The following is a 288,358-nucleotide window of genomic DNA, read 5'->3' as shown; positions in this document are numbered from 1 at the left end:
AACGGTACCATCGCTATGGAAACAAACTGGCATGATCTTATAAAATTGAACATTCTCATACTCTATGACCTGGCAATTCTACTCCTACGAACCTCTTGCACATATATGCCAGGAGGTATGTTCAAGAATTTTCACAGCAGCACTGATTGTGATGGCATAAACCTGGAAACAACCAAGAAGTTATAAGAAAAAAGAATAAATTAATAATCACACAAAGAAATATTATACATCAATCTCTTTTGTATCTAACTACAGCTAGGTACAAAACTGTGAATGGACCAGGTGCAGTGGCATTTTCGGAGGCCAAAGTGGGAGGATCACTTGAGCCCAGGAGTTCGAGACCAGCCTGACCAACATAGTGAGACCCAGTCTCTATAAGAAATTTTAAAAATTGCCCGGATAGGGTAGAAAAAGATTCTTGAAAGGCTGAGATGGGAGAAGTACTTGTGCCCGGGAGGTCATGGCTGCAATGAACTATGATCATGCCACTGTACTCTAGTCTGGATGATAGAGTGAGACCCTGTCTCAAAAAACAAAAAACAAAAAACAAAAATACCAATGAATCTTAGCAATATGAAGAGTGAAAACACGAATCTCAGGAAACTACATAGAGCATAATATACTTTTTTATAGCATTAGAAACAACTAAAAATAGTTTTAAAGGAGTATAAATGCAATAAAACTATACTTTAAAAATTAAAGGGATGATTTCTAGGCTAGCAACTATCAAAGGTATAATATGTGCATAATGGGAATACTAGGGAAAGACAGATAAAAAGAAACAGAAGTAATATTAGAAAAAATGGCAGAGAATTTCCCCAAATTAAGGTCACACACCAAATCGCAGATATGGGAAGCTTAGACAGCACCAAGCAGGATAAAGCCAAAAATGTACATCTATGCATAATGTTTTCAAACCATAGAAAATCAAAGATAAAGAAAAAAGCCTGAAAGAAGCCAGGAGGTGGAAAACCCTCACTTGGAGCAATGATGAGAATTACGTCCAACTTCTCAGAAATCATGAAAGTTGGAGTGAAATATTTAAGGTTTTGAGATAATTTTGGGAAATTACCCTTCAAAAGTTAAAGAGACAGAACCACGACCCAATAGAGAAAGGACAGTCTCTTTAACAAACAGTGCTATTGAAATGGGACATCCACAAGCAAAAGAAAGAAACTGGACATGTCTCTTACACCATACACAAAAATCAACTCAAAATGTGCAATGGACCTAAATATAAGACCTGATATGATAAAACTCCTAGAATAAAATATAGGAGAAAAGGCCCCTGACATTGGCCTTAATGATTTTGGTTATCGCACCAAAAGTTCAGGCTGCAAAGGCAAAAATCAATAAAAAATCGACGGGCATACATCAGACAGAAATGCTTCAGCACAGCAAAGGAAATAATCAACAAAATGAAAAGGCAGCTTACAGACTGGTAGCAACTGTTTGAAAACCACGTATCTAATAAGGAGTTAATATAAAAAAACACTCATACAACTCAATAGCAGAAAAAAAGAAACCTGATTAAAAAATGGGTAAAAGACTTGAATAGAACTTTTTCCAAAGAAGACATATAAATGGCCAACGGAGATATGAAAACGTGCTCGACATCACTAATCAGGGAAATGCAAATCAAAACCACAATAAGGTATCACCTCACTCCTGATAGGATAGCTATTATTAAAAAGACGAGGGATAGTAAATGTTGAAGGTGTGGAGAAAGGGGAACCCTTATACGCTGTTGGTGGGAATGAAGATTGGTGCAGCCACTGTGGAAAACAGCATGGAGACGTCTAAAGAAATTAGAAATACAACTACATATGACTCTGCAATTCCTGCATCCCTCTTCTGGGTATATACCCAAAGGAAATGAAATTACCACCTTGTGAAGGTATCTGCACTCCCTGGTTCACCGCAACATTGTTCACAATAGCAAACATATGAAAATGACTGATGTGTTGTTCATCATGGATGAATGGGTAAAGAAATTGATGTTCGCGTGTGCGTGCGTGCACACACACACACACACACACACACACACACACAGAGGGAGGGAGAAAGAGAAAGAGAGGAATCGTTACTCGGCCTTAAAAAAGGATATCGTCCCATTTGTCACAACATGGATGAGCCTGGAGGGCATTATGCTAAACAAAGCAAGCAAGAAACAAAGAAAAAAACTGCACGATCTTATGATCTTACTTATGTGTGGAATCTATTCTTAAAAAAGTTGAATACATAGAAATAGAGAATGACATGGTGATTACCAGGGGGAAGAGGATATAAGGAGATGGACGTGAAAAGATATAAAGTTGCCGATACATAGGATGAATAAATCTGGAGATTTAATGTTCATGAGAATTACAGTTAATAATATACTACTGTAGTCACAACTTTTACTAAGATTTTATGCACTCCTGCCACTGTGTTAGATGAAGGAAATATTAATTTATTTGACTGATCATTTTCCAATATATGTCACTTTACTATATATATTTCAAAGTATCATGTTGCATACCTAAAAATATACAAAAACATGAAGAAATACTTTCTTGAACAAAAATTGAGGGAACTTGTAGTAGACCTGCTTTGCAAGAAATATTAAAAGAAACTTTTTAGAGAGAAGGAATATTATGTCAGAAACTCAAATATAAAGTATCAGAAAACAAAGTAAAATATAACCTTTTACTTTTCTTATTCTTAATTCATCTAACAGATAACAGATAAAAATAATAGCAACAATGTATTTGATTATGTATGTATGTGTGTGTGTGTATGTATATGTGAAATTAATGACAGCAATGTTAAAACACATGGAAGGGAGAAATTAAAATTATTATATCTTACTTGCAGTACTCACGAAGCAGTATAGTGTTATTTGAAAGTAGACTTGGATTAGTTGCAAATGTATATTGTGTACTCTAGGCAACCACTAAATAAAAACAAAATGTAACTGTTATGCTAAGAAGAGAGGGAAAATGTAATCATAAAATGCTCAGTAAAAACCACAAAAGACAGACAAAGAGTGGAAGATAAAAACAGGAACAAAGAACAAGGGCATCGAATAGAAACAATAAATACGGTAGCTATTGATGCAACTATATTAATAATCATTTGAATGTCAATGGCCTAAATGCCCCAATTAAAAGACAGATTGTCAGAGTGGATCAAAAAACAAGATCTCACTATATGTTCTGTACAAAAACCCACTAAAAATAAGACATCAGATATAGATTGAGAGTGAATGAACGGAAAAACATGTACTATGTTAACACTAAGCAAAATAAAGCTGGAGTGGCTATATTAATTTCAGACAGATCAAACTTCAGAGCAAGAAAAGTTATCAGGGATAAGGAATAGCATTACATAATGACTAAGGAGTCAATTCTCCAAGAAGACATAGTAATTTTTAACAGGTACGTCCCTAAAATCAGAGTGTCAAAATACGTAAGGCAAGAGAAATAGATGAATCCACTTTTACAGTTAAAGACTTCAATACCCCTTTATCAGAAATAAACAGATCCAGCAGGCAGAAAATCAGTAAGGACATAACTGAACTCAACAATGCCATCAATCAACTGTATTAATGGATACCTACAGACTACTTCATCCAACAACAGCAGAATATACATTCTTCTCAAGCTCGTATGGAACATTCGCCAAGATAGACCACATTCTGAGCCATACAATACATTAACAAAGTTTAAAAAAACAGAGATCATACAATGTCTGCTCTCATATGACAATGGAATTAAACCAGAAATAACAAAAAGATAGTTGGAAAAATACGAAAACACATGGCGATTAAGCAACATACTTCCAAATAACATGAGTCAAAGAAAAAAAAAAAACAAGAGAAATTAAAAGATGAACAAAATGAAAATAAATGCAGCTTATCAAAATTTGCACAATGCAGTGAATTAAATCCAAAGAAAATACAAATTTTAAAAAGAAATAGAAAAAATCAACAAAACCAAAAGATTGTTCTCTAAACACACACACACACACACACACACACACACACACACACAATTGACAAACCTTTTGCCAGGCAAACTAAGAAAAAAGAGGACACAAATTACTAATGTCAGAAAAGAAAGACAGGACATCTCTGCAGATCCTATGGACATTAAAAGGCTAATCAAGGAATATTATGAAAAACTCTATGCCCACAGATTTGATAATTCAGACGAAATGGACCAATTCCTTAAAAGATACAAAAGCTGCCAACACTCACACAAGAATATACAACCTGAACAGGTTTATCTCTATTAAATAAATAATAATCTTCCCAAACAGAAAATATCCAACCCAGGTATGTTCACTGGTGGGTTTTACCAGACATTAAGAAATTATACCAATTTTATACAATGTCTTTCACAAGATAGAAACACGGGGAATATATCATATGTCATCAGCAAAATGCAAATTAAAACAGGGTACCACTACACACCTCTTAGAGTGGCCAAGGCCCAAACACTGACAACATCTAATACTGGCAAGAAGGTTGGAATATATGAACTCTGATTCATTCTTCACGGGAATGCAAAATGACACAGTCACTACAGAAAATGCATTGGCAGTTTCTTGCAAAACTAAACCATAAGATCCAAATGAGTTGAAAAATTATGGCCACGCAAAAACCTGCACATGGATGTTTCTAACAGCTTTATCAATAATTGCCAAAACTTGGAGGCAACCAAGATGTCCAGCAGGTAAGTGGATAAAGCAGCACTGGTCCATCCAGACACTTGAATATTATTCAGCACTAAAAAATGAACTATCAAGCCATGAAAAGACATGGAGGAAACGCAAGTGTTTATTGCTAAGTGAAAAAAGCTAATCTGAAAAGGTTATACACACTATATGATTCCAACTATATGACATTCTGGAGAAGACAAAAGTATGGAGACAGTGAAAAGATCAGTGGTTGGTTGGGGTTAGAGAAAGGGAGACAGAAAAGGCATTTGAAGAATTGCCACGCTGCCTTCCACAATAGTTGAATTAATTTACATTCCCACCAACAGTGTAAAAGCCTTCCTATTTCTCCACTGGTGTGAGATGGTATCTCATTGTGGTTCCAATTTTCATTTCTCTAATGATCAGTGATGTTGAGCTCTTAATGTTTGCTGGCTACATAAATATCTTTAGAGAAGTGTCTGTTTATATTCTTTTTTTTTTTTTTTTGAGACGGAGTTTCGCTCTTGTTACCCAGGCTGGAGTGCAATGGCGTGATCTTGGCTCACCGCAACCTCCGCCTCCTGGGTTCAGGCAATTCTCCTGCCTCAGCTGGGATCTCCTGCCTCTCCTGAGTAGCTGGGATTACAGGCACGTGCCACCATGCCCAGCTAATTTTTTGTATTTTTAGTAGAGACGGGGTTTCACCATGTTGACCAGGATGGCCTCGATCTCTTGACCTCGTGATCCACCTGCCTCGGCCTCCCAAAGTGCTGGGATTAAAGGCTTGAGCCAGTCTGTTTATATTCTTGGCTCACTTTTTAATGTTTTTTTTTTTCCTTGTAAATTTGTTTAAGTTATTTGTAGGTTCTGGATATCGGATTCCTCAACAACCTACAACCAGAAATACCATTTGACCCAACAATTTTATTACTGGGCATATACCTAAAGGAATGTAAAAAATTGTCTTATAAAGATACATGCACATATATAGTCGCTGCAGCACTTTTCACAATAGCAAAGACATGGAACCAACCCAAATGCCCATCAATGATACACTGGATAAAGAGAATGTGTACATATACACCATGGAATACTATGCAGCCATAAAAAATGCAATCGGATTATGTCCTTTGCAGGGAAGTGGATGAAGCTGGAAGTCATTATCCTCAACATACTAATGTAGGAACAGGTAACCAAACATCTCATGTTCTTACTTATAGGTAGGAGGTGAAAAATAAGAACACATGGACACAGGGAAGGAAATGGCACCCACTGGGGCCTGCTGAGGAAGATGGAGTTGGGCAGGAGAAGGTTAGGGAAAACAGATGATGCACGTTAGGCTTAATACCTAGGAGATGGGTCGACAGATGCAGCAAACCACCATGGCACACGTTTACCTATGTAACAAACCTGCACATTCTTCCATGTGTCCTGGAATTTAAATTTTTTAAAAAAGGAAACAAGGGCCCAGCACAAAGGAACTTTAGGTTGGTAAAAATCACTCTGACCCTATGATGGTGGACACGTGTCATTATAAATTGTCTAAACCCATAGAATGGACAAGATGAAGTGTAAACTCTAATGTAAATTATGGACTTTGGGTGATGATGATGGGCCAGCATAGGAAGATTCATCAATTGTAACAAATATCCCATGCCGATAGAGGACATTGATAATCAGGGAGTCTGTGTGATAGAGGTTATATGGGAAATCTGTCCTTCAGTTCAATTTTGCTGTGATACTTAAACTGCTCTTAAAAAATCGTTTTTTTTTTAAAAAAAAGGATATAATAATAAACGTAAGAACCAGGATAGTAGTTACATAGGATGTGGAAAGCAGAGGGAAAGCACTGATTAATAAACTCATCGTATATATCAACATTCCAGTTTTCATATGGTAGAGGTTTATAGTTTATTATTAACCAATAAGCAAATAAATAGAGCTTCTTGCAAGGACCCATAAGCGAGTATGTAATGAACTATGGGTTAGGATTAATCCAGTTCTATGTACCTGAGAGCCAATAATTATATTAATAACACCCAAAATCTTTAGAATTAAATACTGCTGAAGGAAAGAGAAAGATCACACAATTAAGCCTCCAGTCCACTTAAACGCCGAGAGCAGGTATGGAACAGTTGCAGGGAGAATTCGTCCCACAGACACAGTCATCTGTAATAAGTTTTGTACTAGTGCAGCAGGAAACAAGGAAGTAAGGAGCATATTTTGACAAAAAAAAAAAACAAAAACAAAAACCCACCAACTTTCCCTGAACCCATAATTCTTAATGGTGTCCTGCAGGACCCAATTAAAGGAACGCAAAGAAATAAAATTTCAACAGTGAAAACCACCTAGCAGTAACCATACTCTCTATGGCAGACACTTATAGCTGTTCACCGAAAATTAGTGCTGCCCATTCCATATTCAGAAGTTGTCACTGAACCATGGCGACCGGCAGGGGGCTATATTTTCTAGGTCCACTCGCAGTGGCTAAATGAATGCCAGCCAGTAGAACTTCAGCGCAAATTCCCACTGGGGGCACCTCAATCTCTCTTCCCCTTCCTATTGGTACCAAATGTTCAGGACGGCAAGGGTACTCTCAGCATGGGGACCTGACTGGCTGTGTGAACAGGGGCTATCCCATGAATGTGTTTACAGACCTACTTCTGTTAAATCAGTAACAATTTAACTTAATATTTGTGTGGATCAGTATACATTTTTAGGTTTATTAGCTACAGCAGCAAGCGTTACCCAAACCAATGTAGCCTCCCGCCATATGATTGTAGGATAGCATGAAGCAGTAGGGATGGGAGAGAAATTCTGAGCAGGGCACAGGAGGTGTGAGACAAATTCCTGAGGCATAGGCGGAATCACTGGCAATGACTCAGCAATACTGAAGTCACACTCCAAGTACACTAGGATCCACCTGGAAGGCTCATGGATTCTGGCCTCAAACTGCCTAATCGAAATCCCAGTTCTATAGCCCACAAGCTGCATGACTATGAGAGTAATTTAATCACTTTGAACCCATTTCTCATCTATAAAATGATGTTAGTAACCACATCCACTTCAAGGAATTGTTGTGGGGCTTAAATGAACTGATGTGTATAAACGAGTGGGGACAGTATCTTCTTTGCAGTAGACGCTAAGTAAATGTTAGCTGTTGTCCTTATTTTAATTTTTGTTGCCATTAATTTTTGTTGCCATTTTTTTTTAAAGCATCAAGTAATCCCTTTGTTGAGGGAATGGAAACCTTTTTGCCTTCTTTATATTCATTTTGCAGTTTAGATCTCTTTTATTGTGAATTCTACATTAAGGTTGGTGGGGGCGGGGTGTACCGACTGTTTTCAGTTCTTAGGTCTAAAGGTCTTAGCCTGGGTTCAGACCTGAGTTTTGCTTTTTATTGGCTATGTGACCTTAGACAAGCTACTCTATCCTTTTTTTGTTTTGTCAACTCTCAGACGGGGATAACAATACCTTTTTTTTTTTTTTTTTTTTTTTTTTGAGACGGAGTTTCGCTCTTGTTACCCAGGCTGGAGTGCAATGGCACACTCTCGGCTCACTGCAACCTCCGCCTCCTGGGTTCAAGCAATTCTCCTGCCTCAGCCTCTTGAGTAGCTGGGATTACAGGCACGCACCACCATGCCCAGCTAATGTTTTCTATTTTTAGTAGAGACGGGGTTTCACCGTGTTGACCAGGATGGTCTCGATCTCTCAACCTCGTGATCCGCCCGCCTCAGCCTCCCAAAGTGCTGGGATTACAGGCGTGAGCCACCGCGCCCGGCTTTGTTGCCATTTTTTTTTTTTTTTTGCAATGGGACAGCTTGTGAATAACCGAGAAAAGGCCAAAGAAGGCCCTGGCAAGGAACTTGATTTACTCTGTCTCCTGAGTCTTTTCTTAATCACGTTTTCAAACCTTAACATGTCTACAGGCTTGTGTAACATTTACTTAGGTATAATATTTTGCACATTTCCAAGTCTTTTTATAGCCATTATCTCCCTGAACCCTGAGAGTACCCCTGTAATTAGACATTTTTATTATTTATTTAAACAAAGGAAACATCTACGGCTTGGCAAAGTTGAGCCTTTCCTCAGGTCTCAGCCAGTCCTGCTGATCTGAGTCCAGTGCTTTTTCCATTATATCATATTACTTTCCTCGAGGCAAAGCTTTGCATGACATCCAGTTCTCTGCAGATGAAGGAATTTTATCTATTGTGTTAGAATGTACCAGATAATCTGTTTGTAATTGTATTTCACTAAAAATTTATAAAATTTCTTTAAGTTGTCTTCTTTCTCAATGAATGAGTATCAACTGCTGTGAATTTCTGCCATTGACAGCTAATTCCATTAAGTGTGAATAGAGACTCTGTATCTCCAAGTTGCTGTTTTTCTGTATTTAGCCAAGATACAAAAAGGCAGCCATACTGACCCAATTTACAATGGCCAATAACGACATCAGCTAGTCTGAAATATGTCCAGCAATACCCAGGAGGACTAGAGAGGTAATAAAATATTTGGTCACTGAAAAACTATTTATTACAGCTCAATCAAAAGTATGCATGGCAGGAAAAATTAGGTCTAACTGGTACTCTTGAATTCCCCAGCAGCTAAGCCCAAAGGAGACATTTGGCAAGTATCTGATCATTGTTCACCACCTAAGTTTTAGGCTTGGAAAAACAAAATGCAACTAAAGAGATTCACACATAGAGCAGCATTTGAAAGCTAGCATGGATTTTCTCTATTAGCTCAAGTATTAGGTACCTTTGAAAAATATTCTGACCGTGTGTTGAACAAACTAAGCAGAGATAAACTCATAAGATCCCTGGGCTGACTATCATGAGTGGGGTGTGGGGGTGTTCCCAGAATGAATAACAGCTAACACTGAGCACTACTAAAAGTCAGGCATTATTATAAGGGCCGCCCTTAATTGTCTCAACAACCTGATGAGTACCAGACCCATTTTCCAGATGAGATGGAGGGTTAAGTCACTCACTGAAAGTCACACAGCTATTAATTGATAGAGATGAAACAAACTAATCAATCAAATGTGAGTGTAGTGTCCCCAACTTTAAGGGAAATAGACAATCTAATTGCTGAGCTTTAACAAATATACTAAATAAAGAATTAACTGTTAAATCATGCACAGTTGAATCAAGCTATCTCAGTAAGTGGTACCACTGCTCACCAAGTTTCTTCAGCTAGAAACATAGGAATAATTGACTCATCTCCTTTCATATCCCTGAGCAGACACTGTTAGTTTTGCTTAAAAAAATTAGACCTCAGATCCAGCCATTTGTCAATCCCTTTTTTACTTCCACCTTAATCTAAGACACTATTATCTCACCTGAATTCTAGGAAAAGCTTTCTAATTGGACTCCTTGCTTCCACTCTTGCCAATTACATGTTATTCCAGTGTGCTTTATTTTAAACTAAAAACCGAGATAGTATCAGGTCTACTCAAAACCCCTTACCATGTTCATCAGGACCCTCCACCATCTAGGCCCTATTAATCCTCTGACTTCATCTCCTCCTCTCTCCCCCACCACTCTAGCTTCACTGAGTTTACTTTTCCATGAACAGGACATGCTTGTTCTACGTCAGGCCCTTTGCATTTTCTGCTTCCTCGCTTTCCTTAGATGTGTGTTTAAATATCATATCCTTCATAAAGGGACATTTGGTTAGCACCCTGTTGAAAATAATTTCCCCTTCTCTACCTGTCTACCCCCAATCATTCTTATTTCTCTTCAGAGAACTCATTTTCATCAGAGAATCTAGTGTGGTATTATTTGTTTCCTTGTTTATGGTCTTTCCTCATAAAAATTTAAGTACCATGAGGGCAGGTACTTGTGTTTTCACAGGCTGCACCCTGGCATCTGGAACAGTGCCTGACTCACTGTGGTACTTGAATAAACAAGAAAATGAATGGATGGATAGGGATGAATGAATAAAAAGAGACAGGAGCTGACTGTGGAATAGGGACAGAAGAACTTGGAGAAAGTGAGACTTGAGTTGGACTTTAAAGGATAAACAGAATTTGGTTATACGTAGAAGAAAGTGAAGAAGAATTTGTTTCATGAAGATGCATGAGCATAAATCACCATGTCAGACTCACTAGTGGAGAAGCTCTCTGTATAGCAGAGTTTACAAGAGCATCCCCATCTATAAAATAAAAAATAGGAAATTTGGCTCACTGGCCTAGACAGATGGCTAGAATAAGGATATCAAACTGTTTATGTGTCTACCATTCAGTATTCATAGCAATTCTGTGAAGTTCTATTATTTTCTCCATTTTACAGATGAGGAGTTCAGGCTCAGAAGCTGGATGACTCTTCTAAGGTCCAATAGTGAGAAAGTAGTACAAATGGGATTGGAAGCTAAGCAGTTTCAGTCACAAGGGGGATCAAAATGTTTTGCTGGAACCTTGTATTAAAAAAGGGTCATAGATAAGAAAACAAACTTAAGTCTGGTGAAAAGTAGATACAGGGCTTTACCCTACAAAATCCACATGGTACAGGATACCCAAAATGAGGAATTAATGCAAAAACTGGTTTCAACCATCAAACTCCTCTGCAGTTGCAGACGCAAAGGCAAAACTCTTGAGAGGCATTTTGACCACTTTAGGTAAGTAGAAATCTCTCACACACAGAAAAATAGCCTCTGCTGAAGTTGAGGGCAGAAAAAAAGACAACTATCAAAGAAAAATGAATCACTCAGAGGGAGGCAGAAAGTTTCACAAAGAGGAGATGTGGCATCCAAGACCATTAGCAAATAATTCAAAAGGCATGGCAAAACATATGTAAGAAGTGCTTAAAGAGATGATAGAAAGCCATAGTGAAATAAAGAAAGAGCATAAAATAGCTGGAGTACAAAAAGTATAAGACAAAATATGGATTTGAAAAACAAACATAAAAATATCTGTCCATAGAAAACGTGTTCACTGGAACTAAAATGGATTCATTTAACATTGTGTTTTATACAGAAAATTTAAAACGAGAATTAGGTACCCAGAGTAAAGCAAAGAAAAGTAAAGTTAGAGAAAATATAACAGGGAAGTTAAGAGCGTGGAGTGAGAACGACTGGCGTGGGTCTAATAGGAATTCTGAGGGAGAAAGAGAATGAGAGGCAATGTCTGAACAGGTCATGGGTGAGAATTTTCCAGAACTGAAGGAAAATATTGTGAGTTCTCTTTGGTGGAGCAAACTAAGACTTGACTTGAGGAGGTAAAATAAATCATGAAGTGAATGCGATTTGATGAACCAACTTCTCATTGATATCAATAGATGCCAGAGACATAAGTGCTGCTATAACATCGTAGGAAAAACCCACTACTCAGTATAATTCAAAAATGAGGGTGAAATGAAAACATTAACAGGGAAAAAAAAATCTACTTTTAGATTTTCACCTGAAACCCTACGATTAAACCCAGAAAAGCAAAAGAAAGAAGCAATGATAGTAATTTGAATGTAGGTAATTCTAAGTAAGTACTGACTATGGAAAAAACCCACAGTGTTTCAAAATAAAGTAGTTATTCAGCAATAAACGTGAACGATCAGAGGGAAATCCTCAAGGAAAACATATTCCTGAGTTCTTAATGTTATTCAAGAAAACTATAGATATTTACTAAGATTAAACTCTGATAAATCACACACAAGATTCCAAAGGCATTATGACAAAATGCAAACCCAAACCATTATGACTTTGGAATAAATTATTAAGGAAAATACAGTAAGTACAAACCATAAAGGAGAGGATTGGTGAACAGAAATACATTAAAATGTTAGTGCGACAAAAGATATCATAAATAAGAAACAAGCTACCAAAGGAGTAATATATTTAATCTACAAATCAATAAGAAATCACTGACCCCAGTGGAAAGACAGACAACGAACATGAAATTCACAGCAGAGGTAATCTGAAAGATCAATAGCTACATGAAAGGATCCTTAACCTTATCAGAAACAGGGAAATGCATATTAAAACAGTGAGATTCCATCCCTCCTATGAGACTGGCCAAAACGAGTTTGACAATTTGACAAAAGTTGACAAGGATGTAGGGAAATTAGAACTCACATACATGGTTGGTGGGAATATAATTTGATACATTCACTTTGGAGAGCAATTTGGCAATTTCTAGTAAAATTAAAGATAACCTAGCAATTTCGTTTAAAGCAGATACCCTAGAGAAACTGAAACATGTGTACAAGACAATATATGTTTGTAAAAATTGCAGACCAACTATTAATAAAGGTTCATGCAGAGGTTAAAAAAGAGTAAACTGGCATGCACACACCCATACGTGGGAATATTGCTGAAATACTAAATGAATAATTTAGCTCTTCCAGAGGAATACATCTCAAAACATAATGAGAAAACACGTTGCAGGTTGATGTGACCTACCCACAACAGGGCTCCCACCCTTGGATGAGAGGCTCAGGGAAGAAGTCTCAGAATCATGATACCATCTATGTAAAATTATTAAACACACCAAAATACCAGGTATTTAAGCAGAAGTACATTAAAGCAAAACTTGGAGCAATACAAATCAACTTCAGAACAGTGGAAAATGGGACCAAGAGGATTTCTAACTTGTCTGTAATTTTTTTTTTTAAGTCTGAACAAACATGGAAAGATTAAGTTATCGTTAATTCGGGGCCAGAAATAGCTATTATATTATTCACTACGCTTCTCCGTATATTTGAAAAAAAAAATAAGAAAAAAAGAAATGCTAAATAACGTAATACAAGAAGGAACCAACAAAGGTGTTTGATAAAAGGAGCGTTCCTATCTTACAAAAACCAATCTGGTGGAGGGCTGGAGGATAAAGGGGAAGCAGGTGATGAAGTGATGAAGTCCATCATCATTAAATTAAGGCGGGCACCTGTGCTTAACACGTTAAAAAAAAATTCCTGGGATGTAGGGCTATGTAGGAATTACAGGGAGAGGCAACTTATTAGAAAATGATAAATTAAATACGGCTGCTATTTCTTTGCCACTGCTCCCACTGAGAGAAAAAGTCTAATTTCCTTTCCCCTGAATCTGGGTTAGCTTTAGTGACTTACTTGGTCAGGAGAACGTGGCAGAAGCAATGTACTCAGACTTTCAATGCTAGGTCATAAGAAGCCTTGCAGCTGGTACATAGGCTCCCGAGGAGCTTGCTCTGGGACAAGTCAGCTACCAATAAGGAGTTCTGCTATTCTGAATCCATATTGCGAAGAAACCTAAGTTCCGTGGAGAGGCTTTGTGAAGAGGTCAGGAGAGATGCCTAACCAGCTCCCAAATGATCTGGCCATCTCAGCCCAGGTGCCAGATATGTGACTGAAAACATTGATGACTCCAGCTGCAGCCGCCATCTCGCTGAGACCCTAAGCAAGAATTACCCAGAAACCCAGTCCACCCACAGAACCATGAGAGATATTAAATTGTTTCTAGGCCACTACTTTTTGGAATAATTTACTTTGCAAACTTAGATAACTGGTACATAAAGTAAGATCTGGTTTTAGTTCCTTGAAACACAGAATTTGAGGTCTCCAAAATCATAGGAGTGGAGACATCCCACAGGCAGATGGACACGTACTGTTGGAACCTTAGTGAGTCATTTCATTGTCACATTTATGACTACAGTCATCTGCTTTGGTCAGTGTACCAGCCCCTGGGAACACAAAATCCAGCAAACACAGCCCTGGACATCATGAAATTACAGTCTGAGTGGGAAGGCGAGGGGCAGACCTGTATTCACATAGGTGGGCAAGCCCAAAGTACGAGTGCAGATGATCAGAAAAGAGACTCGTCAATGTCTTGGCAGGGTGGTATGGGAGGTTACAGAAATTATTTTTCTGTCAAGTGGCTGCTTTAATAACGTTCTGAAGGAAGAATATTCAGCGTCGTCCACAGGCGCTCCCTGAGTGAATAGACAACAGACAAATAGGGGTAGGGAGAAGTATGGAGAAGCGACATCATTTCCAGGAATATGAAGTCAAAAACTAGGGAAATTGCATTGCCTTGCGAAGTGCCCCATTAGATTATTTATATATTAATCTCAGAAAGACACAGAAAAGACCCAGCCTATCTTATTTCAAAAGCTATCAAAAGAAAATTAAAACATGATATGCAAATTCATGCATTTATACGTTCATCTGGCATTTTTCAAAAGTCTTATTTCATCCTAAGCACACCCCTCAAAAGCTCTTTCCCTGTACTACCTTTATACCAGAAAAAGGCATGCTCTTTCTTGGAGGAAAAGACTTATACAGTATTTTTATAGTTTATAAATTGCTTTTACATTATAACCACTCTGTGAGGTAGACTCTGCTCTTCTCATTTTACAGATATTAACACTGAACTCAGGAAGAATGGGTCTCTAAAAAGGCCACAAGCTAAACAGCAGGATTTTGACTCAAATTATCTGCTCCTCTTTCAGGGCTGCCTCTGCCTTCGAGGGGTTTCAATGGAGGACAAAGCACAGGCCTATGAGACTATAAGAAGCCCGTAAGAAAATTGTGTGAAAAGACAGACATGAGAGCAGGAGCTCAAAGCAGGGGGCAGGTTATGAGAGCCACCTTCGATGGTAGTGATTTTGAGCTAGACTTTGTGGGCAGTATTTTGATGGGGAAAGGTCAGAGAATGTAGGCTATGTGGGCAGCAGAGCAGCTCTGGTTCAATGGGAGTGAACAAGAAGGAAAAGCTCCTCCATTTTCTTTTTAATAGCAGTTGTTCTCAGTTGGAGATTTCCCATTCCCACTGGGCATTTGGCAATGTCTGGAGGTATTTTTTTATTCTACTGCTGGGGTGTGGGTGCCACTGACATCCAGTGGGTAGAGGTCAACCCACTACTGTCGTTAGTATGGTGCTAACAGGATGTTAGATGCTGCCAAACATCCTGCAATGCACAGGACAGTTTCCCAAAATAAAGAACTATGCAGCCCGAAGGTCAATAACTGAGAAACTGTATAGGCTGAAAAGCCTGGACCTACACATATTTAGCACATTGAATTAGGGTTCTGCGGCGAAACAAAATCAATAGGTACAGAAAGGTGATGTGTGAGTGTGTGTGTGTCTCTCTCTCTGTGTGTGTGTGTGTGTGTGTGTGTGTGTGTAGAGAAGGGAGTGGAGAGGAGAGAAAGAGAGAGTTCAAGAAATTGGCTCACATAATTATGAGGGTTGACAAGTCCCAAATTTGCAGGGAAGCCAGCAGGTTGGAAATTCCAGCGAGAGTTGATGTTGCAGTCTTCTGTCTGAAAGCAGAATTCCTTCTCCATCAGGGACTGCAGTCTTTAGGGGCCTTCAGCTGATTGAATGAGGCCCACGTACATTACAGATCAGAGAGTAATCTACTTTACTTGAAATACCCTGATTTAAATGTTAATCACAGCTAAAAAACACCTTCACAGCAACATCTAGACTGGTATTTGACTAAATAGCTGGGCCCCACAGCCTAGCCAAAAAGTTAAGCCCCCTAACATATTACAGGCATTTAACTTTCAAAACCCTGTGAGGCAAACTTAATCCTTGTTTGAAATACAAAGAAAATAAAACTCTGAGAAGTAATGAATTTTCCCATAGCTGCACAGTTGAGAATACCGACAGTGAGCGTATTTTCACCACTTACTTTGAGCAGTGCTGCGTTAACAGCTCCAACTGAGGTAGCTACTAGCATTTTTATCAGCTCCATTTTATAGATGAGAATGCTGAGGTACAGAAAGGTGATGTAAAATTTCCAGAGCCAAACATTTTTTAAGCGACAGAGCCAGAGGTTCGAGACCAGGCAGTCCTGGCTTCAGAGTCCATACCGAGTCCCTGGTCCTCACGCTGGAACGAGCTTCAGATGGCATTTCATCAGCTCCATTTTATAGATGGGAATGTGGAGGTACAGAATGGCCATGTAAATTTCCCAGAGCCAGTTTTTAAGCTACAGAGCCAGGATTGGAGGCCAGGCCGTCTGGCTTCAGAGTCCGTACCCTAGCCCGTGGTCCTCACGCTGGAACAGGCTTCAGAATCACCGGGAGGGCTAGCTGAAACACAGACAGCTGGGCCGCAGCCCCAGAGACTCTAAATCAGTAGGTCGTGGTGGGCCTAAGGATTTGCATATCAAACAATGTCCCGGGTGATGCTAGCCAGGCACAGCTGAGGCCTGCACTTTGCGGACCACCGCGCTGCCCTCTGCTGAGCAGGAGGACTGAACTAAAGTTCATGCAAGCCTCAAAAATTCACTGAGCCCCCCTGCTATGTACCAGGTGTTGGAGATAAAATGACAAGTCAGTCACGGTCCTTTCCCGCATGATCTTTTCCAGGGCCCGGAGGTTCCATTTGTGTCCACAGAAAGAGAGCTGGCTTTAATAGAGAACCTCACTAAGGGCTACAGATGCTCCCAGCAGGGGCTCCTTCCCTGGGCATGGGGCCAGGAAAGACGCCTCAGAAAAAGCAGGTGACTAAACTGAGACCTGAAGGGGAAGCAGAAATTAAACAGGTGATCGCGGTGAAGTGGGGAAGCACGGTCCAAGGCAGGGAGATCAGCAGGTACCTGGAGAGACCCAGAGGGGACAGAGAGCTTAAGCAGTTCAGCAAGCCAAGCCGCAATAGGCTGCCTGTGTCTCCTGTATCATCATACAGTCTGCACAGTATGTTTTTGGTGCTCCGTTTTCCTCAGCTGTATATTAGGGATGCAAAGACCATATTTCTTGAACATTTCTACTCCACCCCAATTTGAACATTCAGGAAATCAGAAGGGAGGTTGCTAGAAATTTGTACATTTCCTGCTGTGTTTTTTCCTCCCTTTATTGAAAGCTATTGGTCAACTGATGATTTCTCAGAATTAAGAAAAGATGGAGTCATTTTCGCCTTACCTATCTCCTAGGGCAAAGAGAATAAGGGGCTATCAAATGATACTGAGGTCCACAGTGGCTCTCAGCCCAGGCTATACCTTGGCATCACCTGGGGAGCTTTTTAAGTCTACCAATGCCTCAGTCCCATCCCTCGTGATCCTGATTTTATTGATCTGAAGTAGGAACTGGTGGGTAATTTTTCAAACTCAGGTGATTTTAATGTGCATCTGAACCTAAGAACCAATACCACCCGATCCTGCCCCAGGAATCAGAAAACCATGGTTTACAAGCCAAATCTGATGCTCTGCTTTGGTAAAGTTTTATTGAAAATCACCCACCCATACCCGTCCACTTATGCACTATCTATGACTGCTTTTACACTACAGTGACACAGCTGAGTAGTTGCAAGTGAGACACTATGACCCGCAAGGTCTAAAATGTTTATTATCTCACTGTTTACAGAAAAACTGTGCAACCCTTGCCCTATTCCATTGCTACTCAAAGAGTGGTCCTCAGATCACCATGATCAGCATCACTGGGAGCCAGAAATGCAGGATCACCAGTCCTATGGAATTAGAGTAACTTTTTTTTTTTTTTTTTTTTTTTTTTTTTTTTTTTTTTTTTTTTGAGACAGAGTTTCACTCCCGTTACCCAGGCTGGAGTGCAATGGCGCGATCTCGGCTCACTGCAACCTCCGCCTCCTGGGTGCAAGCAATTCTCCTGCCTCAGCCTCCCGAGTAGCTGGGACTACTGGCGTGCACCACCATGCCCAGCTAATTTTTGTATTTTAAGTAGAGACGGGGATTCACCATGTTGACCAGGATGGTCTCAATCTCTTGACCTCGTGATCCACCCGCCTCGGCCTTCCAAAGTGCTGGGATTATAGGTGTAAGCCACTGCGCCCGGCCTTGAATTAGAATAACAATTTAACAAGATCTCCAGGTGATTTGTATGCCTGTCAAAGTTTGAAAATCCCTGCCCTGTGCCCATCTGGCCACTGCCACCGTTTCCAGCAACTTGTTTGTTCTATCCTTGTTCCTGCTTAGTCCTTGTCGCCAAGTCTCCACTGCAATGCTGCTGCCTCAGGGAGGCCCTGTCTTTCTGTCCTCACTGACTTAGGTTTCCTCTGTGATTTTTCTCTCATAGCATCTTATTATTTTTCAAAGCACATCTCAAATCTATGATTAAGCTTTCATTTGAGTGTTTATCTCTTCAACGTCTGTGTCCTGGGAACCTCTTAGGAGTTTGGGTCTCAGAGCATCAGAAACAGCTTTGAAAAATGTAAAAGCACACCAAGTGTTGCTTCCAAGAGGAGGGCAACAAGAAAAGAAAAGTGACATTAGAAGTAGTTGACGGGAAACAACAGATAAAATTACTATGCTGACCATGGAGGATGCAGTCTGGAAGGTCCCAGATGATGAGCAGCTAGGTTAGGTTTAATTTCCTCTTTTTGTATTCTGGGATAAATTATTAGTATTCAATCACACCAAAACTGTGAAGTGCTTTGGTAAACCTCTGCAGAGCAAGATTCAATTTTACCAGCTGTTCATTAAATGAAATATCCATATATATGTATCAGCGATTTAATTAGAAAGGCAGAGTGCCAAGGATGTGATCATTGCTTGGGAAAGTTACATTTCAGGCAGCTTTAGTCTTCCAAGAGAACAGAGGAGACTCTTAATTGCATTCTATTCTCCTTTCCCTCTTAATCACAGCTTGCCTCCACTGATTTTCTTCAAAATGCCCTTGGTGGTGGGGGAAGGCCTGCACATTTTTGAATGGCTACCTTCTTATATAAAGATTACACCAGCTGCTCTTGCCTAAAGACCTTAGTGTCTTTCAAAACAGGACACAAATCGGATGCCTTAGGCTGACCTCTTTTGGGTCCTAGGCATAATACTCACAAATAGTGAGTTAAGATTAGTTATATTTACTGGAGAAGAAAACAAGGTCAAAGGAGAGAAAAAATGTCATAAACTCAAGGTACCTCAACAGAGCCTCAAAGGTGGTTAGAATAACCTTTGACTGCCATTGGTGAGTGCCGGGCTAAACAGACCAGTTATCCATTCGGAGTTTTTAAAACGCATTTTGGCAACTCTCTCCTCCTTCCAATAAAACAGTATGAGGTTCATAGTGGCTCTACTTCAAGAGGAAAAGTAGCCTGAAAGAGGAATGTGGAGACATGAGTTCTAATCTGAGCTAAGAGGCCTGAGGCCATTTCCTTAACTTAAACTCTCAGAGATGCATTTTCCTTATCTATAGAATAAGATAGTTTTCATTTATGTATTTATCCATTTGCTTATTCATGACTTCATTCAAGGAATATTTATTAAGCATCTATCACCTGGTAGGCACTGATAGGCAGCAGCTATACAATGAAAACAAAAAACAGATGGTTTTTTTTTTTTTATCTCCTGAAGCTTATAGTCCTTTGAAACTATAGGATATTGACTAGAGAATTACATCAATAAGAGGAAAGTTACAACTGTGATACATGTAAAGAAGAAGTTTCTCCGAAACCCCAGAGCTAATCCATCAGCAAGTCTGGTCAACAGGACTTCAAAACATGTTTCAAATCTAACCACTTTGCACCAGCTGCAAACCACATCCTTGCCACCATCAGTTCTTGGCTGAACTACTGCACTAACAGACAGTGCCTGACCCTTGTCCTTCTTCGTAGATCTTTCACATAGCAATCAGAGGGATCTCTGAAGACCATGAAGTAGGTTGGTGCCCCTATGTTCATAATTTCTAGTGACTTTTCATCACACTTAGGCTAAATTCCAATTCCTTACACCTGGTCCATGAGGCTCGTAATGATGTGAGTCATGCCCATGTGATCTTTGATCTTACCTTGACTCTTCCTCTCATTCTCTCCACTCCAGCCACTACGGCCTCCTTGCTATTCCACGAACAGGCCAAAGTTGTTCCCACCTGGAAGTGTCCCCTATCCAACTTCACAAAGAGGGACTCATTTTGCTTCCATATTTACTCAGATCTCTGCTGAAATGTCACCTCCCCAGAGAAGCCTCCCTGACCACTCCATCCACCTTTATTATATCCAGTCATTAGCTCCACAATTAACTTTTTAATTAAGGTAGCATGTAACACTACCTATAAGTCATTTATTGACTTCTCTATTGTTTATATCCTCCTTGGGGCAGTGCCTTTGCCCTGTTTTCCAGCACTTAGAATAGGGTTTGTACCTTAAAAAATGCTTAATAACTATTTGTTGAATTATACACTGTCATGACATATGTACTACATAATGAGGAGAATTGATTAACTTGGAAAGTTCAGGGAAGGCTTCTTTGAGGGAATGCTGTTTGAGCTAACGATGAAGGAATGGTGAGAGTTAACTAACCCAAGAGGAATGTGTTGTTCCAGGAAGGGAGATAGCTCATGCAAAGATCTCGTGGCAAGAAGGAGAATGGTGTGGTCAAGGAAGCAAAGGAAGTCTAGTGTAAACAGAACACAGGGAGAGAAGGGAGCATGGAACTGAATGAGATTGGAAGAGAGGAAGTATTCAGGCCATTCATGGCTTTGCAGGACCTACTCATGATTTCTGTATTTTCCCCGAGATCAACAAGAATTCATGAAAAGATTTTAATTGTAGGAGAGGGTAGAGGAAGAACCAATCACTTTTGCTTCAAAAATACTTGAAACAATTGGTAGGATCCATTTCCGCTCTGAAATTCTAGGATTCTCTAAAAAGTCAAACAGCAAACGAATGAGAATGGACTCTTGAAAATATTTACAATAGTCAATTTCAGTGACAGAGATCCAAGCCACTGAGCGACTTCTCAAACATCACCACGTTGGGACTTCATGTTCACTATGTTAGCAGAGTCCCTTTTTTCCCTCTTCTAAAAAATACGGGGTCAAAATTTCCTCTTACCATGAAAAATATGACTTTTGAACTACGATTCTGAGCCTCCAGGGATCTAAATTGTATCCATATTAGAAGTTTCTAGGCTTTTGAAGCACACATTTTCCAGATTACCCAGCAGAATATACAAGTAGCTGTGTCAAGGCCTGAGTTTTTACCACATCCAGAATTCAAATCTCTTTCATTGGCCAGCTGTGATCTTGAGCAACTGATGAACCTTGAAATCTTGGACTCTCATTTGAAGCAGGATAATAGGTTGTATGGATTAAATGTGATAATGTATATAATATGTTATAAGTGCTGAGTTCATTGATCTTGAAAACTCTGGATTGGAGTATTCGAAGACCCACCTTGTGAAGAGCTGAAGTCATCTCTTTTTCCCTAGGGTGGCTCTATCCCAGCCCAAAATTGCTTAGTGACTGCAGCTAGTGGCGTGGCTTCAGCTCTGCATTCATAGCATATAGCTCTTTTCTCAAGGTGGAGTTTAGCAGGGCTGGAAGGCATGGAATCATGCAATCAGTGCCCACACACTGCCCTACTTAGTAACTTTCGCTGCTGCTGATTGAGATGACACAGGAACATCCATTGCCTAACTGCCACTTTCTCCATGAAGACATTTAAAGACCTGATAGAGCACTGAGAAAGAAAATAAACAGATCAATGAAGACCCTCAGGCTTTTGGAAGTAAAAAGGCATCGACTTAAAGAATTTTGCAGCTAAGAATACATATTTATATATTTATCTATTCAAGCCTATCCAAGAAAATGAGGTGGGACCCCCAACATAGACAACACCATCAACCATCATTTTGCCTCTCTTTCTGAGTTACACTGACTGTTAATTGCAAGTGACTATGTAGTCCCAAATTATTAGGATATGTAGAAACAAAAGCAATTTACACACTTTGTATGTTTAGGGTGGGGCAGGGCACCTCTGGACCAGTGAGCTTGAAAACTGTTTTGCTATGGACTATTAGCTAGGTGTGCCAAGGCAGTAACTTACTAAATAATACCTAAAAGCCCTTAAAATATGCAGACAGCTCCCTGAGGTGCTATTATCCCAATTTCCAACCCAATTATGTACTTAATTCACTCCCCGTGCTAAAATCTAAGAAACCGTTTGCCTGAACCATTCAGCAGTGCAAGCCCAGGAACTTGTTTAGTGCCTGCCTTCAGCCGGTTACCTTGCCTATAAATGTGCATCCGGTTCCCAGAGCATTTGGATGATGGTTCCCTGGAGGCTCAACGATTAGGTGCTTAATGGTGCTGTTTCAGGTTGATGACAGTAATCGTGGTGAAGAGGGAAAAAACCAAGGAAGAGTGAGGAATAACTTAAGGCCAAACTCCTGGAAAAACTCAGTTTAGAAACTGGCTTCATGGCATTAATCCAGGGAATGCAGATATTGAAACTCAAGGAGAGGGACTGGAAGAAACCGTGAGGGAATTAGATGCCACTGTACGTTGTTGTATCGCTTGCATTTCCAAAAACACGCCTCTTGAAAGGTTTAAAGGGGCCTTTTAGTTTTAACTAAAGGATTCTTTTCTCCCTCTGGATTCCTTCCAGAACTGCTACATCAAAGTGCTCCCTAACTTACACCTTCTGGGATGTAGCCTTTCCTGTCTCAAAACAACGTGAGGCAAGGCAAGCCTAGTCCTACCTTGCTGAATCCAAAATAACTACTATCTATTGAGCACCAATGTATGCGTCAAGAACCCCAGATCCGTAATTTCATCAACTCCTCTCAATCACCCTGTGCTTGAATATTATTTCCACTTTGATGAGAAAACTGAAGTTCCGATAAGTTAGGTGACCTTCCCATGATCATCAGCTAGTAAGGAACCTGATTTCAGCGCATTATTCATACAACAGATACTTCAGTAGCTGGCACTGAAGACAGCCTGGTGAACATGGAAGGCTAAGAAATACAGCTCTTACTGGGAGAGCAGCATGGCTAAGGAAGCCCAGGCTATTGTGGGGATCTGGGGAAGGGCACCTTTCCTAGTAAGGGGGTCCAGTAATGCTTTTTCAGAAGGAATGAACACAGTAGCTAAGTTTTAAAGGGAGAGAAGCAGTTAGCCATGTTTAGAGTCTGGATAGCATAGTTCTAGGTAGAAAAAAATTCCAAAATGCAAGTGGCAGGAGGTGGGAGAGAGCAAATTCTCCTTAAATAACTAGAGGGCTGGGTGTAGTGGCAACAAAATAAGAAGGCGTGATGCAGGAGAAGTAGTTAAGGTGGAATAACGGGAGGATTTTCAACCAGGATAAGGATTTGGGATTTTATCTAAAGCCACTGGAGCACGTTAACCAGAGAATAGTGTGAGCAGATGTTTTTAGGACGCTCACTCAGGCTGAACTGTGGAGAATGCTGGAAGGGGAGCAAGACTAGAAGCAGGGAAGGGGACTGGGAGGCAGGTGTTGAGTGAAATAGATGATGATTTGGAAATACAGTGATGACAAGGAGAATGGAGAGAAGTTTGCAGAGGTTGTTAGGAGATTAAATTTGTAGGACTTGGAGACTGATTAGATGGGATTGCTGATGAAGAGAAGACAGATCCTCAAGGCTAAAGTTTTCTGACGGGGCCACTGGGTTGTGCCATTCACAGGAAGAGGGCAGAGTCTGGGGGAAGATAATGCAGACCACTTGGGACTTGTTGGATTCGTGGTGCAAACAAATCGTCAAGTCCCTGTGGGCAGTTAGATATCTGGGGCTGGAGTTCTCAGGAGAGGTCTGGCCTGGGGGTATGGATTAAAAAACCATTAATAAATAAACAGTGACCCCACCTGTGGAGGTGCTAGGAACACCTAGCAGGAAAACAAAGGGCCCAGACTTATCTTCACCGAGCAGGTGTTTGAACCACTTTCCAGAACCACTTTCTGTAACATAAGCAGGACGTGTTCTTCGTGCTATTTCTCTATTTATGGGATCACACCAAGCCCTCATGGTTCTGGAGTCACACCAAATCCTCACTGATATCTCCCTCCATGTCCCATGACGGTTTCCAAAATGGTGACGATAATTTAGGATCCAGTTATGACCCATAAGACACAAGTGAAACAAGACACCAGACACCAATGAAACAGTTTAGCTCCAGACACAATTCTGTTCTCCACTGTGGAAAGCAAGAATTCCATTCTTGATTTACTTTTTGGCTAGAATGACATTTATAGTCTACTTGGCAAAGTGTAAGCTATACTTAGTTTACTACAGTATAAACTATACTACATTTATTGAAATAGCTAAAAAGATTACGGAAGACTGGGTTCCCGAACAGTCCCTGAACAAAAATTCATACAGTTTATTTGGGAGGTGACTCCTGGTAAAGGAGCAGAGAAGGGTGACAGAGAAGGGAAAACGTCAATGGTAATGAGCAGGTAGGTTACTACTATGGGAAGTTGGAGCTCAGTCCCATTGGGCAGGTAGCTCTGGAGGAATGTATGGATCATACCTCAAAAGTTGCCTCACCTAAGATGTGAGAAAGTGGGGTATTTACTCACCAACTTTTATATGTTATTGGGTAAGGCATTGTTCCAGGGGTGTTAGCTCCCAGGCCCTTGTGGCCTCCCCTACATGGGTCAGGCAGGCTCCCAAGGCTCGATAAAGCCTTCAGACAGAGTCACAGTGCTTGAAGGAAGAAGCCTCCAGCATGCACTGAAAGAATGGGTGTAGTGGGAGAATACGGGCAGGGCCCTCACATCATCCGTAGCCAACAGAGAATAGACAAGCCTAGAATTGAGGGAATCTGCTTCAGTGTATAACGGCATCTTCTTCACATTGAAGTTTCTAGCTGTCCCGGAGAAAATGTGGAAGTAAATGAGATTATAAAGTTAACCACGCATGCTGGCTTAGGATGAGGTAGGGGTACCAAAATATGGAACACGGACCATTTGACATACTGTGGGACTTTTTTCCTAACAAACAGCAATAGCCAAATATGACCATGACTTGCTTCATGATCTTCAAAGTTCTATTGTATTTGGACGCATATAGTGGAGAATTTCGGTCAGAATTTCTTACCAAACATTAATCAAGTTGTTTTTAACGGACTAAATAAGTGATTAGCTTATGGCTTTTCAAGCCAACACAAATGCCTTTGCCAACTAACTCTGGCAAAATCTTTCCCCTCTAAAGTGTAGGATACGGTACTTAAAGCAATAGAAAAATATTTTAGAGTCAAATAAATGTTCACATCCTTAACTGTAGATGGTTTTTAAAATGCTTAAATGTGTATTTATTTGTGCCTTTGTGACTTAAGGAGGATACTGAGGTTTACGTTTGCAAGACTAACTTGGTTTGTATGTTCTATGCTTCTTCCTTCTGCTCCACCAGCTCAGCATTTGGGGAAACATTTTCTCATCATGCCGAAATTAAATGAGTAAGTTTTCTTAAAGTTGTTATTTGAGACTGTTAAATGTATTAGTTTTTAGGGTTATGTCAGTCCGTCAAAATAACTCATAAAGATAAGATTTAGAGTCAGTAATGATAGATCAGGTGTTTTTTGTTTTAGTGAGACTGAACTTCAGAAGCAGAGACACAAAGATGTACTGCCTCCTTTAGCTTGCCCTGAGATCTCGCATGTTGTGGATTTTCCCCGAGATTTTGCAAGTTATTGGATTTTGTAAGTGCAACTGCTCCAGTTTTATATGAGAAGCATAATTTAGCCAGAATTTTGAAATTTTAAGTCCGTCAGTTACAAAATATTTGCTGAATACCTACTAAGTGCCAGGAATTGTGGGAAGCGCTAGGAATATGGGAGACACAAAAGACCTTTTCTTCTGCACATGACTTATGTTAGCTAATGGTATCTGTTTTTATCCATGGTAATCTCTTCCAAATTTCCATGCCAAGGCCTTGGGGGTCGCCTCAAGAAAAGACCAGTTTTGGAAGGAGAGCAAGGAAACAGAAGAGGAAGTGAGACTAAGACGCAATTATTTTTTCATGTAGAAAGTTTGGCCTTTAGTCACCATTTTGTAAAAGATCCTTTATTCCTTTTAAATCCCTTTGAAAAACTTAGCGTTGCTTTCGCTAACTCTGCTTTAAAATTTAGAAAATGTAAATATAATACTCATCTGCTAAAAGCACAAAGACATTTTTATTATCGCAAAAGCATTCTCTAAAGAAACTAAAACATTAAGTGCACTTTTAAAAGCCTCATACCCGCAGGCATAATTTGACTCCCACGGAAAGGTTTCCTCAAACTCTAAAGCCTAAGATATGAAGAAATTCGTAGTAAAAGCAGAACAGCCCCAAACCCCAAACATCTCTTCCAGGATGGCAGCATGCCTAAGTGACAGGCACTAAATGATCTTCATGATCTCTACAAACTGGAACACTTCCAGGGAGATTACAATGTTTGGTGTATCATTCATTTCTGTTAATCATGTATTACACTCCATGGAAACAAAAGTATTTGAGTGAGATCAGAACGCTGGATAAAACTGGGCTCGATATTAACTAAATTATTGAAAACAATTCTATTGGCCTGATCGTCATTGCCATTGTCCTCATTTATTGAGCACTTGTGCTTGGCATACTACAAAGATCTTGCTTTTTCCCATACACCCCCGTGATGTAGGTAGATATCACCCGCCCATGTGACAGGTGACAGGTAATAAGAGTCGGAGAGGTAACTGCATTGTTTGCATTCATCTGTAACTTGAATCTAAGCCTGTTGGAGAGCAAAGAGAATCCCATCCCTACTTTAAATAACAACAGTAAGGTCAGATAAGAAAAAAACCAATTTTGGCTAATAATCACCCTGGAAAAGTCATATTCATGATTCTTACAAAAGCATAAGAAGAAGCATAGAAAATCTAACCTTCCTACTAATTTCTTAGGACTGTAGGAATGAGCATTCTTAGATTAAAATGCATAATCATTAGTCTGGATCACTTTTACTTATTTGCAGGGGGCCTAGCTCACAAACTTATATTTTTGAGAAATTCCAGGGTTAGGGGATATTTACTGACAGAGAAGTTCTTTTTAGTCTTTTTTTTTTTTTTTTTTTGAGACAGACTCTTGCTCTGTCACCCAGATTGGAATGCAGTAGTGCAATCTCTGCTCACTGCAACCTCCACCTCCCGGGTTCAAGGGATTCTTCTGCCTCAGCCTCCAGAGTAGCTGGGACTACAGGCATGTGCCATCATGTAGACTAATTTTTTGTTTTTTTTAGTTGAGTTGGGGTTTCACCGTGTTAGCCAGGATGGTCTTGATCTCCTGACCTCAAGTGATCCGCCCACCTCGGCCTCCCAAAGTGCTGGGATTACAGGCGTGAACCACCATGCCCGGCCTCTTTTTTAGTCATTTTCAAGAACATTATATTAGTGGGAATTTATAGTGTACTAAGGATAGAGATTAATAAGTAATGCACCAATTTTTATTCACAATTTTGATAACCTGACTTCATTTGGTAACCTAATTAGATGCTATTGGTACTATCTATACATTAAATAAATATTTGCTGCAAAATATTCAAAATATTGAAACTTTCTAAAATTCAGACTATCTGAAGGGAATGGAAAAACTTAAAATTGCAAGTATTTTATATTTAACAATAGTACTTCTGGAGAATTGGTTCACAAAAAAATTCAGCAAAATTAAATTTTTTCAATTACTAAAATGTAAAAGCTAAAGATGATTCTCCAATGAGTGCTTAACCTAACCTCTTAATGAACATTATACAATCTGATATCACATGGCACAACATCCAAAACACACCTTTTGAGGTGTGGCTGTTTTGTTTCTGCCCCCCCCCCCACTTCCTTTTTTCTTTCTCCTCCACACTTCTAATATTTTGGAATAAAATGAGGGGAAATTGACAACTTCTTTCTTAAAGATAAGAACTATTAAGGCTGTGTATTTTAAAGAATTTAGAAATTTCAGGATTTTTATGGAAGTGACTTCACCCATGAAGACACTGAGCAATAAATTTAACATTGTATGGCATACTTGAACATTTTATATTAAAATACTACTCATGAAACAGATTAGTTTAGAAAAAGTAACATGACTGCTGAATTCTATAACTTCAGAATTCTTAACAGAAGACTTCTGATATCCTTCCTGTCACAAATGTTATGATTTGTACTGTCTCCGATGTTCCTAATCACCACCAACACCCCTCTCTCCTATCACCCCCACACTCATCCACTGGCAAAAGTCCTCTTTAAATATATCCATAGAGTAGACTTTTAACAGGAGGAATGAGAAATCCTCGTCACAAAAGGTCACAGAAGAAAAGAAAATCACGTCCTAGTTTCAACATTTTATCTTTCTCTTCCAGCCTGCCTCCTCTCCTCACCAAAATTATTTGCTTGATTGCTACTGTGCCAGGTAGTTGGGGGTCCCACTCACAGCAGAATGTTTCTGGGAATTGATGAAAGAGTGCATTTTCTCTGCTTTCCTTCCTCGCCTGAGACAGCAATAAAAATCCAACCTTCTTTAATAAGTTTGTCTGAAGTGCAAGAACAAAAGAACAGACTGGGAATGTACAGGCTTGGGACTGACTCTTCCTGACTCACTCTGGGTAACTTCATTCATTTATTTCCCAGAGTGGTCTTCCGTGCATACCACTCGCCGGGCCCTGCTCTGTGAGGACACCGTGTTGTGTGAGGCACCTCTCGGCCTTGGAGGCGCCCTGGTGTGCGATAGGAGACGCAGGGACTGAGCAGAGAATGACAAGAGTGTGCTGTAGGTTCTTCAACAGTCGGATGCGGAAAAACTAAAAGAAAGAAGAAGTGAGGGCTGCTACTCTTGTCTGGAGGAGGAGAAAAGCCAAAGGAGATTTTGAGCTTCTGAAATTCACTTATTTCCTTCCACCGCAGTCTTTCTCACGCAGCCTCCTCTGTTCTGGCCGGTCCCTCCCATCCAACTACTGATCACTTGTAAACCTAGTTCTGGCTCTTGCTGTCCCAGCGTCGGATCCTGGACTTACCTTGGGGAAACTTGCACGCAGCCCCCAGGCCTGCACTTCCCAAGCCCTGGGCGGATTTCCTCTGGGCGCGCACTGCCAGGGCAGAGCGCACCGCCAGGAGCGCAGCGTTTGGTGCCGCCTGCCGCGCGCGGGGAGACCGTGGAGACCTCGGCACCGTGGAAGGGACGGGCGGCGGCGTGGGCAGCCTCTTGACTCCGGTGTCCGGCAGGCGAACGGTGGCAGCTCCCACGCCCCTCGCCGACATATAAACGCTTCTCCCCGCCCCGTGCCCGACCCTTCCCCGCCCCGGCGGCCCCGGGCCCAGCGCACATCCCCCGGGAGGGGGACGCAGCCTTAGGGAGGTGGCGGAAGGGGGATTGGAGAGATTTTGAGAGCTGTTACTGCCCCACCAGCTTCTCCCCTCTTGAAAATCCTACCCTTAGCTCCCGACCGTGGGAGAAAAGTAAGAGAGGGGAAATTGGGGTGTTCCTGGTACGCGCCTTCTCTGCGCCCCGAAGATCCGAGGCGCAGGGAAGGTGGTAGCTATGATCCCACTGTCGGAACTGTTTTCTTTGGCGGCTTTGCCTGTATTCTGGGGTCTTCTGGCAGAAGGCAGGCTCCAGCAAGGAAGCCAGGGAGAGTCTCTGCGTGGTAGGAGCTCCTCCCTTTTACCTGGAAACAGAGATCGTGAGATTCAGGTCCGGAGCCACCACCTCATCCCATCCTTCACACCCCCTGCCTCTCCAGTTTCCCTGCTTTCTGGTTTGAATTCAGGAGTCCTGAGGAGAATATCCTTGACTCTATCCACTGACTTTTTTCTCTTCTTGCTATCTATCCATTCATTCATCTATCCATTTTTTTTTTCTCTTCGTCCCACAAATATTTGAGCACCTACTGTGCACTCTCAGATGCTTGGGGTAAAAAAATAAAAATAAAAATAAAAATAAAAATAAAAATAAAAATAAAAATAAAAATAAAAAAAAACAGATAAGTCGGCAGGGCGTGGTGGCTCACGCCTGTAATTCCAGCACTTTGGGAAGCGGAGGCGGGTGGATCACGAGTTCGAGACCAGTCTGGCCAAGATGCTGAAACCCCGTCCCTACTAAAAATGCAAAAATTAGCCAGGCACATTGGTGGGTGCCTGTAATCCCAGCTACTTGGGAGGCTGAGGTAGGAGAATTGCTTGAATCCGGGAGGCAGAGGTTGCAGTGAGCCGAGATCATGCCATTGCACTCTAGCCTGGGCAACAGAGCAAGACCCCATCTCAAACAAACAAACAAACAAACAAACAAACAAACAAACAAAAAAACAGCTAAGTCGGTCACAGTTTGGTGGGGGAGACAGACACGGAAACAAAAAGCAGTGTGGCACTTGCTGAATGGAGAAATGATGCCACAGGAACACAGAAGAGGGGATCCCAACTCAACCTTAGAAGGCCAAAAGAAGCTTCTCTGAGGTAATCAAGTCCGAACTGAAATCCAAGGATGGAGCTAGACAGAAAAGCATGGAAAAGAGGGTCTTAGGCAAATGGAAGAGAAGCAGGGAAGACGGAGCGCTGCCTTCTCCAGAGTAGCCAAGTTTGTGTGATTTTAAAAATTGTCAAATTTGTCGTCATCCTAAGGTAAGAAAATTTTAAAGCGAGGTAAACTTGTAAGTCGTAGAACTAGGATCTGAATGCAAGTAGTTTAATCACAGAGTGTGCATTTACAAGCTGTTCTGCATATAGCATGATGTGTCACTTGGCAAATGGCAAGTTAAAAAAAAAAACAGATTATTCACCAAGGAGTGGGGATTGCACTGGAGTCTGGGGCATGACCTCAAGTCTCAGCTGGACCACTCATCAGTTGCACCTTTGGCCAGGTCCTTAACCACAGTTTCTTTGTCAATGGAGTGTAAATAGTAAAGGTGCTTTCCAATGTCCCTCACTGAGTGTCCTGGATCGCGAGCCTTCATGTTCTGGTTCAGAGAGCTGCTGGAGCAGCACCAGGTCAGGTGTCTCCAATACGGTGATTCCTCCGTGGTCTCCTTGGCTTTGCACAAGGAAAGCTGGGAGAACACTGGAGCAACAACAACGAAAGAGTGAACGTCTCGAATTATTACTGCTTTGATCTAAAACTATTAAAATTAAGTAATTCAAATTTTCACATTCTTTTTAAATGCACATAATGTAAGTATCCTTTTCTCATTCCAGGGTCACTATTGAAGAGGCAGATGTGAATTCTGGGTGGCAGGGTTCCTAGCGCTCCAACCAAAACTGTTTTTGAAAATGTATATTTTAAAATAGTCAGAAGAGAAGATTTGAAAGTCCTAAAGAAATGATAAACACTGGAGCTGATAGTTATTGTAAATACCCTGACTTGATCATTATACATTCTATGCATGCATTAAAATACCACAAGTGCCCCATAAATATATACAAATATTATCTAGCAACTAAAAACATTTTAAGTATACCCTACACACAAACAAAGCTTGTTCTTTGATAGCCCCATAGGAGATCTGGTCTGACAGAAAGACTTCTGGAAGTCATGAGCTTGTGACCCATGGCCCAGCCAGGACAAATAATCTTGTCAGTCCAATGGGAAGGTTTGGCAGCACTGCCTTGACAACAAGCTGAATCCCTTTGACACACTGTTCTGAGACATCTAAAAACACTCTATCTGATGCCCTGGACCTTCTGAGGTCCAAACCAGTTTTCACAACTGGATCATACTTGGATAAGCACCCAAAGAATTAGGCTTCCTTTTACCCAGCCTAAAGCAAAAAGACACAGAAAGAAGAGGGATCCTTGGGTTTTATAAATGCAGGTGGTTGCCTGAAGTGACCCGTTTTTCTCATTGTGCAACCCCTGATCTGGGCCAGAGAAATAATGGGCAAGTAGCCAGTGCTCTTTGCTGTGTTTCTGGAGCTTTTTCAGGAACATCTGTAACTTAAGAAAAAGTATGGTGCCATATGTGTTTGAATGGGTTTTTGAAGCCCATGAAACCTGAAAAACTGGCCATTCATTATATTAGAAGATAAGGGCAACCCAAAAGCGAAGCCATCCAGTGTCTACAATGACAGTGTTGGTTCCCTGGGAGCCTTGTCTATTTATAGTTCAAGGCATTGGGAGAAAGTCAGCTACCATTAACCAGGGAAGATTCATGTTGACTTATATAATGTCTCCAATTTTAACCCAGCTAGACCTTCATATTTCAGAGCCTCAGGCTACTAAAGTTGCCTTTTATTTGGTATTCCAAAGTCCATTCTTCTTCTTCATTCATCTCAACCCATGCCAACTCCTGCCAATTCATTCTTCATTCTTCTGACAGAGGGATCCATCAAAACCACGTATCTGATTAATCACCCTGCTGACCTCGTGCTATATTGAGGTACCCACTACCTGGAGAGCAGAGCCTTCACTCAAGACCCCTTATCTCTCTCCTCATCATTCCTTTTGCCTCATTTCCTGCCATCCTGCCACACCCCCACCACTAAGCGTGAATTCCTGTGCCTTCATAATGCCCCATGTTGCTTGATTTCATGCTGCTTTAATATATCCTTACTATTGATAAGGTTGTTTCCTCACCATTTATTTACTTACTCATTCAGCAAACCATATAGGAGAGGACTTCCAAAAGGTTCATGGAAAAATGGAACTAAGAGATACAAATAAAAATGCCAACTCTACTTTTTAACATAAGCTCCAACACATTTAAGACACTGGGATGATACCAGCCATTTAGTTCACCCTTAAAGAACTGAGAGTCCTGGAAATTCAACCATGTCAACACGGTCTTTTTTACACTATTAACTGAAGAAAAGTTGGTGCCTTTTAAAGTCAAATAAGATTAGGAAACACAAAAAAGTCAGAAGGAGCCACATCAGAACTGTAAGTTGGGTGCCTAGTGATTTTCCATCAAAACTCATAAAACTGCCCCGTTTGCTGAGAGGAATGAGCAGGGGCATTGTTGGAGAGCAGTGCTTTCTGGTGAGGCTTTCTCAGCACTTTTCTGCTGCAGCCTTGGCCAACTTTCTCAAACACTCTCATAATAAGCAGATGTTATCATGCTTTGGTCCTCCAGAAATCAACAAGTAAAATGCCTTGAGCATTACAGACAACTGTTGCCATGACCTTTCCTCTTGACCAGTCTGCTTTTGCTTTGACTAGACCACTTACACCTCTCAATTGCCATTGTCTTGATTTGTGTTTTGTCTTCAGGATTGTGTTTGTAAAGCCATGTTTCATCTCTCATTACAACTCTTTGAAGAAATCCTTCAGGCTCTTGATCCCACTTGTTTAAAATTTCTATTGAAGGCTTTGCCTTGTTTGCAGCTGATCTGGGCACAACGGTTTTGGCACCCATTGAGAGGAAATTTTACTCAACTTTAATTTTTCAGACAGAATTGTATAAGCTGAACCGATTAAGACGTCTGTGGTTAGCCATTGTTTGGGCTGTTAATCAGTGGTCCTCTTCAATTAGGGCAAAACGAGATGAAATTTTTCCTCACCAATTGATGTGGATGGTTGCTGCTGTGAACTTCATTGTCAATGTCATCTCGTCCTTTCTTAAAATGAGTCATCCATTTGTAAACTGCTTATTTCTTAGGGCATTGTCCCCATAAACTTTCTGTAAAGCATTAGCAATGCCGCCATTCTTCCACTGAAGCTTCACCGTAAATTTGATGTTTGCTTTTGCTTCCATTTTAGCAGAAGTTGTGTTACTCCGTAGGACTTCTTTCTAAACTGATGTCTTATCCTTTTTATTGCCTCAAACTAGATATTGTCCAGATATATTCTAACAAGTTAGTACAGTTTTATTTTAATGCTCCAAAATTCAGAAATCCATGCTGATTTTTTTCATGACATATTTTCCATATTTTTGAAAACTCCTCATATATTGATTACTTATCATAGGCCAGCCACTTTGAACCTCTTTATTTTTATAGTAATAATCTGTATTTTTTTCCTAATAAATTAAAATAATATACTTAAGACTGACAAATTGAGTAATTAAAATCACTTTGTTCATCAAACATGTATTAAACACCTATTACAGAGAGCCAGCTCGGCCACAGAGACCCCCACCCAGGTGGCACTGAAGGAACTGAGAGGCAGACACTCAGATAGAACAACACAGTGGGACTATCCGAGGGGCCAGCAGCCTTCCAAACTGAGAGCCTCAAGGGGCTGACAGCATTCCAGGCTGAAGGCCTCGAGCAGATTCTGACCCATACATTTATTCTCTCTGAACAGGTGATTATTATTGGCAAACAGATGTTTGGCATTTTCTCATAACACAAAATATGCCAAGTAGGCAGCTGGTGCCCACTTATCACTGATCACAGACAAACTAAAAAGTATTCTCCATGCAGGAGCCACGGGGGCAGGGTCAGACATCTTAAAGAATTGTTTTAACCAGTGCATGATATTTATACATTGTCCTGCCACTTTGGAATGCCCCAAGTAGTTTTCTCCTTGGGGTGGGGGTGGCTAGGTTTTCATCGCCATCATTCTTCCTAGCAAACAATATGTTTTATCATACACTCAGCATTTCTCAATATTCATAAACTTAATATTTCTCAACAACTACTACATGGTAGGTACTGCATTAGACACGAGGATGGCATTCAGCCATTGTCTCTGCCCTTACAACCTCAGAGCCTAGTGTTGGAGATGGATAAGTAAGCTAATTATTAATGTGATGAAGGTCTGTATGCACTGGGGACCATGTGAGGAACCCTGAAAAGACGATGTTGGGATAAACATTGGGCCTGAAGTTGAGTGAGGAAGGTTGGGAGAGGTGAGGCATAATAAGAGAAGGAGAAACATACATGAAAGTATGGAAGTCAGTGGTGACCAGAGCGCAGGGCAGTGGAGGGGCATGGTAAGACACGAGGTCAGAGAAGTAGGCAGAGGCAGGTACTGGATTGGATGTGAATGAAAGAGAGGAGTCTAGGATAACTCTAAGGCTTCTGGCTCACAACTGCATGTGGGCAACACCGTTTACTGAGATAGTGAATATAGAAGGAGGAGGAGGTTTGAAAGAAAGGCAGAAGAAAATAATTCTGTTTTTAATATTTTGAGCTTCAAAGGCCTGGGAACTGTTCAAGGAATGACTCTCAGTGGCCAGACAGATTTGTATAGGTCTGAGGTTCGGGTGTGAGTCCTGAATCCATGGATTTGGGATCATAACAAAATGGGTAGTTGAATCTACAGAAGTATATGAGGTGAAACAGGGAGAGATTATTCAGTCATCACTAATTGAACAGATATTCATTGAGCATCTACCATGTGAGAGGCACTGTTCTAGACCTTAAGGATATATCAGGGAACAAACCAAACAAGATTCTTGCTCTTGTGGTGCTTGGGGGAAAAGGGTTGGGATGACCTTATTAAATGGGAGGGCAAGGTTACAATTTTTATGCGGTGTGAAGGTGATGTTGTGCAAATTGTTGAATGGAGATGAGAAGGAAGTCCTGAGAGATATGTGAAGAAAGAGTGCTCCAGGCAGTAGGAACAGTCAATGTAAAGGCCCTGAGGCAGGAGCATAGCTGTGCATTTGAACAAAGAAAAGAACAGTGTGACTGAAACAGAGTGAGTAAAGGGGGAGGCATAGGAAGGGAACATGAACTCAGAGACGTAACAGAAAAGGCACAGGTTGTAGGGAGAAGTGCAGTGTTTGGAGCAGAGACTGACGTGTTACAACTTCTGTTGGTAAAGGATTCCTGTTTATAAAAGATGATAGACTTACGAGGTCAAGAAATCGAGACCATCCTGGTCAATATGGTGAAACCCCGTCTCTACTAAAAATAAAAAAAGTAGCTGGGCATGGTGGCACATGCCTGTAGTCCCAGCTATTCAGGAGGCTGAGGCAGGAGAATTGCCTGAACCCAGGAGGCGCAGGTTGCGGTGAGCCGAGATCGCGCCATTGCACTCCAGCCTGGGTAACAAGAGCAAAACTCCATCTCAAAAAAAAAAAAAGATGATAGACTTAGTAGGACAGGATTTGACCCCAGAGTCCTGGGACGTAGTTGCCATTTAAGGGATGGGAAGAACCAAAGGGTGTTTAGGGAAGTGGGTAGGTAGGCAGAGAGTCAAATCCAGGTGATTTAAAGAATGTTAGGATCTTAAAATTCTCCAGGATATGGTGACTAGTTAGACATGGTGACTAGTTATGTCAGAAAGGCCAGCAAGGCAGGAGAAGACCAGGGAAAAGACCTATCTAGAAGTCTAGGGAGGATAGCTTTGTAGGAAGAGACTCATGGAAGGTGCCAAAGGACATAGAAGGTCAAAGAGGATAAAACTTAGGAAACATCTTTTGGACTTGGCCATGCAGGGAGCCCTGTGACTGCTGCTAGAGTGACAGGTGGAAGTGGAAGTCAGAGTCACAGAGGGAAAGGTAGATAAAGATAGTGAACTCTTTGAAGACATATAGCCAAGAACGGAAGACGATTCCGGTCTGTGACTTCACAAAGGCATGGATTTGAGGGAATGCTCATCTTACTGATGATAGTACAGTGTTTCTCTCAAGTGTAAGACAAATGCAAGAGGACTTTTGTGTTCATAAAGAAAACCAAAGACAGAGAAAGGAGCAGGTAGAAGATGTCTGCATTACAGGTATTCTGAGTCTGCACTTTCCAAGCTTTGCCATCTTTTTTTTTTTTTTTTCATCCTTCAAAAGAGATTCTAGGAATAAGGATACATGAAACTGTCTTATTGCAAATAGGAAATGGGAAGAATTCTAGGACAATCTCATTGTGCCTTAGGGATTCTAAGTAGCGCAGTAAAGCCCCAAGTAGGTGAATTTGGACCTATTGCCACTGATTGATTCACTTCTTTCTACTCACACTCATTTTTCAGATGGGCTGGGCTCAAGTTCTTATCACGGATGGGAAGGATGGAGAGGTCAGTTAGGAAATAATCACCAAGGACTCGCCCAGCTACGTGATCAGTTGAGAACAGTATAAATTTCACTCCCTTTACTTTTGCACCCTCTGAGATCATATAGACTCTCAAAAATATTTATTTTCGTTAACCTCATGATAATATAACTGTGAAATTTTGCAAATGGTTTTCAGACTACACTTGCCATATTGAGTCATGTATACTGGTGTAATTACTTACTTAAGGCATATATTGAATCATAAATATCCTTTTTAAAGCCCTAAGATTTTTGAATCAGCTATGAAGTCAGAGTAGATGAAGAGTTTTTTCCCCTATTTGGTCAAATTAATGCTAAGAAGCTAGAGACATCAAGCCAAATTCTCTCACTGTGTGATTTTTATACAATTCTTACAGAATTATATGAGAGGCCAATTTACTTTTATAGGCCATTAGGGTAAAATTAGGATTCAGCAGAAATTTTCTAAGTTCGCTTCCCAGCATCAAATAGTAAGTACTTTATATTTAAAGGAACAGAAAACAAAACCCAAGATGGAGTAGCATTTCTCTTACATTCTGTAAGAAAACCGACTAGTTTCTATAGTGAAGCTGAACAATAATCCTCCAATAATGGCAAGTGAAGGGCAGCTGGACCTTGTGATCTGACCACTGCCCCTAAGTTTGTTCATGGGAGCTTTTCCTCATAGATGCTGCTGTCACTCCCAAGTACCTCATCTTAATCCTTTCTTCCAAGAGGAGGTTCTTAAGCCTTTCCTTAATTTCTGGATCACAACCGAAAAAAAAAGGCAAAACCAGCCATACAGGACAGAGAAAGAATAATAACAATAACAATTAGTTAACCCCATTCATTATGTAGCTTTTACAGATGAGGAAACAGGCATAAAATGTCAAGGAGGCTGCCCAAGCATAATTGTTGAACAACTACGAATTGCTGAAGCCAAGATCGAAGAACCAGGAACTGAATACAGGGATAATGTAAAAACAGTGAAGCAATCTGCCATACAAGGTATGGGTGGTAGATTGTATTTCCAAAATGGTTGCAGCAGTATCTCCCCTATCTTTGTCTCTGCAATTCAATTAAACATTATTTTACCGTCCACTCTGCGCTAGTCATGGAGATTGTCCTAGTTTGTCCCCCAGCAGTCCCACCCAAAATCCCCGAGACGAAGGCTCACGCGCAAGTAGTTTATGTGGGAGACTATCCTAGAAAATGCTTCTAGAGGAGTGGGGAAACGAGGCAGGAAAGCGAAGGCGGCCAGTGAAGAGTGTGTCATCGAACAAGTTGCCTCTGTGGACAACTAGACCTTGGTCCCCCTGGGGACTGCTGGGAAGCAACGTGGGACACGCTCAGTTATCTGTTAACAAAATTCCTGTTTGTTATTGGCTGAGAGATGCTTTCAGAAGGGTCAACTCTCTGGCAATCTGCCTTGCCCTGGGATCCGGCAGAGCAGCCTTTAGTATGTGGAATCCAGGGTGAGGAGGGGAGGAGCGTGGAGGGGGACTGAAAACATCTGCTGGAGAGACCTTTTGAGTCTGCAAGGCTGCCTGCCTGGGTCACTGTGGGAGCTCCCAGGAGTGTAGAAGAGCAATAAGAAAGAATATTTTTTTTTTTTTTTTGAGACGGAGTTTCGCTCTTGTTACCCAGGCTGGAGTGCAATGGCGCGATCTCGGCTCACCGCAACCTCCGCCTCCTGGGTTCAGGCAATTCTCCTGCCTCAGCCTCCTGAGTAGCTGGGATTACAGGCACGCGCCACCATGCCCAGCTAATTTTTTTGTATTTTTAGTAGAGACGGGGTTTCACCATGTTGACCAGGATGGTCTCGATCTCTCGACCTCGTGATCCACCCGCCTCGGCCTCCCAAAGTGCTGGGATTACAGGCTTGAGCCACCGCGCCCGGCCAAGAAAGAATATTAAGACCCGATTGAGGCTCACATGACCTGAATCAAATGGAATAGCCTCCTGAGGCTGTGTGTAGCCAAGCTTCCACAGTGGCTCCTGTCACTTTTCTCTCCGAGTCTCGGCCTACCTGAATTGTTATTCCTCTCGATTTCCCTTCTTCCTGCGAGTCCTCTAGTGCTCGTGGTGGAAGTGGGGCAATATCTGTCTGCCTGCACGAATGTCATTCAAAGAGGCTGTGTCGTGTGCTTTGTGCAGCACAGGGCTCATCGGGGGTCCTTAACACCAGCTGCTGATGAGTTTAGTTGAGAGTTACTGAAAAAACACTGTATTAAAACCTGGCTTACAATGTGATTTTCCTTTATCTGACAAGAATTATTTATCTTGGATACATCTACAGTAATTCAATTATGTTGACTGGGTGCCCAACCCAGATGACCAAATCTCTCCAAATTGGAAACTAGAGAAAAGCTATGAGAAAGGCTTAAGTTCCTAATCTGAGTGCCTTAATTGTACGCATTTTCCTTTTGCAAAGATGTGGGTTGATCTATCATATTGCATTTTCCAAAGGTTTGTTCTCGGGGCTGGAAGTAGTCTAAACAGCAGAAATTTATCTTAAGGAATTGACTCCTCTGCTTGTGAGGGTTGGCGATGTAAAATTTAGGTGTCTGCCGGGTTAGTTTATTCTGAGACCTGTCCCTTTGGCTTGTAGATGGTGGCCTTCTCTCTGTGTATTCACATGGTCTTCCCTCTATCCTATCTGTGTCTTAATTTTCTCTTCTACAGGGCACCAGTCATATTGGATTAGGGTTCACCCTGATGACCTCATTTTCTTTTATTTCCCTCCGTTAAAATTTTGCCTTTTAAATGCATTTGTGTTTCTTCCCAGCTCTATTGAGGTATATTGACAAATAAAATTATATGTATTTGAAGTAAAAAACGTGGCGATTTGATGTACATATATGTTGTGAAATGATTGCCATAATCAAGTTTATTAACACATCTATCACCACATACAGTTAGCTTTTTTGTGTTTGTGAGAGAATACTTAAAGTCTACTCTCAGCAATTTCAAGTATGCAATATTAGTATTACTAACTGTAGTCACCATGCTGTTCACGAGATACTCAGAACTTACTGATCTTACAACTGAAAGTTTGTACTCCTTGACCAATATTTCTTAACTCTTCCACTCCTCTCAATCCCTGGCAATCACCATTCTACTCTGTTTCTATGAGTCTTTTTATTTGATTCCACACATAAATTATACTGTACAGCATTTGTCTGTGTCTGTTTTGCTTATTTCACTTACCATAATGCAAAGCATCAATAATTTTATTATGTTTCAATTTTATGACATGATTCTGAGGTTCTCAAGAGTTGTGAGAAAATTCCTTGGTAAAATACATGATACTCCTTGGAGGCAAACTTCATTTGACATTCCTTATCACTTTCCAATTATTTATGAGTTTAAGCTAAGGCAGATTGCATTTCCATAAAGTGACCACAAATATTAAATTTTACAAGGCTGTAGTTTCACATTAATAATAATGAAGTTTCAGAATTCAAAATTAGGGGTTAAATAACTGGGAAGTGTAATCTCTCAATCTGCAAGCATATTATTTGCCTTTTAAGCATCATTTAAGGAAACATAGGTCAGTGGCTGTAGTATGTGTTTTAGGAAACACAGCAGATTGTGTTGGAGAGCTGGATGCTTCACTCCCTGTTCACACTAACTTTGCAGTTTTTTAAAAAGCATGGAAAGAAGAATGTTAAATTTGGAGAGAAACTTATGGTAGGCACATAGTTTAAAAAAAAAAAAGAAAGAAAAGTGGGTACAGTGGCTCACACCTGTAATCCCAGCACTTTGGGAGGACAGGGTGGGTGTATCACCTGAGGTCAGGGGTTCAAGACCAGCCTGGGCAACATGGCAAAAACCCATCTCTACTAAAAATGCAAAAATTAGCTGGGCCTGGTGGTGCATGCCTGTAATCCCAGCTACTCTGGAGGCTGAGGTGGGAGAATTACTTGAACCCAGGAGGTGGAGGCTGCAGTGAGCTGAGATCCTGCCACTGTACTCCAGTCTGGGCAACAGAGTGAGGAAAAGAAAAATCAGACAAATTATGTTAAAATTTTATCTTAGATTTTCATGAAAGACGTGGAAGTTCTACTCTGAAGAAGCCCTACTCTGAATTTTTGATTGGCCAGGAGAGATTGTGATATTTGACCTGTCTGAATGAAAGCTCCATTTTAGGTATCTGGAGAAGCAGCAAATCTCTACTGTTAAAAAAGAAACAATAAGCCCAGCTTTGCAGGAGGGTATGACTCATCCGCTTGAGAATAATTAATTAGTCCTTTGGCATAAATTCTGAGTCTTTTGATATAAAATATTAATGGCAATTACATGTTTCTAGAAGCTTTTAATACTCTAATAGTAGACTAGAATAAGACTAAGAGGGCAATTAATAAATTTAAAACCTCAATGAACTTTATTACAGGAGCAATAGAAATTGACATTGCTCCAATTCGTTATTTTACTGTAAGAAAGATTATTGAATATATATGTGCAAACACTTCAGTTTTTATTTCAGGAAAGCCCATTTAAGGAATAATTTGCATTTCCCCTCCCATCCCTGATCTCATGAAACTCACCCCTCCTTATATGTCATTTCCATTCCAAGGTTTCTTGTGCTGGACTGTTGTTATTAAACATTAGATATGGTATTTTCTCCCCACTCTTACCCCCAAAAACTCTGAAGAAGTTCAGACTTACTGTGATTAGTCATCCATCCTCTGGGATCCCTGGCGCAGAATTAAACATACACAGGCATGTGTGCATGTACACATATTCTCCATGCAGAGATTTATATATGCATTCTTCCAATTTGCTGAGACTGTGGTTTCTGGGGACAAAGAAAAACCAGAATTCCCCTACACAGTAGTTCCAGGGGTGATGGCGGAAAAAATAGTTACGGTCATGTATAAAATCAAAATTTTCCTCAAGAAATGAAATACTTAGTAAATGCATCCAGACACAAAGCTTTATTTCCTATGACATATGCTTGGGGTTTAACTGGTCAGCACTTGGCTGAGAGCCAAGCCTCAGAGCACCGTCTCCTCTTAATTACAATTTTTAGAACAGATGCAGAATGTGTTTGTTTAACTTCCCTCCTGCACACACACTATACCCTACTCACCGTCTCAGCTGATCCCACAAGTTAAACTCAGGAGGTAGGGAAGGAAAAGATACAGCTTCATTTTTCCCTGCTGAAATTGGGAGCTCACCAAAGTTGTAAGCTGAGGATAATAATCCATTCCTGGAAAGAATTCTAAGACATATCTGTTTATTATTGCTCAGGCTCAGGGCAGTTTCCATTGCTGCTGTGGCTAAGAGAACACTATGCAAAGGTGGAAAGTCCACAGTGCCCCACCCTAACTGCTTTGAGGAGAGGATTATTTCATAGGAGAGAATATTAATTATCAATCACAAGTATATATCATGATATCATTTCCATTTTTCCAGGACTGAAGCTTTTTCTATAGTATTTATGCTCAGAGCCATAAATTAACTTAAAGGCTTCAAGACTATCTAGTCCAATTCCTTCCTTTTCTCTGTGAAGTAATGGAGGCACAGGAGGGCAACCAGCCAACGGAGGCAGGACCAAGGCCAAACAACTCTTCCCAGATCACTCCTTGAGGCCTCTTACTTTGTATTCTGCCATGCAGGGAGATACACAACCCAAACCAGTTTTTCCTTCCTGGGAAATCTTCCTCTAAGTTACCATGATTGATTTCTCTTTGGGAAACTACTTAATTTCCCGTAAGCAAATTCTTATCCCAGAAAGATACAGATATTACTATGTATTTTAAAAACAATGAGTCACAACTGGACTTCAATTTCCCTTCCCGTCTTCTCCCCTCCCCTCCCCTCCCCTCCCCTTCCCCTTCCCTTCAATCTTCAATTCCCTCTCTTCTCTCTCTCTCTCTCTCTCTCTCTCTCGACGGAGTCTCACACTGTCATCCGGGCTGTAGTGCAATGGCTCAGTCTTGGCTCACTGCAACCTCTACCTCGCCTCCCAGGTTCAAGCAATTCTCCTGCCTCAGCCTCCAGCGTACCTGGGATTACAGGTGTCCGCCACCATGCCTGGCTATTTTTTTGCATTTTTAGTACAGACGGGGTTTCACTATGTTGGCCAGACTTGTCTCCAACTCCTAACCTTGTGATTTGCCCACCTCAGCCTCCCAAAGTGCTGGGATTACAGGCATGAGCCACCACGCCCAGCCTGGGCTTCTGTGTTTTCACATATCTTTTTTGAGAAATAAGCTACTGGAGGAAACTAATACACAAATGAACAATGAGATTTTTTTTCTAACAGAAACAACTGGTTCTCTTATATTTTTGCTGTCCAAAGAAGAATAACATTAAATTTTTTTGCTAAGTGTGTCCAACAGCTGACCCCTGGACCAAAGATTTGTGCACTACCTCCCATAGTGTGAAGTGTTTACCGGGCAGCTAGGAGCCACGGTTTCCAGATTCCTTTCTGTCTGAATGTGGGCATATGGCTAGTTTTGGCTGATAGGAATGCAAGAGAAGCCAAGGCACCATTTCCAGACCAAAGAGCTTAAAAAGCAAATTTTACTGCTCCACCTACCTTTCCACTTGCTCTTCTTCAGAGACTAGCTACATCCACAAGGGAAGCACAGCATCAGAAAACGGAAGCAGCATGCCTCCTGAGAGCCTCTAAGTTACCATGTAAAAACTCACTTGCTCACCAAAATGTCAGCACTGGACTATGAATGAGAAATCAACTTCATTTTTTTTTTTTAACTCTGTACCTGTCATCTATTGCTATGCAACAAACCACCCCAAAAGTTAGAGGCTTAAAGTAACAACAATTATTTACCTTACTCACAGAACTTTAATTTGGACAAGGCTCTGTAGGGACAGTTGCCCTCTGCTCCACGTAGCATCCTCTAGAGTAGATCTGCCGGGGGCTGGAGGGCTGACTTTCAAGGTGGTCTCTCAGACGGTGGGCAAGTAAGTGCTAGGAATCGGCTGGGCGCTGGCCTGAGGGCTGGAGGTCCACAGATCTGCTCCATTCTGGCCTCTTCATAGGCTGCTTGACTTTCTCATGGCACAGAGACTGAGCTCCAAGAGCAAATGTCCCAAGAGACAGAAAGTAGAAGCTGACACTTTTTCGAAGTTTGGGCCCAGAAACTGACACAAATTCACCACTGCTATAACTTATTTATCAAGCAGAGTGCCCAGATTCAAGGTATTAAGATGTAGATGCCAGTTTTCAATAGGAAGAATGTTAAAGAATTTGGGGAGCATGTTTTAAAATCATCACTTAAACCACTATGATTCTGAGATTTATATGTTACAGCAACTAGTATCACAGTTACAACTACTACATTGAAAGAAAAGAAAACGCACCAGCTCTATAACGGTCACAGGTTCTTTTAATTATAGGTCACAAACCAGCCAACCAACGAACAACCAACAACAACAGCGCAGGGGTGGGAGGGCTTTAACTTTCACCAGTAAACAAAATGACGACACCTTTAGGGGACCACTGCAAAGCCTTTGATCTCAGCTTCAAAACATACTTGCAGATCTCTTATAAGTCAGCGTAATAACGGTGAATAGTGCAGGATAAAAATGTGCAAAGAACACAAATAGATGATTTACAGAAGAAAGGAATAGTCAATACAGAAAAAAACCAAAAAAACAAAAAACAACCTGTCACGGTCATTTGCTGGGTTGGCGGCTCAAGATCCATTTCCCTTTCCTGACAAGACTCTGATGTTCCTAGAGGAATTATCGCTATCTCTCTGGCTATATGGTTCAGTGGGATTTTAATCAGGGCACTGCCCATTCTTAGCCTCAGAGCAGGCAGGTGGCCCAAGCTAAGTCAACTGGAACTTGAATCTTGAGAATGAAATAAAGGGACCAAAACTGTTGGGTTCCATTTAATTCTTGTGACTACGTCCTGAGCAGACCCAGCCCAAGGATGCTCTTCTATATTGAGTCCAATGCTGAAGTGCCTGCTTCCTCACCTTCGGAAATGCCTGTCCTGTCTATCCCTAAGCCTGGAGGATCTCCAGCCTCTCTTTGATTTTGTGGGCCTCTGATGTCCTTTCCCTGCATTCCCTTTGATTTAACGCACCCAGAATTGTTTTCTGCTGCTTACAAGGAAAGAACATTGATCTGTACAAATGTTCATTTAAAACAATAATGAACTAAATACATATTAAGGCAGTAAGACACAATTTTACTTATAAAACTAGAAGAGATTCTTAAAAATGAATGGTACTATCCAGTTTTTTCAGGTTTTAGAAAAATGACTCTCTGCATAATTACTGGAGGCAGTGTAAATAATTTTGCTGGAAGGCAAGGTAATATATATTAAAAAATTTAAATGTATACACATGTTGATCCAGTCATATAAAAATTCTATGTAAAGACTTAGCTGCCAAGTATATTTATTGCTATACTGTTTATATTAAGGAAAAATGAAAATAATTACATAAATTGGATGACCATATAATGTATCATTCAAAACGGAATACTTTTGAGAGTACGAGGAGGCTCTATTAATAATTATGCCTGTAATTCCAGCAATTTGGGAGGTCAAAACGGGAGGATCACAAGGTCAGGAGTTCGAGACCAGCCTGGCCAACATGGTGAAACCCCATCTCTACTAAAAATGCAAAAATCAGCTGGGTGTGGTGGCAGGTGCCTGTAATCTTCAGCTACTCAGAGGCTGAGGCAGGAGAATCATTTGAACATGGGAGACGGAGGTTGTAGCGAGCCAAGATCGTGCCATTGCATTCCAGCCGGGGTGACAGGATGAGACTCCGACTCAAAAAAAAAACAGTAATAATAATTATGCCAAGACAAGAATCATAAACCAAGTCTGTTTCAAGCAAACCAGGATAACAGTGTTCACCTTGTATATAACCATGATCAGGAGTTACTACTATAATGGTACCATACATCCAAACAACAGAATCAATCAAGGTATTAAAATGAGTATAATAAAATTACTTATTTATTTGGGTATGTTTCTGGAACTTTGTACCATTTAAATGATTTGCTTATCTATTTTTGTACCCATTTAAAAAGATTATGGTTTCATGGTATGTTTTACTGTATGATAAAGCAAATCACCCAATATTAGTTTTTTACAATTCTTTCAGATAAAATGTATAATAGTTTGCCCACTTCTCCAACATGTTAAATTATATAATACTTTGGGAAGAAAATCAGGTTTAAATATTCTGCTTTCTAAGAATATGGAATTTATCTACCTTTGGTTTCTTTCATATTGCTCAGTGGAATTTTATAGTTTCTCTGCATTTCTTGTTATGTTTGTGCCTGGGCATTTTACATTGTTGTTATTATAAATACTGTTTCTTCATCATTTCTATATAAAATGTTACAGATTTTTGTACATCTATATAACCAATCCTTCTACTGATTAGCCTTTTCAATTCTAATTAGAATTTCATTACATTTTCCTCACTTTTCCAAGTTGATGATCACATTATCTAAAAATAACACTTTTGCCTCTTTTTCCCATTTTGTTTTATTGTCTCTTACACTTGTTGGTATTTCCTGAATGAAGTTTGACAACAGCAGTGTTAACCAGCATCAGATCTATTTCTGATAGTGTGCTGTATTCTTTGGCTTCTCACATACTTCTCTCTCTCCTCAATTCAACTCCTTAACTTCCCCTGCTAACTGTTACTTATTCTTCAGATCTCAGTTCACCTCTTCTAGGATGACCAACTCTGACAGCCGGGACCAGTCCAGGTCTCCCTACTACATTCTCTTAGTGTATCATGTACCCTTACTTCATTGTACCCATTACAGTTGTAATTTCAGGCTTATTTGCATAGTGATATGACTAATGGCTGTCTCCTCCATTCATCTACCAACTTTGTGAAATCTAAAAACTCATCAGATTTTGCTCACATTGGTATATCTAGTACTTAGTAAAGGGCTGACACAGTCAATACGTAATGAGTACTTATTGAATTCATTCTAGCATTTTATCATTAAGCATGACACTGCTCATTTTTTGTTACATTTTGTCTATCTATAGTACTTTATTATTGAATTTTAGAAACTTTTTATGAGTTTAATTTGTTAATTGTCCAGAATTGGACAAGTACCAATTATTCATTAATTAATGATTTTAATTTATTCATTGTCCAGAATTTGAAATGATTCCCTGAAATGCTCACATCATAAGAAGTCAAAGCAGCCATTTAAAAGTTGAACTGAAGGCTTGGAAGTTTTTTTTTTTTTTTGAGAGCTTTCATCTGTGACAACTTGGTATACACTGGCCATAGAGTGGAAGGTTATCGCATGCAGGGGCTTCCACTCTCCCTCACCATCAATCTTTGTCCCTCTGAGATTGTTTTTGCCAGACATTCCTCTTCTTGCTTCTGCATAATTTTCTTGAGAAAGGGAATTCAGTGTTGGTCCTTCTTGGAAGCTGGTCCAAATTCAACTGTATATTGAAAAAAAAAATCCTTGAGGTTTGGGGTATGCAAAATCATGTTAAGTAAATAACTACAGCTATCCACATGGATCTTTCCATACGAAGAAGTGCTGGAAGAAGGGGCATTATAAGAGTAGCTCCACATTTTACTGTATTTTAGATCATTCTTAATTTAGAAATCTATTTGAAGAGTCCCTGACATTAGTCACCCAGTCTTGGCTTGAATATCTTTTCTGCAAGAAAACTTATTACCTCTCAAAATTTTATCGAACAGTAGAGAATCTGACATATTTTAATATATCAACACAAAATCTACTATCTTTGCTCAGACAGTCTCTGTAGTCTATAATCTTCTTAATCTCTATATAAATTTTCTTAAATTTTGTGGAATTGAATACGGTAAACATTTTTCTTTGTGATTTACTTCATAGCTTTCGTGTATAAATGACAGACAAAAATAATGAATAAACAACTAACAGAATAGAAAGTAACAAATACTCAATAAATACATGAGGATTCAACCTCATACTAATCAAAAGTATGTACATTAAAATTATGAAATCTATTTGCTTGTAAAGTTGACAAAGATAGAAAAAATATAATATTGATTAACTTGCTAGGGTATAATATAATGAGTTTGCTCATACACTACAGATGAGAATTAAACAATCACAATGATATGACAGTGATCAGAACAAAACTTAGTGTGACTGCTCATTTTATGTGTTCACTTTGTAACCCATGACAACCACATATTTGGTCAAACATTCTAGAGTTTTTGCAAAGATTTTTTTTAGATGCAATTGACATTTAAATCAATAGACTTTGAGAAAAGCAGATTATTCTTCATGAAGTGACAAAGAAAGAAAGAAAGAAAAAGAAAAAAGGAAAGAAAGGAAGAGAATGAAAGAAAGAAAAGAAAGAAAGAGAAAAAAAGAAGAGAAAGAAAGAAGAGAAGGAAGAGAAAATGGTCTTCCCCGAAGAAGAGGGAATTCTGCCAACAGACTCCCTCTGGGCTTGAGCTACAGCATGCACTCTTCCCCTGGTCTCCAGCTTGCTGGCCTACCCTGCAGAGTTTAGATTTCCAGCCTCTACAATAACATGAGCCAATTATGGATATTCCTTAAAATACATGTGCATACACATACATATACCCATCAAGACACAGAGAAATAAATATATATATATTTATATATATATATAAATATATATATATATATATATAAATATATATATATATGTCATCCTAGTGGTTCTGTTTCTCTAGAAAACCCTGTCTAATATACTTAATTATACTTAAACTTAGTAATACCATTTCTAGGTATCTATTCCAAGAAAATAATTATAAATATAGTATAAGTTTGTGTAACAAAATGGAAAAAACAGTAATATTCAAAATCATTGAGAATAGATAAATTATGCCAATATATACCCATAAAAGGAATGAAGAGATGATATAGTCCACAATCACTAAAAATCCTGTGTTAGAATAATAGTTATTGATACGGGGATATGCTTATATGTGACATACCCATAGCCACATCCCTAGCCCCGTGTCTATTTTTCTATATAGCTGTCTATCTATATCTGTGCCGTCTAATGCAGTAGCGACTAACCACATGTGGCTCTTGAGCACTTAAAATGTGGCCAGTCAGAAAGTGGAACTGGAGTTTTAATTTAACTTAACTTTAATTAATTTGTAATTTAAAAACCTTATAGACCATTTAGATATTAGAAAACCTTTAAGTGGGCTGGCACGGTGACTCTTGCCTGTAATCTCAGCAGTTTGGGAGGCCGAGGCAGATGGATCATCTGAGGTTGGGAATTTGAGACCAGCCTGACCAACATGGAGAAACCCCGTCTCTAGTAAAAAATACAAAAAATTAGCCAGGCATGGTGGCACATGTTTATATCCCAGCTACTCAGGAGGCTGAGGCAGGAGAATTGCTTGAACCTGGGAGGCAGAGGTTGCTGTGAGCCGAAATTGTGCCACTGCACTCCAGCCTGAGCAACAAGAACAAAACTCCATCTTAAAAACAAACAAAAAAAAAAAAACAACAAAAAACAGAAAGAAAGAAAACCTTCAGGTGTATTTGAAACAACTTGAGTATTTCAATCTGCTTTTTTAACTTTAAATTTTATGAAATTGAAATATAGATAAGTATTTTTGATGAAAATTGAGTGCCAAGATTAGAAAATTTGTAACTGTAAAATACATGCTATATTTTAATGTGGATTGTATTTTTTTTAAGTTTTCTATAATGGATACACATTACGTTTATAAAGAAAAGTATTATTTCAAAAAGAAAATATAAGTTCACCTTTAGCAGCAAGAAATAATAAAAATATTTCCAAACGTGCCTTCACAAATATTCTACTTTTCAGGAATATGAGTCTCTAGACTATCGGGAAAATGACATTTCATTGAGCTGTACCTAAAATTAGAGTAAATCAGTTTGGATACACATGTGGGAACTTGAGAACATTTGTTAATATTTCAAATCCAATTATTCAACACATTTTGTGAGAACTCTTTTCTTGAGCCATGAATAATTTGTTACTATCATTCTGAATTCTGGCTGTGAGTTAATGTTCTCCTATTCCTGGGGGAATCTTACAGTTAAATTTCAAAAAGATAAACTGTCTTTGGAAACTATGTGAAAGACTCATTCCCAATCAGCCCTGGTCTTGTGGAAAAGTCACACTTTGCTTAACGAAAGAGAAAGCCTGCAGTTTTTATTGACTTTTTCCCCTTTCATTGGCAATATAGCAATTTGTAAGTTATCTTTGAGGAAGATTCCTTATCAGAAAGTTTCTGAAACAGAAAGTTTCTGAAACTGTTGAGTTAGTCGAATGATCACTCCTTATCATCTATCTTTCATTCCATACTGTGGGGCAAAACACTGAGGTTCTACAGGGATTGCAGGGATTAAGCCTATGCTATTTGTGATTTTCTTCCTATCTGTGGTCCAGTTAACTGTTAAGTAACCCTCAAAATGGAAAACATGAACTACTAAGTACTAGCATTGACTATGCATGGGTGAACACTTCTGTCTCTTTTAAAGACAAAGGTACAGCTATTATAGAAATAGTATGAAAGTTCTTCAAAAAATTAAAACCCCAGCAATCCTACTTCTGGGTATTTATCCAAAGGATATGAAACTGGTATGTTGAAGAGTTGTCTGCACTCCCATGTTCACTGCAGTATTATTCACAATAACCAATCATGAAATGCCCGTCAATGGATGAACAGATAAAGAAAATGTGGTATATATACACAATGGAATACTATTCAGCTTTAAAAAAGAAATGAATCTTGTCATGTGTGACAACATCGATGGACCTGGAGGACATGCAAGCAAAATAAGCCAGGAACAGAAAGACAAATACCACATTATTTCTCTTATATGTGGAATCTAAAAAGGTTGAACTTACAGAAACAGACTAAAATAATGGCCACCAGAAGCTAGGCCGTAGAGGGAATGGGGAGATGTTAGTATAAGTATTCAAAATTTTAGATAGGGAAATAAGATCAAGAGATCTGCTGCACGTTATGATGACCATGGTTAATAACAATATATTATATACATGAAAACTGTCGAAAGTAGATTTTTAAGCATTATTACCATTAAAAAACAGCAAGTATTTGAGGAATGTATCTGTTAATTAGTTTGATTAGCCATTCTATAATGTGTACGTATTTCAAAAAATTATGTTGCACACCATTAATGTACAAAATTTTGTTTGTTAATTTAAAAAAAGAGAATATATTTAAAATATAAAGACAAGGAAGCTGAGTTTCACATATATTAAGTGTGTAGTAAGTGACACAAATGACATCTATCCACGTCTCCCAACGGCAGTGTTTTTTGCTTTACTTCAAGTACTTCATTAAACAACATGTTATAACAGAAATATTTCCTGTGTATTGTACATCGGGAAATAAAGGAAAGATTTTCCTCAACAAGGTGGATAACCACGCACATCTATCTCTCCTTGGAATCCTTTTAAAGATCAAAAGAAAAAAGAATTTTAATGCACAAGGACTGCTAAGGTTTGGGTATTTGCCTCCTCCAAAGCTCATGTTGAAATTTAATCCCCAATGGTGGAGATGGGACCTAGTGAGAGGTGTTTGGGTCATAAGGGTGAATCCCTTATGAATAGATTAATGCCTTACCTGAAGCAGGCCATGGGGGAGAGTTCTTACTCTATTACTTCCTGTGAGAGCTGGTTGTTCAGAAAGTCTGGCACCTTTCCCTTTCCTTCTTCTTCTTTTTTTTTTTTGAGATGAAGTCTGTGTTGCCCGGGCTGGAACGCAGTGGCATGATCTCAGCTCACTGCAACCTCTGCCTCCAGGATTCAAGTGATTCTCCTGCCTCAGCCTCCCGAGTAGCTGGGATTACAGGCATCCACCACCACGCCCGGCTAATTTTTGTGTTCTTTGTAGAGACAGGGTTTCACCATGTTGGCCAGGCTGGTCTTGAACTCCTGACCTCAAGTGATCCTCCCACCTCAGCCTCCCAAAGTGCAAAATGGTTGGGTTGTTAGGTTCTCTCCTTCTCTCCAGAGTTGGATGACAAGCTCCTCCTCCTCACAGAGTGTCTAATCAGTTATTTGCTGTCACGCTGTTAAACAAAAACAGAGAGCCTGGGTTCATGGACATTTGAGGCAAGTTTTCTATATGAGAAAGATACAAACCAACAGAATAAGCAAACTGGATTCACAGAAAACACAGAGAGAGCCAAGGAAATCACTAAGAAGGTGGGGAAAAAAGAGAGAATTAGAGAATAGGAAATAAAGGATAAGAAATTTGGAGAGGTCAGTTTGGGACACTGAACTTGCAACCAATAGAGAAGAGGAAATTGTCAAAGAAATAATATTTTCAAAAATTTTCAGGACCAAAGGACTTATCAGATTAAAAAAGCTCTTCATGTGCCCATGTCCATTCATGAAAAAAAAAAAAAAGAAACACACTAAGATAGATCTTCATGAATTTTAGTTCACTAAGTGAACTAAATTTGGTGAATAAATTTTAGGACACCAGCGATAAATACATGATACTAAAAGTTTGTGGTGGGGAAGACTTCATATACAAATAAATGAAATTAAAGTGGCATTAGACTTCTTAAACCAACATCAGAAACTACGATGACATAGAGCAATGCTGTCATAATTTGGAGGTCGCCGATGCTCAACATACCATTTTTCATTCGTTTGTTGTGAGACAGTCTCACTCTGTCGCCCAGGCTAGAGTGCAGTGGTCCAATCTCAGCTTACCACAACCTCCACCTCTCCATTTCAAGTGATTCTCGTGCCTCAGCCTCCTGAGCAGCTGCGATTATAGATGTGCACCCCCACACCCAGCTAACTTTTATATTTTTATAGAGACAGGTTTTGCCATGTTGGGCAGTTGTTCTCAAACTCCTGGCCTCCAGTGATCTGCCTGCCTTAACCTCCCAAAGTGCTGGGATTATAGGCATGAGCCACTATGAACCTCAACACAGAATTTTATCCCAGATAAATCATGTATTAGTTTCCTGGGGCTGCTATAACAAAGCACCATCAACTGGGTAGCTTAAAACAACAGAATTTATTCTCTCACGGTTATGGAGGCCAGAAGTCCAAAATCAAGATGTCAGCAGAGTTGATTTTTTTAGAGTCTGTGAGAGAGAATCTGTTCCATGTTTATCTCCAGGCTTCTGGTAGTTGTCCGAAATCCTAAGTGTTGTTCTCTGCCTGTAGATGTGTCATTCCAATCTCTGCCTTTGTCTTCACATGGCTCTCTTTCCTCTGTCTGTGTCTTGGTGTCTTTATAAGCCTTCTTATGAGAACACCAGTCATAGGATTTAGGATCCACTCTAATTCAGTATGACCTCATCTTACCTTAACTAATCACATCTGTGAAGATCTTATTTCCAAATAAGGTGACATTCTGAGGTTCTTGGTGGACGTAAATTTTGGAGGAACACTTGTCAATCTTGTATAAACTGTTAATCAAGTGTGAGGGCAGAATAAAGATATTGTGGGGCAGGTAAGTACTGAAAAGTTATCCCTGCAATGCACCATTTTTAAAGGAAGTTTTTGAGGAGTGTACTTAAAGTAAGTAAACAAACTAAGAAAGAAGAAAACATGAGGCCAGGCAATAGTGAAGTAATGAGGAAACCGGAATTAAGAGTTTATGCAGTGCAGTAGAATGGAGCACTCTGGGATGAAGTCTCCAAGGGCAAGGGAAAGAAAATGCTCAGTATTTGATATCTTAAAGTATTTAGAAATTAAAATTTAAGGTCGTTTGATAGAGCTGAAACTCTAAAACAAAATAGAAGTTCAATCAGAAAGTGAACATACAGTCTGTTCTTGGATCAATATTAAACAATATTTACTTAGTTGTAAAATAGCAACGCTACCTCTTGACGTAACAGAAATGTAAGTGACTATATCGAGGAGGTGAGAATGGATAATTATGCTGGGTAAATTGCTAAATATTAATCATAATAGAAAGTCAGCAGATAATGTCTAAAATACGACATGAAATTGCAGTATTAGCATGTTATTTAGAAATAGGGAGTTACGAATTGAAGAAACTTGTCCAAGTATCATGTGTTGTTTCCATCCATTTGAGCTGCTATAACAAAATACCATATACTGGGCAGCATACGAACAATGGAAATTTATTTCTTGCAATTGTAGAGGTTGGAAAGTCCAAGATCAACATGTCAACAGTGTGGATATCTGGTGGGAGCCTGCTTTCTCACAGATGGTGCCTTCCGTCTATGTCCTTGTATGGTGGAAGAGACAAACTCCCTCAGGTCTCTTTTACAAGGGCACTCGTCTCATTCATAAAGACAGATCTAATCACCACTCCCCCACAAGGTCTCACTTTCTAATACCTTTATGTTGGGGGTTACGAATTCAAGGTATGCATTTTGGGGGACACGAATATTCAGAACTAACGTGGTAACTTCTGGAAAGTAGAGGTGGGCAGGAGAAGGAAGGTAGTGGCTATCTTTTACTATGAAATTTCTAGTATTCTATCTTAAAAAAACGTTTGAGCAAGTAATATTTTTATAGCAATGTAGATTAAAGAAATATAGTAAAATACACATGAGAATTATCTAAAGATCACACCTTGTAATTCCAGCACTTTGGGAGGCTGAGGCAGGCAGATCATGAGGTCAGGAGATCAAGACCATCCTGGCTAACATGGTAAAACACCATCTCTAATAAAAATATAAAAATTAGCCAGGTGTGGTGGCACACACCTGTAGTCCCAGCTACTAGGGAGGCTGAGGCAGGAGAATTACCTGAATCCAGGAGGCTGAGGTTGCAGTGAGCCAAGATCACGCCACTGCACTCCAGCCTAGGTGACGTAGCGAGACTCTGTCTCAAAAAAAAAAAAAAAACTAGAATTGTCTAAAGAGTGTGTTAAAATGCAGCTTCTGTGTTTGTATCTAGAGATTTTAATTTAGTCAGTCTGGAGGCAAATGAGATCATGGATTTTTAATTGTTTTGAATTGAGTCTCATAGAAGTGTCTCTGTGACTGCAAATCTACTGTAAAAAGTTTAAAACGCCATGATCAGCCCTCTCCAAAGTTCTACACAACCCTGTTCCTTGGCCTATCCTGAAGGTTACTGCCAGCTTCCCAAATAGAGTCATTAGGGATGGTTCCCAACCTCTGCTGAGGGGCTGCTCTGAGCCAGACACCATATAAAGCACTTTACACATGCCAAATCTCACAAAACCAATTTCACAGATGAGAAAAATGGAGGTTCCAAAAAGTTAATCCACAAGTCCAGCATCACATAACCTGCAGGTGGTACAACAAGTCTTACTCTTTCCATAATTCCAAATTGCATCTTGGACACATCTTTAAGCCTACGGGGCATCAGATAACAGCTAAGATCATTAGCCTCAGAGCTGCAGAGTGTGGTTCATTTATCACTGCAAATGTGTTCACGGAACGGAATTCCTGCTGACCTGGCAGAAGGACTCTCACGCAGGCGCTGCAGAGATTGCTGAATACAGCAACACTGCACAAGAGACATGATGGAGCTCCTGTGAGAGTCACCGAAACACTGACATAGCTTTGTTGCAGCAATGGGTGGCCAGGAAACAGCCACACAACACAGGGAGGAGATGAAGTGGTAAGATGGCGAGTTACAGGAAGAGGGGCTGATTTGCAACAAAGACTAGTTCTTAAGATGAAGTCACTAGTTAAAGAGAATCAGAAAGTAGCTGTAGACACCAAAGAAAGGAGTAAATTCTTAATCACAGCATTTATAATTTGAAGGAATTTTAGGGAAGATTCACCTAGTTCCCTCATTTTACTGATAATGATAATGAAGAGTAAGTAGATAATAAGAGTCAACGTTATTTGAATATCTTCCGTATGTCAGGTATTGTGCTAGGTAATTTCTCATTTAATCCGATGAGGTTGGTAAAAATTGTATCCCCATTTTGATGATGAGGAAATCAAGGCCCAGAAAAATGGAGATTCATCCAAGGTGACACAACTAGTTAGGGGTAGAGCTAGGGTTAGGATTCAAGCACCTGATGGCTAATTCTGGCTATTTTCTTCTGTATCATATAGCCAGTGTCTCTTCTAATGAGAATGTATGCAAACAGTCCTTGTAAGAACCAGGCAAATCCAGATCGAAATCCCTCTTTACCTTGAATTGTGTGACTGTCTCTCTGAGTTCAGGATCCCTCATGAAAGGAATGAAGATAAGGATATCTTACTCTCGCTTTGTCAGCATTAAATGAGATGATGTATATAAAGTACTTATTGTAATATCTGGCACATAGGAGGAACTCTACAAATGTGGTCTTTTTTCTTTTCCCCAGTCCTCTTGCCTCAGGTGTGGAAGTAGTATCTGTTTTATCTTTTTAGTATATGTCCTTTTAGATAGTAGTTATCATATGCTATATTCATCTTCCAGAGAGATTGACTATGTATTTACACACATATCAGGACACACATAATGAGGTATTTGTAGGAATATGTAAAAATAATTTTAACAAATTTATAGCCAAAATGACTCCTCTGCCTGTATTCCAAATATAATGAAGTTGTGTTTAACACCGGAGTCACTGGGAGCTTTAAAAATGCTGTGTCCAGGCTGCATTTCACACCAATTCAGTCAGGATCCCGGGGCCAGGTGCAGGCATTAGCAGTTTAAAAATCTCAAGTGATTTTAGCAAATTACTAACTCAGAAACTCGGGGGTGAGGCCTAGTAATGTGTATTTTAACAAGCCCTCCAGGGGATTCTGATACACACTCGAGTTTGAGAACCACTGGTCTAGACACCCAGTCTTCTCCTCTCCCTTATCTTCTGTCCAAACCAATCGACGATCATATCCTACTAATTTTATCTTTTAAGTGTGTCCCTCATATGTCAACCAATTTCCATCCTCAGCACTATTATCTATTCTTGCCCAGACAACTGATTATCCTGTGACCAGTTTTTCTTCCCTCCAATTCCTTTTTCTTTCAGCAGCCAGCGCAAGCCACAATAACTGTCTAACCACGTCTCTTCCCTGTTCTGAGGGGCGGCCCAGTGCCTGTAAAATAGAATCTGAACTCTTCAGCATGGTGCACAAGGCCCTCTGTAGCTGGCTTGGGCTAAGCTCTTTATCCTCCTCTTCCATCATTCCCTGACTCCATTCAGCCATACAGAATCTCCACAGTCACCCCCTCTTCTCCATGAACACGACAGGGATCATGGTTTTAAAAAAAAATCTACTTAGGGATCAAGAGCCAGGAGGCCAGGAGAGACTCATCCTTCATTCTGGATTGTCTATCTTATTTTTTTCTTGATAAATTTTATCCGGTAATTTTCACTGAATCAAAGGAAGTCCCTTGATAAAAACCTTTCTGGGTGCCCAGTCTGGGCTAAAGAGTCCTTTTCCATATCCCTACAGGACTAAGTGTATATCTTCACCTCAGCACCACTACATTAAATTAAATGATCTCTTTCTGGTTCAGTCACCCCAGCTAGACCATGATTTCAAGGCACATGCCACCTTTTATTGATCTTTATATCCCCTGCCTCTGGCACAATAAATGTTACATGGTAGATACCCAATATACTATGCCGTTCAGAACTAAAAATCTACAAAATAATCTACTCATCCACAGAGTTTCAAGCAAGTGAATTCTAGGCTAGCACTCTGCAAACTTAGATGTGCACACGAATCACCTGGAGATCTTGTTGGAATGCAGATTCTGATCCAGTAGACTTGGAACGGAGCCCAGAGACTCTGCATTTCTGACAAGCTCTCAGGTCATGCTGATGTTCCCGGCTCACAGACCACTAGCCATCCTTTGATTAGCACTGCGGCCATCCAAAGGCATGAAACCCAGGGTGCTTGTAGATCAACTTACGTCACACTAGAAAGACGTTTCATATTGCAGAAATGCCAGCACCTGAGAGGACAAAAGATAATTCGTGTTGTTTGCTAGTCTATTCTTATGATAGCCATCATCCTGGACTCTTCCCTGTTCTTCGAAAGAGATGGCAAATAGTCCTCTTGTGAGCGAGTCCTCTGTTCCCATCACAGGAGGTGAGAACTTCCTTATCAGCAGCCTTCGTGTGGAGGACAACTGCTGGTTATTATAGGATTTGCAATCTAAATTCATTCTGAGGAGTAGAAACTGTGGGGATGAAGAGAGGGAGGACAACAGGATTTTACCCAGAATCAGCGAGGGCTTATTCATTCATTCCTTTCTCCATGAATAAAAATAGGTATTGAACCTCTTCTAAGTTCCTAGCATTCTACAAGGCGAGAGAGTCTAGGGTTGTCAAGGTGGATAACGCAGGTCTAGAGAAGAAATCTGGCCAAAAGAAAACCCTAGGGTTCTGGGGCTGGCCTCTGGTAATCCTGCCGTAGGAGACGTGTTCTGGAAGTAGAGACAGGTTACTCTAGAAACATGGAAAAGCGTTCCAGTTTCGGGAGCCTGACAGGGCTGCATAGACTTCCCACTTTGCCTATTCAAATTTTCACTCCCACTGCCCACACTCAGATAAAAGATGTAGAAATCAGGTTTTAAATGTCAACTGCCGTTTTCCAGAGATAGCACAGGATTCTTAGTCATCTGTAATCCTGACCAGCTGTTCTACAGCACATTTTCTCATGTCATGTAAGGCTGCAGCGGGTTGGCCATGGGTCATTTCTGCACAGAACCTCTGAAAAATGGGTGCTTAATGCATACACCATGGCTCCTTTTTGAGGGCATGCAGTTTTGCTTCTAGACCACCCCATATTCAAATAGATTGGATGTTACGGAATGGTTCAAGATTTATTTGCTATTTTTAAAGGCTTTTTTAAAAAGGCTCTTCAGCCACTCACCACACTTGCTGTGGTCTCAAATTTCTAATCACACTGGTCTCCATACAAGCCAATTTCCCCACTTGCCTCAGCGCACAGACACACAGCTCTTTCTAGCTTTTGTTTTCTCATCATTGCTCATGCCAGTTCCCCTCATTGCCGTCAAACCAAACCATATTTATCCTTCAAGGTGAGTTTGTTCACTCATTCATCAAATTTGTATTGCGTGCCTTTTAGGTGCCAGGCACCATCCTGGGTATTGGGAGCATGGTGATAAACAAGATGGAGAAGCTCACTTCAGTGCCGCTTGGGGATACTGACAAGTGAATGGGCCATTATAACTCTCCCTAATGAGGGTCCAGAGGGAGAGATCCAGGTACTAAGAGAATATACAGTGGGGTTAGGATTCCAGTTTTAAGAATGGGTAGAAGATATTCCTAGGAAATTCCAATTCTAAATGCTTTTAGAAGAGTCCAATCTGAGATATAGATGTGATGAAAATAATTACCAACCCCACTGTATGGAAGGTGTTCCTAAGCAGGTGAGAGCCAGCCTGGAAGAATAAATAGGAGAGTGGAAGAGGTTCCTTGCAGTGAGAAATGACTGAGCTGGAAAGGTAAGCAAAGGTCACATTAGAAACTGACCTATAGAAACTCGTTCTAAGGCGTGAAAGAATTTTGTATCATGAAGAAACTGGAAGGAAACCACTGTGAGCCTTTAAGTAAGCACCTGATGTGAATCCCATTTATTCTTTGAAGTCTTCTTCAATTATTTAAATTCCAAGTGATTTTTCCTTCTTTGATTTCCAAAGCAATGACTGGCTGTACTTAGTAGTCTGACGCTGAATTCATGCGCTGTATTTTTATTAACCCATGGTCATTCTCTGATATTGGTTGCTGACATTTTGTGCCCATAGCACGATTCAGGTATTAGTTTTTGCTTGAATGCCCAACATTTATTTAAAATCTCCCTGTATTTACAGTGTGATTGCTTCTCCAATGAAACAATGCCACTTAATATCACCCCTCTTAGCTCTTACAGGCATCAAATTGTGCTGTGCTCTATACAACCGCAAATGACCAGACAGAAAACTAATTTCATACATTGATCAACATTATGTGGCATATCAGCGAAGGGGACAAGTTTCCCAGGTGCTCAATGTTCAGGAAGAACTATTATCTCAGAAGGTTACCTAACTCTAACGACCTTGACTTAGTGCAAACTCCTCAAGGTCAAGCAGAGTTATCTAATTAAAAAAAAAAAAAATCCCTCTCAATTCTTCACATAGTCCTGGATGTAGCACAAGGATTTATTTGAATTTGCATTTTTATTACTTAATTTACTCTTTTAAATTATGAAATGTCAGGCATTCAAATATGTATAAAGAATAATGTAAGGAATGTACATCTTTTCCATTTCCCAGCTTAAGAAGTAAAGCATTATAATGATAATTGGACTCCCACCTTACCTCTTCCCACTGAAAGATAACCATGCTCTTGAATTTGGTGTCTGTCATCCCATATATGCCTTTGTATTTTCACTCCAGTTCTCAGTAGCCATAAACATTCTGTGGTATTGCTTTTCAGGTTTAAAAATGTTGTACAAATGATGTCTTAATATATCCTTCTGCAACTCCTTCTGGTTCAGTATTATCTTTGAGATTTGTCTGTGTTTGCAGATGTAGCTCCAGTTTATCAATTTAGTTGCGGTATCACATGTTATTGTATGAGTAGACCACATTAGAACTTTCATGTTGGTTTCAGTTCCTCTCTAAAACACAGTGTTGCAGTGAACATGTTTGCATTTGGTTCCTGGTGTATATATGTGAGAGCTTCTCACACATACCTGTAGAGATCTAGTAGTGGGATTGCTGGGTTTTAGGATATTCGGGTCATCAATCTAACTAGATATTGCTATAGTGCTGTTTAAAGAATTCACACTCTCATCAGCAGAGGGTGAGTTCCTGGGGCTTCATATTTTTGATAACCATGTCATTTTCAGATTTAGGTATCTGATGTATCTTTATGCATATGTCTACACACACACACACACACACACACACACACACACACACCCCTACACATATCAGGGTTCTAAGGGGAAGACAAAACTTTACTAAATGAATAGAGTTGAATTTGGAACTTCCCAGATAGCAATCTCAGCAACTTGGAATTAATTGGATTCTTTTTAAATTATACAAACAACAACAGTATGGTAAAATAATATTAATAAAAAAAAGTTACATGATTAAAGTACAAAATAGCCTATAGTATTATCCCATTAACATAGTCATTTCATTTTTTAACATAATAGATGCTCATTGACTTGGTAATTTTACTCGTTGCCTTAACCAAACTGAATGATTTTTAAAACGAATTCACTGTTGGCTGATTTTACATTTTATGTATATGTTCCAAATATGTTTAGTCCTCCTACTGGTGTCCCATCAGGGCTGAGTTAGAGTGTAGTTAAATAACAACGAATAAAACAAACTTCCAAGTCAGACTTGTTTTTATTTTAGAAATTATCTCTTGCTACACTGTAATTCCCAAGAATGTCTCTGGTCACATAGAGCAGGTACTTTTCTGTATTTATTTTGCTGCAAAAATTCAGTATACACAAAGCAAAGCATGCCAAAATGTAAACAAAAGATTACAGCACAAAATAGAAGTTCATAAAATTACCCTCTTCTCATCTTTTTTTTCTTCACCAATTCCATTCTTTTGTCAATGTCCTGGTGAAGAGAAAGCATTAACTGTTGGTAATAGCAGCCTGACAGGTGGGTTTTAGAAGGCAATCAGTGCTAGATGAAATGTTAGCATCATCCTAGTGAAGACATGGGCATGGCTTTCCAGTTTTAAGCATGGGTAGAAGATATTCATAGGAAATTCCAATTCTAAATGCTTTTAGAAGAGTCCAATCTGAGATATAGATGTGATGAAAATAATGACAATCTTTTTCAGGCAGATACATCATCAAAATTGATGCCTGAACTGTGCAGAGCTTTCAAAGAAAAGTTAACTCTTACAGGTCGGTTTCCCCACTTCTCAGGAGAAACGAAATCATTCCTGGTTTCTCAGTTCTTCTTACTGATGTCTTCACTCAGAAAATTCTTCTCCTCAGATTTGAGATTGAGAACAAATGTAGCATGCTATTAGCCAACTGTTTTTGTGAAAAGTCCCTCTCATTTACCACTCTACTTCTAATAGATGATTATACATTCTGGTTAGAACCACATGGGATTATATATGTCAGTGGAGATATCTTCTTTCTCCTATGATGACCTCGTATCTTCACCATCTGCAAAATATATAAATATTCACTGCTTTTAATGTTACTGTATTTGTTCAAAATGTTCCTCCAGAGCCTACTCCTTTATACGCCGCATATAAAACAAATACAAGATTTTTGTCATTTTCAATGGTCAAAATAGAAGTCCAACTCAGGGTAATGTGATAATAGATATAAAGGAGCAATATATAAGGAGAATCCTAGACATCATTCTTTCTGGAAAAAACATTGGTACATTAATGATTTGACATTCCATGCTTAGCAAATTTAGTGGCTGCTATTATTAAATAGGTGCTTGAAGGGGTGTGCAATAGACAATGTCAGGGTTCTTCCCAGAATCCCTCTAATCTTTCTTTTCTCCACATTAATTTCTAGGACAATACTCCTTCCTTTTCTGTCTTCCCCTTCTTGGCCTCCCTCTCCAGCCATTGCCATGTGAGCTTTTGCTTCCAACATCACCACCTACTATTCTTTGAAGACTGCTTTAGCTACTGGATCTGCTCTAATCATATGCGCCATGAGCACCTGGAGTTTACATTCCTCCTGAGAGCAACTCTTGACCAATCAATGACCTAGGAGGAGGTAAGAGAGCCCCACTTTCTCTTTATCCAATTTGCCAGTCTGTGTCTTTTAACTGGGGCTTTAGCCCATTTACATTTAAGGTTAATATTGCCATGTGTGTGAATTTGATCCTGTCTTTATGATACTAGCTGGTTATTTTGCCCATTAGTTGATGCAGTTTCTTCATAGTGTTGATGGTCTTTACAGTTTGGTAGGTTTTTGCAGTGGCTGGTACTGGTTTTTTCTTCCCATTTAGTGCTTCTTTCAGAAGCTCTTGTAAGGCAGGCCTGGTGGTGACAAAATCTCTTAGCATTTGCTTGTCTGTAAAGAATTTTATTTCTCCTTTGCTTATAAAGCTTAGTTTGGTTGGATATTAAATTCTGGGTTAAAATTCTTTTCTTTAAGAAGGTTGAATATTGGCCCCCATTATCTTCTGGCTTCTAAGGTTTCTTGAGAGAGATTTGCTGTTAAGTCTGATGGGCTCCCCTTTGTGGCAACCCAACCTTTCTTCTCTCTGGCTGCCTTTAACGTTTTTTCTTTCATTTCAACCTTGGTGAACTAATAAGCAACTTGAGCCAAGTATCAGGATACAAAATCAATGTGCAAAAATCACAAGCATTCCTTTACACTAACAATAGGCAAGCATTCCTTTACACCTACAAGACAGCCCAATCATGAGTGAACTCCCATTCACAATTGCTACAAAGAGAATAAAATATCTAGGAATACAACTCACAAGGGCTGTGAAGGACCACTTTGGGAGAACTACAAACCACTGCTCAAGGAAATAAAAGGACACAAACAAGTAGTAAAACATTCCATGCTTATGGATAGGAAGAATCAGTATCATGAAAGAAATTTATTGCCCAAAGAAATTTATAGATTCAATGCTATCCCCATCAAGATACCATTGACTTTCTTCACAGAATTAGAAAAAACTATTTTAAATTTCATATAGAACCATAAAAGACCCTGTATAGCCAAGACGATCCTAAGCAAAAGCAAGGCTGGAGGCATCACATTACCTGATTTCAAACTATACTAAATTTATACAAAACAGCATGGTACTGGTACCAAAACAGATATAGAGACCAATGTAACAGAACAGAGGCCTCAGAAATAATGCTACACATCTACAACCACCTGATCTTTGACAAATCTGACAAAAACAAATAATGGGAAAAGGATTCACTACTTAATAAATGGTTTTGGGAAAACTGGCTAGCCATATGGAGAAAACTGAAACTGAACCCCTTCCCTACACCTTATACAAGAATTAAGATGGATTAAAGACTCGAACATAAGACCTAAAACTATAAAATTCCTAGACAAAAACCTTAGGCATATCATTCAGAACATAGGTATGGGCAAAGACTTCATGACTAAAACACCAAAAGCAATGGCAATGAAGCCAAAATTGACAAATGAGATCTAGTTAAACCAAAGAGCTTCTGCACAGCCAAAGAAACTATCATCAGAGTGAACAGACAACCTACAGAATGGGAGAAAAATTTTGCATCTGATAAAGGGCTAGTATCCAGAATCTACAAGGAACTTAAACAAATTTACAGGAAAAAAAAAAACAACCCCATCAAAAAGCGGGCAAAGGATGTGAATAGACACTTCTCAAAAGACGACATTTATGCAGCCAACAAACATGAAAAGAGCTTATCATCACTGGTCATTAGAGAAATACAAATCAAAACCACAATGAGATACCATCTCACACCAGTCAGAATGGAGATCATTAAAAGGTCAGGAAACAACAGATGCTGGAAAGGATGTGGAGAAATAGGAATGCTTTTACACTATTGGTGGGACTGTAAATTAGTTCAACCATTCTGGAAGACAGTGTGGTGACTCCTCAAGGATATAGAACCAGAAATACCATTTGACCCAGCAATCTCATTACTGGGCATATACCCAAAGGATTATAAATCATTATACTGTAAAGACACATGTTTATTGTGACACTGTTCATAATAGCAAAGACTTGGAACCAACCCAAATGCCCACCAATGATACACTGGATAAAGAAAATGTGGCACATATACACCATTGAATACTATGCAGCCATAATAAAGGATGAGTTCATGTCCTTTGCAGGGTCAAAGATAAAGCTAGAAACCATAATTCCCAGCAAACTAACACAGGAACAAAAAACCAAACACTGCATGCTCCCATTCATAAGTCGGAGAGCTAACAATGGGAACACATGGACACAGGGAGAGGAACATCACATACCAGGGCCTACTGAGGTGTGGGCGGTGGGGCTATGGGAGGGATAGCTTTAGAAGAAATACCTAACGTAGATGACGGGTTGATGGGTGCAGGAAACCACCATGGCACTTGTACACCTATGTAACAAACCTGCACATTCTGCACATGTACCCTAGAACTTAGACAGATAGGTAGATAGATAACAGACATTAAAAAAAAAAAAAAAAAGAAAGAAAGAAAAGAAAAAGCCCAACTTTCTTGACTCAGCTCAGGAAATCTCTGCAGCCTCTTAGATGCCTGAGTTCTCTTGAAGGAACAGGCTTAAGCTGCCCTCTATGGGACTTCGCCTGAGATGACATCCTTGTTTGCCTTCCACTCCTCTGTCTTGCTCTCTGTTTTAGTCCATTTAGGCTGCTATCACAAACTACTATAAACTGGGTGTCTTATAAACAAAGAAATCTATTTCTTTCAGTCCTGGAGGCTGGGAAGTTTATGATCAATGCACTGGCTCATTCAGCATCTAGTGAGGGACCTGCTTTCTGGTTCAAACGTGGTGCCTTCTCACTAAATTCTCACATGGTGGAAGGGTAGAGGAGTCCCCTTGTGTCCTTTATTCTAAGGACACTGATTCCATTCATAAAAGATCCACCCCCATGACTTAATCACAAACGACCTGCCTCCTAATACCATGATCTTGGGGGTTAGGACATCCACATACTAACTTTGGGGGAACATAAACATTCAGGCCATGGCATTCTTCATTAGTGTATCTCCAATACACTCTCTGTCTGTTCTCATGGAAATCCCAGTCAGGAGAGACACATCCTTTGACAGCAGTTGGGAAATGGGAGGGGCCAAATTGCAAAGTGAAATTTATCATCATTGCTACCGTCCTCATTCCATGATACACCTGAATTCAGAACATTGTAACACGAGTTTAAATACCTCATTTCTAGCAATACGCTTCTTCCTTAACAGAAATATGCACAGAATGGAAAAGATTTGAAGCCTTACCTGGGTTTATGATGTTTTGATCAAAGAAGGACTACAGGACTACAGACAGAATATTTTTTAAATGACTCCTGGTTTGACAATCCCCACTCCACCCCACCCCAAATACCTCCGCAGAGGGGTTTTCCATCTGGGGCAAAGCACCACAGTGAGATTCAGAATGGCTGAGAGATGTGCTGTATTTTGTGTGTGAAGTGGGGGTTGTTTTTAAAAGCAGACGCCGAAAAGGATGCCCTTCTGTGATTCCTCAGACACAAATACATTCTCAGGTAGATGGAGCCCTTTAAGACTAGCTTTTAGAAATCCATGCATTGGAAACTCTTTGTGTGTCACCCAGTATGTGTACCTCGGTATAAAAAACACTGGCCTCATCCAAGCTTTTCATTACACCGAGAAGAAGGTTTAGGACCAGAGCAATCAGGTGACTTCTCGAGATCATAAAGCTAGTTAGCAACAGAACTAAAACTAGCACTGGGGTCTCCTCATTCCCAATCTGGGGTACTTTTCACCAAAACCACCAGCTCTGTTATTATTTGTTACCATCACTATCATCATCAACATGATCACAATTTTAAATAACAGCTAATATTTATTAAGATTTTACTCTATGCTAGGAGCTGTTTGAAGCACTTCATATTCATTTACTGCTCACATTAGCCAATGACATAGGTTATATTATTACCTCCATTTTGCAGATAAGGAAATGGAAGCTCAGAGAGGCAATATGACATGCCCAAGATCACATGATGATTGCAGAAATAGGATTCAAATTTACAGCTGGCTCCAGGGTTCATTCTTTCAACTCCTGTTTCCTCAAGTGTTTTCTACAAAATACTAGCCTTATAAAATGTAACATCCACAGGATGTTACAAGATCCTGTGACCAAATTGATTTGATTACAGTTGCTCTCTCAGAATATTAATGGAATTTGTTATTTCATCAAAGACAATAAAAAGTCCTGCAGAAAAACCCGTATCTACTTAGCAGTGATTTCTAGAGAAATGATTTTCCCCAAATACTTATTAATATCCAACGAAAGGACCCCTATTAAAGAAATCTAATTTAGACTTGATATTGATAATACTAGTTGAGTGGTTCTCAACCTCTGGAGGCTCCACCTTCAGAGTTTCTGATTCTGCAGGCCTGGGGTGCAATCCAAGAATCAGCATTTCTAATGGGTTCCCAGATGATGCTGATGTGGCTGGTCCAGGGACCATACTTGTAGAAACACTACAGTTGATATTGGAAAAATAAAGACTAAGAAACAAGCCTTGGGTTTGGCATAAACAAGAAAAAAAAAAAAGATACAGTTCCATTTAAAAATATCTACATTAAAATCTTGAAAATGTACTTTACAATGAGCAAATAGAAAATCTGTCCTTTAAGTAGAAATATGTAATGAAAATATCAAACAAATGGACAGGTGAAAAGAAACGTTCAATCCCTTTAGGTAAACAAAAGATGAACAAAACAACATAGAGTGATAATTCTACACAATGGATTTATATTTTTAATTGTCAAATAGATGATCAGACTTAAATAATTCAAATAGGGATAATACTAGTTGATTATATTCTAGGCATAGTGTGTACTTTGGGCTTTATATGTATCACCTTCAACTTTTCAACAACTCAGAGACAGATTTTATTATTTCTGTTTCATGGCCTAACTTTAAGATAAACTTGTGTTCTATAAACACAGAGTATGAATCACTATGACAAAAAGTATGATTCATTACTGTGAATTCTTAGGTAAGATGATTCAGATATCTGTAGCTTCCATTTCCTTATCTGCAAAAAGATAAGGTACAACTCAGTAATTTCCAGTCACTAAGCTTTCTTGATTCCAAGAAAAAGTCAAGCTAATTTTCTGAAGAGACTCAGTTTGGCTTCAGGGAGCAGGGCTGGCCGAATACAACTAACCCAAGCTGTTGGCTAGAGATCTGTGAGAAAAAGTATTAAAGACATCATCTATTTCTGGATGTATAACATAGGATTACAACAGAAAAGTGCAGAAAACATTCGGAGAAATAATGAGTAATAATAACTAACAACAAAGAGGCGTACTTGATGATAATCATTTTGATTCTAGCAATGTTACCTGTTTTCAGCAGCAAGCAAACCACCTTGAGATATCTAAAGCTACCTAACAGCAATGATTCAACCAGGATTTACAGCAGTGTTTTGCAAACTTGAATGTACATTGAAATCATCTGAGAGCTTAAAAAGAAAGAACTGATGCCTCTGTCTTATTTCTAAAGAATGTGACTTAATTATATGATATGGGGTATAGGCTAGACTTTGTACTTTTCAAAAAAAAAATACCTGGGTGATTCTAATGTATAGACAAATTTGGGAACCATCAATGTATTGGGTTCTCTCTTGAGAGCATTTTTTTTTTTTTTTTTGAGACAGAGTCTTGCTCTGTCGCCAGGTACCAGGCTGGAGTACAGTGGTGCGATCTCGGCTCGCCGCAACCTCTGCTTCCCTGGTTCAAGCAATTCTCCTGCCTCAGCCTCCAAAGTAGCTGAGACTACAGGCATACACCACGACAGCCAGCTAATTTTTGTATTTTTAGTAGAGATGGGGTTTCACCATGTTGGCCAGGATGGTCTCGATCTCTTGACCTCGAGATTCACCCACCTCGGCCTCCCAAAGTTCTGGGATTACAGGCGGGAGCAATTTTTAATTATATTCCCTGCTATAAACTGAAATGTGTCTCTTGCCCACAATTTTATATAGTGAAGCCCTAACCCCATGTGACTGTATTGGAGAAAGGGCCTTTAAGGAGGCAATTAAGGTTAAAAGAGGTCATAAGGGTCAAGCCCTGATTTGACAGAATTGTTAACCTTATAAAAAGAGAACGCGACACAGGGATTCTCTTTCTATCCTGTGAGGACAAGGAGAGCAAGCAGCTATCTGCAAGCCAGGGAGACAGCCCTCATCAGGAACCTCACAGGCTGGCACCTGGATCTTGGTCTTCCAGCCTCCACAACTATATGAGAAAATAAATCGGTGTTATTTAAGCCACCCAGTCTTTGTCATGGCAGTCCAAGCAAAGCAATACATCTCCTCTTCAACCAACCCTTTCTGTTTCTGATCCACCCCTTATTCCTTCCTCCAGATGTTGGTAAAGCATATGATCATGCTGGTGCACCCTAGTCTGGGCAACAGAGCAAGACGGAATCTCAAAAAGAAAAGAAAAGAAAAGAAAAAGAGTCAATGAACTTGAAAGATGAATTATACAAACTGAAGAGAAAAAAGTTTGAGAAGAGAGCGGACAGAACGTTGGAGACTAGTTGAGTATCAAAGGGTCTAACACTCGTTTCACTAGAATTCTGTAAGTGAAGCAGAAAGACACTCGCAGGTATTTGAGGAAATAAGGACCAGACATTCCCCCAAACTGGTGAAAGATACAAATTTACAGATTTTAGAATCTAAAAAAACACCCTATTCAAAAGAAAAGAGAAAAGAAAAGGAGAAACTCATGCCCCTTCACAATATATGGGCTTTTGCTTACATTTCGGAGCCTTCAGGTAGTTGCTTTTTGTGTTTCGTCCAGAATTTTCAGTCGTAATCAGCGAAAAAGATAAGTTATATGGGCTTATTCCATTTTGAAACAAAAACGAACTTACTCCATTTTAATGAGAACTAGATATTTCATTATACTTATATTTAATTTTTATTTTATATATCTTCTGTCTATATTTTTCCCATTTTCCCTATATTAATTTCTCTTATTTTCCATCATTTTGCTGATTTTGTTCTCTCTACATATAGGTATATCTACAATTATACCCATATCTAAAACTATATATATATATATATGTTTATGCACGTGTATATATAGCTTTAACTATATCTATATTTATAAACGTCTGTGTATACATGTATATGCATGTATATACACACACACACGCACACACACACTTTTTTGAAGTATACATACATGCCCCTATATGGGATTTTTTAAATATAAATGTCCCAAAATTTATTTTTCAATTCAGCTGTTGGGCATTTTGTTCCCACTTTGGGGCCACTACAAATAGTGCCTTTATAAGCATTTTAGCACATGATTTTTAGTCAGTATGTATATTTCTATTGGGTATACACAGTGACATAAAATTGCTGGTTCATTGGATATACATATTTTCAGCTTTGGTAGATATCCAGAAATATTTACTTTAAATTCATTTCCCACGAGTCTGGGACACAGCAAGGACTGTAAATCGCTGCCCTAGAGTTGATAACTTCCTACTCTCCGTCTCTTGTTTTGCTTCTAGCTGTAGGCCCATAACCATTTCCCCATCCAGCCTACGAAGCTGCCCACCATCTCCACACAGATCTCAGAACCACAGTGGCCTTATCTTCTCCGGGTCCCACTGAGGCTGGGGCTCAGCTAGGGAACTTCATCTCAAACCAGGAACACCCTAGTTGCTAAAAAAAGAGAGCAGATCTTGAGTACTAAAACTCTAGAGGCTTCTTGCACAGTTCCCCCTCATCCCCATTTAGCACAAGGATAGGGGCTGCTCCTGCTCACTTGGGACCCGCTGTCCTTGTTCTTATCCCTCTCACTTCCCCATTCTCTGACTCCACACCAAGGATTTATACCTGCTTATAATTCTGAATATGTCAACAGACTATTTTTTGCCTTTCTGAAGTTTCATCTCTCTTGCCTCTTCATTTTGGGGGGCCCCCTTGGATCCTTAGATGATAAGCCCCTCTTCTATCCACATCCTGTCATCTCTACCTGACCTACTGAATTCTAACTGCTCGTCTTCCACCAGGGGAAAATCCAAACAAACAAAATTACTTGAGGGTCTTCGACTCTATGGTACTCAAGATTACCTTCTTTTTCTTGTTGTTTATCAACCACTTGAGCTGTAGTTTCTTCTAAATGTGCTTCTTCCTTGTCCTTCACTGCCAATTTCTGAGTTGAAAAGAGCAGGTATAACTTCTGCATCAAATCCGTAGCTGTCCCAGAACCATTACTATGACTGTTTTCTAATACAAGGAAATGTTGCTCCTTGGAATCAACGTCATCAAACAGCTCACCATTTTCTGTCTTTATTTCATATATCTCAGGAATAAGTCTGAGATAATAGAGAAGAGAGATGAAAAATTAGTTAGCCAAGTCCCCTGCAAGATTAACAGCAAATACCACCAGATAATATAAGAGGAATCCATTTGATGCATGTGATTGGAAAGTCCAAGTGCAGTTCATGAATAAAACTTGACTTGTGTGATTTTCTGGTGTTCTGAAGGGAAATTAGACATTTGTCTCAGCAGTTTAGAATTCAAAACCAATATAATTTCCATCATTAAATTTTTATTGAATACTTAGGGTTGTACTTTGTAAGATCAAACTTGAAAGAATCCTTCCTGCCAATCATCATATGTGTTTTGTCTTCTAAAGGGCCAAATGTTTTGGTTTTTTATGTTTTTATTCTGCTCTAAAATTATTACATCTAATATTTGATTTAAGTTTTCTGTTTTCACAGTATTCAATATTACAGTTATGTTATCTAGTTAATGAGAAGGTAATAATAGGAGGCTTTTTGGTAAAAGAAACATAAATGGAAACATAGTTCTTTCAAATATGAGTCCTGTTTTATTTGCGATTAATTTCAGACCTGTGCTATCATCACAAATGAGTGGCATTTAAAACATACACACACACACACACACACTTCCATCTTGAAAATTAAAATGCTATTCATTTCACAGTTTTTTTTGAAGACTATTTCCAGTCGTAGTATTACCCAAACTTAGAATTTCTAAACTCACAATATGGTGTTTTCTCTGCCAACGTTCTCTGGGTTGGGAGAGGTCATGTTAACACACGTGGCTTTCATATCTTTGGTGGGATATTTGTTGATGGCACCTGGAGAGAGAGTGGGGCTGGTTAGTCTAAATTTTACCCATCAACATTATTATATCACCCAAAGTCAATTTGTCTTTTCATGTGGTTGGCAGTGTTTTCAAGAGCAACTTTTACGACTGACTTAGAAAAACACTCACACTCTGACATTGAAATTCTTTGTTCTTGGCAAAGTCAAGAAGATACAGCTGTAATTGAATAAATAATTCCAATGCTTGTCACAAATTTTTGATATACTTTAAGGACATCTCTAAATTCTTCCTATTATTTCTCTCCCTATAAAAGAAGGATCTTTCTAGAAAACTATTAGCTATTGAAATGGTCTGCCCTATTTATCTTGGGGTTGGAAGAAGGCACATTTACAGGCTAGTAAATATAGATCCTAAATTCCAAGATTCCTGAGACCTATGTAAGCCCTGGGGCTTTATGCACGCCAGAAAACCTGGATCCTTTCTCTAGCAAACTTGCAGGAGCTGCAGAGAACCATTCAATGTAGCCTCTGCCACATTCCTAATTTGCAGCACAGGCCAGGATTTGTTTGATGTTACAAGGTTTTGGATCTGCTACTATATGCATGTCTGAAGTCACAACACATGGGCGGAGGCTGGGCAGCCACCCTCAAAGCCCCACTGTGTACAGATACCCTTAAAAATCCCTGCGCAGCTGTGCCTAAGCCAGCTGTCTGGCATAGGGGCTCTAGAAGGGATTTGTGCCCATGGCTCTTAAGAATTCAAGTCAGAACTCAGGTTAATTTATAATGATAAGACAAAATAGAAGTCCTTGGATCAGGTGGAGGGCAGTGTCAGATATTACTTATTACAGCAGTATACCTTTCTAAGGGTTTAGTAATTAAAGTATGATTTACTAGACAAGAACGTAGCCCTGGGGTCAGAATGTGAGGGACTGAGTCTAGAATTTACCAATTATTGCTTGAGATTTTAAGCAGTTTATTTAACATTTCTGAATCTCAGTCTTTTCACTTGTAAAATGGGGATATGAATATTTTCCTCTGAGTACTACACTGAAGGTTAAATGAAACAGTCCATTTAAAGAACCTGGCACATAGTAAATAGTCACAGATTAGGGCTAAAGGGCACTTTTCATCCATTTGAAGATTTCTTGGCTGAAACTGGCAGCGCAGGAGCAAGGCTCATGGTAATGGGATTTTCCTCTGAAAATTTTCACTGCTTCCTATTACTTATACTCTACTACTCTTAACTAAAGTGAGGATCATTTTGCTAAGTCTGCTAATGGATCGTACACAGAAACATTAAATCTGTTGCAAAAGCAATCGAAGAGAATTAATGACTTACGTCTGATTAAATGGACAAATGGCTTGACAAAGTTGACGATATAGTCCCAATCTGGTTTGTGGGTTCGGCCAAGCTGAACCAAGTGATGATCCAGGGGGTGGCTGGCTAATTCTTCTAATTCTTTGTCATTGTGTTTAGGGCCAAAGGAAAACACAAATATGGAGTAGCCTTGACACTTGGCTCTCAGAGACACATTCCTTAAGACTTCTTTGTCTGAAGGGTTGGTTTCACCAGCAGATATTACAAAGATAACTTTGTTTTTCCTCGGATTGGGGGTTCCTACAAAGACATTGTCAATTGTCCATTGCAAGGCACGACCAATAAAAACATCTCCATTGAGCTGCTGAGAGTCTTGGAGGTGATGTTTCATTTGGTGTATGCTGTTGTAAGTAACCAAATCAAATTCTAGGTAGACAGGGCATTCTTCAGTGTTAGGCATATAGCCTCGGGGAGAGTAGCTCAGGACAGCAACCCTGTCTCCTAAGGTGGAGGTTAGTGGATCTGGGGCAATGTGAAAGTAATCAAGCACTTTGGTTATAAATGCTTTCACTTCCTTAAACTCATCACTTCCTACTCTTTGGGAAGCATCTATGAGGAAAGCCACATCCATGTAATATTCTTGAAGTGAGGCATCTCCAGGTTCATAAGTATGATCTGGTTCTTCTTCTCTGCCATGAACGTCATGTCCTGCAACAGAAAAACTCAAGTCATTCTTTTTAATAGAAAGATAATCTTGAAACTCCTAGTCATAGGTGGCAAATACACAGTATGAGGGTATTACCACGCTTCATTTCCCTACTCATGGAATCAATCAATAATCCATACTCATGGAATCATCAGTAATCAATCACAGTTCTTGTTCCCGAATGCACTCTCCAAATATGTACCTATATAGTGCATGCAGAACCATTACCATACGACATGTATTGTCACATATGAAGAAACCCATTTGCCATCCTATCTCAGATCTTTGCGAAAGGATTGATTTATCTTCCAGCTATTTTAATATGCAAGATGAGAAACGATCATTTTCAATGTACTCTACATGGCTAAAAGTTTGGAGTACATATTTGCATGAAATTTATACATAATGACCTCATGAGAAAGTATAGATGTTGAAGTTACATTTATTGGTGGCACAAACACAAAAACATTTATATACATGTGCAAAGTATGTACCATACAGAAATGTCATGAGAGCAAGTATAAACAAGTGCTGACTTTGGAATCTAAATGCTGTGTGAGATATGATATATTCGTAAAAACCTGGCACTCAAAGTGCCTGCAAACAGTTCATCAGCCCATTTTAAGGTAAGGAGTTTGCACCATGATGTAAGTCAACTATATTACTAAGCACACTGATTAGGTCAGCTGACATTTATTTATTTAGTTTCATAGCAAGACTTTCTCAAAGAAGAAAAAACATTGCCTTGATTTACATTCTGAGGCACACTTCTTATCTTGCTGCAGACCAGCACTTCAAGTAGCTCTGCTCTAAGCCTAAGGGATCATGAAGAAGCCTGTCTACAATCATATGAATGATGGCTGATTGGTAAGGCTGCAACAGGAAATGCCAGCTCAGAAAGACAGAAAGTAGATGGCCAATGCTCTTTGTTTCTCTGAAAGAAGTGAATTTGTGAACCTAATCAAGCAAAAAAGGAGATTTTTAACTAGCAGAAATTTATTGATCTCCATTTCTACTCAACCCCTTATTAGATACTTCTACATTTATTATTTTAATTCTCACAAAAACAAGTGAGTCAACCTGTATTAATGCTATAAGCCTAATATAGAAATAAAATTCAAAAAAGAATACCCCACCACCATGCATGAAGTTATTAACAGTGTAAATGCTCTATTAGGTCATTTTTGATCATTAAATGAGCCCTGCCTTCCAGTATAAATTCCATATTATCTTTTTAAAAATCTGTTGTTGGATTTAACTTGCTAAACTTTTTTTAGAATTTTGCATCTATGTTCACATCCTTGTGAATGATGGTCTGTAGTTGGTCGGTAGTTTCCCTTTCACATAACATCTTCATCTGGTTTTGGTATCAAGGTAATCTGGCCTCAAAAAATGAGTTGAGAACATTCCAAATCTACTCTTCTAGCTATTTTGAAATATGCAATAAATTATTGTTAACTGGTGTTAACTTTAAAGTATACAATAAATTATTTTTAACCATGAGAACACTAAATCCTATTTCTTCTAATAAGTATTTTGTGCCCATTAACCAGCTCCTCTTTATTCCCCCGCCCCCAGCCTTCCCAGCCTGTTAACCACTATTTTATTGGCAGATACCCCAGTTATCCAGCTTTGATCATTACACACTGCATGCTTATATCAAAATATCACATGTATTCCAAAAATATGTATTATACAACTATTATGTATTCATAAAAAATTAAAAATACTGAAATAAGTGAGTTGTAAAATAGGCCCTTTTCTTTAACGTTCTAAAAGAGTTTTCATAGAATTGGTATTTCTTTCTTAAACTTTTAGTTGATTTCACTAGTGAAATCATGCATACCTGGAGTTTTCCTTATGGGAAGATTTGAACTACAAATTCAATCTCATTAATACAGGTATAAGGCTACTTAGGTTATTTCTTCTTTAGTAAGCTTTGGTTGGGCATTGCAAGAAATTTGTGTATTTCACCTAAGCTGATTTATATGCAAAAGATTATTTATTTATAATATTCCCTGGTTATCCTTTTAATATATTTGGAATACATCTCTTCTCTTATTTGTGATATTAAAAAGTTGTGTCTTCTCTTTCTTCCTGGTGAGTTTGATTATAGTTTTATCAATTTCATTGATTTCATAGAAATAACTTTTAGATTTATTGACTTTATTGTTTTTCTTTTTTAAATTTCACTGAATTCCACTTTATTTTTATTATTTTATTTCTTCTGCTTACCTTAGGTTTATCTGGTTCTTTTTTCTCTGATTTCTTAAGGTAGAAGTTGTGATCATTGATTTGCAACATTTCTTCCTTGTCAATATAGGCATTTAATTCCATTTATTTCCTCCTAAGTACTGCTTAACTGGAACCTCAAATTCTGACACACCGATTTTATTTTATTTCAAAATATTACACTTTCTAATTTCCCCTTCTATTGATTCTTTGACTCTAGACTATTTAAAAGTGCTTTATTTGGTTTCCAAATACTTGGGGAATTTTCAAAGATCTTTCTGCTATTGATTCCTAATTTAATTCTGCTTTGGTCAGAGAACATATTTGCTATCACCTGAATCCTTTAAAATGTTGAGCATTATTTTATGGTCCACAATATGGTCTATCTTGGTAAATGTTTCATGTGTACTTGAAAAGATTATATATTCAACTATTAGTAGACTGTTATACAAATGTCAATTAAGTCAAATTAGTTGATACTGTTGTTCAAACCTATTATATTCCTGCTGATTTTTAATTAATTATTGGGAGAAGATCCTGAAATACTCACTAATACTCACTAATACTCTTCATTTTTTAAATTGTTTTTTCCTCTGCGTTTTATTTTGGAGAATTTCTCTTGCTCTGTTTTCAAGTTTGCCAATCGTTATTTTTTTTAGCCACATCTAATCTGCCATTATACCATTCCATGTATTGTTCATCTTAGACACTATGGTTTCAACTCTATAAATTTTATTAGGATCTTCTTTATATCTTTCGTGTCTCCACTTAACTTTTTAATATATTGACTAAGTTATGACAACTGTTTTGATATCTTTGCTAACCACCTATGTCTGTTGTGGTTCGGTTTTGAGTAATTATACTCTTTATTAGGTGTTGTACCCTTCTGCTTCTTATTATGCCAGACATTACAAAATTTTTCTTGTTGAGCATGAAATACTTTAGTATTCTTGTAAATATCCATGTGCTTTGCTCTGGGAGGCAATTAAGTTACATGGAAAGAGTCTCATCCTTTTGGATCTTGCTGTTATGATTTGCTGGTGAGCCTAATAATTCGGGGCTAATTATTTCCTATTACTGAGCCAAGACCTTCTTAAGTTTTCTACCCATTACTATGTGAATTATAGTAATTTCCAGTCTTGCTGGTGAAAAAAGCACAATCTCTAGCCCTGTTGAGCAAATAGCACTATTTTAAGAGGATTCTTTCCCTGGTCTCAGGTAATTCCTTCACCTGCATGTGCTATCAACACCCTCCTGAATAATCCAGAGAGACTCTCTGCAGACCTCTGGGGTTTACTCTCTGTGCAGTTATCCCTCTCTGGTATTCCACCCTGTCCGCTCTCACTGCCTTGGTCTCCCTGTTCTCTCAGCTCTGACTCCTCAATGCCCTCTTCTTGTATCATGGCCTGAAAACACTCAAGGCTATAAGTCAGAGCACTTGTAGTATTCATCTCATTTGATTCCCTTCTCTAAAGATTCCTGTGTTTCATTTCGTAATGCCCAGTGTCTTAAAAGTTGTTATTTCAGGAGGATCCAAGATGGCTGAATAGGAACAGCTCCAGAGCACAGTTTCCGGCAAGAACAATGCAGAGGGTGAGTGCCCACCACATTTCCAAACAAATTTTCACTGCCCACAGACCAGGAGATTCCCAGACCAAAAAGCGCCACGAGTTTTCTGCATGGTGGTTTCAGCCAGTGCCAGGTTGGCACACGGAAACTCACACAAATCTGGGTGGCCATTTCAACTGGTGCCTGAAATGTCTGGGAGACAGAGCCTCCCATTCAACTGAAATGGAGGGAGCAGAGACAGGGAGCCCGGTGACCTGGTTCGGCGGGTACCACCCTCACAAAACAAGCAATCTGAAATTATCTGGATTGAGAGTTTCGCAGCAAGCACAGCTGGACCCAGGACGGTCCAGCTCAGTGGGGGGAAGGGCAACCACCACTACTGAGGCAGTCCACAACTACTGAGGCTACAGTAACCAAACAGCATGGTACTGGTACCAAAACAGAGATGCAGACCAATGGAACAGAACAGAGGCCCTGGAGGCAATGCCACACAGCTATAACCATCTGATCTTTGGCAAACCTGACAAAAACAAGCAATGGGGAAAGGATTCCCCGTTTAATAAATGGTGCTGGGAAAACTGACTAGCAGTGTGCAGAAAGCAGAATCTGGATCCCTTCCTGACATCTTACACTAAAATTAACTCCAGATGGATTAAAGACTTAAACATAAGACCTAACACCATAAAAACCCTAGAAGAAAACCTAGGCAAAACTATTCAGGACATAGGCATATGCAAGGACTTCATGACTAAAACACCAAAAGCTTTGGCAACAAAAGCCAAATAGACAAATAGGACCTAATTAAACTCCAGAGCTTCTGTACAGCAAAAGAAACAATCATTAGAGTGAATTGGCAACCAACAGAACAGGAAAAAATGTTTGCAACTACCCATCTGACAAAGGGCTAATATCCAGAATCTACAAAGAACAAAAACAGATTTACAAGAAACAAACAAACAAACCTATCCAAAAGTGGGTGAAGGATATGAACAGACACTTTTCAAAAGAAGACATATATGATGCCAACAAACATATGAGAAAATGCTCATCATCACTGGTCATTAGAGAAATGCAAATCAAAACCACATTGAGATACCATTTCACGCCACTTAGAATGGTGATCATTAAAAAATCTGGAGACAACAGATGCTGGAGAGGATGTGGAGAAATAGGAACACTTTTACACTGATGGTGGGAGTGTAAACTAGTTCAACTGTTGTGGAAGACAGTGTGGCGATTCCTCAAGGACCAGAAACAGAAATTCCATTTGACCCAGCAATCCCATTACTGGGTATATACCCAAAGGATTATAAATCATTCTATTATAAAGACACATGCACACATATGTTCATAGCAGCACCATTTACAGTAGCAAAAACCTGGAACCAACCCAAATGCCCATCGATGATAGACTGGACAAGGAAAATGTGGCACATATACACCATGGAATACTATGCAGCCATAAAAAATGACCAGTTTGTGTCCTTTGTAGGGACATGGATGAACCTGGAAACCATTCTCAGCAAACTGACACAAGAACAGAAAATCAAACACCACATGTTCTCACTCATAGGCAGTTGTTGAACAATGAGAACACATGGACACAGGGAGGGGAGCATCACACACTGGGGTCTGTTGGGGGGGCAAGGGAGGGACATTGACAGGGGGTGGGGAGGTCGGGGAGGAATAACATGGGGAGAAATGCCAGATGTAGGTGATGGGGGGATGGAGGCAGCACACCAAATTGCCACGTGTATACCTATGAAATAATCCTGCATGATCTGCACATGTACCCCAGAACCAAAAGTACAATTTAAAAAAGTTATTTCATATATTTTGTTTGCTTTTTTTTCTTTTGTTTATTACAGTTGTGAGGTAAATCCAGTTTCTTTACTCCATCATGGGCAGTTCTAAAAGATAAGAACTGACCATCTTGTTTGAGATGCTTCTCTTCCTTCTTAGAGAGGACTAAGAACTGGTCATATATATACCACATTCTTCCTTTATCAATATGTTTATAGTAATTTAACAGGATTTTGCATTGCATAAGCATGTTTGAAATTTAGGGGCATTCTATTCTCCACCAGGAACCCAGTGCCAAACTCTTCTTAGAATTTCTGATCAAGATTGAGTTCCCTGATTAAACAACCAAACATGAAACTAAAAGTGCAGACAACAGCATATATTTTGTATTCTTTGCCTGTCACCACCAAAAATACTTCTAGAGTTCTCAGTCATAGTGTATTAGGAATTGTGAAGATTAATTAGATGAACATTTCCAACGTTTTGGAGTTTGTGATCCTTTTCGGAGTTTGGAGTTGACTAACCATTACCTGCTATGTTACCATGATCTCTGTTTTCCAACTACAGCATTTCAGTTTCTTTAAAAAGACCAACCAACATTCTTTGTTAAACATAAAGAAAAGCATTGCTGGGTGTGATGGCTCATGTCATCTTAACACTTTAGGAGGCTGAGGTGGGAGGATCACTTGAGACCAGGGGTTCAAAATCAGCCTGGGCAACATAGTAGACCCATCTCTACAGAAAATGTAGAAAGTTAGCCATGTGTGCCTGTAGTCCCAGCTACTTGAGAGGCTGAGGCAGGGGGATCACTTGAGCTCAGGAGTTTGAGCCTCCACTGAGCTGTGATCACACCACTGTATTCCAGCCTGAACAACAGAGCAAGATCCTATCTCTAAAAATAAAGAAAAAGAAAAAGAATTTCATAAATGTTCTAGTAGAAGCAAAAGGGTTAACTTACCATGTTAGTGAAATATTTTTACTGCAAACCATACATTACTGTTTTTCCAGTTTTCTCTTTATAAACAAGCAACATCTGAATCCTTTTCTAAAATATCCCTTAGAACTCTTTTCTAAAGGAGTATATTTCATCTACAAAATTTCTAAAAATAGGGCCTCTCCCAACTTTCAGGACTAGCATGAGAATCACAGAAGCTAAATGTGGATGATGTGCCTTGAAAACTCTAAAATTTAGTCAAATCCAAGGTGTGATTATTTTACTTGGAGTCTAAATTCATCTTACTTAGGGAGACAGGGCCTTCAAAAAAATTTTCTTGCAAGACAATGTGGCAGGAGCGTGGATAAAACATACCCATAGCTCACAAAAGATGCGGTGTATCTTCTGGAAATGTCAACACAGCTAAACTCTCATCTTCAAGTCTGTGAAATAATTTCCTTAGAATGGCAGAGGAGGGGAAGCTGGCTCACTTTCTTATGGACAATATATGGAAGGAATTAAGGATCCAGCCAAATTTCCAAGGAAGCATCCCCAGAGAATAGCCTGACTTTGGCCAGGGACTTAAGCCACAACACCAAATGTGCTCCAGTAACGTTAGGGAGAAGCGGGGGTGGAAAGGAATCTTAGAAAAGGGAGATTCTGAAGGACTCGGGCCATCTGGACTGGGAGTAGATATGCTGTGAGGCTGCTATGCTGCCTTTCATGGCATTTGTGAGAAATCTCCAGATATGCATGAGTTATCCAGTGGCCTGCCTTGAAATTTGTCCAGGGGCCAAAATTAATCACGGGTTCTCCATAGGCAAACCACATGTACAATTGAGGCTACTTTATGTGTGAGGTTTTGTCCAGCTGAACTGTAGCTAATATTTTTCAAGTTGACATTTTTTATAATGACTTCCCATGAGATTGGCAGTGCTTTCTTTTGGCTTTTCCACTTTCTGAGTATTTAATCAAGCACTCGGTTTGCTTTGGGTCTTGTGCTCAGCTCTACGCTTGTCTTCTTTCATTTATTCTTCCTTGAAGGACTATGAGGGTGGAATTGTCATAATTTCCATTTTATAAATGAGCAAACCAGGGCTTGGAGAGGGTCAATGAGTTGGCTAAGAAAGGACGGTCAATAAGTGGTAGAGGAGAGTCGAACCCAGCTTTGTCTAGCACCTTCAGAAGAACTGGTCATTAGAGATGAGGGTCTAGCAGAAACATGAAGGCATCTGTCAACCAGCTCACTAAAGGCTCTGGGACCTGGTATGAATAATGAGCTTCTCAGCCAATGGCTATTCCTCTGACTGAAGCCACCAGAGAATGTTTTCTTCCAAAAGTAAGCAACTATACTAGAATTTATAATTTTTTTTCATCTTAGGCATTGTAGAAGAGTGATTATCAGAGAATATTCAGAGTTTGAGTCCTGCCTTCTGTCATTTGTTAACTCTGTGACCCTGGGTCTTCTCCATGTCAGTTTCATTATCTTAAAAACATGTAATAATATACTACAATCTTACAAGGTTTTTGAGAAAATTAAAATTTGTACTATGCTTTGCATATCCTAATTACTCCACAAATATAATTTTTAGAAAGAAATAAAGAAAAGTCTCAGGCATCTGAAAATCCCTCCCACGACAGTATATTGTGCAAACCAGGACTTCCACTAAAAAAAAGCAAAGTCAGCTGGTCTAGCTTACACACACATGCACAAGTGTACAGATGCTCTCAGAAACGAGAACTTTCATTCTGTTGTGTTGACGCATGATTAACTTCAGAGGAGCGGGCAATCATTCATACAACTCTCCACTTATCACTGCCAGCCCAGGCCCATCACTCTTCCCATTTGGAAAAGTCACTGGTCAAGTTCTAAAGGCACAAGTTGGGGCAACAAAGGAGGCGGGCACAAGTACGTATGTATCTGACAGGTGTCACTGATTTTATGCCTAAGGGAAATGTAGACACATTTGAAATTCTCATGTTGCTGTTTGAAGTCCTGTTCCCTCATTTACCTGAATAATTAGAACTGACTGTCTTAAAATAGATTTCATCCTTTTCCCCAAAGACTTAGAATTCATATATTTTTGGCCTAGACTTTTCTAGGCAGTGTTTAGATGATAAGAGTGAGTCTTGGGGTCATTTTACACTCTGAAACTGTAGTCTGCAGAAACGGACCAGCACACTGAGAAAAGGCGATGTATGGCTTAGGAGTCATTTATTCCCAGATGACCTGGGATATGGCATGCTGGTTTTAATGGTGTTATTCTGTGCTCCTTGAGTCTGGATGAGTTTATAAGTTTTTTTTTTTTTTTTTTTTTTAAATTTAAAAATATAAATGTGCCACCAAAAGTATTTAAAAATAATTCTCCCAAATGATTACATGATTTAGTTTATGTTCAGATTTGGCCATTGGCTATATCTCCTCATTTGTAAATGCAGAAATGGCCATCACCAGGCAACATGGCATACATTGTTAAAAGTTCATGTTTTTGTGTGGGTTGTCACGTTTTTGAATCTTGGCTCTGCCAACTACAAGCTACATGACTTTGTGTGAGGTTTTTAACCTTTATATTAGTGTATTCATTTGTAAAAGAAAACAATGATAGATTTAATTTAATAAAGGTTAAATAAAATCGTGTCTATAAAGTGCTTACATGATGCCTGGCCCATGGTTGCCCTCAATAAGCAGTAGCTTCTGTGATTACTAATATTCCTCATTCGTTGTTCATCAGTCAAGTGATACAGTGTATGCAATTCTTTGAAAGGTGTCCTGCATGGAATAAATATGGATTCCCCCCAAAGCATTCCACTTTTTAATGGTACTCAATCCTTCCTGATTTGTAGTCGTCATTTATTGTACACACAGAATATACCTGACAGACTGCAAGTTTCTTGAAAACAGGACCTATGTCTGAGTCTTTTTCTTCAAACTCCCTAATTTCCCCAAAAAGTCCACTTCAGGGCTTAATTCAGAACAGGAACCAAAGAATATTTGTTATATGAAAGAATGTCTGAATAGTTAAAGAAAAATCTATGCAACTATTTAAGAGTCATTTCTTATTGTAAGCCCTCTGAGGGCTGCCATCATCCAACCAACTCACCATCACCACCAGCCCACCGTCGTATCTTACTTCCATCATCAGTACTACCACCACCACCGCCTTCATTACTGTCACCTCCTCACTAGCACCATCATCACTATCGCCATCACACCACCTTCACACTTTTATCTCCATCACCACCATCTCCACCTCCACCAATATTACTACCACCATCATCCCTACCACCCACCTCAACCACAATCATCAGCAACAGCAAACACCTTCACTACCATTACCTTCACTGCTACCATGACCAGCACCAACACTATCATCACCACTGACTCTATCACCATCACATTATTATCACCCAATTACTACTTCAGATATCCACATTTTATCTCATTAGAAAGGATCACATAAAATAAAATGCCACCAACACTCGAGAACATTCGTTAGTTGCAACAGATGATTGCATAAAACATACAGAAGCAATGTCAGTGTACATCTGAATTCAGGTAGTCCACTTACTCCGAACCCTCAGTTTACATTAGTCTTGTTCAAATGTGAAACCTTCACGGAAGACAACCAAAATTATAATGACAATATTTATAACAAATCGCCAAGCTAAAGCAAATGTAACCATCTCAGTCTACAGCTTAAAATGAAGTAATGGGAGACTCAGTTTATTCCACCAAGAGCAACATGATGGTTGAGATTTTTTTTTTTTTTTTTTTTTTTGAGGTGGAGTCTCACTCTGTCACCAAGCTGGAGTGCAGTGGCACAATCTCGGCTCACTGCAATCTCTACCTCCTGGGTTCAAGCAGTTCCCCTGCCTCACCCTCCCGAGTAGCTACCATGCCCAGCTAATTTTTGTATTTTTAGTAGAGATAGGGTTTCACCATGTTGGCCAGGATGATCTCGATCTCTTGACCTTGTAATCTGCCCGCCTCAGCCTCCCAAAGTGCTGGGATTACAGGTGTGAACCACTGCGCCTGGCCAAGATTTCTTAATGATTTCATAAAACATGTTAGTAAAATCCAGTCATGACTGCAATTCTGCTGCCGATTTCATTTTTGAAAAGTGTACTGACAGGATTGCAAAACATTCAGCTGATATTCCCTGGATGACTCAGAAGCCAATACGGCTGCATTTTATTCCAGTGCAGATTTAAATTTAGCCCAAGTAAAAATACACATTCAAGTTTGATACATGACTGCAAAAATTAGAAGCAAGCTAAGTGTTAAAAAAAAAAAAAGTAAATGGTCAAATACATGCATTCATTCATTACAACGAATATTATGAAAACACTTATAAAATCAGTATGAAGCTTACAGCAATATAGAAAATGTTGTGACATAATATCATGTGAAAAGCAGGACATGCAATTAAAAAAAACTGTCAACTTACATGCCCACGGAAAAACAAAAGAACATATTCTGCATTAAATATAACTTGATTTGCTAGATTGTTTGATGTGAAACTTGGTATTTGAATTTTATATGGTATAATAGTACCTTTATCATTTGTAAAAAATATATATATATAGTAGAATCTTGGATGTGTAATGAGGAAAGAGTGGACAGGTGTAGAGGTAGAGAGCCTGTCCAGTGAGTCTGAAAATTCTGTAAACTTCGGGACATGAGGTTTCTTCTAAAACAACATTTCCTTTAAGAGTGACTTGATAATTCATTGTTGTGAGGGGTTGTCCAGCGCGTTGGAGAATATTTAGCAACAACCTCTATTCACTAGATGCCAGTAGTGTCCTCCAGTTTTGACAATAAAAAATGTCTCCAGTCATTGCAATATGTCCCTGGGGGTGGGGTAGGGTAGAACTGCTCCCACGTGAGTTTTTACCAGGTCATCACTAATACCCTTCCAGTTCTATTATCCTATGATTAATTCAAAGCCAAAATAAATTGGCTTTAAAAACAAAACAATCTATAAGTCAGAATAAGATTAAAGTTAGAAAAATGAAAAAGAAAAACAAAGCCTGTGCAAACTCCCTTAAGCATAACTCCAGTCTGAAGGTGCACATTTCATTGAAAAGAGTATCAGCTGAAGTTATCCTAAGGTCTGGGGCTGCTTAAAGCTGGGAGCAAGCCCTAGGCTGAGTTAGGGTTGGTATTTAAAATGCATTACAAATTATCCTGTTTTTTTAATTCTGAAAGTGGGTTAGCTGTATCTTAAGTACTGGTTAATACAGCATTCAAAAAAAATTCACAAGAAAACATCTGCAAGGATAATACAGCATATTTGATGAAAGTGCAAGGCTCGCCAGTGGGCCAATAGTTGCAATTTAATTAGAATTAAACTACCCATTTTAAAATTACATACTTTCAAAGAACAAAGTGTATTTTGTTGGTACATAATTAGAAGGGACTGCATGTTGCAAGGGATTTTTAGATTGCAGATGTTATGTTCAAAAAGCCTGTATCTCTAGATAATCCCTACATATTTAGATTTTAAACAGGTTTTGCCAGATAGATGTTGGATCAATAGATGGATGCTCTTGAATAAGATAAAATTATAACCTAGTTTACCTGGAACTCTTTAGAAACCTAAATTCTCATTTCTATTCTCTGATTCTAGATAGCCAATTATTTTCAGCTCCATTGAGAGCACAGATGAAATTTGGCACACCAAAATGGACAAATGTGCAGTGGCTCTTAAACTTCAGCCTACAACAGAATCACGGCTACTTGTTAAAACCCAGATTGCTGAGCCCTGCTCCCAGAATTTCTCATTCAGTAGTCTGGGACAATTGCTGAGAATCTGCAAGTCTAATGAGTTCCCAGGTGATGCTGATGCTGTTTGTGTAGGAACCACGCCTTGAGAACCACGGACAGAGATGATCTCAAGCCTGAGGGCATACAAAAATTACCTACAGTTTTTACAAAGTTTGTAGCTTTCTCCTCCTCATGCATACTCCTAAATATGAAACAGTAGTTATCAAGAGGGCTTAGGAATCTGTGCTTACAATGAGCTTCTAGATCATTTTAATATAGGTTGTCCTTAGGCTGCTCTAAGTAATAGAAGGGCCAGGAAAGGTGACAGAATTGAAGATGAGTTAAATTCAAATCAGAGCAGATGGGGAGAAGCAGAGAAAGAGCCATAGGAAGGAAGATAGTAATTGCACTTCTTTCGAAAGAGGGTGTTACACAACTCATTGCCAGCCCACAGGACTCCAGGAACTATAAATTTCTTAAACGGTTAAGATTCCTGACTTTTCCCAGCCTCTCAGTTCAAGGGCAGAAAGATCAGCCATCAGCCATAAGAACGACATTATAAATGGGTAACAAACACAGCATATGGAGGTGCTTATGAATGTTACCAACCTTTTATTTGTGCCATACATCTAACTTATCAAAGCTCGTTTGAGTCACTGAATAAAATATCTGAACTACAACTGGCGAAAAATGATTGCAAGAAAGAAAAGAATAGCACGAAGATCCTAGAAAACACTGAGGATCTGAGACTCAGATTTATTTTAAAGGATAAAAAAGACACATGATCCTTCCATCTGAAATGTTCAGTGTTTCCAGGCTATCCCAACCTGACATAATCATCTCCAGAACTCTCAGCATACTTCAATTCACTGCAAGAGAAATTGGGTGGGGTAGGATTTACATTTTTTTCCCTGCTAGAGCTATGAACAATGATTTCTTCAGCCAAATGGGACCTTACACTAACTATACGTATCTTGATTCTCAGAGAGCTAAAAAAAAATAAAAATAAAAAGTAATGAAAAGTCTTTCTTTTATACTGAACACCTGTCCTTAGCAATGGCTGCAGAGATGCTCTTCCTTCCTTCCTTTCTTTCATATCCAGTCATATTTGTCTTTCCTGGAAGGCTCATGCTTCTAAATTACCAGACTTGGAATGCTTAACTAGCTATCACAAATGACAATTTGATACTCTAACACTCTGCCAAAACACCTCTTCTCTTTCCCTTTTTAAACTAAACCATAAGAAATTCTTGTGCCTTGAAGGCTGCTGTAATTCACATATTATTAAAATGAACATGCACAATTAACATCCACTAAAAAGAAAAAATACCCATTTGAATGTCTTAATGCCATGGTACCACATATATCCAGTTTTACTGCACCATTTCTTTTTTTAAGCTAAAATGCTTATTTTTCAACTAATAATTGATTTTTTTTATCCTTAATTGTAGCTTCTACAAAGGTAAGTTTAGCTGTTTTAAAGATAAGGTTCAAATATTTATATTTTAGAAATAGTTGTGGAGATGTGTTAAACCGAAGAAAAAAAAATACATCCAGGGAAGCTACTAAGAATGGATATTATAGTACAAAGTTGGCCCCCTTTTCTTTTATACGTACGTATTCTAACTACCATATTACGCTTTTGGAACAATGCTTAAAATGCTGGCATTCTGCCAAACAAGCATTTTGGAAGATTCCAGATGCATAGGTGGAATGGCTGAATAGTCTCTTTGGAATTAAAAATAAATTTATATGTGGGTTCAGAGTCGGTGGGTATATTTAGTACATGATATGTTTTGATATGGGCATGCAGTGTATAATACTCACAGCATGGACAAAGGGGTACCTCATTCTCATCATGGAATGCTGAGAATCATCACTCATCCTTTGTATTACAACACAACTGAATTACACCTTTCGGTTATTTTTAAGTGTTTTTAATTAACTGTAGTCACCCTGTTGTGCTATCAAATAGTAGTTCTTTCCTGTTCTTTATTTTTTCCATACTCACTAACCATTCCCACCTCCCCTCACATTTTTTTAATGAAAATACAGACTTAATCCTTTGTATGTGATTTGTTTGAAATTATTACATTTTTACAAAAGTTGTTGCTTTGCCATTAAAATGTATAGAGTACGCATCAGGGGAGTTTCTATTCTATCATTTCTGGGTAGCACAAAAGTAAAACACACTTTCTCATATTATCACAAATTCTGGGACAGGGACACTGGTCAGGCCAACATTTAAAAGTCATTTTGATACCTCCTTTGCTCTGATGTTCTCTGTATGGTTTCCTTCTACGTCATGCTAACCTTCTAAACGGTGGATTCTAGAGAAATCTTAAGTTTGGTAAAAATATCAGGGACATTTCTGAGAGCTTCTATCAGTGATCTCCCTAGCAGTGCCTGTCACCATTCACTTCTTCAATGTCAATAGAAAGTTGTATCTACCATAATGAACTTAAAAAAATAAGTTGCTTTAGAAACGAGCCTTAACTTTTTAATTTTCTACTAGTGTTAAAAGATGAAGATCAAGGCTATTTAAACATTTCCATTATGACTTTTCTTGAGCTCCTGACCTCAGGTGATCCACCCACCTCGGCCACCCAAAGTGCTAGGATTACAGGTGTGAGCTGCCACGCCCGGCCCTTTATGACTTTTCATTTTCTTACCAGAAGTGAGACTTGCAATTTCTGGTGATTTTTGATTCTTTTCATAATTGAACATTAATTTTTGTGGCTCAAACATTTGGCTCGGAAGGTAAACCAAATATTCACTTCCATTGTCCTCTAACTTTACAAAAGATGATTCTCTCCCAGAATTTAATTCTTGGCCAGTGAAGCCATTCTCTTCTGAGAAAACCTCCTGTAGCTCAGTAACAAATCTAGAGGGAAAACAAGAAAATACTTCAGGCGAGGCTGGATAACTTCAGAGAAGGAGGCAAATAAAACATCCTCAACATTTAACATACTTATTTAATTATCTCCTTAAAAAACAAATTGGGTGGTGAAAATATAAATCCATTTCAATCCAATAATTCATTGAGATTCATTATACATATTATTTTTTAAAACTCTGATGAAAAATGTCTACTTATTCTATCTTTTCTCACATCTGCTTAGAGCCTATGACGTACTACTTTGGAAACCAACCTTGATTTGTGCAGAGTTTTATTGTTTGTTTGTTTGTTGTTTCTTTTGAGACAGGGTCGTGCTCTTTTGAGACAGTCACCCAGGCTGGAGTACAGTGGTGCAATTACAGTTCACTGCAGCCTCGACCTCCTGGGCTCTAGCGATCTTCCCAGCTCAGCCTCCTGAGTAGCTGGGACCATAGACGCATGCCACCATGCCAGGCTAATTTTTAATTTTTGGTAGAGATTGGGTCTTGCTATGTTGCCCAGGCTGGTCTTGAACTCCTGGGCTCAAGCAAACCTCCCACCTCAGCCTCCCAAACTACTGAGACTACAGGTGTGAGCCACCATGTTCAGCATGTACAGAGTTTTAGATAAGTGAAAAGAAACTCACAGGCTATTTGAAACAATCATATTATATCTCAGATTGATACCATCACCATGGAAAAGGCAGAAAATAATCACTTAATCTACCAAGCACTGCTGTGAGAAAATATTGTATAAAACATAACCCATATCAGTGCCTTTTAAAACAGTGTCTGCCTTTATAATCATCTCAGTTTAAGAGTTCTCTGTGATCATTTGAGAATTTTGTGTTTTTGTTTGGATGGTGATAGAAAGCATATTCAAGAGAAGTTTATTCTTGATTATGCAATTTGATGCAATTTCAGTGTCCATGTCTGCATTTGCACTTGATACTGCTGTTTGGTATCTAGTGATATTACTTTAACCGTTGAGAGTTAATGAGCAGAGGAAGAAAAGCCAGATATAATACATGAATAATATGTTCGCACCAAAAGAAAATCAAATGATATCCGGTGTGATGGCACACTGCGTGAACGATAATTTTGCACTAGTACAGATGAAGATATGTGGTGGGGAATCATGTCATCATGTAACGGAGTAGGCAAGCTGTATGTATTCTTCTGCAGCATGTACCAGATTTTATATATTTTACCAACATGTGCCATTTTTTTGGTTTTTAAAAATTCCATTTTGAAAAAGAAGAATTATCCATTGCATTAAGTTAGTGCTGAAAATTTTTCGCTTACTGAGTTTGTCTGGATTTGACGTATTAACTTCTTTTGGTTTAATAGCTGCATAAGAACTGTAAGTATATGATATTTACAGCTGGATTTATGTTTACAAATGTTTAAATAATGTTATAATATTTTGCCTGCTGTCCTATAGGAATTGATTTTCCTTGTAAATGATTTTATGATTTATTCAAGGTTGGGAAACACTGCTTCACATAAGATCAGCACCACAATGTCCTTCAGAAGGTGCTGGCTGCTAGACACTTCTCTGTAAAAATTACCAAGTAAATGAAATCTGACATGAGAGGAGTACGTGCTTGCATGAATTCCAGAGAACTCACTTTTCCATTTTGCTCTCGGATATAGCAAAGAGACTTTATATGCTCTGAGAAGCTCTTTTGTTTAATTGCAGGTTGAGAAGATGGAGTGATTATGGGCCCAAATCTGGGCTTTCACAGGCTTTTAGTCAGGGATCTAAGCTCGATGAAACACACAGAAAAGCAGAAACCAACCAAGATGGGCCATTTTCACTCAGTTTGAGGGCAAAGATTCATTCAGATTAATTAGTTATATTTTTATTTAGAATACAATATCAAGGAAAATTATATGTGCAATTATATTGTGGAGTCTTTTATGCTAACTTTTGGGGATGAAACATGAATTATATGTGGCCTCAGACTTCAGCAAGATAAGACCTTGGGTAGACTGTAGTAAGTGCCTCAGCGGTGCTATAAACAATTACTATGGGTTTTGATGGGGAGCAAACATCGGCTTCCAGTAGGAGACAGCTTCAATGTGGGTCATGAAAGATGGCTAGGGTTTCACCACGGGAGCAAGGGGCACAGGTAGTGTGAAACGGAACAATTCACACAAGGCAGACAAGAGTTCAGCGTGGCCAGAACGCATGGTGAGGAGAAATGAGAACAGAGATTGAGGTGGACTGAGGATAAATTGTGGGTTTTATTGTGGGGTAAATTTCAGCACAGGAATTTCTGAAGAAACCATAAATTTAAAGGCAAAATTGTAACAAAGCTTACAATGTTATAAAAAAAAAACATCAAACTGGAAATCCTACTTGAATGTAATTTCTGCTATGGGAAATGGATACATAAAAAGCCTTTACTTCAGAGACCTTGCTGGCATCCTCAACCTAATAACGTGTTATCGACCAGTTATATGCCCATCAGCCAATTAACAGTGACTTGTAAATATAAGAGCTTTCCAACTCACTGGAAACCATCACTTTGATTATACTCTCCTTCTAAACGGATGAGTCTACAGGCATCCTCAAGCATTGATGGTGGGTACTGATTGAATCCGCCTATTGAGAGAACAAAGTTATAGTTAGACTTTAAAACTGGAAATGATGTTTGCCAGGCAAAGAGAATCCCAACAGGAATCCTCTTGAAGCAATTAATGTCACGAGCATATTTCAGCAACATTTGGCTGGGGTGAAAACAGAAAATAGCAGTTAGAAATAGTACTCAAAATTTGATCTCAGAGTGTTTTAGTAGCCAAAGGATTACCAGGGTCATGGAAACAGACCTCCTCAAATTGTTCATCTAAGGCAGGCGTCCCCAAACTTTTTACACAGGGGCCAGTTCACTTGTCCCTCAGTCCATTGGAGGGCCACCACATACTGTGCTCCTCTCACTGACCACCAATGAAAGAGGTGCCCCTTCCTGAAGTGCGGCGGGGGGCCGGATAAATGGCCTCAGGGGGCCGCATGCGTGCTGTGGGCCCGTAGTTTGGGAACGCCTGGTCTAAGGGCTAATTGTGATGCAGGGACACATGATTTCCACATGCTCAGGCTAACAGAATCTAAGAAATACTCTAATCTGATTCATCAAGGTTTTTCACCCAGACTTATGCTAACAGATCAAACAAAGACATGGTAATATTTCATTACATGATATAATTTCTGTGCTTCTGCACCCATTAACACTGATTTCTATGAGGAAAAGAATCACAGACAAGATTTTACCTTACTGGTCTAAATAATATGCCTATTTATCCCCTTCCTATGTTGTTCTGTAAATTTTAAAATATTCGGAAGTATGTTATCCCTATCCCATTCAGGAAAATAAGAGATTTTAGTTAAAGAAGGCCTTCAGTTATTGAATGATCAAAGGATCTATGAAAATATCCCAGATAATGTCTGTAGTTTTAGAGTAATCACATTTTCTAATTCTAAGATGAGCATATTTTCCCTTTTTTCTATTTCTCTAAAATGAAAATGTATCTTCTGATTAATTTCATCTGCCACTTACTGTTGGGCGGACAGGAATTGTGATGCAGTGGTCACTGCGCCCGTGGGAACAGCAAACATGCCAGCACCAAAACTTGTAGAACTGGGGACAGCAGTTTGAAACATTCCCATAAATATCAGCAGAGGAGTCTTTCTACTCCTGCAAACCAAGTGGTTGTGGGAAGGCAGTGAATTGGGTATGTTTAACACTTCTCAGGTGCTACGTAATTGCAAAGCCACTTAACAGCCCAGCATGACTAGCTTTGAGTTGTTTTATAGTCTCTTTAAAATGCTGCATTATCATCAGTCTTAATGGCACAAAGAACAATACTGCATAGAAAAAAATGGATACCAATGACTGCCAAGAAGTAGCTCGCAAGAGTCAAATTTTGAATGAGAAGTTGTTTTAGAAATGCCTTAACCTGTCTATTTCACATTGATTTTTCTTTTTATGCCTGCAAGGGAGTGATATATGTTCTATACATCCAAAAGAACTCTTTCAATTGCTATAAAATAAAATGCTCTAATAGGAAAGTTGGTATCAACATGTAATTGAAAACATTTTTTTCCTTTACACTATACAATTGAGGGCATCTTAGATGTAAAGAAATAACACAGTATTTCCAAGAGGGCAATTGGATTCTTTAATGGAACATGACTCACAGGAGAAAGGTGGAGCTCTCCCTGCAATGAAGAGTGAATGCTCAAGACGTTATCACTGGTAGTGTTGGGAGATCCCTTGAATAGCAAGGAAACTGGGATTGTAGGGTGGTGGAACTGATTCCAGCCGAGTCTACTTCTAAACCTGTCAGATTTCCAGAAAGAAAAGGTTTAGCTCTGATTCTGTGGGATCTTTTGGAGAAGGGTTTCTCAACCTCAGTGCTATTTACATTTGGGGATGTATTATTCTTTGTTGAGGTGGCGGGGGTTGGGGATGGGGAGTCTGTCCTGTGAAGTAGGATGTTTAGCAATATCCCTTACCTCTGTTGACTTGATACTAGTAGCATTCCCAAGTTGTGACTGCCAAACAATGCCTCCAGACATTTCCAAATGTCCTCTGGGGCAAACTGTGCCCTATTGAGAACAATTGCTCTAGAGGAGTGTTTTCCCAAACCATCTGTGGTAGAGTATTCTTATTTCTAGTTCTTTGCAGACTGACACTTTTGGTCTGCCTGCTGTTTAATGAGACAAAGTTCCCTGATCATGCATTTGTACGCTGCAGCAATCAATGTCAAATTGCCTTAAAAGTTTCTAGATGCTTACTCTCAATTTGTGTATTTATTTCTTCACACATTAATTTGTGGCCTGGCCCTCATCCAGTAGGCAAACCTTTGTAGTGCACTGGCTTAGAGCCACGCTAATCAAAGTATGATCCATGAACCAGTAGCATTGACATTACTGCACCATCTGTTAGAACTGTAGAATCTCAGGCTTCACCCTAGACTCCTTAGTAAGAACATTCTGTATTTTAACAAGATTCCTAGGTGATATGTTTGCCCAGGATTCTGCTATCTTTACATCCTCACACAGGTCTCCAGGGTATGTCAAAGATGAAAATAAAACAGGTATAGCAAGTAAAACTTTTACCTTAATGTTCATCTAGAAATCACCTAACTGCTGCTAGAACATCTTGAGCAAGTATGACTCAGAAGACCTCCGGCCACTCGGTGCTTTCTAGTGCTGAGAGTTTGGCTACAAGACACACTACCACGAAAAAAGGCCTCAGGCCTTGCCATTTTGTGACCTGGATATAAACAGGGTATAACCAGCATATGATCCATTCCTGTCCCCATCTCACCATCTAATTCATATATTATGTTTAGATTAGCTATGGACACAAAAATAGGTTATCAATAATATTAACAAGCACTAGCTTATTAAAACAAAGAAAAACAAAGAAATAATAACTTACGCCTTACTGAGTATACAAATGGCTTTAAGAACTTCACAATGTAATTCAGATCTGGTTTATGTATTCTCCCAAGCTGTATCCGGTGTTGATCAAGCGGGTAGCTGGCCAGCTCCTCCATGTCACCCTTACGTGTAGGGCCCAGAGAAACCACAAATATGATGTAGCCTTGACACTTGGCCCTCAAAGCCATCATTTTGACAAATTCTTCTCTCTCGTAATTTTCTCCAGCTGAGATCACAAAGATGACCTTATGTTTTCTTAGATTAGGTGTTTCTGGAAAGAGATTTTCAGTGGTCCGGAGAAGGGCTCGACCAATTGTGGCTTCTCCATTTAGCTGTTGGAAGGAAGTCTGTATGTGATTCTTCATTAGGAGCTGGTTGTTATAAGTGGTAAAATCAAACTCTGTCTTTACTGTACCCATATTTCTCCTGGAACTGTCCCAGTAGCTCAACAAGGCAATCCTGTCACCAATGGTTGAGATTGAAGGGTCTGAAGCAATGTTGAAGTTGTCAATTACTGAGCTCACCAAGGTTTTCACAGCCTTAAACTCATCATTTGCTATATTCCGAGAATTGTCTAAGAGAAAGGCTACATCCATGTATGAATCTTCAGGTAAGAATGTCTCTTGAATGCAAGCGTTTGGAAGACATTTATCTGAAAACGCACAGAGAGACACATCATTGGTTCAACATTGACACACCAAGATACTTGTTTGAGATCTTCAAGTGATTCAGTGACGAATTAACAAGAATTATAATTCCATCAGTACCTCCTTGATTTCACAAATTTTAAATTAATGAGAAATTTTCAATGTCCAAATATTTCTCTGGGCACTAGCAGACAATATGGGAAGGGCTTTATTAAAAGCAGATGTAGGTAGTACCTATATCTGCAGTGTACAAGTCATATCCAAACTCCTTTAGAAAATATTTTCAATATTTTAGAGACTTCTGGTACAAACTACCCAATTGTCCCCAAGAAATGCAACATCAGTTGGGATAATTTTCTAAACCAATTTTCACATTCTATGAAAACTCCAAACATTTCAGACATTGAAACCATGACATACGGTATTGAAAAACCAGAAAACTGAAAATAGAACCTATGATTAAAAATAGAAATCTTTGGACAAAGCCACATTCAATAATTCATTTAGAAGGCATTTAGGCTCATCAGCATGGTCAATTATTCTCATTAGTCTTACCATAGCAAAGTGTACAGTACCGAAGTCTTTCTAATGCTTGATTTTCCCCATTTGAAGGAACTGGAATCACCTGAAATGCTCCAGTGTTGTCAAACTGCATTGGAAAAGAAGTGAATGCATGTTTGCTCATTTTTTAAGTCACTATTAGGAAACCACTGTGCAGCCACTTTGAGGATTCGTTTTAAAAACACCCAACTAATCACTATTACCTTGCATTACAGCTCTTTGCTCCATTCAGTGCATGTTCACATACACATGCACACGATCCCCTGCTTATCCTAAACATTACCCAAAAACATATGTATAGAACAAGTATCATCATCCCTAGATGATGATGAGAAAACTGCCATGAGATAACCTGACCAGGTTCACTCACTGGGGCAAGTATTAAAATCTCTTATTTTTACGCCTGCAAGTCTGGACTAAAATGATTATGCACCACCTGATTATACACCACATACCAGCTTTTGGAGTTGGGCCCTGCAGAAATTGTATATTCCCAAGTTTTCTTTCACCTCTGTGGGTAATGATCCCAACTATTTCCAGTCCACCCTATCAGGAAGACGGCACATCTTTCAGTTGTCAAGGGGACTTTCTCAATCACAAATTCCACTTAAAAGTCTACTTCAGAAAGCAGTGGACAGAATTTCATTCAAAATTCCTGGTGGTACACTGCCTGATATAACATCATCTCCTGGTTACTTTTTAAAATACTTTAATACTCACTGCAATGGGTAATATATAGTATTCATTCATTCATTCATTCAGTGAGTCAATAACTCTTTATTGGGCATTTACTCTATGTGAGTAAAACAGATACTTTTATTATGAAAGAAATCATCATTCCCAGGTGGTGAGGAGGCTATCTCTCCATCAACAAAGATGTTCATGCTTCTTCTCTTTATCCCTCAACAAATTAAAGGGCTAGAAAAGCCAAACCCTCTGTTTTTCTGTAAAATGCTGAATCAACATTTGAACATATTTATAATCATTCCAGCCATATGTTTAGAAACTATTTACTACATTCCTACTTTCTATTTTTATGCAATTTGATGCTTTGGTATTATTTTGTATTTGACCTTGTCGGTCCCCCATGTAAAAACTAGATGTTGAGATGGTAAACCAAGGAAGTTTATTCGTAGGAGAAAACCCCATGCTCTTCCTTCCTTCCTTCCTTCCATCCTTCCTTCCTTCCTTCATTCATTCACTCACTCATTCATTCAACAAATATTTATTGAATGCCTACAATGTTACAGGTGTAGTTCTAGATTTGGGGGATATGGAAATGAATGAAACAGATAAAACCTCTATCCTGGCTGGTCACTTGGCTCACGCCTGTAATCCCAGCACTTGGAGAGGCCAAGGTTGGAGGATCACGAGGAGTTCAAGACCAGCCTGGTCAACATGGTGAAACCCCATCTCTACTAAATATGCAAAAATTAGCCAGGTGTTGTGGCGTGTGCCTGTAATCCCAGCTAGTCAGTAGGCTGAGGCAGGAGAATCACTTGAACCTGGGAGGGGGAGGTTGCAGTGAGCCGAGACTGTGCCAGAGCAAGACTTTGTCTAATAATAATAATAGTGATAAACCTCTATCTTACATTCTAGTGGGGAGAGCTATATCATAAACATGATAAAAAAGTAAATTATTCAGAATGTTGGAAAGTGATACTTTTATAGAAAAAAAAAACAACAAAGCAGGATAATAGGGATGGGAAAATCTGCGATAACATTTAAGTAGAGCCCACTGATAACATAACATTTTAGCAAAAATTCAGAGGGGGAGGGGGAAGGTGTTATATCTGGGAAAAAAAAATTCTGGCATAGGAAATAGCCAGGGCAAAGCTCTGGGGAAGCAGGGGGTGTGCCTAGCTTGTGTGCACATCAGTAGGGAAGACAGCATGCCTGGGATGGAGTGAGAGAGAACAAGGAGAAGATGAGATCAGAGAGTTTCTAAGAGAGTTTGGTGGTAGATCATTTAGAGCCTTGCAAACCATGGTAAAGACCTTAGTTTTAACTCAGAGAAATGAGAAATTGGAGTTTCAGGCAGAAGAATAACCTGATGGCTTAGAGTTTAATTAAAGATTACTCTGGCTGCTGTGTTCAGATAGACTGTAGCAGGGCAAGAATGAATGCAAGGTCACTAAGGAAAAAATTATTGCCCAGTGTAGGCAGAAGATAATGGTGGTTTGGATCAGGTGTCAAAGGCAGAGATACTACAAAGTGGTCAAATTCTGGATATATATTTTTTACGAATAATAACAAGATTAGTACTTATATCAATACTTAATACTAGTACTTAAATGAATGCTATATTTACTAAGTACTAATATACTTTATTGCACATATGTACATGTCAGTGTATATATGTACATATATGCACTTATGTATACATGCATGCACACAAACTGTATATACATATGTACAAATGCATATACACACACATTAAAGTTAAGAATTCTGGATCTAAGAAGAGGTGAGGAATCATAGATAACTTCAAGTAGAAGAACGGGATTTTTATTAGCTGTGATGGAGAGGGCTGTATGTTGTGCAAATTTTGGAAATAAATTAGAAGCTTCATTTTCGATGTGGTTAAGTTTGAAATATCCATTAGATATGCAAGTGGAAGTGTTGAGTAGGCTGCTGTGTGTATGAATCTGGAGTTCAAAGATGCAGTCCAGATGGGAGATAGACATATCATGGAGGATATTTAAAACCCTGAGTCTGGATGACAGTGTCAAGAGATTGCATAAAGATAGAGAAGAGGGCTAAGGAATGGGCTTTGGGCAATGCCAACATTCTGAGGCCAAGTTGATGATGCAAAATTGGAAAACTAGTCTGAGAAGGGACAATTAATGAGGTAGGAGAAAAACCGGGAAGATCGGATATGCTGAAAGTCAGCCAAAAGAAAAAAAAAAAAAGAAAAAGAAAAAAAAGAAAAGAAAAGAAAAGAAAAGAAAATGTTTCCCAGAGAAGGGCAGGATCAACAATGTTGTATACTGCAAATACGTCTGGTGAGCTGCAGACAGAATCAACCACTGGATGCAGAAACATGAAGATCACAGGGGACCTTGATATGAGCAGTACCAGGAGAATAGTAGGAATCAAAATGTGACTAGGATTATCTCAAGAAAGAATGCTAGGAGAGTCACTGGACACAGAAAATATAGACAATTTTTTCTTCCCTAGGAGATTGCTACATGGGAGCCAAGAAATGAAGCAGTAACTGAAAAGCTAGGTCAGAAAGTTGTTTTATTTCTCTCTCCTGTTTGGAATAAAGTGGTAAAGGGGGGTAGGGGGAATCAATCTATAGTAGACAGAGGGTCTCTTCCAGCAACAAAACTAATAAATAATACTAATACTAAATAATAATACAAAAACTAATAAAAAAATAAAATACGTTAGGAGAATGTGAGTACCTAACAACTCTGTCCATTTCATCCAATTTCACAAAAGGAAGTATCATGGGTAATTTTTAAAAAGATATATGCTATAGAGAAAAATCAGACATAGAATTTTTAAAAAATACTTTAAGTTCTGGGATACATGTACAGAACGTGCAGGTTACATAGGTATACACATGCCATGGTGGTTTGCTGCACCTATCAAACTGTCATCTATATTAGGTATTTCTCCTAATCCTATCCTTCCACTAGCTCCCCACACCCCACAGCAGGCACTGGTATGTGATATTCCCCTCCCTGTGTTCATGTGTTCTCACTGTTCAACACTCACTTATGAGTAAGAACATATGGTGTTTGGTTTTCTGTTCTTGGGTCAGTTTGCTGAGAATGATGGTTTCCAGCTTCATCTATGTTCCTGCAAAGGACATGAACTCATGCTTTTTTATGACTGCATAGCATTCCATAGTGTATATGTACCACATTTTCTTTATCCAGTCTATCACTGATGGGCATTTGGGTTGGTTCCAAGTCTTTGCTATTCTGAATAGTGCCTCAATAAACATATGTGTGCATGTATCTTTCTTTATAGTAGAAAGATTTATAATTCTTTGGATATACATCCAGTAATGGGATTGCTGGGTCAAATGGTATTTCTATTTCTAGATTCTTGAGGAATCGCCACACTGTCTTCCATAATGGTTGCACAAATTTACACTCCCACCAACAGTGTAAAAGCATTTCTATTTCTCCACATCCTCTCCAGTATCTGTTGTCTCCTGACTTTTTAATGATTGCCATTCTAATTGGGGTGACATGGTATCTCATTGTGGTTTTGATTTGCGTTTCTCTAACGATCAGTAGTAATGAGCTTTTTTTCCCCCATAAATTTGTTGACCATATAAATGTTCTTGAGAAGTATCTGTTCATATCCTTCCCACTTTTGATGAAGTTCCTTATGTTTTTTCTTGTAAATTTAAGCTCTTTGCAGCTTCTGGATATTATCCCTTTGTCAGATGCATAGATTGCAAAAATTTTCTCCCATTCTGTAGATTGCCTGTTCACTCTGATGATAGTTTCTTTTGCTGTGCAGAAGCTCTTTAGTTTAATTAGATTCCATTTGTCAATTTTGGCTTTTTTGCCATTGCTTTTGGTATTTTAGTCATGAAATCTTTTCCCATGCCTATGTCCTGAATGGTATTACCTAGAGTTTCTCCTAGGGTTTTTATGATTTTAGGTCTTATGTTTAAGTCTTTAATCTATTTTGAGTTAATTTTGGTATAAGGTGTAAGGAAGGGGTCCAGTTCTAGTTTTCTGCAGTCAGCTTTCCCAACACCATTTATGAAATAGGGAATCCTTTCCCCATTGCTTGTTTTTATCAGGTTTGTCAAAGATCAGATGGTTGTAGATATGTGGTATTATTTCTGAGGCCTCTGTTCTGTTCCATTGGTCTATATATCTGTTTTGGTAGCAGTACCATGCTGTTTTGCTTACTGTAGCCTTGTAGCATAGTTTGAGGTCAGTTATCATGATGCCTCCAGCTTTCTTCTTTTTGCTTAGGCTTGTCTTGGCTGTATGGGCTCTTTTTGGTTCCATATGAAATTTAAAATAGCTTTTTCTAATTCTGTGAAGGAAGTCAACAGTAGCTTGATGGAAATAGCATTGAATCTATATATTACTTTGGGCAGTATGGCCATTTTTACAATATTGATTCTTCCCATCCATGAGCATGAAATGTTTTTCCATTTGTTTGTATTCTCTCTTATGCCCATGAGCAGTGCTTTGTAGTTATCCTACATTGAATAGGAGTGGTGAGAGAGTTTGCCTTACCTTTTTATCCTGAATCCAGTCTCAAGAGGAGTTTAAACTTGCAAAGCTCTACTGATATTCTAGACGTTTCTAAATTTTTTAAAAAGGTTTTGGCAGGTTAAATCTCTGTAAGTCTGAGTTATGTTTATTGCAGCACTATTTACAATAGCAAAAACATGGGACCAACCCAAATGCCCATCAATGATAGACTGGATAAAGAAAATGTGGTACATACACACATGGAATACTATGCAGCCATAAAAAGGAATGAGATCATCTCCTTAGCAGGGACATGGATGAAGCTAGAAGCCATCATCCCCAGCAAACTAACACAGAAAACCAAACACTGCATGGTCTCACTCATAATTGGGAGTTGAACCTTGAGAACACATGGACATTGAGAGAGGAACACCACACACTAGGGCCTGTTGGGAGTTCAGGGGTTTAGAGAAGGGAACTTAGAGGATGGTTCAATCAATAGGTGCAGCAAACCACCATGGCACACGTACACCTATGTAACAAACCTGCACGTTTTACACATGTATTCTGTTTTTTTTTTAGAAGAAATAAAAAAAGGTACTCTTATGACCTACCCAACTGGCAAACATTTAAAAAGCTCAATAGGTAAAATCCAGTGTTGTTAAGTATGTGGGGAAACAGACACTCTCAGACACCAAGAGTAGCAGCTCTGTGCTTTCAGAGTTGAAGCAATGAGGACGTAAGAGGATGGGAAGGAGGGAGGAGAGAGAAGGGGACAGAGAGGAGGATGTCCTGAGCAGAGAAGAGCGCGAAGGCAGAGAAGGATGAAGAATGACTGAAGGGAGCACTGCTCAAGGCATGACATGTGGTCAGGAAGACTATGCGGGCTTATACTCTGGTAAGAACAGAGTGGTGACAACTAGAGCGCTTCCTGGGTCACTTTCTCTATAGACATGATGCAAATTTAAAATGATTTGTTAACAAGAGCAACTGAAGGCCCTTCTTCACTGGGGATTCCGAGGCTTTGGCACAGTCCTATCAAAGGTAAGGATTGAACGTGATGTCCTACTCAGATTTCTCATATTCCGGAATTTGATACCTCCCTCAAAGCTGAAATATCACTTATTTTCCCCAGAGAGAAAAATTAAGGGGGCAGAAAAATTTTGAAAAGAAAAACGGAAAACTACAGGACTTTGCCTTCTTGCAATCCTTTTTGTCAGGGTCTGTTGTGACTCTCTGTGGCTCCTATTTCCAAAAACTGCTTGGCTGTGTTAGAACAGATTGATTCTCTCCATGTCACAGAGAGGTTCTTTCTCTTTATATGGCAGAAATCATCACTGAATTCCATCACTGAGTAAGGTCAGCTGTTCCATGAGCTACAGCAAGCAGATGACAAATCTGGGAAACACCAGAGCAGTAGAAGGCTAGTAGAGCACCAGGTTCATGGTCCTTTATGTCATACAGACCTGAGTTCGAATCTCAATTTAGCCACCTAGTAGTAGTACATAGTTAAGTCACTAGTAATCTCTTGCTTCAGTTTCCTCATTTTTAACACGGAGATGACAACTGCATTGACCTCAGAGGGCTGTGAGAATGTATGAATATGTACGAAAAGCTAGTGACCATGCCTGGTATGCGGCAGGGGCTAAGCAAATGTGGTCGCTGTTATCGTTGACTGTTATTATTCAGGATTGGATTTCACAGACACTAACAACAATATAGCTGTGAAAACTGTAAAGGAGTTTTCAAGAGGCCACATACATTCCCTGACTACCACCACTCCTATCCTACCCTATCACAATAGCACTATCTTAAAAATAAAGAAGTTGCTAAGAGAAATTCTTACCCCAAAAGCTTCAAGGAAAACACTCTCATCAAAAGCAAAGACTGTTGGACTGATATCCAGGGCGCTAAACTCCATGGTGGCTGTGATGATGGACGACCTACTGGCTGTTTGACCATTGCTAAAAAACACAGCAACTCTCCTCACATTGTCTCCTGCATAGGTTCGCTTGAACGCGTTGCGGGCCACAAACCTCATTGCATTACCAACATCTCTGGGCTCTGTGGTGTCTTCATATTTCATTTGGGAAAGCTGCTGGAGGAGCTGCTTCTTCCTATTGTAGTCAGACCACCGGATGAGATAGCTGGTGCCTGAGTGGTAGGAAACCACTGCAACTCTTGCTCCCACGGGACAGTTATTTTCCCTGATGTTAAGGTCACTGACAATGGAAATGATGATGTCCCGTGTTTTATTAAAGCTCTCTTCTGTGATATCATAGGAATTGTCCAGAGCGAATACTAGCTCTGTTGGATATGCTGGACATTTTTCTACAAAAAAGAAAAGGAGAAGTATTATTTCACTGGATAAAAATCCTTTCCCCAACGCTTTACTCCAATGAAGTGGGTTCATACAGAGGCAAAGCAAGTACTTCATCCGGCTTTAGAACTAGAAGTACTCGCATGCAAAGAAAGGAAAGAAATCTGCTCTGCAAACTTGAAACTATTACATAAACGCAGAGCATGAATATTTGGCGATACCATGATCAGACGTCACAGCCCACTATCAGTCAGCTGTGTAAAATGAAAATGGTGAGAGTCCTTAAGCTGATGGAACTGTTCTGTGTCCTGACAGGGATAGTGGTTACATGAAACTATGCATGTGGTAAAACTGAACATACATACAGATAAATTAATTTTACTGTATGTAAAATTTAACAAGGAAATGATGGTTTATTGGGGATCTTGAAAATCTGTTCTCCCCCAAAATCTTCCGAAATAATCTATCAATTATAAAATTAGTTGTAAGATTTCCATCTACTTATGCAACAAATATTTGAGTACCTACCACATGAAATACAGTATAAAATTCACTGTGAAATACATGCAAAGATGAACCAAATGCACCACTGCCCTCGAGAAACTTGTATCGACAAGGAACATTATGCTATAAGGTATAGATAGAGTAATAATTATTCTTGATGCAGATTCAGAGGATAAAGAGGCTGTTTTCAAAAAGGGGGTATCTCAAGGGCTTCAGGAAAGCTGCCTTTTCAATGAAGGCCAGGGTGGTGAGAGGAAAGAAGCAACATGAACCAAGGAAGGTTTCCAATAAGCTCTTAGAAAAATGGGACTACCTGCTATTCCCAGCTTAATACTAATGTCTTATAATGACCGAAGTTTAGAATTTCATAGAAAATCTATTCTGTGTATCAAACCTCACTTTTCAATGTCCTTGTTAAAATCTGAACGCAGGAAGAGAAAAATGATTTTTTTTAAAAAATAAGCACTTCATCTGCTCAGGCTGTTCTACTATCCCCAATTTGGCTAACTCCCAAAGCATATCATACTCAAAATATCCCATATCCCAACCACTGTTCTTAGTAATAAAAATCGGGAAGTATTGATTTAGAGAAGTATTTTGAATCAAAGAATTTTACAGTGAAGAAATTCCAGTAATTTTCAAATACAAAAGCCGATCATGAACAATACAATAAGAAAACTGAAGTGTTCTTTAGTTCTTAGCCCTATACTAAACTTTCTTGGCAGATGGTTGAAAAGCCTCTTTAAGATTGACCTAACATTGCAGGTTCTCCTGGAGGGTGGATGCCAATGCCTATGGTTTCCTCTCCCTTCCCCAGTGGCCAGGATACATTTAATCCAAATCCGTGAAGTTGTATTGAGCATTTATCATGTGCAAGGTATTTTTTTATTTTTATTTTTTAGAATTAAGGTGAATGGCTTCAAACTTGGGATAAGCTTAAAGACCCTGAGGGTCCACATCAGCAGGCCTCTAGGAGACAAGGGAGTTTTGAAACTGACATAGCCACTGGCTCCAGTGGTCTTGTCATCCAAGGGCTCTAAGGCACCATGCAGCCACGACTACAAATTAGGCCCCAGGAAGACCCTCCATAGCCATGGGCAGGAAAGGTTTACAAGTGGCGGGCACTGAGTGAGATGACAGGTATGAGTGTGGGCCAGGAGGAGGAAAGGACACATCTCACACCCGAGAAGCCAGTGTCAAGGGTGTCAGTGGCAGACAGAGCAAAAGAACGTGGGTTAGTCAGAGAGCACGTTTACCAAATCCCCCAGCAACACAGGGCCTGCACTGGGGAGAAACTGAGTTGTAAACTGTGATGGATTCCAGGCTAGGGGCTGGGATTCAGTCACCATTTCATAATCAGGTCAATCCTGACACTGACAATTATAGTCATAATCAAAAGACAGAACTGACTGCATAGAAAGAAGTCCTGTTTCCCACAGGGATGAGGGCTCCTTTCCGATTGGTCTTGTCAGGATGCAGTGATGACCTCAGTAGGGAAGATCATGGTAAGAATACTCACCTGTCCAGCAAGCTGTGAGAAGGAGAGAGGGAAAAGATTGTTATGTTCTTGGAACAAGACTAAAAATAATCCAAAAAGCAACATTTTAACAAAGCTGAAAATGTTATTTGAGTCTAACTGCAAATGAGGCTAATTCTTAAATTATAGGAAGCCTAGGTTAAAGTATTGAGGAAGGTGTCAACAAAATTTTATTAATTTGTGAGCCTTCCTAAACTTTTCCATTCGTGAGCCACAGCCAGCAGACTTTAGCAGAATTTTGGTTGAAACCAAAACACTGATCACTCGTCTTAGAAGCAAAAATAGATGAGCCTCTGATCAAATGGCAAGATAGCTGAAATTCAATTTGTTTTGTCTCTCATCTCATAGCCTTCTGAGAGTCATTTGGCAACGAAAGGCTAAAATATGTGGTCTTATTTTCTTCCCTGACGACTACCTTGGGAGCCTTTATTTTCCCATAGAACCATGGGGGGATTTCCAAGCGAATTTTGTCTTTGATAAAAAATACAGCTCCTCTGTTTGAGTGATCTCAACCACCAGAGGGAGGAAGAAAAAAACCTCAAGGGTTTCTCCTGAGCAAAACAGCATCTGGTTTCTCTAACTGATTTACTCTGTAAAACTGAGAGGAATCAGGGCAAGTATTGGTACATCTTTAAGAGATCACAGGCCTGACAATTTCCATGTTCATTTCACTCGATTCCTAGGAAGCAAATGAGTCACTCAAATATAATAAAAAATATTGTGAACACTGGCAACACACCAGCCTTCTGTCTTGCTGTCACGCAGCACTGGTCTGCCATCCACCCTGTGAACACCTCTTGTCTGTCTTAACCCCATGGCCACTGAGGCGCTAACTGCCCTCAGACAGCACACATAACCACAGCCTCCTTTGCATCTGGAGGGTCAAAACAGACCCCTCTTTCCTGGCTGAGTACTACCATGTGTTAACTTCAAACCCCGCTGCAAGGCTTCAAGCACAGGCTCTAGAAGCAGACACACCTGCTGGGTTTGAGTCCAGCAAAGCTGGGTGACTTAGGAGGAGATTACTTAAACTCTTTTGAGCAATTTCTTTCTTTTAAAGTTGGTTTTCCCTAAAAACCTTTACTCATGTATCTCCCTCCAAAATGCTAATCACTTGGACCCTTCTGTTTTATTCTAAACCACCCCCTTTCTCTCTTAATTTCCCCCAGCCTTCTAGACACCTTCTTTCATTTTCCAAAGAGGGTCTCAGCCTGGCCCTCATCCCTGTGTGTCCCAGAGCTGCTACTGGACTGAGAAGCAAATCATGTTAGATGAGAAGCCTTGGAAACGTCCCCTATAAAGTGAGGCCATTTAGATCACCTCTAAGGGCTTGTCACCTGCATCTTCATCTCTGGTCTGTATCCTGGAGTTCTGTGTTATCCAGTCAGTGCCCTGTATGGTTACAGAACTTGCCTACTCTTCCCTGACCTGCTGATTTATGCACTAACTCCTTTTATGCCATAAGGTGGTTGAGAGTAAAACAGGGAAGAGTAGTTAGAATGTTGGCAAACTTCTCCCTTCAAATCCCAAACCCTCCAAGGCTGGTCCTCACCTCCCCACCTACCTCTGGTCTTTGGGAAGATATTATTTGATCTGAGAACACTGGCAACACCTTGAGGAAGGTTGATCCCACCCTCATTTCTCCTACAATGGTTCTTCCCTTTTTCTCTCCCTATGGTTCCAGCCCCTAGTTCTCCCCTCCTCCTGCATGCTGAAGGGCCTTTCCCGCTATCCCCTCCCTTTGAATCGTCTCCATCGCCTCCTCCCTCTTGCGTCCCTTCAAGCTGCCCACATTTGGCAGGAGCTCCCATCTCGGGAATGTCACTTTGCCATACCTTGGCCCCACTCCTTGAGTTTCTGTTTCTGACTCTCTAGCTTTACATTTTTAGAAACCTCATCCATCCATGTATCTTTTTTTTTTTGAGACGGAGTTTTCGCTCTTGTTACCCAGGCTGGAGTGCAATGGCGCGATCTCGGCTCACCGCAACCTCCGCCTCCTGGGTTCAGGCAATTCTCCTGCCTCAGCCTCCTGAGTAGCTGGGATTATAGGCACGCGCCACCATGTCCAGCTAATTTTTTGCACCTTTAGTAGAGACGGGGTTTCACCATGTTGACCAGGATGGTCTCGATCTCTTGACCTCGTGATCCACCCGCCTCGGCCTCCCAAAGTGCTGGGATTACAGGCTTGAGCCACCGCGCCCGGCTCATCCATGTATTTTTAAGGACCACCAGTACTAACTGACTTCAACATCTGAGTCTCCTTCCCTCACCTTTATGAAAGCCCCATTTCATCGGGGTCAATAATTTCATGTAGGGTCTACACAACATTACTCCACCTCCAAAATACGTAAACGCATCATCTTCTCCAACCAGTTGATTTCCCTTCGCAATTCCTCTTGGGCTTATTCCTCCTCGGTGACACTCAGCCCCTCCCTCGCTAGCCTGACAGTCATTCTAAATCTGCTTTGTATTGTTCTTCCCTTCTCACATACTTGCAGTGACAACATTTTTATCTAGTCTCCTTCAGTAAAGTCTCTGATTTTCCCCTTTTACATTCTTCTGATTGTGATTATTTTAAAACCACAGTGGAAGCATAATGAAAAAAGACAGATCTCCTAAAATTCCACCCACTAGAACAGAGTAAATGATTGTTTTCTACTTTTGCTTCTAGTGCTTGTTTCCATGTATATATTAAACTACATGCAAAAATAATGAGGATTCAATTTCATTGTAAAATATTTAATGCCTGTTTTTTTCAAATTTTGATTGTCTTTATAGAAACTATATTTGGTTAATATTTTCTCAGAATATAATGTATTGTAACCTAATTTTTCTATAAGTGTAAACAGTCTAATGTATAATCATTTTGCTCTAGTAAATAATGTTTCAACAATCATATTTACCTATGTTTTTTTCATTTTGCTGTATTTCCTTGGGACAGACTTTCAGAAATGAGATCATTGGACTTTTCTACTTTATTTTTCCTTCTTTATCACCAAAGACAACCTCTTTATGTTCACTCCTGCTTTATGCCTTTGATGATACTATCTTTCGCCATGCCCATCACTTTCCCAGGGCTGGATTCAATTACCTCCATACAAACATCCTTTATTAAATGAGTAACTAACCAACGAGTCCAAAACCACCGTGATCACCCCTTTAACACCATGTCCTCCCAGTCCTTTTACTCTTAACTGTTACACGAATGTGAGTTAATTCATATACCTTTTGAGTTTTTCTCTGACTTTCCCATATGCATGTTTTCTCTTGATGTCTGCATCGCCCCTCATGAGCGAAGGCACTTTTACTTATACCCTCTTTCCTCTCTCCTTTAATGTGAGATGTTCTACAGCAGGCACTCTAGGCAGGCTTGTTACAGAGGCTTCTCACCAGTGAACTCAGCCTACTGATCTCACGTACCCACAATGCATACAATCCTAAGTGCTTTACCAACTACTGATGGATGTTCTTGTTCCATAACAGATACTTACGACTATGTTCCCGCAAAAACCGGACCAGATCACATTGCTGTAAATGTTGAAAAAGGAGAGAGAAAAGAAACATGAATACAGTTGACCCAATAAAGATATCTGAGATATCTTTCATAAATAAGGAGATACATACAGAATATACAGGCTGCCCTGCCATGCCTTTAATGCCCTAGGAAAAACAAAAGCAGAGCAAGTTAGCAATAAACTGACGTCTTTAGTAATAAAACAAGATAAAACCAAAAAAACCTTTCTTTCTTAAAAGTACAGCTGGTAGAGAATAGTTAAAATATTCCTTAATATATTGCCATACGTTTTCCCTACTGACATCAAGGGTGTAAATTTTTTGTTTCAATGTTAGATCCGGTAAGCTAATGTCTACCCAAAGTTAATGAAATTATTTTTCTTCAGTGATAAGAAGAAACAAAGGTCCTTCAAGATATTTGTACTAAAGATGTCATACTTAGAAGAAGGCATTTCTCATAAGAATGCTTAAAATGATAAACAGCAGACTTTCCAAAGGGCAGTGCCAAGGAGAGGGATTTATTGAGAATTCAGAGGAACAGTTCTATTACCCATCGAGAGTATAAAACAGAGGAAGTGAGAGCCTCTACATGTGAGAAAGACCCAAAGACAATTACACAGCAAAATAAATAAACATTACACAAAAGAGGAGTTACAAACATGGAACTAAATCATTACAACAAGATCATAAATGCCAAGTGGTTATGAAGCAAAGCAATATAAATAATTGAGTGAGATGAATCAGGGAACACTTCCTGAAAGAAGTCAGTCCTTCTTTCTCAGCAGCTTGAGCTTTTCTCTTTTCTCCTTATTCCCATTCATTAGGATCAAGCTTCTCCTTAGCTATGATTCTTAATATATTTGCGTATATAGGACTATACTATTCATGCATTCCTTAATGCTGAAGAAAGTAAATATTGTATCAGAGTATCGTTACAGTTAGCTGATTTTCATTCTAATACGGATTCGGTTGTCCACAAAACCATTCATGTTTTTTGTTTCCTTAATAAAGTCCCAAGTTCAAGAACCTCTTCAAGAAATCAGAAAACACAATGCACAAAACAAGATAAGCAGCTTATCTACTCCTTACACAACATTGCCTGGGGCCACCACTAAACACAGGTGCTCGGAATATTGAATTCTCACCTGACTGTGCTTGTTAGGGGAGACAGATATGTAAATAAATCATTACAACAACCGGAGAGGCACTAAAATAGAGAGATGGCTATTTTGTCAGTGGAAGGTATACCTGACTCTACCTGGGAATGCTTCCAGAGTTGCCATTTTTCTTGTAATAGAATCATAGAGGGATGTTGCACCTATATTTCCAAATACCTCCGAAGTCTAAATTTTGAGGATAGGAAGGCAACAACAGCGGTTTTGGTAAACTCCATTAACCTGTCTTCCATGACATAACTTTGCCGGGACACCACTGTGTAGCTTATGCAATCCTATTCCTATTTTAAAAGCTTCAGTAACAAATCACTTTGTAAACTAGAAAGTGCAATGCAAATATTAACAATTAATGCCCTAGGAAAAACAACTACCATTACTTACTATTAATTATTTTGCAACACAACATTACTATTTGTAAACCTTATAGTTTACAAAGAGTGTTCACATTTGATCATCTGATCCTCATGGCTACCTTCTGAGGTAGTCAGGATAGAATACGTCATCCCCTCATTTTAGAAATGCACTGAAAGACCCAGTGACTGGGTCATACAGCTGGTAAAAAGCAGAATCTGGACTTGAACTGAGAGCATTTGACTTTAAATTCTATGCCCTTTCCATGGAACATACTGGAAACAACTATATCCTACTCAGTTCTTACGGGTATACTTACTCTCGCTCCAGGAGGGCCTGGGAGTCCTCGAGATCCCTTTTCACCTTTCAAGCCTACAGAGAGCTGCAGATAGGAATATGTTAATATATTAGTTTCAACATCGTCTATCCATGGGGACTACTTCAGCTTTAATAAGACTTCCTAATTTAAAAAAAAATTATTTTAAAAAGACAGCAGCTATTAACTGAAGTCAGGTAAATAGCTTACTTGTGATATAAACAATATATTCTTAATGACTGGTAAGCATCCATTTCCCTCCGAGCCTCTTTAATAGTGACATACTTTGTTCTGGCACTGGCTGTGCATTTCCATCTTAATTAGCCATAAATTGGGATTGGTGCTAATAGGAAATGCAAATATACGAGGGTACACCGAGATCTAATAAGAAACCTCCCATCTGTAAAAGTTCAAATAAGAAAAATGATTCCCCACACATGTAAGAAGACATGAGTGGACTACGTCATTCCCATACCTCCATGTGATGCATATGGATACTAACAAAATTTATCCAGCCAGATGGAAAGTATCCAGGGAATTGCATCTTTTTTCACACCGATGGTGACCTCTGATATGGCACTCAAACTTTAAAATGAAAGGATGCTTGTCTCAGCATTTGGCTTCTAAGTAAGCACAATATTCTACTCTGTACTTTGCTAATTAGAAGATCTCAATAGCCTTCTTCAAAATAGCGCATATGACCTTGTGATGGATAGTGGAATCATCAGAAACCCACAGGGACACAGTGGGAAGGACACCTTCCCACTGTCACCTTCATTTCCACTCAGAGGGTTAATATGCCAGGATTTAAGATGCGCCTTAGAAAAGACTGGAAGGCACTGAAATTTCTCGGAACAGCAAGTTATCAATTTGTAAATCTTTAAAATGGTTCTGATTCATTGAACCATAAACTTTTAGAGCTGGATGTGACCTTACATGTGACTAAGTGACAATTCTTAGGTTACAGAAATAGAGATCCTGAAAAGATGTGTTGAAGGTCACAGCCAGCAAGTGGCATTTCAGATGCCCTCGGGCTGAATCGATAATCCACGTTTAACATAACATGAAAGCCAAAGTCTGCCAAAGGAATATTCATCATTTCTGGAATTATAGGCCACTCACTGTTAGTCCTCTAAATCCTTTCGGTCCGGGTCCGCCAGGAATTCCGGGATCACCAATGTCACCCTGAAGATTCAGATATTAAAAAGTCAAGATGTTAAAATATTTGCCATGAAAGAATTTTAAAAACCTCTCTGAACTCAAAACTTCATTGATATTATGACAATTATGTTGTATATGAATGAAGGCCAATACAAATTAAATGTCATCTTTCATCTTTTCCTATCATTTGGAACTAAGTCATTGGTACACTCAATCTGCAAACTATTTTTAATTTTTCAAACAATATGAATATTTACATATACCTATGAATTCAGTGGTCATCCAGTTACTAAAAATATCCAAAGAAAATGCTTGAAAACACAGAAAAACATTTGGAGTATTGACTACGTGAAATAATAAAGAATGAATTACTTTCTAAATTCATAAAACACTTATGAAAAAGTTGAAGGTGAAATTAATTTATTCTGACTTTGATGGTAAACTAACTTTGACAGTTATTTATCAATGTGCTTATTTCACATTTATCAGTAAGTTGAAATATGCTAATTTTCTCCCTTTATCAGTAAATTTGAAAATTGATCCTCTACCATGATGACTTTCTTCCTAATGGTGATTTATATTGTTCCTTTTTCACCCTTTCCTATTTAAGCATCTCTTTTGGTAATTCATTCATTAAAAACAGTTTTTTTTTTTTTTTTTTTTTTTTTTTTTTTTTTTTTTGAGACAGAGTTTCGCTCTTGTTACCCAGGCTGGAGTGCAATGGTGCGATCTCGGCTCACCGCAACCTCCGCCTCCTGGGTTCAGGCAATTCTCCTGCCTCAGCCTCCTGAGTAGCTGGGATTACAGGCACGTGCCACCACGCCAAGCTAATTTTTTGTATTTTTTAGTAGAGACGGGGTTTCACCAGGTTGACCAGGATGGTCTCGATCTCTCGACCTCGTGATCCACCCGCCTCAGCCTCCCAAAGTGCTGGGATTACAGGCTTGAGCCACCGTGCCCGGCTGTAAAAACAGTTTTAAGAGGATTCAACATTTGACAGTTTTCTTATGCTTTATTTGATTAATTAGACATTCTAATTTTTAACCCATATTTTGTATTTTAATATAAACATCTTCCATTATATGGAAGACATTGTTCTGGGTATTTTTTTTTAAAGGAAGATCTTTTTACAGAATTCCAGTGTATAAAACAGATAAAACTTGACCTACTTGGTTAAAATGAAAGGTATGTATGTTTCTACAGCATGAAGATGGATTTCAATCTGGCAGGCAATGAGGAATTCTCGAAGATGTTTGACTAGGAAAGTGGTGTAATTTGGCTACACTTTGGAAAAAATCAAGTGACAGTCGTGTTTGGGATTAACTGAATCAGGGAGAAGATGGAAGTAGGAACCTGATTAGAAAGACATTGTAATCTTTCAGGTGAGAGGAAATAAAGTGCACAATAATGAAGAAGAAATAGCAAAAACAAAAGCCGAGAGAATTGAATGAAATCACCACGGCAGAAAATCCAAAGGAGAACAGAAGACTAAACTTTAGAGGATACCTGGAGGTAGGCTTTCAAGGCAGAGACATCAGGCAACGATGGACAGAACAATCTTTTCCAAGGTGAAGATTCATAGGGGTTAAATATGGTTCTTTCCTCATGAAGCCCAAGGAAAACACCTGCCCTGGGCTCCTCCTCATTGCCTCCATTTCATTCAGACCTACAGGTTTATCTTAGTTCTCAAGTAGAAGGTTAAGATCAAGGGAATTTCAAAAGGTCATGCACACAATACCTTCTGCCCCACATCTCCAGGGAATCCTCTTGGGCCCTATAATTTTCAGCACAGAACAGAAATACATCAACACATCACTTCTGCAGTATGATCATTTCTTCTTGTATTATTTAGTTTGATTCACCAATTTAAAAAATAATTGCTTTCCATATTTACCTTAACTCCTTTTTGTCCCGTCTGACCATAGCCTGGGATGCCAGAATCTCCCTGTAAACACACCACTTTATTTCAGTTTCTCAAAAGGAAATTAATTATAACCTATACTGGGGAGATTACAGCGTTGGAAGAGAAGCACTGGGGATGTCCACGCAGAAGGGGCCTAATTGACCTTGAACCCTGGGAACATGGTGTTGCTGCGTTTTCCTCACTGCCTGATATGTCCCCTGTACTTCTCTGACCAGCTCCATTCTGTAAACATTGCAGGAAGCAGAGAGGTGTTCATTCGGGACTTGTGGAGTCAGTGGCAATTTCTTGCCTCGAAAATTAGGAGCTGGTCCAAACAGTACAGGTGAGAAATTCCCTGAAGAAGGATTATAAATGGTCAATAGACAAACAGAAAAAATGGTCATCCTCACTGGTAACCAAAAAAATGCAACTTTGACCCTGCAATAAGATACTATTTTTGTCAATGGTAAAGATGGAAAAAAGTGACAATACGTGTTGCTGTGGATGCCCTAAAACAAATACTCTCCTGAGTAACACATGGATGCACATACTGTTTGAATGTTCCCAAGGGCGCTCCATAGTGGAGTTAAAAGCCTTTATGAAACATATACATATTCTTTGACCTACTTTAGAAACCTCTATGTAGAAATTCATTATGGTTTTGTCCAAAATTTTAGTTAGGTATCATTGCTGTGTTGATTATGGCAGTGAAAAACTGAAAGCAAGCTAAATAACCAACAACAAGAGACTGGTCAAATAAATGAAGGTCTACGCATTTAGTAGAGTATTTTGAAGCTACTAAAAAGCATGTTGAGGGAAAAAGGTAACGACAGGAAAATCTGCTCATGATACACTGTTTAGAGTGATTTTTAAAAATTTTCCATGATGTTAATGATAACTATCTCAACAATGGTGGATTACAAGTGATTTTTATTTTCTTCCCTCTTTCCCATCTTTTATTCTGGGTTTCTTTCCTTCTCTCTCTTCCCCGCCCTCCCTCCTCCCACCTCCCTTCCCTTCCCTTCCCTTCCTGCCTGCCTTCCTTCCCTTTTAGATTCATGTTGTCAAATTAGATCACATAAACAGATAGATACGTTTTAAGACTTGGTGAACCACTCTACAAGCATTTAATTTTATGGATAGAAATTGCAATAAAGGAAGATTGGAAGCCTTTATGGAGGCAACGGATTGTGGGGTATAGCCACAAGTCAGAGCCTTGCTATGCCCTCATCATCTGTTCTCCTGTAAGCTTCTGGTTCCTTATGTTTACTTCCCATTTTTTTCTTTTTTTTTCTTTTTTTTTTTTTTGCAATTTTCAAATATACAATATATTGTTATTAACTGTAGTCACCATGATATACAATAAATCTCTTGAACTTATTCCTTCTAATTGAAATTCTGTATACATTGGCCAACACTCCCCAGTTACCACCTCTGGTAACTACCATTTAATTGTCTGTTCTATGATCTTGACTTTTTTTTTTTTACATTTCACCTGTAAGTGAGATCTTGTTATATTTATCTTCCCATGCCTGGTTTATTTCGCTTCACAGAATTCCTCTGGATTCATTCTTGTTGTCACAAATGACCAGATTTTCTTCTTTTTAAAGGCTGAATAGTATTCCATTATGCATATACACCACATTTTCTTTATCCATTCATCCATTGATGGATACTTAGGTTGATTCTATATTTTCTTGGCTATTATGAATAATGTTTGTGCTTGGTAAATTTTCTATGATATCTATGTATAACATTTGTAATAAACATTAATTTTTAAAAAATAAAATAATTGTTCCTATACCGGCTGCTCCCTGAGCCGAGATCTTGGTACAGCCAAAACCATGAAGTCAGAATGCAGGCCTAATAATGCCCTATTCCTCTATCTCTCATTGTCACCCTAGACTTTTGCAAGAAGGGAAGAGAAACAGACAGTGTTGTTTTTCAATGGACATGCAACTATGTGGCCATACCTGTTGTTAAAGTATTGAAATGCCCTGTTCTAACTCATCCATTATCCTCTCTGCATACCCGTCTTCTCCTGCTTGCTGTTCCCCTTCACTTTGACAGACTATCTATGGAATGACAGCTCTAGGGGGTGGCAGAAATGTTCTCACATCTTCCTAGATGCTGAAATACCTTCCACCCCCCCCTACACTTGAGCTGATGGTGTCAACCCCTTCTCTTTACCTTGGAACCGAATACTTGGACCCGGGAAGGGTAGGGGCTTCGAAACTTCTTACCTGTCTTCCTCGCTGCCCATCTTGCCCCACTGGCCCTGGATCTCCAATAAGTCCAGGCTCTCCCTAGTAAATGGGACAAGAAGAGCTTCAGATCAGTAAAATCAAACCTGGTTCCTACCATGGAAAGTCCCGCCCACTCGATAGGGAGACTCAAGGTTCTCAGTGAGGGGTCAGTGCTCACTAAGGGGATGAGAGTAGGGTACAAATAATGTTTTTTTCAATAGCTAGCAGAAGGTGCCTAGCACAGCCCAGAGCTGGACTGGGGTGTGCTGGTTTTCCAGTGTTATGAAAGGACTGAAGGCGAAGGCAAAGAGTAGAAAATTAACTCCAGGGAAGGCTGGTCATTTGCTGATGCATTTGCCTATCCAACAGTTACTTATTGAACTGGAAAAGAAATGTATTAGGGGTAGGCCTGCCTTCACCTGGCTGGAAAGAGAAATAATTAGACAGGCAATCATAATATTGTGAGATAAAGTTCAGGGTACTACGGGACAAACAGAAGGGAACTCTAAGTCAGATGTGGCGGGCCGGAGGAGGCTGCCACAAGGAAAAGAGCAGAGAAGCCGAGGACTGAAGGATGAGTTGTCTGTCAAGGCACCCGGCAAGGAAGGGGTGACAGTGATCCAGGAAGAGGGAAGGCACTGGTGAGAGGCCTGAGGCAGGCTCGCAGGAGGGAGGTGAGGAGTGAAACCTTAGAATTAAATGAGGCCAATAGCAAATCGCCTTGTAAATGATTGCACACCTTATTAACACATAGTTGCATATGTTTAAGGTGTACAACATGATGATTTGATATACACATACATTGTAAATGATTGCCACAGTCAAATTAGGTACTGTGTCTATCACCTTACCTTGTTACCACTTTTTCTTTTTGCTTTATGTTGAGAGCAGTTAAGATTTCTCTTAGAAAAATATCGAGTATCCAATTTTCACCATAGTTATTGTTAACTACAGTCGCCATGTTATGCATTAGCTCCCCAGAATTTATTAATCTTATAACTACCTTAAAGTTTGAAGATTTTCATGGAGGCCATGGGAAAGGCAAGACCCACAACATAATTTGCTGGGCTCCGTGTACAAGAAACACTCAGGCCCCTTGCTTAAAAAATGAGATTCAAGCCCATGACAGCAGAGCATTAAACTCAGCAAGGGGTTCTTCTCAGCAAGGCCACCTGTGTAGCTGCACACGTCACAGCACCTGGAGACAGGGGCACTGAAAGATTTTAAACAGGGGAGTCAGATTCTGATGAGGTCAATAGTTTGCTCTCTGACGATTCCCAGCAGAACCACCTCAAAGATAGCAGTTCTGCTTCAAGAGCCGCATACACAAATAGATTTGAGTTCTGACGCCACCCATCCTCCACTCACACAGCCACCATGTGCATTCTTGGCTTCAGGAAATCAGGGAGTGATAGAGATCTTTTAAAGTTGTTTCTGATGGGTGAGATCACTCTCTCCCAGGGAAACAGAGCAGCTTCATGGAGAGGTCAGCAGTTAGAAACTCTTTGCGCAATGGAAGGAAGAGAGCACAGCAGAAGGCTGGTGACTTGCTGATGGTGCTTAGATTCAATCATGTGAGGAATTAACATGAAAATCCAGAAGAAAATGGAGATACTTTTGTACTTAAAATCCATAAGAAATAACATTTACTTTTTTCAAGAATGAGTTCATGCCCTTTGCAGGGACATGGATGAAGCCGGAAACCATCATTCTCAGCAAACTAACACAGGAACAGAAAACGAAACATTGCGTGTTCTCACTCATAAGTGGGAGTTGAACAATGAGAACCCATGGACACAGGGAGGGGAACATACACACCAGGGCTTGTCAGAGGATGGGGGGAAAGGGGAGGGATAACATTAGAACAAATACCTAAAGCATGTGGGGCTTAAAACCTAGATGATGGGTTGATGGGTGTAGCAAATCACCATGGCACATGCATATCTATGTAACGAACCTACACATCTCACATGTATCCCAGAACTATAGTTAAAAAAGAGAAAATATCACATCATAACTAATAAATATATGCAATTATTAATTATCCAATAAAAATGCAATGTTTTTTAAAATAATTTTTTAAAAAAGAAATAACATTTACTTTTTTCCCTGAAAGCCCAGGCCTTCCAATGCTGCCTTTAGCTCCCATTAGCCCAGGAGAACCCTGAAAAAAAAAATGAGAGACTAAAAAGTTGGCACCATAGTAATTCTTAGAAAGCCCACTAGAAACATTTCACTTTCCTTCAGGTTCTTCCCAGCAACCCCTTGATGCGGCCTTAACAACAGATCCAGCCACCCGGGACAGAGGCAGATGGCAGGGCTGAACCAGATGACTCAGGTTCCAGTCCGAGTTAGAGGACCACATGTTTTAATCTGCAGGGACATCACGAGTCCATATGGGGCTTAGTGAGAAAAGGAGAAGCACCCTTGACTCAACACATGCTATTATTTCCAAATGTGGGAGAACTGTCATCATGTACTGAGTTTTTTTTAGAACAAGACACTTTGCTGCCACCTTTGCGCGCCGTACCACATGCATGTACATAATGGCATGCGGGATATGTTGCAGCTTCCCCATAAAAGAATGGACAGCAGTGTCTTTCACACACATATTAGCAGAAAGATAGCTGACCACACATGCCAGGAATATAGGAATATGGGTATCCCTTGCCTTGTGAACGAACTCTTGCTGTCTGAGCAGAACTGAATAGATTTAGAACATTCTTCCTACAAATCCTTCACCATCCAAACCAGGCGTCCCCAAACTTTTTACACAGGGGGCCGGTTCACTGTCCCTCAGACCGTTGGAGGGCCGCCACATACTGTGCTCTTCTCACTGACCACCAATGAAAGAGGTGCCCCTTCCTGAAGTGCGGCGGGCGGCCGGATAAATGGCCTCAGAGGGTTGCATGCGGCCCGCGGGCCATAGTTTGGGGACGCCTGATCCAAACTACTATTTCTGAGGAAACAAACAGATTCAGAAGTGGATGTAGGAATCAAATAGGTTTGAGTAGACAGGGATCTTTGTACAGTCAATTTCAAATATCTACGGTCAACGGAGATATATAGGCATGGCACATATAAATTTTAAAAGTTAGAAAAATCAGAACAACGGATCAGTTTTTGGAGGAAATGTTATGATTGGACAATATTTGTTTTCTTCCAAATGCTTTCGTTAGCCTAATGAAATGGATCTGTGCTTTCAGAGCAAAACCTCAGTGAAGGAGAAAGAGGAGTGCTTTAGCTATGTATGACGAATCTGAGCTGTGTTAAAATCTTGCCCCAGACGATCCAAAAATAAAATGACGTATATGTAAATAATATAAAAGTCATATGTAAAGATGCTTCGCAGTTAAGAGAATAACGGTTGAGAGTCACTGAGCTTAATGTCTGTGAGTCACTCACCTGAGGTCCTTGGTGTCCCTGACTTCCGTTTTCTCCTTTCCTGCCAGGATTTCCCTGTGACCCCTTTGGTGGTAACAAAAGAAACACAATGCAAAGATTTCAGCGAAAGCTTACTTCCCAGTCAGTGCTTTTGAAACACCCTACAGAAAAGCAGTGATCCAACCCTTTCTGCAGCCTTTTTTTTCTTTTTTGAGACAGTCTCACTCTGTCACCCAGGCCGGATTGCACTGGCATGATCTTAGCTCACTGCAGCCTCTGCCTCCTGGGTTCAAGTGATTCTCCTGCCTCAGCCTCCTGAGTAGCTGGGACTACAGGTGCATGCCACCATGCCTGGCTAATTTTTGTATTTTTAGTAGAGACGGGATTTTCACCATGTTGGCCAGGATAGTCTCGATCTCCTGACCTCGTGATCCACCTGCCTCAGCCTCCCAAAGTGCTGAGATTACAGGCATGAGCAACCGGTGCCCAGCCTTCCCACAACCTTTTAACCCTGAGATTAAGCATGTATTAAGAGTGAATGAGGACAGGCCCAGTGGACTCAGTGGTCCAGATCTTTTAAAGGAATTCTCTGCCTGGGTAACAGACCTTCATCCCTGTCCTACAGGGGAAATAAAAATAGGCCAAAGCAGGAAATGAAACCTATAAGAAAAAGAAGTAAGACACAAACAACAGTTAGATGAATTCCTTTAAAGGGACAGGTTACCTGAGCCAAAGCACTTATTAATGTGTAAAATAGACAGTAAAGTGGTTTCAAGTTAGCACAAAAGGACATCTTAGCAGCAGATCCCTATCAGAGGAATCAAAGTCTATTTTTCTGCCATATTTGCCAACAAACATATGGTTCTCCTATGATTCTCTCACACAGAAGCCAAAACTAGAGGTGGCAGTAGCGTTTCTTCCCACCGAAGTACCAGCTGTGAAAGGGCCCTGGGCTGCCCGGAAGTCACCAAGTAAGGTTTGATTCACTATCTCAGTGTCAGTGGGACCCTTGGGTATCTGAGGTATCTGATGTAACTATCATCGCCACCTCCACGTCCACCCCAAAGCCTGGGAATGGATCTAGGCTGGTCCCATCCATACCTAATCTAGAGAAACTGCTAGCTCATGGTTTGGTTCAGCAACCCCAGAACCACTCAAGAGAATCCCAAATTCCAGTTTGGTCCTAATATCTGAACTTTCTGGGAAGACCTTAGAATAGGCACAGCCACATAAGGCCCTTCCAGACAAGTCCAGGCTTAAGTTGGGCTTCATGTAAAGTGGGCATCATAAGGCGACTAAACAACCATGTGTTATAAAGCCACTCTTCAGAATGACCACAGCTTCTTTCTGGCATGGAGGGAAGCAAGGCAACAATACCCTGACTTCCAATGCTCATATGACTAATGATATGACCACGAAAGATGTAAATGGCTCACAGAAAGCCCTGTCAGTCATATTCCAGAAGCACCGATACCCCTGTAGAGTTAGCTTTAGCCAAAATTGAGTAGTAGTTTCCAACTTGCAACTAATTTTCCTTTGTGGGAGCTTGGTGTATGTATGCAGGACCCCAGCTACGGAAAACCAATTTGCTGATCCTGGCGTTAATTACTAATGTAATACGAAGGTATTAATAATTCACTATTACTAATATGAAGACACAACACCAGGTGAGCACAAGAGCATATCTTTCCTCTACAAAGGTTTGTTAGTGACCTGCAAACAATGAAGCAGGTTTGACGAAACAAAATCAACCTCCATCCCGTAATGGGGAATGCTAAATAGGGCAGGGGGTAGATTCTCAGTTATTTATTTTTACACAGAAATACCTGCCTTCTTCCCATCAGAATAACCTCACAGAATTCATCAGTATTTACAAAACATTCCAACACACCTGTGGGCCTTGTAATCCTTCGGCTCCCAATGTGCCTTGAGGTCCAGGATTTCCTGGTTCTCCCTGACGAACAAGAGTTTCCAGCGTCAAGATTTTCTACACGTTGCTTCCATATAGATTTTCTCTTTATAGTCTTGACATAGGAAACAGGTACTATTTTGTCTGACTCGTGGCCCACCTTCTACTTGGCCTAGGATTTTACTCTTCCAGACTGTCTAAGGAATGAACAGAAACTTGTTTCTTATTCCAATAAGGAATTTCTCTCTCTTGCAGTTGATTCCCAAAGCACGTGAAAAGCAGGCAAATGCACAATATTTGGAATTGCACGGGTTCTGCTTGTCTACCAGGTGTCTATCAGGGAGGCTTTGCCTCAGGTCTGTTCTGTTCCTGGGAGTTGCAGTGATGGCTGGGTCGGTGAGAATCACATCCAGTACTGGGTGCTTCCTATACCCTTGTCCAGTGCTCATTGATTTGATTCCCAGCATCGCCTACTTGGGAGAAACCTCCTTGGTCCTATCAACCACAGAGGACCGGAAGTCAAGGTCACTTACCGAGGCACCTTGGAGTCCCCTGCGGCCTTCTCTTCCCTGGAACAGAAAAGGCAAAGCGTTAGTATGTGGATGTCTGAATAGAGGGGTTCCTTGAGGCAAAGCAGCCTCTTTCGTTCTCTGATAGACATAAGTAATGAGCAGCTCACAGAAGCAGTTTCCCTGAGGCACTTTCCAGAGACAAGCTTTCACACGGGGCACTTAATTACAGACTAACATTTGGGGGATTGATTGCAAACCAATCTAAAAGTCATTACAGACACAGCTCCAGTCTGACAGCCTCTAACAATTATCCAGGAGGCTGTTCAGAGAATCAAATCATCCTGAAGATCCTGTCTTCTGTATCTCCCTCTCTGGCAAATTCCAAAAACGCACTGTCTGCTAATCAGAGGCTTCCCATGCGAGAGGAGCTGTGGCACATCCATTTCTCGCTGTCCTGGGCCCCTGATTGCATCTTGGGTAAAGGTAAAAATTTCTAGATACAGTGTCTCGGAGGGGTCCACCGGGGCTAGTCTCCGTGGAATTTTACAAGAAATAAATGGCTGATGGGGTCTGCTCAACTATGGTGATCCAAATGTCCAAATGGCTACCACTAGGTTCAACAGAGCACAAAAAAGCCGGGCTGATGCCTGAAGCCCATCCAGAAGCGAGTTCACGTTGTCAGCTCAGGCTCTCTACCTAGGGGTTGTCACGCCCTCTCCTTTCCAGAGTGTAGCCAAGTGGGAAAAGAGATTCAGGCCCCAGATCCTAACTTCCTTATCTCTAAACAGCAAGGATAAGATCTACATCTTCATAACCACCCCACCCCCACCCCGCCCAAACCCCGTCCTTGCCTCTTTGAGAGAGCTGTGGGACATCTCGACCACCAATTCACTTAGTGTTGTGATAAGCAACTATGATTATTTTAGACACAAAGCAAGTATTTTTTTAAAAAATTCTATTTCTTCATTCATTTATTCAGAAAGGTAGCCATGGACATTATTTCAGAACTGCTGTTTTCTTTCAACTGCCGGCCTTCCAAAGTTCCTTAGAATAAACTACCGGACCACGTGTCAGGTCCACCGGGTTGGCTGTTGCTTAAAATGTTTCCGTTGAGGTTCCGCCCCTTGATGTAAGGTACTTTTTGCTTTTAAGATGCAAATACTCTTTGAAAGAAGTTACCCATTGAAACTTTGCAGCTGTTTGTACCCAAAATCAACTTCCAGAGCTCATGACACAAAAAAGCCAAGAAGAAACAGTAAACAAAGATTGAGGTTAAGGTTTCTATGACATCACAGTTCTGTCTTCATTAAAACAAGGATAAAACAATGTTTATTCTGTGTAACGAACTATACGCACAGTGGTGAGAGAGATGTCCTTAAAAGTTAGGCAGCCTTGAGCTCAGTTCTGTTCTTTAAAGCCTGTGTGGCACAGGGAAATTGCCCAGGAAGCCTCACCCAGCGTGGTTAGCAGCCCGGACTCTGGAGGGAGAAGACTGAGTTCAAATCCCACCTATGACACTCACAGCTCTTATGACCTTGGGCAAGCTGCCCAGGGTTTCTTGACTTTTCCATCTGTGAAAAATGGATATAATAATAGTATCTACCTCACAGGTATGTTATGAGGATTAAATGAATTAACATTTGAAAGTGATTTGAGTAGGACCTGGCATAAAGTAGATGCTATAAAAATATTCTCTGTGTATGGCAGGCGAAAAGCATAAGGCTGGAATAGGGATTCAAGTGTTGTTTTCAGTGTGTGGATCCATTCTTTTGGCAACAATGGGTACAACCATTAATTTACATAAGTTGCAATTCTGTCACGCAGAAGGTAATGTCTTCAATTAGCTTCTGTTGTTTAAAATTTATCGTCCACTTAAGATGTTCCCACCCTTGTAGAGAATTCTGTTCTGCATCGGAAAGTTGGAGGAGACGGGAGAAAACTTGATGTTGTTTTGCGTCAAGGTTACCTTGTTTAATTCAGGAAAAAAGAAATTACAAAGGAGGAGGTCGGCAGGGAAATGGGTCAAAAATGAGGAGGGGGCCGAGAGCCTCAGGTCCTTAGAATGACTTAAAAGTATTGACTGGTTTGTCCAGGATTTATCACCTACACCACCCCTAGCATCTCTTTTTTTAAAAGTCCATGATTGATGCATCCGTTATAAAGCTATTTCAAACTAAAAGTTTTTCCTCTTCAACCAACAAAACTACACACTTATCTTTAAAATTTATAGCATTTAGCTCATCTTGCCACTCTAGTGCTTCCTCTTATTACATTTTAATGCCCTTGTGTGAAGAAGAGGGCAAAGTCCCAAAGAATTTTACCAGAAGCACTGGGAAGCCTAACCCATTCCAACTCCAGCTCTTTTCCTTTAAGAACTGTGGTTCAAGATAAACAAAGGCAAGTGATATTAAAGCACATTTCTTCACCATCTATCCCAGAGAGAAGGGCAATCAGCCGCAGCCTTCAAAATAATGAGAAGATTCCAAATTTGTAATAGAAAAGAAATCCAAGCAATTTCAATTCCTTCTTGAACGAAACTCAGAGCCAAATCTAGGACTTTGTCCATTATTCTCTTTTAATGATGTCCATGCTGAGTGCATGAGAGAGGAGTTTTTAACACGTTATAAATATCACTTCTAGCTTCAGTAGTACACAGAAGGAAAGGCGACTTCCTGGTTGTTCCTCTTAAAGAGATAGAGAAGTCCGATGTCGCTGTTTTTTGCTGTGATAGGCTTGATATAATATGGGATGCTGTAAAGTTACACCAGCACCGCACGGTTGCCACTTGGCCCTAATTGCCAGTGCGTTGGTCCATTCAGGAAGAATTTATGCGTGAGTCCTTTTTCTCATTGGCGACATGTCAAGAGAAAGTATATTTACCCAGTTCATAATATTCTCATATAAGCTGTCACAGGAGAGCCTTCATGTTAAAATCATTGGCTCTCTTCAAAGACATCCCCAAAACATCTGGAAGGTGGAAAGGGAAAGGCAGACTATATCAAAGTAGTTCTCAATCGGGGTGACTTTGCCTCTCAAACCCACCCCTCCTGTATGCACCACAGACATCTGACAATATTTGGAGACATTTTTGAATGTCACAATTGGGCAGTGGGGAGGGGTGCTGCTGCTGCTACTAGTGGGTAGAGACCAGGGATGCTGCAAACAGCTGCCCGTGCATAGCGTAGCCACTCACAGGAAACCATTATCTGGCCCCACATTCCAGTAGTGTCAAGATTGAGAAACCCTGAAAAATGTATTAGCTCTGAATCAGCCAACTCTGTGCCACAAATATTCTGAATGCCTCTGTCATCTTCAAGTGATAAAGAGGGGAAATAAATGTCCATGGAAATACTTACCCTGCTTCCTCTGGAACTAGGACTGCCTTGAACCCCTTTCTGTCCACTTCTACCCTAAAAATGTAATAGTTCCCTCAAGATCAAAACGCAAAAATTCTGAATAAATCATAAAAGCCTCAGCATCAAAATCTCAAGCATTATTAAAGCAGCCGAAAAAAAGTCATGCTATGATCTATGATTCTGCATATTAACAGTCAGTTCTACACGTCCCTTAAAGAAGACAAAGGTATAGCAACACGCACTGCTACATTTTCCCAAAAAATATCACTTGCCAGAAACTTCTTAATTTTGCTCATAAAAGTATAACCTACCACAAATATGCATTATTTTAAAAAAGGTCTTTTAAATGTGGTCTTAAGAGCATTTGTTCAATTATGGAATAGTGACATATCTTACTAAATTTACTTGGCTCAATAACAGAATTAATCAACTCGTAGATAAAATAGATCAAAGTACTTGTCTTCCTTGTTCTCCTTTGGAGCCCTTTTGTCCTTTGACGTTATTGTTTTGTCCCGGGTTACCCTAGAGAAAGATTTTTAAAGTAGTTCAGAATCCGGAAACATCAGCTTTTCCCCCAAAGGGTATGATGTTCAAGTGCTAAGCTAATTTGGGTTATAGTAGAAGAAGCACGTGAAAATTTTTAATATTTGAAACTCATAGGATTTTAGAAAAAAATTAAAGCCATACTTCCTCAAGTTTGAAGAAGATTTGGCAATCAAGAATTTAAAAAGTGCTTGCTACATGGTGACTTCCCCTTTTCTATGATGGCAGCTTCACTGATGCACTGGTCCAAACACTCAGGCTCTTCTTCAAAGGTGTAAAAAGATTCCCCTGTAACTGAATCTGCACATAACGAATCTATAGGTCTGCAAGAGTAGAAGTCCAATAAGTAAAGCTATGGAAACGTTCTCCCAAAGGAACCAGAAAGTCTCAATATACCATAAGGAGTCAGAAGATGGGCCTAACCCAGGTAAGACAGAAACAGACTTCTCCCACATTTGGAGACATCAGCCAACACCTATCACCTCGACTCCTAAGACAAGCATTTGCCTACAGGGTAGCAGGAAACACAAAGGGGAAGGAGACGGGAACGGTGGAGCAATACTGGACCCTAGAAACCTACCGGATCCCCGGGGAAGCCCTTCTCTCCGCATCGCCCAGGAGCACCTCTGGAACCTGGGCTGCCCTGAAAAAAAAATAAAATAAATTTCTGAGTTATCTTGTAAGAGGCTTGTATAATGGCGTTAAATACCAACTTTTATAAATGCTCTATGTCCTTCTATTTCAGCCAGATTCCCTTAGACTTCTGAAGCAGTACTAAGTCCAGTTTTAAGCCTATGGTCAGGATTATTTGCAGTGAGGCACGGAAACTAAAAAACTTCTTATGGTCTAACATAACGCTATCCAGTAGGAGTTTCTGCAGTGGAGGAAATGTTCTATAGCTGCATTCATCAGTATGGTAGCCATTAGCCATATGTGGCTATTAAAGACTTGAAATGTAATTAATGCCACTAAATAACAGAATTTCTTAATTATTTACGATTTAACTTTAAATAATCACATGTGGTTAGTGGCTATTGTATTGGGCATCCTAGCCAGTCTAGCAACTTCTAACATCTAAAAATAAATTGCCCAATGGAAACTTTCACAGGAATATTCCATTATCACCGCAAACCCAATTATTTCCATTTCGACTTGCCCAAGCTAGGATCCTTGCAGGCATATTGACTGATTCTCTATTTCCTCTTCCTCTAGCCACCTGTATCTGGAGATTTCAGGTCCCAGAGCCACGCCTAGTGTGAGACGAGAGAGGCACCTAGGGTGTAGAACTGAGGTAGGTATTTACTTCACATAACTCAGTCCCTTTTGCACCTTAGGTGTCCTGCTAGCCTCGCTTCAATCCGAGCCCTGCGATCACCTTAGCATATTTTGTGTCAGTTCTGTCATTGCTTTACTTCAAGGCTTTATCACTTCCCCCTTGATTTCTACAGATCTGCCTCTCACCTTTGCCTTGCGTCTATGTCATCTGCAACACAGCAACCACATTACTGCAAGTAGTATTTCTAAAATGCAAATCTGATTGTGATTTTTCTTCTTAAAGTCTTTCAAAGGCCCCCACTGTCTTATGGTTAAAAAACCCAAAACCAAGCTCTTCGTGATGGCTCAGGCTCACTAGTGCCCTCCCAAACTCTTGATCTCTTCCCTCTACCTCTTGAACCTCATCTCCCAGTACCTGTATTCTAATGCTCCCTCCAGTAAGAAAAACTTGGCAGTGCCCCAAAGTCTCATGCTTTTGCTTATGCTTTACATCCCTCTGTCTGGAATGCCCTTCCTCCACATCTTTGCCTTGCTGAATTCCTGCTTCTCTTCAGCTCAGAGATCGTTTCCTCCAGGAAGACTTTCTAGACAATCCCTGTCCCAGGCTGAGTTACATGCCCTTTTCTGGACACCCATGTAGATATCTACAACATGGCCTCAATCACATTCTATATGATTCTATTGGTATGTCTGTCTCCCCAGTTACACTCTGGGATCTTTGACGACAAGGGCTGTGTGGTTCACCTCTGATTCTTATTATATAAGAATAATATGCCCAACCAATGACAGGTGCCTGGCACACGACAAGCCTAACATGTGACAGGTGCTCAAAAACACTTCATAAATAAATGGACCAGAACACAAAAGTAGAACTGCTTTAAGTCAAGTAGGGACACATGAATGGTGTTGAAATCAATGAAAAGTTAAAAAATGTTTCACAGTGATTCGCCACCAAAGCCACCAAAATAATTGTCTCTTCCTCTTGCTTTTTTTTTTTTTTCTGACATAATAAGGACAACACAGAAAGTCCTGACATTGATGGAAACACTTTTTATAAAAAAAAAATGAACAACAACAACAACAAAAAAAAAACACTGACAGGTAAAAGCATTCATTTTCAGACATGGGAAACACGCCCATAGAAGAAGCCCATGTGTGCTGAATTTTTCTAGGTGGAAATTCTTGAAAATTACATAATTACCCCCTTGCTCCAATCAGATACGCAGCATATATTCAGTGGTAATAGGCCTTTACTATGTGGTTAAGTCAGTTTTAAGTTTTATCCCCTATAACCACTGACATACAGTGGTTAAGACTATCTCTGTCATCAAATTCTCCTTCTTTAATGTATTGAAAAATGTTACCTGAGAACCTGGATCACCTTTCTCTCCTTTTATTCCAGGAAGTCCATGAGAGCCCTAAAAGAAGATAAGAAAAACAAAATTCGCGCTTAAAAAAATGTTAGCAGCCTCATGACAGTTTTATGACACTCGAAGAAATATGGCTTACCTCTTCCCCATCAAGTCCATCAATCCCATCTTCTCCGTGCCCTCCCTGAGAGACACAACAGCCGTCAGGTAAAAGCAGGTCTCTATCACATGCTTATTGGGAAACGAATCCCGTTTGGAAATCAAATTAGACTGAGAAAAAAACTCCAGTACCTTCAGTCCGGAAAATCCTTTGACTCCCTGCAAAAGATGAAATATTTCTCACTGACATATCCAAGACAGAGTGTACATTCAAAGACTGCCTCTCTAAAGTGAGTATTTACTTAGTGGCTACTGGCTAGACAGCTACAAAGAGGTTAGAGAAGGAATTTATTAATGTTAAAGACTCCTCGATATTACCTAAAAGCAGAATTCATCTGCAGACAGGGAAACTCATCAATATAACTGGAGAAAGGAAAAGAGAGAGGAGTGACAGAGAAAACAAGGGAGGAAAGGAATGGGGAAAGAGAGGGAGAAGGTGTTAGAGAGAATCGGAAATAACATTTGCAGAAGAGCCTTACCTTCTGACCCTGCTCCCCTGGACATCCTGCAATCCCTTTATCTCCTTGGGGTCCTATGTCTCCTCGTATTCCCTAAGAACGGAGCACAGACAGGTAATCAAAGCGATGTCTTTGCCAGTGGTTTATTTTCAGAGTGAAGCCGAAGCACGTGGGCACTATGAGGTTTAGAAAAAGTAAATCCTTTTGCAACCCCACTCATTTAAATCTGTTTTTTCCCTCTATATTCAAACATGTTTCCTGTCAATCTTCAGGGCTCTTTATGGATCCAAGATCACAAAAAGGTGCAAGAAGAGCTCAGCGACTTCACAACCTGGTCAAACAGCACTGTGGCCTCACTTTGCAGCCACATTCCAAGATCTCAGTAATCCATCTAGGGCTGTAATGCTGTCCTGGGAGGGTCAGCACTGCTGACAGCAGACCCACAGTCAGTGCTAGGGTACTGCTGCTGAGTAGAAACAGTTGCTGGGAAGTGACCCCACTAGGAGAATGAGAAAGCAAAGGCAAGAAAATAACCTGAATAATCACCAGATTAAAAACCCCCAGAGTCAGACCATCCAAGCAGCTGAAGGTCAATGATTTGTGTGTCTCCTACCAACTCTGTGTCTTTTACCATCACGTCCCTTGTGACTGGCTCACGTCTAGGTGCAAGACAGGTACTCACAGTTTGCTGCATGAATAACTAATTAGTAATGAGCTTAATTCTTACCTTGCCAGTAAAAGGGAGAAGGAATTGTCCTTTGTCCTGCTTTGTTTTATTCTGAGGATCATTCCCTACAAAAGGAGGAGGACTTGCCATGGCCACAGGTTACTGAGAGGTACCTTAGCTCTATGGCTTCCTATTGCCTGGACTTTCTGGCAGTGCTGGGGTCGGCTGCAGGTGGGTGACATTATCTCCCACACTCAAAGCACTCCCATACTAGTTTGGTGGTCTCCAAGAACCCTCAGAGTGTACAGAGTAGGTTCCTTAGAGCACACCCCTTAGCAGTCATTTTGCAAACTAGGTCAGCTGTTGGACGGTAGAGGGATTTATAATTGCTTACAGATGAGAAAACCGAGGGTCAAGAAGTTAAGTAACTTGTTCAAGGACCACACCTAGGCCAACTCTTGGCAGGCTGAATCTAGAGTCTTTGCTTTCAATCCTTATAACCTGCTGCCCCGATGAGGAACTGGCCTTGATCTAAGGGATAGGAATCCAGTCTGATACTTTTGAACTTTTCCCATCCCAAACAGACCTACCTAGGTGGCTTCAGTTTCTTCAAATTCTTTCTTATGATTTGACTGACAGAAAGTGAGCGTTCTGGTTTTCAACATGGAGATTCGCAAACCTCTGGGAAGCAACTGACTTTGAAGCCATGCCTTGAGGGATGCCTTGCCCACTTCCCTTTCCGTGGAAGGATGTAGACTCCAGCCTTGGCCCAAAGCCATGTACTAAGCACTGGGTTTTAGGTCTATAAACAGGTCCCTGGCAGATAACCTGTTGTGCCCTGCTTGGGGGTGGAGAGGAGGGTGCCCAGGTCTCTGCCACTGATAAACACATGCCAGGCCACATGTGTAAGCCTGCTTCCTCCTTACCCCAAACTTAGTAACTGCCTCATGATTCGGACAGGGAAAAATGAAAAGAAAGGCAACACTTCTTCCCACAAGAAAGCACAAAAAATAAACATATAAACAAAACCCCATCTGCCCCTTTTGTATGAAAACAAAGCTTTTTATGAAAAGGAAAATACATGTGTGTGGGAAGGAGGGGTCACAAAAACTTACAGGGTCTCCAACCTCTCCCCTGTGTCCTCTGCTGCCTTTCAGACCTTGAGAACCCTGGGAAGAGAGAGAGAAAGATAAATTCTAGTCATCCTCCGTCAAGGCAAACTTGGGAAATCATTAGGCATTCTAAGCAAGTCCCTTCCTCCAACTTGGGTGTGGTCTCTGCAGATGTGGCTGTGAGTTTGTGTAAACTCTGACAACATTTGGAGCTGGCTTTTGTCCTTGCACTCAGCTCTGAAGCCCTGCTGCAGAAGGGGACTCTTCTAACACTTGCAGGAGGCTGACCTCTGGATGAGGCCTGCAGAGCCACGCCTGTCTCTGAGCAATTTGCAGGAAGGACAGCCGTGCCAGCCACAACCCTTTTAGCAAACAAACCTGTAACATTTCCAAAGGGACTATTTTATTTTGTCCTGCTATTTTGAGAGCTCAAGAAAGACTAAGCACTTCCAACAACAAGGCTGCATATATATATATATATATATATATTTTTTTTTGAGACAGAGTTTCGCTCTCCTTACCCAGGCTGGAGTGCAATGGCGCGATCTCGGCTCACCGCAGCCTCCGCCTCCTGGGTTCAGGCAATTCTCCTGCCTCAGCCTCCTGAGTAGCTGGGATTACAGGCACACGCCACCATGCCCAGCTACTTTTTTGTATTTTTAGTAGAGACGGGGTTTCACCATGTTGACCAGGATGGTCTCGATCTCTTGACCTCGTGATCCACCCGCCTCGGCCTCCCAAAGTGCTAGGATTACAGGCTTGAGCCACCGCGCCCAGCCGGCTGCATATATTTTAATTGCAGTCATCTCTCCCTTAGCCACACGTGGCTTAACTGCGTCGTGGCTTACTTGTGGCAAACATTTCATTAGAATTTGCTTTCCCTACCCTCTAACACAGGCCCAGCTGGCTGTTCAGTATACCAGGGGGGTTGTGCTCCTGGAACATAATTCTAATATTGACCTGAGCAAAGTAACGAGAGAAAATTGTGCTAAACAAAACATCACAGTGCAGTAAAAAATTCAATATAAATTGTCCTTCCATAAGATTGGGCAGTGCAGAACTCATGAGCAAGTATTGTTGATCTCTTTTTTTAAAAGAAAAACTGCATTTTTATTATGATATCTAAAATCCATTTGAAAAGTCATAAAAGTATATAAAATATAAATGGATAGCTTAATTATTATATAGTAACTTTATAGAATATTATAATTGTTATATGTAAGTCCTGTGTAGCCCACCCAGGTCAAGAAACAGAACATTACTGGTCCCAGGCACAGTGCCTGCCCCACTCCACGAGGGCACTCCTGACTTCTGATAATATTTTCTGGCCTTTAAAAAATACTTAACCACTTAAGTATTCCTCCATAGATACTATAACTTTTTTTTTTTTTTTTTTTTGAGATGGAGTTTCGCTCTTGTTACCCAGGCTGGAGTGCGGTGGCGCGATCTCGGCTCACCGCAACCTCCGCCTTCTGGGTTCAGGCAAGTCTCCTGCCTCAGCCTCCTGAGTAGCTGGGATTACAGGCACGTGCCACCATGCCCAGCTAAGTTTTTGTATTTTTAGTAGAGACGGGGTTTCCCCATGTTGACCAGGATGGTCTCAATCTCTTGACCTTGTGATCCACCCGCCTCGGCCTCCCAAAGTGCTGGGATTACAGGCGTGAGCCACCGCCCCCAGCCATACTATAACTTTTAATAAATGGAATTTTACTATATGTATTCTTCTGTGTTTTGCTTTTTTTTTGGTCATTACCATGTTAGTATAATTTATTCATTTTGCATATAGCTGTAGTTCATTCATTTTCATTGGCATATTTTACTGAAAATATTATGACATATTTATTCATCCTATTGTTGCATAATTAATATTTTATAATTTATGTTTTAAAGGGCTATTAATCTGCAATGCTATGATCTTTTTGTAGTTCAGTCTCACTCCGTTGATGATGAAGCACAAGTCTCCAATATTATTTGTTAATTTATTTACTGTTAAGGAGATGAAGTCTCGCTATATTGCCCTGGCTGGTCTTGAACAATGAAATAATCTTCCCACCTCAGCCTCCCAAGTTGCTGGGATTATAGGTGCAAGCTACTACACCCAGCTTTATCTTCACTATTTTTCCTTTTTACCACTTTCCAACTGTCTAAAGCAGGTCCGAAAGTATAAATCACAAAACCAAGAAGCAACATTAACAAGGATATGCAAGAGAAAAGGGAGTTATTCTTGCTAGCAATACCAAAAGTGAGCTCTTCTGACCTGGATTTTATACCAAAAAAGTCACATGAGACGTCCAAAGCAATTACATTAGCATGGAGTGAATGTTTTAAATTAAACCACTCAGTCTCAGTCCCACCTGTACCAAATCAAGGCACATTAGATAAAATAGTATCGCGAGTGAGTAGCACCTTCTTGGCTTGCAGTCCTCGGACCCCAAGTAGTCCTGGAATTCCTGGACATTTGCAGAACGTACAGCAGCAAGTCCTCTCTGCAATGTTTCCCTGGGGCGGGGCGGGGGGTGGGATATAAAGCTCAGTGAATAAAAATTGTCACAAACTTTATTACATAAGAATTGTACTCACACAAATCCACCACCTACAAGCCCATCTTCTCCCTTTGGATGAGGGGCTGCTGAGGATACGAGGTGTTTTCTGAATTTAACACTGCAGAGAGGGTACCAGGCACTGCTCTGGCAACATCCCCTCTCCAAAGGAAACGACCTGTTTATAAACAAGGCATCCAGCATGTGGATAGGATTTGTTGTTTGCTAGTTGACAGTCTTGTTTCCTGAAATTTCTGCAGCATAAACAGTTGGGGACTTTTTAATTCAATTATGAGTTGGTTGGTTTTTTAGTTCCTTATGCATTCATTTAGTGAGATCACAAAGAATGAAAGAACATGCAAAAACAAAATACTATGCTATGCCACACTTTTAAAAAATATACTAAGGACCAAGCACTTACTTTATTGGGGGTAAACAAAGGCGGTCCTTGAAAGTTCTTATCAAGATTCCAATTTAGTTCCCATGGCATTTTGAACAACTGGGGGTTTTGTTCAATGACTCACCAGGTACTGTGATAATGTTTTGCCCAGCTCTCTCATTCCAATGGTCAGATGAGTTCTGTAATCAAATCCTTTTCCAAATTCAAAGCTGGAAAACTCATGATGAGCAGTTGTGTTAAGGGACACTACCAGCAGCGCATCAAGTCCTGTGTGATAAAAATAACAGAAAGTAAAGGACTTGTACATGAAAAAAAAAAAAAGGAAGCCATAGTAATTCTACTCAATGAACAGGATTTAACTAATTTAAAAAAGGAAGGAGTACTCCTGACATATGAAGAAACTAATGGCAGATTTGCCTGCATTTTCTGAATATGCACCAGCTCTGGTCCCTGACTTTTGCATGAAAGTCCGGGGATAACTGATAAAAAGTATTCAAGAGAAACAATTTACAAATCTATAGAGAAACACTAACAGAAAACTGTTTTCCACATCTTACCACCAATTTCGATGTAATTCTTGGACAATGGAAAGTGATTTTTAAGAAAAGACATTGTTATCTTCAGAGAGTTTTTCTGAATTTTCCTGAATGTAAATTAATGATAATTCTCAAGTTATTCCCAATTTCAAACACCCCTGGGAGACCAGGCCCTGAGAACATGAGGAAAGCCCAGGGCAATTCTAGTCTTAGTTGAACTCCTGACTGCATCCAGTCTATTCATTCATTAATTCATCTATTCACTCATGAATTCATGTATTAGTTTAGTTTATCTTTTGACTAAACAAATTTTTAAATTATAAACAGGAGCCTATTGTGTACTAATCATTGTATAATAGAGAGATACAAATGAGTAAGTCAGGCTTACTGCTTCCCTTCCCAGAGTTAATGGTCCAAGGGAACAGATGGTAAGAATCAGATAGTTGCTCTGAGAAACATCAGGGTTCCATAAAAGCCTAGAGGGAGAAGTTCTTAACCCATTCTTGGAGGGTCATGGAAGGTTTCTTGGAAAAATCAATGTTGAAGCTGATTCCAAAGGATAAATGTTAGTTGGCCACTGTACTGTACAAGGTAAGGTACATTGGAGGCTAGGCATGGTGGCTCCCACCTGTAATCCCAGAACTCTGGGAGGCCATAGGGGGTGGATCACCTGAGGTCAGGAGTTCAAGACCAGCCTGGCCAACATGGTGAAACCCCGTTTCTACTAAAAATACAAAAACGATTAGCCAGGCATGAGAGCAGGTGCCTGTAATTCTAGCCACTCTGGAGTCTGAGGCAGGAGAATCACTTGAACCCGGGAGGCAAAGTTTGCAACAAGCCAAGATCATGCCACTGCACTTTAGCCTGGACAACAAGAGTGAAAATCCACCTCAAAAAAATGTATATATATATGCATATATAGATATATCTATACACATATATGTGTATATAGATATATGCATATATAGATATATATACACACATATGTGTGTATATATATCTATATATGCATATATCTATATACACATATATGTACAGAGGCCAGGGAAGCAGAGGCCAGGTTCTGCAAAGTTCCCAGGCCATATTAAGGAATTTGATCTATATCCCAAGAACAATGAGAAGGTATTGAAGGGATCTGTGAAGAGAAAGAAACATAACTGAGCAATAAATCAGGACATATTGTGGCCTTTAGGGAGATTGCCTGTGGAAGCTGAATCCTAGAAGTCAGTCTGAGCTACACCAAGGGATGCTTAAATGATGCATCTCATTTGAGAATTAGAGGAGTCTTCCATCACTGCATCCTACTCTCAGCTTCTGCATTTAGCGTTTTGCTCAGTCCGAAGCTATGACATGGACAGAAGATACGTAGTAAAAAATGCTTTTCTGAATCCATGTTACTACCTCTCATATGGAAAATAAGAAACAAGAGGAACTGTCTTGGGTCAGGTTCCCTAGAACTGAAACCTGAGAGAGGATTTTGTATGTATGTGGTGTCTATATTGACAGAGAGAGCAGGAAAGGGAAAGAGGTGTTGTAAGCCGGGAAATATCTCAGTAAAATTAGCCTTTACCTGATTCATGAGGAACTCTGGGGTGCAAATTGTACCAGAGTTGACCCATTTAAGCAAGAGTGCCAGGCCTTTGTATTCCTATATCATAGACAGCCCTACCACCACCACCAAGGTGGACATGGTAACCCCACTCCCATTCCAAGTACGCTAAGGTACAAGGTACATGGTTCAGGTCAGTCAAGGGCTCATGTCTATAGAAGGTCGTAAGCAGAAGCACTTGGCCATAGAATCTGCAGCATTTTGGGGAGGACAGTGAGGGCTTGTCAAGGGGGACTAGACAAGGTACCAAAAACCTCTGCTACAAATAACCAGTCGGATCTCAAGATCCAGAGCATCTGAGTAAAGGTAGAGACTTGTTAAACATATTCCACGCTTCACTGTTTAAATTTTCCACTCAGTACCTGCTTCTCTGAGCCTGTCTGATTGATTTTCAAGCATTATGGTGCTTTCACTCTGGAGACCATCTGAAAAAATAAGCAGCACCTAGAGAAATAAGAAAACGGGATGGTGTAAAAGCTAATTATATGAGTGGGGAATGAAGAACAAATGGAAGAATGTGGACATGGGAAACAGAATATAATATGGATACCTGACTCCGGGATGTAGATTTATCCTTAAATGTGTCCCACAGAGACTGCAAGAACTGTGCGTTCAGATGAGTTGGCCCACTGACACTGACTTGCAGCAAGCTGTCAAACATTGCTTTATGATAGATTTGGAACTTGGCAGGGAATTCTTGGTCATTGTTCACCTTAAACGCCAGGCTCACCTGGGCCTCTGTACCAGCCCCGCAGCTTACCCCCCTGATCGAGGTGACGTCTTCTAAGATGCCTGGGAGGTAGGATTCCAGCTGGGGGTGGCCCTGGAACAAAGGCTGCCCCTGCACATGAGTGGAGATGTCGAACCCGATCACTATGTCCACAAAGCAATCTGGAAACCAAGGGAACAGAGTCAAGGTTAATGAGTAGACAGGGCAGAAAAAAGGAGCAGTGTCATGTCCTGGAGCTAGGGGGGTCTCCAGTCCCCAAAAACGGTTCAAGAAGGAAGACGCTGGCTGCTTTATCATATACATATATGTGTACATGTGTATCACATATATATGTGATACCAACATATATCACGGGGGTTCTGTCTGTCCCCTTTAAAATATTAAAAGTTCCAATTGCTATTTGAAGTTCAAATGATAGCTTGATTCTCAGAGGCTTTGTTGTATGTGTGAGCACGCACGTGGGCATGGATGCAGATCTTTTCTTTTAATGGTGACATATTTTAATTCATAGCATCAGAATACATTCAAGTTTTGAGCTGTCCTTACAGGTTATTTAAGTTTTAGAGATCACAAACACAGATGGCTGCAAAGGCGGGTAGATAAGACAGATGACTCAAGTGGGCAGGGTGTGAAGAAAATGAACTGGAGAACAATAACCCGCTTCTGGATCTGTTCACTGTTCAGCTCTGGCTGACAGTAGCTATGTGGGAAATGGGGCCCAATGTTGTCAGATCTCCTGGTTTTTCAAAGAGGAGGCTGATGTCTACATTTTTAATGTAGAACCTTCAGTGTGAATGCTGTTAACTAATTTAGCAACTCATCAACACTAGATGCAACGAACAAACTGCCACCGCCTGCTGCCGTTTGGTTACTCTGATCCTGCCCCGTTGCTCATTTTACAGATGAGGGAACAGCGGGGTGTGGAGGTTGTTGCTGCTGAACCAGAGTTAGCACTCTGGCTTTCTGATTCCAGGCCCAGGACTCTGTCCACCACTATAATCTGCCTCCACGTGAGTACTGCAAATGGGACACAAAAGATGTGGCGAGTTTGGAAAGAGTAACACATTTAGTGAAAGAAGTGGCTTCAATCCTAACAACTTTACAAACATAAGCACTCCGAGGAATTTCTGCATGTGTGCAAATTCCAAAACCATTATCATTTGCTGCTGCTTCCTTACATGCTATCCTCCCAACTCCCAGCCTCGAATTTACAGAAGCTGAGTCCCCTGTGGCCACTCTCAGCTGGAGCTGAATAGTGGCATTCCTGTGAAATGGATCACCGTCTTCCAGTTCACTGTCCTCATATTCTTCTCACTTGACTCATCTCCACTACTTACCTAGCCTTTGCAGCCATGTGCCTTTGTGACTTCTGGATTAAATAACCTCTAAGGACAATTCTGATCTTTACTAGGCTATGATTACATAAATGTAATCATTAAAAGAAGAAAAATACACCCCCCGCCACACACACACGAGTCCCTTACAAGATGGTTTAACAAATGTACAATAGTAAAACTTCTAATCAGCAAATGCTTATTTTACTTACTTTCTATTAGATGGAAGGCATTTACTAGGAATTCCAGAAGTGGAAAGGAGAGAAGTAGGAGACAGAGATCCAGGTGCTAAAAGGAGAATAAACACTGGACTGCCATCAGGGAACCGGGCTGACCAGAGGACATACCCCAGCAGTTCCCTCTAGCCTCTGCGCCCTCTCCTTGTCTTTGAGGGAGGCTGAGTTATCCAAACTTCCTGGAAGCAGAGAAGTCTCTTCTCACGGCACAATTAGTGAGATATTCTCACTAAATATATGTTCTAAATATATGCTCTGCTAGCACATAAGACACTCTTGGGAAATGGAGAAATGAGTTTTCATGGAAGAAAACCAAACAAGGAGCACTTACTGGTTTTCCCGCAGCTCTGGCAGATTTCACGGACAATTCTTTTTTTCACATCCACATTTTTTAATTTATCAAAGTCTTGAAAAGTGATTATTTTTTCAGAATTGCCTGTTATTGGCAGAAGCTGTTCCTTGTGAACATCTCCTATGCCCAAAACCAGGACACAAATTCCAAGGTCCTTCAGGGTTTTTACTGCACCCACCACATTATAGCGAGGATCTCCAGATGTGATAACAACCAAAGTCTGGGGGACACCAGCATTTCTTCTCCCACCAGCACGTAGACTAAACATATGGCTCACTTTTTTAAGGGCATAGTCAATTCTTGGAAACCCACTGCTCTTGGAGACAGTCTGAATTTGAGTCTTCCACTGGGTTTTATTCAGAGAGCTTTTCAACTCAATAATATTCTGGTAGTCACTTCCAAATTGAGCCATACCAATTTTCATTCTCTGAGACTGAATGTCAAAATTATCAATTAAGTCTGACAAGAAAGTTGTCATGGTAACAAAATCTGAATTAGATACTCTGTCAGAGCCATCGCAGAGGAAAATCACATCAGCTTCCTCAAGATTACAGACTGCAATAGAAAAAAGAATACATTATTTTCCTCATGAATCATTCTACATTTTTCCTTTACTCATATACTTAAATTGCTTTACTAAATACTTCAATTGCTTTACATTAGCAAATTGAGATAAGCTAACGAGAGAATCACTGATTGACCGTCAAAAAGAACAAACAGCAAAAGGAGGAAAGACAATAGAGTTTTTATCAAAATTTAATTATTTATACAATCCAGTTGAAAAGACACTGAAAGCTAATCAGAGAAAGAAAGTAAGAAGTTTGAATAAATTTCATGTACTCATTAAAAGGTGATTACAAAGGCTAGATGTCCCTTCAAAACACCAAGACTGGGACCTTTACCCTGTCAAGATGATAGTACTTACTATACTATTATTAGTCCTATTACTATTCATGTTATCACTTTACATTCATATTGAAGAGTGGCATTTTTAAAATGCTTCTGGCATACAATAACAACATTAATATTCACAACCACCCTATAAGCAATTATTCTAATTTTATAAATATAGAAACAGAATTCAGAGGTTAAGTGTCTTGCCTAGGAACACACAATTACTATGGATTGGAGCTGGTAATCTGGACCTCTAGATCTTTTTTACTCATACATTTAGCACTTCTTTCCTGCTGCAATGCTTTTTAAGAATATCATGACTCAAATGTTAGAAGTTCTCGGAACAAGTGTGAATGGCCAGTAAATAGAGCATATGGTTATCTCTCTGAAGTTCAATCTGAAATGTCCCAAAACCAAAGAGTAACTTTTTCTATAGTCATTTCAAGCCAAACTCGATGGCTATAGTAGGGGCAGCACGACGGTTGATTACTAAAGGTAATTTAGACAGTAGGTTACCCATGGTCACACGATTCCTTTTAAGAGTGGTGTGACAGACAGCGATGGGCTGCCTGGATAGCCTTGCAGGGAAGAACTTATTTCCCAGCTATGGGAGTATGGGCAGGCAGTAGACAGCTTCTAGCTGTCAGCACTTCCAGGGTCTGTCTCACCATAGAGAGATGCCTCGCCAAAGATCATGCCCTTCCTAAGGAAGCCACATTCAGGCACTCAGTGGGAAGGGAGTTCTCACAGTCCCAGCCACTTCAGGCTGATGCTGGACGACTCTAATGGGCAATATTTACTTCAGAGCTCCCTGCTAGGCTTGGAGCTTTGTTTCGCCCATGTCACTGTTTCAGTTATTTGGCCCATCTTGCTTTCCCCGTTGACTTTACAGATGCAGATCCCTACTTAGCATCTTCCATCCCAAACTCCATCTCAGCACTACCTCAGAAACGTAGGGCGTGGGAAATGAGAATAAAACAGCCTCCACATTCCTGGGAAAAGACTGTAATCTTAGTAATGTACTAGGTTTGGAGGGCGCCCCAAACAAATGAGATTAAGCCTGCCTGCAGAGATCGTAGTCTGTGACAGACACTCACAGGAAAATAGCGAATACGTGTCAAGTGCTACCGCTTGGAAAAATAGAAGGTGTGAGAGTTGGGGGACGTGGTGGGAGCATGGGGTCAAGTTTTGGGCCAGGAAACTAGCAAATAGACTGAAACTTGACAGAAAAGTGAGATGTAGGCAGGCACAGTGGTGGGCTGGGGTGTTCATGGTGGGCAGGATAGTGTGCACAAATATGTGGAGGAATTTCAGGACAGGGTAGGTTGTGAAGAGGGGAGAGGTGATCAATGAGGTTGGTGAAGTAGCCAGATAGAACTCAGGAATTTAGAAACTTCCCAGGGCACAGGGAGGCCTCCAAAAAAAAAAAAATGCTGTAAGCAGAAGAGTGACATATCCAGTGTGCAGGAGAAAGAACACTCAGTGTTAAGTGGACTGGCAGGTGTTGGGACTGAGGGAGGGGAGCCCAGGCTTCAGGGTGAGAGTCCAGGGAGAGGATAGAATAGGCAGAAGAACTAGGGTGGTCTTGCTGTCTTGAGAAAAACCATAATTTCCCTTGGATAAAGATGATACCATCATTCAATATCTGAAACCAAGAAGATGAATTAATTGCTTACTTAAGTCAGGTAAAACTATGGTGGTCAAGGGTAGTTTTATTTAGCCAAGCAAATGCCGATCTGACACAGGATTCGAGGGAAGGTTTTGTTTGGGGTTGGACAAGTTACAGATACGGACATGGGTTAACGTCAGTCTTAGAAATGTGATTTATTTATATTAGTTACAGAAGTGAGCTTCATATTGGTAGAGAAGGAATAAAGGAAGAAAGAAACAAGAGGAGGGAGGAAGAAAGGAAATTCAATAGTTGATTGATTCACTTGCCAGACTGGGAGGACTGGGCCAATACACAGACCACAGGACTTCGGATCTTCCAAGTAGGCACAGCAGCCCTTCCTAGGTGACTCATCAGTCTCTGCTGCTTTGGAGACCACAAGTGGCAAATCTCACCCTGTCCTCCCTCGAATGTGGTATCTCCAGCCTACCAACCCCAGGGGTAGCTGGTAATCATCTCAGTCCCCTTACCTTCCTGTTCTTCTCAGGCAGTTTCCATTGCTCCACGTTCAACTCTCATATCCTGCCCTCTGCACTGGTGGCTCTTACCCAGAAAAGCGTTATCAGGCCACTTGAATTTCGATGTCTCTCTAAAATGCCCATGATCGCATTTAGAAGGCCCTGGATCTTTGAAGACAAAAGCCTATCCATTTAAACCATGAGTTTGGCCTGAAACTGACGTCCAATGGCTCCACTGACACCATTAACCACATGGAGCACCATGAACAGCCATTAAATGGGGTAACCTGAATATGACCCTAAGGGGAATTCCTTTCTACCAGAAAAAGGCAACAGAGTAGCAAAACGCCAGGGACTGTACCTGAAACTTTCCTGTATAAGCTCTTTAGGGCATGCTGTGGTGGGAAGGAACCTTCGGGATCTTGTTCGATCAACCTAGTTCTTTTAGATATGAGAAAACGGATAGCCTGAGCAGAGAAATGTTTAGTCTGTAACATCCAGGTAATAGGAGACCCAAAAATCTCAAAAATTTTTTGTTTAAATTTTATTGCTACCCCGATAGAAACTTTAACAGTAACAACTTACCCTCTGGTGCTTCAGTACACAGACTTTCTTGTACAGGTGCGTAGATATCTTTCAGCTTGTCAAAATTATCTACATAGATAGTATTGTTTTTATTCCCTGCCATACCCTCAAGTTCCTTTTGGTCGGCCTTTCCTACACCCACGGCAAAGATGGTGATGCCTTTGTCTCTCAGTTTCGCTGCTGTGTCATTGAGCTCGGCGCGGTCATCGGATTCCCCATCGGTGATGACAATCAGCATCTGCTTCACATTTTGGTTGATGCGACTGCCGTGTTCCTCTGTGAACAGGGCATTTGCGTGCTTGAGAGCCTTGGCAGTGTAGGTGTTCCCTCCGGTGTCCCTGCGCATCCTCAGATTCTCAATGATTGCTGATCTGTTCGAGTACGTATTAAGGTAGAAAAGGATCTCAGGATCGTCAGAGTATTTGAGAGCTCCAAACTGAACTCGGTCCCTGCCAACGTCTGCCTTCTTCACCAAATGCATAGTTAGGTTAACCATGTGATCTTGAGATTGTTCTGCTATGCTACCTGAATGATCCAGCACAAACACAACATCTAGCAGTTTAATCCTTTTGCAGTCTGAAAGGAGAAGAAAGCAGGAGTCACCAACTTTCTGCAGTGCATTCTACGTAGGCTGCTGAGAAGGGAAGCGACCTAGCATTGGCCATGACCCTACTATCTATCAGACACTACATCTTACTTACTTCTTAGAGGTGGCTGCTGCCATTTTGTAGGAAAAAAAAAAAAAAAAGGTCAAGGCTCAGAGAAGTGCACCTTGCCTACATCATGACTTCAAGGACATTTTGACCCTATCTATATCACTCCTGGATCAGTGGTCCTTATGCCACACCAGTCTATCTTGCTGCATCTCATTAGGACATATAATGTCTTTTGCTAAGCAGGCTTTCAACTGAAAGGCAATGTTGAAAGCTAGTTCGATGCCAGTGTCATGGTGAGACATACTGATGTTTGCCAAACTGGCCTGCTATTTGAAAAAGCTCAGGAGCTCACTGTATAACTAGGGGTTTTTACCCTACTCCCTCTGGCTCCAGGTATCTTTTGATCCTCGGTATGCAAACCATCCCTTGTGCATCATGTCTCTCTGCAGTTACTTATGCTTTTCCCCCTTACCTTTTGAATTAGAACTCAGAAGGGAGTGGATCCAAGTAGGAGGAGAGCAAAGACTTCCATCACCTCTTCCCTGACCCCAAACCCTCCTCCACATTAGGAGCCAAGTTACTGCTTTGACTGGCTTTCCAAAGTGTGGACTCTTTCCCCACCTTTTTCCTTCCCTCAATAACTTATGAATGTGTCTTCCAAAGATTTGCTTTCTCCACTTTCCAACTGCCTAGCTAATCATCAACTCTTATTTCTTATATATAAATATATAAATATATATATATAAATATATATATATATATATATATATATATTTTGAGACAGAGTCTCTCTCTGTCACTCAGGCTGGAGTGCAGTGGCGCGATCTTGGCTCACTGCAACCTCCACCTCCTAGGTTCAAGTAATTCTCTGCCTCAGCCTCCCAAGTACCTGGGATTATAGGCATGGGCCACCACACCAGCTAATTTTTTGTATTTTTAGTAGAGACGGGGTTTCACCATCTTGGTCAGGCTGGTCTTGAACTCCTGACCTCGTGATCCACCCACCTCAACCTCCAAAAGTGCTGAATTACAGGTGTGAGCCACTGCACCCGGCCTCAACTTATTTCTAATAATAAAGTCTCAAATTTTTAAGTTTTTAACACTGTGAATGTGCCCAGGTTATATCTGTAAAAACCTTGGTCAATGACCCACTGAGAATTGGTGACTAGTCATGACCTGATACTTAGGAGACAATCTAGTGAGTCAGCTGAAATTTCATGTTATTCTATAGACAGGGCCTCCATATTTACATTTAATCAAAATAAAGAAATGCCAAGAAAAGCCATGCAGACTTCAAAGTTGAAGCTATAGGCTTTAGATACACCTGTCAACATTATCAAGAAGTTTGAAATCACTGCCACCTTTGTGGGAAGAAAAAATTAAGCCGTTACCAAGGAAACTTTAGAACTATCACCTAACACTTAAGTGTTTTTGAGACATTTTGTTAAGTTTCCAAAAATTCCATATGCATTATTTTGAAGAATAAAGTCCAGTGAAAATTGGACTCTATGTTGCCAGAGGAACAACACAAAACAAACTTACTTCGGTGTGTTTTCTTAGTTGTATCCAAAACACGGAAAATAGTACATGATAGATTTTAAAACACAGGTATTTTAGTCTATATGTGGATTGATAGCATGTTCTCATTTCAAAGACATTAAAATTGATAGGCTCAAACTGAAGGTTTGATTTTTAAAACACTATGATTTGTGAGAATAAAATGATGACCCCAAGTAATCAGAAAAGTCACAAATTAAAATTTTCCAAAGGTATGGATATATGAACAGGCAAATATAAAATATCCAGTTGATAGAGGTTAAGAATACTAATATGAAGTCATGAAAATAAACACTCTATCTTTAAAATACACAGGGGTTTTTTTTTTTGGTGGGTGGTGCTTAGGATACTGGACATAATTTAATGAAAAGAAAGATGAATTTATGTTTCTAGCTATTTTCTGCTTAACAATGGCTACAGATAGGCAAGAAACAATTCTAGAAAATCATTTGGGATTAAAAACTGGCTCTGGAAAATCCAGGTATGTGGGTATTAAAGAGTTGGAAGTTTAAAGTAAAATTCTGGGATCTTTTTGAAATATACTTAAGTCACCAATGCCATACTATGTTGTGCTAAACTAGATGCCAAAATTGTTAGTCTGAAACATCTCTGGAGGTCACAGGAATTTTAATATAACATAAAGAAGACCAAAATCTAACACTGAAGTCTAGGTGGAGGCCAGGGCCAGAGTACCATACAGTGTTTCTCATTATAAAGTCAACAGCTCACAACCTTGAGTCCTGGCAGGTAACAGGGGCACTTACCATGGAGAGCACACACACGAAAGACAAGTTTTCTTTCTAGTGCCTGTAGATGATCGAAGTTCTCAACGTAAAAAACAAGGCTGCCATCCCCACTGATCTCTTCTAGCTGAGATCTATCAGCACCATATACTCCCACAGAAAAGATGGTCACATCTTTGTCCCGAAGAATTCTAGCAGGATCTCTCACATCATCCTGCGCTACTCCATCTGTGATGAGGATAAGAAATTTTTTGGCCCCGAAACGGGCCCCCTTGGAGTTGGTGAAATATTGACCTACAAAATTTAGTGCCTTTCCCATTAAAGTGCCTTTATCGATGAGAGACATTCTATCTATTGCATCAGAAATTTCTTGCTGTGTAAAATATGTGTTAAGCTGGAACTCTTCCTCAGGTTCATCACTGAACTGAACAACGCCAATCTGGGTTTTGTCTGCACCAATTTGAATCTTAGTTAACAGGTTTTTCATGAAGATTTTCATTTTCCCAAAATTTTCATTTCCTATACTCCCAGAACTGTCCACCAGAAACATGATGTCAGCCTTCATGTCTTCACATCCTGCGTATTAGAACAACAACAACAAAAAGACCAGAAATAACCAGGTTGGAATGATTCTCATGAAGTAACATTAAGGTAAAAACAAATGCATTAATGAGAAAACATTGAAAATTAACTCTAGCAACTGTTGTTATGTTTGAAAATTCTATTTGCTTCTTTAGTAGAAGCTGGTTAACTAGAACCCTGAATCATAAATGCAACTTTCAAAATGTGCATTTATTCATTCATGTGTGCATACATAACTCTTTTTTCATATTTCATTCATTCATTTGTTCATTCCTAATTTTGAGGTGTATAAAATGCCAAGCATCAGGCCATGTGTTAAGGATGTAGTAGTGATACAAAAAAGGAACCAGAGCCAAAGTCATCAATGCCTTGCACTCATAGTACTATTATTCCAGGGCTTTATATATATTTTTGAGAAACACAATTTCAAATAATTCTTAAATAGCATTATTTTCTGGGATAATTCTAAGTGATTTCATAAACATTATGACTCAATATTAGAAATTGGAGAAAAAGTTTTAACTAGAGATCGGTGCTTTAGCAAGCACATATTCATTCAACATGGACTGTTTCTTCATACATAAAATTTGTAGACAGCCTCCTGATCGGAAATGAACAAACATATATGTGTGTGTGTATATATATACACACACGCATATATACACAACAAACATACATACCTCTGTGTGTACATATATACATGCACAAAGGTATGTATGTTCATTGTTCTACATATATCAACATGTGCATATATAAAACAAATTTCTATAATCTATTAAAACAGTATTATTAATTGATGGTACATACGTTTTATATATATATATATATGTATATATATGGCATACTGTCTTTAGTATGTATCTTTTTAGTGTTAATACCTTTTATCTATCTGTAATCTCTGCCATCCTCTTACAGTTTCTCCCTCAATACTCTGAAGTCTATCCCAGACTTTATGAAAATAAACAGAGCATCAGTCACATGTTTACAATATGAAAAGATATTAACTATTACTCAACAAATGTGTAAGGTCAGCCTTCTGATCCACCAGGAGGACTGACATCACAATTTTAAGACTCAAGCTGCCATGGAGCCATCTTGAAAGTCATGAGAGGAGAAATTGCTGAAGATGTTTGTGGCCTTGACAGAGTGGCCTTGACTACTGTGGTGAAGTCTGGAAGATTCTCTTCCATGTAACACACATTAAAGAAATAGGCTTTTACATACAGTTTATATTAACAGGATCTATCTCCTGGTCTCTATTGGTGACAGAAACTACTTATTGTCCCCAAATATCTATCTTTCTATTCTTCTATGTTAATAAAATTTTAGATAGGTAGATGATTCCCCAGCTAAAGATTGTATTTCCCAGCCTTCCTTTAAGCTAGCTGTGGCCTTGTGTCTAAGTTTTAACCAAAAGGTATGAGCAGAAGTGATCTGGCCACTTCTGGGTCTTACCATTTAAACAGTTGAGTGTGGTAAGCTCCCTTTCTGTGGATGGGAGGTGATAAGAATCTTCAGTTTTGACCTAAAGACGGAAGCTCTGTGTTGAGGATAGAATAGCTTCTCTACTAGACATAGACACCCTAAACTATTATGTGAGAGAAAATAATATTCTGTACTGTGTAGTCTGGGGTCTTCTCGCTATGGCAGCTTAACCTGCCCCCTACTAATACGCTGTGCCTCACTCCATCTGCATCTGCTCTTAAACTCGTTAGTGTTTTTCTAGCTCTGCAAGCTTTGTCTCCTTTGTTTTCCTGCTTCTCTGTTCATCATTTTATGACTCATTTTCTTATCTACAGTGTATCCCCGCCTCCAGGCATGCCAGTGCTCAGGCTGGCTACTTCAACTGCAACTACCTGAAGTGCAAGGGATGTACTGTACCTCCCTAGATTCGTCCAGGACCTTCTTCCTTGAAAGGATCTGAGATACAATCTACTTCATGCTTCCTGGAATCCTTTTACTTTTCTTGGCATCAACTCCAGGAAGCACCGGGGAATCTTTTATTCTAGTACTGTTTCTAAGACATAAAGACCCAACTCTGTTACTGTCCATAACAGGGAGAAAAATGAACAAAACTATTACTTAGGATTTTGTTGTTTATGCCAGTTATTTGCTTACATAGTTTTTTTAGTGGCTCAGAGAAAATTCAAACACATTTTCAGTTTAGTAAGTTCAAATAAGTGAGAATTCTCTTCCTTTCCTCGTCAGTGAGCACCTTAACCAACTTCTGCAACAGCGAACTTTTACGTAGCTGCTTACTGTGTTCCAGGCATACCTCTAACTGCTCCACATGGGTTATCACCATTAGGCTTCATAATAAGCCTACAAACAAGGAAGCCAAGGCAAATAGTAACTTATTCAAGGTCATGGCTAATCAGTGGTAAAGCTAGTGTGTGAACCTTGACTCTGACTCTAGCATCTTTCTTCTTTACCAGAGAACTAACGTGGTTCTCAGTGGGCAGTATTCCTGTGTTAATACTGGTGGTCAACGCATACCATCTTGAACTAGTAAGTGGTGTAAGTGGCCACTATCAATAAGAGAAATAACAAACAATCAGATATGGAAATTTGCAGATTGTTTCTCCTAACTTGTGGTACTTAATCTCTAATTAGAACAAAAATGCAAACATGCTTTTGTTATAAATAAAAATGAACAATTATTACATATATGCTTGATATGTATTTAATATAAAAATGATGGTTGGCATTTATGGTGCTCATCCTATAAGGATTCTCTGATGTAGGTATTATCCTTGTTTTATAAATGACAGTGCTCCAGGCTCAAGTGGAAGTATGTGAGTCAGACCCTAAGCCATCTGAAGCCAAAGCCCATTTTCCTACCACTGTGCCCACCTGTGCACACACAAACACTGTATTTCCCCTGTACTCATCTGCGTATACATGTGCACGCGTGTGCGCGTGCGCGCACACACACACACACACACACACACACACACACACTCACATGTAGAATAGAATCTTTTTCACTCCACAGCAGTGGGCTTTGTCAAGGCCTCAACATTCTTAGCAACCTTCCCACTTAAGACTTCCAAGACGGCTTTGGGGCAACTGTTTAGAGAGATTCTCCAGTCTTGGCATTTGGTTTAAAATTGAGGGGCTGAATCTCTCCATGGTGACAAAGGAAGTTAGCAAAATGTTATCCAGACAACTAGTCACATCAGGGCTTGTCTCAGCCTGGCCACGAATCTGCCTAAAGCAATTGATGAAATGTGGAGAATAAAGCCTTTTTTGTTTTGCTTACCTTTTTCAGTGCAGATTCCACGAATAACTTCATTTTTTATACTTTTCAAAGCATCGAAGTTCTGCCCAAAGCTAACCCTTTCTTCTTTCCCAGCAATTTCTTGCAGCTCTTTTTTATTAGCTTCCCCAATGCCAATTGCGTGAACGATGATTTGCTCAGCCCTTACTCTCTTAGCAGGTTCCACGACGCTGTACTGGGACTTCCCATCAGTCAACACAATGAGGTAACAGGGAACCTGGCTCATTCTATCCTTCATTCCATTTTTTATTCTTGGCAGTATGAAATCCAGAGCTTTTCCAGTATGAGTGTCACCTGTTAGTTGCTGAATGTTTAAAATAGCCTTTCTTAAGTCAATGTCATTAGAATAGTCAGTGATACTAAATTCCACTCGCATCTTGTCTGAAAACTGCACAACCGCAACTCGGACTTTGTCTGGGCCAATGCTAAACATTTCTGTCACTTCCAACATAAATTTCTTGATTTGCTCAAACTGTTCCTCCCGGATGCTGGTTGAGCCATCAATGAGGAAATGGATGTCAGCCTCTTTTGTATCCACACAGCCTGAAAAAAAAAAAAAGTACATTCTCTGTAAATTAAAGAGAACCTAGAGAGAACTTTGCCAGAGGGTTTGTGAAGGAACAGGAGGCTGAGGTGTTTCTAAAGAACAAATACTTGGTTTCTGCATAGAGCGTGCACGCTTTATTAAGCACATTCATGCCCATTTTCTCATTTGAAACTTACAACAACCTTGTGAGGAAATTGAAACATAGCAAGATGTAGTGGTTTGTGTGTAAGGTCACATAATCAGTAAATTAAAGAATAAAGACCAAATTCCCAAGACTCCAGCCTCTAAGTTAAATCGTTTTTCTAGCATTGACACCTGCCTTCTTAGACAGTTTATGTCCTATCATTTCTTGAGAAAAGGCAAGGGATTGATGACCTTATTTCCCCAATAATATCTTCTTCCCAAAGCAACTAGAACAAGATATTTAAAGCTAAACTTAGATCCCATTGTTCTTCCACTTAAATGATCTATCACTGCATTTGGAACTTAAAAACTAAAATTGGCCTTATCTTGTCTCCTGCTTTTCTCTCTGACCCTATTTCCAACAATTCTTCATCTCACTTACTGTACTCCAACCACACTGGGCTTCATTCTGTTCTTAGAATGTATCCCTGGGTCTTTGCACATGCCCTCTTCTCTTCTTGAAATATTCTTTCCCCCAAATATCCACATGGATGCTTCCTTCTCATCATGGATGTATCAAGTCATATCTTCTCTTCCCCCTATCTAAAGCACACCTGTCATTGCCTATTTTCTTACAATGTTTATTTTCTATATGTTACTTACTGAAGTTAGTTTATTCATTTGTTAATGAGCATGGCCTGTTTCTTACTACAGAGTGTAATCCATAATGACAAACACTTTGTTTACTTCTGTTGCTGCCCAGTAGGCCTGGCACATCATAGGAGTTCAAATTTTTTTTTTTTTAAATAAAAGACTTCTTGATGTTACTTCCTTTGTTAAGCTGAATCTATGAAAAACGACTTTCGCTTTCATAGTAGTCTATTTACCTCCATCACACTAGACAAATTTCAAGTGCCGGTGGCCACATGTGGCTGGTGGCTGACCTAGTGGACAGTGCAGATAAAGCTTTCCAGCGTTACATGAAGCGCTGTTGGACAGCACTGATATATACAATGTGATAGCATTTTTTAAAACTCTGTGTGTGTTTCTCTGTATGTGCATGAGTGGAAGGAAGACAGAGAGAGAGAGAGGGGGGTGGAGACATGGAAGAAGGGAGAGAGAAAGAGAGAGAGAGAGGAGACTAAAGGACAACAGAAAAAATGTTAATGGTTTTATCTGAAGATAGAATTACAGGTGATTCTATTTTATTCTGTATGTCATACAACAGCCATACAATTTTTTTTTTTCTTTGAGACAGAGTTGTGCTCTGTAACCAGGTGCCAGGCTGGAGTGCAGTGGCATGACCTCGGCTCACTGCAACCTCTGCCTCCTGGGTTCAAGCAATTCTGCCTCCCAAGTAGCTGGGACTATAGGTACGCCACCACACCCAGTTAATTTTTGTATTTTTTTTTTAGTAGAGGCAGGGTTTCAACATGTCAGCCAGGATGGTCTCAATCTCTTGACCTCATGATCCGCCCACCTCAGCCTCCCAAAGTGCTGGGAATACAGGCGTTAGCCACTGCACCTGGCCTCTATAATATTTTATAATTAACATATATATTTCACATTTTATTGAGGTATGATTTACATGTTATAAAATTGATCTATTGTAAGTGTATTGTTCAATGATTTTTGGTAAATGTTTGAAGTTGTACAACAATCACTAAAATCCAGCTTTAGAACATTCCTACAACTCCTGAAAGTTTCTTGATCCAATTACAGTCAATCCTCACTCCCACTCTGGTCCTAGGTAACCACTTGTATTATTTTTATAATAAGAAAAGTATTTTTAAAAACATACCAGTTTTATCAAGATTCCTTTCTTCAGCATAAGTAGAAATTTGGGACCATACTTCACTCTGGAGCTTTTTAAGGAACTTTGTACTGTAAGTTTCTAAGTCTGCATAGGACTTCAGCATAGAAATTGTCTGTTCTGGAGGGTAAGACACTATTTCTTCTAACTGGGTATTGTTAGCCCCTTGAATGCTCAAGGCAAACACGGTTACATCCTCCAGCCGAAGGTTCAGCGCAGCATCATGCACCTCATCATCTGATGGTCTGTGGGTGACCAGGACTGCAATCTGAGGCACTCCCTGTGCCCTTCTGCTGCCATGTGACTCTGAGAAGCCTTCTCTTCTCATCTGCTCAATGGCAGCCCCTGCATTGGATTTCCCAACCTGGATGGAAAGCTTCTTGATTTGCTGCTGAAATTCAGACTGGGATGTGCTTGATTTAAGAAAAGAAATAGTCTTGGCACTATTGCTGTAACTCATCAGTCCAAGTCGCATACAATTTTCCTTCACATCCATGGAGCTGGTAATGTTCTCCAGGAAGGCCTGAAGATGCCTTAAATTTTGTCTGGTCCCAAGTGACTCATCCACCAGGAACACGAGGTCAGCAAGCGAATCTTTCTGACAGGATATGGGGAAGGGAACTATAAAGAGAGAAAAAGTGTGAGGATTAGTATAAACCACTGGCCCAGAGATAGAAAGGTACTTTATACATTGTCAAGCAAGTTAGTTAGGATAGAGGTAGTCATGATGGATGTAGACAGCATTGTTTTCTTTTAGTGAACAAAAGATCAAAATTCTAAAGAAGACTTCCAAGGTCATTGACTTCACAAGCATTGCATATGCTGCTCCCTCTGTCTGAAGAATGCTTCTGACCAGTTCTCCTACCACATCCCATGTACACCACCACTATCATCTCCATAACCACCATCACCACTGGTATGATCGCCACCACCACTGCCATCAGTTCCATCTCCACCACCACCACCTTCAAAACCAGTGAAGTGAAGGAACCACCATGTCCAAGATCACTGCTACCTTTACCACTGCCACCAGCACTCTCAAGAACTAGGATGCAAGGATGAACCAGCAGAAATATCTCTAACCACAGGAAGTTGATATTCTCTGGGGAGGGCAGATAACTAGATTGTGTTATTTCACACAGTAATAAGTGCTAGCAAGGAAATAAAACAGGTGACTTGACTGAGGGACTACCCTGTGGCTAAGGGAGGGTTAACTTACTTCAGACATGAAGAAATCAGGAAAGGCCTCTCTGAAAGGATCACATATGGGTTAGGAAATGAATAAAGAGAAGAATTCCGCCATGTGGAGTTCTGAAGGAAGAGGAATTCTGGCAGATAGAACAGCAAGAGGTGGGAAAAAGCAAGAAGTCCAGAGTGGTTGGAGCCCATGAGTGAGAGGAAACATTGACAGATGAGGTCACAGGGAAGCAGGGCCCACATCTTTTGAGAGTTATATGAACTTACTTAAATATTTTAAATATCATTCCAGTTGCTGAGAGCAAATAATGAATTCAGGGATGATAATTAAGAAACAATGGCCCTAGTCCAGGAAAGAGATAATGATTCTTGGACAAGTATAATAGCAGCTAAGATGGAACGACAAAGATAGTTTTGATATGACTTAGAGGTAGAACAGAAAACTAGATTAACAAATCGGATGTGAGAACAAAGGAGGAAGTGGTGAAAACTCCTGGGTTTTTGGGCTGAACAACTGAGTGAATGGTGGTGGTGTCCTTTTTCAAGACAGGGAAGATAGTGGGAAAAACAAGTTACAGGGGGAAACAAGTTACATTCATGTTCTGTTTCAGACATGGTAAGTTTGAGAAACTATTGAGTATTGAAGAGGAGATGCCAGGTAAGCAGGTAGTTATACAAATCTGGAATCTAAAAGAAAAGTATACCATATTCACATAAAACATAGAGTCAAGAATAGGTGGATGAACTGCAGCTGTGTAAAGTATAGTCAAGAGATAAGCTCAGCCTTGCCAAGAACTACTCATCTGTGAGTTCTTAGAAGACAGAAAGCATGTCTCACTTATCACTATCCCTACAGTACCTGGTGCCCGGGGGAGAGCTCAAAAATATTTATGGAATTAAAAATAATTCTTATAAATCTACCAAATCTACTCTGAATCCCCCACAGTTAGCTAAAACAAACTCCAAGCATGACCTTCTCAGATAAGTATTTATTTGCAAATAGTTGTTACTGTTAATAGTAAACAGTGTGCCAAATGCCACACAAGTCACCTCACTCATATTATAAGGTAGAAACTATTATCCTCACTTTAAGGTAAGAAAACTGATGCTCAGGGTTAAGTAAGGGACTCAGTGTCCTAAGTGGCCAAGCCAGGGTTTGAACTCAGACCTTCCTGACTCTAAAGCCCTTGCTCTTAATATCTAAAAGTCCAAAATGAGCCAACACAGTAGATGCAGGGCTCAAGACTGCAGTCCACTGTACTGCATTACTGCACCACTGAGGACATCCCCTATTCTTACTGGTTAAACAGAAAACATGAACATGTGCTAATGGTATCTCATTCTAAGGTTATCATTCTCACCAAGTATCCCTATATATGAGTTCACAAGCATTTATTAAATATTTATTATGAGCCTCATACTGTAACAAGACTGTGAAGGAAAGAGAGTAGACAATGATCCCATTTCCTTATCTGTAAGATCCTCATGTATTAATTCATCAAGAAATAGAACAACAGCTCATTGTCAGGCACTGTGCTAGGCACAAAGGATAGAGAGATAAGTTGTCAATCCTGCCCTCATATGCCACCTGTTTCTTCCTTGCTGGTGGTGGAGAAGGGAAGAAGGATAAATGCAGAAATGGATAGTTACGGTAAGTGCTGCCGTCATAAGCTGTGCTCAAGGAACTGAAACTCAGAAAGAAATGGGAAGGAAAATATTCCAACAGGAAAAGAATATAGGGATGAGATTTATATGACAACAGGAGTTATTCAAGCTATAAGAAAGCAAAGGAGTGCAGTAAGATAGACCTCTTGGCAGAGGAATGGCACAAGCAAAGACAGAAGCGAGTAAGGTATGATGTGTAGAAGTTTCCAATACTTCAACATGGCTAATCATGAAAACCTAACAGGAGTTGCAAGAGGTAAGGGTGGACAGATGCATACCCACTTGAGGATCAAGCACCTCTTCAACCAAAAGCTTCCTTACCTTGTATATCAGCATCGACTGCTCCCTCCTTGTACTTTGTTACCTCCTTGATGATCTGTATCATGTTCTGGGAGAATGTGCTGAGGTCTCTGACTGTCCGAAGGTTGAAATAGAAATGGGATGTGGCCATGGCCTTCAGGTTTTCCTCAGAAGCTTCCTGCACCCCCACGGAGATGATTTTCACCCCATCTTTCTGCAGAGCTTTTGAAGCCTCTTCCACATCATCCTCAGATTCCGCCGAAGCCAGGACCACCAAAACTGGGGGAAACTGTTTCCTGTCTCTCCCATTTCTGGGTGCAGAGAAATAGGTCCTGTGAGCCTCCTGAAGCGCCTTTCCTATCTGCAGGGACCCACCAATGAACTGAAAGTTCTTCTTGAGGTGGTTCAGCATGGGGTTCCTGTCTTTGAAGGTGCTCAGGTGGAATTCACTGTGAAGCTTGTCACTGTATTGGGCCAGGGCCACACGGTATTTGTCAGCCCCTATGGGGAGACTGTTGATCATCTTGTTAATAAATGTCTTCACAAATGGAAATGACTTAGTTCCCAGGTGATCAGAGCTGTCCACCAGAAACACAACATCTGCATACTCAGGGCCTGGCTCTATCAAAATAAAATAACAACAAGCAAAAACAAAGTTATCATTCAGCCTTTACATTTTAGGCCACAATACATATTTGAGACTATGTCCTAGTGTTAAGGATATATCCCAAGAAAAGTGTCTTCTGAAGGTCAAACAGAAGAAACTATAATTGCCTTTGCTAAAATGTCATACAAAAAGGCTGTAGCAAAGTTAGCCAACAGGTTTTCCTTCCCCAACTCTATACTAGAGATAATAAACTTCTTTTCTTTTTTAGTTCTGGGACCCCAAACTCTGATATTGTACAAACACAGAAAGTCCCTGACTGGACTGGTTTGACTGTGTTCCTATCCAAATCTCATCGTGAATTGTAGCTCCCATAATCCCCATGTTTTTTCATGGAGGGACATGGTAGGAGGTAATTGAATCATGGAGGTGGTTACCCCCATGCTGTTCTCATGATAGTGAGTGAGTTCTCATGGGATCTGATAGTTTTATAAGGGGCTTTTCCCCTTTTGCTTGGTGCTTCTCTCTCCTGCTACCATGTGAAGAAGGACATGTTTGCTTCCACTTCCACCATGATTGTAAGTTTCCTGAGGCCTACCCAGCCATAAGGAGCTGTGATACAATTAAACCTCTTTCCTTTGTAAATTACCTAGTCTCGGGTATTTCTTCATAGCTATGTAAGTATGGGCCAAAGTAGTCTGTGGACTAACAGCAATTTTTGGGACTAGCCTGGACAAGATGATGAAACCCTGTCTCTCCAAAACATAAAAATCAGCCAGGTGTGGTGATTTGCACCTGTAGTCCCAGCTACTTGTAAGGTTGAGGCAGAAGGATTGCTTGAGCCCAGGAGGTAGAGGTTGCAGTGAGCCGAGATTGTATCACTGCACTCTAGCTTGAGTGACACAGTGAGACTCTATCTCAAAAAAAAAAAAAGATTATAATAGAGCTGAAAAATTCTTATCACCTAATGACATCATAGCTGTCATAATGTGGTAGTGCAAGGTGTTACCTTTTCTGTGTTTAGATATACAAATTCTTACCATTGCGTTACACTTGCCTACAATATTCAGCACAGTAACATACAGTACAGGTTTGCAGCCTAGGAGCAATAGGCTGTACCATATACCATAGGTGTGTAACAGGCTACACCATCTAGGTGTAAGTACACTCTGTGATGTTTACACAGTGACAAAATTGCCTAATGATGCATTTCTCAGAAAGTACACCCATTGTTAAGTGACGTATGACTGTGTGTGTGTGCACATATGTGTAACTATATATTTCATGCTTGTAAAAGGAAAGGAAGGCAATGGTTTAGTCACAGAAATACTCAGAATTTGTTTTCTGTGTGGGGTTCCTTTTCTTTCGCTTATTAAGATCAAAACTGGTCTATAAACAAATGGACTGACTCAATCCATACAGACATGTAATGCTGAGATTGAAGAAAATCAATAGATAATTAAAGTTTTTCTAGCCAGGTGCAACATAACATGACTTTTGCTCATGGTTTTGTGCTGTCTTTGAGAAATTAAGTTTGTTTGATATTGTGTAACAATTACTAAATGCTGTATACTAGATTTTTAGTAAATAAATTGTTTCTCTTTGTTTATTAAAATAACATTTACTGAGATATAAAACATTTCCTAAATAATAATATACTGGTACCTGGGCTCTGGTCTGCCAATGTTTCAGTCCAAAGGATTAGGACAAATATAATTAGCAGGATCTTCATTTTGTTAGTGAATATTTTTACTTTTGTTCTGAAAAAAAAATATTTGCAATATGAAAAATTTTATTTTGTACCAATAAACGACTCTCAAAACAGTTGTATTAGAGCATGATACACTTTAAACAAGTATTTGTCAACCAGTGTCAAGTGTGTTTATAACATTTATCAAGCATTTGGAGTATTTGTTGAAAATATTAATGCTAATGTGCTTTACAAGTGTCATCTAGTTTAATCCTCACAACAATCTTATAGGGAGGTACAATTATTATACTTATGTGACAGATAAGGAAATTGAAGCATCAAGTGGTTTGGTAAAAGGTAGATCCACAGTACTAACCCAGACAAGGTAATTACATCACCCAACCTATTAAACGCTGTCATAAACTTTATACAAAATCAGTGTCCCCACAAAATTTATGTAGTCACTATTCTCTACCTTTCATTGTTATGTCATTATCGTATATGTTCATAATTTGGCTTTAAAAGGCAACATGTCTCTTCCTTCACTGAGCCCTTGTGAAAACTACTTCCTCACTTACAATTACACCCAATTTGACAGACTACTTTAAGTTTGGTTTTTCCACATTTCACAATCAATTGGAACCCTTCATGGGAAATTTAAATCTCAGAAATTTAACAAAATTAGAGTTTGTTCTTCATAAAAATAAAAATAGATTAAAATGATGAATACTCAAAAAAATAGATCTGCCTTCAAAGAGATACCAAAGGCATAAGGGCTGACTTTTAGAATTCTCTTGAAATTGCCATTCATTCAGGAAGATTGATAGAATCATTGGAAGCTAAATGTGGAAAAGACCCTATAAATAATTTAGGTTAAACCCACAGTTCAGAGGAAACAACATTTTTATCACCACAAAAAGAAACCCTAAGCCCAGAGCAGTCATTCCCCACTCCTCCCTTCTATAGGTCCTAGCACTGATCTGCTTTCTTTCTCTATGGGTTTGCCTATTCTGGACATTTCATATAAACAGCATAATATAATATGTGGCCTTTATGTTTGGCTTCTTTCATTTAATATGTTTTCAAGGTTCATCCATGTTATAGTATGTATCAGCCCTTAATTCTTTTTTATGGCTGAGTACTATTCTATTGTTTGGCGATATATATATATATATATATATATATATATATATATATATATAAAATTTAAAACATTTTATATATATATGATATTTAAAACATTAATTGTCAGTTGATGAACATTTGGGTTGTTTCTACATTTTGGTATTCACACCAGCATGTACATAGGTTTCACAGCAGTATTATAAATAATAATATACTGCTACAATTATATTTATAATATAAACAGTATTACAAATAATACTGCTATGAACTCTTATGTACATGCTGGTGTGAACATACATTTTTATTTATCTGGAGTAGGTACTTAGGAGTTAAATATTTGGTCTTATCATAACTCTACGTTTAGCATTCTAAAAAACTGCCAAAATTGTTTTTCAAAGTGACTGTACTATTTTACATTCCCAGCAGCAATATATAAAGGTTCTAATGTCTCCAGATTTCCATCAACACTTATTTTCCATTTCATTATTATAGCCATTCTTGTGGGTATATGGTTTTCATTTGCATTGACCTAATGAAGAATGTTATCCTTTCAAGTACTTAATGGCCATTTGTATGTCTTATTCGGTGAAACATTTATTTAAATGCTTCACTCTTTTTGACTGAGTTATTTGTCTTTTATTGCTGTGATATAAAAATTCTTCATATATTCTAGAAGCTAGAATACTAGATGCTTAGCAAATATATGACTTGCCAATATACTCCTGCCATTCTGTGGGCTGTATTTTCACTTTTCAAATATGTCCTTTGAAGCACAAGTGATTTTAAATTTTAAGTGATCTAAAACACCATTGCCTACTTCATAGTCATGAGGGCTTACTTGTATGTTTTCGTATAAGCATTTTATACTTTCGCCTTGTATTTAGTTCTTTAACCCATTTTAAGTTGTTTTTGTGTGTGGTGTGAGGTAGGAATATAATTTCACTCTTTCGTACGTTGAAGTACAGTTACAGTTGTCCTAGTACCATTTGTTGAAAAGACTTTTCTTTCACCGTTGAATTGTCTTCACACCCTCATAAAAAAAAATTACTGTGAGTGTATAAGTTTACTTTTAGACACTCAATTGTATTCTATTTATCTATATTTCTATCCTTATACCAGTATCACATAGTCTTGATTATGCTATCTTTTTGAAAATTTTGAAGTTGGGAAGTGTGAGTCCTTCAACTATGTTCTTTTACAAGGTTGTTTAGGGTATTCTGAGCCCTGTGCATTTCTATATGTGTTTTAGGATCATCTTGTCAATTTCTGCAAAGAAAAAATGGCATTTGGATTTTGATAAAGATTTCATTGAACATGTAGATAAATTTATGGAGTATTACCATCTTAACATTGTCTTACAATCCATTAATACAAGTTTTCCATGAAGAAGAGAATTTTAAGATCTCCTTATTTCATATTTTCACTGATGTTCTTTAAATATAGGAGATCATAAGAATTCAAAGATAAAGAGGAGGCCTTACTGAGAGACTTGTGAATTCAGGAGCCAGTAAATGTTCAGAGCTGTGTACACATCCTTCTTCAGGTTGGGTGTATTTTCAGAGAGTAAGATTAAGCTGGCCTCAATCCAATAAAGCTCAGTTGAGTTTTGCTTATGAACACTAGAGCCCAGAGGAGATATCCCAGGTAGCCATTCATGCCCACATCTCTTGGTTTAGCTCTGCTTCCATTCTTTCTTCAGCTCAAATTCCCACTTTGCATGTCTTGGCTCCAAAATAGTGGCAATAGCTTAATTTTGTAAAGGTGGAATTGCAGAGTCAAAAGCATATTTACTTTAAGTGTTTCTGGACACTACCAAATTGCTATCCTTTAGATACCAGATAATATTGCCTCACTTGCCCCAACACAGTATGTCTCACTATTTTCACTTCACATTCTTATTTGTCTTTTGCATTATTTATGCTGTTTTGGTATAAGTAACTATGATTAGTCTGTCTTTTTTTATTGTTCACGCTTCTGAAATGAATAATTTTTTTCATATGTAAGCGTCTTTTTAATTCCCTTGGCAAGTAATATATGCCTGGAAACAAGGTGAAAGTTTGTATTCCTCCAGATAAGATGGAGATAGAAGATGGCAGCCTCTCAGCAAAGAAAAGTTCCAGTGTTATAATCTAGGCTCTACTACTCCCATCCTTTCTTCCAGCCCTGTAGTTACTTGGGGGAAGTCACTCTTTATTAACTGCTAATTTTCTATGACTCTTGGTCTTTTGATGGTTCAACTTCCCTGTCTCTTTTGTAACATCTTGAAGTTTGGATTTGGTGCAGGAAGTCAGCAGGCAGTGCAAAATTTCCAACTTTTCCAAGATCAAAGTTTCCCATACCAGAAGAAAACCAAAAAAATATTTAGAATATACAGACCCTGAGATATAATAGTAGGGGTCCCTTTGTAGAGAGTTTAATCACATCTCTAAGGCTCCTCCTAACTCTAAAATTCTCTGATCCTATGATTCTATGATGGAAGGACCTAAGGCAGAGAGTGGCATGAATGAGTGATACTTTAAGGTACTGATTGGCCATTTTGGAGGAGATAAATCCCAAACTAGACTTGAGCCCAAAGAAACTCCAAGTTTGAATAGCTCCAAGTCAGCCAACTCACCCTTTCTCACACTTTCAAATGCTCAGACTCGCAGAGGCTGACTGGGAACTCAAAGTTAGTATCACATCTGAGGGAAGAGCACCCCAGGCCCACTTCAGGGTGGACCAAGAGCCAAACTGCACATCTGGAGAGAAGGCACATATGCTGAATGCTGGGAGGCAATCAGGTGGCCTTGCTATTTCCTGTGGGGATATTCAGCACATGTAGATCAGCCACATAGAGATGGGAGCTAAAGCTCCCTAGCCACTGCCAGGAGACAAAATAAGAGGGTAATAATAGACTAATGAATAATCATGTCCCTTCTTTTGATTGCATTTCTTTGGCAAAAATATCTGTGAAGACAAATCTCATGCATTCTGAATGAGAAACTGTATTTTTTATGGGGCAATCTATTTTATAACCTATGGCATGAGGTGTTAAAGTAGTTTGGTGAAGTAGGGAGAAAAAGCTTAATTTAGTAAAATATAAAGGTACATGGTAAGCCTTGCAATCCTCGAAGAGGTTCAGACACTAAAGAGTAAAAGAAATTATTTAACAAGTTATAACTACACAGCGAAGGCACTGGTATAATTCTTGAATCCATGAAATTGGAAGTAAGTATGTAAACAGTTTATTGGAGGTTTAGACTGCTAAATCCTAAATCAAACATGTCGCAAATATTGGAAAAGTAATTGTGGTTTTTACCATTAAAAGTAATGGCTTACGATAGCATTCTGAAACCACCAAACTTCATTTCTCTTTTTCTCATCTTGCAGTCAAAGGAGCAAAACATCCTGAAATACGGTAAGAAATAAAGGTCAGGCCATCTCCCCTCTGTCCTCCACTCTCGTTTTCCTTCTCCCTAACGTCTGGCTTTCATTTTCCCTTGTTAAGCATCCCTCACTCAGGATCTATGCAACAAAAACGGCCAGAATATAGAGTTCCAGTAAAGGGAGAAGGGCGAAGCTTTAGGAACCACAGTCTCCAGTTGAGAAGGGCCTTAGGCTGCAAAAGCACCATCCACGCGCTCCCAGCTGAGGATCGGAGGTCAAAGAACCAGTCCGTGGCTGAGCTGAAGTTTAAACCCTCGGCTTATCCCATTAAATCCTCCCTCATCCCATTTCTGGAGCATCTGGAAGGCACATTGAGTTTTCCTGTCAAAACAAACTGGGAGGTCAGACAATTATTCAGCCCTATTTTCCTGTGCTGGCCGTTCAGTCCGTGGGTGCCATATGACTCTGCTTCCTTGGGTTTTCATGACTCCTGTTTCCTCCGTGGCACCACTTCTCCGCACTCCCAATATCCACACCCAGACACTCATTCCAGCCACATGGATTGCCAAGTCCATTCTCTTCTTTGGCACCTATCATATTTTGCCTTGTACTGAGGGTACTGAAAGACTTTCTTAATCCCCCACTTCTCCTCCTTACTCAGTAACACATACACAGTCACACTCACACACTCACACACACACACACAGACCACTAACACCTATAAACTCATTGAAGGCAGGACTGGACTCTTTGTTCCTTGCCACTGAACGTCCCACTTGCCTAGGTCAGTGCCTGCTTTAGAACAAGTTCTCAAGAAATACTTGCTGAGTTGAGTTAATTACTTAGTAACTGACAAAAAGCCCCATTTATCCAACTATTATGCCTATTAAACCTCACACAGCAGCAATTCCAGAAATTTCTAGAAGCAAAAGGCTATGTTTGGAATATCCTGTGATTGATAAAGTAAGGATCTATGCATGGGAAGCAAACTCCACTAACTTGAGCAACTCTGTGGCAAAGCTGAACACCGTATTGGAGCATTCCAGACAAGTCCCAGGGAGCCTGCTCTAGCAGGAGAGGCTGTGTAAACCATCCTGCTTCCATCTTTTCAAAAGGCAGAGGCCTTACAAATCTCCCAGGGAAGAGGTAGGTGTGGGGAGGCAGTTTGGCAGCAATGCTAAGACCAGTATGTCCTTTCCTGCAGGCTGGGTAAAGATCCTGAGAAGTGAAGACACAGAGTTCTGGCCTGGCTAGAAACAACTTCATTCCAATGCCACAAACATTACCGAACACGCATGATGCATGACGCTTACTGCAGAGAACATGAGGAAATGAAGATAAAGACCTAGTTCTTACCTAAAAGAAGAATGGAATCTTTGCCAGACCAAAGCCAACTCACGATTTAGAACCTGACTCAGCAAAGTTTTCCCTTCTCTGTAGTCTCACTGGACCTTACAGTTTATATATATCTCTATATATCCACACACATACGTGCATGCTAAGTTCTGAGAGATTGTTTATTTATCCATTCAACAAACATTCCTCAAGTGCCAACTATGCCCTTAGCACTGTTGGAGGCAGTTTGGATTTAGCAGTGGACAAAATAGACAAAAGTCTTAACTGGAAACTTTGAATCTGGCTGCCTACATAGCCACCTCCCCCTCTGAACTGCAAACCTCTCTAGAGTAGGGACCAAGTGTGTTTGATATCTCCAGTACTTGGCAGAGTGAGTATTTGGCAAGAAAAGAGAAGAGGAAATGAGGGCAGGTCGGAAGGCAAATGCTTGTGGAAATGCTGACAAAATATGGCAGAACGAGGTATTATTTCAAATGAGGGAATCGACAAATATCACGCACAAAGGGGAAGAGGAGAGATCAAGAATCCCAGACAGAGAGGTGCCTACAACTGTATTACACAGCACATCAGCCCAAGGAAATCGTTTCTCAAGTTCTTATTCGGGGCATGTCGGATATCACATTCTAATAATATCTTCATCAGAGCAAATTGGATTAGGACAGAAGGCAGGAAGGCTTATGCCACCAGCTCCTAAAACCCCAAAAAAATAAGACCTATGAGAAACACAGCTACAGTTTAACACGTCTAATAACCATCACTTTCCCAGGCATCCAACACTGCCATTTATAGATAATTTATGGAACTGCCATAGGCTTTGGACACAGAGTAAAACACATAAAATACTTCCTCCAAGAGCATACAATCTATTTGGGGAGCCAGGACAGTGTCATGAAAAGATAAAATACAGAAAGCCACAAACATTTGCCCCCTAATAGGGGGTTATTTTGTAAGGTCTGTAAAGGTAATAAACCTATTGGTTTTGACTAAAATGTCACTGCAAGATCCATCGTACAATAACTTTCTATGGCATTTACTTCAATGCTTACCCCATACACTACATAGATGTGTAGTGAATATTTGTTAAAAGAATAAATGAACATGATGTTTCAGAATAAATAGTAAAGAACAGTTAGAATGCAGTTTAAAAAATAAAACATAGCACTTCAGAGTATAATTTATTAAAAGGCATTAAAAGGAAATATACAAGAGCCCTTGAAATACTCTAAAGACTTCTACAACTTTGATCAAGAATTGTGGAAAGAATATCAACGAATCAGAACTCACAATTCAAACCATGAGCTCCTCTCTGAGACTTGCTTCTGTAATCTGTAAAAGAAGAGGATTGGACTTGAGCTATAAAATGATCTCATTTTGTGAATTACTGTACAGGTCATCTGGGAACATGGGCCCAACCAAAGGCATAAAATGAGTGAGCAGGTCCAGCTCCACAAGGTCTGAGCTTCTCAGAAGGGCAAGACATCACCCTTGTTGCAAGAGCATTGCCAAAAATCACACTGATGCATACAGACGCCCCCTCTATCAGAGCCTAGGCATCAGAATTTTGTTTCAAGTATTATTCATTACTCTTCAACTATCTAATACATAAGCTTCCTATGCACCATATTTTAAAAAAATAAACATCCCTAGATAGAAGAACGTTACTAATCCTTCTAGTCACCAGAACTTCATAAGGCCTATTACATCCACCTAGAAATAAATGACATTGTACCATAGCTGCCCTCCAAATAATGAAGGCCCCAAATGAGCAGTATTACTGTCTATACTTTCAGTAGTCTGCTTTCCTGCTCTTGGATCGTTTTGGGGTCTGGTTGTGTGCCTCATTATTAGGGCTGTGGCTGAGAAAATAAAACATAGCTTGGCTCATTCTTCTCATTATTACTTTCTTAAGAAAGAACAAGCTGTGGGCTCATGATTCTCAATTTTGACTGCATATTAGAGAGTTATTAAAAATACTATCAGGTCCCACTCACAGAGTTTCTGACTCAATTGGTCAAGAGTATGGTCTGAACACTGGGAATTTTTTAAACACTCCTGGTGATTCCAATGTGCAGCAAAAGTTGAGGACCACTAAGTTAGGCCATCCTGAATGGTCTAAGCAAAATCTCTATAGAAAACATGGAGGTACAGTCCCAGAGAGAAGAAAATCTGGGCCTCAGCGCCTTCATCTGTAAGTTGTGGTCAAAAAAATAGCTATAACACTGTGTTGTTGAGAAGTTTACATGAGACCAGATCTCAAAGCAGACATCTGTTGATTTTGTCTGCCCAACATTCATTACTCCTGAGGATTCTCTTTCCTCACTTTCAAACCATGTAGTTGCTGAAATCTTGACCTCACTCCTACTCCAGGAAAGTATACCCGGCTTAAGCCAGTATTGCTACAGTCACTGATTGATCCAACAATGATCACCTGACCTACACCATCAAAGTCAGAGAGCATCGGCCAATATATAGGCTTTTGCTAGACCTGTTGGGAAAGAGTTATCTTGCTGCTTAGGCTGATTAACTACAACCTCATATAAGTCTGCAACTTCTGGAGTCATTTTGCCCCATGAAGAAGAATCCCAAGATCAAGAGAGATGTATCTTTGATGACATCAGCTAAGCACCTTGATCAGCCTGATAAATCCCTGGACTTTTCAGGTGTCTCAGCCAATAAATTCTATTTTGTGTCTGAGCTAGTTTGAGTTGGGTTTTACTAATACATGAGCAAAAAGAATCCTGACCAGAATTCACTTGACAACCTTTAAAGATGCTTGGATACCAGACCTGCTGGGATATCCAAGATTGGGGCCTCTATGATGGTTCTTTCCTGTTGTAACTTTACAGAACCAGACTCACTGGATCAATCTCAAACTCTTAGTCCCTTTGGACCTGACCAAGCACCATAGTATCCACATCATTTTCCTCCTGCTTTAGGGCTGAAGGAATTTGTGCTTTTCTTAAGTGCAAATTCAAATTGTAATTATACTTCAGAACTAGACCTGCCTGCTCCCTGACTACTGCAGCCTGTATCGAATCCTCCACATTCCCATCTGCCCCCAACACTCAGTCTACACCACCATTTTTTTTTAATAGCTAAGATGTACATTGTATTTAGCTGTATGGTTTATTTGTGTATATGTATTTGGTAGTGCCATCTTCACTGAAACTTTTGAAAGAAGGGACCATGGTTTTTTTTTTTTTTTTTCTAGTTTGGTGTTCTCCTAACACAATGCAAAGCAACTCAATCTTGCTAAACTTAAAGGATACAGTAAGTTAGGGGTAAATGCAGAAATGATTATGCAGCGCGTAATCCCAGTTTTAAAAAATTTCATAAGCATTTATTTCTAAGATGTGGGCTTGAGGATATTTTAGGTTCGTTCTTAAATTAGAAATTATTTTTTTCTGGAATAAAGCAAACATAAAACTTTGAGAGAAAAATCACAAATATAATATGTGGCTTCCCAGGACAGTGCCAATTTATGACTGTGGTCCCAGGGCAATGATTAATAGCACCTTTGTTATCTCTTAAAATTTCCCTGGGACTTCTGGTTTCTAGTCTGGTATGAGGTAGCTTAGAAGTTGTCACTCCGTCCTAAAAACAAATAAAAAACTAAGCAAACTGAAAATTCATAATTTTTCTTAGTCACAGGGCAAACCGCTGCCCCAGAATTAAAGAGACAGACAGGAGAATACAGAAAATCACAAGTAGAAGTTACTGGAGCAGAAACTCATGAGCTGAAACTTTTGCAGGAATCAGTGCTGGGGTAAGAAGTCTTGATATGTGCTTGACAAATTGCTAGAGGTTCAATGTGGACAAGTCTAGTAGTTAAAAACTCCAGAAAAGCAAGTGTCAAAGAGGCACCCACACTTTCATAAGTTTTACCTCAAGGAACTCTATCAAATTTTTGCAGTAAAGAAAAAAGAAAAAATTCCTCATCATTCAGCAGCTTGAGTGGAATAGGAACCATTTTTAAATACACCACAGCACACTGTTCTTCTTAACAAGACATGTTCTCAAGAGAAACTATTTTACCAGAGCTCAAGCTGCTGGGGTTTTATCAGAATCTAACTATCCTAGAAGAAAAGAAGTACCCAACTCCAGTCCCCATCACACCATCCTGTTTCTCCCAAGAGTGAAGGAAGAGAGAATGAGAGGCATTTGTAAAGTTCAGAGCTCAGGAACACAGGCTCACAAAAGGACTGAAACCTAATTAGAGAACTATAGAATGCTTCTTTTCACTCCATACCTTACCACTAAATCCATGACTACATCACTAAAGTCCTATTTACAGGATAAGGAGGGAGGAATTTGAATTATTCTGTTATTGTAAGTTGTTTGCACTACCTGTGAAACAGTATAGTGATAATTGAAAGTATACTTGGATTACTTATAAATGCCAACTCTAAGCAACCACTAAAAAATGAAGTATAATTGATATGCTAAGTAAGGAGAAATAATTGAATCCTAAAATGTTCAACTAAAACCACAGAAACCAGAAAAGAGTAGAAGACAAAATTGGAACAACAAATAAAGGCAAAAAATAGAAATCAGTAACAAATATGGTAGGTATTAATGTATCTGTATCAATACTCACTTTAAACTTTAATGGTTTAAATGCACAACTAAAAGATAGAGATTCTTGGAAACTGAAAGAAATTGAATGTATGTTCTCTTCAAGAAACCCCGTTTAAATATATATAAATTAAAATAAATTGGGTAGAGTAAGATATACCATGCTAACCCTAATTAAAAAGAAGCAGGAGTAACCATATTAATTTCAGACAGAGCAAACTTCAGAGCAAGGAAAATTATCAGAGATAAAGAGAGGCATTAGATAATGATGAAGTCAATTCTCCAAGAAGATATAACAATCCTTAACATGTTTACAACTAGCAACAGTGCATCAAAATATGTGAAGCAAACACTGATAGAATTTCAAGGAGAAATAAATGCATCCACTGTGGTGGTTGAAGACTTCAGCATCCTCTATCAGAAATAGGCAGCTCTAACAAGTTAAAAACCAGTGAGGACATGGTTGAACTCAACACCACCATTAATTGACTGTATGTAATAAACATCTTTAGACTATTTCTTCCAACAACAGCAGAATACACATTCTTCTCAGTTTACTGAAATAGACCACATTCTGAACCATGAAACACATGCCTTCCTTAACAAATACAAAGGAAGAGAAATCATACAGTGTCCACTCTCAGATCACATGGAATTAAACTAAAAACCAAATCCCAGAATAGAAAGATAGCTGGAAAATCCCAGAATACTTAGAGACTAAATAACATACTTTTAAATAACACATGGATCTAAGAAATCTCACAAGAAATCTTTAAATATTTTAAACTGAATGAAAATGAAAAGACAACTTATCAAAATTTGTGAGATACAGCAAAAGAAGTGCTTAGAGGGAAATTTATACCATTTAATGCATATATTAGAAGAAAGATATAAAATCAATAATCCAAGCTTCCACTTTAGGAAGTAAGAAAAAGAACAAATTAAATTTAAAATAAGAAGAACAAAAGAAATAATAGAATTTAGAGGAGCAATCAATAAAATTGAAAACATAAAATTAATAGAGAAAAAGTGAAACCAAAAGCTAGTTCTTTGAAAAGATCATAAAGTTGATAAGCCTCTAGCCAAGATAATTTAAAATAAAGAGAGAACATGAATTATTAACACAGAAATGAAAGAAAACATCACTATAAGTCCCATGAACATTAAAATGATAATTTAAAAATACTATGAACAACTCTATGCTAATAACCTAGATGAAACAAAACTAATAACCTAGACAAAATGGAAAAATTCCATGAAGACACAATCTGACAAAACTCACACAAGAAGAAATCAAATCAATAATTAATAACCTTCCAAAACAGAAAACAATAGGCCCATATGAGTTTACTGTAAGCACAACCAAACATTTTAAAAAGAATTATACCAATTCTCTACAATTTCTTTCAGAAGGTGGAAGCAGAAAGAATACTTTCTAATTGATGTGATGAGGTCAGCATTACCCTAACACCAAAACCAAAGATGATGAATTATTTTATCTTAAAAATGCTATAAAGGAAGGGCTGTGGTAGTAGTCTGGACTGGCCATCAAGGGGTGCACAGACCCTTTAAAAGTAATAACAAAACCAACTTCGCTTGCTTTATTATCCCCAGTGAGCAAGCAATGCTAATCAACATCAGTAACAATTTTTGCCTTCCTAGCTGTATGGACTGCTTCCATCACAAATGATACATATTCCCATTCCCTAGATAAATAATAAAACTCATACTGGTTTGGATGTATTCTTCCAGAAGATTTCCCTATGCATAAATGAATCATAATCTACATCAGTTAAATGCTGTCTGCATCTTAAAATCAATATATGATCAAACAGGCCTATGCTTAAACATCCCCCTCATAATGTGAATTCGAAGAATCCAAAAACAAATCAGAAGTTTTATCCCAAACTTGTAAATTATTATCATTTTATTAAAACTTTAATAGCAAAATTATTAAAAATTGGCATCAGAGTACAGGAACAATGTTCTCAGCACTGGCATCTGTTGCACTGTTCTTGAAGCCACTGCATTCAAGCCACACTAAGCAGATGCTCGTTTGCAGTTGATGTCTGGGAAAAGCATGTTATTTGGAGATCTACTGGGGATTTTTTCCCGTAAAACTTCCTGTTTTTCTTCATTTTCTTTATATTCTTTCTGGCGTTTGGTATGAAAATAATGTAATATAAATATTGGTCATTTGGTAATTTTCCTTGTCTTAAAAATTTGAGCTGATGTAGTTGACATTCCCACCATAACAAATGGTCATAGAGTGTGAAGGATTCAAAAGTAGAACTTTTTCTTGAAAATTAATAGTCTAGGTGGAAGTAAATAACTATAAATAAAATCCAGTTCAAAAAGATACCTTTCTGTAACATCACAAGTGCTAATATACTATGCTAAACTTTTCTGTGAAGAAAAAGTAAGAAAATATTTCAGGTTTTGTAGGCCAGATCGTCTCCAGGACAAATAGGCTACTCAATTTTGCCCTTGCAAAAGCAGCCACAGAAAATATCTAAACAATCAAGTGTGGGTACAGAACCACCTAGGACTTCTGTGGGTGCTGCACACTTTGGCTTTACAGGATCCTCTCACAATAAAATGAATGAAAAATATTATTCACTTTCTACTGCTATTTCTTTTAATTTCTTTTGCCTTATCACGTTTCATTTTTTATTTCCCTTTCATTAATCATTAACTTTATGTGTCTGTGTGTATATATACATATTATTTTACTAGTTTACCCTAAGTGTGTGTGTATGTGTGTGTGTGTGTTGTGTGTATGTGTGTGCATATATACATAATATCTATATGTAAAATTTTACTGATTTACCCTAAGTAAAAATTTGAGACATATATGGAGAGAGGGAGGGAGAGAGGGAGGGAGGGAGGAGAGAGAGAGAGAGAGAGAGAGAGAGAGAGAGAGAGAGAGAGATATCAAATTTTTACTCAGGGTAAATGAGTAAAATAATTTATAAATAAAACATTTTAACTTATATTTCCAAATTTATCAACTTAACAAATAAAATAATATCGATAACTCCCACCTATGAAAGATAAAATTAGTCTGCTTAACATTTCCTTTCTCTTCTTTTTTTGTTTGCATTTTATAGGAGCAAAAGAAATCTCTCAATCTATTATCATGAAATTATCTTTTAAACTTCAGCAATTTTTATACTGTAGCTCTTCTTTCAAGAAGTGTAATTCTTGCTTTGTGATTATATACCACAGTTATTTCAAGTTTATTTTTAAGTTTAAATTGAATTAATGTGCAATACCAGTTTGTACGTATTCCACGTTCTTAATTTTGATTCCTCTTTTTGCCATCTAAAGCAATCCAGATCAGCACCACCGGGTAGAAACACAATGCAAACTGTGTACGGAATTTTAAATTTTTTGGTAGCACATCAACAAAAGTAAAAAAAAAAAAGATGAAATTAATTGAAAATATTTTTTACTTAATCCAATATATCTAAAGTATTACAGTTTCATTGCATAACCAATATAAAAGTTATTGAGATATTTTCCTTTCCCCCCCCCCATACTAAGTCCTCAGAATCTGCTGTGTATTTTAATGCTATAGCACATCTCAACTCAGTCTAGCCACATTTCAAATGGTCAGTAGCCAATATGGTGAGTGGCTACCATACTGGATAGCACAGCCATAGATCATGGAACACAAAATGACAATATTCTTGAGGTCCTTAGCCCATGGCTTTCCATCCCAGAGTCCCAGGCTAAAGCGATCAATGTCTCAGCCTATCATAGTTCTTAAAAGCACACCAGCTGGGAAGCTGTGAGCTAGACGACTCCTCAAGGAGTACTTCCAGGAAGTAGCTCTTTTAGGAAGTAGTTAACTAAGAATGTGTACATGAATTACCTGAGCATCTTATTAAAATGTAGTCTTGATTCAGCAGCTCTGGAATGAGCTCTAAGTTCTGCATATTTAATAGGCCCCTAGAAAATGTTGGTCCTCAAAAAACACTTTAATTAGGAGGGATTGGATTCTACGTAATGAGGTTTTGCATACCCAATAATGTATCTGACATTTTTTCAACTTGCTGTCTAGATCAATCTAAATCACTGCTGTACAATAGAAATATAACGCAAGCCACATACAGAATGTGGCTATAGAAATCTTGGATCCCATGCATTTCCTTTTCCCTTTAAGGTCCTTATATTAATTGGAATCTACTTTCATTCTCTTCTGGAATCTGATGTTGCTGAGTTAATTTATGCAGCTAGCATAATTTATTTTTTCTTTTCCTGCTTGGATATTTTCTCATTTATCCTTAAATATCGCGATGCTAATCTATCTTCTTTCCTTCCTTCCTTCCCTCCCTCCCTCCCTTTTTCCTTCCTTCCTTTCTTCCTTTCCCTTTCTTTCTCTTTTTCTTTCTTCTTTTCCTTTCTTTCTTTTTCACTTTACTTGTTTTCTCACTTTTCTTGCTTTCTCTCCTTCTCTCTCTTTTCTTCCCTCATCCAGAACATGGTGAGACTTTTGATCTGTCAATTCAGATGTCGTTTTACTATGGAAAGGCTTTCATCTAATTCTACATTTCTTTAATTAAAAGATGCATATTTTTTCACATTTTAATCTTTTTCACACTATAAATATAAGTGATACATTCATTTAATATGGTATTCTTCTATTCCTCTAAAATTAATTTTTATATCAGTGGTGCATCTTGAAATTAATGATAGTTTGAGAGCAAATAAATAAATGTTTTATATTTATTTTCAGTTCCTTTTTTTCAGAAATTTTACTTAGCCCTTTGCTGTTTTTCTGTTGTCTATTTTTCATTATTATTATACTTTCTTACCACTTAACTTTCTTTGTCCTTGTAGTCTGCATTCTATGTGATTTTTTTTTCCCCAAAGCTGTCCTCTAAATCAAAACTCTATTTTTCACAAGATTTACTTATCTGCTGCTTCTAATTTAGGTTTTCGTTTTGTAATGGTTTTATTTTCCTTCTGGACTCTTCTTGGCTTTGCTTCTCATTCTCTTGCATTTCTTTGAGCTCTTGATTTACAGAACTGTGTTGTCTAATGCCTCAAGTTTGGAGTTTTGTTGGCTGAAACAATTCTTGATCTTTATTTTGCATGTAACAAATGCTTCTTTTCTTTGTGTAATTATTTTTGCGTAAGACTCATACTGGTCCTGTTGGGTTTTCTGTGTAGTCTTTGGATATGTGTTTGTGGGAGGAATAAAGTTGAGGAGAGACATATCCAAAAGGAAGTGTTCCTATGTATTTCATATTCATGTTCTTGGCTATTTTGTAGTTTATTGCTATTGAAAATAGAAATGTTCCTCTCATTATACTTCTAACTGCTCATTGCTACTTCATAAAAAAGCTTTCCATTTTTTTCTGGATGTATTTTGTAGTCTGCTCTCTTAATTAACATTATGTTTCATAATTTCCACTTGATTCTCTTATTTATAGTCTACCTGGAACAGCAAGAACTTATATGTTTCTTATTATGTTCCATTCACCATACTTTGCTTTTTTATCTTTACCAACTTCTCTGTGAGGCAAGTACTATTAGTTAATTTCACATAAGAAAGCGATATCAACCACCCTACCCTACCCAAGCTAGTAGTGAAATGCTGATTTGAACCAAGGTAGATGGGCTCTTAAATCATTACCCTGCTGTTTGCAAAGTTTGATTATGTTATTTCCTTCTGTCCAAATAATTTTTGGAAAATAATATCACAATGGTTAAAATGAAGTGCATAAAGTTATCTTCCCTATCTCACTTCTACAACTTGGCCCTTTTCTACTAAGGAAATGCACTAGTTGTCAGAAGAACTAAGGTCTACGGTAGCTCTGTACTAACTGGGCATGTGGTCTTTGGCAAGTGTTATCATTCTGAGCCTCAACTTGGTCATGAATGAAATAGTAATAAACACATCTACCTTTTCTTACAAATTCTCAAGATTACTGTGGGATTGAAATATAGTCATTTACGTAAACTGCTTTAAGATCTAGATAGATCATTTTTATTCTAATTTCACACCCAAAGTACTTCTCAAACAATCCAGTTGCCAAGAAGCTTGTTATTATCACTTTCTCTCTACAATCTGCCAGTCTCCAGCATACACACTCTACTACCTGCTATCCACAAACATCGCCACTTCCCATTTTCCAAAGAACCATTCTTGTCCTGCATCCACGTTGCAGATTTCTAGTTGCCTGCTCAACATTCTAATACTCCCGATTCTCCCTTCTATTTTAACAGAACTCCTGTGTTGATTGATGAGGCAGTGTACTCAGCTATAATAACATCTCCAAAGCTCCTTTGTAGCTAAGGTTAGCCAGTGAGACATATGCAGGAGATGGGTGACCCAGCAGGAAAGTGGATATTTTTGCACCATCCCCATTCCTTCTTACTATATGAAATACAGATATAACATCTAGAGCTCCAACTGCCATCTTGGGATTATAAGACAATCTTACAAATAGGATCCCCATGACAAAAAGGTAAAAAGGTAGAATAGAAAGGTAGAAAGAAGCCTGGGCTACTAATAACCATGTGCTGCCTACCTGTGGACTTGTTTTACACAAGGAAAATATTAGCGTATGACTTGTTTAAGCCAGTTTTGAGGTCTGCTATTACTTGCAGCTGAATATAATCATAACTCACATAATCTAAAGATATTTAACATGCACAAGAATACACATGTAAGGCACTTAGCAATATTCATATGTAAATAAATAATTGGTGATTAAAATATAAGAAAATTATAAATTAGATTATCTATTAATTAAAAAGATACTGCAATACTCTTCTTAGGCAATGTTTTTATGTATCCTAGATTATTACATTATTATTTACTTAGATTTTTGACCGTTTCCTGGTTATTAAACAAAACACTGGCCTAGGTGATTAGCTACAAAATTACAATAATCATAACTACTAGAATACATTTAATACATACTATGTGCAAAGCATTTTACATAATAATTTCTAATTCTCACTTCAGTTCTCTAAGTTAGCTATACAGTAATTATACCCAAACCACAGATGAAGAAACTAAGGCTCAAAGAGTTAGCATACCTTGCTCAAGGGCTTGCAGTCTCTAAAAAGATGGTATTCTTCCATTGCACTACACTGCCTTTCTAAAGCTCTAATTCCATTATTCCATTCTTTTCATTTTTCCTATTATTTTCCAAAATAATAATTAATTAATCAGGTGACTTATTTTATCTTAAGAGAGAAGGTTTGAGGTGTCACCTGAGACAATCAAATAATGTGGAACATTACATTGGCCTTTCAGAGACCAACTCTTGAGTTACAGTATCATCCCAAAGAGTGGCTTGATGGATGAGAACTCAAAGAGGGAGTATTAGAATATTGGGTAGGGCAACTAGAAATCTGCAACATGAATACAGGACAAGAATGGTTCCTTGAACTTAAACAAATTTACAAGAAAAAAACAAACAGCTCCATCAAAAAGCAGTCTAAGGATATGAACAGACAATTCTCAAAAGAAGACATTTATGTGGCCAAAAAACAGGTGAATAAAAAGCTCATCATCACTGATCATTAGAGAAATGCAAATCAAAATCACAATGAGATACCATCTCACGCCAATTAGAATGGCGATCATTAAAAAGTCAGGAAACAACAGATGCTGGAGAGGATGTGGAGAAATAGGAACACTGTTACACTGTTGGTGGGAGTGTAAATTAGTTCGACCACTGTGGAAGACAGTGTGGCAATTCCTCAAGAATCTAGAACCAGAAATGCCATTTGACTCAGTAATCTCATTACTGGGTATATACCCAAAGGATTATAAATCATTCTGCTATAAAGACTCATGCACATGTATGTTTATTACAGCATTATTCACAATAGCAAAGACTTAGAATCAACTCAAATGCCCATCAATGATAGACTGGATAAGGAAAATGTGGCATGTATACACCACGGAATACTATGCGGCCGTGAAAAAGAATGAGTTCATGTTCATGTTTGCAGATGTGCTTTTATAGCTAAGTACATTGCCTCATCAAAGGAGTTCACGTCCTTTGCAGGGACATGGATAAAGCTGGAATCCATCATCCTCAGCAAATTAACACAGGAAAAGAAAACCAAACACCGCCTAAGTGGGAGTTGAACAATGAGAACACATCGACACAGGGAGGGGAACCTCACACACTGGGGCCTGCCAGGGAGATGGGGGGAAAGGGAAGGAGAGCATTAGGACAAATACCTAAAGTATGTGGGGCTTAAAATCTAGATGATGGGATTATAGGTGCAGCAAAACACCGTGGCACATGCATACCTACGTTACAAACCTGCACGTTCAGCACTTGTATCCCGGAACTTAAAGTAAACTTTAAAAAAAGTAAGAATGGTTCCTTGGAGAATGGCAAGTGGCAATCGTTGAGGGTAGTGGATTGCATGTGTGTTACAGGGAATAGGCCGTCGGAATTTAGGGTCATACCACAAAGCACCAGGGATTGACAGGGTGACAAAAATGTTTGCAGCTGGCACCGCACCACCAGCCAGCCCTTCCTCATAAAGTAGGCATGCATCTCATTTTCTCTTAGGTCCCAACTTTGCTCAGTGTCCAACTCTTCTTCCTTTGCACTTGCCCAGGGTACACTGGATCTGAGATCCTACAAGATTGACAGGGGCATCATCAGAGCAAACTGTAATACTGCAATACGAAGAAAAGCACACATTCCCAACGAATTTGTGCCCTCCACTGTCAGACCTAGAGGATTCTGGGTCTATGTTCCAGGGTTGAAATTTCTTCCCTTTCGGAAGGTGATTTGAAATTCAGGGAGGAAAAAATCACAACATGAAATATCATCAAACAAGACATATGTTGTCAGCCTTACACTTCATCATAGATGGATGCTAAGCATATGCTCGTCGAATACTTACGAACAATTTCTGCATGTAGCTATGATCCAAGATGGGGAAATATTTACAGTGGCAAACTTTATTTTCATGGGTTCATAGCATTGCTAGCAGTGGCTCCCAATTTTACTGACATTTCCAAAGTTGTTTTCAAACAGAGAGGTTATTAGCTTTTGAAATATGTGAAAAAGCCTTTTAGATGTTTTAACTTAAGACATACGTACATAATTAAATATAAAATCATGGAATTGAATGTTTTCTATGCTTTAACATATTAGTAATAGTTCAATATCTATAACTACACAGGGATCTCCAGGGACCTCCAGGGACCTATTTTAAGATAATGTTAACAAGTACCCTATCAAAACCTTACATCCTGTACCCCCATCCACTGAAGAAAAGGAAAAACTGAGAAATATCTGCAAATCAATTTGCTCCAGAGTCTCCAAATAAGTCAGTAGTGGATTTAGACTTCATATTTAAGTTAAGCCACTGAAAGGAGAATAACACAAAACCATTCATAAAGCCTTCATCATCAAAGAGTAATGGCTCAGGTTCTCAGCGGTGATGAAGAGCCTGCCTCATCTGAAGGAGCTATTTAGAAACTTGGGAATTATCTTCTCTATTTTAATTAATATGAAACCTCAAGATTCCTACTTATTCTATTTGTAAATTGTAGCACTCTAAACTTAAATAGAAAAAATGGGGGGAGGGAAGTCTTGCAGTGTGAATTTTTCTTAAAGATTTTTTTTTTCAGAATTCACAAAGTAAATATATCTCTTCCCAGATACCTAGCGCGACACCCTGAGTTAACAACAACGCTTAATTTCAGAACAAGCAGTCGAATGCCAAAAAAAAAAAAAAAAAACCAAAACCAAAAACAAAAAAAACAAAAAACAAACAAAAAAAAACACATGTGACTTATAAAGCACTACATCAACTTATGAAGATTCTGGTAAAAGAAATAACATGCTACCAGTTTGGGGATCTTGAGAGTACAAAACTCCCTCGAGCACTTTGAAAGAACCGTACCTGGAGACTTGCACACAGTACAAACTCAGAAATATTTGTCGAAGCTCTGAGTGCTGTTCTCAGGAAATCTCAAACATCACAGTTTAGTTTGGAACAGAATAGAATTCCCACAAACCATGAGTGTTTAAAAGTTCTTTTTATACCCGAATACACCCCAGTATCTAATGCCTTTGGCACATTGCCTACACACCCATTGCTGTTTATTTGGGGGTTCCTGCATTGGGGTTAGGGGCTCAAATGTAGGACTAAATGACCTCTAAGACAGTGGTTCTCTAACTTGAGCTGCATCCGAAACCCACGGAGGATTTGTTAAAATACACATTCCTTATCCACATTCCCAGAGACTCTGGTTTGGCAGCGTTTGGGTGGGGTCTGCAAATCTGCATTTCTAACGAGTTTCTAGGGGAAGGCGATGCTAATCAGTCCTTGCACCACACTACCGGCAGCACTGCTCTAAGGTCCTTTCGAATTCGGAGTCTATCCTTTCAGAACCTGTCTCAACCATCCGTAAAACGCCTGCAAGTCCAGATCTGGGGCCGTCAACAGGTGCAAATCCCCAGAAAGATGATTTCCTCTTCTCACATCTGCTTCCCTGACGTTTCCTCCCCGCCTGCCTCAAGCCCCACGTCCCCGCACCCCATACTCACCCAGCTCTCCCGGGGTCAGGGGACACTGAGGACCCTGGAAACCGCCCCCAGCTCTCCAGAGGGGGCTGCCCCGAGCGCCTGGAAGGAGCGCGCGCCGGAAACCCTGGTCCGCGTGGCCCGCCGCAGGTGGGGGCCCCGAGCGAGCGCCGCGTGCACTGCGAGGCTCTTTTAAGCCGGCGCTGACCCGTGCCGGGGGCCTGGCTCTTTCCTGGGGCTTTTAATTCTTCACAGGTTTCAATGTGAGTGTCCAGAGACGCTCCAGCTGTTTGTTGGCTTTGTTTCAGAGAAGCCGCCGGAGGCCAAATAAACTTGGGAAGTCAAAATTTCTCAGAAACCAAGGGCAATCTTTGCTGGCAACGGAGCTGCGGTCACTTCCACTACTTAGGCAGAGGACTCGCCATTTGGTTCCAAAGTTCCCAATTCCTCAGAGGCAGCCTGCAGAGAACCAGTGAAAATGCCCAAAGAGGTGCGAAGTCCTGGAGGAAGCCCGATCAGAGAGAAAGCAACGCACTCTTGATGCTAAAGGCAGCGGTTTTACCCAGCAACTTCTAGAAAGGGCAGGGTGGGGAAACGGAGTCATAGTGAACAACTTGGAAAGCATAGACTATGTTTACGTGCATAGTTTACTTTTGTTTGGTTTGCATGGACATGTACTCAGGTTGAGATTTTGTATTGCATGCATGTATATCACCTGCCAGTAAAGGTACTCCTAGCTTGAGTGGTTGAATTCAATCAATCCATTGCTTCAGCCTGCCAGCTTCTTCAGACTGTCTGTGAAGAGATACATTACAATTACTTACACTGAGGAAAGTTTATTAAAATGTCAACAGGAAACGTGAGAGATGGGAGCTCCCCCTTGTTTGGCAAGAACCCAATTCCGGGATTGCTTCTGAAGTTAACTAGGAAGTTTCAAAGCATGTCTTAAAAGAATGGGGTTGGAAGAATGAAGAGAGGGAAGTGTAATGAGAACTGTCAGGATTTTCTCCATTTATTATTTAATTTTTTTTTTTAACAAAGAGAACACAAATATGTGTAAACCGAAAACTTTTCCTGTTTTGTTTTTCATGAATAAGAAAAAAATGAGGCAAGTTGAAAATGGTTTTTCTCAAAACAAAACAAAATAAAACAAAAACACGTGCATTTTATCTACTTTGAATCTACTTGGAATAGTCAAGGTTATGGGGTGTTCTGCACAGAACATCCTGAAATCCCAGATTTGAATGCTAAGACTCACCCTTCAGTATCAATGAGTGTCAGATCTGTCCAGGTTTAACAGAAAATGTGCCATTCATCACCAGAGAGAAGCACAGAGAGATTCTATGGGCTAGAATATCAAGAAGCTAGAGTAATATACATCTAACTCACATTCATGTCCCACCCAGGCCAAAACTTTGTTACGGTCCACATACCCTCAGTGTGTAAAGATTTATTAATTGAGATATTCTTTCCCAACCAAGAGTAATACCCCAAGGGAGAAAGGAGGCCTACTTTATACTTCAGGAGAAGGGTGGGGTTTTTCTTCACAATTACGGTAATATAGTACAGAAGCCAAAAAGAAGTTGTGGGTTTGTGTTTTTGGTGGTTCTTTTGTTGTTTAGAAACTTCTCTAGAAAGTATTATTGCAGAATGCTTTTTACTTGCAATAAAATTATGATTTAACTTTCACAATCATGAAGTAAGAGTGGCTCCAGGAATCTACAACTTTTTCCACAGATTGCAGCATTTTCTTTCCTTTCTTCTGCTTATAAAATTGGAACAAGTTTTTCCTAAAGAAATTATAATGTGAAACTTATTCGCTATTGAGAATTGCATTTATTCTATTAAGGATGCATTAACTTAATTTATTTCAGAAAGTAGAAGTTTGGAGCTTCACATTTGAAGGAATTCAGACACTGAAAGTGCCAACTTTTCAATTTCCTAACAGAATAGAATACAATTGGACTTACATTACTTTATCTGACTGGAGTTTCACTTACCATTTTCTCTACAAAAGATATTGAATAAAAGAAAAAAAAATCCAGAATTTCAAAAGTATGGAAATATATATTTTTTTTCAGCCTTCATCATGATTTATATTTGCCTTTTGTTAATCCAACCTTCACAGTCTGTTTTCTGTGGCTGTTTTAAATAAGGAGATAACATCGGAGTAAGAGGTAGCAAATTCTACTCTACCCTGCACTCGTGGATTCCCACTGGGAAATATTGATGGTACGTCTGAAAATGTGAAAATCCTACTATCAGAAATATGCAAGATGATTTTGGATGTGAGCTGATTTAAATGGAAATACAATTAACTTTCTCATTGATGCATTCAGAATTATTAAAAGAGAAAATAACATTTTTCTTACATGTGACTCAATGTCCCTTGGTCATGCCTATATACCAACAGATAAAAAATTAACAATTAAAATGCATTATTGATAACTGAAGCCAAATACTTTCCTCTCTGTGTATTAAATAATTCTGGAATATAGTATGCTTTATTTTCTCTCTGTTAAGCTGTGCTGAAAATAATCAAAAATGACTTAGCTACTTGCTTTAAGAAATACCTGCTCCTAATGGACAGGGCTATGACTAACCAAAGTGGCTTACTTATCTTTATCATCAGCTTGCTCTAGAAGACTTGCTTCAACTCCTTCATCTCCCTGTGGGCAACAGTTCAAAGCTATTATGTCATGAACTTTGCCAAACCCAAAGAATTTTCTGTCTTGCAAAACCCACCTGAAATTCACCCAATCTAGGACCTAAACCCTATAAATATCCTCCCTGAGTTCCTTTCTGAGACACTACTAAGACGGTCAATATTGCGTTTACGTTTACTGCAGTAAGTTGGGTCAACAGGTTTTTCTGAGGGTCTTCTGGGAAACTCAGCAGTTGGCAGCACACTGTAATCATGGCCTATTACTTCATGTTGTAGCATCACAGTGGAAGGTGAAGCCACCAGTGTGGGTGGTTGGGGGTAGCAGAGTTAATTAAGGTTAATGAGAGGGTGACGTGAGAGGTGGGTCTGAAAAAGTCCTAAGTTCAACTCTGCAAGACTAGGGAGCCATGTCTCTTGAGGAGAAACCCTCCACCTCCAACAGCAATTAGAACCAGAAAGCAATGTCTGTACTGTCTGTACTGGATATCTGCCTTTTTTTTTTTTTTTTTAAATTCCCAAAGGAACATTCCCTTCCCCCTCCTAGGAAACATTTATTCTATCTCTATAATCCAAAGACAAATGCTATTTTGTCAGGGTCTCACATCCCTAACCACAGTTCTTTGGGGATGCCCTTGACCCAAATCTGGCCAGTCACTCTAGGATCCTGGGTTCAAAAAACCCGAGTTTCCATTCCTCAGAAGATAAATGTGACTCTGAAGGCTGATGGAAGCCACATTCCAGTCATTGTGAAAAACAGTCTACAGATCAGAGCTGACATGCAGAAAAGAGAGACAGAGAGCTTCAGGGAGTGTTAGAATTGCAAGTTCTAGTTATCTTTAATACTTTGTCCTTACCGAAGGTGTGCACATTAGTGAGGAAATAGCCCTCCTTGGCCTAATCTAATTAAGCTATGTTTCATTCAATAAAATATAATTACTATTCACCTAGTTAATCTTGGTTGCATTAGTGAAACCGTATCTTACTCATTTTGGTATCTCAGAACCGTCCTGAAGTAACTTAAAAATAAAAGGGCACCACGGTAGGAAAAGTAAACAGTAATAATATCTGTTTCCCTTTGCAATGAAGAGCTAACTACAGGAAACTTCAGAATATCTCATGTCCCACTCAATGAATGAAGCCGCATACTTAAATACACACCACATACAAGGCTCAACACGCACTGCTAAGCAAATGGACAAGTTCTCAGTACATCAAGTCACCAAGGAGGGCTTTTAGGAGTAGCACAAGTTTCAAAAAATATGCAATGCCTCAAACCAATGCTGTTGCGATATTAAAATTAATAATGTAAGAAATGGTTAAGGCTAATTCGCTGGTGTAAGATAAATCTTAAAGGAGCCACTATAGTCTGATGGGTTCTGAACCTGTTTCCTGGCTTTTGTTTTATTAGGTTTTGATAAGGTCAGGCTTGACATTATAGTTTCTAACGGATTGTGCCTCAAAGTCAATAGAGAGTTTTTTCAAAAAATGCATTATGTATAGGCCCAACCTAAGGCCAATTATATCAGAATATCTGGGGAATGGTGCCAGAAATTGGGATATTTTTAGGCTCCAGGCTTGATTCATTTGAGCAGGTAGAGTTGAGCAACCCTAGTTCAAAGAATTGATTCACATACTCAAATGTACAAAACCCTCATTAACAAACCACAGTGCCCGTTCATTTTGCCCTTGTTATGAATAGGTCTTTCCATTGAAATCACCTCCATTATGTGAATCCTGTAACTGCTACTTCTACCTTTGAAAATATCCTGTTTATTATTATTGCTGCCTAACAAATAAACACTTGCTTGGATGTCAAGAATCCAGAAAAACCAATGTAGACTTAGGGATTTATATATAAGCAAGTAAAAGATGTTGAAGAAATCCCAAGCTAGGCGCAGTGGCTCATGCCTGTAATCCCAGCACTTTGGGAGGCTGAGGTGGACGGATCATGAGGTCAGCAGATGGAGACCATCCTGGCTAACACAGTGAAACCCCACCTCTACTAAAAATACAAAATATTACAGGCATGGTGGCGTGTGCCTGTAGTTCCAGCTACTCAGGAGGCTGAGGCAGGAGAATCACTTGAACCTGGGAGGTGGAGGTTGCAGTGAGCCAAGATTGTGCCACAGCACTCCAGCCTGGGTAACAGAGCAAGACTCCATCTCAAAAAAAAAAAAAAAAAAAAAAAAAAAAGAAATGCCAAATGCTCTGGGTCCTTTTCTGCTGATTTTACTTGGTCCTCTTGGGAAACTTAATTCTTGTGTGATTTATTATTGTGTGACTAAGATCTCTGTTTATATATCTGAATTTTTAATCATTCCTTCCTGAACCACCAAACATCTGTCAAGCATAAGCTTGAAATTCTGTAAATGTGTCCCTGAAGGATATTAAGTAAAAAGAAATTTCAAGTCCTCAATGTTAATACTACTGTATACATCCAACTACTAAGTGATACATTGGCAAGATGTCCTGACTTGATGCTCACTGTAATTATTCCAGCTGCATACACCTGAAATTTTGGTGCTGGGCTGCATTCATTCCCTAAAAGGAAAAGCAAGACAAGAAACAATCAGAAAGAGAAATGTGGATAAGTCAGTGAGAGTTGGCGTTTTGGCCATCACATACGTCTGCAAAATGTTTTTAATGGAGAATTAAGACTTTTTTGTTGTGCTGTCCTTATTAGAAAAGATTTTGTAAAAAGATTCCAAATGCTTCTCAAATCCAAATGTTCAGAAAATATAAAACAAAATTTCTGTGAATATTACCCAGAAACTTGGGTGAGAATTTACAAAAATGAAGAACGTTTTAATAATAAAGGCCATGATTCAGATTTTACACTTCCAAGGAGCTGTTGAAGTCCTTTTAATTCAATTTTATTTTCAATAGCCCAGAGGGACAATTCTAAAATTCTTAAAAATATTTCTTAAATTTGTGGGTACATAGTAGATGTATATATTTATGAGGTACCTAAGATATTTTGGTATAGACATGCAATGTGTAATTGTTGCATCAGGGTAAATGGAGTATCCATCACCTCAAGTATCTTTCTTTTGTGTTACAAACAATCCAGTTACTCTCTTAGGTATTTTTAAACATACAACTAAACTGTTAGTGACTACATAAACAGAACTAAAGACAAACAAAACAAAACAAAACAAAACAAACCATGATTATCTCAATAGATGCAGAAAAGGTTTTTGATAAAATTCAACATAACTTCATGTTAAAAACTCTCAAAAAACTACGTATTAAAGAAACATATCTTGAAATAATAAGAGCCATATATGACAAAACCACAGCCAATATCATTCTGAATGGGTAAGAGCTGGAAGCATTCCCCTTGAAAACTGACACAAGACAAGGATGCCCTCTCTAACCACTCCTATTCAACATGGTATTGAAAGTTCTCGCCAGGGCAATCAGACAAGAGAAAGAAAAAAGCGTATTCAAATAGGAGAGAAGACATCAAATTATCTTTGTATTCAGATAATATGATCCTATGTCAAGAAAACTCCATCATCTCAGCCCAAAAGCTTCTTAAGCTGATAAGCAATTTCAACAAAGTCTCAGGATACAAACTCAATGTACAAAAATCACCACCATTCCTATACACCAACATCAGGCAAGCAGAGAGCAAAATCATAAATGAATTTCCATTCACAATTGCTGCAAAGAGAATAAAATACCTAGGAATACAGCTAATAAGGGAAGTGAAGGACCTCTTTAAGGAGAACTATAAACCACTGCTCAAAGAAAGCAGAGAAGACACAAACAAATGCAAAAACATTCCATGATCATGGATAGGAAGAATCAATATCGTGAAAATGGCCATACAGCCCAAAGGAATTTATTGATTCAATATTATTACCATTAAACTACTGTTGACTTTCTTTATAAAATTAGACCCTATTTAAAACTTCATATGAAACAAAAACAAAAGCCTGAATAGCCAAGACAATTCTAAGTAGAAAGAACAAAGCTGGAGGCATCATGCTACCCAATTTCAAACTATACCACAAGACTACAGTAACCAAAACAGCATGGTACTGGTACAAGAACAGACACATAAACTGGAACAGAATAGAGAACCCAGAAATAAAACCACACACCTACAACTATCTGATCTTCAACAAACCTGACGAAAACAAGCAATGGGGAAAGACTCCCTGTTTAATAAATTGTGCTGAGAGAACTAGCTAGCCATATGCAGAAAATTGAAACTGAACCTCATCCTTGCACCTTATGCAAAAATTAACTCGAGATGGATTAAAGACTTAAATGTAATACACAAAACTATTTGAAAAAAAAAAACAAAAAAAAAAAACAAACCCTAGAAGAAAATCTAGGCAATATTATTCAGGACATTGGCAGGGGCAAAGTTTTTATGAAGACAACAAAAGCAATTGCAATAAAAGCAAACATTGACAAATGGGATCTAATTAAAGAGCAAAAACAAAACAAAATAAAAACTATCATCAGAATAAACAGATGACCTACAGAATGCAATAAAATGTTTGCCATTTATCCATCTGACAAAGATCTAATATCCAGAGTCTACAAGGAATTTAAACAAATTTACAAGAAAAAACAAACAACCCCATTAAAAAGTGGGCAAAGGACACAAACAGACACTTCTCAAAAGAAGACATTCATACAGCCAGCAAACATGAAAAGAAGCTCAACATTACTGATCATTAGAGAAACAAACATCAAACACACAATGAGATACCATCTCATGCCAGTCAGAATAGAAATTATTAAAAAGTTAAGAAGCAACAGATGCTAGTGAGGCTTCAGAGAAAAAGGAACACTTTTACACTGTTGGTGAGAGTGTATATTCATTCAACCATTGTGAAAGACAATGTGGTGATTCCTCAAAGATCTAGAAGCAGAAGTACTGTTTGACCCAGCAATCCCATTACTGGGTATATACCCAAAGGAATGTAAATCATTCTGTTATAAAGACATGTGTACACATTTGCATATTGTTGTTGCTTGAACTTTCAAAAAAAAAGAAGAAAAAAAGATACATATACGCATATGTTCACTGAAGCACTATTCACAATAGTAAAGGCATGGAATCAACACAAATGCCCATCAATGATAGGTATAAAGAAAATGTGGTATATATACATCACTGAATACTATTTCGTCACAAAAGGAAATGAGATCATGTGCTTTGCAGGCACATGGATGGAGCTGGAAGCTATTATCCTCAGCAAACTAACACAGGAACAGAAAACCAAACATCACATGTTCTCACTTATAAGTGGGACCTCAATGATAAGAACACATGGACACATGGAGGGGAACAACACACACTGGGGCCTATCAGGGATGATGGGGGAGGGCGAGGGAGTGCAACAGGAAAAATAGCTAATGGATACTGGGTTTAATACCTGGGTGATGGGTTGATCTGTGCAGCAAACCACCATGGCACGCATTTATCTATGTAACAAACGTTCTGCACATGTACACTGGAACTTAAAAGTTGAAGAAAAAATAAATAGAGCTACCATACAATCCAGCAATCTCACTGCTGAGTATAAACCCAAAGAAAAGGAAATCAGTATATTGAAGAGATATCTGCACTCCCATGTTTTTGTTTGTTTGTTTGTTTGTTTCTTTTTCAGCACTATTCACAGTAGCCAAGATTTGGAAGCAACCTAAATGTCCATCAACAGATGAATGTATACAGAAAATGTAGTACATGCACATTATGGAATACTAGTCATTTATATATATATATATTAAAGGCTGGGCAGGATGGCTCATGCCTGTAACCCCAGCACTTTGGGAGGCCGAGGCAGGCAGATCATCTGAGGTCATGAGGTCGAGATCAGCCTGGCCAACATAGTGAAACCCCATCTCTACTAAAAATAGAAAAATTAGCTAGATGTGGTGGCACACTCCTGTAATCCCAGCTACTAGGGAGGCTAAGGCAGGAGAATCACTTGAACCCAGGAGGTGGAGGTTGTGCCACGTCACTCCAGCCTGAGCAACAGAGCAAGATTCCACCTCAAAAAAATTAATTAATTAATTTAATTTAAATGGGCAAAAGTAATTATTAGTCACTATAATCACCTTGTTGAGCTATCAATACTAGTTCTTTTTCACTGTTTCTATTTTTTACACCAATTAACTATCCCCACCCCACTCCACCCCCACTATCCTTCCAAGCCTTCAATAATCTGGTAACCATCTTTCTATCTCCATGAGTTCAGTTGTTTTAATTTTTAGCTCCCACAAAGTGTTTTTCTGTGCCTGGTTTATTTCCAGTTCCATCCATGTTGTTGCAAACGACAGGATCTCATTCTTTTTCATGGCTGACTAGTGCTCCATTATGTGCATGTACTACATTTTCTGTATCCATTGGCCTGTTGATGGACACTTAGGTTGCTTCCAAATCTTGGATTTTATTGTGAATAGTGCTGCAAAAAAAAAAACACACAAAAACCAAAAACCAAAAGACATGGGAGTGCAGATATCTCTTCAATATACTGATTTCCTTTCCTTTCGGTTTATACTCAGCAGTGAGATTGCTGGATTGTACTGTTTCTTCATTTCTTTCTTTATTTCCACTCTGATCTTTATTCTTTTTTCTGCTAATTTGGGGTTTGGTTTGCTCTTGATTTTCTAGTTTTTGAGTTGCATCATGAAGTTATTTATTTGAAGTTTTTCTTTTTTGATGTAGGTTCTTATAGCTTAAATCTGTAAACCAGCTATAAACCTTCTTCTGAGTACTGCTTTTGCTGTATCTCATAGGTTTTGGTATGTTGTGTTTCTGTTATCATTTGTTTCAAGAATTGTTTCTATTTCCTTCTTAGCTGAAATGCTCTTTTACTCCTGACTCAAGAGCAGAATCCTCTGCTGGGTGGGTACTCTTGACCACCACACACTTCACCAAATCAATAGGGTTTGCATAAAGAGAGTGAGCCCTGATTTTGCTTATACAGAGACCACATAGTGAGGAACCCAAAGGTTGTACTATAACATCTCTTCAAAGGAAAACCACACATTAGAAAACATTTATTCATCATATCCATGTGACATTCCATAATAAGGCAATTTATTTGTATTTTTACAATTTAAGATGGCGGAGCTCATGTCAAGCATTCTTACCATAGTATGTGTAAATACATACATACATAAAAAATATTCTTGTCACATTGTGGTTGGGGTTTTCAGAATTTTCTAATCAGGAAGATAGTAAGTTATTTTCATGAATCAAGACAAATGAGGGTTTTATCTAAGCCTTCCTCTGTACAAAGAAGATATCGTTTTATGGTCACTTAGAAAAGGGAGACTCATGCCTGAAATCCTAGCACTTTGGGAGACCAAGGCTGGTGGATCACAAGGTCAGGAGTTCGAAACCAATCTGACCAACATGGTGAAAACCCATCTCTACTAAAAATAGAAAAATTAGCCAGGCGTGGTGGCACGCACCTGTAATCCCAGCTACTCAGGAGGCTGAGGCAGGAGAATTGCTTGAACCCAGGAGGTGGAGGTTGCAGTGAGCCGAGATGAATGGCACCACTGCACTCCAGCCTGGGTAACAGAGCAAGACTCCATCTCGAAAAAAGAGAAAGAAAAAGAAAAGAGGAGTTGGTTGGTTAAAATATTACTTTCTGTTCCAGGCATGTTACTCAGTATAACTCCTAAGAGTCCTTCCCCTCATCAAGGGAGCAGAATTCTGCCCATTTCTTCCTGTGATTGAAAACACATTATTGAGCAATTTCAATTGACCACGATGTTTTACCTTTGAGGGAGGGGTAGCAGAAACAAATTTCATCAAGATCTGCAGCAAATGAAAGAACTCATGCCCTTCATCAACAGAAAACTTGCAGACTTAAACAGTTTATTTTGGTGAAGAGTTAGGTTGTTTATGAAATGTGAAAAAGACAGATAACTTATAAGACTCTCCTCCCCAATCCTACACCCTGCTAATTCTGTTGTAGTGACAGAGCCAGTAGGATAAATAACCAGTACAAATGGGAAGGGATGAATTTAAAAATGCTTTATCAACACATAATTTAAAAATAATAATTTTGATAAAATTTATCAGTTGTTCTTGATAAAATTACTAAATAAAATTGGAATATAGGTAAATTTGTTAAACATAATAGAATGCTTATAAAGAACAAATAGCAACTTCCTTAATAAATGGTGAAAAATTAGACATTTCCTTATAGCTAGGAAAAACACATGAAGTCTTCTTCTACCACTTTATCAGCTAAGTTGTTTGTGAATATTTTCTCCAGGCTGTTTCTTCTATTTGTTTATTCTCTAACAGTAAGAGCAGAAGTTCTTAATTTTCATAAGGTATAATTTATCAAATTCTTTTATGGGTTGCATTTGTGGTATTCTCAGAAATCTTTGCCTAACCCAAGATGACTCAAATTTTCTGCTGTTTTCTATTAGAAGCTTTACAGTTTTAAGTCTATGATCTATTTTGAGATGTGGATCAAAGCCCACTCTTTTGCATATAGATATCTAAATAGTCCACTGTACTTTTTTTTTAAAAGACTACTTTCTCAAATAAATTGCCTTTGCATTAAAAATCAATTGACCATATCTATGTGGTTCTACTCCTGGACTCTGTTTTGTTGATTTGTTTGTCTTCATGCCGACACCACATTGTCTTGATTTCTGTAGCTTTGTAAGTCTTCAAGTCAGGTACTGTAAGTATTACAACTTCGTTTCTTTTCAAAGTTGTTTTGGCTATTCTAGTGCTTTTGTATTTGCATATGAATTTTAGAATCAGCTTGTCAATTTCTATTTTTAAAACCCTATTGGGGTTTTTGATTGGAATTGTATTAAATCTATAGTTCAATTTGAGGAAAATTACATTTTAAAAAATATTGAGTCTTTCAATCCATGCATTTAAATCTTTAATTTCTCTTAGCAATTTTCATGCACGTCTTTTATCAGATGTATTCCTGAGTGGTTTATACTTTTCAAATTACTGTAAATGGTATTTTTAAATTGAATTTCCACTTGCTATTTTAGGTATAATCTGTTGACTGAGATATAATTTACATAAAATAGAATTCGCCATTTTTTTTTTTTTTTGAGACAGGGTCTTTCTCTGTCACTCAGGCTTGAGTGCAGTGACGTCTGCAAACTCCACCTCCCAGATTCAAGCAATTCTACCACCTCAGCCTCCCAAGTAGCTGGGATTACTGGCATGCACCACCACACCAGGCTCCTTTTTGTGTTTTTAGTAGTGATGGGGTTTCACCATGTTGGCCAGTCTGATCTTGAACTCCCGGCCTCAAGTGATCCACCCGCCTTGGCCTCCCAAAGTGTTGGGATTAAAGGCATGAGCCACTATGCCCAGCCAAATTCACCAAATTTTAAGTAATAATTTTATTAGTTTTTTAAGTGAATAGTTGTGTATTCATTACCAGTACAGGATATTTCTATTCTTTCCAAAAGATCCCTCATGCCCCTCTGCAGCCAATCTCCCACCCTTGCCTCAGATTTCTGGCAAACACTGATTTGCTTTCCATCACTACAATTTTGTCTTTCCTGGACTATCATGTAAACAGAATAAGATAATCTAAGCCTTCTGAGTCCAGTTTATTTTACTGGATTTTAGGAAATTATCGATAATATTGTGTATATTTGTATTTCATTCTACTACACCTGAATACTTTTTCATTACATGGATATACCACAACTTGTTTCCTCACTTACATGATAATAGACATGTAAGTTGCTTACAGTTTGGATTACTAATGAATGAAGGAATTCAAAGCTGCTATGAACATTTGAGTACACATCTTTATATGAACACATGCTTTCATTCCTCTTGGGTAAGTGGCTAGAGTGGATGCTGGGGCTGCTCCAGTTATTTTAACAGAGAGAAGTTCATTTAAAAATTATTAACTAGTTAATTGAAAGGCACAGAGCAAACACTAAAGGATCTAAGGTATTATGGTTACAACAACTTTCAGAAAGCAGCCATGAAAGCAAAGAAGAAAGGCTGGCATTGTTCTTAACATTTAAATTTGGAGGGATGAAATAGGAGGAGAATGAGAACACTTTCAGGAGAGTTTTATAAAATTAAGCAGAGAAACGGGCAGCTTCATGAGAATGTAGCATCTGATGAGTGCTTTATTTTTTTTAACGTGTGTGCTTAATTTTTAAGATGAGAAAAATTATAGAATGGTAGGATGCTGATAGGAAAGACTTAGAAGAAAGAAACATTGAGGACATGAGAGAGAGAGAGAGAGAGAGAGAGAGAGAGAGAGAGAGAGAAGTAGTCTCCCTGGGGATGGCAGAGGGAAGGAGAGCTCAAGCACAGGCACAATGAAAAGCCTTAGAAAAGAGCATTGGCAGTCCACCCACAGTGAGGGAAGGAAGCACAGCAAATACAGGCGCAGATTCTGTACAGCTGGTAGGCAGGGATGGAAATATGGTTGCTTTTTTTTTTCCTCTTTGAAACAGGAAATGAACTCATCAGCTGAGAATAAGGATGGTCTGGAAGTATTGGAGGTTTAAGAAAAAAGAAGGTTGTATTTGTTTATTTTATTTATTCGGAGACAGGGTTTCACTTTGTCACTCACGCTGGAGTAAGTGGCCTGATCTCAGCTCACTGAAACCTCCACCTCCTGGGCTCAAGCAATCCTCCCACTTCAGCCACCCAAATAGCTGGAACTACACCACCATGCCAGGGTAACTTTTTTTTTTTTTTTTTTTTTTTTTTACTTCTTGTAGAGATGAAATCTTGCTAAGTTGACCAGATTGGTCTTGAACTCTTGGGCTCTGGTGATCCTCCTGGCTCAGCCTCCCTAAGTGCTGGGATTACAAGTGAGCCACTATGCCCAGCCAGGAAAGTTTTAAACCAGCCTCTAGGTCAGGCATCCCCAAACTTTTTACACAGGGGGCCAGTTCACTGTCCCTCAAACCGTTGGAGGGTTGCCACGTGCTGTGCTCCTCTCACTGACCACAAATGAAAGAGGTGCCCCTTCCTGAAGTGCTGCGGGGGGCCGGATAAATGGCCCCAGGGGGCTGCAGTTTGGGAACGCCTGCTCTAGGTCATTATTTTCAAACTTTAATGTGCATAGGAAATGCCTGGGGATCTTGTTAAAAAGCAGACTGTGATTAAGTGGATCTGGGTTGGGGACAGAGATCCAGCATTTCTAGTAATCTCTCAAATATTGATGCTGTGGAACTATGAACTACATGTTGAGTAGCAGGAGGAAAGAAAAATATAATTTCAATTTGCAGTTCATTTTCCCCCAGCCACATTCACTGCACGAGGCAGGTGGCAAGGATGTGGAGAGGTGTATTTTACCAAGGTCAAGTTTTCCCAGAAGAGTATGGAGACAGAAAAGAGGGACAAGGAAGTTGAAGGTACATATAAGAAAACAATTATGATGGTGTCTAGAATCCAAGAAGTGGGGGCGTGATGGGAAGAGGAGGAAGACTGCGAAAAGGTGACAGGATCGATGGATCATAGATCTCAGTGTGGTCACCAAAACTTATTGGCTCTGGATACCAGTAGGAGTGAGTGAAACGGTAGAGGACCCAGAGGCTTGGATTCAAGACACTGGAGTATGTCGCACAGGTAATGACATGAGCCATTGAGGGTCCTGGGAGTGTTTCACTGAAGTAGGCAGGATCTTTGTTAAAAACCCAGCTGAGGCCAGGCGCGGTGGCTCAAGCCTGTAATCCCAGCACTTTGGGAGGCCGAGGCAGGTGGATCACAGGTCAAGAGATCGAGACCATCCTGGTCAACATGGTGAAACCCCGTCTCTACTAAAAATACAAAAATTAGCTGGGCGTGGTGGCGCGTGCCTGCAATCCCAGCTACTCAGGAGGCTGAGGCAGGAGAATTGCCTGAACCCAGGAGGCGGAGGTTACGGTGAGCCAAGATCGCGCCATTGCACTCCAGCCTGGGTAACAAGAGCGAAACTCCATCTCAAAAAACAAACAAACAAACAAACAAAAAACCCAGCTGAGAACCCAGGATATTGGAATGGTGATCCATGTGGATACTGAAATCATCAAGAACGAGGGCAGGGGTAGTGATGGAGAGAGCGACTGTGAGCCACGAGCTAAAATCTTCATGAAGTGACTGAGGAATCTGAAGATGTCTAAGGCTCAGAGTGGGGATGGTGTAGCAGAATTGCAGTGGCATAAGATTAAAAGTTAGGCCATTAGGGAGTAGTGAGAAACATCCCAGAAGCAACAATAATGATCCTTGCCTGTCTACACGGTGGCATGAGTGATATGAGAGAGGAAATGGCTCTCACCTGAGAGGCCGTATGGGAACATGGTTCCTTAGGAGTCCAGTGAGAACAAGCAGATGAAGAGAACACACAGAGGAGGCTGAGAGCACAGAGGACTTAGCTGGAGATTGACGGAGCTTCAGGAGATGCAGGGACAGGTTTGGGGCTTTGTGAGCAGGTGGAAGGAGGAGTGGAAGAATTAGGGAAGGATCAGGGCCTCCTGAGGATGGGAGTCCGGGTGATGTTGGAAGACGTGGAGGTGTTGGGCTTTCTGTGGTGGCTGATATGAAAAAAGATAGAAAGTGTGACAGGATAGACTGCAAGACTCCCAAGCAGATAGGGTGGCGAGTCCTTGAGTGCTGCGGATGAGGGTCTAGGAGCTCTGTGGCCATCTCTTCACACCTCCCAATGTCAGTACTAAAGCCAGGGAAGGGCTCCAGAATTCTTGGGCACTTCTAGTATCTCCTACCCTATAAGAGCGTGAGAGTTTTATTGAGTTTAAAGTGAGATAGGTGGCATGAAGTCATTTTACAAACGTAGAACATTATAATTATAGGTAAAATAACTAAGCTTTATTTAAAATAAACTTAAATAAAAAGTTAAGTTAAGTAAATAACTTAACTTTTTCCTGGTGTGAATGAATGAATAGATTGGCCGTCTTAACAAGGTGCAGTTACATTCTGAAACTTGGAATCTGCTGTCATAGTCCTGTTAAAAATAACAGGCGGATTAGATCTGTGAATGACCCTAGAGGTGATTTAGCACAGCTCCTTCATTCCAGGAAAGGTAAGTTTCTTTTGAGAGGCCAACGAAGAAATGTTTGCACTGCAAACACCTGCTGCTTACCCTTCATATCCGATTTAAACAAAATCACCAGTCCCACTTTTACTGTTCCTTCCGTGTTCTTCCATCTTCTAATGACAAGTGTGTATCATAATTATCCCCCTTCATAAAATGAGGAAAATCGTATCAGTCTACAAACACAGGCTTGAAAGAAGTACTGCATTCATTTATATCTTTAAATCAGTTCAAATCTTGCTTTTAGCACCCATCTCTTGGGTTGGGAGGCAATTCACTATTAATTACTGTGGGCACCTTCTTTTCTATGTGACAGCAGAAGCCATGAGGTTTCCATGACGCCTGGAGAACAGGGAAGGCCTGTCACCTCCATGCCCTCATGGTTGCCCCTTATATTCTCACGTCCAACACCCAGTGGTCACCCATGGTCTGGAAGCTCCCTGTTTCAGAAAGATTATATGCAGTTGTAAATCTTTGTCTAGCGAGCAAACCTGAGCACAAGGTCCCATCTTTCTGAGAATTAAGCAAAATAAAAAATAAAAGTCCCATACTTCTAAGAAAAAACTGGTAACTCTATAGCCACAGTAACAGGTAAATACCAGAACTGCTACTCCATCCAGCAGAAACATACTTTCCTCCGAAAGCCAGCCAATCAGTAACAGCCTCCCACTTTGGAAATCAATCAGTAAGTGGTGAACTCACTCCAGTGAAACTGCTTCTAAGGCTGAAGTTAGTCCACTTCTGCCCCTAGAAACAACACAACCCAAAGATGCGTACCAATAACCCGTTGTCAGATCAGCAGGTTACATGTTTCCGTGAGGCCTTGTCTGTGCAGCCAAGCTCTCCCTTATGAAACCAGCAGTAAATCCAGCTTCTAGGCCTCAGATACTGAAGGGTGGTCCCTACATCCATCTCTTCTTAGATCCACCTTGTAAGGCAGTGCTGCTTGCGCCTACCTCATGGCCTCAGGCTGCCTTTTTCCCGGTCTGGAAAAGCCTCCCCTTTCTCCTACTACTGCCTGTTAGCAGTTCTCAAGTCACATGCCAGAGACAGGAAAGGACTGTGCCAATCTGAGTAAAGTTCACCCCATCTACAGACATTGAAGCTAAAGCATTTAAAGCTATCTTGCACCCCAGATACATTTCTTGCCAGAGTTCTATATCCACTCTTCTCTTCCCTAACTTTTCCTCAAAGGCACTTGGAATAATCTCTTCAATGAATTTAGGTTCCAACAAATATGTGAAGACCCTTTTATCTCAAGTAGCTTCAGGTTTCAGCCTTGCCAAAAATTAAAAGTCAAATTTTAAAATGAATTAAAATCACAGGAATTATCTAGGTCCTGGCTACCTACTTGACATGGCAGAAGGAACAAATACAGAACAATAAACACAATTAATATTTTAACTCATCACACAGCAATTAAGCCTTATTCCTTTCAACCTCATTAATTCAGAGTAGCAATAATTTAGACACATATCAAACATAAGTAAATATTGCAAGGGAAAACCACATTCTTTAGCAAATCCTATTCGTATTCAATTTATTTCCTGATTATAAAGGACTCATCTATTAAGGTTGTTTCAAGTGATCTCTATGACAGTATGTAGTTAGCTCAGATGGTGTTGCAGGTGAAGGTATTATTTCAATCTTATTTTAGAGGTCACCAACAATGGCTCATTTTGTAGTGTATCTATTACTCACAACTAATAAGCTTCAATCCTTTTTTCTACCTAGAGAAGCTTCATCGCACACAGCTAGCTATACGAAAATCAAATATACAGTAAATTTCATGAATACTGTAAAAATCAGCTAAAAGTTTAAGTATTATATATTTATAAATATAAAATTATAATATTATATATTATACATATAAACATATATAAATGTACTGGGAAACTATCATATTTAGAGCCCTATGCAATACCTTGAGGGTAGAAAGAGATGAGTAAAAACGCCAGTCCTTGAGCCATGTATAGCCTAGTTTGGGAAAGACCGTCAGTCTAGGTCTGCAACTTACAGTTGGGTGATCTGCTCTGGAGACCATACAGTCAATACCCAATAAGACTGAACTCTTGTTCCTGCATTTTTGCGCCCACATCCAGAATCTCTTTGTCTCTTCTTGCCTTCAGTCCACTTCCTGGCTGGTTTCTGACACTACCTCATCCTAGTATTTCTCCCTGGCTAAGCACTTACCCTTGAGCCTGAAACTGAAACCGATCCTCAAAGACTCTGAGGATGACCTTCACTTCCTCCTCCCCCAGACCTACTGTGTGCATTTCCCACCGCTCTGATAAGCAACTCTAACTGAGGGAATCAGCTTTCTGCTAAGAATGCTGTGTGTTCCGTGGAGGGAAATCAAATACATAGCACACTTACAAATATGCATAAACCAGGCTCAGTGGCTCACACCTGTAATCTCAGCGTTTGGAGAGGTCAAGGTGGAGGGATTGCTTGAGACCAGGAGCTTCAGATTGCAATGAGCTATGATTGCAGCACTTCACTCCAGCCTGGGAGTGAGAGACAGACACTGTTTCTGGGGGTGGCGGGGTGGGGGGGGAAAGTAAACCTAATATAATGAACTAAGACCTCCAAGAATTTCTTAAAGATTATAAGTGCAATAGAAGTTACAGAAGGGAGTGGCCCCTGAGAGTCAGAGAAAGCTCTCCAGAAGAAGTGGGACTCGAGCTGTTATTTGTTGGAAAATAGGCACTTGGAATAATTTCCAACCCTTCTTTTTTTGGAAGGGTCAAGGCTAGAAAAGCAGAAGGATGGCGTGAGGAAATTCCACCCTCATTCCCAGAGCCACCGTTACCTCTAATGCTGCCACCACCAGTGCTGCAATGAACGCATACCCCCATACCCAGGAACATCCACATACTCCAATTCTGGATTTATCTTTCTCCTTTTAATTCTTTCTTTGCAATAGAACCAAAGCCATTTTTAAACAATTTGTGATGTTTTGTTTTCTTTTAAGGAACTTAAATGATGAGAACTACTTAGCCTGATCCCTGTTGTGATTTTTCACTGCCCAAATATTTTGAAAACCCATTAAATATAGCAGATTCTGCATAAACGTATTCCAAATCTAAAATTTCTCAGTTTCTAAGGAAAATATTGGCCATTACATAATGTCAGGATAATTTTTCTAGCAGCTTCTCACCATGGGATTCTTCTGGTCATTTCTATGGCAATCTCTCTTTTTATTTAACTTTTATTTTAGGTTCAGGAGTTCATGTGCAGGTTTATTATGTAGGTGAATTGCATGTTGCGGGAGTTTGGTGTACAGATTATTTAATCATCCAGGTCATAAGCATGGTACCTGATAAGTGGTTTTTCAGTCCTCACCCCCCTCCCACTTTCTACCTTCCAGTAGGCCTTGGTATCTGTTGTTCCCTTCTTTGTGCCCATGTATGCTCAGTGTTTAGCTCCTACTTATAAATGAGAACATGAGGTATTTGGTTTTCTGTCCCTGTGTTAGCTTGCTTAGGATAATAGCCTCCAGCTGCATCCATGTTGCTGCAAAGGACAAGATCTCATTTTTATGGCTGCACAGTATTCCATGGTGTATACGTACACATTTTCTTTAGCCAGTTTACTGTTGATGGGCAACTAGGTTGATCCCATGTCTTTGCTATTGTGAATAGTGCTGTGATGAACATACACATCCATGTGTTTTTAAAATAAAATTATTTCTATTCCTTTGAGCACATACCTAAAAATGGGATTGCTTGGTCAAAATAATGATTCTGTTTTAAGTTCTTTGAGAAATCGCCAAACCGCTTTCCACAATGGATGAACTAATTTACACTCCCACCAGCAGTATTTAAGTGTTCCTTTTCCTCTGCAATCTTGCCACCATCTGTAATCTTTTGACTTTTTAATGATAGCCACTCTGACTGGTGTGAAATGGTATTTCATTACGGTTTTAATTTGCATTTCCCTAATGATCAGTGAAGTTGGTTTTTTTCATATGTTTATTGGCCGCATGGATGTCTTCTTTTGAGAAGTATCTGTTCATGTCCTTTGCTCACTTTTTAATGGAGTTATTTGTTTTTTCCTTATTAAGTTTCTTGCAGATTCTTGATATTAGACCTTTGTCAGACGCACAGTTTGCAGATATTTTCTCCCTTTCTGTAGGCTGTCTCTTTACTGTGTTGATAGGTGTTTTCTTGGTTTGTTTGCTGTGCAGAAGCTCTTTAATGAGCTTATCAATTTTTGTTTTAGTCACAACTGCTTTTGGCGTTTTTGTCATGAAATCTGCTAGGGACTAAGGACATACAATTTTTATATTGATTGCTTTATCTGTTGATTCGACAAATATTTCTTAAGTCTCTACTATATGCCAGGCACAGGGCATGCAAGGGTAAGCAAAAACAGACAGTCTCTGCTTCTTGAAGTATTCAGTGTAGGGAAAGAGATGGACATTATATTAGTTATCTATTATTATCTTTTGCTGTCTAACAAATTAATCGCAAAACCTGGTAGCTTAAAACAAGTTATCATTTATTATCTCACAAAGTCTGTGAGTCGGGAATTTAGGAGTAATTTCACTGGGTGGTTCTGGCTCAAAGATTTTCATAAGCTAACAATTCCAGTGTTGGCCAAATGAAGGTCTGACTGCAGAGGAAAGATGCGCCTCTAAAAGGGCTCACTCACATGCCTGCTGGCAAGAGGCTTCAGTTATTCACCATGTGAACTCTTCACACAGCTGCTTAGGTGCCTCTTGGCATGACAGCTGGCTTTCTCCAGAGTGAGTGACCCAAGAGAGCAAGGCAGAAGTGAGATATCTTTAATGATCTCACTGCAGAAGTCACACATTGTCTTTTCCACAATATCCTAGGTTCTAAATGTAAGCCTATTGCATATGGAAGAGAGCTACACTGAGCATAAATATCAGGAGGTGAGACTCTTGGGCTGAGTGGGGGCATTTATCTTAGAGGCTACTGGACATTAAAAAAATGATACACACATAAATGTAAAACTACAACTATATTCAATAAGTCTTCACAGACTTTGTGAAGATATATTTTAGTCTTTATTCTAAACATTGAGCATTCATTAAAATATTCTAATTAGGGGTAAAAAGTTTATCTTTTAGAAGATCACACTAGGAAGTTCTGTCTTGGGCAGGATGAAAGACTAGATATTTTGAAAATCTCCCACACTGTCATGAAACAATCAGCTGTTAGGTAAATTATAAATATATAAATATATAAATATATATATATATATATATATATACACACACACGTGTACATATGTGTGTGTATAAGTATGTATTTATTTATATAGATAGATATATTTTAAAAAGCAAAGACTAGATATCTTGAAATAAAAAATTATATAATTATATTTATATAATTTTATATAACTTTAATATTTATATGTTTATATAATTATATAAACATTCTCAGTCCAGAACCATCAAGCAGTCACAGACTCAAGTCATTTAAATGTGAATTCACGAACAAAATATACCAAATAAATGAGTTAAAAGATGCCATGAGGAGTGGTCAGGATAAATATTAAAAAAAACCTTTGGATATTAGGATTACCAGTTACAGAATATGAAATCACTTGTTTAAAATATTTAAAGGAATTATAGTTGATTAGGGAGATTTTTAAAAGAACCAAATAGAACGTCTGGAAAGAAAAATGATAATCAAGGGGAATTAAAAAGCAGTTTGGACACAATAGAACAAGCAGTGAATTGGAAAAGAGAAATTAAGGAATTACTCAGAATGTAGTGCAGAGAACTAAGGAGTGGTAAAATATTTTTTTAAATGTTCAGATAAATGGAGGATAAAATGGGAAAACATCTAGTATATATTTTCAAAGGATGAAGTAGAAGAAGAAGACGAGATAATGGCTGAGAATTTTCCAGAAATGATGAAAGATAAACATCCATAGATATGAGAATCACAACATAAACCAAGCAGGAAAAAAAAAAAAAAGCCAATTCACACCTGGACATGTTATAATGTAGCTGCAGGGTACCAAAGACAAAGAAACTCTTAAAGGCAGTCAGAAAGAAACAGCCACAGAACAGAACAATAATTTGACTAACAACCATCAACCAAAAGATGGAATCCAAGCTTTCTTATCAACCAAAAAGTGGAAGCCAAGGATAAGAAAATATTTTCAAAATCCTGAGAAAAATCTATCAACCTAGAATTCTCTATCCAACAAAATTATCACTCAAGACAAAGGGTGACATAAAGACTTTTATCACCTAACAAAAAGTAAAAGCATTTACCACCAGTAGACCAGAGGAACTTCTGAAGGATGTACTTTGTGAAAAACAAAAATTGTTTTGAGATGCAAGAAAAACTTGTACATAGACATGTTATAGTTAGTGTTTGTGGGTTCAGCAATATATTCGTAGTTGTTCCTTAAGCAAAAGAGAGAATTTTAAAATGAAGATCATGGAGGATTAATGACAGTATATCATGAGTCCAAATTATGATTAATCCAATTATGTGCCCATGAGAATTAAAGGTAGGATGGAAAGGTCAGCAAAAAGAATGGGAAATACATAGGCAAATCTAAACAAATACAGACTGCATACAGCAATAATAATGTCTTAACTTATAAATTTAAAAAATAGTATGACAGATCCCAAATTGGACATAATAGAAAATGCTAGCATATAAACCAGGGAGAATAATTAGAGTGATATGTTTTGTTTCTGAAGAGAATAGAAATAATTAATTGTAGACTTTACATTAAGTATACATATTATGTTTTTAAGAGTAACAACTAAAAAAATAGAGTGCATAATTTCCAAACAAGTAGAAGGAATAAATGATATTTTTAAAAAATACATTATTATCTCACAGAAACAGTAAAATACTGTTTTATAACATATATAGTATAAAATACATTTATTATGTTAACAGTATTATCTCTGAAGTCATGCAATAAAGTGGTTGAGAGAATAGGAACTGGAATCATACATCCTAGGTTCAAATCTTACCCCCAGTACTCATTAGCTGTGTGATCTTGGGCACACCTGTGTTTTCTGTTTCTCCGTTTTCTCATCTGTAAACTAGAGATTATAACAGTATATGTCTTATAGGGTTGTTTCATAGTTAGTCAGTTAAATGTAAATTCTTAGAACAGAAACTGGTATAGAGTAAGTGCTCACAAAATTGCCAAGATTTTTGTTAAAAATGGAAAAAGGCATAACAATGTTTATGTTTGTTTATGCATGATACAGCTCTAGAAGATTCACAACTAATGAGTGGTTGTGAGTAGGGGGAGAGAGACTTAACATTGAAAATCCTTTATTCCTTTGGATACATGTAAATTTACCTATATAAAAGTTAAGTTAGAAATATACTAAATATATTTAAATATATTCTAATTCTTAAAGAGTTGACTTGTATACTAAAGTAGGCCCAGTGCTGTACCAAGGGGACCCAAACTCCACAGAAATTTACAACTGGCTCGGGCATTTCCAGGTACTAGAGTTCCCTCTTGCTTTTATTTGACCCTACTTAAACTTTTTAAAATCTTTATTTTTAGTTTAATAGTTTTTGAAGAACAGGTGTTTTCTGGTTAAATGGATACGTTTTTTAGTAGTGATTTCTAAGATTTTGGTGTACCTGTCACTTAAGCAGTGTACACGGTGCCCAATCTGTAGTCTTTTATTCCTCATCCTCCTCCCACTCTTCTCCCCGAGTCCCAAAAGTCCATCATGGCGTTCTTATGGCTTTGCATCTTAGCTTAGCTCCCACGTGTAAGTGGGAACATATGATATTGGGTTTTCCATTCCTGAGTTACTTCACTTAGAATAATGGTCTCCAACTCCATTCAAGTTGCTGCAAAGGCCATTATTTGATTCTGCTTTATGGCTGAATCCATGGTGTATATCTACCACATTTTCTTTAACTACTCTTTGGTGGATGAACATTGAAGTGGGTTCCGTATTTTTGCAATTGTGAATTGTGTTGCTATAAACAGGCATGTGCGTGTGTCTTTTTCATATCATGACTTTTTTTTCCTTTGCGTAGAAACCCAGTAGTGGGATTATTAGATGGAATCATAGTTCTACTTTCAGTTCTTTAAGGAATCTCTATAATGTTTTCCATCGTGGTTGTACTAGATTGCATTCCCACCAACCGTATAAAAGATTTCCCGGTTCACCACATCCATACCAATGTCTATTATTTTCTGATTTTTAAATTATGGCCATTCTTGCAAGAGTAAGGTGGTATCTCATTGTAGTTTTAATATGCATGTGCTCTGATAATTAGGATGTTAAACATTTTTACAGGTTTTTTGGTTGTCTGTATATCTTCTTTTGAGAATTGTCTATTCAGGTCCTTTGCCCACTTTTTGATGGGATTGTTCAGTTTTTTCCTTGCTGATTTGTTTGAGTCCCTTGTAGAGACTTTTATGAAATTATCTTTAAATTATCCAATTTGAATGTGCCATCAAAGACTAAGCAAAGTAAAAACCGTCAACTTGGGAGTGATTGGTGTGCCCATTAATATGCGACCTTTTACCGTATCTTTCACACAAGTTCCGCCCTGATCATCCATCCTCTGGTGTCTCTGGCGGTTAAAAGGACACACAGCAGGGTTTTTGGCTTAGCTATGCTTGGTAGCTTTTCCCAGCCCATTTGGCCCTAAAAACATAACATTGAGCCGTGACTCTGAAATTTTTTAAATTAAAATTGAAGGAGATTAAATTTTTTTTTAAATGTTGGATACTCTTCCTTGGTAATCAAAACAGAAATAAGACTTTTTATAATGAGTTTACATATGACATATGGTTTGTCTGTATAATACATTTTATACAGTTATAGGTACAATACCAAAGGCTGAAATAAATACATGCATGGTTCTTTGAAAAACTAAAGACAGTTGGCATCTTGAAAAAGGTAGGAAACAGTCTCAAGTTTAGTTAGGGAAGACATATCTCTGCAGTAACTAAGCTCATGGTGCATGTTTATCTATGATTAAATATTTTAGTGAGGAAAATTAGAAATGCCAATAGTATATAGTCAAGTATGAGTTGCCAGAATAATTCTGAGTATAGCTAAACCTTAGTAAACAGTAAAAAGACTATTCATCCCAATACAACAGAATAAAATTAGTGATTTACTAAGGAAAAGTATTAGGGAGAAAATAGCACAAATTGTGCTTGAAGAGACAGCCAATAGACCATGTTACAGAGTTTGGGTTTTATCAAACACATTGAGAAATTATTGAGGGGTTGGATTTGGGCAGGAAAGTGACATGATTCCATTTGCATTTTAAGAATGCTGTGACTGCTTTGTGAAAATTAAATGGAAGCGGAGAAACCAGACTGGAGACTATTGCAGTGGTCATCATAAGAGATGACACTGACTTGAGCTATGGTGGTGGCTGTGAAAACAGAAGAGAATAGCCAGAGTATTACTGTAATTTGAAAATAAAATTACGTTGATTTGGTGATACCTCTGATGTGGGATAGAGGAGAAGAAAGGTTCTAGGTTTCCAGCTTGAGCACCTGGGGCACTTTTAGCAAGGACAAAGGACAGATACTGTTAGTAAAATGGGTGGAATGAAATAAAGACTGCTTATTTATCCCAATCCTAGTGATTTCTAAAGAAAGTAGATGTTTATAATTTAAGGATGTTCCTGTTTTCTCAAACCAAACAAAGTCATTCTCAGTATTAAAGTTTTCACATACTTGGAAAATAATATTAATTGGCAGATGTGAACATGCAAGATCAAGTTAGCTGAGTCCAAGCTGAATGGCTCTATATATAAATGTGAAAAATGTGAGACTTGGAGAGAGACGAGGACAGCACTGGGAGGATCTTGAGACACGCTTGGCCTTTGTATAAGCAGTAGCCTCAAACTACCCCATAACCTCTCTGGCTAGTGGATTGCGAGCTACTCTAGCTGGATCGTGCCAAGCTGCGGTGAAGAGAGGAGAGCAAAAAGCAGTCCTTGTACAGTATGAAGTAGTCCAGGACTGGGGTAAGGAGTCCTAATTCCTATCCTCTTGGTCAAATAGAAACAATTTTTTTTTTTTTAAGATTCTTAATTTAGAGAAGAAAATGAGAAAACTTTCCTTGGAAATATTGCTTTAAGGGTTCCATGGTACCTTTAAAATCATCCAATTGCACCTCCATCTCCATTTGATGATTGAATACTTTTTTGAAATCATATCAATATTCAGCAGCCCTACTCTTAGGAAATTATTCAACTTAATATCTGAATTACTTTAATTAAATGTTGTCTCTATTCTCTTCATAAGAAAGCTGGAAAATATCCAGGAGTCATCACCATTGAGGAGATAATTTTGAATGAATACTTAAGGACTAATGGAACACAGAGGTCAGATGTCCCCATATAGAATCTCTGTTTTTGCTCTCCGTTGTACCTGAACCACCCAAAATTTAATAGTAGTTGCATTCCCCAAAGGGAATCTACTCACACAAAAAAAGCATTAACAAGCAATATAGATTTTGTTGAAAATTTTGCCACAGAATAGACTTTACATCACATACCACAAAGCAAAATGCTCAAAAATTCTCATTTGACAAGTTATCCTAAGTCTCCTCTTCTGCTACCATTCTCTCTGGGAGTTTGGCATCTCTCTTGCAGGGTGCCCCTACAAAACCTCAATTCTTCACCATGCTCTTGGGTTTTTCTCTCAGAAGTGTAAATCACAACCTACCATAGTCGTCAATAAATAAAGAGCCCTCAGAAAGTGGAAGATTTTATCCGATTATTTTCCCACAATTTGATTCACTGTTGAAGTTTTGCATGGCTTAGTTATAATTAAGTACATATGATATCATCTCAACTTGGCAATCACGGCTACTATTTTCTTGCTACTGATTCTCCTATAATCAGCACCAAGAAGACAGTCAGGTTCCATCAAATGTATGGGTTTCACACACCTGTGCTCCTTAAAGAGACAGTTCCCAAGGGAATCATTTGAGGCCAAGCCACAGAGGACCCCATCAGTCTCAAGGAACAACAGCCAAAGAGATTAGGGACGCTTGTAGTTGATGACCAAAGCCATAGACAGGCTGCATAGAAAGACTAGAAGCAAAATTAAAAAATAGACTGAAAGGACTAAGTTGTATGCAGGGACACATCAGGTGCCACCACACAAATATACATGGCACAGTTTCTAGTATGATCTAGTAGGAAAAAGAGATGAGGAGTATATAAATACCCCTGTCAATGAAATAACATTTAATGACACAGACCAAAGAGGCTACTGGACTTTGCAAGGGCAAGCACTCATTAAGAATACAGGGGGACCAGATGGATTAAAGACTTAAATATCAGACCTAACAGCATAAAAACCCTAGAAGAAAATCTAGGCAAAACCATTCAGGACATAGGCGTAGGCAAGGACTTCATGACCCAAACGCCGAAAGCAATGGCAACATAAGCCAAAGTAGACAAACGGGACCTAATCAAACTCCACAGCTTCTGCACGGCAAAAGAAACAGTAAGTAGAGTGAATCGGCAACCAACAGAATGGGAAAGAATTTTTGCAGTCTACCCATCTGACAAGCGGCTGATATCCAGAATTTACAAAGAACTAAAACAGATCTACAAGAAAAAAGCAAACAAGCCCATACAAAAATGGGCAAAGGATATGAGCAGATATTTTACAAAAGAAGACATACAGGAGGCCAACAAACATATGAAAAAATGCTCATCATCATTGGTCATTAGAGAAACGCAAATCAAAACCACATTGAGATGCCATCTCACACCAGTTAGAATGGCGATCATTAAAAAATCTGGAAACAACAGATGCTGGAGAGGATGTGGAGAAATAGGAACACTTTTACACTGTTGGTGGGAATGTAAATTAATTCAACCATTGTGGAAGACAGTGTGGCGATTCCTCAAGGACCTAAAAATAGAAATCCCATTTGACCCAGCAATCCCATTACTGGGTATATATCCAAAGGATTATAAATCATTCTACTATAAGGACACATGCACACGAATGCTCATTGCAGCACTGTTCACAATAGCAAAGACCTGGAACCAACCCAAATGCCCAACGATGATAGACTGGATAGGGAAAATGTGGTACATATACACTATGGAATATTACGCAGCCATCAAAAACGATGAGTTCACGTCCTTTGTAGGGACATGGATGAACCTGGAAACCATCATTCTCAGCAAATTGACACAAGAGCAGAAAGTCAAACACCGCATGTTCTCACTCATAGGCTGGTGTTGATCAATGAGAACACATGGACACAGGAGGGGAGCACTACACACTGGGGTCTGTTGGGGGGAAATGGGGGAGGGATGGGGGGTGGGGAGGTGGGAAGAGATAGCATGGGGAGAAATGACAGATACAGGCGAGGGGACGGAAGGCAGCAAACCACACTGTCATGTGTGTACCTATGCAACAATCTTGCATGTTCTTCACATGTACCCCAAAACCGAAAATGCAATAAAAAAATAATAATAAAATTAACAAAAAAAAAGAATACAGGGCGAAAAAAATCTCCTTAGTACAAAAAGGAGAGAGACTTTCTGCAACCCTTTTCTTAGAGTATTTACTTAGAAAATTTATAAATTCTTTCTCTGACTGTTTGAGCTGGAGGTAACCATTTTTTTTAAAGACACATAAACTTCTTGGCAGTTTTACAACCCAGAATCTTTGTCTCAGGCATGTGGAGCCCATCTCTTTGAAATGTACTCACCAAGGAAAATAGTACCCTGATCTCCCCATCTCCCAGTTCCCGTGGAAGTATAGAACTCTCTCTTTGGCAGGACACTTGGTTGTAAGTTGCAAGACCACCAACTGCAGTAAAGATGTGAGAAGTTAAAAGAAAGAGAGAGATACGAGAAGTTTATTTTTCCATTGGATAAAGTCAATGAACAAACACAAAAAACCACGTCAATTACCAGGTGAGTTTAGCATGAATTATGTGTGACAAAGGACACATCAAAGTCTCCTTACTTGAGATCTAGTTATCACTTATTTTGAGAACATGCATGTAATGGATTGTATCTGTTTGGTTTTATAAAGAGCAAGCTTTCTGTCTTTGTGATCTCCTTAGCAGATTGCCTGTGATCCACATCAGAGTCTGGTTTAAACTTTATTCAATAATAAAACTACTTTTTTTCTTTCCTATATTTTGTGGTGAGGATTTTCTGAATTGGCAGGAGATTTTATTTTTTATTGTTTTTCCCCTAAAGTTCAGGATAGGAAAATAACCTTTCTGATGAGGTAAATATCAAGTAAAATAAGATCTCCTGAAGGGAAGGCCTTGAAGATGGGGTTGAATGTTGATTGGAGGAATAAAAAGTAGGCATTTCAGGCACAGCAGATGACCCAATAAAAGACTTGCCTGTCCCTATTGTTGTAAACTTGAAGGCCATGTGTAAGAGTTGTCTCAGAGGAGTTTGAAGTCCCATTACTGATTTTTGTAGCTTCTTTATAATGTCAGGGGCAGATGGAGTAAAAAACATATACCCAGGAGAGCTTGCCTGTATGGGGAATCTGGGTCTCCATTAGTATATTTCCTGAGTGCCGCAACCAAACCACCCTAAAACAGAGTGGAATTTTCATCCTTCCCCTGAATTACTTCTCTAACCTTGTCATAACTGACTGGCTTAACAACACACTTTTTTCTCTGCTTTTTCTCTACGGCACAGCAAGTGAACAACACTCGTAAGTCATGACAAGTTCAATGAAAAATCATGGTCAACTTAACAACCTCCTCTACAAATTTTTCTGGCTGCTCTGAACACTGGCCAAATTTTTACTTGTATGAAGCCAAATCAGATATAGAAAACGCACACGTACTCTAAGCTTTCCCCCATTTCCATCAGCTACCTCCCCTCCCACAATGGACTCAAGTTTGACTTTAGGGGCTGCTGGGGGCCCCACTCTTGGTGGTACTGGTTGAGCAGCAGTGTGTATGTGCTGGGCAAGTTGGATAAGGGGGAGGATTGCCTGATGACCTTGGGGTAGAATCTTTCATTAGAGAATTGGTGTGACCTGCCCCCGCTCCCAGAATTGGGGGACCTGCCTCTGCTCAGAATTGGGGGACTGAAGAGACTCTGGAGAAGCTGTAGGCCTTTTAGGAAGAATAGCTAGGAGGGAATCCCTTAAGTATGGCTTCCTGGTATCTGGAAGTTACATAAGCCAGTAAAGGGCCATACAGGCCTGTACATAAGAGACTGCCTCCCATTTTCCTTCTTTTTTACAGGGTAAGTCCAATTGTAAAATAGCAGTATAATGTATAGAGCCATGTTTAGGCCAAATATCTTGGTTTTCAATTTGTATTAAACTCAAATGGTATTGCAATAGAAAATGAGTTTCTTTTTCTTTAAGCTGAATTTGAATTTGCTCCAGTAGCCTAAAAGGCACCGCAGTGGTGAGTTCTCTGGGATGCTCGTCGTTGTCTCCATGTCAGACAAGGATTTCTCTTGGACACAGAAGGGTTTCTAAGCCTAGCAAGAGGGAAAGCAAGCAGGTGCTCACTATTTCAGATTTCCACTGCCTGCACAGAAGATGTAAGTGTAGGTAGCAAGGCACTACAAAAGTAGATTATGAGCATTTGCTAGTGAATTAAATATGACAAAATGAGTATTTTTATTAAGCAAAATGTAGAAGGAAAAGTGTAAATAAAGTGACAAAGAAAAGAAAATGCTATTATAGAACTTCATGTCAGAAAACAAGAAAAGGGAAGACCAAGAATTCCCTAGGATGGACCTGCGACTCATAATCCTGGAGATGATGCCAATGCCAACCACTCCACAGCACCGAGGAGGCGACCAACACCACCCAGTGCTGAAAACCCAGAGTATTCGAGTATCCGCCAACCAGGGGCCTCACACCAAGTGAAGACAACCCCAGAGCATCTGAGGGGCAACCAACAGTGAACCCCAAAGGGCTGGTTAGGACCACAGAACAAAATGACTGTGGCATCCCAGAGTCAGCAAAACGGGGACCTCTCACAACCAAGCGTCTTGCCTTAAACAATTGCCTAAATATAGTTAACAGAAAATCCAACTTAAAAAAACTTCAAAGCATACAATTGAGGACTGAAAATAAAATGGCTGGCAGAGCAGCAAAACGGAGTCAGAAGAAAAGGCCCAGGGGAGGGGTGAAAAGGATGTGCTTCGGGGTACCCAAATGATGGAGGGCTTTAAACTGACCCTTATTCCCTGGCTCACATGATTCAAGGGGGGTGAGGACCGGAAGGGCAGAAGGGACATTCATCCATCCACAGGAGGCAAAATGGCACTGACTGGTCTTCTCTGTGGGACTTGGGTGAAAGTCTCTCCAGGTTCCCTCACCCTGGGTGAGCTTGGCTGCCATGTTGTTGGGGGGAGCATGGCATGTGGACCAGGGACTTGCCAGCCTGCCAGAGTGGCGGGTCCCACACAAGGCAACAGCATTATGGCTATTTGCCTGTCCACTCAGCTCCACTGCCTGCAGGAAAGATGATGATCTCAAAAGAGCCTTTGACTTTGGGAGGCCGAGGAGGGCAGATCATGAGGTCAGGAGATCGAGACGATCCTGGCCAACATGGTGAAACCCCCCTTTACTAAAAATACAAAAAAATTAGCCAGGCGTGGTGGCACACGCCTGTGGTCCCAGCTACTCGGGAGGCTGAGGCGGAAGAATTGCTTGAATCCAGGAGGCGGAGGTTGCAGTGAGCCGAGATGGTGCCACTGCACTCCAGTCTGGTTCCTGGCAACAGAGCAAGACTCTGTCTAAAGAAAAAAAAGAAAGAAAAAAAAAAGAGCCTTTGGCTAGTGTTACAGCTCTGTAATGCTAATTGCCATCTCACTATCTCTCACTAATCGCCATCTCTTGTCTCTCCAGTCACCGTTATTGCTGTCTCGCCCGACTGCTGATTGCCACCTCTTGCACCTTGCCCGTCTCTATCTTGCCATCTCTCACAGTCTCCTGTTGTCTCAACTCTTTGCTGATTGCCAATTGCTACTGTCTCTATTGTCTCACCAGTCTGATTGCCACCGACTCACCCTCTTGCTACTGATCACCACTGTCTCACTGCTGTTTCAGTCCCTGCCTCTCATTCATCATCTTTGTCCCTTCATGCTTGCCAGATGATGCAAGACAGATAAGCCTCTAAACTGGGGATTAGCCCAGGAGGCTTCTTGGCATTTCCTGGGAAAGAATTCCAGGGTGAGCTCGTAGTGTTAGATAGCAATCTTTTACTGAATGATACAACTCTTTGCAGAGCAGGGGTAACTCATAGGAAGCACACCCAGAATCAGCAACATATGGGCTCTTGGCAACTGTGTTTATACTCACAAAATTCACTTTTAATTATATGCAAATTAAGGGGTGGGTCAATACTAATTAATGAGTGGGTCAATGCAAATTTTCTAGGAAAAGGGTGGTAACTTCTGAGGTGTTGCCATGGAAAGAGGTGGTAACTTTTGGGTCATTGCCACAGCATTTGTAAATTGTCCTGGTACTGATAGGAGTGTCTTATGACAATTAACAAGGACAGCTAGTGATTGCTTTTGTCACCATTGCTGGTTCTTGCTGGTTTTTCCACTTTATCATGTCTGGACCACATTCCGTTTTGGTGATCAGGGTTCTGACCAAGAAACAAGTCCTGCTAATCTCCTACTGCAGAACCAGAGCTCTTTCTTGATTTTTTTCAATGTATTGGAATACCTAAATGAGACTTTTCTTTAAGAAAGGAAGAATAATGATTACTTTTCTGAGTTCTTACATATCTCAAGATGTCTCTTTTTTACTTTTGAACACTTAGAACATTTGGCGAAGTATAGAATTGTTGGATCGATTTGGTTAACGAATACAAAAACAATACAATTGGATGTTATCTTGATCTGAGAATTGGAGATTTCTAATTAAATTTTTATAGCTTTTGTTTTGGTGAACTATATTGCATGGAACATTAAACCCCAAGTGATTGCTGCTGCTGGAATTCTTCCTGGTTCTGCAACTGGTGAGCTTCTTCAATGACGAAGAATCCTAGGACACAATGAATCTCTCCTCATCATCTACCTTTGTTATGCTTGGTGCTAGGAGTATTAATCTGAGTGAATATACAAAAAAAAAAATACTGTGGGGAACATTCCCGTGAGACCCCCAAAAGGTGTGGGTCTCACTATACAGTGAGTTTGATCCCAAACACAGTTTCCTACTGGAGGCAGTCGAGCTATCAGAAAGAAGGGACTGAAAGATGGATGATCAGTTTCTAATATCAACTACGGTATCGTTTGGGCCTAAAACTATGCGGTGCTGCTAGACCGAGTGACTCCCTACCAGCAACCAGTTTCTGCTTTTAATCTTTATGACTCTTTCTTTAAGTATAGCTTTAACCTTTTCTTTACTTGCCTGACTGTCATGCACCCTAGATAATGGTTTTAACTGTGGGGATATTTGCAAAGCAAATGCCACTATACAGATGGCTTTGATCCCTGACTCAGACTCCTGAATGGGGGAGTTGAGATAAGTTGAGTCAGGAGCAGACAAAGGAGAATCTGGTTAAAAGATATTCTGATGAGCAAAACCAGAAAACCTTTTCACATCTCAGTTCTAAAACAAGACCAAACCAGAAATACCTGCAGCCATGAGGAGTAATGTCTGGATGTAAAGAAGCTTTGTGATCACAGGAAATTCTGTTCCTTTTTACAACCACTGATTGTGTATCTGACTTCTCTATTGTATAGGCCATGTAAGGTATAGATTTGCATTTCTTCTTGCAATGATGTAAACCAGAGCAAAGGAAGTGTATTTATTCCTGGCCCTTGAAAAATAAAGGCTGCTGTTTAGGCACGGCCTGTCCAGCTCTCCAGACGCCTCGCTTTCTGTCTCCCATTCTTCTGTGCACTCTCTCTTCCAGGTATTGGGACCCTCTTGCAGGTCAAGAGCCCCCCGGCAGACATGCCTACCCTGCACGGTCGCCAACAAAAAACTACGACAAAATGTGTTAGTAGGCAGGCATAAGACCAGAGTTTGGTTGTTGGTGCGAGGTTCAATGTTTTTCCACCCGTGAAGCCCTGTACCCCAGATTAGGTGAGGTCACTTAAAGCCTTTTTCAACTCTTTGAGGGGCTCTAAACTGTCTATTTCAGAGGGTGTCAAAGAGATGAATGATCTAAGATGACACTCCTTGATCTACTCTAAAATGATATGCTCAGGAAAAATTTCACTCCAACTCTAACATTTCTTACTTTTATTTTCCAGTGTGCTTCCCAGGTTTTATCTTTTTCTGTTTTTTTTAAGGCTATTTTAATAAGAAGTTAGGAGGAGAATTATCAGGTCTAGCAGGTTGGTCTGTCACCATAGCAACCCAGAGCCCTCTCTAATTGTCTTTTGAACACACTGCTTATGTGGTGTGGTTATGTTGATGACTGTCTGTGTCACTGGTAAAAATAAAGTTGTCAGTGTGACAATTTTTCTGACTCAAAGAATCTTCTGCCCTGAGGCTGGATAAAAGCTCTGATTCTCTAGAGGAACTGATACCGTGAGGTGGAAGCGTTTTCCGTGAACTATCAGTCATTTGTGAAGAGCTCCTGTTGCCAGGATTTCTACTTCCTTCTCCCCTGATAGATCTATTGACTCCGTGGAAAGACAGGCAGACAAATTTATTAGTTATTTTGAATGGGGGTCATGTTTGAGAGAGAACATTGAAAAATTATACCCTAAAGACAGGGGCCTGAGTCTCCCTTTTAACACACTATTTTTCATTTAGTTAGCTCCTCACCAACACTGCTTCAGTTGATATCTTAATCTTGAGGTCCTGTTTGCAGACTATTAAACAAAAAAACCTTCAAAAAATCAATAAATCCAGGAGCTGGTTTTTTGAAAACATCAACAAAATAGACCACTAGCCAGATTAAAAAAAAGAAAATGGAGAAGAATCAAATAGATGCAATAAAAAATGATAAAGGGGATATCACCACAGATTTCACAGACATACAAACCACCATCAGAGATTACTACAAACAACTCTATGCACATAAACCAGTAAACCTGGAAGAAATGGATAAATTCCTGGACACTTGCATCCCCCTCAAGCCTAAACCAGGAAGATGTTGAAACCCTGAATAGACCAATAACAAGGGCTGAAGTTGAGGCAGCAATTAAGAGCCTACCACCTAAAAAAAGCCCAGGTCCAGAGGGGTTCACAGCCAAATTCTAACAGACATAAAAAGAGGAGCTGGTACCATTCCTTCTGAAACTATTCCAAACAATCCAAAAAGAGGGAATCCTTCCCAAATCATTTTATGAGACCAACATCATCCTGATACCAAAACCCAGCAGAGACTCAGCGAGAAAAGAAAACTTCGGGACAATATCCATGATGAACATAGATGCAAAAATCTTCAATAAAATACTGGCAAACCAATTGCAACAGCACATCAAAAAGCTCATCCACCATGATCAAGTAGGCTTCATCTCGGGAATGCAAGGCTGGTTCAACATACGCAAGTCTATAAACGTAATTCACCACATAAACAGAAGCAAAGACAAAAACCACATGTTTTTATCTCAGTAGATGCAGAGAAGGCCTTTGACAAAATTCCACAGCCTTTATGCTAAAAACTCTCAATAAACTAGGTATTGATGGAACGTATCCCAAAATAATAAAAGCTATTTATGACAAACCCACAGCCAATATCATTCATCTGAATTTTCTTACTGCTTTTTAATATTAAATGGGGCTCAGGGATAGTCTAAAAAACCACTTGTTCAAAAATGAGAGATTGGCAGTTTGTAACCTCATTAACCACCTACTCATGGAGAATTCTATGTACTGGTGGGGTCTGAAGAAGCAACTTCATTTATTCAAAAAATATTTATTGAGTAGCCACCACATTGCAGGTACTGTTCTAAGCCTTTGAAACACATCAGTAAACAAAAGAAAAAAACATCTCTGTCCTTGCAGAATTTGCCTTATTGGGAGCAGAAAGATGGGGAGAGACAACGAAGAATAATGTCATAAAGTATAAAAATTGATAAATATACTTGGAGAAGTGCAGAAAGGAAGAATCAGGAGTGGTAGAGGACAAACAGATTGCAATTTACAAGAGAATGGTCTAAATTTCACTGCATTTGGCAGCTATTCTTCGTTGATTGTGGTTTGAGATTTTCTTCTCATATGGTCTCTCTGCTCTTTTTGCTGTTTCAGAAAGGAGAATGAAGTTGGTTTGATTCTGCAATATTTAACTGGAAAGCCTCTATCATCTCCTTTTGCATAAACGTATTTATTTTATAAGTTATGGTGATTTGTAGTTTAACATTCCTTTCTGTTTTCCTTTTTTTTTTTTTTTTTTTTTTTGAGACAGAGTTTCGCTCTTGTTACCCAGGCTGGAGTGCAATGGCGCGATCTCGGCTCACCGCAACCTCCGCCTCCTGGGTTCAGGCAATTCTCCTGCCTCAGCCTCCTGAGTAGCTGGGATTACAGGCACGCGCCACCATGCCCAGCTGATTTTTTGTATTTTTAGTAGAGACGGGGTTTCACCATGTTGACCAGGATGGTCTCGATCTCTTGACCTCGTGATCCACCCACCTCGGCCTCCCAAAGTGCTGGGATTACAGGCTTGAGCCACCACGCCCGGCCTGTTTTCCTTTTTTGCCATCATTCTGTATGTAGGAAAGATGGAGAAATCTGAGAAATTCTTGAAATTCAATCATTCTTTCCCTTATCTGAATCCAATCACATTATGACTCACAGAACTTTTCCCAGTTCTCTTGAACCTTAGCTAATTTACGACAATTGGTTTGAGCTTTGTGGTTTTCCTTTTAAAAGTACATTCTTACAAAATTTGGAGCAAGCTCAGTGGGAGTGACACCCTGAGAAAATAACCGCTTCTTCTCTTTTCCTCCTACCTAAATATATAGTTACAGTTGTAGGAATGCTTATATATTTTTAAGAAATGCTCATAATATTTCAAGATGAAAGCTACCCTCTTACAGGTGTAATTAGAGAGTGGAAGTCTTTCTAATGAGAAATCAGGACTGAGAGGGGATCACCAAGGTAGCCTGCAGGGGCGACTGTAATTTTGATTGTTCATAGTGTCAGAGAAGACATTTCTCAGTAGATTTTGGACAGCACCCACCTGAGAGTGAGAAAGTCCCCAGTCCTCTGACCCTTATTTTCTGGTGGCTTAGCTGTGTAGAAACAGCCAAGGAACTCTTGAGATGGTGGTTCAAGACTCCTAGAGACATCTGGACTGAAATACTGAAACTGACCCACAGAGAGAAAAAGAATTAAACACAGAAACATAGAGCTTAGTCAGTATTTGAGTTTCTCGTTCCAGAAGCACAACTGTATACATTTTCTAAGAAGGATGCCTAAGCCAACAAATTCTTACTGCCTTAACTGTTTTGAGTTTCACTTCTGTCACGTACTTCCAAAAGAAGCTTGACTAAAGCACAGGGGAGGAAGGGCCTTTCTACAATCGAGCTAGGGATTTAAAGGAGGAGCTTTGAATGCCCATATATCAGTTAGGGTACTATTGGATTGCTGTTTCCAGAAAATTTGATAAACAATGGCCCAAACAAGTAATTTGTCTTCCATGACAAGAAGTCTAGGACAGGCAGACCAAGGCAGGTAGACTGAAAGTCTATGCCCTCAAGACTCTGGACTCTTTGCATCTTTCTGCCATCCTTCGTGAAGGTTCCTGGATCTCCAGGCTTGGGTCTAGATTGTTAGTTAAAAAACAAACAAGCAAGAAAGTGGAAATGCAGTACCAGCAGTCTCCCACCTACTTTTCATTAGCCATAACTCAATCACAAGCCCCCCTTAGCTACAAGGGAGTCTGGGAAATTCAGCTTTCAGCTTTCTAAACTACATAGCAGAGTAGGGTTGGGATGGTTAAAACCCAAGGAGAGAAGGTGGTGGCAGTGAGTAAAAGAGGCAGTAAGAAGGGAAGACAAAGCCCAAGAAACAGTTTGCTCTGTTTGTCAGCAATCCTATCAGTGGAAAGAGCCTCCTCCCACATCCAACTTTGAAGATTCCTGGGACAGAATATGGATGGGGAGAGCTCTTGCTGTTAAGGCAAGTGATAGTTACCAATGTAATTCATGTAATTTTTTTACTTTAAAAATATATATATAGAGAGAAAGGGAGCACTATATGTATATAGAGTACTACAGTATATATTTTACATATCATACACTTATGTTAAACCATGTCTAAAACTAATGACACATGTAAAAAATATTAGTAACATATATGACAGATAATTTTCTTTATTTGCAAAGAGATCCTAAAATCAGTAAGAAAAAGATAGCCAACTCAGTAGAAAATTCAGCTTGAGTGATATGGTCCTCTTCTCTTCTCTCTCTGGACTCATTCACTTGGGAATCTTATCCAATATCAGAACTTTAAATAGTACATATAGTCTAATAACTTTAAAATACATATTTGTAGCCCCGACCTGTTTACTAAATTCCAGACTCACATATCCAGCTGCTTACTCCCCAACTGCTTGTGCAATTGCTGTCTCAAGCTCAACATTTCCAAAGCTGAACTCTTGGTCTTCAACAACTCACCAAACCTGCTCCACTCACGACTGTCTGTATTTCTACTGAGGACATCTTCATCCTTTAAGGTGATTCTGCTAAAAGCCTTTCTGGCATCTTTGGCTCTTGTTTTTCGTTCATATCTCACAGTCAATCTGCCAGTAAACCCCCTGGGCTCTAGGTTCAAAATGTGTCTAAAATATGACCATTTCTTACCCATCATATCCAAGCCATCATTATCCCTTGCATCTTAGTTCATCTCCCCACTGCCACCTTTGCAGGCCTATATACTATCAACAACACTGCAGCAGAATGATACTTTAAAAACATAAATCAAATCGTCTCACTCTATCAAAACCCTGCAATGGAATTTACTCAAAATAAAATCTGAAGAACTTCTTAAATGGTAGTTTTTAAACATGTCTGCAAACTTTGGGATACTCCTCACACTGCAAGGTGGAGCCGAATCGCCCTCACCTTGCTTAGAGACCAGGTTCAACGACAAGTGACTCATTTCCAATGACTAGAATGAGATGGAAGTGATGGGGCATGACTTCAAAAGCTGGTTCCGTCTCTCTCCAGAGGCTCATGGAACTCAACTACCATGTTGTGAGAAAGCCCAGACCACACAGAAAGTTTACATGTAGGTGATCCGGCTGCAGCCCCAGCTGAAGTCTCAACCAACGTCAACCACCAGACATGTGAGGAAGACTTAGGGATGATACCAGCCGCAGCCTTCAAGTCATACTCGCTGATGCTGAGTAGAGATGAACTTCCCCACTGAGCCCTGCCCAAATCACAGATTAGTGAACAAAGTCAGTGTTTTCACTGAGTTAAGCCATAAAGTTTGGAATAATTTGTTACATAGCAATAGATAACTTAAAGGTAATCCTTTGTAAGGTCATATGCAATATGATTCTCCTCAATTCCTCTTTAACTTCATTTTTTTGACCCACTTTTTCATACCACTTCTTGCATACTGGCATCATCATTGCTGTTCCTCAAACAAACCAGATACATTTCCACCTTACAGCCTTTCTTTGTGTTAGCTGTTGCCTCTGCCTGGAATGACCTTGTCCCTGATATCTACATAGCCTTTCAAGGACAAGCATTTCCTTTGCCTCCTTCAAGTCTTTTCTCAAGTATCAGCCCCTCATTGGCAAGCCCTGGCCATCTTTATAATACTGTGACTTTCCCAAACCTCTCCACTGGCACTCCAGGTACCCTTACCTTGCTATACTTTCATTTTTATTTCATAGCATTTGGTTAATTTACTTATTTACTGTGGTACCTATTTCTAAGATCCCAGCCATGCTCTTGATATGTAAGTTCCACAAGGGCAGGGTGTTTTTTTTATTACTATTTTTCTTCACTGCCATATCCCAAGCTACTAGAAGAGTCCTTAGCACATAGTAGGTGCTTAGTAAATATGTACTGATGGAATAGATATATGTCACCTCTTACATCTGCTCTTATAAGTTTCTCTTTAAGCCCCTGTGCAGTTCTGAATCAAAACAAAACTATTTCCAAAGGACCCCGGGATTAAAATGAGACCAATATTCTAGGATCACTTTTTAGTTTTCTCTGAGGAAAGTCATTAAGAAGGCAAGGGCAAGAACCAGTCTGGGATTTTCTTTTCCTGACAGAAGGAATTCTGATAAAATTGCTACATTCTGATTAATGAAAAAAAGTATGTTTTAAAATGTGTCCACTCATAGATGCATAATGAAGAGTTCCATGCCCCCTTCCAAGAAAAAGGTGATTCACTCAGGCTGACACATATCTTAAAAGAATATGTTTTATTTTCCTGAATCAGGGGTCATATAAAGATGACATCAGCTTACTTGTCCTGGATTTGTGTTTCTGAGGAATTTCTGGATTACTATCATGCATGAAACATAAGTGAAATGCTAATGAATGCATACAAAGTGAACACCTATGAAAATACAACTTGGACGGAAGAACAGAACATCATTAGCATCGCTGTTTCCCTTCCTTGTCCTAGCCACCTCCCTCTGCAAGAGGATTACAGACTGGAGTTCCCAGAAAACAGTTTCTGAAACAGAGATGAACACATAGGACATTTATACGGGAGTGTCTTTTTTTTTTAATTGTACTTAAGTTCTGGGGTACATGTGTAGATCTTGCAGGATTGTTGCATAGGTACACACATGCCATGGTGGTTTGCTGTCTCCTTCCCCCACCCCAGCTCCCATCACCTATATCAGGCATTTCTTATATGGGAGTGTCTTTAAAATCAACACCTGTAGAATGAAGAAGAGAGCACAATCAGGCAGAGAGAGAAGCTGGGCTGTGGTGCAGTTCAACGTCCAGTGGAAGGCCTTGGTCAACCCCATAAATGGCTCTGGGATAGCTTCAGAGTTATCCCAAGTTGTTGGGCTGGGTTTTTATAACTCCCTGTTGATCAGTCACTGGAAGCATCTGCACATGGAAGGTTCTCTTCCTGTGAGGAACTCTCCAGTGAGGACTGACCTCTGAGAGTCACCTTCCAGCAGCACTCACAGCAGCTAAAGAACAGAATCCTCATTCCTGAAGGGGATATAGGCAACACTTCAGAGCGTCTACCATGTTGCTGTCCTGACTTCAATGGTGAGCCCATATTTGGAAATTTTTTTCAACTTCTACCACCTAAAGGATGACAATATAATTTAACTTTGCCTTATTTTGGAGCTTAGATACGTGAAATTCTACTATATGCATATTTCTGTGTCTTTCTCAAAAATATGCTTTTAAGATTTAGTCAATGTGGCTTAATCTTAATTCAATTTCATCCATTCATTGTTGTACACCATATTTTACTGTACTATAGCATATTCACACATTTCACTCTTTTTTTCTTTTTTTTTTAAGACAGGGTCTCACTCTGTCACCCAGGCAGGAATGTAGCGCCCAATCTCGGCTCACTGCAACCTCCACCTCCCAGCTTTAAGTAATTCTCCTGCCCCAGCCTCCCAAGTAGCTGGGATAACAGGCGCCCCCACCTCCACCCCCCGCCGCCCCAGCATGCCCGGCTAATTTTTCTATTTTTAGTAGAGATAGGGTTTCACCATGTTGGCCAGGATGATCTCAAACTCATAACCACAAGTGACCTGCCCACCTTGGCCTTCCAAAGCGCTAGGATTACAGGCATGAGCCACCACACCTGGCCTACACATTTCACTGTTAATGAACAAGTGGGTTGTTTACCACTTGGGTTTAAAAACAAAAAATGCTGCTGTGAACATCATTCATGGATGTGGTCGTACCTTGGTGATCATGCAAATGAGCTTTCAGGGAAGATGCTTAGGAGTAAAATTGCTTATTCATAGCATTTAAAATTTTAATTTTACTAGAAAATGTCAAAGCATTTTCTAATATTTGCTTTCAAAAGCCATGTTTGAAAGTCCCCATTTCTCTATATCAGTATCTCTGGGGACAGGCCTGGAAATGCTGCAGTAACAACCCCCTAATTTTGGCAGATCACAAAAACAAAGGTTTCTTTCTCAATCATATTTCATGTCCATCATGGTCAGCAGCTGAATGATCACTGCAGGCTCTAGGCTGATGGAGAAGATTCTTTCTGTAACATTGCTGTTCTCTTAGCATGTTTTACTTTTCCAGATATATATTCATATTGTGTATGAATAGAAACTATATTATGCCTTCCTTCCAATTATTTGGCTTCTAAATTCTTTCTTGAATCTAATTGCATGGGTGTTTAAAGTATTTTGAGGCTATATTATTACATGAATACAAATATACAATTTTTATTTACTTTCTATCATTAGGAATTGACCTTAGGCAAGCCAACTGACAGACAGACTGGTAGCTAACTAGATACATGAGCAAGCATCAGCCACAGCGTTTTTCAAGTAATAATTACTCCCGAACTTAGCATTTTAAAACAACAGCCACTTATTTAGCTCATTATTCTGTGGGTCATAAATTTAGGTTAGGTTCAGCTGGGTGGTTCTCCTGTCTTCAGCTGGGCTTTCATCTTTTAGCTTCCTAAGAAAGGAGCTAAAGAAGGAATGATTTTGTTTGCAGAATTTAGAAAGAATATAAAGGGTCAAGTAATGTTTCTCTCCTCTCCAGTCTCCTCAGACAGAAAAGACTAAAGCCCAGAAAAATATAGTATCTTCTTTGAAATCACCAGGAAAGCTGGGGAGGGAACCAGATGCTGAATTCACATGCCCCAGTCTTGGTATTTCCCATAACACCATAATTCCGACATTGACCCTCCAGCTGTATTACAAATGTACCTTTGAGATTATTCAAAAGTTAAAGGAAGAATCCACCATGAGATCACAAGAGGACAGAAATTCAACAAAGGAAGAACCATACCATAATCCCCACTCCGAAGCATTCAGGGCAAATCCCTGTATGCATTTATATATTTTGATACATGGCAGGGAACCAAGTTCTGAGCCTAGCAATTGTAAACCCTCCACTTTTCTAGGATCAGTGAAATCCACAACCTGTTTAAAAGTGCAAAGCAGTTAATTCACACAGTAATTAAAACCCCTACACTTTGCAGAGTGAACCAAGAAGATGCCAAACCCGTTCGAAACACATTGTAATTCTAATTTTAGGCTACCAGTTGAATCATTGTGTAAGATTTGATGCCACTTAACCTTTCTGGGTCTCAATTCTTTCATCAGATAAATTAATATCCCCCAAAGCAGTGCAAGGTTATAATTAACGAAATAATAGATCCAAGAAGGAATTTAAAAACACACGAACCTTTTTACAATTGACTGATGGAGGCAGATGCCCTGGTGTCTGAAACGAATGCAGAACAAAAATAAATGCAGAATTACAAAGCAAAGAGTTGTTCTAGAGAAACAGATATAGAAGGAAACCAACTGTTAGGATGGCTGTGGGACATTTCTAACAGTCTGAAAATTGGCAGGGAGTTTAAATATGAGAACTAAAGGGAGACGTGTCAGGCTCCGTGCCCGGCAGGGAAGTCCAAGATGAAGGGGCTCATGGCCTAATAAGCAGACTAACGGGCAACTGGTGTGAAATGGAGGGAAAAGGGCAAAAAGAGAAAGGTATACAAGGCAGCCTGTGGGAGCTACTGACGAATTCTTTCTTGAAAGGGGGGCAATGGGAGATGTTTTCCTGAGAGGCCATGAGAGCTGAGCTGGGTTTTGACACAGATAATGGATATGGTATATAATAAAGACCTATTAAATATTTTAAAATAAATTAAATTAAGGCATTTCCCACAGAAGTATCACCAAGGGCAACAGCATGGGTGGGTGGAATGTGGCATTTCCAGGAAATCGTATTGCTCAAATGAAACTTTGGAGGGTCAGGTCACCACAGGTGAAGCTAGCGATGAATGCAAAAGCTGGATCTCCGAGAACTTGTAGGGCACAGGATTTTCACTGTGTTCTGTTAGATTTTGGAAGCCAGGGCAATTTGAAAACAAGGCAAAAGGACTTCCCGGGTAAAGGGACTATGGTGAGTGTGGTTTGTGCTATGCAGATCCCGCTTCAAGGAAGAACTTGTTGCCTCACCTGCTGGCAGTGCTGTGAGCAGAAAGCCTTCAGCTGGCCCCCTTTTGAGCTTGCCAGTTTCGGAGCTGCCTCGTCCACAGGTATGCCGTGTGCCCTTCTGGGTGACAGAGGCAGGGGATACAGGCCCAGCCGCGTCGGCCCACACTGGGGGAACTCACAGAAGCCCCCTGAGGTCCAGAGATCCCGGTTGGCTGAGGCTGCCGTGAGAACTGACCTCCTTTGCAGTTCAACTTCCCTTTCAGTCCTTCCTGCTTCTGCCCAGACCAGACCCTAGGGGTGGGGTGGGGTGGGGTGGGGTGGGGTGGGGTGGGGTGGGGTGGGGTGGGGTGGGGTGGGGTGGGGTGGGGCGGGGCGGGGCGGGGCGGGGCGGGGAGGGGCGGGGTGGGGCGGGGCGGGGCGGGGAGGGGTGGGGAGGGGCGGGGCAGCAGACCCAAGAGCAGGGAACCTGGGGCAGAAATCCAGCCCATCCTCCCACCCCTGTGGCTCTGACTCTCAGAATTCTTTGGTGGCAGCTAACGGTTCGGAACAAATGCAGTATAGCTCAAGGAGCCCTAGTCTCAGGATAAAAAGGAGCTCAAGGCCAGTTTCTGCGATGGGTCTGAGCCAAGCCACACACTTAGTCTAAGATCGTTTCTTCATCACCAAAAGCGGGAGAACAACGTCAGCATCCTGGATTGAGTGCTGGGGCTGGGCGAATGCATGGCAGGACATGGGAAAGTGCTTTATAAACTGCGTATGCAATAGCGGGTATGCATAGTAAAACAATAGACGATTGTTTCTGCCTTGGCTCTATTGTTGCTGCCTTGTAATTCATGGGGTGTAAGGTTTAGGCAGAGGAGCTCCGCGGGAGGGTTATACCGCCACCTAGTAAACACAGGGAGAACTGCAGCTGGATCTCCTGCGTACTCCAAGGACGTGTCAACTTTAAAATCCTAAACCCCTATCCGCTGAATGGACGCCCTCTCGGCAAAGTGAACCCCAGAAATACCTTAAAACTGAATTCCCAGCCGTGACGGGATGCAAAGTCAGACATGCCTCGTTATGCCCCCTCCCTTTCAGAGTTTCGACACAACTGACCAGCATTAATGTTAAAACGGGGATCACAAGACGGACAGAGGAGACTTTTCATGGCAATAAGACACCAAATTATAAGCAGGACGTAAGACCATGCCAGGCAAGGGTTAAGTCACACACTCCCGCACTTCAAACATCAGTTGCGTTCTAACTACAGCAAGGTTTCTCTTTAGCAGCGAAACCAGCACCGGCCTCCAAATAAGCAGCGTTAAAGCGATTGCAACCAGCTCACAGAGGCTGTCTCACCGGACCCTGCTGCACTAACCATAAACAGCTTCGATTGGGCAACAAGCTGATTTCAGTAACTTTCTCATGATGAGAATACCACCAGCCACGGACTGGTTCTTGCTGTTTTACAGAGACTGCACACCTGTGTGCCTTTCTGTCCTGAAATGACCTTTTCGCATATAGAGGCTAGATGTAATACATTTCATCTATTCATTTCAGAGTGAACGTAGGTCATAAGTTACATGTAGGTTTGTCCAATATGCCTGTGTCGGGACTACTTTCTTGAATATTCACAGGTCCTCCCGTAACTTATTGAACATGTATGTTTAGCCAAGCTGTTCAGCATAAAACTCCTACCCCAACCCTTCCTCCTTTGAAACACCTGTCTCTGGTCTTGGCTAGAGGCAGGCTTCCCAGCCTGTGGGACAACCACCTTGCAGACTATGACCTTTTATAAGAACTAAAGCCTCCTATCGTCTATATTTATAAATTACGTTTTTTCTTAAGTTAACAAATGGTGACAATCAACATACTTGAATGTCTCTTCCCAATGATCCTCTTATGACTGAACCTTTTCCTTGGTGTTTCCAATTCCTGGACATCAGAAGGGAAGAGTGGGAATAAGAAGTAGAAAATAAATCACAGTTCAAATCAAATACCATCCTCAGGATCGATCAGTTTGGCCGTTTTATGCGCAGGCAGCTGAGATAATGCCTAAAAGAGAGAACTGCATATACACATTCAAATGATGAGCAGCTCTGTGGCAGGATGGAGCATCTGCCATTTAATTCCCATCAAAAATCAGTTACATGTACTGTGTTAAGAAAGAAGATAGTATATTCATTCATTAGAAAAAGCCTGGATTATATCCAAATGGTTACCTTTTGATAGGTGCGTTTATTTTTTCCATGTGCATTTCTGTATCTTACAGATTTGCTACCATGAACACAGTCATCCTTTTGTGATCATATTAAAACGATTGTTGTAAAAATCGAACTTAAAATGTGCCTCTTTGAACGTTTTGTATAAAGCTGGCTCCATTCCACCTGCTATGTCACCAGACTGTGTGGAGGAACACACAGATTATAGCAATCACAGTTATGGAACCAGGAACTTGCCAGAGAGCAACTCCACCCTATGTCCCTAGGGGACAACCAGCTGCTTGTGATCTGTTATGGACTGAACGTTTGTGTTTCCCTAGAATTCATATAATCCCCTAATGTGACTATATTTGTATTTAGGTACTTAGGAGGTAATTGAAGTTACATGAGGTCATAAGAATGTTACCTAGTCCAGTAAGAGTGGTGTGCTTAGAAGTGAGAGACACCAGAGCCAGGTACAGTGGCTCAGACCTATAGTCCTAGCTACTCAGGAGACTGAGGCAGAGGATCATTTAAGCCCAAGACCTTGAGGCTAGCCAAGGCAATATTGATATAGTGAGATCCTGTCTCAAATTTAAAAAAAAAAAGGAAGAAGAAGGAGAAGGGGAAGGGGAAGGAGAAGGAGCAGGAGAAGGGGAAGGGGAAGGGGAAGGGGAAAGGGAAGGAGAAGGGGAAGGAGATGGAGAAGGAGAAGGAGAAGGAGAAGGAGAAAGAGAAGGAGAAGGAGAAGGAGATGACGACACCAGAGAGCTTGGGTCTTCTCCCTCTTGCTCTCTTTATGAGCACGCACCAAGGAAAGGCCATGTGAGGACCCAATGGGAAGGTCATCATCTGCAAGCCAGGAAAAACATAGCGCCCTCAGTGCTGTGATCTTGAACTTCTAGCCTCCAGAACCGTGAGAAATAAATTTCTGTGGTTTAAGCCCGAGGTATTTTGCTACGTCAGCCCCAGCTGACTAATGCATGGTCTTACAGAGGCCCCAAGCCAGGCATCCTCAATGCCCCACAGCTCTCCTCCACGCAGTTCCCAATTCTGCCTGGAATCTGGGTCTACAGTTAGAGGCCCAGAGAATCAAGCCATGAGGCAGAGGAAGATCTCTCACACACAAAGCCACAATTGTCCTTGATATCTTTGCTGAAAAAGGTTTCCTCCATGGTGAATGTCAACCTTTCATTTCACTTTTCATTAACAATGTCAGCCTTAATTGTGTTGAAGGACAGAGGTCACTATAATGGATGTCAAAGGATTGGCCTCTTGGAAAAATCACTGCTGTCTCTTCATCAACCACTATGTCACAAAGTATAGCACAGATTGCAGCGAGCAAGAATCACAGAGTCTCGTGCCTGATGATCGAATAAAGAATGCCTTTATTTGTCTAAAATAAGTAGTAAGGATGAAGTTCATTCACATTAGATGTCCCTTTTTCCATGCCCTCTCTTTGACTAATATTTTCCTCTTCTCTGGTGGCAAAAAACAAACCAAGTTTCCATTCATTTCTGAATTAGGTTTTTCTCACTGCTTATACTGATTGTTCTTTTACTACATAGCACCCCAAAATTTTAAAATAATATTATAGGTCAAGTTCAACTTTCTTTTTCATTCAGTTCTAATTCATTTAAATATCTTTCAGTTACTTTTTTAACTATTGGAATTCAGTCCTCAAGTCACAAATCATCTGGCCCAAGTCGATGCTGGCAGGAAAACATTCAGGGGTTGAGAAATCTGATGTCCAAGGTGCTGGAGTGGGTTCTGTGTCACTTCTGAGCAGGGCAGTCCTGCCTCAGCCAGGGCAATCCCTATTTCATCAGCATTAAAAGCCCTGCCTTTAACAGTAACAGAGCTCTGCCTGTACCATTACTGTGTTGGGACACACTGAGCCTCACATTCTTCTTTGGTTTCAAACCGGTTGGCATTGCCCCCACAGCTGCCATACCAGAACTGCTGGCAAACCCGCTTCTCCTTGTTGTAATACCACTTCAGGGTGTAATCCTGGCACTCACCTTGCACTGGATCCATGGAACAAGGATCTGCAACAAAATGAATAGAGAGAGAGCTAAATGTCCTGCATAACAGTGACAGAAAAAGAGCAAGGGTTTGGAGTCACAGACCTGGGAATGAATCTCAGCCTCACCACCATCTATTCTGTGACCTTGAGCAAGCAATTTAACCCCTGAGAGCCTCAATTTCCTCAATTATAAAAGCAATATTTTAAAAAACTCAGTAGGGTAAGAAATCGATCATGGAAATTGTCCCATGCCTTGAGGAGGCATGTTTGAATTTGCTCACTGCGTGACCCCTACTGTGGAGGGTATAAGATAACAAGCAGCACAGGCCCAGGAGAAGTAAGAAATACTTCTTCAAAACCTGTTGTAGACAACAGAAAAACACTCCAATGTTGAGCTCTTTGTCGTACTCTCTAGAGCCAACAAATAGACTCAGGTCTCAGTTATCAGCGGGCCTCATCCTCTGCCATGACAACTGATTCTGAACTGACAAACCAAGAATTCATTCAAACTTATCAATCACTCTTCCTAGGGACACTGTGTCATCTGCAGAACCTCCACCCTTGCATTGGATCTGGGAGACAATCAAACAGGGACTGCTCTTCCTGAATTGGACTTCTAGAGCAGCACTATCTGTAATAATGAAAATGTTTGAAATAATGGAAGATCTGTGATGTCCAATACCGTAGCCGCCACTCCCATGTGGCTGTTGAGCATTTGAAATGTGGCTAATGCAATCAAGGAACTGAAATTTTAATGTTAATTTTGAATTGTTTATATTTACATGTGAATAGCCAATGTGGGTAGCAGTTACTATATTGGTCAGTACAGGTATAGGTGAATGAGTCCTTCATGCTTTAGGCTAATTATCTCTATGTTATCCTTGTAGCTTAACACTCAGAATACCACTAGTCTTAATTTTTCTTTTACCAGTATGTTATGGCATTGAAGGCCAACAAGTTTTTATCCAAGCAATTATGACTGGCCCCCAGTCTTATACTTGGCTTTATTTTCTACCGTAAATATTAACCTTTGCCTTCTTGGAAGAACTATGCTGTGGCAGTAACAGTTTTACTCACAATAGTCCATGGAATCCAGGAATAAAGAATGGTAAAGGTGGAGAAAAAGAAAAGAGCTGGCAGGGATAAAGAGCAGCTACAGTGAAATTATAATTTTGCTTCCGCTTATTCTGTTTCCTGGCATATATGTCTTATAATAAAGCCCTGCTTGGAGGAGAAAACCAAAAAGATTTGTCCGTGTGCTTTGGATGTAACAGTGAAATTGAAAATATACCAAGATCACCCTGGCACTGTGAAGAGAAATAACTCACTTAATTTTCTGCAGATAGGTGCAATGAAACGTAGCAGGTGCTATGGCAGAATCTGGCTTCAGATTCAGGAGCACAAAGGAGGCGGTGAAAATTGAAAACTACTGTGGGCACAGAACGAACTCTAAGGAGAGGTGAAACTTGAGCTGAGTAGTAAAAGATGAGTAGACATAGACCAAGTGGACACTTTGGAGGAAGTACAGTCAGGGGAAGGTAAGCAATGGTATGGAGATTTGGAAGAAATCACAGGGCATAAGGGGTACAAAAGGCATATATGCAGGGAAGTGTCCGGCAGTAAAGCCCCGGGGACCAAGGCAGGCATCTAACTGTAAAGGCCCGTGTGCCTTCCACAGGCACCTGAACACTATCTCATAAACAATGGGGAACCATAGAAGAGCAGTGACACAACCATAGTTGTGTTTTAGAAATGTCAGTCCGCTGTTTAGAATGGAATTGGAAGGAGGACGAATTGGAAGAAAAGACACCAGTTAGAGAGCGGCAGGTGAGGAAAATGAGGACGACTAGAATAATATTAGGCAATCAGCACTTTCTGAAAGAAGACATCTCAGCAGCCAACAAATGTGAAAAAAAAAATACTCAACGTCATTAATCATCAGAGAAACGCGAATTAAAACCACAACAAGATAGCACTTAGAGTAGTCAGAATGACTGTTATTAAAAAGTCAAAAAACAACAGATGTTGCTGAGAATGTGGAGAAATGGAACACTACTGGTGGGAATGTAAATTAGTACAATTGCTACAGAAAACAGTTTGGAGAGTTCTCAGAGAACAAAAAATAGAACTACTCTTCAATCCAGCATCCCCACTGCTGAGTACCTGCCCAAAGGAAAAGAAATTATTGTATCAAAAAGACACCTACATCCATGCGGGTGTAGGAGTACTATTCACAACGACAAAGTCATGGAATCAACCTAAATGCTCACCAACGAATTATTGGCTTAAAAATGTGAGATATATATATATAATGGAATACTGCTCAATCATAAAAAAGAATGAAATCCTGTCTTCTGCAGCAACATGGATGGAACTGGAGGATATTATCCTAAGTGAAATGATACAGAAATAAAATGTCAGCAACTGCATGTTCTCACTTATATGTAGGAGATAAATGATTGGTATATGTGGACATACAGAGTGGAATAATAGAGATTGCAGACTCCAAACGGTGGGAGGATAAGGGCAGGGTGTGTCGGGTGAGATACTATCTTTTGGGTACAACGTACACTATTTGGATAATGGTACTCTAAAAGCCCAGACTTCACCAATATACAATATGTCCACGTAACACAACTGTCCTTGCACTCCTAAATCTAGTTAGTTTTTAAAAAATAATATTGAGTTTTGGCTTTCCCTTCCTGGGCCAGTGGTGGTTCCCACAAATAAGGATAGTTGATAAAGGAGGAGAAGGAGATCTGAGTGGGAGAGACGATGAGCTGGATTTGTCGAACTAAGTTGGTTTGATGGCACGTCCCGTGGAGCCATCTGAAGGGTAGCTGAATACACTGGGCTATAGCGCAGGAGAGTGTTAAAGTGGAATATAAGAATTTGAAGAGTCACCAGCACAGAAGGGATAGTTGATGTTGTGCATGCCTAAGTAGCATGGTGTGTGCAGAGGGTTTGCAGGACTGAAGAAAGAATCGTGTGGCAGATTCATCATGACTTTAATAAAGCCTAGGCTTCAGAGCACATCATTTGCATAAGCCTCTTCTAAAGGAATACTCACTTTTCACTTAATTTTAATAATTTTGTAATCTTTTACTTAAAGAGGGCCCCCACATTGTATAAATAAATTTCATAAAACCTGAATCCCCCTGTGAAGGTGGATCTGGGTCTTTTCTCCAACTGGAGGGCAGGTAGAGAGGCTTGCAGGAATTTAGGAAGTTGCTGGAGGTTGTGCTTGGTCACCTTTATTTCTTTTGAAAAGAATTAGAAAAGAGAGAGGCGTATCTGCTGGAGGAAGAGGCACGGAGGAAGGACCTTGAGCAGGTCGTGAGGGTTCCGAATAGCCTTGGAATGAAAACAGAATGGAAACTGGCCAGAGCCACGAAACAAGAGCAGCTGAGAAGCATCCGGTACCTTCACGCCTCAGTTTTTGTCTGTGAATGGGATTGGATTAGTTGACCAGGAAGCTCTCCCCTATCCTTTCCATCTTGATTTTATAAGAAAGAATGCCATAAAGCAGTAGTTCTCACTCTTGGTTGGTCAGTGGAATCACTGGGTAAGTCCCGCACCCCGAGATTCTGATTGATTTGGGCTCAGGTGAATCGCTAAAGATCCCCAGGTGACTCTAATGTACAATCAAGACTGAAAATCACTACCTTAGTAAGATTACCTGAGGATATTCTATACTGAAAACATAAGAACCAACAAGGTGAGTTCTTCTATGTTTAATATTTCAGCCTAAGGAGGTGGCTATTCCTGTGTCTGTCTGATTTTGTTTATTTTGGACATGTGTTTGCTCTGAAATCTAAAAGGTACCATGTATCATCAGCATCTTAACAGCTAACTTGTGGATGTATACTACGTGGCAAACACATGAATTATCAAGTTTTCATCTCAAACCTATGAGGTAGGGACTCATATAATCCCCATTTTACAGAGCAGAAAACTGAGTCACAGAGAGAGTAAATAACTCCCATGGCCACCTAGCTAGTAGCCCCAGATGGAGAATCATCTAGGCACAGTCAAAACCTCATGTACATTACCGCTCCTTAATGTAACCAGGACTAACTGCACCACTCACTAGAAACTGTTTCAGCTATCTTGAATCACTTTCCAAAACTTCACAGAGAAGTTTTCCGGTCTCTCTTTCTCATGTGTTTAATGTTCCACTTAATTTGTTGATCACATATAAAAAGTAACTTGAAGGCCAGGTACAGTGGCTCATGCCTGTAATCCCAGCATTTTGGGAGGCGGAGGTGCAAGGATCACCTGAAGTGAGGAGATCGAGACCAGCCTGGCCAACATGGCAAAACCCCGTCTCTACTAAAAATACAAAAATGAGCTGGGCGTGGTGGTGGATGCCTGTAATCCCAGCTACTCAGGAGGCTGAGGCAGGAGAATGGCTTGAACCCGGGAGGCAGAGGTTGCATTGAGCCAAGATCATGCCACTGCACTCCAGCCTGGGTGACAGAGCAAGACTCCATCTAAAAAAAAAAAAAAAAAAAAAAAAAAAAGTAGCTTGGCATTTGAATTACTGTATGCTGTAATACAGAATTGACACTATAGTTGTTTAGATGTGTCCAAAATGTAGAGCCTGTCTCCAAGTAGGTACATTTCAAGGTCAGGAATATCTCCACCACTTATGCGGTAGCTCACTGCCTCTCTGCAAAAGTAGTGCAGACACTTCATAGAGTGTGCCTTCGTAGTAAGCCCTGAAATCACTTCCATCCAGCTGCAGTTTGACAGCCAGGTGAGAGTTAGCCTTTGTCTGCTTCTTAAACTAATTTCTTTAGCTGCATACATGAACCTGTGGCATTGTAAGCAAGGTGAATAAAAAAACAAAATTTGCATGCTAACACAGTGCACAGGATTAAAAAACAAAAAAAGTTAAAAATGAAAAAAGTGAATCCAACTTAAGGACCAAGAAGTCGTTTGGTTTTTACCACAGGTAACGCCTGCATTGCTTTCTTTCCTAGCTTCTGTTCGTCTTGCTGGTGTTTCTTGTTCATTGCCTCCAGTGTCATGTTTGTTGTTTTCATAGTTTTCAAGGGCTTCTTGCTGAGGTACAGATGTTATCATGTGTTTTGTCTTCTCTTCTAGGAAAATGTCTGTTGCTTCAAGTGCTTCCAAATCATCAGCCAAGCCAGGCATGCCGAATGGGTTCCTGGGCAACCTGTATAGAAACAACTCGTGTCAAACTGCATGCACAAACCTTAAGGACTGAGAGGCTCAACTCCCAACTGATATTGCTGTGATTTGTAAGCTATATGTTTGAGCATGTCTTGATGACTGTGTTATTGCATTAACTATTTTCTTAGCTTTGCAGACATGTTTGAACAATCAGAATGATGTGTTTGGCATTATCAATTTTACCTCTGGGATATGGAATTCAGTCTTGGGGTGATATGGTAGAACGGAATTTTTTTACTTTTTGCCTTTAAACACTCATGTATTCTTTGAACTTTTTATATTGGTTTTGTGTTACTCTGAGCAATAAAATATAAGAAGAGGGAAAATAAGAGCCGGGCGTGATAGCTCATGCTTGTAATCCCAGCACTTTGGGAGGCCGAGGCAGGCAGATCACTTGAGCTTAGGAATTTGAGGCCAGCCTTGGCAACATGATGAAACTCTATCCCTACAAAAAGTGCAAAACCAGCAGGATGTGGTGGCGTGCGCCTGTAGTCCCAGCTACTTGAGAGGCTAAGGCAGGAGGATTGCTTAAGCGTGGGAATTCAGGGCTGCAGTGAGCCAAGGTTATGCCACTGCATTCCAGCTCAGGCAATAGAACAAAAACCTGTCTGAAGAAAAGAAAGGCAATACGTATCAGAATTGTCAAACCCAGGAGCATCCCAGGCCCAGTTTAGGTCAAGTCGAGGATTAGCATTGCATGTGACCTTTCTTTAGGGAGAAAGTCTCTCTTCCCTTGGGGTAGGGGTATGGACCAATCTCAACCCTGTCCTCAACCCACCTGTTGGCAGGTGTAACTAATTGCAGCAGAGTGTCCCCACGGTGTAGACCCCCACATTCTTCAGTGAGCTCTGGGGGTGGGTACTGGTTCATTCCACCTAAAAGTAAAATAAAAAAATCAAATTAAATATAAAATCATATAAAATTCTAAAATAAAATAAACATAAAACAAAATATTCATAAAGACATCAAGTTCAAAACATAAAATCAAATAAAGCATAAAGTAAAATGTAAAATCAAACAAATGAAACAAAACAAAATAAAAACATGACAATATAAAAATAAAAGCAAATAAAACATTAACTTTTTTAATCCAGGAAGACATAAAATATTTTCACATAAAGCATAAAATAAATATAAAGATAAAGGCAAATAAAACAAAATAAAACTATAAAATGTATCCTATTATATAAATAATACAAAGAAAAATCCAACCTAAAAGAATAACAAAATATAACCTAATACAACATAAAAAATCAAGTAAAATTAAATTAAAATAGATTATAAAAGTTATTCCTTCAAGCTGCTTCTCCTTCAAAGAATCTCCAAGCCATCAGCCATCTATTACCTCTCCCTACATATATAAGAAATCTAAGATTCAGGGCCAGGCATGGTGGCTCACGCCTGTAATCCCAGCACCTTGGAAGGCTGAGGTGGTTGGACCATGAGGTCAGGAGTTCAAGACCAGCCTGGCCAAGATGGTGAAACCCCATCTCTGCTAAAAATATAAAAATTAGCCGGGCATGATGGTGGGTGCATGTAATCCCAGCTACTCAGTAGGCTGAGGCAGAGAATTGCTTGAACACAGGAGGCGGAGGTTGCAGTGAGCCAAGAGTACAGAGTGCACTGTACTCTCCAATCTGAGCAACAGACTGAGACTCCATCTCAAAAAAAAAAAAAAAAAAAAAATCTAATGTTCAGAGACATTCATTGACTTTTCTAGGATCACACAGTTAACTAGTGGCGGAGCTAGGACTGGAACAAATTCATTGATCTCTGTACCTCTCAAATTGGAGAGATACAAATGCTGTGTTAGTACTTCTGAGATGTCCATCACACTCCCTTTATTCTTTTAGTGATGAAGGCACAGGTGTCCCTCAAGGCTCCCAATGAGCTACCACAACTGCCTTTAAACTGAGAAACTAATGTCTCCCAGCAAGGACAAGGAGGCTTCACATGTTACAGCAAAGCACCCTGTACATAAGTTGAATTATGCACTGGAGGATGAAACCCAAGACAAACTGCTAACAATGTGACCAGGCTAATAGCCTCACCATCCCATTTCTAGATCTCCATTATCATGCTAGGGATACAGATTTGACTGCCCATGAATTTAATTCATCTAGTTCTAAGAGAAAAAACAATAACAATTCCACTAGTTCTGATTGGAGGTGAGGATGCTCGAGCAGGGGGATGGGGAACAATTCTGGCTAGGACCCACTGGCACAGCCCTCGCCCCTTAATCTTCACTGTTGGCTTCATCCACCCAACCTGAGATGGAAGACCCGAGACTTTTGTCCTGTCTCCCTTACTTCCCAGTGGGTCCCTGAAAACCCCTGACTCCACACTGCCATGTCAACCTCTATTTGAAAATAAACATCACATGAGCCAGGATCATCGGTATCACTCTCAAACCTGTCAGAAATGCAGACTCTTGTCGCTAACACAAACCTACTGAATCACAATCTACATTTTAACAAGATCCCCAGGAGATTCATGTGCATGTAAAAATTTAAGAAGCGCTGTCAAATACTGTTGGAAACTGCAGTTATAAATAGTAGTAACAATAACTACGCCTTATATGTGTACAGTATTGGTGCTTTCAAAGCCCCTCCGTGAACATATGGCTTCACAATTATGGAAGAGACTGCAATTCTCACCTCGACGAATGAGAAAACTGAAAAGTTATGTGGAAGTCTGAGGCTCCCAGTCATCAAATGAGAGGTTCAGGACAAGAAACCATCACTAGGCTTGATACAACGTCAGGGTGACAATAGTGCAGGGTTTTCAGGAAATGGGGTGCTCCCTGGTGCTCCCCAGAGACGCTGGGCTACAAACATTTAGGCAATAGTGAATGTGCAACAGGCAGCTGCCTGCCCAAATGCCAGGCTCTGTACATTCCTCTCCTCAGTCCACCCAAGGTGCCCCAGTACCAGGGACTGCTCACTTTTTAGGAGGCTCAGGAAGGCCCGAGTGAATCTCCGAGCGTAGGTGACCTCTGGCTCCGAGACTCCTTGTAGGCGCAGCAGATGCTGCTCGGAGGGGGCACTGACCACGGAGGCCAGCTCGGCTAGCTCATCGGTCCCCACACCTGGACCCAAGGCCAGCACAAAGAGGGTGATGCCCTTGCATTTGGCCTCTAGGGACAGAGTCCATAGCTTCTCCCTGTCCCAGCTACTTGTCTCGCTGGCCACGATGGCAAAGAGGACTCGTGCCCTCCGCGGCAGAGGGGCTGCCAAGAGCACATTCTCCAGCGTCCACTCCAGGGCGTGGCCTAGGGCGGGAGCTCCCCATAAGAGGCGGCCTGCAGCCTCACGGACATGTCTCTGCATCTGCATCCGGTGGCCATAGGTGGTCAGGTGGAAGCCCTCGAGCACAGGGAGGCGACCCGCACCCGGCCTGAAGTTGGGTGTCGTGTGCATCACCAGGGCCACACGTGCCCCATGGTGGGACATGCCTGGCTGCTCAGCCACCTCTAGGTCTTCTAGCACAGCGTCCACTAAACTCAAAGACCAGCGGTACATGTCAGCATCCACTCCATAGGAGCTGTCCACCACAAACGCCAAGTCCACGTCCACCTCCTGGGGCCCCGGAGCGCCAGCCAGGCATTCCGGGTCAGGTCTGCATTTGTCTAGGAAGGAAGTGCAGGGAGAAACCAGAGTTAAACCATGCATCCCTTTCTTTTCCATGCAAAACACAGTTCCAGACTCCCCCCGACCCCCACAATAAGGACAGCTGTCACTGAGCACTTGAGGCACTGTGGTGAGGTGGCAAGCCAAGGGGCGTTGTAAACGAACTCATTTCTCAAAAGAAGAATTGAGATTGATTGCACACTTAATGTTTTCAGCCACTAGGCCATATATGGCTTCCCAGTCTCTGTGTTCATAGACACCACCCCTATTTCTTCCTCAAAAAAAAAAATTACATTTTAATAATAGATCATAATCTAACAATAGATAAATCAACAGTAGTGGGAAACCACATAAACAAAATTGATTGCTAGAGTTGGGAGTGACTTTAACAACCATATGGAAGTGCCTTTTTTTAAGGTTGAGAAAAAAAGATCAAACACTGCCAATTTTAAATGAAAAGCTATAGTCTTAGAGTTCTCAAGCTGGTTCAGCATCAAATGGCATGTAGAATTTTTTTTTTCTTTTTTTACTGTATATTTTCAGGTTCTAGTCATATCAAGATTCTGGTTTGGTAGTGTTGGCATGGAGCTCAGAATCTATCATTTGAAATGTATGCAAGTATTCGGATGAACAGTGGTGTTAGGGACCCACTGCTGGGCCAAACTGGCAGGAGCAGGTGTCTTTAACCCGGGAACCACAGTCTCCCAAGGGGTCTGTGAATGAGGATTGGAAAAAAATTACATCTTTATTTTCACTACCTCTATTGAAATGAAATTCAACATTTCTTTTCACTGTGCATAAACACAACAAACCACTATAAGACTAGTGATTCCGACACCAGTAGGAATCCCTGATTTCCTTATCAGTGGTTGCAAACAGCTCCATGTTATTTCCACTCACTAATACTTTGAAATAACAGTTATTAGACCTGCTGGATCTTATCATTTAAAATGCTAATAAAGAAGCCCATGACGAGTGGGTTAAAAATGTGGTATTTTACAAATAAATACATATATGTCGTGTGTATATATATACACATACACGTTATATATATACATATATTATATATACATGTACATTTTATATATATATACATATATACACACACATACATACACACACACACACACACACACACACACACACACACACATACATATGTGGAATACTATTCAGTCTTTTAAAAAAGCAGAAAATTCCATCATTTGTGATGTGGATGAACCTAGAGGACATTATGCTATGTGAAATAATCCAGGTACAGAAAGACAAATATTGCATGATCTCACTTGTATGTGGAATATAAAAAAGTCAAACTCATAGAAATAGAGAGTAGGCAGGGGGCAGGGAGGTGGATGGGGAAAGGAGATACATTAGTCAAAGGGTACCAAGTCTCAGTTAGACAGAAGGATAGATTCTGGTGGTCTGTTGCACCACACGGTGTTACAGTTAATAATAATGTATTGTATATTTCAAAATAGCTTTTAAAAGTGGATTTTAAACATATTTACCATACACAAATGATAAGCATTTGAAACAATTATGTTAATTGGCCTGATTTGATCATTTGACAATGTATACCTGCATTGAAACATCATTGGGCCCCATAAATTTATATAATTATCCTTTTTCAATTTAAAATAAAATAAAACTTTAAAAAATATATAACTATATCAAAATTTTTAAGTATTTTGATAATTTCAATGTAATCATTTTCCTTTGTAATTCTCTGGTTTTTATTTTATGCATTGAAAAACATTATTTTAAGGAGAGCATAAGTTTAACCAGATGCAGAAGGGATCTATGATACCAAGAGAGGTTAAAAAGTCCTAATTGAATCATTAGCAAAGCACAGGGGTAGTAGTCAAGAGTTCAGCAACCAGGCTGCCTGGTTCAGTCCGGATCTATTCCTTACTTAGCATGTAACCTTGGGTAAATTACTTAATCTCCCTGGAATCTCAGTTTCCTCATTTGTCACATAGAAATAATGATGATGATCATAATAGTACTTACCTCTTGAGGTGGTTTATGAGGTTTAAAAGAAAAAATGAGTTTATATATATGTAAGTGTTCAAAACAATGCCTGATGCATAGTAAGACCTCAATAAACACTAGGTTTCTACAGGAGAGGGAACTGAGGCCCAAAGAGGCAATATGTCAGATGAGATGGATGTGAAAGCAGTTCATCACCTGTGACATACTCACAAATGGCAGTTACTACACTTGGCTTGACCGAGCTGTCACAGCCAAGCCTCTTGTGGTAGTATACTAGGCTTAGTGTGGATCAAGGAGAGAAAACAATGACATCCCCTCAAGTTTGCCCACTTTGGTGCTGGGTAAAACGGGTGTGGACAGGAACTCTTCACATGTCAGCATGCATGTGTTTCAGCAGAAACTTCTCTCCAGCACAGGCTGATGTGGGATACAGCCATGGGGGTTGGGAACCAAGACAAAGTGGATGACTGGCCAGTATCCCACTGCTGGTCAATGGTGGTTCCAGGCCTAGAACTCATCACTCTTAATTCTTAGTTCAGTGGTCTGCCCATCACACTAAGGTACACTAAGGCAGGAACCACAAGCCCAGCCAACCCCAGCAGCTAGCAGGACAGATAAATGAGCAGAACATGCCAGGAGTAAGATAGGAAGGGGTGAGGACTGTGAGACACCAGCAGACACTCACCCCATTAAGAGGGGTCAGGCCGACTCAGCTCTGCTGACTGTGCTTCATGGGAATGCAGTGTCTGTGACTCTCAAGACAGGTCTGACTTCCTAAGAAAAACTAGAAATCTGACTTAACAGGAAATTCCATAGACTTTAAAAGTGAATACACATCTGCCAACAGAGCTAGCCTGCGGCCACCAGTGAATTCATCCTGTTCTAAAGGCTGTCCTGGCTTACCGTAGCAGAGAACACAGCGGGCCACATGTTCCACATTCTGCTGGCGCTCTGTCTTCCAGATGAACGAGTAAAATCTGTTGGTTCCATCCACCTAATCCAAACACACGCACACATTCAAGTTTATAATTAGCTGGAGTAATTTCAGGCCTTCTTTTCCATGTGTTTTCCCATTCAGATGAGAAAAACATGAATATACTTTTTAAAGAATATATAATTATATAAATATATGTACAAATAACTCAGCATTATACATTCCATTTATTTATAGCTATTTAGTTTCCTAGATTTAACCTGAAGGTTGGACTGTTACTGGTGTGGACATGTGTATCATGGGTCTTCAGGCTCCCGATATGTGTAAAACTCAGCCAACACCATGCATCAGAACGGGAGTAAGGAGACAAGGTTAAATCGTTTGTATATAACTTCATAATCTTTATCGTTATTAACAACTTCATAAATCTTTATTAATTGTTCACAGGATGCAGTGTGGTGGGAGCTATTGACCTGAATGGCAGACTCTTAAGGGGGCAGTCATAAATGTCAAATACCACTGGAATGGAAACAGTGGACACCACGTGGGAGGCACTGCTGGAGTATTCCTGGTGGTCAGAGCTAGACATATCACAACCAGAATGTAAGAGTGAAGAGGGATCAGGGAAGGCTTTATAGAGATGGTAAATCAGTTTATCTCCTTTACTTAGCCTTTTCAATTATGATTGATTTAACAACTAATAACAAGGCTTAAAAGCAAAATATTAACAATAAATCCAACAAGGTCCATGGATCAACTGGTTAGATGATCAGTAAACCCCTTCCCTCTTCTTCCTAGGGCAGAGCTGGACTACATTTCCCAGCCCCTCTTGCAGTTAGGTGGTGCCTACTGACTGGTGTCTAGCCAATGGGATGCAGGTGAAAGTAATGTATGTCATTTCCAGGGCATGCACTATACTTCATGACTCCCTTTCCCCTCACCCACCAGTCAGGTATAGAGGATCCAGAAAAAGGTTTTGAGGCCTTAGGGTTTAAGGGGGCCACTGACGGAAGCACAGGTCCTGAAACAGCAACACGCAGCAAAACATGCCTTCTCCCACAGACACATACGCAAGGGCCCACATCCACTTATGACAGGTGGCAGAAATAACCGTTTATTATGTGAAGACACTGATACTTGGAAAGAATGGTTTCGCAGTTAACCTGCTCTGACTTATACAGACAATTTGCAGAATGTCCAACCACGATGAAACTAGAAGTGCTTTCAGATTGCTTCTCTCAAGATTTGAGGTATGGTTTACAAAGAGGTGGATGTCTAAGATTAGTCAGGTCCATCTTTGTATCTACTCTCTGCCAAAGCATGCAGAAAAGGGCCCTGCTGAGGGTCAGCTTCTCCTCCTTCATCTGTGTGCCCAGGAACAAGCAGGCTCTGGGCCCTCCTCCAGGCAGCAAGATGGTGAGGATATGAAGATGTTAGGCTAGCCCTCAGGAAGATAGACAGTCAAAAGTTAATTTGCAAAAGAATTTTCTTAACATTACAGAGCTTTTCGCTCTTTCTGTTTGGGACTGTAATGTATCCCAAACGTTGTCTTTCAGAGTCAGCTTACTTGAAGAAAAAGTCCTAGTGGGAAAAGAAATATGAAGAGTCGAATATTTACACTAACGTAACACAAAAAACCATGGGAACCGTCCTAAGTCTCCTAAGAATAAAGGCAAAAACCATCTTCTCTTGTTCCTCATATGGAAAAGCAACCTTAAATTATGCTTTTTCCTAACTTAGAAATCCAAATCAATCAAGACTGATTAAAGTGACTATATGAAAGCATGAACAAGCCATTTGGAGATACAAAGATAACATGGCCACGTCTTCAAGGAGATTAAAATCTGAGTAGAAAGAATTTCGAAACAAGAAAGAGCACCAATAATATATTTTAGGAGCACAGGAAAAGATGCTTCATTTCAAAGGAGAGGAACAGAGGAAACTTGATGACAGTTACGGCCTCTGGCACTTTTGAGAGAATGAGTCCCATACTTGACTGGCAAAGAGGCAGGGAAATGCATTCTAGTGTGAAAGAACAGCATGCACAAAGGCCCAGAAGCGGACTGTGCTTATCTCTGGAATTCTGCTCAATGCTCCCCCTCCCACAGGTCCGGTCAGCGTACACCTACCTGTAATGTGCAGCTGCATGGCGCACATCTGTGGAACTCCTTGCCACATGGAGAAAGCTGGCATGGAAAGTGAGTGCAGTGCTGCCAACCTGATCATCAGACCTGAGTACTGACCAAGCCAAATGGACCTAATTAATCACCAAGGATTGGGAAAACAGTGTAGGCAGGAATATGACACATTGCTAGCCGTACTGGAAATCACACAAGGCAATCTGGAAGGCTTCTGAACCCAGAATCCATGGCCATGTGTCAGGAGATATGAAGCGGCTGGGATAAGCCCGGGTGCATCAACTTTTCTCCAACAGTTGTAGGGAAATGCTAAGTTTGTGTACATTATTTTTTAAGCACAGGAAACATGGGTGAAGTACATTATAAAATGCAAAATTTCAGTGACTTTTTTAAGTAGTATGAAAGACTTCAAACAACTTTGAACATTCCCCCAAGTATGTGCAAATTCATACTCCTTTGTCTTAGAGATGGTTCATAGGGAAAGTTCTGTGCAGCACTAACAGATTAGAGGTCAGCAGCCTGGGTCCTAGTCCTTCATCTGCCATAATTGGCCATGTGGCCTTGGATAAACCTCTGGCTTCAGTTTTCTGAGCAACGAAGTTTTAGGGAAAGAGTCAATGTCCCTGAGTTTTCTTCCTTTTCCAACACAGCCTGGTCTTAGATTACAACCTTCTCTATTTGCTCTTGATCAGAACAATGTGCCAACTTTTGAGCAGCTCAGAGCACGTAACTCTTCTATCTCTTATTCCATTAATATTTGCGGGAAAACCACCAAATTCAACGGAATTTGAACACTTTATCTTTTTAAAAACTTTTCTAACAAACAATAACTTTATGACCACACTTAAAATTTGTACTGTTCAAGGCCCTGGAGGCAATGCCACACATCTACAACCATCTGATCTTTGACAAACCTGACAAAAACAAGCAATGGGGAAAGGATTCCCCGTTTAATAAATGGTGTTGGGAAAACTGGCTAACCATGTGCAGAAAGCAGAAACTGGACCCCTTCCTGACACCTTACACTAAAATTAACTCCAGATGGATTAAATACTTAAACATAATACCTAACACCATAAAAACCCTAGAAGAAAATCTAGGCAAAACCATTCAGGACATAGGCATAGGCAAGGACTTCATGACTAAAACACCAAAATCATTGGCAACAAAAGCCAAAATAGACAAATGGGACCTAATTAAACTCCAGAGCTTCTGTACAGCAAAAGAAACAATCATTAGAGTGAATCAGCAACCAACAGAATGGGAAAAAATATTTGCAGTCTACCCATCTGACAAAGGACTAATATCCAGAATCTACAAAGAACTAAAACAGATTTACAAGAAAAAAACAAGCAAACCCATCCAAAAGTGGGCAAAGGATATGAACAGACACTTTTCAAAAGAAGACATATATGATGCCAACAAACATATGAAAAAATGTTCATCATCACTGATTATTAGAGAAACGCAAATCAAAACCACATTGAGATGCCATCTCACACCAGTTCGAATGGCGATCATTAAAAAATCTGGAGACAACAGATGCTGGAGAGGATGTGGAGAAATAGGAACACTTTTACACTGATGGTGGGAGTGTAAACTAATTCAACCATTGTGGAAGACAGTGTGGCAATTCCTCAAGGACCTAGAAACAGAAATTCCACTTGACCCAGCAATCCCACTACTGGATATATACCCAAAGGATTACAAATCATTCTATTATAAAGACACATGCACATGTATGTTCAAAGTGGCACTGTTTATAATAGCAAAGACCTGGAACCAACCCAAATACCTATTGACAGTAGACTAGACAAGGAAAATGTGGCACAGATACACCATGGAATACTATGCAGCCATAAAAAATGATGAGTTTGTGTCCTTTGTAGGGACATGGATGTATCTGGAAACCATCATTCTCAGCAAACTGACACAAGAACAGAAAATCAAACACCCCATGTTCTCACTCATAGGTGGGTGATGAACAATGAGAACACACGGACACAGCAGGGAGCATCACACACTGGGGTCTGGTTGTGGGGCCAAGGGAGGGACAGCGGGGGTTGGGGAGGTTGGGAAGGGATGACATGGGGAGAAATACCAGATGCAGGTGACAGGGGATGGAGGCAGCAAACCACATTGCCATGTGTGCACCTATGCAACAATCCTGCATGATCTGCACATGTACCCAGAACCTAAAGTATAAGAAAAAAGAAAGAAAGAAAGAAAGAAATTTGTACTGTTCTTGCAAAAAAAAAAAAAAATTGTGGGAACAAAAACATGATAAAAGTCCACAGGGAAGCTATGATTTAATACAGATTCATCTGTACCTAGTTGTTACTAATAAACATTTAATTACTTCAACTTTGGACTTGCCAGCACGGTCCTTGTCACTGATAAAATAGATAAGATATTTCCTGAGAAAGTTCAAGCAGAGAGATAGCATAGGAGAGAATCCCAGTGTGAGGAGAGGAGAAAACTGTCTATATGATTCCTACTGCAAAGTCCCATCAGCAACAGAGAAGGAAATATCAGTAGAGTATCTTTAACATAAACCAAGAGGTCTGCTTGAGGTTCAAAAGTTTACTAGAGTTTGAGTCGGCACCTTTAGCAATTCTCTCAACCAACTTCATCCCTAAATGTCCAGTTGTGGTTCGTTGGGACTAGTTATGTACCAAAGACAGGAGTATATTGAGGGGAGAGGATATCGCAAAGGGATTTGTATTAACATCCTCTTTTGTTTAATAGACAGAAAAACATTTCTCAAGGAGTACAAGGACAACTCTCAAACTTTAACTCTCAATATTAAAATACTCCCCATGATCCCTGACCCAAACTTAACCCTGTGGGTTAAAGTTGATGCATTTGTTGTCATACTAAGCTGCCAGGAGCCATGCAACAATGTTCATCTCTGGGACTGAGTTGGGGGAGGCTCTTGGCTTGGAAAGATGGGAGTATCGTGGAAAGAAGCAAGTGCTAGAGAGGAGGATTTGCCTTGGACAGAGGAAGAGCTAACTGGACCCTAGGGAGACAGAATTAGAAACCATCTGTCATCAATTTGAGGTAAGGGACTGAGAAACAAGGACAGCAAACTGGAAAAAGTAGAGGGAAGGAGACAGAGGGAAAGAGTAGTCAGGTAACCCGTGACTGACCCCAGGAGCTTGAGTCCAGTTTCAGCTCCTGCCAGTTGGCATGGTCCCACCTAAGGCTGCCATGAAGCAGCCAACTCTTCCTAGACTCCTTGGAAAACATTAGGGGTCAGCATTGGGTTAAGGGTGTAGGTTGCATAGTGAGACTTAGGAACCAGCTATATCTGAATGCAAATTTCAGGACTGTGTTGCTTAGAACAAGTAACTTCGCCTCTGGCCTTCACATATCTGGGAAATGTACAATTATCATTAATAATTTATAGCATAGCTATGAGGCTCAGACCAATACTCCTGAAACTTTAACGTTTATGCAAACCATTTGGGGATCTTGTTATAAATACAGATCCTGATTGCTTATATCAGGGGAAGGGCATCACATTCTGGGTGATGCTGCTGCTGCTGCTGCTGGTCCCTGAATCACATTTTGAATAGGGAGGGGTTGGGAAGATAAGGCATAGAAAGCATATGGCGTAGTGGCTGGAATTCCATAGGCACTCACTATCAGATTTAATAAATAGTGGGCAAAGGGCATTCTTTAGGACCTCAAGAAGATGGTAATACAGTGACCCAATTGAGTAAACACACAGAAAGTATCAGATATCTCTGTGGGTACCATCTCTTAGAATTCTCACAACAATCCTATAAGTTTATTCCCATTTTACAGAGAATAAATTAAGTGGGCCCCATTGCCAAATAACATGCCCAGATTACACAAGGGACAAAACCAGGGTTTGAAGCCTCATTGCCGAATTCTCTCCTTTGCTGCTGGTGTTGGCCCTACCTAGGGCATTAAAAGCCTTTCGGAGAACAGAGCAGCCATAGGTTTCAGCAGCAGGTCATCCGTGTCCTTTGAAAGGGCCTATCTGCATAACTCAAAACCACCTTTCTTCAAAACAAAATGTTCCCAGCTTGTGATAGCTATGTTGATTCCTCTGATTTGATTGTTACATGACGTATACGTGTATCAAAACATCACTTTATACTCCATAAGTATACACAATTATATGTCAATTAAAAATAAAAATAAATACATCTATTTTTATTGTCTCCCCCAAAATAGAAAAGAATGTTCTACTGAAATTATCTGAATTTTGAAATTATACAAAAATGTACTCCCAAAATTTCTTCAGCCTTTCTCTTAATGTTTTCATCTTCTAAATGTGATTTTTTGGTTTGTCTGCCATTATAGCTAGCACTACATTGTTTGGCATTCTTTATTAAGAGTAATACATAGAAATAGAAATAGGGCCAATTCATAGGCCTATACCATTGTGTTATTGTAAAGATAAAATGCATAAATACAGAGAAAGAACTTAAATCTTCTAAAGTCTCTTCTTTTCCTGTTTTTGAATTCAAAATCCCATTGCTAATGAGAATTCCAGAGCTTGAGCAAGTTATTTAACTTCTCTGTGTCTCAGTTTTATCATCTGAAAAATGGACTCATAATAATACTTATCTCATTGGACTGTTGTGAGGATTAAATGAATCAGTAAGATCTTAGAACAGTGCCTAGATCAATAAAAGTGAGCTATTTTCTAAGGCATTGTTTCAAGGGAACCTGTGCTAGACTCTTTATAAAGAAAAACAAAATTTGAAACCTGGCTTACAAATTGCATTTTCCTTATAATCCTCTGCTTTTTAACTCAAAAAAAAAAATGAGTCTAATGTAGTCTTGTTTTGAGATGTAAGGCAATTAGATATTTCTTAACAATGGGATTAAGCACAGAAAGTCCAAATGTTCTAATGCAGGCTTATTTAGGGCTGAGACAGCCCAATGGACGGCTTTATAAACCTTTTCAATATGCACCACAGCCTCTAAGCATGTTTAAATGGACTGTGAAGTTAGGACATCTGTTTACATAATGACTTCAAATTGAACAACCATCATTTTCCCAGAACTAGCATGTGGGTGTTGTTCTGAAAATCAAAATAACATAGAGGTGAAAGACAAAGCCCCACATATAATCAAAGAAAACCTTCAGGTAGAGAATTCAGAAGAAAAATCCCAAGATATTCCACTCTCCTGACTGGATCCCCCTAAGGCTGAGGAACAGTAGGGGAGGTTAAGAGCTGGAATCTCCCTAGTTGTGAAGAAATGAGGATTTTCTGAAAGCTCCTGAGAATGCAGCTGTCATTTTTACCGTTTCTCTCCTTACCAATGTCACCAGAAATGAGGCTACTCATTATAGCTGAGCTGGAAAGTATGATTTAACATCCTTTGTAAACTATTAAATTTAAAGAGCAAGAAGTTGTCTCCCAGCATCCTGGGGCAAGACTATGTCCAATAAATGAAGAGGCGAGCAGATAGAAATGACAGAACTGAGGTTCCAGTACACAAGCTGGCACATCCTTCTCACATACCATTATATCCCTTTATTTAGAATGTAAGACAACCAAGAGGGCAAGAACATCGCAACGAAGGATCACTTGTATGCAACATCCCAACACTGTCTGCCCAGGATCCCCTCTCAGAGAGCAGCACCGATGAGCATAGGAGGGATGTGATCACATCCCAGGTATCACTCTCCAAATGTGAAGGAAATCCCTTCCTGAGAAATAAGCGCTTTGATCATTACACCTGGAAGGGAGCCTGGATAATATCTAGTTGCAATCTCTTCTCCATTTTTGAGCTGAGCAAAGTAAGACCAAGAAAGGTGAAGAGACTTGTCGAAAGGCACCTCATTATTGATGAAAGAGCCAAAGACAAAAGCTGCATCTCTAATTTAATTGGTTATTAGTTTACACCCTGCCTTTATAAATCCATTCTAGCAGTTGTTGAGAATGTACCCTACCAACCCACCCTGTACAGACATCATACTAGGCAAGAGGGATGTAAGGATGAACAAGGAACTCATCCTCTGCATTTTAACTTTCTCGACTCAAGATATTTTGTCCATCCTTCCCCACAGTTTGCAAGCGGTCACAACTTTATTGATTCTTAGAAGCATATTCAAAGCTATGTCAACAAGCTAGCTCACCTACCACTTCTGCTGCACACTGAACCTTCAGAGAAAATTTAATGGGCTGGATTGATTAGCTATTAAGTTAAACCATATAACATTTCCATTTCTGCAGATCAAAACGGGTGAAATATTGCCAGTGTCCCATGATCCAAGCTAACATTCATAAGCAGCCTGGAGTCTCTTAAGAAGAAAATCACCCTTCGTTCTGATAAGTCATTCCAGATATTCCACGAGAGTGTGTTGCATGGGTTTCGATTAGCCAAGTACAGTCTGGAGAATAGATAAATAAATAAACGGTGATGTACACATACAATGGGATACTGCCCGGGAATAATAAAGAATAAACTACCCACATACACACATAGAGGAACAAGAAGAGACATCATGTTGGCTGGAAGAGGCCAGATACAAATGAGCACATGCTGTATGACCCAATGTATGTGATAGTCCAGAACAGGCAAAAAAGTACTTGATTGTGATAGAACTCAGAGAAGCAGTTACCATGGGGAGTGTATGGTTGCACAAAGAACATGAAGAAAACGTATAGGGCACTGAATGTGTTCTAAATCTTGAACCACATATCGGTCACAGGGATTTAAACATACATAAAAATTAATTCATCTGTACATTTAAAATCACTGCACTTTGTCCACGTTGTTACCTGAGGATGTATGTTATGTCCAGGTTTTTAAAAAGGAAGAAAGTGCTATTCTCACACCCTCAGTGATACAGTTTAGCATAGTGGTAAAGCAAGGTTCTGAAGAAAGACAGTATCTGCCACTAACTAGCTATTTGGTCTTTGATGATATATTGAACCTCTGTAAGCCTTGGTTTTCTTATGCCTGAAATGGATATAAACAATAACACCTCCATTACAGGGTTGTGAGACTCATTGAGTAAGATAATGTTTAAGAGGCACGTTGCACAGAAAAGGTGCTCAAGAATAGTCTGTGGGTACTAGGAGTAGCAGCAATATAGGTGCCTTCCTGAGAGCCCTCACTCCTTGCATACACATCAATTCCAGGGAAATTCTTCCCCTGAACACCTCTCATTCCTCATGTGGTCCTTGATGGAGACGTAAGAACCAGGTGTTAGCTCAGCCCCCACCCCCAAGTCCCCTGCCCACCTGTGGTTCCCCCTACATACCAGCAGGGTATCTGGGAGGTTGTGCCGCTCTGTGAAGGTGATGACCGCGGGGATGATGTCCACTGCAGCAAGCTCTAGGGTGGCCGTGTTGATGGAAGCTGTATCATAGGCCCAGCCCGTCTGGAAGAATACAGCCACCTTCCTCATGAGAAGACCCGAGCGTACACGTTTGAACACGTGTCTTGCCATAAATCTCATGGTGGCCCCGAGGTTCCTGAGGCCATATGACTGCTCCAGGGGGATGTTCCTGACAGCCTCCAGGAGTGCAGCTTTCCCTTTGTAGTCTGAGAAACGAACCAGGTAATCGGTTTTGGCATGGTAGGAAACAATGGCCACACGTGCACCTGTTGGGCAGTTACTGTCACTTATTTCCATCTTCATCAGCAGAGATAATAAAATGTGTCTCATCCTCTCAAAATCCAATGGAGAGACATCACTTGACATGTCCAAGGCAAAGGCCACTTCGGTTGGGAACGCTGGGCATCTGGAAATACCTTGACACAACAAATACGCAGATTTTAGATGTTCTGTAATGCCTCTGAAGAGGTAAGGATGTAAGTAAGAAGGAATGTTATTTACCTCTTGAACAAGCTGGAAGGGAAATTAGTTTGGAGAGAAAAGAAGATATTGTTAGCTTATGTAGGCAGTGGTACCTTTTCCGTGTGTGTGCTTCAATATGAAAAACCATCTCCTCTGAGAAATTCAAGCATAGCCTTCTCAGACTCCTGCTGAGTGTGGCAGAGACCTCTATGTGTTCCCCAAAATCCATTCTCCCTTTTTTCTATAGTCATGAAACCCCCAGTTTTGGATTGGGCAAATGGATGCTTGAAACGAGGACAACATCTCCCAACTTCACCATCTTACAAGTTGTAGGTAATAGAATAGGAAGGATAATGGGTACAACTTGGAGAAAAATATTCTTCTCCTTTCCCTTCCTTTTCCTGCCAGCTGAAATATAGATACGATGTCTGACCCTTGATTTATTTTTAGACCATGAGGTAATTTGGGGAACAGAACACCCTATATACACACAACGGCAAAGGAAGAAAATGTAAAGGGACTGATCCTTAACCACCACGGGCTCCATATCAACCTGAACTGACTAGTTCCAGCCTATGGTTTCAGAATAACATTTGTACCACTGTTACTGAAAATTTAGGTCACATTCAACTGAACTTAAACCTAACAAATACATTGAGCTATTCTGAAACTATATTCTATATATTTATATGATATGTACACATATAAAATTACATATAAATTAATTATAAACTATATGTGTTATATATGTGTGTATATACAAGTAATATATTTTCAAGGAAAATACTAAAAAAACAAAAATATTAGAACTACCCTTAATTCATCATGTATATGTATTTATGTACATAAATATATAATTATTTCATGTCATTTTATAAAACTTGGAGTTCAAGATATAGTCTATTCTGAATCTTTATTTACTTAGTATGTGATGATTTTTTTCCATCAATGAATTTAGAGCAATATTATCTACCATATAGATGACCCTTTATGAGGGGCATACTAGTACATGTATCTGTCCACATTTGTCCAATTACAGCCCTATATAAATCCCTATAAGTTTGGATTTTATATGCATGGTCCAGCCAACTGCTCTTCAGAAAAGTTGTATCAATTTACACTCTCACAAGCAATGTGTACTCTTACACATTTCCCAATCTGAACAGGGATCTTTCTGGCATTTTTAAAACACTTCCAATCTGAGAAACAAAACGTGTATCTTACTGTTTTAATTTGTATCCTTTGACTTCTAGTGAAGTTGAACATTTTTATAGGTTTATTGTACATTTGTATAATTTTTTTCTGAATCTCCCATTCATGTCTTTTGCCCATTTTCAACTCAAAAGTGGTGTTCGTTTTCACATTCAGGTTTAGCCATTATGAAATTTCTGTTTGTAGATAAAAATGATTGAACAGTAGCAATTTTTTATATTTCAACATGATATAGTAAGGAAGTTAGTTTCTTTGTCTGTGTCCTTTGCTTTTATTGCAAGTAATTTTTTCCCACTTTTCTGTTTACTTTTGACTTCATGGCATCCCTCAATGTAAAAGAGTTTTCACTTTTTACATTGTCAACTCTGACACTCTTAATTCCTAATCACACTGATGGTATAATTCTTTATGATTTCTAGGAAAAAGAATTCCACAATCTCCCTGAACAGCCACTGGATGGGAACACAGAGAACATGGAAGGGTTAGGGTAAGCAGGGCAGAACGACTGTAGAGAAAACCCAAACTTCCAAATGAAGCCATTTGCTAAATCAACATTCTCGCCCCATGGCCGGTAAGTAGAGAAATGTACATATCACAGGACACAAATATCGTGGAATGCATTGAACATACTAAAATTCCAACGTGGGGATGTGACAAAACATTACTTAAGATTGGATTGTTCATAATTCCATTTTAAAAACACAACTGTAAATAAAATAGGACAGATTTCTTCTCAGAGGGTGACCATTGATCCCTCTTGCGTAAAAGGGTTAGATAAAAAGAACAAAGCTCCCCTGTTCTGAGATAAGAAGCAGCAAGATACAGACAAGCAGCTGTGCAGTTTGACATCTCCTGGGGGCACAGTATTGATCAGTGGAGCTTCTTTTCATTGTTGAGATGGCATGCTCTCAATCCACTTTATTTCTGCGACCACATTAGGAAAGATTACTTACCTAACAGGGAACGAAGCCCAATGCATAAATTTATAAAAGCCTTTCACGACAAATAAGGCACCTCCCAAACCTCAGCCAAAGCCTCAAGTGACTTATGATCCTAATCCATAATCCATCCCCAGCTCACACCACTGGCTCCTTCTGAGCCTTTCCAAAACAACTTACGGCAGTTTTCGCGTGTGAAATCAACAATTTTGCAGGGCTGTTAAAAAGATGGGGAAAAATAGGAAAAACGAAAAAGTATTTAACTTGAAGCATATCTCTGTTCATGCTTGTCACTTAGGAATGTCATATGGATGTTATCAGAGCCTATGTGAAGTTTTTAATCTACAACAGAAAATCTAAAAATTATCAGAGCACATGAGACTATTCTACAATTACATTTCCAAATATAGTCAATACTTTAAAACATTTAAAAGATGTGTATACAATATAGTGCCCATATTTCTGGAGATAGGCAGATAAGGGATACTCATTTTTAAAATCTGCCTTACAAAGCAGTAGAATCAAACCTGGTTTTGAGGAAGTTGAAATCAAAGAATCTAAGCAGAGAATGCAGGTAAATGCTTTCAATTCTTGGCACTCTATACTATAATAGCAATTCCTGTATCACTTCATTAGAACGACTGCCAAGACAGGTGCGCCTAACAGCTTACCTAGTCATTCTGCTTCTTTCCCTTGATTCCTTCCTCTCTGTTCTGTTCTTCCCTCCATCCAAGACCTCATCACTTCCTGCTCCTCAGTTGCCTCCACACCCCCAGCCCCCACCCCCTGACCCCCGCCTAAGAGTATTTTTGTACTTGGGAGATAAAACACTATCATAACTTTTGAGATTGTTTTCAACTGTGCCATGAAACACAAAAACCTGTGCTATATAAAAGCCTGTGTGTGGGTTTATACATACTTTACAAGCAGTTTTTGAGCTTTACAAAAAGTCGCATTACAAAAGGTAGTAGCCTCAAAGTCTTTTTTTCTTTCTTTTTAATGTCAACTAGTGTTGCTCAAAGACATCTCAATTCTCTGCTGGATTTAAAATATCATTCTACTTTTTGTATTTGACTTGGTGATAACATTTCAGAGTAGTCTGTAAACTTAAAGTACTAACAGAATTTGTAAGAGGAAAAAACTCAAGAATCTTTAAGAGTAACAGATTTCTATTTTCTGAAAATGGAAAGCTTTGTGTTCTAAAAAGACTAAAGTTTTGGCTGGGTGCAGTGGCTCATGTCTATAATCCCAGCATTTTGGGAGGCCAAGGCAAGTGGATTACTTCAGGTCAGGAGTTCAAGGCAAGCCTGGCCAACATGGTGAAACCTCCTCTCTACAAAAAATACAAAAATTAGCCAGGCATGGTGGCACATGCCTATAGTTCCAGCTACTTAGGAGGCTGAGGCAGGAGAAGATCTTGAACCCGGAAGACAGAGGTTGCAGTGGGCCAAGATGGTGTCACTGCACTCCAGCCTGGGTGACACAGTGAGACTCTGTCTCAAAAAAAAAAAAAAAAAAAAAAAAAGAAGAAGAAAGTTTGGAATTAAAATCTTCACCTACCGTCATATCTGCCAAACCTTTGGAGCCCTTGATGCCCTGGAAAAAACAGAAACTTCAGTTTAAAATGCAAGATTTTGAGATCCAACACATTCTTCTACAGAGGTGGCAAAAGAGTCTAAGAAAACCTACCACACTACATAAAGCATCTTCTGTTCTTCACTCCTAGACCTAGAGTTCTGTCTGAATCATTCAGGGAGAAAGCCCGAGTACCTAAGAGGTATATCCAAGACCTCTGAGTCCAGAAGATCTCGATGGACACACTCTTAGAGGACCAGGTCATTTTGAAACCATAGTTTAGGACCACACTCAGAAAAAGAGCAATCCAAGATCCCAGGACCATTCATCAATAGCTCTAAAGTAGACCCCAGTTCCTTCCTTACCCTTTCTCTTCAGGCCACCCAGCATCACCCTTTTTCTGCCCTAATACTGACCAAGAAGTCTTCCCTGGAAACCTTCAGATTAGAGCTGCATGGCTCTAACCTCTTTGGGAGTCTACAGATCATTGTTCTTATTCAGAATCTACAAGGTGGTAATTTGTGACCTCAGGCAGGTCACTATGTTCATTTCAGCCTTTGTTTTCTCTTCTGCAAAAATGGCATGAATGGTCCTTCTAGCACTAAGACTTTTTATTTTCTGACTTTGTTCCACCTCTCCAGTAAACCCTAAACTGCAGTGAGACCAACAGGTTCAATCCGTGGCTGACCTACTGTGCCATCCCTCATGATTGACAGTCTGGCCTCCTAGGACAAAGCACAGAGCAGAAGGACTGCATCTTCAAAGTATTTCCTTTTATATCAAATGATGTTCCAGGGAATTTAAAAAATATTTGTGGGCTTTCAACATTGTTAGCTCAGTTAAGATTATATAAATATGGTTTTTTAGGCTTTTCTTCTGGTTTTTGCATAAATGTTGTTCATCTCGTTTCCATTGATAAACTCACTCTCCATTGAGTTTCACGCATTGTTTTATTTATTTAGACAGGTTCATAAATCTCCAGCCACTCCAATATCTTCCCAATGTTCAAGTAAAAATATATATTGAATAAATACACTATATAGAGACTTGAAGTTAATATGCTTTAGGACAAATTTGCCCCATTCTCTATGTCGATCCTCCTGTTTGTCCCAAATGTTCATTTCTTCTTTAGAGATTCCTCTTATCAAGTCTTTATTCATTTTTATACAGCAGTTGAAAACAAAAGAAGGGTACATGTTACCATTTGTCCTGGCGGGCCTTGGTCACCTGGAGTTCCAACAAATCCAGGAAAGCCAGCATTACCCTAAAAAATGATCAAACCAGAAGAATAAGCTTCTTCCTTGATTACAACTATCAGATCCACTTTGATATGTTATTATTCCTAATGCCAATGAGTCTGATATTGACCAGCTAGTTTACAAACTGAATATCTGTGGGATAAGACATGGAGAATAGAAAGAGAGGGTGGTCTCTTTATGGGAACCATCCAAATCCACCCCCCTATATACTCAACCTCAGTCATGCACATGTGCATACACACACAAACACACACTTCTAGACAGATCCTTAAAAGATGGCTCAATACACTCCATTGAGTCTTGAGGTCATACAATAAAAAGAATGCAGGATGTCTGCATTAAGAGTCTGACGTCAGAAAAAAGGAAAAATTTCTCCACCACCTTCTGGTTCTCAGTGTTTCAGAAAAGGCACATGGTGGCCATAGGTTTACTTCCAAATATTTGAAATGACACAGCATTATATAAATACAGTGGATCCTTTATCTTTTTTTTTATTTGAAACTAGAAAAAAAGTTAATTGACCAGAGAAACCATTGCCTGCAGCAGATCAAGTTAGGCACAAATCAAATATTTCTTTATGTTCTTACCAGTGCATGAAAATACTAATTCTTAAGTATCTAGAAAAGACTTTCCTTTCCTCTTTTCTGCAGTAAACACTAGTCCATTTTCTAGAAGACCTTGGTATATCATCTAAACATCACCAGGATGTTAGATATCCACAAGCTTACTCTTTTCAAAAAGAGCTGCCAGTGATTGTGGCTCTTCAAGGCTGACTATTCAGAACCCAGAGGAATTAATTTTTAATCGGAGACTGTGTAAAGCGCAGTGGACTTAAAGTCCACCAAGATGGTAACAATATTCTCAAGAATCTTTTCTGAAAATAGCAGGAGAAAGTTAAGGCTTGGAAGAATCCTAAAGAAATAGCAATCGTTTGCTCTATAGCTAAAATGATATCCTTCCAAATGATGTCTAGACTTACCAAAGACAGAGTTGCTCCCAAACTTGGTTTTAAAAGGTTGGTATTGTAAAACCGAAACTCCCAACTTGGATTTTCTGTTGTTATGGCTTGGTAAACTGTATTTGTATTCAGAAGATAAATGACAGTGGGATTAAGTGGGGAGTGGGATAGCCAAAAGAGGGTGTGGAATGAGCATTGACTGAAGAGGAATGGGCTTCCTGCTAAGAAGTCCTAACCCAGTAGAAATGTGCTTCCATAATGATGTGGGCTTCTATAGCTCCTGGGAAGTTTATTTGATTCTTACCCTCTTCCCTCTTACTCCCTTCACCCCCTTCTCTCCTGGACGGCCCAGGTCACCATCTTCTCCCTTAATAGAATCAAAAGCAGAACTCTGAGTATAAAGAAACGTAAGCATAAACAAATGACACATGCTCCCTACCAGTTGCCAGACCCAGAAATATATCTTCTTACTTGTGTACCAGGATGGCCAGGGAATCCAGGTTCACCCTAGTGTCAGAAATGAGATGAGTTCTTGTTTAATGATTAAGAAATTTCCTTGACATACCTTGGGGGAAAAGAAGACACTATAATTTTGAGGAAATAGACTCAAAACAAGAGCCAGGAAAAACAACTATAGCAACAGTTGTTATCTTGAGCTGCTCTCAAGTGGCCATATTTCATTTACCTAATTCAGCATGAAACAACTTGTAAATCACTTACAAAGTCTCCCCCTCCTTAGTATATTGTGTAATGAAACTTCTTCCTTAAGGCATTTTTATCTCTCAGTTCAAATAATCTGAGGTTTAATCCAACAGAAACCAAGGGAGAGGGCACCACATTGAGTGTTGGGAAGCAGGTGCTCATTGTCGGAACCAAAGGCACACTACAAAGCAATCATTCATTAAACAAATACCTATTCGAATCTACTATCTTCCAACAACTTCTCTAGGCACAGGAAATTCAGCAGTGAACAGAACAAAGATCTTGCTCTTATGGAAATTACATGCTAGTGGGGAAGAAAATGAACAAAGAAATATATGTGAGAAAGAGATAATGTTATTCCAGGAAGGGGATTAAGAATAAAGGATTACATGTATCAAGGGATGAGGAGGCACTATTTTACATAGGTGGTCAGGAAAAGCCTTTTTGTAAAGGCAGCATTTGGGCAAAGGCCAGTATGAATTGAGAAAACAAGCAGACTTAAGGGAGAAGAGCATTCCAGGTGGAGGGAAGGGTATGTGAAAACAAACTCTGAAGTCAGGAGGAGTACGTGCCGCCAGGGTTGAGGAAGACTGAAGCAGAGTGGAGGGAGGAGGGCAGGCAGGAGAAGGTGAAGTCAAAGAGTTCACAGAGACCACAATGTGTAAATTCTTGCAGGCCATGTTAACAGTGGGTTTTATTCTGAGGGACATTGAGAATGACAGCGGGACTTTGAGTAAGAAAATGACTCGATCTGACTACGTTTTTAAAGACGTCTCTAGCTGTGGCATGGAGAACTAACTATATGAGGCAAGGGTGGATGCAGAGAGACCAGTTCAGTGGATACTGCAGAAACACAGATGGAAAATTACGTTGGCTTGGTCCAGAGGGTGGCAGTGCAGTTGTGAGACATGATGAAATGTCGGATGTACTTTGATGATAGACTTAACACTATTTGTTGATGAATTAAACGTGGGAGTAAGAGAAAAAGATTTATCAATGACAGCTCAAGTCTGTCTTGAGCAATTGGATGGTTGAAGTTTCCAGTCTTAGAGATGGGAAAGGCTGGAGCAGGGGCAGGTTGTTAAAGGAACCAGTTTTGGCTGACTGGATATTTAATAATATTAAAGCATGTTCTCACTCATAGGTGGGTGTTGAACAATAAGAACATATGGACACAGGGAGGGGAGCATCACACACTGGGGTCTGTTGGAGGGTGCTAGGGGGAGTGCAGTGGGGGATGGGGAGGTTGGGGAGGGATAACATAGGGAGAAATGCCAGATATAGGTGATGGGGAGATGGAGGCAGCAAACCACATTGCCATGTATGTACCTATGCAACAGTCTTGCATAATCTGCACATGTACCCCAGAACCTAAAGTACAATTACATATATATATATATGTACACACACACACACATATATATAAAGGATTATTATTATTCTTTGGTGTAAGAACGGTATTTTGGTCATATTTTTAAATAATCTTTTAAAGATGCAACCTAAAATATCTGTGTATGGAATATATGATTATCTTGAAGTAAATCTTATCTATCACATGACCTACAGTAGAGGGACATACATAGAAGTTCTCTCTCCACTTCCACTTTCTTAATGAAACACGAAACACGTTCGTCTGCTTGAAGTATGGACGACAAAGCAGATCTCGGAGGTTTGAGGAGACAGGAGGGGGTATGAAATCAGCATGGTGGGAGGAGAAGTGAGTGGGAGTATAAATAAAACAAAACAAAATTCGCCAAGGGTTTTTCGTTGTTTGGGTTAGGTGATGGATACATGGGATGAGACAGGGGAGTGTCATTATACTGGTCTCCACTTTTATTCATTGAATTGGTCTGTAATACAAGGTTAACAAACAAACAAACAAAAATCAAGAACAAAGTTGTTTGGGGACATGCCAATTTTAAGATGCCTGTTAGATGACCAAATGGAAATATATTTAGAGTTTAGGATATGGGTCCGAGCTGGAGAAACAAAGTGGATATAACAGGATAGATGGTTATTGATGCCAAGGAACTGGATTTCCCCAAGAAATGTCACCTGAGAGATGAGCAAAGAAGGAAGAAGATATGAGAACAGAGCTTTGAGTCTTCCAGTACTTGAAGGTCAATAACATCCAGAAGATCTAGCGAAGCAGATGAGAAAGAGAAGCCAGTGAAAACCAGGAAAATAGAACGTGCTGGAAGTTGAATGAGGGGAAAGAAATCAGAAATAAACCCGTGATTAAACTGTCAAATGCTGCTGTGAGATGGAACATAATGAGGGCAGAGAAGTAACCATTGGATTTAGCAACATAGGGTTTACCTCAACTACAGCAGATGTAATTGAGTGGGGAGGGTCGAGGAGTTAAGTCTCAAGTGTGGTTTTCAGCCTCAGCACTACTGATATTTTGGACCTGATGGTTCTTTATTGGGAGGGGCTGTCTTGTGCACTGTAACATGTCAAACAGCATCTCTACCCAGTAGATGCCAGTACCCTCTCCTTGAGTTGTAAGAACCAAAACATCTCCAGACATTACCTTTCCACATATATGTGGAAGCTCGGGCACTCCCAGAGCTGAGGTGGGAATATCTGACATATATGTGGAAGATGAGGTAAGAAGTTTGACTTTTAAATAAGGGGGCGACAAAATCAATTTTTACTTTTTAGGGAGGGAACTCTGGCAGCCAAAACATTTTGTAAATATGTAGAAACCGTTCCTGGCATACAACTTGGAAAACAACACTTCTTTTTAAAAATAAAATAAAAGCTAGAGTCCTTAGTTCAGAATACCCTGTAAGGTTACTCTCACCTTTTTTCCTTTTCTTCCTGGATGTCCATATCCATCAGAACCAGGAAGACCCTAAGAAGATGACATATAAGATGAACTGTAGAGTCATGCAGATCAACACTTGTTAATAATAGTATATGAACTCTTGGATAAATCAACAATGCTGGGATAGCAAATGAGCTTGATGGAGATTGAGAGATGACCTTCATAGGACAAACACTCCAGATTTGGAGGAGATACAGGTTTTAAACTTTGAAAGACCACAATAGAAGGAAGTTTTTAGGTTTTTTTAAGCCCCCATCTGTACATCAGCAAGATGATACCTTGGTTGTAGGAAGTCATACACAACTGTGCAAAGTTTCCCTTGAGCTAAATTTGCTTTCCTTGTGAGATAAAGTAAAAATAGAAGCTCTAGAACTGGTGAATCATCAGACAAAATCACAGACTTTGGAGAAAAAGATTGGAATAGAGGCAATATAGTTTAGTGGTTAAATATACAGACTCTAATCCCAGATAGACCTGAATTTTTATTCCAGTTCCAACATTCGTTGTATGAGTGACCCTGGGGAAGTTGCACAACCTCTATAAACTTTAGTTTCCTAATCTGTAAAATAGGGATAATAGTATCATCTACACTGTATACTCGTTGGGAAGATTTAGTGAGATTGTGTATGAAAATTGCTTAGCACAATGTCAGGCACAGAGACAGTACTTGATAAACGGTAATTAGTCTGCTGCTGGTGGTGGCAGTGGTAGTGATGGTGTCGGCAGAGGGGTAGTCATGGTAGTGGTGCTGATGGTAATAGTGAAGGTGGTGGTGATGATGGTGACAGATGATAGTGATGGTGATGGTAATGATGATGGTGGTGGCAATGGTGATGGTGGTGATAGTATGGTGGTGCTGATGATGGTGATGGTAGTGATGGTGGTGGCAATGGTGATGGTGGTGATAGTATGGTGGTGCTGATGATGGTGATGGTAGTGATGATGGTGGTGGTGGTAATAATGGGGATCATGGTGATAGTGATAGTGGTAGTAGTGGTGATGATGTTTATGGCGATAGTGATAGTAATGATGGTGGTGGTAGTGATGGTGGTAAAAGCAACGGTGATAATGATGGTAGTAGTGGTAGTGGTAGTGATGGTGATTGTGATGATGGTAATGATGGTATTGATGGTGATTGTGGTGGTGATGATGATGCTGGTAGTTGCAATGTTATTGCTGAAGATAATGATGGTGGAGGTGGCAGTGGTGGTGATGATAATAATCATGAAAATGATGATACTCCCAGGGAGCTTAGCATCTGTATAGACAGACAATGAGCTTCCTGTAATAAAAAATAAATTCAAAACCCTATAGGTGTTTTTTTTTTTCTGAATGGACAAAGGGTTCCCCAAAACTATGAAGATAGATTGAGAGGAAAAATTAAAAATTTGAAGACAGAAAAAGATTCCTAGGGTCTAAATTGGAAAGACTGAAAGACTAGAAAAGAAAAAAAAATAAGAAGATTGCCAAAAATGAGTTCTTGGCAGGGGCTGGAGGGGTGAGAATGAAGTTCATTTGCTGTTACTCCATCTTCTCCTTGCTGAAGGATGTGCAGAACCTTCAGCATCTGCAACCTTGGAGACCCAAACTCTGTATTTTTGGAGAGGTCTCTTGAAAATAGTCACAAAATAGCTAACTTGCTCTCCTATTCAGGGTGATAACTAAGGTAAAAAGGCATAGTCCTGTGTTTGAAAGTGTTGTCTTATAGAAGTTAAGTATTTTACGTACTTTGGTCTCCAAAGATTACTTCTATACTGCAAATAATCAAACCCATACTCTTAAAAGTTTGCTGATCTGGCTGTCTTATTCGTTGCCCTGGGGGGGGGGGGGGAAATGTTTCGCTGAACAGCTCTCTATTCCTGAAAGACTTCAAATGCTTATAAGATATCACTGTCAAACAGATGAGGGACATTGGCACTTTGCTCTTCAACATGTGAGAAGACAAAATAAATTCCAAGACATCTTTGGATTCTTAATTTATACAAGAAGTTTGAGAAACTTTGACTACTCAGATTCTCAGGAGGGCTAGTGGTCACGTCGTATTTGTAACCACAAGTTTAGCTTAAGAATATTAGAATTTCGTGTTCACAGCAATGATATTAAAGCCGTTTCAATTTATTACATCCCGTTGATGCCATTTTTGTTTATCAAGCCTATTTTTTTCATGATTTCTTACTGGAATCTAAAAGACGGATGAGATACTTTAATGCTGTGGTAGATGACTCCATCAAAATTTGGCTTGGGGCACACTGAGATTTTTTTAGACAACCTCTCCCTGATTTGCCTGATATATTCTGAACTGAATAAAAGTGGTTTCATGCATTTAAAAAAAGAATATTAGAATGTTAAATAAAACGAGAACAAACGGCAAATAAATTCAATCAAGAGTCCAACACAGAGAAACTAGACTTACAGCTTGCCCCCTTGCTCCTTGATGACCCCTGGGGCCTCTCTCTCCGGCATCACCAAGCTCTCCCTTTTATAATAAAGGGAAGAGATAAAATTAATTTTCTTCTATGAGGTTATGCAATTTTGTGTCATTTTCCTTAGAGATTTTACAGTCACTGTTTTCAAGTTTTGATAGCGTACCCTATACCCTAAGGTTAATACTTTTCTCTAGGCTTTGTTAAATATGTGTAACTAGCAAACACAGTAACAATTCTGGTATTGAGAATTAGCAACACCAGGTATGTAACATCAATTACAGAATTTTATATTACCATGGCTTTTTCTAAATTCGGATGTGCACATTTGTGTTTGTGGTGACTCCATATGTATATCTATCTATTGATGCATCTTTGTCTACTTATACATGTGATTTATTTTTCTATATGTTCGTCTATATATGCTGCCTCCAGTCAGTAGTATCACCAACCGTATCAGAAATGTATGTTGGAAATGATGCTATAACTAAAGATTGGTTTAAGGAAACCCGACGGGTTTTCTCAAGCTACAATCAAGAAAGAGCATGTTCTCTGATATTTACCTTTATTCCTCTTAGTCCATCTTTTCCTTTTGAACCTGGAGGCCCTGGAGTACCAGGATTCCCCTGCAACAAGACCATAGCCAAAATTACCACTAGGGCCACAAAGTTAACGATCTTTCTCTCTTGATATTATTGAAATAGTTTATAACTGGTAATACGCTCACGAATCACCTTATAGATGGAAGCTTAGCCTTTGATATTTAATACGTTAAATTAATTCTATCCTCCAACATATAAAATGCATAATATAAACATTTACATTATGGGTTGGGGGCATTGATATAGGAGAGCAGGAGGCCACATCTACCACATACTGAGAATTGAGGGAATCATTGCTACGCTACAGGGGAAAACATTATTTGATTAAGAGATCCAGAAAATAAAAGCCTAGACTTTCACCTGTTCGAAATTGAAAATATTTTCAATTGACATTGAATAATGTAATCAGTTATGAGGCCAGATTTTTTTTTCCTGATCAAGGCAGAAAAGGGACAGAGCTATGGCTTTAGCCATCTTCAAGCTGCCCTTTTCAGTTTCCTGATGGAGGCTCATTCCTGACTCTGATCATGCTGCTCATGTTTCTAAGCCATCCCAAATGCTCTTAATCAAATAATGTTTTCCCCTGTAGCGTAGAAATGATTCCCTCAATTCTCAGTATGTGGTAGACGTGGCCTCCTGCTCCCCTATCTCGAGGAAGCCATTCTGATCATCAGTCTCAATCTACCTGAGCCTCCTATGAACCACCAAGATATTATTTGGAGAATAGAGCAGGCACTAGCAAGACCCAAGATTGGACACTTACTATCTGGATGACAAGTCATTTAATTCCTCTTAGCCTCAGTTTCCTTATCTATAAAATTGGTACAGTAATGATTCCTTATATATTTGTGAGGATCAGTTTAGTTACTTATAGTTTCGTGTGGTACTATTATTTCATCTTTTACTGTAGCTAAATTTGAACTTGTATTACATACCCTCGAGGTTTAAACCCATATCTAATTGGTCACTATATTCCCACAATTTACCTAGAGTAGGAGATACATAGCAGATGATCAATATCTACTGCATCAAATGAGCTTTTCTAGAAATTCCTGATATCCCCATATCCCAGAACAAACAGTGTAGCTTTATGTTATTTATCCAGGAACACTCAGAGTATAAATCAGCCAGTGTTAACGAGTAGCTGCACCGTAGCTGTTTTAAAAACCTACCTGAGCACCCACTAAGCCTTTTCGTCCAGAAGTTCCTGGTGGTCCTTGCCTTCCTCTTGGCCCCTGATCCAAAGATGAAATTAAAATTCAACCAGTTTTTAAAGAGTCATTTATATTCCATGTAACCACAAAATCACCTTGGATGCCAGTGGAAGCACAAATTAAGGTGCCCGACCCATCACTATCTCGTTTATCCAACTTTAATCAGGGAGCATCTGCACTCTGAAGCACCCGAGAACACTCACTCCAAACTCACTCCATCTGAAGCAGAGGGTGTGAGTCCTCAGCATCTATATTTTTAGCAGTCTCTCCATGTGAATCTGATGAGTACTAAAGTTTGAGAATGTTGCTTTTTTATTTTAATTCATTCACCTAATTTTAAATCCTAAAGAGGGGATGAGAGGGCAGCAAGGCTATTGATTTCCACTGAAAAATGAACTCTTTCCTTATACACACACGGGTTAAGAACAAAAGATTGCGTTTTCGATTTGATCAAGAGCCAAGGGTGCATTTAAGTGGCTTGATCTCACTGACTACACTTCTGGGGATTTGCTCATTTTCTCCCCAATCTATTTTACTTTGCTGATTTTTGACACTTTAATATTTTCCAGCTTCTCTGAGAAACACTTTCCTATTAGAAGTATTGATGGATCATGGCCTCAACTTTCCTAGGTGAGGTATTGACAATCACCTATTTAAATAGACCGTCATGCTCACATCCCAGTGGGAAGGTGAGAATTAAGGAGAGGTTTTATTGATTATCTTGTTCATGGTTCCCAGCATGACTGGCTTCCTTTCCACCCAGCTGTGTAATGAAGTGAGTATAGACAGGAAAGGAGGGACCCAACAGTGGCAGCGAGGTTGGGGCGGGGGCGCGGTCCTGAGCTAGTCATCAAAAACAAAGGGGAAAAATACACATCTTTTAGCTGTTTTCCCTTCAGTTCAGATACTATTTTTCATCATAAAACAAATATAATCTCTAATTACACATTGACTACCCATTTTTTTCCTTAGTGCCTTTAGCAAGTCTAAGAGGAGCAGCTACCTTCTAAAATTATCATCTGACACTCACAGGATTTTTAATGATGGGGAATGATTCAAAATGCGAGCAAAATTTATTGTTTCAAAGTGTTTCCATTTGCATATACTCAAAAACAATTTGGCTATTAAAAGAAATACATATAATGTGCTCCAGAAGGGCTTATAGAACGACAGATTTGGGTTATGCTTAGATGATGCTGAAAGAACTGGTTGAAAGTTTAAATTTCCAGTTATCAGGTGATAACCTAACAAAACGCCACTGGGTGACCTTGAGGACAGGACCCTTGCCTAAACAGCATCAACGTCCCAGGTCTATTAGCAGAGTGCCCTGTGCATAACAGATGCTTAGTAAACACTTCACTGATTTTTCCTACCAAAGTGAATGATGGGGTCTCACTCTTTTGCCCAGGCTGGAGTGCTGTGGCACCATCGTAGCTCACTGCACCCTTAAACTCCTGAGCTCACAGTGATCCTCCTGCCTCAGCCTCCCAAGTAGCTGGGACTAGAGCTGTACAGCACTATACCAAGATATGAATACAGTTTTTAAAAATTAAATAATATTTGAAAACACAGCTTCAGAGGCAGTAATCAAGAGCATTGATTTTGTAACTATACTGCCTGAATTTCAGTCCCAGCCTTATCATTTATTAGTTGTGTGACCTTTGCCAATTTACCTAACGTCTCCCTTCCCTCTTCATTTCTCTTCTGTACAATGAGAATAATAACCCCCCTCCCACCGAAGAATTAAATTAGTTGATACAAGTGCTTTAGGCAGTGTCTACAACATAGAGGTCAATAAAAATTAGCTATTGTGGTTTAATCTTTTCAGAAAGGGGGCTATACCATCTGCTTTGGGAGGCCCTGGAAAGGAAGCATCCAAAGCCATTCTGATTTATATTAAATTCTTATCAAACAGAGAAGTTGACATTTCAATCAAATATCCTACAGCACTAAAATCAAGTTCCCAGATACAACCTGTGAGCCTGGATACCCAAGCTCTCCTTGGTAACCCTGTTCACCGGATTCTCCAGGCACACCCTGTCAAAATGAATAAGACTTAGAGTGAGTTCACCAGCCATCTTCAGTGTTCTTACTGAAAGCAGCTTTTCCTGCAGTGTATCACTTGAAACCGCAAGAGAAAGACTCAAACAGGATTTGACAGGTTGTGATTAATCCTCTTAAAGGATGAAGTTGAAGATGAAATGTGGATATTTACATTTATCTTGGCAAAATACAAGACCAGATTCTTACAGCCTTTCTTGAGGTCTTTTATTCCATACAAGGAAACTCAGAATATTGAACACAGCAACAAACATGACACTCTGAGACAAAGGCCTGCAAAGTGCACGGGAAAATAACAGAAAACTGGCTTTGAAACCCTATAGATCTTTATGGCAAGAAGCTACGTCTCTTGGCAAAGGGTGAGTTATTAAAATGATTCATTCTATACCTGATTTAATTTATCCCACAAATTATTTTCATTTCTACAGAGAAGATACGTTTTCCAAGATTAAGTATAACACCCACTTTGCAAATTATTCTGCCGTCTTTTTCGTATTGCTCACATGTTGACTAGATCATTAATTATTCATAGATATGCAAAGATCAAAAACTTCAAAGTCAGAATTTAATCAATGTGTGGATCAATTACTTGTGCTTCATCAGGTTTTGAAACTATTCAGTACTTCTATTAATCATTCCTGTTATGTTATTCTGCTCTTTAAGAGTTGATTTCTAGATTTATAAACATGAACCAAATTTTAAATGCAATACAGCTAGAAATTTTGAACCAGGTTATGAAATGTGTAATTTGCATATTATCATATTAGTGACATTCATAGTGCAACATTCATAAAAACAACGTGGCTATATACAGCTAAGTTCAGACTCTTATAATTCTATGCTTATACATTTAAATTAAGAAAATAATTTCAGCAGAGCAAAAGCAAAAACAAAACAAAAAATCTGTAATACACATCACATCACTGATGTTCTTCACATCAATTACTATGATATCCAACAAAACAGAAATTACCTAAATGCTCAACATAAGGATAGATTAGTACATCATGGCACTTCAATAGAGTAAAATATAATGTTCTAAAATGATAATAGGTAGATTTGGAAATAGGGAAAAGCAGAATACGAAATGTTATGTCCATTATAATAATCCTTTATTTTTTATACAAGAGAATGGAAAAACATGAAACTACTTGGAGAAGGACGGTGGGTTTATGTACCTTTAACAAATTAATAATATTCTTAATTTTATCAAAAACAACAAATTTAAAGTCTTGCCTTACTGACAAATAATGTATGCATCAATTTATTTGGCATAAATATAACCTTTTCCATAAATAAAATTTTATTTAGAATTTCACTTTATTATACATCTTGCAAAAGAAAGCAGATCTAATTTCATAGATAATACTGAGCCACATTTTCCCAAAGTCCAAGGAATGCTGTAAGTTGGAGTTCAGCATCTCTATAAACTATATTCTTCTGGTAGGACTGACTGGTTTTTAGCAAGTTACAGCCTCAGAACATAAATGGGCTTATATGACCAGTGCTCCAATGTTGAGTCAACTAGCAAAATCAATGACATGGTGGATAAACCTAGTTCATTCTGAAGCCTACAAATATTTGTAATTATATTTCTTATTTTAAAAATCAACTATTCTATAAGGCCATAGTCACCAAAACAGCATGATACTGGTATAAAAATAGGCATATAGAGCAATGAAACAGAAATAGATAAAAATAAAATGAATAATAGAAATGAAAGCTCTACTCTAATATATTAGGATATTAGCTTCTTTTCAACTGACATGAAACATTATAGCAGGGTGGGGAGGAGTCAGATAATCATATAGACTTTCCTTTTTTCATGAAAAAAAAAAAAATCTTCATGGAAACTTTCAATGAACCTCATGCAACCTCAGACAGCCCAGCCAACACTCTCCTTGACCTCAGAGAGAACAATTTAAAGTAGCCATAAAAGTTAGACAAATAGGACTATATTGAACTAAAAAGCTTCTGAACAGAAAAAAAAAAATGAGCAGAGTGAAGAGACAACCTGTTGAATGGGAGGAAATACATGCAAACTATTCACCCAACAAGGGACTAACATCTAGCATATACAAGGAACAAACACTCAATTGCAAAAAAGCAATCCCATTAAAAAGTGGGCAAAAGATCTGAATTGACATCTCTCAAAAGACATACAAATGGCCAATAGGTATATGAAAAAATGTTCAACATCACTAATGATGAAAACCACAATGAGATATTATCTTATCCCAGTTAGAATAGTTCTTATAAAAAATGCAAAAAGCAACAAATGCTAGCAAAGGTGCAGAGAAAAGGGATACATATTTCCGGTAAGAATATAAGTCCACACAGTCATTGTGGAAAACAGTATAGAGATTTCCCAAAAAGTTAAAAATAGAACTACCATATGATCCACAAATTCCACTAACGGGCATTTACCCAAAGGAAAGAAAGTCAGTGTATCAGAGGGTTACCTGCACCCCCTTGCTTGTTGCAGCGCTATTCACAATAGCAAACGTGGAATCAACCAAAGTTTCCATCAACAGACGAACAGATAAAGAAAATGCAATGCATACACACAGTGAAATACTATTCAGCCACAAAAGAGAATGAAATCCTGTTATTTGCAGCAACATGGATGGAACAGGAAGTCATTATGTTAAGTGGATTAAGTCAGGCACCAAAAGACAAATATCACAAGTTCTTTCTCACATATGGGAGCTAAAAAAGTTGATCTCACGGAGGTAGAGAGTAGAATGATAGTTACCAAAGGCCGAGAAGGGGGTTGGAGATACGGAGAATGAAAAGAGGTTCATTAATGTGTGAAACAAATAGTCACACAGAGGGAATAAGTTCTAGTGTCTGATAGTACAGTAGGGTGACTATAGTTAACAATATATTATGCATTTCAAAATAGCTAGAAGATCATATTTGAAATGTTCCCAACATAAAGAAATAATAAATATTTTGAGGCATAGATATCCTAAATACCCTGGTGTGATCATTCTATGTTCTATGTATATATCAAAATATCACATGTGCTCCACAAATATGTGCAGATATGATGTATCAATAATAAATACAGCAGTCACATGTGTGGAAAAAAGAGCAACTCTTTCTAGAAAGCACTGACCGTTAACCCTGCCGGACCTTGCCTTCCTCTTGACCCCTAAGAAAAACGGAAAACAGAGACCTTAGAGAAGGAAGCAAACCGATTTTCACCCCAGCCTACCACCCTCTTCCACAAAGGCAGGGGAAATACATCCCTGCAGCTGCTACACCTACCGGAGGGCCAGCATTTCCAGTTTGTCCCTGAACTCCATCAAAACTAGAACGTCCCTGAAAAGTAAGAGATAAAGCGAAGATCAGAAACAAAAAACAACGAATGCCAGGGAAACTTTTTATCCACTACAGAAGCCACTAGGTAGATGTGGCACTTAAATTTACACCAGATTACATTAAATTAAAGATGTAGTTGCTTTGTTATGCTGACCACCTTCCGAGTGTTCAGTAATTTCATGCGGCTAGTTGCTACCATATTGAACGGCACAGATACAGGATAGTTTGACGATCTCAGCATGTTCTGTTGGTCAGTGATGCTCGAGAAGAAAACGACATTAAATTCTGATATTTCAAAATATCAGTATTATAGGCGTCTTTCCCCAGAGACTGTTCCTTGGATGACTCCTTACAGTTCACCATGCTGGGACCACAGTCACACGTAGCCTCCAACAAGCCATGCTTAATATTTGAAAATATTGGCATTTCTCTTTCTACCTGTGTAATTTAGGGTCCTGAGTGGAAGACAGAAACAGAAGGTAGAAAAAGTGTCTCTCTGAAGACATGGGTGATCAAAAGATACAGATGCTGACAGAGAGAGGAGTTTATATAGTCACAGTGAGGAAAGATTCTGGTATTCTCACCTCTTTGGGGTCAGAAGTGGAAAAAATGAGTATTTTTCTGAGAAAGAATGAGTCCATTTTTTAGGAAAAATGGCAACCATGTGAGAAGCCAAGTAGGGGGACTTCGGCTAATTATTTCACAAAGTTACATGCTAACTCAATAGGGATACGTAAATAGGGGTATAATGCGAAATACAGAAACAAAGACGCTTCATGCAAAGCTGTTCACCCAACTGTTATTCATAATAGATTAAATTCTGAAACAATTTAAAGATCCCACAATACGAGGGAAGTGTTGATCAAATTATGTTAGAAACACTTACTGAAATGGAATGCAACAATTAAAAACTACGTTTCTCAAAAGTTTTTAAAGTATAAAAAAGTTTGCGCTATAATGCCAGAAGTGTTTAGCCTAGTTGTGGGGAAACAATCATACAAATCCTAATTCAAGGGTGTTTAGCAAAATAACTGGTGTACAGTGTAGGCGTCATGTAAACAAATAACTGGGCAAAGGCGATGAAAGGGCAGTGATGGCACAGGACAGGTAAAGGCACTGCACAGTCTCAGCTGGATCCTGGAACAAGCGGCAGCCACAGAGGACATGACTGGGGTGTTACAGACTCAAGGTCTGTGTTCCCCTAAAATTTCATATGTTGAAATCCTAGCCCCCAGTGTGACAGTATGAGGACGTGGGGCCTTTGGAAGGTGATTAGACCATGAGGGTGGTGCCCTTGTGGTGGGATTAGTGCCCTTATAAAAGACGCTTGAAGGAGCACTCTAGCTCTCCTTCCGCCATGTGAGGTTGCAGCCAAGAAGATGGCTGTCTATGAACCAGGAAGTACTCTGTCACCAGACACTGAATCTTCTAGGGCCTTGATTTCAGACTTCCCAGCTTCCAGGACTATGAGAAATAAATATTTGTTATTTAAGTCACCCAGTCTATTATATTCTGTCACAGTAACCCAAACTGCCTAAGACATGGAGCAGGTGGAAAAATCTGAATATGGACTGTATATTAGAAAATAATACTGGCTGGGCACGGTGGTTCATGCCTGTCATCCCAGCACTTTGGGGGGCCGAGGTGGGTGGATCACTTGAAATCAGGAGTTCGAGACCAGCCTGGCCAATATGGTGAAACCCCATCTCTACTAAAAATACAAAAATCAGCAGTATGGTGGCAGACGCCTGTAATCCCAGCTGCTGGGCAGGCTGAGGCAGGAGAATCGCTTGAATCCAGGAGACAGAGGTTGCAGTGAGCTGAGATTGTGCCACTGCACTTCAGCCTGGGCATCACAGAGAGACTCCACTCAGAACCAAAAAAAAAAAAAAAAAGAATATTGTATAAATATTAAATTTCATAAGTGTGATGATTATATTATGTTTTTATAGAAAATATCCTCTTTCTTAACAAATACTTGTTGAAAATTTAGAGGCAAAGTGTCATGAAGCCTTTAATGAATCCACAGTTACACATACACACACACACACACACACCCCTATGTATATGTATAAAAAGATATAAAGCAAATATGGCTAAAGGGTAAACGTTGGTGTTTAGCCTTACAACTGCACTTTTCCATAGATTTGAAATTTTTCAGAATGAAGAGTTAGGATAAAAAGTAACAGGTTCATCATGGACTATTTCAACAATACAAAGAATAAAATCAAGGTAAAGAAACACTAGGGGCTGGCATGTTGCCACTGCAAACAAGTTGGTTTTTCTCTTTCCTTTCACTTCTTCCTTTCTTTCTTCCCTTCCTCCCTCACCCTCCTTCCTTCCTTTCTACATTCCTTTTTTCTTCTTTCTATTCATGCCTTCCTATCTCTCTTTCTTTATACCATAGAAGGGAATGGACATGGGCTGGCAACCGACAGTATCCACAGCCTCTGCCGTAAGTGAGCTGGAGGCCAAACCCAGTTCTGCTGTGTACTGAAAGAAAAGGTAACACACTTCTTCTAAAGGCACTGAGGGCGCTGACCATGGACACTGTGTCCCATGTAAAGGGCATACACTCTCAGCCATAAAAGAAAACTAAATTATGTCCTTTGCAGCCACATGGATGCAGCTGGAGCCCGTTATCCTAAATGAACTAACCCCCAAAATAGAAAACCAAATACCACGTGTTCTCATTTATAAGTGGGAGTTAAATCTTGGGTTCACACAGACATAAAGATGGGAACAACAGACACAGGACTTTGAGAGGGCAGGGAAGAAGGGGGGCAAGGAGTGAAAAGCTTCCTATTGGGTACTATGTTTACTATTTGGGTGGTGGAATCAATAGAAGCCCAAACCTTAGTACCACACAATATACCCTTGTAACAACCTGTACATGTATTCCCGAATCTAAAAATGAAAACGGAAATTAATTAAAAAGAAAGACATAATTTTGGCGATATAAAAACGGTCTACAAATCTGGACTCACGTTAAATACAGGGTTTGTAACCTGCTTTTTTCACTTAATATTACACTGTGGATGTTTTCCATATCATGAAATCATCTTTTACGTTTCATGGTCTAATACTATTCCACTATGTGGAAGAGCATTGTTTATATAAATAATCCATTATTATTAAACATTTAAATATTTTCAATGTTTTACTACTTTACAAATCACTGCAATAACCATCCTTGGAGGTAAATCTTTGTGTTGCACCATGATTCGCTTACATTTCTAGGACTAAAAAGAGCAGATCAAATGACATACCCATCTTAAAGCTGTGGCAGACTGAGTTTGGTGGCCTATAAAACAAGCCCTTCCCTTTCCTCTATGTGAAGAAAATCTGTTTGGTCTTTCTAGTTTTGTTCGGGGCAACGACACACCCAGCTCCAAGGTATGAATTACCACAGGCCTAAACCACTGTGGCGATCCCATTTCCTTTGGTTAGACTGAGACTTGCTTTTTCTGCATCTCTTGAAATGCGGCAAGGGCAGGTGGAGAGCACGGGGCCTATTGTGGCTAATGAGCTATAAAGAGAATGTTGCCGGGAGTAATTTGATGAAAGGAAAGGCCCTTTTCTTCTGGCATTTTATGTAACTGGGGAAGACAAAAACACTTGGAGCTGCTAAGCCCAGGGACGGAAAGCTGACACCCTGAGGGTGGCAGTGTAGAAGCAGAGGCGCTGATTACGTCACTGAGGCTTTCTGGCAGGCGTCCCCAAACTTTTTACACAGGGGGCCAGTTCACTGTCCCTCAGACCGTTGGAGGGCCGCCACATACTGTGCTCCTCTCGCTGACCACCAATGAAAGAGGTGCCCCTTCCTGAAGTGCGGTGGAGGGGCTGGATAAATGGCCTCAGGGGGCCGCCTGCTCTCTGGGATCATAAGCTGCTGTGCCAAAGTGGTCATCACCCATCTCTGGGTTATAAAACACATTTATTAGCTAAACACTGCTAGGCAGGCTTTCTGTCCTTTGTATATTTTAAAACATAGTAACAACAAAAACAAAAAACGGTAATCCTGATGACTGACGTGCCTTGCCTATTGCCTCCCAAAAAGGTGGTTACTGATTTTCATTCTCCCCAGAAGTGTTGCTCTCTCACTTCTGACTGGTATGATTGGTTCACCAAGCTTTCTCCAATATTAGGTATGTAATAAAGCTGCTCTGCTTGATCGGAAAGACTGCTTCATCAGGAAACCTTCTCCATCCAGATTGCAACATTTAATCTGCTCTTTGGTTCATCTCGGAAAGGAAAGGTTGCCCCTAGGGAGCTCTCTCCAACAGCACTTAACCGGCTAGAACAGGAGTGTCCAAACTTTTGGCTTTCCTAGGCCACGTTGGAGCAAGAAGAATTGTCTTGGGCATAAATCATTCTACTACAAGGACACGTGCACACGAATGTTCATTGCAGCACTGTTTACAATAGCAAAGACCTGGAACCAACCCAAATGCCAAACGATGATAGACTGGATAGGGAAAATGTGGTACATATACACCATGGAATATTACGCAGCCATCAAAAACGATGAGTTCACGTCCTTTGTAGGGACATGGATGAACCTGGAAACCATCATTCTCAGCAAACTGACACAAGAGCAGAAAATCAAACGCCGTATATTCTCACTCATAGGTGGGTGTTGAACAATGAGAACACATGGACACAGGGAGGGGAGCACTACACACTGGGGTCCGTTGGGGGGAAATGGGGGAGGGGCGGGGGGTGGGGAGGTGGGAAGAGATAGCATGGGGAGAAATGACAGATACAGGTGAGGGGACGGAAGGCAGCAAACCACACTGCCATGTGTGTACCTATGCAACAATCTTGCATGTTCTTCACATGTACCCCCAAACCTAAAATGCAATAAAAAAAAAAAAAAGAAAGTTTCCAAATTGTGTTGGGCTGCATTCAAAGCCATGCTGGGCTACATGCTGCCCACAGGCAGTGAGGTGGACAAGCTTGGGCTAGAATGTCAGCATCTGCCAGCTGCATGGTAATAATGGAGCTGGTACGAGTGACTTCTGTTCCCTAAGTCTATTCAAAGGGTATTTAGTTACCACCCTTTTTTGGCCCAGCATGGGAGTAGAAACCATGGGAACACAAACGGAATATGTCACAGCACTGCCCCAGAGGGTTGCAGCTTTTGTTTGCATGTACAGTTTAGGGATCTGCTGTTCAGAGTTAACCCTCTGCGAAAGTCAGTGATGGAGGCCTCAGAAACCTGTGAACATGCAGCTCTTGGCTGCATGCGGCTCGTGGCTGCGGTGCTGTGATGTACACAGCACTGGACCATTTGTCTAGAGCCCTAGGCTCCTTCCCAGCAGTAAAACTTGGAGCAAATCTGAGTATACAGATCATGATCTTTCTTTTCACAACAACTACAACTCATGGAAGCTTTGAAATGGTTTCTCTATCTTCCCGCCTTACAGATGAGGAAACGGGGGCGCACATGGGTAGGGTTGCTATCCTGCTGCTCCCTAAGCTCAATTCCATAGCCAGCTGAGTGGCTATTCACAGGGCTCTCTGATGTCAACTCACCACAGGAAACCCTCTCAATGGGGTTTGTCCAAAACAACTGCAATTAACAAGAGATTCTTGCAGCAAGTCATGCTGATTTTCTCACACAGCGACGTAATAATGATCTTGTTACAAACTGCATTTAACTCAGGCTCTAGACATATATAAACAGAATGCAAAGTAGCTAGAGAAGAGAGCCAATGTCCTATAGTTTTGTCAAAGGATGAAAAAGTGAAGTTCAGAGTAATAGAGGTTCCTCTCTAGCTGCAGACATTTTGCTATGCAGACCTCATGCCTGGAAATTAGGAAAGATATGAGGACTGAAGCGCTTGGGTTATTTTAGTCATTTTTCAGAATCATGCATTTTAATGTCTGGGACATGAGAATCTAAAAATGGCTGCCAAGAAGTTAACACTGATCAAAGTTAACAAGTCTTTTTCCTTCTGTGATGCCTTCTATCACAATGCTTCTAGCCTTCGGAGCTAAGCGAGGATTTTACCTTTAAAAATAGCTTAATTCCCAGTTCACATCAGTCAGCACTGGCTGTGACAGAAAGCAGGCAAGCACTGTAATGACCATGAATACATTTAAAATGAATACATCATTATAAACATAGAGAATTTGGAAAACTAGAAATATCTTAGACATCATTGAGTCTGGTGCTTTCATTTTGGAGATGAGGAAATCAAGACAAAAGATGTCACGTCATAGGAGATAGGATTTGAATAGAAAAAAAAACAACTATGAATTAAGTATACATGGATGAGGATGTCAGTGGAGATTATGATTCAGAGCCCCTATCTCTACGGACGATGGACTCCCACAGGCTTGCTCTCTGTTTTTTTTTTTTTTTTTAACGCTGATTCTACCAGAGTGCCCAACTCTTCTTCCCCAGCTAGCATGTGTTCCCATGTAACCCCCCAAGGGAAACAGAGACCATCTTACCCGATGCCCACGCCTTCCTTTTTCTCCCTTAGGGCCTTGGATATAGCTATTAGTTCCAGGATCCCCCTGAGAAAATAAAGGGTTCATTATCTCAAATAAACAGAAAAGAAATTATAGGAAGAATTATTTAAAACAAAACAAAATAAGGCACAACTAAAGTGGACCCTTTTGATTGTCTGGACTTGCTCAAAAGAATCTCAGACACTCAATGCAATTAAAATCGCAACTTTGCTAAGAACTCAACTTCTTGAGTTTTTCCCTCGATTCTCTCATTTGTTGCAATACTAAGACAAGGTGAACAGATGCTTTCTTAGTGAATAATTAATTGCTCTTTGCCTTTGTGTCACAAGCAAACAGTTCTCCAGTCCCTGGAATCAAAGCAGCAGAAACCCCCCGACATCACTCACAGGATCTCCCCTTAACCCAGGCTCTCCAAGCTCTCCAGGTTGTCCTGGCAGTCCTGGCAAGCCCTTAAATCACAAAGAAAAAAAAAGGTGTCACTTTAAAAGATCACATATAGCCTAAAGAGAAGAGAATATTAAGAGGGGAAACGAGAATCAAATGAAAAGAGCAACTTAGTACTTGAATTTTAAAGCACCCACTGCCACAGGGGTGAGATTGAAAGGTAAAGGACATGCTTTTATTGGCTATCTGCCATATGCTTGGCCCTACATGGGTATTACCTCATTTAACCCTCACAACTCAGGAATTCACCAATTTGCATTATGCAGGACCTGAGATTCTAGGAAGCTGGACCCAGCTTTCCCTACCATCAAATTCCTTGATCTTCCCACCCCTTGCTGATGCTCCACACAGAAACACATGCTGTTGTTGTTTAAAAAGGGGTCGGTGGTGAGGAGGGCTTTCTCCAGCAGGCGCATGGTAGTAGTGGTAGAGCAAGAGCTCATGAACAAGAAGAGAAAGGAGAGAACCATGTTTCCAGAGCTCCTGACTACTGCAGATAGGAAACCAGAGAGGCGGAGAAACTTGCCATAGGACTATGACATGATAAGTATATGATGCTTCTCTTAAAACCTGCCACCATCAGTGCCATCCCTGTGTCGTAGTGGCTACAGAGCCGTGAAGCGGGGAGAGGCTCCACCACAGGTGTCTCCCTCAGATGACATCACATGCCTGGAGCTGGAGGGTGTGCATGATGAACAGATGGGATCACTGTTCCAGCTTTCAGACACAACAGAAATAAAATGTCCTCTAGACTCCCAAAGAAGCCACCTCATAATCTTACTTGAGATGCCTCCTTATCTCTTTCCTGGCCTGATATAATGGTAAAAGGGAGCTAGATAATTCTAGGTTCCAATCCTGCTATTTAATTTCCTACATAGGTGAATTTCTTTGACTTTTCTAAGACTCCATTTTCTCATCTGTGAAACAGATGTGCCTAACTTAGAGAAACAGTGTATCCTCCACTCTTACGAAATTAGGATCCTTATTTTTCCAAACCTATCCTAATTTATTCTAATTCTAACCCTTTCCTTGAGCCTTTTTCTTAAGCTAGAATATACAGTGTTTCTCTCCCAGACCCTCTCACAGAGGTCTGAGCAAAAAATGTCTTGATTTCCTGCATTGTCCGGAAAGCTGGAATCCTCTCACTCTTTGGCACCTGCTTAAATGCCACAGGACCTTAGTATAGAAGTTATTCTCTTGCCTCTTTCTCTCTTCCCTGATTAATTGTTACCTATCTTTTAAATTTCAACCCCTCTTCACATCCTCAATGAAACCTTTCTGATTGCACAGGCTGGGTCAAATCTCCTGTCATATTCCTCTCCATACCCTTACCTCAGCAGTAATATGATATCTATTTCCATGATTATTTCATTCATGTCTATTTTCTTCCATAGAGGACAATCCTAAGAGCCCATGCCTGTTTTGTTTCCCATGCTAGAATCATGCCTTGATACAATAGATGCTCACAATACAAAAAATTACAATACACACAAAAAATACAATACAAAAAAATGACAAAAAATTTTGATGATTGATCAAATGAAAAAAAGCCAATCTATTTTAGTTTCCTCTGCAAGTCACTGTGCTCCCATTGATTCTTTATTTGCACCATTCTTACCTCCTGTAGCTTATGCTATCTCATATTATAGTTTTTCCTGTACCAATTATATCTCCTGCACAATCAATAAGCTCTTTGTTGGTCAGAGCCATGACTTGTGTATCTTGGAACTCTTTTTTTGTACCTAGCAAATGTCCCACAGGTAGGGACAATAAACACTTGACAGGTGTTTATTGAATTTAGCTAAATTTAGCCGAAACTGAAGGCTCTCCAGTGTTAAGAAATTATGGTGTCCTCCACCTTCTCTGAAGTCTGATCCATAAACTTCAAGTTAGAAATCAAACTTCAATAAAGGGCCATGTCTGCTGACTCTTCCTGTTTCACCTATCAGGAAATCAATCCATATCACTGATTGTTCACCCTTGGTGTAAAAGCATTGCTCTTATTTCATGAGGAGTACAAAGAAGCATAAGCAAATAAATTACCCCCTTGATGTCTAATCCTATCAATCAATAGAAGCTGACTATAGTACTGTGTTGAGATGGATCCTTCAGCCGTGTCGAATTCCATAATTGGTTAGTAATGTCTGCCACGCGAACAGGAAAGGAGGGTCGTGGGACATATGCCAGGTGTCTGCCATCCCTTACATGGAGACAGAATTACCCTCTGGATGAAGTGTGTAATCACTGTCAAACAGAAAGGACAAATAATTGCATGTATATCAAGAAGGCAAAGATCTCTACAAACTGATACGCCAAGGAAGCTGTTATGAAGAAGAAAGAGAGGAACGGGGCATTCAGGAAAAGGTGATACTCAGATGAAGCACTGAATATGGAAGCAGGAAAAAGGCATTCCAGGAGAGGCAGCTGGCATGAGCAAACACATAGAGGTGGGCATGCATAAGCAACTTTTCGGAATCAGTGAGTCTGGGGAGACATTTCTTGACAGAGATTTGTAAAGAATGTGGTTGAAAGTCCTTGGATGTAACACCAAATTGTTGATGACAGGGAGCCATGAGAAGCTAGTGAGATGGGAATGACAGGATCACTGTTCTCAAGCACACAAGGTTAAGTCACAGGATTTACATTACTCACTCTGCCATCAGCAGAGTCAGACCTCAGGTGAAACTTCCCAACAGCGATCTCATTTTAATTGCCCTTTAACTCCCCATTTAACTCCGTAAGATTTAAACCACTAGATGATATTTATCCCCACAGTTTCCCACAGTTTAAAAATAAACTACCCATGTCAGGTTACTTAATAGGAAAATGAAAGAATATCATCATACTTTACCCGATTTCCTCTATTTCCTTTTTCTCCAGGTGACCCTGGGATTCCACGATCACCCTAAAAATGGAAAAGTGAACATACAAACAACCTGTCTGTTATTAGTCTCAGCAAAATTTTTCTTTATGTATTTTTACATTCTAGCCAAGAGTAGAAAGTACCTTTACTCTATTTCTGACAATGTGACAGCCTAGAGGTAACCCTCCCACTTAAAAACAATTTACAATTCCAGATAAATTAAAATATATTTTGTATACATTAAAATCTCATTTTAAAAATTCTTATGGTTCATAATAAAGAGAAAGCAAGAATGCAGACAAGTAATAACTTATGGCTATCCCGAGGGCTTCTTGTAATTGTGTGTGTGTGCGTATGTGTGTGTGCATGCATGTGTGTGTGTGGTGTGCGTGTCTCTGTGTGTGTGGGGTGTGTGTGTGCGTGTGTGTGTGCATGCATGTATGTGTGGTGTGGTGTGTGTGTGTGTCTGTATGTGTGGTGTGGGTGTGTGTGGTGTGGTGTGTGTGTCTGTGTGGTGTGTGTGTGTGTGGTGTGGTGTGTGTGTGTGGTGTGTGTGTCACTGTGTGTGTGGTGTGGGTGTGTGTGCGTGTGTGTGTGGGGTGTGTGTGTGTGTGGTGTGGTGTGTGTGTCTCTGTGTGGTGCGTGTGTGTGTGTGTGGTGTGGTGTGTGTGTGGTATGGTGTGTATGTCTCTGTGTGTGTGTGGTGTGCATGTGTGTGTGGTGTAGTGCATGTGTGTGTGTGTGTGTGTGTGGTGTGTGGTGTGTGGTGTGGTGTATGTGTCTGTGTGTGTGTGGTGTGTGCGTGTGTGTGGTGTGGTGTGTGTGTGTGGTGTGGTGTGTGTGTCTCTGTGTGTGTGTGGTGTGAAGGGCCTCAAGCTGACAATTTATTTTAGGGTGGTCCTAGATGTTTTTGCCACTAGGAACATGGCAAACAATCTCAACTCAAGCCCTAATGGTGTCTCACAGATAACATTCCATCAAAAAACGAGTTTAAACTAAAAGTCATAACACACATGAGGGGGATGCCATGAAGGAGAAGCCAGCAGAAACAACATACAACAAAATCAGACCTGCAATGACTGCAAATATGGGGATTCTAATACACTGAATATAAAATGAGTATATTTAATATGTTTAAATAATTAGAAGAAAATGAATAAAATAACCAACTATGAAAGGAGACCAAGTAGATTTCAGAAAGGATCAAATAGAACTACTTGAAGTGAAAAATATAATTAAAATTAAAATTCCAATAGACAAACTAAATATCATATTAAACACAAGTGAGGTGAGAATTAGTGAACTAGAAACTAAAGAAATTATACAGAATGCGGCACAGAATAATGAAGAAATAGAAATATAAAAGAGCAGTTAAGAGACACTGAGGGCAAAATGAGAAGTTTTCACAAATTTCTAATTAGATTTCCGCAAAGAAATAATAGAGAAAATAGGAAAAAACAAAAATTTCAAAACAATAATTTTGAAATTAAGCACTGACGATTTCCAAAATTTATGAGAGACATAAACACTCAGATTCGAAAGACTGACAAGTCCCAAGCAGAATACATAAAAAGAAATCCACACCTGGACTATGATATTGAAACTGTCAAAAACTAAAATCAAAGGGAAAAATTTAAAGCCTCCTTATACATTTTTAAAGGTTGCTTACAGAAGAACAATTATTTTGACAGATAAATTCTTAATGGCAATAATGAAAGGTAGAAGACAATAGAAGCCAGATGACTAAAAAATTACATTTTCAAAGTGCCGAGAGAAAGTGACCGTCAACAGAATTGCTTACCCAATGAACTAAACTATTTTTCAAAGAGATTTCCCAAAAAACAAGAAGAGTTTACAATGAACTGACCTTCATTAAAGGAAATTCTAAAAGTCATGCCTTAGGCAAAAGAAACATGATTCTTTTCATTTTCTTTTGATGGTATCAATGACTACAGGGAAGGTATCCCTGAGATGAGTAAACATGGGGGTAAAGCAGACAAGCACTGGCTATATAAAACAACAATAAGAAGGTGTAATTGGGAGAATTTAACAAAAATAGATGGAAATAAAATACTAGACAATAATACGTAATATGGGAGGGAGCTGATTAAATTTTCTAGAGTCCTTGTATTTTGGGGATGAGGAAAAATATATAGATTAACATTAAACATTGTTGAGTACGCATGTTAAAAATTCTAGCTAGTCATGAAAAAGCTGTACTCTCTGCAAGAGTATAAATGCTAGATTAATAGAAAGGAAAACATTAAATGAGAAACTTCAGCACCTGTTCTCCATCCAAGCCATCAGCTCCTTCCTCACCAGGGTTGCCCTGTAGAGCAAAGGAACATCAGAATGTTAGAGACAAGAGAAACAAGTGTATGTGAATATTTCATTGATGTGAATTTCCTTGCTAATATTTTTTCAGTTGATACAGAATCTAGACTTTCTGTAACACTTATAAACTGCACCCAGTTATTAAAAAGTAATGATTATTTTCTTCCTGAAATAGTTATTAGGATTATATACTGTTTTACCTTATAGCTTCAGGTGCTAAAAACGTATACATATTTTTTAACCTCAAAATTTGAATGGATAGGAAAGACTCCCTTTAAACTTTTGCACTTGGAACAAATAGCTCTTTGACAAAAACAAATGAAACACTGGTTGTCAAATACGAAAAATGGTCATTTTGTCGTTGACTTTCTTTAAAAAGATGGCAAATATGCCTGAATTAATTAATTTAATGGAAACCTGGTAGTTCACAGATTAAAGAGGAACTAAATGAGTTTGTGTGCATTTGTGTGCATTTTGGGAGATAAAATTTTTAAAAAAGAAAGGAAATGAAAAACCAAGGCTAATTAGGGGATAAGAGTAAAACTGGGCAGTGACACAGTGACTTCTCATCAAATATTCCATCACTTTCAAATTATGGGCCCTTCATTTTGCCAATTATCCCCAAATGACTGATAACATATTCATTATAAAGAATCTTTTTATTATTATTATTATTTGAGACAGAGTCTCACTCTGTCACCCAGTCTGGAGTGCAGTGGCAGGATTTCCGCTCACTGCAACCTCCACCTCCCAGGTTCAAGCGATTCTCCTGCCTCAGCCTCCCAAGCAGCTGGGACTACAGGTGTGTGCCACCACACCCTGCTAATTTTTGTATTTTTCAGTAGAAACGGGGTTTCACCATATTGGTCAGGTTGGCCTCAAACTTTTGACCTTGTGATCCACCTGCCTCAGCTTCCCAAAGTGATGGGATTACAGGCGTGAGCCACTGCACCCGGCAGAATCTTTTAAAGAAAAAGTCAGAGTTTCACAAGCAAAATAAAATGCATTTACGTGTGTGAAATAGTTGATTTACTCCTACTGTCCACAAAAGAAAATCAAGTTTCAGGCATTTTTTTTTTTTTTAAACAAAGCACAGCTGAGTTAGTACATAAAAATAAGTATACCAAACTCTTGGAATAGAATGACGTGGCATATTTGCCACAGGCCATAGGAGGTTAATCGGTGGCACCAGAAAACATAAATAAGGAAGCTCCACGAGCCCTTGTCTGCCTTGTCCATCATTTTGTAACCACTCCCTAGGATAATGTGGAGAACAGGGTGGGTACCTAATAAGTACTTTTTGAGTGAATGAATCAGCAAATGGATACTATGGTTCTGAATCTGAATGCAAATCATTCCCTTCCTGTGCCCACTCCTTTCCTAACAACCTCGCCCCAGCACTCCTCTTCCATTTGATGTTCACCTTGACCAGACCCTCCCCACCACACCCTGGCTTCAGGACCAACACTTCTAGACCACCATGTGATTAATACGGTGGCCCAATTTTTACATAGAGTCAGCAAGGCTTGAAAAAAATAATAGGTCACTACCTTAAACCTGAAACACATGTCTTACAAGTAGTCACTCATTAGCATGGAAGTTTGACTAGTAGTATCATCTGACAAATTCCCTTGCCTAAAAGTCTGAAGTCTCACCTCACTCAGGCAAAGAAATGTGATTGAAATAAGTATCGTATTTCCCAAAGAAACAGCTATCCAGTTTAAGAAGAGTAAACGAGATTACCTACCTTCTCTCCTGAAAATCCTCTTGCTCCCTAAAGTTAAAAAGAGATCACAAGAATTGAGCTTGAATGAGATTGTTAAGCCCTTGTTTTATTTTGGAAACCATATGCTCCCAGGTTTGAAGAAAATACAACTACAATATTAAATCGAAATGAAGATGCCTTGTCTGGCAAATGTGGTGGGCATTACAGCACCCTGATTACTACCACCCTCCGTTGCCTGGAACCTGGAGAAAATTGCACTTTGCAGCTCCTCCCACAGTGGGGATCAAAGAGAATAACAGTGACCTGCCGGTTATTAAAATGATGCTATTTTTCAAACAAAAGTGAGAATACATTGGCCAGTAAGCATGAGAGGGCTTCAAGGAACAACAGGACAAATTAATTGGAAGAGTAATTTGATAGATATACAGAACACGGTCATTTTGGTTAGGAAAACTCTCTTTAGGATTCTGAGATTGTACAATTTTTTTTTTTTTTTTTACTTTATTAAGGGAGATTCTCCAGTCCTGGACAGGTGAGGGACATTTAATGTAACCACCTGAAAAGGTGTACCTGTATCCCTTCAGCCTTTAAAACTTTAGTGTTCTCACATGGACCCAGGGAGGGGCAGAACACACACTGGGGCCTGTCAAGGGATGGGGTTGGGGGAGGGAGAGCATCAGGAAAAATAACTAATGCATGCTGTGCTTAACACGTAGGAGATGAGTTGTTAGGTGCAGGAAACCACCGCCACACGTTTACCCACGCAACAAACCTGCACATCCTGCACATGTACCCCAGAACTTAAAATTAAAAAAAAAATACTTTAGTGTTCTCTATCCTACTTTCAACCACCAGCACCCCTCACTCCTTTCTGAGGGTTTTTTCAGGGACCGGGGCCTGCTCTACCCCCATACAAGACAGGTCAAAAGTGCTAGGAATTCATACCTCCTGGAAGCCGCCCTCAACTAATTCCTGATGGGATTTGGTGTATAAACACCCCAGCTCCCTCACCCCTTAACTGGGGTATATTCAGGTGCATGTTCAACTCTGGCTGCCAGAGTTCTTCAGCAGGATTACGCTCCATCTACGTACAGTGGTGATCTGATTGATAATGTACCATTTTCAGGCCTCCTTTCCTCCTTATCTCACTTCCTGACTTCCCTACTATTGCTTACTAGCGTGAGCTCCCAGTAAAATACTTGCAATAGATTCTTTGTCTCAGGCTTTACTTCTGGGAAACTTGTAATCTGAGGAGTAGCTAAGACTTCATAGTTATGTTGAAGAATTACGATTTTCCTCAAACTCAAGAGATGAAGCCAAGAAAGAGAAAGAATCCCACAGCTCAAGGTCTCACTCACCTTAGGTCCCCTCATACCGGGGCATCCTTCCTCACCTCGGAGTCCAGGAAGACCCTGGAGACCTCGTTCTCCCTGTGGAAGAAGAAGATACGTGAATGCATTCAAGCAACTGTCTCTATCACCACCAACTAATTCAAGGCAGCAATAAGGACCTTCAAAATGACCAAAATATGACTTGGTCCTTACAGTTGCTTTTACAACCTCAAAGACCTGCTCAGGTCACCTGCAAGGCACTCAGATTGTTAATCCATCAACTGCTCATAGAGATGACTCCAACCCACACAAATCCAAACCATCTGCATTTTTTAATCAATTCAGTTAAGCCATGTGGGCAAAACTTCAGAATTAAATAAAACAAAAGATCTGTCTGAACATTTTCTTCAGTCAGCTGACACTGGATGGAGGTTTTGCTGTGGTCCCTCAAGGAATAAATCATTATTTGATCCTTTCTCTTCTAGGTGAATTCCTACCCACTCTGAAGGTATAGGTCCTTTGTCACCTCCTCTCGTGAGAAGCTTTTTTCTGTTGATCCCACCCAATTGTCCCTTCAGTTTCCTTGTAGTATTTGGAGGATACAAATTGGCATATATTATAGTGAAACGTGGTTATATACATCAGAATCTCCTGTTACATTGTGAGCTTCATGGAGACAAAGACAATGTCTCATTTCTTTATCGCTGCATTTGTAGCCCCAACCACAGCATCTGATCTAATACAATAGACATTCAACCAGGATTTGAAGAATGACTTACTGAATTTGATTAATAAATATAACCTTTTCATCTAGGTATTAGACAAGAAGGGAATGGTAGATATTCCTTTTGCCAAGTTGATTAAATATTAATTAGAAAGTACAGCACAGCACATGAATTTTAATCAAAAGACAGTCTACATTTGTAATATCTCACTTTGACTTAATTAGGTTGATAAATGCATAATCTGTTCAAGACAGTAAAAAGGCACACGATAAGATGAGAAGGCTACGGATTTAGACTGAATGGGTATGCATTTGAGTCCTAGTTCTGCTTCCAGCTTGTTTTGTGAGCTTAGACAAAAGCACATGACGCCATGAATCACAACTTTCACCATTTGTAAATGTGATCTGATAATACTGACTCTAGTCATCTCACAGGATTGTTATATTGAGTGTATGAGATGCTGTACTGGAAATACTTCACAAAGTATATGTATTGAACAAATGAGGTGTTTTGTACTTAGATAGCAACAGATAATGAGAAAAGCACAGACAGACATCTGGTATCAGACAGTTTTGGACACATCTCCAACCTTAACAAGTCACTCTCTCTGAGTTTCTACTTTCACACACAGTAGATTCTAAACAAATGTCTGTTTTCCTCCCTTCTTCCTAGTGTATCTGTATTTTTAGCTTCAGTGTGTGGTGTTCAAGCTTCATCTGGAAAATGCAATCCTAATGTATCTACTGTACTACATGGCACTGTATAGTGTTATCAATTGGGATTGGTCATCGTATTTATTAGAAAATAGTTGACATATACAAAACAGGGGCATCAAGGAAAAATTGACTTTTTAAAAAAGCTAAAATAAACCCACTCAGCATGGCTGCTATGAAAAAACAACAAAAACAACAACAGAAAATAACAAGTGTTGACAAGGATGTGGAGGATGTGGAGAAATGGGAACCTTCATGCACTGCTGGTGGGAATGTAAAATGGTGTAGCTGCTGTGGAAAACAGTATGGCAGTTCCTCTGAAAATTAAAAATAGCATTATCATATTACCAGGAATTCTACTTCTGGGTATATACCCAAAAGAATTAAAAGCAAGGTCTGGAAGAGATATTGGTACACCCATGTTTATAGTAGCATTATTCACAACAGCCAAAAGGCAGAGGCAACCCCAGTGTCTATCAGCAGGTGAATGGATAAACAAAATGTGGTCTATCTTATATAGATATGTTAATACAATTGAATATATGCAGCCTAAAAAAGGAGGGACATTCTGACACATGCTACAACATGAATGGTTCTTGAACACATTTGCAAAGTAAAGTAAGCCAGTCACAAACATACAAATACGATATGATTCCACTTACCTGAGGTACCTCAAGTAGTCAAATTCACAAAGACAGAAAATAGAAGGGTGGCAACAGAAACTGAAGGAAGAGGGAGTGATTGATGTAGACAGCGTTTTGCATTTACAAAATGAAAAGATTTCTGGAGATGGATGATGGTGATAGTTACACAATGTGAATGTATTTAATGAACTGTTAAGTGATGGCGATGATGGTGATGGTTACACAACAATGTGAATGTACTTAATATCACTTAACAAATTGTTAAGATGGTAAACCTTATGTTATATGTATTTTACCACAATTAATTAAAAAGAACATTGTGAAGAAAAATAAATAAACCCATTCTTGTGACTTCTATTCCCAGTTTCTAAAATTTCAGTTGCTGTATACACATAATTACATGTTTTCCCAAAATTAGTCCTCAAGAAAAAAAAAAGAGCAGTCTTAAATTACAGACCCCACAAAGCCTTCACAATTTCTCATATTTCAGAGTACTCTCTCCATCACTTTACTTTGAACAGCTTAGTACTGACACATAATCAGCATCAATATGAGATATTTATGGAATGCTACGGCGGTCACCCTCCAGGTCAGTTAAAAAAAACAAGGAGATGCCATGTGTGTGCTTATGCAACAATCTTGCATGTTCTTCACATGTACCCCAAAACCTAAAATGCAATTTAAAAAAAGGAGATGAAGAAATCTAACAAATTTATTTATTATATTTCGGGGTGAGACCTTACAACTGCAAATATTGAATGCCATGCAAATAAGACTTTTAATACGCTATAGAAAACTAAGTAAAATTTTTCCAAAAAGCGGCTCCAGTAATAATAAAGAAATTGATACAGAAACTACATGGGAAAAAATTTTAATACAATAATTTGATAAAACATAAGATAGAGAAAAGCAGTCGTTCTAATGTAATATAAATTATACCTAATGAAAGACTCTAAACTGATTACATATAACTAAATTAAAGATATAAATATTAGGGCCGGGCACGGTGGCTCAAGCCTGTAATCCCAGCACTTTGGGAGGCTGAGGCAGGTGGATCACGAGGTCAAGAGATCAAGACCATCCTGGTCAACATGGTGAAACCCCGTCTCTACTAAAAAATACAAAAAAACATTAGCTGGGCATGGTGGCGTGTGCCTGTAATCCCAGCTACTCAGCAGGTTGAGGCAGGAGAATTGCCTGAACCCAGGAGGCGGAGGCTGCAGTGAGCCGAGATCACACCATTGCACTACAGCCTGGGTAACAAGAGTGAAACTCTGTCTCCAAAAAAAAAAAAAAAAAAAAAGATATAAATATTCTATTTATATCAAAATAGACATTTACCTATTTTACCTACATCCCTAAAAGTTTACACATTCTAATTGGCCAAAAACATTTTTAGGATGTTCACAAGAGGAAATGAGAATTGTATTTTATATATGAGCCCATATGTTAAATGGTTTGGAGAAAAAAATAGTTTATTGTATTTCTAATTCAAATATTAAGCTCTATAATGTTTAAAAATTGGTCTCTCATCTACTCACAGTAGTTGCTTAAAGCTGTACATAATATCCATGATTTAATGGACAGACTAACAGCACTACAAGGTTTTCAGATGCTTGGCTATTTTATGACAAATGAAAATAATAATAATAACATACATATATACGTTTGTGTGTGCAGATAGATATATAATGAGGAAACAAAGAATGTTTAGCCCTATGTCTGGCATATATAAAACTGTCAACAAATGTTAGATGTTTTTGTTACTACAAAGTTACATAAATATTTTTTGTGACCTTAGTCTGACTTTGTTCTACAAGTAAGGCTTTGCTGTGTAACCGATGCATAAGTTGTTATTTAAACCACCCATCATATAGATATATTTTTAAAGTAAATAGAATGTGTGAGTCTGACAGATTGCATTTTCCAAAGCCAGACAACATCTCCCATGCCACATGCTCTGTGACCACGCCCCTTCTCCATGCTGGGGAGGAGTCCAATTCCCCTCCTCTTGAATCTGGTCTGGACTTAATAACTGGCTTGCAACCAACAACATGAGAAAGCCATGTTACTGCCTGACTTCTGAGTCTGGGTCAGAGGCCTTGCAGCTTCAGCCTTGGTCTCTTGGAGCACTCATTCTGAGGACCGACCCTCCCTGCTGGAGTGCGTCCTATCAGTTCTAGCTTCACCTGTCCTTGTTTCAGCTAACACGCCAGAGCAGCAGACATGTGAGGGAAGTGGCAGTGGGTCCGGCAGCTCCTGCTTCTAGAGCCCAGATGGTCTAGTCAACCCAGCCGAGATCCCAGAGATGGAGAAAAGAGACCCCCCTTTTGCTTCTTTTTCAGTATCACCACTCACAGAGTCTGTGAACATAATAAAATGATTCTTTTACACCACTAAATTGTGAGGGTTGTGGGGGGGGGTAGTGGAACTGTAAGTTACAAGTAACTGGAACAATGATTTAGTTATTTGTCCTTGTACGCTTTCAATTTGAGCACACAAATTTATGGACCCCATTCTGAAACTGGTCTACATCCGCACAGAGATGTCTCTGCTATTGAGTAGACCAATCTGACAACTTTTCAAGCCGACAACATTAAAAGACATTCAGAGGACAATGCACTGTGAAGTCGCCTTCTCTTGTGAGAAATGCATGAAAAAAGAAACTAAGATCTGCTAGAGCTGTTCTGTCAAATACCGGGGCTGTTGAACATTTGAAATGTGTCTGGTTCAAACTGAAATGTGCCTTCAGTGTAAAGTAACATTTAGAAGACAGTGCACAGAAGAAGTAAGAAGTCTCATTAATTTTTATATTAAGTACTAATGAAATGATATTTTAGATATATTGAGATAAATAAACTATATTATTAAAATTAACTTCACCTGTTTCTTTTTCCTTTTAAGATAGCTACTATAAAATTTAAAATTACAAATGTCACTTGCATTATATTTCTAGCTCTGTACTAAAAGGGTCTTTATAACATATCTAGGTTTCATAATGCTGGCACAGTAGAGAAGGGGGACGAAACCATCTTTCACTCTAGACAGACAAGAATTTGGTTTACCCTCTTTGTCTGAAGTCAGAGTCACTGACCCCAATGAGTGGGATGGACCTAACGTCATTCTCCTAATGTTGACTGGACTCATTGTACCACAGACCCAGCAGAAAAAATAAAGCAACACTTAAGGACATTTTAAAACATCATACAAATGGGAAGGAATATTTTCATTATTTCTAAATAAATAAATAGCAAAAATTCATCAATCACATTCCTAAATGTATTTCTAACACCTAAGACTTTGCTTACTGTGGAAAAATAAATAGAAAAGTTGAGCAATTCTCTTGTAAACATAATCAAAGAAATGGATGAGCTTACATGGATCTCAGCAGCTACATTTTCCTCTGATTTCTGCTGATTTTCTAAGAGCCTAAATGTTCAGAATAATCAAAGAATGTGCCACTCTAAGTGGATCACTGACAACATAGATACCAGCGGTTAAGAGCGTGGTCAAAGGGCCCCTTGTGTTTCCAGCACCCTTTTGGGAGCATCACAAAGTTAAAATTATTTTTCCAATTACACTAAAACTGTCTTTTTTTTTTTTTCACTCTTATTCTCTCCCAAGTATGTGGTAAAGTTATTAAGAGGTCACATGGCAAGTGACATCACAAGAGACTGAATACAAAGACAGATATGGAAATCCAGCTGCCTTCTAATAAGCTAAATATGCTAAACATGATAGACTGGACAGGGAAAATGTGGCACATATACACCATGGAATACTACGCAGCCATCAAAAACGATGAGTTCGCGTCCTTTGTAGGGACATGGATGAACCTGGAAACCATCATTCTCAGCAAACTGACACAAGAGCAGAAAATCAAACACCACATGTTCTCACTCATAGGTGGGTGTTGAACAATGAGAACACATAGACACAGGGAGGGGAGCATCACACACTGGGGTCCGTGGGGGAGAACTAGGAGAGGGATGGCGGTGGATGGGGAGTTGGGGAGGGATAACATGGGGAGAAATGCCAGATATAGGTGAGGGGGAGGAAGGCAGCAAACCACATTGCCATGTGTGTACCTATGCAACAATCTTGCATGTTCTTCACATGTACCCCAAAACCTAAAATGCAACAAAATATTATTTTTTTAAATGCCACTTCCTCACTAATATTTTTTGTTTGGGAAAATACAGTTATTTTTCATAAAGAAATATGTCATGAATGTTAAGTGAGTTTATTGTTATTTTGAAATAAGAAATAATGTTTTAAATTCTTAGTTCTAATTTCTAATATGTTAAATAATAATACATGGTAACCACATAAACAAAAGCTCTTCAAGGTTTCCAATAATCTTTAAGAGTGTAAACGTTGAGCGGTGTGAGTAATGGAAAGATTTTAGTTAAAAGGTACAATCTTTCATTTATAAGTAAGTTTGGGAGTTCTAATGTACAACACGGTAATTATAGTTAACATTACTATGTGATATACTTGAAATCTGCTAAAAGAATACATGTTAAATGTTCTTGCCATATACAAAAAAAATGTAACTATATGAGGTGATGGATGTGCTAACTGACGACTCCGGTATCATTTCACAGTGTATACGTATATATCAAACTTGTTATATTGTACATCTTAAATTATACAATTCTATTTGTCTATTATACCCCAATAGAATT

At 39.6% G+C, this 288,358-nt stretch overlaps 2 protein-coding genes across 6 annotated transcripts in view; both read right to left on the bottom strand.

Annotated features, from left to right (window-relative positions):
• Window positions 1-61,128: 61,128 nt before the first annotated feature.
• On the bottom strand, window positions 61,129-177,899 carry COL6A5 (collagen type VI alpha 5 chain). Its single transcript, XM_010335823.3, has 41 exons — window positions 177,745-177,899; window positions 156,748-156,842; window positions 154,500-155,099; window positions 151,305-151,937; window positions 148,816-149,376; window positions 144,993-145,547; window positions 142,016-142,591; window positions 138,389-138,964; window positions 136,308-136,648; window positions 136,120-136,201; window positions 133,737-133,879; window positions 133,079-133,171; window positions 130,676-130,729; window positions 128,915-128,986; window positions 128,568-128,594; window positions 128,416-128,460; window positions 128,271-128,324; window positions 126,212-126,274; window positions 125,545-125,610; window positions 125,089-125,142; window positions 121,754-121,789; window positions 121,203-121,265; window positions 119,333-119,395; window positions 118,029-118,091; window positions 115,925-115,987; window positions 113,673-113,723; window positions 113,517-113,552; window positions 111,740-111,802; window positions 110,621-110,683; window positions 108,887-108,922; window positions 108,754-108,790; window positions 105,245-105,256; window positions 102,748-103,232; window positions 95,716-95,809; window positions 94,512-95,165; window positions 91,582-91,672; window positions 88,857-89,068; window positions 73,195-73,881; window positions 71,788-71,884; window positions 70,849-71,093; window positions 61,129-62,218 (listed from the first exon to the last, which is right to left on the bottom strand). The coding sequence occupies exons 2-41, from the start codon at window positions 156,812-156,814 to the stop codon at window positions 62,193-62,195; spliced, it is 7,839 nt and encodes a 2,612-aa protein (XP_010334125.2). The 5' UTR covers window positions 156,815-156,842; window positions 177,745-177,899; the 3' UTR covers window positions 61,129-62,192.
• A 47,062-nt stretch (window positions 177,900-224,961) lies between these two features.
• LOC101029972 (collagen alpha-4(VI) chain-like) overlaps window positions 224,962-288,358 on the bottom strand; it is a 120,601-nt gene continuing 57,204 nt past the window's right edge. For 4 of the 5 annotated variants that reach the window (XM_074405444.1, XM_074405442.1, XM_074405445.1 and 1 more), the window contains 25 exons: window positions 281,616-281,687; window positions 280,279-280,305; window positions 278,482-278,526; window positions 276,186-276,239; window positions 273,277-273,339; window positions 272,870-272,935; window positions 266,354-266,407; window positions 266,202-266,237; window positions 262,994-263,056; window positions 260,978-261,040; window positions 259,767-259,829; window positions 259,194-259,256; window positions 256,757-256,807; window positions 253,720-253,755; window positions 253,553-253,615; window positions 252,233-252,295; window positions 251,017-251,052; window positions 249,637-249,673; window positions 247,346-247,357; window positions 246,767-247,260; window positions 237,340-237,430; window positions 233,760-234,443; window positions 231,594-231,690; window positions 230,569-230,798; window positions 224,962-225,638 (listed from right to left, as the gene is read on the bottom strand). In XM_074405444.1, the coding sequence (XP_074261545.1) occupies window positions 225,466-225,638; window positions 230,569-230,798; window positions 231,594-231,690; window positions 233,760-234,443; window positions 237,340-237,430; window positions 246,767-247,260; window positions 247,346-247,357; window positions 249,637-249,673; window positions 251,017-251,052; window positions 252,233-252,295; window positions 253,553-253,615; window positions 253,720-253,755; window positions 256,757-256,807; window positions 259,194-259,256; window positions 259,767-259,829; window positions 260,978-261,040; window positions 262,994-263,056; window positions 266,202-266,237; window positions 266,354-266,407; window positions 272,870-272,935; window positions 273,277-273,339; window positions 276,186-276,239; window positions 278,482-278,526; window positions 280,279-280,305; window positions 281,616-281,687 (2,736 nt within the window). In that variant the 3' untranslated portion in view covers window positions 224,962-225,465. The remainder of the gene's footprint in view (window positions 225,639-230,568; window positions 230,799-231,593; window positions 231,691-233,759; window positions 234,444-237,339; window positions 237,431-246,766; window positions 247,261-247,345; window positions 247,358-249,636; window positions 249,674-251,016; window positions 251,053-252,232; window positions 252,296-253,552; window positions 253,616-253,719; window positions 253,756-256,756; window positions 256,808-259,193; window positions 259,257-259,766; window positions 259,830-260,977; window positions 261,041-262,993; window positions 263,057-266,201; window positions 266,238-266,353; window positions 266,408-272,869; window positions 272,936-273,276; window positions 273,340-276,185; window positions 276,240-278,481; window positions 278,527-280,278; window positions 280,306-281,615; window positions 281,688-288,358) is intronic. The other variant, XM_074405446.1, reaches the window with a different exon arrangement.

Source organism: Saimiri boliviensis, chromosome 9 (assembly GCF_048565385.1).
Source record: "Saimiri boliviensis isolate mSaiBol1 chromosome 9, mSaiBol1.pri, whole genome shotgun sequence".
NCBI lineage: Eukaryota > Metazoa > Chordata > Mammalia > Primates > Cebidae > Saimiri > Saimiri boliviensis.
The sequence above is the reverse complement of the archived record's forward strand: the minus strand, read 5'-3'. Positions and strand labels throughout refer to the sequence as shown.

Coding starts and splice junctions, on each gene's coding strand:
- COL6A5 (XM_010335823.3), bottom strand. CDS start 156,814: ATGAAGATCCTGCTAATTATATTTGTCCTAATCCTTTGGACTGAAACA. Junction 121,266..121,753: donor GGGGACTCCAAGGTGCCTCG/GTAAGTGACCTT, acceptor CTTGTTCGTCAG/GGAGAACCAGGAAATCCTGG. Junction 91,673..94,511: donor ATTTGTATACTCAGTAAGGC/GTAAGTTATTAT, acceptor TTCTCTCAATAG/GCGGATTCAATCAGTACCCA.